Source organism: Dendrobates tinctorius, unplaced genomic scaffold (assembly GCF_039654945.1).
Source record: "Dendrobates tinctorius isolate UK_male_01 unplaced genomic scaffold, ASM3965494v1 ptg000011l, whole genome shotgun sequence".
In the NCBI taxonomy this organism is placed as follows: Eukaryota; Metazoa; Chordata; class Amphibia; order Anura; family Dendrobatidae; genus Dendrobates; species Dendrobates tinctorius.
The window spans coordinates 83,643,668-83,932,025 of NW_027361679.1; the positions used below are offsets into that span (position 1 = coordinate 83,643,668).

General features: G+C 46.0%; 2 protein-coding genes across 7 annotated transcripts; one reads left to right on the top strand and one right to left on the bottom strand.

The window, feature by feature from the left end:
* Positions 1–955: 955 nt before the first annotated feature.
* Positions 956–138,287, bottom strand: UBXN6 (UBX domain protein 6). Of its 5 annotated transcripts, none has more exons than XM_073544023.1 (12): positions 138,149–138,274; positions 115,305–115,480; positions 100,890–101,044; positions 87,932–87,981; positions 45,645–45,758; positions 43,674–43,771; positions 43,510–43,585; positions 43,248–43,332; positions 29,629–29,848; positions 9,574–9,704; positions 7,552–7,697; positions 956–2,405 (listed from the first exon to the last, which is right to left on the bottom strand). In XM_073544023.1, the coding sequence occupies exons 2-12, from the start codon at positions 115,472–115,474 to the stop codon at positions 2,277–2,279; spliced, it is 1,374 nt and encodes a 457-aa protein (XP_073400124.1). In that variant the 5' UTR covers positions 115,475–115,480; positions 138,149–138,274; the 3' UTR covers positions 956–2,276. The 5 variants fall into 5 exon arrangements, with proteins under 5 accessions (XP_073400124.1, XP_073400143.1, XP_073400114.1 ...); XM_073544042.1 differs by lacking the exon at positions 138,149–138,274 and adding an exon at positions 137,410–137,450 and having other exon boundaries at positions 7,552–7,601; XM_073544013.1 differs by lacking the exon at positions 138,149–138,274 and adding an exon at positions 137,410–137,450.
* An 86-nt stretch (positions 138,288–138,373) lies between these two features.
* HDGFL2 (HDGF like 2) lies at positions 138,374–224,885 on the top strand. Of its 2 annotated transcripts, XM_073543993.1 has the most exons (16): positions 138,374–138,503; positions 138,607–138,683; positions 161,798–161,939; positions 163,162–163,290; positions 172,931–173,008; positions 183,949–184,017; positions 184,109–184,250; positions 184,337–184,406; positions 186,982–187,333; positions 187,472–187,557; positions 187,646–187,713; positions 188,183–188,253; positions 188,379–188,480; positions 194,634–194,799; positions 209,108–209,212; positions 223,832–224,885. In XM_073543993.1, exons 1-16 carry the CDS (start codon positions 138,432–138,434, stop codon positions 223,837–223,839), a joined length of 1,737 nt encoding a protein of 578 aa, XP_073400094.1. In that variant the 5' UTR covers positions 138,374–138,431; the 3' UTR covers positions 223,840–224,885. The 2 variants fall into 2 exon arrangements, with proteins under 2 accessions (XP_073400094.1, XP_073400103.1); XM_073544002.1 differs by lacking the exon at positions 223,832–224,885 and having other exon boundaries at positions 209,108–209,217.
* Positions 224,886–288,358: the final 63,473 nt, after the last annotated feature.

Below are 288,358 nucleotides of genomic sequence, written 5' to 3' on the forward strand. Positions count from 1 at the left end.
GGTCTGATGGAAAAAAAAAATAGGACATGTGGATTGCCCCATAGACTATAGCAGGTATAAGTGCTATCTGTAAAAATCACAGCCAGCTCTCATACGCAAGAATCAATGTCTGAATGAGGCCTTAGCACGCCAAAAGAAAATTTCTTCCATGCAGAATCAAAAAGGTTTCTGTAGTTTTCACCCTTTAATCCGCTACACTTGAATCTGGACTTTGTCGAAAGGAATCCAGAGGTCACAACCTCAGAGTACAATGCTAAAGGAAGCACACAGGTTGCAACAGAGCAGAATGCAGTGACCAGAAACTAAGGGGGAAGATCGGGAGGCCTGCGAGCAACCTGGGAGAGGTGGTGGGTGATGTAGATACTCCTTTTTAGGGCACAGTCAGATAGCTGTATAACTTGGACAGGTATCGTAACGCAATGCTCGGACTAGCCGTTGACTCTGCCGACCAGAGTGTGACCGCTGCATAGAAATACATGCTGTCACGCACGGGTTGGGAGAGCCAATGACCAGCAGAGCATTGCGATCGCTGTTCGAGTTATACCGCCGTCTGACTCTTCCCTAATGCACAGAAATGTCAGTCCCCAATTACAGGTTTTTCAGTTCTACATGAGGTTCTCTCCATGCATATATCTTGTCCATGTGCACAACAGCAATTTTGCCGGTTTGTTAGGCAATCCCTGCATGTGTTGCGGCTGTCAAACAGCTACGATACATGCAGCCAGGGGACTCGAACATAGAGCATCTTCGGTGTGCTGGAACGCTATTAGCACATGAGCATGCTCGCTCATCACTACCCAAATAGTTGCTGCACTGTAATGTATACCAAGTGACTATATCTCACTGAATGCGAGGTGAGTCATGGATATGAAAAAAGCAAACTAAAAAGTTTTTGAAGCACCATCTGTGCCTTTCGGTTTGTGGTTCCTCCAAGTATCAAATAAGTATTGATGAATTCAGAAGCAAAAGTGGTCTGCTTTATTGGAACAGGAAGTATATTGTTTCACAACTGACAAAATGTGAAAACATCCAGACTGAAAACCGGTCGTTTTGGTAAATTAGATTACAGTAATTATTTAGGCTGCATTCACACATTGCAATGACTGTAGTAAAAGTTTATTTTGCAAATTTAGAAAATGACACCGAAATTGTGTTTTTTTTTCTTGTCGTGATTGTGCCAAAAGAACGCAATATAGCCAACAACATGTGAACACAACCTTAAAATATTTCCATAGACTAAAAGAAACCTTTCTACCAGCATTTTTTTTTTGCGTTAAACACATTATAAATCTACTAACCCATACCAACATACACAGGTTGAAAGTATACAGCATTCTCCCATGTATTTCCCATTAGCATATTACTGCACAGTTGTAGTGGAACACACTTCAGAATATATGACGGAGATGACTGGGTAACCTGCATGGTGGTAACTTATGTGTTGTCCCTAATTGTGGGTGTCTGCACCACATTGTTGACATATGTATGCCTGCTCAGGAAAGCATCTAGGCACTCCTCCTGTTACCCTAGATAGTGCAAAGCATGAGATCTAGTTTGGCTGTATGAGAGGCCTCTGACTTGGGCCGTTTCTCGTTGTGGAGAGGGACATGCCTGATATTCCAGGGTAAGGAGACTTATAAGGCCGTGCAATACTCCTCTTGGAAATAAATAAATTGTATCACTTCTCATGACATCTCCCATTCAAAACACCACCAAGTGGTTGACAGGATTTTAATTATTAATTTGACTTGCTTATACAGCACAATTAATCCAACAGCTCTTTATAGACATCGTCATTGCTGTCCCAGCTGGGATCACAATCTAAATCCCCTATCGCTAGGTCTTTGAAGTTAGGGCAGAAACTGGAGTACCTTGAGGAGACCCATACAAACACTGGGGGAACGTACAAACTCCTACCGCAATATGGTCCCTATGAATTTAGTGACTTGAATACACTGCAGGCATTACCAGCTGAACAATCAATGGAGCATACAGGGACGAATGTATATCTTTGGTGTATAGTATGTTTAGGAACAATAACAAAGTTAGATTTTAACACAAATAATGATTGGTGGAAGAAAGGGATCTTTTACCTGCGGCATTATATAAATAGCTGTTACACAAATGGTGCCTATAAAATAAAAGCAATTTTGCAGAAGAATACGCTGTATATACATATATATAGATTTTTTATACAACAGGCGCCAAGACAGTTCATTAACATAAAATTATGTATCTCGTTTCTCTTCTGGATACTATGTGGAAAATGTCACTGTCTATGTAAGAGCGCTGGCAGTGGATAGCAGATCTTGTTTCAGCACACTCTCTGTTTTATATTCATCTGTAGCCTCCATGTCAGCCAAGATTGCTTCATCCCATCGGAATGTTAACAATGCGGATGGAACCTGCAAATATTAATATTCATAAGTACAATATAAGATTTAACTTATTTATCTTTGTAGCGGAGCTGTAGCATCATCTTTTAGTTGAAGGCATATTCCAATGACTAGAATCTGTGAGAAGGTTTTTGCTATGTAATCTGAGGATAGCATGATATAGGGATTAAAGCACTGAATTCAACAATGTGTCACATGCCAAGCTGTGTGTTGTTGTTTACTTAGACTGAAGGTTTTATCACCCGGTGATTATCACTGCTCGAAATAAAGAAGCTACAGCAGTGCATGAGTCCTAGTCAGACTCTCCCCCTCCTGTGATAAGCAGCTCACTGTTTATATGTATGTACATACAGAGCGGGGTTAGCTTTCTCAGCTCTTCTGCACTGCCAAATCTAAAAACTCTGTCAGAATGTCTGTACCCAATAAAGTAAGTGATGACGGGGTTAAAACCATGAATTCAGGGATTTGTCACTTATAGAGCTGTGTAATGTTGGTTACTACAATGAAGGTTTTATCACCAAAAGATTATCTCTGCTACAATTGATCTTACAGGCTAGCTAGACCGACCACGTACCCACCTGTGATAAGCAGCTCACTGTCAATAGACAATGTACACACAAAGCTGGGTTGTGGTTGGGGTCAACTTTCTGAGCTCTGCTGTATGCTACATCTAAAAACTCTGTGTCACAACTGCTGTACCCAGTAAACTTAATGATACATCGTTGGAATCAGGGTCTCTTTTCATCCAGGTAGCAAAAACCTGGTGACAGATTCCATTTAGCCACTTCTCAACCGCTCACTCAGCACCAACGTTTTAGCCTTCGCATCACTTAGGACCCCCAGAGTCCTGCAAGTGCTGCGATTCTGAGCAGAGCAGTAGCTCTGACAGGTAACATCATTGAGACCTGATTGGATCAGATCCCAATAATGTTAACCCTTTGCTAACTTCTAGATGCCGCGTTCGCGGCATTTAGAAGATAGCAGAGGGAGACCACTGCTATACTCACCGCTCCGATGCCCCCCATGAAGAGATCTGATCACACCACGGTCGATCCAGCATTGTCATGGCAGCTGGAAGTCACATGATGCCTTCCTGGTCTGCCAGCTACGGTGGGCTTGTTAGACTCAGCCAGCAGCTGTCTAACAAGCGATCTGCCTGTGTAAAACTGTCAGGTATCATACACAGTAATACATGCATAGTGCAGAGCACGAAACCAGAGATCAGAGAAATAAAAACCGAAGTCCCATACAGGGACTAAGGAAAAAAGCTATAAAATGTTTTAAAACTATTAAAAAAAAATCTCAAAATAAATATGAACAGAAAAAAATAATAAACCAAAAAAAATACATATTTTTATGTAAAAAGAAAAAAAAACAAACACATATTTGGTATCGTCGCATCCGGAACAACCCGACCCATAAAACTGTAAAACTGTCATACTAGTTAATTCCTTCAGTGCACACCATTTAAAAAAGGGAGAAAAAAACCATGCTTTTTCATCATGCCACCGAACAAAAAGTAGAATAACACGTGATCAAAAAGGCAAATCAAAATAATATGGTACCGCTGAAAACGTCATTTTGTCCCGCAAAAAACACGCTGCCACACAGCTCCAACTGTGGAAAAACTAAGTTATAGCTCAGAATAAAGCGATGCTAAAACAATTTTTTTCAATAAAATAGTTTTTATTGTATAAAAGCGGCAAAACATTAAAAAAACCATACAGTGCCTACAAGTAGTATTCAACCCCCTGCAGATTTAGCAGGTTTACACATTCGGAATTAACTTGGCATTGTGACATTTGGACTGTAGATCAGCCTGGAAGTGTGAAATGCACTGCAGCAAAAAAGAATGTTATTTCTTTGTTTAATTTTTTTTTAAATTGTGATAAGTTTATTCAGAGGGTCATTTATTATTCAACCCCTCAAACCACCAGAATTCTGTTTGGTTCCCCTAAAGTATTAAGAAGTATTTCAGGCACAAAGAACAATGAGCTTCACATGTTTGGATTAATTCTCTTTTTCCAGCCTTTTCTGACTATTTAAGACCCTCCCCAAACTTGTGAACAGCACTCATACATGGTCAACATGGGAAAGACAAAGGAGCATTCCAAGGCCATCAGAGACAAGATCGTGGAGGGTCACAAGGCTGGCAAGGGGTACAAAACCCTTTCCAAGGAGTTGGGCCTACCTGTCTCCACTGTTGGGAGCATCATCCGGAAGTGGAAGGCTTATGGAACTACTGTTAGCCTTCCACGGCCTGGACAGCCTTTGAAAGTTTCCTCCCGTGCCGAGGGCAGGCTTGTCCGAAGAGTCAAGGCTAACCCAAGGACAACAAGGAAGGAGCTCCGGGAAGATCTCATGGCAGTGGGGACATTGGTTTCAGTCAATACCATAAGTAACGTACTCCACCGCAATGGTCTTCGTTCCAGACGAGCTTGTAAGGTTCCTTTACTTTCAAAGCGTCATGTCAAGGCTCGTCTACAGTTTGCTCATGATCACTTGGAGGACTCTGAGACAGGCTGGTTCAAGGTTCTCTGGTCTGATGAGACCAAGATCGAGATCTTTGGTGCCAACCACACACGTGACGTTTGGAGACTGGATGGCACTGCATACGACCCCAAGAATACCATCCCTACAGTCAAGCATGGTGGTGGCAGCATCATGCAGTGGGGCTGTTTCTCAGCCAAGGGGCCTGGCCATCTGGTCCGCATCCATGGGAAGATGGATAGCACGGCCTACCTGGAGATTTTGGCCAAGAACCTCCGCTCCTCCATCAAGGATCTTAAGATGGGTCGTCATTTCATCTTCCAACAAGACAACGACCCAAAGCACACAGCCAAGAAAACCAAGGCCTGGTTCAAGAGGCAAAAAAACAAGGTGTTGGAGTGGCCTAGTCAGTCTCCTGACCTTAACCCAATTGAAAACTTGTGGAAGGAGCTCAAGATTAAAGTCCACATGAGACACCCAAAGAACCTAGATAACTTGGAGAAGATCTACATGGAGGAGTGGGCCAAGATAACTCCAGAGACCTGTGCCGGCCTGATCAGGTCTTATAAAAGACGATTATTAGCTGTAATTGCAAACAAGGGTTATTCCACAAAATATTAAACCTAGGGGTTGAATAATAATTGACCCACACTTTTATGTTTAAAATTTATTAAAATTTAACTGAGCAACATAACTTTTTGGTTTGTAAGATTTATGCATCTGTTAATAAATCCTGCTCTTGTGTGAAGTTTGAAGGCTCTAACTTATTTGCATCTTATCAAACCTGCTAAATCTGCAGGGGGTTGAATACTACTTGTAGGCACTGTATAAATGTGGTATTGCTGTAATTGTACTGACCCCAAGAATAAAGCTGCCTTATCAATTTTACCACACGTGGAACGGCAATAATAAGAAAAAAAAACCTGAATTGCTTGTGTTTGTTCATTCTGCCTCCCAAAAATCGGAATAGAAAGGAAAAAAAAAAAAATCATGTGCCCGAAAATGCTACCAATAAAAGCATCAATTTGTCCTGCAAAAAACAAGACCTCACACGACTCCGTCGGCCAAAATATAGAAAAATTATAGCTCTCAAAATGTTGTGATGCAAAAACTTGTTTTTGTAAAAAAAAAAAAAAAAAAAAAAAATTTTTTGAGTTTTGACAACAGCCAAACCTAAAAACCCATAATAAATCTGGTGTTGCTGTAATAACACCAACCTGCACAACTGGAATGGCATAAATAATAAATAAAACATTCTTCACCTACTGTTGATTTGTTCATTCTGCCTCACAAGTAAGGCTCAGCTTATATTTATCCTGCGCTCTGCCTTTTCGCTTATAATACCCAGGGTTTCCGAATAAATCTCTGAAATGTGTAATTCAGATGAAACCCCCAGGCAGAAGACTCCTTATTTTGAGGCAGATGGAGGCACTCTTGATGCTGTCTGACCTGTGATCCAGCAGTGTCCGTCTTTTTAGGCATGCATAAAAGCACAGACCGCCAGTTTTGTGAACCTCTCAAAAGAAGCACACCACTGAACAGAGGCCAGATAGAGTCCAAAGTAACTCTGCTGCCTCATTATAGTGAATGGATATCTTAGGTGTTTCATCTGAATCACATCCCTTGGAGATTTAGATGGAAACCCCCAAATGTGATTTCTCAAATTTTCATACTTGTAATGCAATTCAATTTGCACGTTATGGCGCTACAGTGTGCTTCCTTTTTCTGTGAATGTATAGGAGTTGGTGACTCTAGGTTAAGCACCTGTTCACACTATGTTTATGCTTGGATGTGATGGACAGTTTTTTGAAATTTGTATTCATTAACCTTCTGACTGAGCACTCCACCTGTTAGCTGCAGGCATTTTTAATCAAAGCAGGGCCACCACCTCTCCACAGAGATATAGATTTCAGTCTAAACAGAGGATTTACATAGGATCCCATGCAGAGGAAGACTTTAGTCTAAGTGAAAATTGGCATTAGGTTAGGGTCCTGGAAAACGAGAAATTCCTTACCGTGGCTTCCAGGTACACATAGATTGGCCATTTTATGTGCTAAACTTTCTCAAATTTTCATACTTCTAATGCAGTAATGCAATTCATTTTTCATATTTCATGTTATGGCGCTTCAGTGTGCTTCCTTTTTTCTTTGAACACACTCTTTGTACGGCAGTCACATAATTTATGCTTTTTGTGCTTTCTGCAATATTGGTGTGATATCCTCTCACTAGCCAGAATCACCACAAAATGGCTGCTGCATTTCCAGCTTTTTTTTTTTATACTGACTATAATTATCCCTCCTAATTTACTTTGCTATATTATGCGACAGAGTAGTTGCAAGGCAGTATGAGGAGGATGCGGAAGGTCACCAAGCAAAGTCCGAGGTCATGGGAAAATGTCTACTTCTGCAATGTGGAGAATGGTGGTGTAATTTTAAGCGATTCAAAAGAATTGCATATTATTCGACTTTACAATGCATCAAATCGATTCGCTCATCTCCGATTATTACCCATTAACCACATCATTTTTTTATTCTAATTACAATGAGCTACATTGACTCACTCAAGCTTTCCTTAACTCAACTGAAATTTCACATAAGTAAAAAATGATATCAGCTCCGCCAATAATCCTATTCAATCTGTTAACAAGGTGATAACTTTTACTTACCAAACCACACTCAATAAATGTAGCCTGTTCATCTTCCAACTTTTGACCACCTGGAGAAACAAGTTCAAAGGGAAGCCAGTCATTCTGCAGATGCTGGCGAATAAAATCGACCAAAACAGACAACCTTTCCTGGGGATAGAATAGACCTGAATTGGCAGAAGACATTTGAAAAAAGGGTAAAAATTAGTAATTTGGAAATGTTGGTGATTTTTGCATGTCCCACAGCCATGCCCAGAGAGGAGGACCATGTATGTTCACCACTTTGCAAACAGCTCTGATTCAATATAATCATATAAAAGGAGGACAATAGGTTGTACAAGATTAGAAAAACATGGCGGCTTTCTTCCAAAAATGGCTCCACCCATGTCCATAGGTTGTGGAGCTGCAATGTCAGGTACAATTTATGGACAAGGGTGAAGCCTTTTTTTTCCGATCCAGTTTAGACTCATAGGAAACATTTTTTGAGTTTGGTGCTCTCTGCATATAAACTAACTGAAGGCTTAAACTAAGACTCCTGGCGTTATTTGACCCTTTAAGGAAGCAGACAATTTTCATTTTTGCCTTTCATATTTTCTTCCTCTTCTTCCATAAGTGTTTAGGAAAAAACCGCCACAATTTTAAATCTCTCTTCATTTTGATACTTTGAACATTTATGGACTCGGCAGCACAAATTCAGCTTATTTACCTTATTTGTTTTTAACTAGGAAAATTTTATTTTTTTAGCGCTATAAAGGTACTTGAACCTGCGTTTGATGACATTTAATATACAGTATACTGATATATACCAATATGTAGAACACATCAGGATCTTCTATGAAAACCAGTCTGTGGCTGGGCTTCACAAGGGAACCAGCGTGGCAGTATTAAAGGCCGTGGTGAGAGTGTGTGGTCAATGGACTCCAAACTGTGTAACCAAGATGGTATAACTCAGCATTTTATGGGTTAAGCTGCAATAATCGGAGAAAAACTCTGCTGCGGTAAGCTGTAGATGATCCCTGTATTCAACAGCTGTCACCTGCCTGTCACTCCAAACACCCTGACCAGCTTCATGAAAGATATATGTCAGAGTGTTAAAGGAAACTTGTCATGTAGTAGTTTCAGGGGGCAACGATTCAAGCTTTGCACCATGTATGTGAAAATATGCTATATTTTGGGCAGGCTAACAGTTAGTCACCTATGCAGACTTGGGCTTTAAAAGGGTTGTCCAGCACTTTCATACAGATGAACCATCCATAAAATAGGTCATCAAGATAACATTGTGGGGGTCCAACACAAAGCGCCCTAAACAATCAGCTGTTATCACCTCTAAAGAGCAGCCGGATGGATATACCGTCTTTTTTGGACTAGAAGACAGACAGAATGGAACATCACAGTTTAGTGGCAGCTGACGGTCAGTGGCAGCTCCTATTCTCTTCCGTAGAACCTAGGTTGCAGAACCCAACATCAAAAACTAAACAGTGTACCGGAGCTCTGGTGTTCCGCACTGTACACCGTTTACATATGGCTGCTGATCACTAGTGACGCTAGGTCTGTTATATTTATGACCAAAAATAGTGGACAAGCCCTTTAACACTAGCCATGGGTGGCATATTCATGAGCTTTTTACTTGCCTGCCCTCCCAACAGGGAATGACAGCAATCTCCTCTTTACTGCGTGTAGGGAAAGAGCTGTCAATCAATGGTGGGAGACGGTCACAGCATTCACAGCGCACTGCAACTAGTAAACTGCTAATTTAGCCAAAATGGATCCTAAATTTACATTCATGCCACAAGGCTGCAATCAGTGACCCTGAAGCTATTACATGTTCCCATCAAAACATACTGTCATTGTCTTTTAACAACTTTTTATATTTTAAAGAAGAACTCAAAGAAGAATATATATTTTCATGCTCTCAGGACTTCTGTATCCTAGGCTGCTTTTAGGTGAGGGACAGTAGTCATTTGCTTTAAGGAAATATTTTGATTGTGTTATCCAATTGAATTTTCCTATACAGCCCTTATAATCGCTAAAGCGTCCTCTCACCTTGTAATATATAGTCGTCTGGAAACCGGATTCTCAGAACAGTATATTTATATTTCTTCATTTCATGTCTTTCTTCTCTCTCCCGCATCGCTTTTGTCTTCAGCATAGAATCTTGCTTTAATTTCTCTGTCCTACGATAGAGATACAAAAAAAGTTTGATTTTTTTTTTTAAACTCCTTATTAATTAATGACATTGTGGATGGTAGAGTTGAGCGAAACAGGTCGGCCAGATTCATAAGTCGCCGACTTATGGCAAAGTCGGGTTTCGCCAGACCGAAACCCGACCACAGCGTGAAGTCGGCCATGCGGTCGGCAAAACGAGCGCCAAAGTCGGATTTCCCAGAATGCTTGCACGTGACTTTTTCAGCCACTGAGCAAGGACGTACACTGTGGGCAACGAGATGAGAGAGAGAGTTAGTTTTCGCGCACTTTAAAAAAGCGGTCCGACATGTAGGTGTATTTACTGTCCTCCACTCCCTGCCGACTTTGCTTCCCCATTGACTTGCATTGGGTTTCATGTTTCAGTCGGAGCTTCAACTTTTCACGATAGTCGGCCGATTTCGTTCGACTCGACTATTGAGAAAGTCGGGTTTCATGAAACCCGACTCGACCCTAAAAAAGGCAAAGTCGCTCATCTCTAGTCAGCAGTCTTCCCCATGATTGTGGAGTCAACTGAAACAGACTAAGGGACCTTTTTAAATGGTTAGTGCTAGCACCACGCCAGAGTACTGCTCTGACAGGTAGGGGCTCCGGCATGCCACTTCACTCACCGGCGCTGCGGTTGGTTCTTCCCTTCCCCATGCTTTGCATGCTCCCAGTAGAGCTTCCAGCCATGTCATTAGAGCGCTCCCGCCTTCTTAAAGGGCTAGTGCGTGCACTTGCTATTTCCTCCCCAGCCAATGGCTGAGAGGCATTATGTATATATTGCTTCCTCTCCACTGGGGAGGTGCCTGAGCAACCATCCTGTTTTTCAGTCTATGTTGTATAAGGTTGCATACTAGTCCCTGCTGCACTCCGGTGCTGATCCTGCCTGCTGCACCCTGGCGCACATCTTGTCTGCTGCACCCTGATGCACATTCTGTCTGCTGCACTCTGTTACGTGTCCAAGTGCAACACCTTCCTCAGGTGCACGTAGGCAACAGGACGTTCTGCGATATTTTGAAGGCCTGAGTACCTCTTGCCGAATGGTGAGGTCTGAATTTGTTAAGGCGGTGTTAGATTGGATGGCTGAGAGTGCCTGCAGTTCCTTCACATTGTCTTCAATTCGGGCCCTTCCAGAAAGTGCACAATTGGAACTTGATGACCATGGTCATCCAGCTTCCACCTCGCCCCCTTGCAAATCAGCCAAGCAGCCAGAGCCCCAAGTCATGCAGCAGTTTCTTCTGCTTTCTGATGATTGTGTTGGTTTGGGTTCTGTGGCCCATCCACCTGGCCCTGCCCCAGTAGTGCATTGATATTTGTTATGTTGGAGGATGAGTACGTGGGAGGGCTGGTTCACATGATCAGCGGACCACTGGAGCACATCTCAGAAGATGACGAAACACAGTTACCAACTATAGTGTCTTTCTGCAGTGTGCAGACTGACAAAGAGGGCAGAGGTGAGGAGTGGGTGGAAGATGATGCGGGGAGTGATGAGGTCCTAAATCTCATATTGCACAAAGGCCATCCTAGTGACGTACGCCGTTCGGAGGAAGAGGAGGTGGCAAAAAAGACAGCAAAAAAGGCAGCAGAATGCCAGAAGCACAGCAGGCGGCCCCTAGCCAGTACGTTGGCTGCTAATGCCCTCTGCGCCAAGGAAATGAGCAAACCAAAGCCAGCTCAAAGGAACTCCCGGCATGGCATTTCTTCAGGAAATATGCTGATGACAAGATACAGGTGGTTTAGACACTGTGCCGTCAGTGCCTGAAGCAAGGTATAAATGTTCTGAATCTGAGCACCACCTGCATGAAAAGGCATCTAAATTCCAAACATGAGGTGCAGTGGAGTACATAAAATAAAAAAGCATGAGAGATCTGTGCCTCCTCGCGCTGCCTCTTCTGCTGAGGTCTCTGACTCTGCCTGCCACTTACGATCAACAGGGCCACCTGCCTCCCCGCAAATAGAGGATCTGACAACATCACCACCACCAGTGTCAACAAGCACCTCCACACGGTCCCATGGAAGTGTTCAGCTCTCCATCCCCCAAACTCTCAAGAGAAAGAGGAAATACTTCCCCTACCCACCCATGAGCAATGATACTGAATGATAGCATTTCCAAATTCCTGGCCCTTGAAAATGCTACCATTCTGGCTGGTGGAGAAGGCCAGTTTTAAAAGGCTGATGACTGTGGCTCTCACGCAGTATGATGTTTCCAGCAAACACTACTTTTCCAGGTGGGCCATTTCTACCCTGCACACACATCTTGCGGACCAAATCAGGTGTGCACTGTGCAACACCATCAGTGGCAAGGTCCACACAACCACAAATACGTGGATCACTAAGCATGGCCAGGAACGTTACATTTCCCTAACTGCCCACTGGGTAAATGTAGTGGCGGCTGGGACAGAGGCAAAAAACTTTCTAGGGCATGTCCTACCACCACCGAGGATTGCTGGACGTCTCTCTGTCCATGTTGCTTCCTACTCAGCTTCCGCCACCGCCTCCTAAGGTCACACTAAGACCTGCACCACCAACTTCAGCACAGCCAGGAGGAAACAACAGTAGGCTGTTCTGAAACTTATCTGTTTGGGGGACAAATCCCACACAATGAAGGAGCTGCGGACGGGGATCAAACAATAGACGGATGAGTGGTTAGTGCCGGGGAACCTCAAGCCCAGCCTGGTGGTGTGCGATAACGGAGAAAATCTTGTAGCAGCTCTGGGTCTAGCTGGTGTGACGTACATCGCTTGCCTGGTGCATATTCTGAATTTGGTGGTGCAGAGCTTCCTTAAAATTACCTACATATGTCAGAGCTGCCGCTGAAAGTAAGGGCAGTGAGTTGGCGCTTTCGGCGTTATCACCCTGCGACTGTTCGCCTGTTTGCACTGCAACGTCACTTCTGCCTTACTGCTCACCACCTCATATGCAACGTACCAACAAGGTGGAACTCTACTTTGCATATGCTGAATACTGTGCGAGCAGCAGCAGGCAAAATTGGAGTTTAAGCTCCAGCACGCACGCCTGAGTCGCCCTGCGGAACAACAAAACTTCATCACCAATGAGTGGGCCTCGATGTGGGATAAGTGTGCAGAGCTGAGCGGCTTAGAATAATCCACCAACATTGCCAGAGATGATAACACCATCATGAGCATTATTATACCATTTCTATGACAGCTGGAAAAAAAAACACTTCCGGTGATCATGGATGAGGAGATGGTACAGGAGGAAGGTGAGAAGGAATAGGGTCCATTCACACAGTCATCCACACATGACTCAGAGGGTGGGTTCTTGTACCAACTGTTGCCAGGTAGTGAACTGTACAGCCAGGGGACAGTTTTGGAGTATGACGAGGAAGAACTAGGTTCACAGAGGATGCAGACTATACACCTCCCGAGGACAGCTTGTCGTTGCCTCCAGGCAGAAATGAGCCAATACATGCTGATATGCCTGCGCAATGACAGCTGACTAGCCCAGATTGTTACCACTGCTGACTACAAGGTGGCCACCCTGCTGGATCCCCGCTATAAGGACGATGTACCATCATTACATCAGTCACTGGAGCGGGATCACAAAATGCGTGAGTACAAGTGCACGCTGGTAGAGGCACTACTGACTGTGTTTCCACCTGACTAAACAACAATACTAGCTGCACTCAGCCATTGTTATACTCTACTTTCCATTTGTTTAATTTTGGGCCCCCCGCCCACTAACTAAAAAGAAGCCCCCTCCCCACAAAAACGTGTTGGATATCTCCTCCCCTAACTCGTCCACCTCTACGTACTCCTCCACTTGTATCTGTCTCCTGGTTCAAGAATCAAGATTATATATTTTTTTATTCTATGCTCTTTTAAGTCATTTTGCTATCCACATTTGTTTGCAGCGCAATTATCCTCCTCTTACCCCCATTTTGCTTCCTTTTGCAGCAACAGATGGTCATTTTCCTGAAGTCCACCACATTGAAAACCATGGAAAATGTGAGGGCTCCAGGCTTTCAAAAAATTTCAGCAGAGCACAAAACACCACCTACTAGCCTGGGGCCTGCAGCATCGCCCTACTCCTGCCGTCGCTGTCAGCTTCCTGACAGCAGTGACCCAGGATCCCACTCCACCACAGCCGGTAAGCTACAATTGGATTATAAGAGGCAGTCCCATTTCCCCAAAAAAATTAGGGGAAAAAAGTGAGTCTTATCTGAAAAATATGGTAATTGGTGGAGAAATGTTGAACTTATGGACCTGAGTCTTTCTTCAACCTATGTAATTATGTAATGTTAGTTTAAAGGAAACCTGTCAGCATGATTGTGCTGAGTAACCTATAGACACTGTCATGTTGGCACCATTACTGATTAAAATAATAACTTGGGTGGTGAAATCCGTCGTGTGGTTGTTTAATCTTTATTTTCAGTTTTCAGTTAATGAGATGCTTGTGCTCTGGGGCGGCCTGTGGTGTTCTGATTAGCTATTCATACGGATGGCTTATGACAGGTCACTGATTCCTCACTGACCTGCCCCCAATTTTACATACTGACTATTACATGTACTGAAAAAAAAAAAAAAATCACATTCAGCAGGCAAAGCTATAAGGGGTCCTTTAATAATCTCATATCTTCAAAGGGAAGTGAAGATTTTCTTGAGGCCTTTGAAATTGCTACATCAAGTTTAGGAACTTTGGATATTGTAGCCTCTTCCTCAAAGGGACATTTCCTCTTGACAGAAGAAGGAAAGGGTAATCTATTCCCCGGTTTTCCCCATTCTCTGTCAATAAGCCCTTGAAGTTTCTCGTTAATGAGGAAGATCTTATGTCTCTTCTGATCCAGGGCCCCAAACATTATGTCCTGAACAGATTTCTTGGACTTCTGGTCTACTAACCCTATTGTGGACCTAAGCTTCCTTACTAAATTCTCCACCTCTTCTAGGGGAATGGAATGTCCACTCCCCGTGCCACTCTCAGATGAGGTGGAACTTGATGAGGATTCGCACTGAAACTTCCATCTAACTCAGCAGAATTATCAGACAGACGGAGAGATTTTTTTGGCTCTCCAACTCTTATGCCTAGCTTCTTCTGAGTGGGACAGGGATTTCAAACTAGAGGTAAAATTTCTATACTCTTCAAAAATAGTCTAATCTATACAGGACTGGCACATTTTCTTAGGCCAAGTCCTAGCTAACCCATGTCCACAGAGAGAGCACAATCTCTGTGGTTGTTTTTTGATTAACATTTTTTTACGTGGTACCGTCAGAGACGAAACATGGATTTTTGTGATAACGCACCGTAAAATCCTTTTCTCCGAGACGCTCATTGGGGGGACACAGATGCTGTGGGTGTATGCTTCCGCCGCTAGGAGGCTGACACTAAGTGAAAAAAAGAGGTTAGCTCCTCCTTCACCTCATTGGGCGACACAGATACTGTGGGACGTCCTAAAGCAGTCCCTGGGTGGGAGATTGACTCACCGATCCAAGCTACATGCACCTCTTGTTTAAAGGTGCGCCACCGCTACTTGGAGAATCCTTCTACCCAGACTTGCATCCGCCGAGGCCTGAACATGGATATTATAATGTTTGGCAAATGTGTGCAGGCTGGACCAGGTTGCTGCCTTGCAAACCTGTTCCGCCGAAACCTGGTGCCGAAGCGCCCAAGAGGCGCCCCACTGCCTGAGTAGAGTGCGCTCTGATCCCTGCTGGAATTGGCGTGCCTCTAATGCGGTAGGACTCCTGAATAGTCAACCGAATACATCTGGCTATGGTCGATTTTGAGGCAGCGAGTGCCTTCCTCTGCCCTTCGGGGAGCACGAACAGCATGTCGGTCTGAAGAAAGGGTGCCGTCCTCGACACGTACCTCCGGAGGGCTCTTACTAGGTCTAACGTGTGAAGAGCCTTTTCCACACGGTGCACCGGTGCTGGACAAAATGAAGGCAAGACAACATCTTCATTAATGTGAAAAGAGGACACGACTTTTGGCTGAAAAGGAGGGACTGGTCTGAGCACCACCTTATCCTTATGGAAAGTGAGGAACAGGGCTTGGCAGGATAAGGCTGCCAGTTCTGAAACCTGCCTAATAGAAGTGATGGCCACTAGGAACACCACTTTCCAGGAAAGGTACCTCAAGGAGATATCCTGAAGCGGTTCAAAAGGAGCGTCCTGCAGAACACTTAGGTCCAGGTTAAGGTCCCAAGCATCCATAGGTGCCTTATAGGGAGGTACCAAGTGGGAGACTCCCTGGTTGAAAGTCTTCACCTGCAGAATGGTAGCAATTCTGCGCTGGAACAGGTCGGATAAGGCTGATATTTGTCTCCTGAGGGAACCTGGGGCTAAGCCTGAGTCTAAGCCCGACTGGGGAAAAGTCAAGATGTTGGGGATCGAGAATCTCAGCGGAGAAACACCGCGGCCTTGACACCAAGCAAAGAACACCTTCCAGGTGTGGTGGTAAATTCGTGCTGAAGCAGGCTTCTGGGCGCTAATCGTTGTAGCGACCACCTTGCCCCAGTACCCTGCCTGGGTTAGAAACCAAGATTCAACGGCCATGCCATCAAACACAGGGCCCCTGAGTTCGGGTGGCAAATCGGCCCTTGAGAAAGTAGATCTGGGCGTTCTGGTAGGCGCCAAGGAACGTCGGCAAGGAGCTGCATTAGATCTACGTACCACGCCCGATGGGGCCGGTCTGGGGCCAGCAGAATCGCCGGAACCCCTTCCATCTTGATCTTATTGATGACCCTCGGAAGTAGTGGCAGCGGGGGAAATAGATATGGGAGGTGAAACTGGTTCCATGGCAGAACCAACGCGTCCAAGCGATTGCCTGCGGGTCCCTGGCCCGAGCGACATATGTGGGCACCTTGGCGTTCACCCTGGACGCCATCAGGTCCACATCTGGAGTTCCCCACCGCTGACCTATCTGCCGGAAGACTTCGGGATGTAGAGACCACTCTCCGGACGCAAGACCCTGCCGGCTGAGAAAGTCTGCCGCCCAATTTTCCACGCCCGGGATGTGGACAGCCGAAATCACCTTTTTGCTTCGGCCCACTCCAGAATGTGCCCCACCTCACGCATGGTTGCTCTGCTGTGGGTGCCCCCTTGGTGAATTATTTAAGCCACCGCGTGTCGTTGTCCAATTGAATCCGAACAGGGCGGCCTGCGAGAAAGTGATGAAACTTTTGCAGCGCCAGCCGAATTGCTCGTATCTCCAATAAGTTGATCGGGAGGCGTGCCTCCTGTGGCGAACACCGTCACTGGGTCGTGTGGTGGCGAAACACCGCTCCCCAGCCGAGGAGACTGGCGTCGGTTGTCATCACCAACCAATGGTCTGGGGGGGGGGGTTTCCCCTGGGTCAGAGAGGAACTGGTTAACCACCATCCGAGCGACTGCCTGACTTGAAAGGACAGTCGGCACTGCCGATCGAGCGTGAAGGGATTCTTGTCCCAAGCTGACAAAAGGGCGTGCTGTAGGGGGCGAAGGGTACCGCTTCCATCGCTGCCACCATTTTCCCTAGACTCCTCATCCCGGATCGGATGGTATGAGGGACTGGTTGACGAAGTGTCCGGACTCCCTGCCGGAGCGCTAGCACCTTTTCCTGAGGGAGAAATACCAACCCTCAGCGAGTGTCGAAAATCATTCCTAGGAAGGAGATCTTTTGAGCTGGCACAAGGGATGACTTCTTCGCATTGACCAACCACCCTAAGCGGGCAAGAGTATCTAGCGTGATGTTGACATTTTCCTCACATGCCCATATTGAGGGGCCTTTGACCAAGAGGTCGTCCAGATAAGGCAAGACGACTATGCCTCGAGAATGCAGTATGGCCATGACAACTGCCATAACCTTTGTGAACACTCTGGGAGCCGTGGCTAGCCCGAAGGGTAGCGCTACGAACTGAAAATGTAGATCGCTGATGGCGAAGCGTAGAAACCTCTGATGAGGAGGAAAAATGGGAATATGCAGATATGCGTCTTGGATATCTATTGAGGCCAAGTATTCTCCCTGCTCCATGGCCGATATAACTGACCGGAGAGACTCCATCCGGAAATGTCTGATCCTGATGAATTTGTTCAGAAGCTTCAAGTCCAAAACAGGCCTGTCAGACCCGTCCTTTTTGGGAACCGCAAAAAGGTTGGAATAGAACCCCTGATTTTTTTCATGTTCCGGCACTGGAACAATGACTCCGTTGTGCTGGAGTGATTTGATGGCTCCCAATAGAGCCCTTGCCTGGGCATCCACCCTGGGAAGCCGAGAAAGAAAAAACAGTCTTGGAGGGTATCTGACAAATTCTATTTTGTAACCTGAGGCCACCAATTCCTTTACCCATGCGTCGTGAGCGACATTGACCCAGACATGGAAAAACCTTAGTAGGCGGCCGCCCACCTTGCTGGTGTCGTCTGGTAAAGGCCTCGAGTCATTTGGCCGACGATCTTTGGGATCTGGATCCCCTCGATCTGGGCTGCTCCCCAATGGGTTGGCTCTATATGAGACCTGCCGCTCCCAATCCTGGTTGGGGCGGCCTGAGGCAGCGGAATTGGCCGCTGTAGTCCACCCGGTGTTGCGAAAGGCCCGAAAACGTGCCTGAAACTGGTGACGAAAAAGCGGTTTGACCTTTTGTTGAGGGAGAAACCCGCTCTTTCCTCCTGTGGAGTCAGAGATAAGTTGATCCAACTTCTCCCCAAATAGGCGGCCACACTGATAAGGCAGGAAGTCAAGGACTTCTTAGAAGAAGAATCGGCTAGAACTACTGATGGAGTCATTTTGACTCCTTTCGTTTTTTATTTCTCTTCTGTGACTACATTTTTCAGAATTCCGGCTTGAAACTCGGTGACTTTTCCTCAAATATGATGTGAAAAAAGATTTTGTGAGAATAAATAATTTTGGTGAAAAATTTGCGCGTTTTTTTCAAAATTTACCAAGAACTACTGAAGGGAGTCATTTTGACTCCCTACTATATTTTGAGGTCCTTTTGTCACTAAATGTTGCTATAAAGTTTTGTGCATAATTTTTTCACTCTGTCTTATTTACCCTGATGTTCATATAGATGTAGTTCAATTTACATGTCAACTTTTCACATTTTCCTTGTGTTTTACCTGCTTGTATTACTGTGTAATACTGAACAAAATAGATTGTTTACTCTAGGCTCTTATCTTATCAGATTTGATGAGAAATCTACTCGATCGGAAAGACTGCAAACGGACAAGTTTGCTCTATTTTCTACTGTGTGGGACAGGTTTATTGAAAATTGTATTGCGTGTTACAAACCTGGCCCATACATAACAGTGGATGAGCAACTTTTCCCAAGCAAAACTAGGTGTCCATTCACGCAGTACATGCCTTCCAAACCAGATAAATATGGCCACAAATATTGGCTAGCTGTTGATAAGGAGAGCAAATATCTGGCAAATGGCTTCCCTTATCTAGGCAAAAGATGACACACGCCGTGCTGAGGACCGTTTAGGTGACCATGTGGTAATGAAGTTATTGGACCCGTTTTTGAAAAAAGGTCGCAATGTTACAACCGATAATTATTTTACTTCAGTAAAATTAGCTAAACAGCTAAAAAGCAAAGGAACAACCAACGTGGGAACACTGAACAAGATAAGGCGAGAAGTGCCTAAAGAAATAAAATCCATGAAAGAGGAATTGTACAACACTAAAGTGTTTAGAAATGAAGACAATTTTACACTTACAGTATATCAAGGAAAGCCCAACAAAAATGTTGTCATTTTGAGTTCCGTCCATCCAGATGTTGTTGTTGCGTCTGATTCCCCTAAAAAAACTCCAGAAACGGTAAAGTTTTACAATGAAACAAAATATGGAGTAGATGTAGTGGATCAGATGGCACGAAAATATACCACACGAACATGCACAAGGAGATGGCCTGTTCATGCATTTGAAAATGCCTTAGACTTTGCGGGTATAAATGCATGGATAATATTCAAGGAGATTACCCACCAAAAAATGTCACGCAAGGCATTTTTGCAAACGCTTGTGAGAGAGTTGAGTGGTCCTTATGTCACAGATAGGGAAAAGGGTTCCACGTCCCAAGTTTCTACATGCTCAGAAGTGATGGTTCAAACAAAATTTTGCCAGATCAAAGAAAAGTGCAAGAAAAATAGATCTGTCGGCAATTGTAAGACTTGTGGTAAGTCTTTGTGTGGGCAATGTACTGCCATAAATCAAAGGCAATGTCTAAAATGCGAAACACCAAATGTTTAGAAGGTGAATTCTGCGCCATATTTTCATTTTTATGCTCCTCCACCTACATTTTCTCTGCTTTTTGTTCTTCAGTTGTTGTTTATATGTGTGCACTTGAATAAAAAAAAATGTTTGAAAAACGTCTATTATAATTATTGTTATTTTCTGTAGAAAAATAAGAAAAAGCAGAAAAACAATCAAAAGCATTACTGTTGGATCTCACAATAATAATACATTACAAAAAATATAATTATTAATAAATAACCACAAATGAAACTCTAAAAATAAACGAAAACAAGCAAGGAGTCAAAATGACTCCTTTCAGTAGTTCTAGGCGGGGTCACGAGTCCAGTAGTCCTAGTGTTAACCATAGGGCTCTTCTGATAGAAATTGCATTAGCGGCAGCAAGTGCCGAGCAATTGGCTGCATACAAAGACGCATTTGATTACATAGTCTCCGGCCATCGCCATCTGACCTGCGACCTCCGAAATCTCTGCAGGTAGATCCTGCTCCTGCGCGACCTTGTTTAATGTTTCTGACCATGATATCATAGTCTTGGCTTCCCAAGTTGCTGCAAACGAGGGAGGAGTGCTGACCCTGATGCCTCATATACTGAGCGAGCTAAGCTCTCTATAAGGCGATCCGTGGGATCCTTAATCGAGGAAACACTAGGGATGGATAGCAAGGTCTAGTGGCTAGGAGCGAAACCGGAGGATCCACCATCGGGGATTCCATCCATCTTTTACGGAGGTCCGGAGCAAACGTATACCTTGTTTCGAGCGCCTTTTGACCCGAGAAACGCCTGTCTGGACGTTCTCTGTGCCGCTGCACTATATCCTCAAACTCCGGGTGCAAGGAAAAAATTCTGTGTGGGCGCTTAACTCGCTTAAACGCCACTTTATGCCCCGTAGCCGCTGTGGGATCATCCTCAATCCCCAGGGTCTGATTGACGGCTTCTATGAGGTTGTCCACTGCTTCACGTGACCCTGGAGTGTCCAGGTCAAGGGGCTCGTCTGAGTCGCAACCTGAGGTCTGCTCGCTATCAACCACTGGTGATGGGGAGTGAGAAGCAGAGCTTACGGATGCCAAGGCACCGGATGGACTGGGCGACACCGTGTGGATTCGTTTCCTCCGGGTCTGCCTGGAGTGAGAGCAGCCCCTGCAGGCCGGAGGCTTTTGTGAGGTGGAGGTTCCCTCTAAGGCCGGCGAGCCATTGTCCTTGCCCCTATCTGGGGCTTGAAGGGACTCTATTGCTCTCATAAGCGACGCCATGGACTGTGACAGTGATAGGGCCCACTCCGGGGGATTTGACAGATTGGTCACGGTCGCAGGGGAGGGCTCCTGGGCGCGTTCGGATTTGCAGGCTTCGCATAATCGCTTGCTCTGCGCCCGCGGAAAAGCAGCCCGACAAGAGATGCATGCAGCGTAAAAGAACGTGAGCATCTTTGCTTTTCGGACATGCTGTATCTGTCCGCTGCTGGGGATGTGGGGAGGAGGTAGCACCTAGTCTTCCCTGTAGCGTGGCCTCTCGGGCAGCACTTACCCCAGTCCTGCGCCCACCGTCCTGGCTGCTTCCTTCAAATCGCGCGCCACCAGCTGTGGGAGTGAGCCAGCATGTAAAACCGCTCTAGGGGCGGTGCTTCCGTTCTGCGGCCTAGTCGTGCTCCGAAGCCAGGGCCTAAATGTCTTCGCCGCCGCCCAGTGCGGGCCGCCGGAAGTGACGTGTGGCCCCAGAGGCGGGACTTCCAGCCGCAGCCTAGATCCGGCTGAAGCCGCGGCCTCAATTTTTCCCCTACCCGACTGTGGGGGTGGGCGGGGTGCGCGGTACACAAAAAAATATGGCGCCACTAACTGCGCGGCGACGCCTGACGGATCCAGCCACTCTCAGCCTTGCATGGCCGGTGGCTTCCGCCGGCTGGGGGCTCCAGCCCTGAGATCTTTGCAGGAGCCCTCCCAGACCCTCTCCTCACCGGTGATCCTCTTCAGCCTGAGCGCAGGTATGTGAGGGGGCCTTGATAAAATAGGACGGTGCAGGCACCCTAGCTCCATCTAACCCCTTCAGGGGGTGAGGAGGGGGACCGTCCGCCACCTTGCAGCACCGCAGTCTAAGCATTGGTGGAGCAGCGGGGGCCGCACGGACTAGTCTTGTGCCTGTGTACAGCCCATGGTTTCAATACCTAGGGGTGGTCAGAGCTAAGTCCGGCATTGTGTCCCACGACGCGGGAGAGGATACGTGGAGGGACACTTGCACGTGCTCGCCCGTTGTTGGTTTGGGGAAATCGGACCCTTTCAATAGGATCCGTTGCCTCTGTCACATCTTCATGGAAAAAGACGAAAAAAGTCTGGAGAAAAAAAACAGACGTGTGCCTCCATGGACACTAAGCAAAAAACTGATTTCCGCCCGCAATAGGGGCGAGGGTGTATACGGAGGAGGAGCTAACCTCTTTTTTTCACTTAGTGTCAGCCTCCTAGCGGCAGAAGCATACACACACAGTATCTGTGTCCCCCAATGAGGCGAAGGAGAAAAAGAAAAAAAAAAAAAAAGAGAAAGAAAAATCTCATTACCAGGCTGAAATTTCACATAGATCACTCACCACTCAGAAGATATCAAGGTTACCGGAACAGAAGGCAGAATCACGTTCGATAAATCTCTTATGGAGGCAGCGGAATCCTTCATTCTGCTGGAGCTGAGCTGATTTGACCTGGAACCCCTGGTCCTGCGCACTCCACCTGAGTAACCCCTAATGCTGCTGCCCAGTCGATCCAAACGTGGTTGCTGGTGTACCTACTTCTTCGGGGACTGCTTTTGTCATCGTGGCTGGAGATGCTGTGGCTGATGCTCAGGCTCCAACTGCTGCTGCAATGGATGCTGCTACATGGGCTGCTGTGTGTCCATGATGGAGCACGGGAGCTCAGCCTGGCCGGCGATTCACCCTTATATAGGGAAAAAAAAGGGGGATCTGCTGGCCGGCGTGTCCTTCCAGTACCGTCCCCCGATGCGCGTCATCAGGGCACGACTTACGAACCATGCCCTGCGCCTGTGCAGTCGGGGAGCATGGCTGCTGGGCAACCAAAACGGTGATGGTGCACTTGTCTGACGGATGAGATCCCCTTGGGCTCCCCCGCAGTGTTTCCAAGCCTCCAACAGCGGCCACAGCAGAGATTGAGGCCCTGCCACTTATCGACCGTCCAAGGTCTGGGAATCCTATTTACTTCTGGCGCCGTCCTAACAAGGCTCCCCCCATCAAGGACAAAAAAAATAGGTATCAGACCTACCGGTAATGATGTTTCCAGGAATCCTTCCTGACAGCACCATGGAGGACGTCCTCCTCCTCCTTAGAGGGACAGGAAAGCACACGAGAGGTTAAAAGGTCCCGTCCCACTCCTTTCCCTCAGTGATTTAACGAGTACCACAGCGTGGATAATGCAAATAACACTTTAATGACAAAATCGTATTACAGCATATGACATATCATGAACAGGGAGGGAACTATCCATGCTGTCAGGATGGACTCCTGGAAACATCATTACCGGTAGGTCTAATACCTATTTTCCAGGACGTCCACCTGACAGCACCATGAAGAGTACCAAAGCACCTCCTCAGGGTGCGATTACCGCCTGGAGACCCTTTCTCCCAAATGTGATCTGTTGACCAGATAGCACATCAAGCTTGTAGTGCTTGCAGAATGTGTCAAGTCTGGCACAGTTGCTGCTCTACAGATTTGATCCACCGAGGAGCCCGCTCGCTCGGCCCAAGAGGCAGATACTGCCCTTGTAGAGTGGGCCTTTAGAGTATCTGGTAGGCGTTTGAGATTACTGAAGTAATCCATCTTGCCTTAGAGGCTTTTTCCCTTTGTTTTTACCCCCGAAAAGGATGAACAGGTTTGGGTCAATACGACAACTGTTGGTGCCCTCTATGTAGTCTACAACAGCACGCCTCACATCCAGTGAGTGGAGACTCTGTTCCTTCTCATTACGGGGGTTGTCACAGAAGGATGGTAACACTATCTCCTGGTTTAAATTTTGGCAAGAAGCTACCTTCGGAATAAATGCCGGGTCTAATCTGAGGACTATACGGTCTTCTCTTATTTGGAGATATGGGTCTCTGGTGGACAGGGCCTGGATTTGCCCTATTCTTTTAGCCGTGGTGATGGCTACGAGAAAGGCCGTCTTCCGAGTGAGAGTTGAGATGGACATCTCTTGACTGGGGACATAGGGATTCCTACATAGGGATCTGAAGACCAAGCTAAAGTCCCAAGGCGGGGTGAGCTGCCTGATCGTAGGGCGTAGACGTTGCATGGTCCTTATGAATCTTACTACCCAAGGATGAGAAGCCAAGGGGTAATCAAAGAAGGAGCTCAGGGCTGAAATCTGGACCTTTAAAGTGCTGGGCTTAAGGCCTTTATTAAACCCCGACTGTAGGAAGTTTAGGACGCTAGGGAGGTCAGGGGTACCCGCCACGAAGTCGGACCTGCCACCCTCCAGACAAGGGTCGCCAAAAGACTGATGGTCTGGGTAGAGGTCGACCAGGTGTGTCCGATTTCAGACTGCCAATCGCTTTGTTCTCCCAAAGTTAAACTGCCGGGAGAGATGTGTGGTGATTTTTCACATCGAGAACACAGGAGAACTCAGCTGAGCGAGCAGCCTTGTGTATGTGAGTGTCACCAGAGATTTCTGTCTGCCGAAAGATCATCTAAAGGAATGTTCAGCCAATGGTCATCAAGTGTGTATAGGGGGCTGAAGTCTGTTTAGAAGCTGTATTTTATTCTGTCACCCATGACATCACTACGAGAGAGGGGATCCGCCCTTCAAGGACAGGAAACTTTCAGGTAAAAATGATGGCACCTCACCCCACATCAGTTGATTTTTCCTGGACGTCCACCTGACAGCACCATGGAGGACGTCCTCCTCCTTACAGGGACAGGAAAGCACACGAGAGGTTAAAATGACCCGTCCCACCCCTTTCCCTCAGTGTTTTTCCTGTCCCTGCATGGAGGGACACGCAAGAGGATTGCTGCGCTTACCAGAGGGGCTCAGGGGGATCGTGCGGCCAGTCCAAGCCTTCCCCCTGTCAAGAGGCCCAGGACCGAAACTTCCCGGTGGGGAGTCCCTCTGCCCCAAAGGACAGAGAGCAGGACGATGCTCCTAGAGGGAGCCGCTCCTCCCGGTGGGAGGCTCTCTGCTCCAAACATCGGTCCGCTGGATCCAGGATGGAAGCGGCACGGTCCCCTCAGGCAGCTGGGCTTCCAGGTGGGCGTCGACGTCAAAATCAGGCGCCGTCAGGGGCACAGGTGGCGACTAGCGGTCCGGGCTGGAACGTGTAAGTGGCCGGCACGTGGTTCCCGGCTTCTCGCGAGAAGACGTGCGTCACTCTCGGTGACCTCACGGACGCTGGTTTTGAACCTCAGCGCGCGCTCTGGGGGAGAGTGTCAGGAGGACGCGGCGGCAATGGAAGCAGAAGCTCCTGCAGATGTAGGGGTAAGAGCGCCTGTGCAGACCACCCTCCCCACAGCCAGCCCTGCAGCACAGGACGGACTGACCTGACTACCCCTGTCTTACACCACTAGGATAAGGGAACCCCAGCAGCCCCCTGTCTGTGACTAAAGACCCCGCCAAGGCCTCAGCAAAATCGATCAGATGCCCGGTATGCCGCGTAAAGCTGCCTGACACCCACGGCAAGACCCTCTGTGGACCCTGTACATCGAGGGTCATAAAAGATGAGCAGCCATCCCTCCTCCCAGACATGAGATCCCTGATACGTGAGGAAGTCCAAGCCTCCATGTCCAGCCTCTCACGGCAGCAGCCCCCCAGCCCAGGGCCGAGCCACAAGCGATCAAGGTGGGAGGCAGAGCCAGAGTCCGAACCAAGCTCTGTCGACGGTTCCGACTTCTGGGACTCCGATCCAGAGGAGGAAGGAGAGATCCCAGCAGACAGCCAGGACCGGGGCAGAAAATACCTGTTTATGCCATAGGACATGGACGAGTTGGTCCAGACTGTGAGAAAAACTATGCAGATCGAGGAAGTCCCTAAGCCGCAATCTAGACAGGACCTGATGTTCGGGGGACTCACTTCTTAGAGACAGACAGTGTTCTCTATAAGCGAACACATCAAAGCGATGGTCCTAGATGAATGGAAAGATGCGGAACGTCGACTCGTACTGTCCCGGGATTTTAAGGCTCGACTGCCTTTCGATCCTGAGGAAACACGATTATGGGAAGAGGTCCCGAAAATTGATGTTCCTGTAGCCAAGGTCACCAAGAAGACCGCTATCCCGTTCGAAGACTCTTCAAGCCTCCGTGACCCAATGGACAGAAAGGCGGACATTCTCTTAAAGAGAACATGGGAGACTTCTGCAACTCTTATTAGAGCTAACATAACGGCCACCTCGGTGGTCAGATCTATGTTCCTGTGGATGGGGCAGTTGGAGGAACATGTGACCAACAGGACCCCTACATCCGAGATCCTAGCATCTGTTCCCCTCATGAAGTCGGCCACGATGTTCCTATCAGACACGTCAGCCGAATCAGTAAGATTTGCGCTAGGAACAGCTCCCTGTCTAATGCAGAACGGAGAGCAGTCTGGCTTAAATCATGGTCGGGGGATAACGCTTCAAAGGCCAAACTATGCTCCATCCCCTTCTCGGGCCTAAGGGTGTTCGGGCCAGCCCTAGATACCATCCTAGAGCTAGTTTCCGACAAAAGCAAAGGTTTTCCATAGGAAAAACCAAAACGGCCCCAGTCCTTTCGGAGAGGATTCTTCTCTGGGAGACAGCTCGACTTTAGAAGCCAGGGCAGGTCCAACAGAGGCTGATACAGGAGCTCCCACAGCCAGGGCTGGAGAAGCAAGGGCTCCCTTTTCGCGTCAACCTCCAGATCTAGGAGGCAATGATGCCATAGGTATCGGGGGAAGACTATGCCACTTCGCAAAAAATTGGGCCCAAGTTACCCACAACCAGTGGGTCCTCAGAACCATTGCGGAGGGCTACAGTATAGAGATTTGCTCCACTCCCCCGACAGATATATTTCCCCCACCGTAGTCCCGTCAGACTCCGCCATGTGGACAGACCTACAAAACATGGTTAGTTCAGCGGTTATAGTACCAGTTCCTCGGATAGAGATGGGCAAGGGACACTACTCTTCCCTGTTCTCCATTGCAAAACCATCTGGCGAGGCCAGAACTATTATAAATTTAAAACCTTTAAATGCCTGGGTCAGGTACAAAAGGTTCCGGAAGGAATCAATTCGGTCAGCAATACATCTAATAGACCAGGACACTGTCATATGCACCCTCGACCTGAAGAGTGCTTACTATCAGGTCCCGATCCATCCCTCATCCCAGAGACTGCTAAGGTTCGCAGTCAGACTACTGACCCGAACCTGCCACTTCCAGTTCCAATGCCTCCCATTCGAGCTGGTTTCGGCCCCTCAAATCTTCACATAGCTGGTAGCGTAGGTAGTTGCCTACCTGAGAAGCCAAGGAATCGTGATTATACCATACTTTGACGATTTCCTCCTGGTGGCAGGATCCGAAGAAGCGCTCATTCGAGACAGAAACCGAACAGTCACAGTAATGGAGTTCCTCGGCTGGGTTATCACCTGGCAGAAGTCAGAGAGCAGGAAGGTCTTCCTTGGAGTTCTCCTAGACTCTGAAGGCAGGATATCCCTGCTACCAAAGGAAAAGCAGGAGACAATTCAAGACAAAGTCGAAGACCTCTTGAAGCAGCGCGCCTCTATAAGAGAGGCAATGAAGGTTCTGGGCCTAATGACGGCATGCATTCCGTGCGTCAGATGGGCTCAGTCCCAATCGAGACCCTTACAAAAGGAGATCCTCACAATATGGGACCGGCGTCAGTCTTCACTCGACAAACCCATAAAGTTGCCAGGGCTGGTGAAGAGATCACTGCGGTGGTGGCCACAGCCCAAAAACCTCAGGTGGGCGTACTATGGACCACCTCTCAATACGAAGTAGTCACTACAGACGCCAGCACGTGGGGATGGGGAGCCCACGTAGAAGGGAAGATCTTTCAAAGAGGAGGGCCAGAAGACATCAGGAACAAATCATCCAACTTCAGGGAACTTTATGCGGCCTGGGAAACCCTGAGGCGAAACTGGACTATCCTGAAGAATCAACATGTCCGAATATTGTCCAACAACGTAACAGCGGATTCGTTCCTGAAACACCAGGGAGGTCCCAGACATCGACCATTCCAAGGCCTAGCAGAGAGAATATTCTCCTGGGCAGAGGGAACAATCCTCTCGGTAACCCCAATTCACCTGGAGGGTTCCCAGAACGTGGTAGCAGACTACTTAAGCAGGCAGCAGGTCTGCCCAGTGGGAGCTGAACAAGGAGATATTCCACCAACTGTGTCAGCGTTGGGGGACCCCCAGAATAGACCTATTCGCAAACCGAAAAAACTCAAAGATCTCCAGATTCTACTCCCTGAACCCGGCGGACTACCTGGAAGGCGTAGATGCCCTGAGCCAGGTCTGGGAAGAACCGCTCTCTTACGCATTCCCACCATTGGCACTCATCCTGAACGGGACATCCTGAAGGCAAAGGGCTTATCAGATCAGGTCATATCTACCCTACAGGCCAGCAGGAAGCCGGTTACATCCGCAATATACCTGAAGACATGGAAGAGGTTCTGCCCTAAAACAATGTTGCCGAAACCAGTCAATATCAGTGGTTGCAGTAAACATTAGTCCAATGTGTATTGGGGGATTTAGGCTACAAACATGAAGTCTTAGGCTGTGGTTATTATCCCTATGTCTTGCCCATACCTATTGGCTAAAACCGAATGAAATGGTAGATCTTAACCAAAACAACTGATCCTTGGCTGGTTTAATAAAATGAATAATTGTAGTCGGTGATATGTTTGGGTCCATTTTTCTCTCATGTGTTTGGGGGATATGTAGAAGGGAATATGACTCCAGGATCAGATTGCACAGGGCTTGTTGGCATTCTGTAATCATGGAGACACATATGTCTGCATAAAAGCTGTAAACACAAAATGGACATACAGTTTTAATTTTACATTTTTCATAAAGTTACATTGTTTATTTGCCTCAGGATAAGAAAAAGAAAATTGGAACTTCAGAATTCCAGTGTATCTCCCATTTTATAATAAAGTTTGAAGAAGCCTACAGTGTGTGTGGAGTCTTATTGAAAAGTTTAATCAAGGTATGGCGCACTGTTTCTCTAAATAGCAGCAATACCCCTTTTACGCAGACAGCACTGTTGCAATCCTGGCAGCTCCTTCATCTAAGGAGGTTCTTACCATATCCGTACCCATCTAATAAACACAACTGTATACTAACTGGAGCGTTTAGCTTGGTAAAAAGAATGAGGAACACATGAAATATTAAAGGAATTTCACACAGGTTAATCAGATTATAAAATTGTAGATGGAACTGTATTTGAATAAAAATAAAATAATTATCACTAATATATAACTGAACAAATTATCGGAACATTAAAAAACTCAAAGAAACAGTTAAAATTCCTCTAGGGCCCTTCTAAAACGCAATCTTAACAGGTCAATAGATGGAAAGTCCCACCAATTCCTCTTAAAGTGTGTATATATATATATATATATATATATATACACATATATACACACACACACACACACACGCACACAATTAATAATAATAATATACACACAATATATTATATGTACAATTTATTAATGGTTTCTAAAAGATCATAAATCATTCAGATCTAGTTCACAATTGCCAATTCCTGGCCACTGACCTTAGCTTTTGTTCAAGCCTGATTTCTTCCGCTGACAGTTTATAGAAGTCATCGGGCAGGTCAAATTTTGCAGCTTGAATGGAGGGCACAAAAATTTGTGGTTGACGATCAAGAGTGGCAATTACTGGAACGCCACTTAACAGAGAATCATGATGGTTTTGCAAGTCGTTTAACCTGTCAAGTGTGTCACTGCCCAAAACATAGAATTCTTCTTGCACACCTAGTGGACAAGGAAAAGTGTACCAAAGTTTGTTTTGTACATGAATTTGTGGTAGTATTCAGATTCTTAAAAAGGTAGTCCACTACTGAACAACGTCTTCTTAGGCCTGTTTCACACTTCCGTTTTTGACCATCAGTCAAAATCCGCCGTTTTTGCAAAAAAACGGATCCGCCATTTTTTTTTTGGCGGATCCGTTTTTTTCCCCATTGACTTGCATTACCGGCGGATCTTGACGTATGACCTTGCAACATTTTTTGTGCTGCAGGATCCGCATTTTTATAGTGCGCATGCCCGGAGGAATGAAGTCAGGCGGAAATTTAACCCTGAAATCATTTCTTTCTCTCTCGCTCTCCTTCCCGGGCAGCGGTTCCTTTAAAATTCTTCATTCGGCAGATCCGTCAAAAAAAAGGATCCGGTGGCATCCGTTCACATCAGTTAGCAACGGATCCGCTTTCTGCCATTTTGGCGGATTTTAACTGACACAAAAAAACTGAAGTGTGAAACAGGCCTTAGTATTTCTCTGCAGTACAAAATTTAAAAAAAAAAAAAAAGTCATACTTCACGCCTGAATTGTTGCCATTCCTCCAATGTTCACCCTGTGACTCCTGGTAATAAAGATGTATCGTGACCACTACAGCTGACCAGCGGCCGCTGACCAACTACAGCTGTCAGTGTTCCATCAGAACGTAAGTCCAATATCAGGTGACCGTTGCAGCCAAACAGCAGTCTCTGATAAGGTGCAGCCTTCGGTATTCCATCAAAGTGGAAGTTCCTTCTGATGGAATAGTGAAGACTGCAGCAGATTCCTGGGTGCTGATTGGCTGCAGTAATCAGTTGAAATTACAAAGCTTGTCTTCCTGCAGTCAGCTGGCAGCATTAAAGTGGTTCTTCAAAAAAGTAATAAAATTACCAAATCAAGTAAATTAAATGGCAGGCTATCCCAGTCACGTATCAGTACGAATTGCAATCTGAAGAAACAGAGCTACCAAGATCTGTGTCTCAAGTAACAGAGCTCTATTGTAAGCACACATACGTCTGTGAGCCAAGGAGAAAATTGTGACTGAAGAAAAAATCTTTTCCTCTGAGAATTTGTGCTTGATTAGCAAGGAGAAGACTTAATTTTTCCTCCTGTCAACTCACCGGTATGTGTAATAACAGTACTTCTGACAGTTGAGCTAGGTCCCAGGAGATGTGTTTCTTTGGACTGCAACCCATCAAGACAAGTGACTAGGACAGGACGACTTTAATTATGTGATGGACTATTTTACTATGTTCTTTGAGAACTCCTTTTAAGATTAAGCTGTCTTGTAGTGAACAACCCATTTAAAGCAAACCTGTCAGCAGGACTTGGCTAAGTAAACTACAGACACTGATCTACTGTGGTTGTTGTTTAACCTTTATTTGTTTTCAGTTGATAAGATTCTCGTGCTCTGGGGCGGCTTGTAGGGAGGGGGACTTTATGTGAGAGTCCAGGGGAAGAGTCTTGAGGAGATCATTTGCATATTCCCAGTGCCTTCTGGGATAAGTGAAGAGTCTCCGCGAGCTCAACGATCACTGGGTTTTGGCTGTTGCAGCTGAAAAGAGGAAATCGGAAAACCAGGGGAAGAGTCTTGAGGAGATCATTTGCATATTCCCAGTGCCTTCTGGGATAAGTGAAGAGTCTCCGCGAGCTCAATGATCACTGGCTCATCTTTCATCGTTTTTAAGAAATCTCAATATGGAACAGGCCAGGAGCCATTTGGTGAGCTGCATTTCTTGCTACATGTTCACAGACTTACCAGTGGAAAAGCCAAACTTCACATGCCACAAATGCAAGCTTGTGTCCCTGTTGGAGGAAAAGTTGCAAAATCTCGAAGAGAGGTTAGCTACGTTGAAGATCATTAAGGAAGGGGAAGGGTTCTTAGACAGAGCAGAATTCTCTCTTCATGTTACAGAAAGAGAAGAAATTTGAAGTGCACCTGAAGAAACAGAGGAATGGAGACATGTGACCCAGAGAAGCAGGAGGATCAGGAGGCAGTCAGCACCCATACTGCTCAGGAACCAGTACCAGGCTCTCACGCAGGAAAACGATGAAGAAATACATCAGGATAAGACTTTGCCAACAAACAACAACCTTGTACGCCCTCAGAGTCCTCCTGAATGGAGAAAGAAAAATGTTGTGAAGAAGAAACGGAGAGTGGTGGTCATGGGGGATTCCCTGTTGAGAGGAACAGAGGCCGCTATCTGCAGACCGGATATAACTTCAAGAGAAATGTGCTGTCTTCCAGGTGCAAAAATTAAAGATGTGTCTGACAGGATATCAGGACTCTTCAGACCTACAGATGACTACCCATTCCTGCTACTACATGTGGGGACAAATGACACCGCAAGAAATGACCTGGAAACCATCTGCAGAGACTTTGAAGACTTAGGCAAGAAATTGAAAGAACTGGGAGTGCAGGTGGTCTTCTCTTCCATCCTCCCAGTGGATGGCCATGGAACAAGGAGGTGGAATAAAATTCTGCAGGTGAACAACTGGCTACGTCGATGGTGCCGTCAGCAACGATTTGGATTCATGGATCATGGAGTGAATTACCTTTACGATTGACTGCTTGCTAGAGATGGGGTGTACCTTACGAAGACTGGAAAACATGTATTTGGAAGTCGCCTTGCAACACTTGTAAGGAGAGCTTTAAACTAGAACGTGGGAAGGGAAGCAAAAGACCAGAAAAAGCCATACACCTGGCAAATGCTATTGAGAACTCTGCTATTAGAAGTGGAAAGGAAGAACAAAGACAAAAGAATCTAATTAATAAAAAAATTGGAGAAAGAGAAACCAATCACAAACTAAAATGTTTCTATACTAATGCACAAAGCATGGGCAACAAACAAGGAGAATTGCAACTACTAATGCAGGAAAAGAAATATGATGTCATTGGAATCACTGAAACTTGGTGGGACGATACACATGATTGGAATACAAGGCTAGAAGGATACAAGTTATTTGCAAGAAACAGACTTGATAAACGAGGAGGGGGTGTCGCATTGTATGTTAGAAACGTGTATATCTGCACAGAGATTGAAGCTTCAGAGACTGGGAGTTCTGTGGAAACTGTTGGGTAAGAATACAAGGACAGAACAATGGAAAGGACACCATTGTAGGCATTTACTACAGGCCGCCAGTGCAAGCTGAAGATATGGATGAACTCTTTATGCATCAAATGGCCAAGTTCTCCAAAAAATATGACATAGTTGTCATGGGAGATTTCAACTATGCAGACATTTGTTGGGAATCTCTCTCAGGCAAAACTAACAGGTCAAGGAAATTCTTATCCTCTCTTGCTGACAACTTTATCTTCCAAAAGGTAGGGGAGAAAACAAGGGGAACTGCTACCTTGGATCTAATCCTTATAAACAGGGAGGAAATGGTTGAGGAGGTAAAAGTGGCTGGGACCCTAGGAGGTAGCGACCATGCTATTTTAGAATTTTGGATAACTAGAGGAGGAAGACCTGTGAAGACTCAGACGTCAAGGTTAGATTTCAGAAAGGCAGATTTTAAGGGATTCAGAAAGAGAATTGGAGGGATCCAATGGCTGGATATCCTTAAAGACAAAAATGTCCAGGAAGGATGGGAAATCTTGAAAAATGAAATTCTCAAAGCACAATTGTTAACAATTCTGAAAAGAGGGAAGAATAGGAAGCATTTAAGGAAACCAGGATGGATGAACACAGAACTTAAGCACTTGCTAAAAAGGAAGAAAAAAATGTTTATAAAATGGAAAGAGGGAGGCATATCTAAAGAAGAATATAATGCTGTCTGCAGAACCTGCAGGGCACAAATCAGATTCGCTAAAGCTGAAAATGAATTGAGGCTTGCAAGAGATGTCAAAAGCAATAATAAAGGATTTTGGGGATATGGCAAAAGTAAAAGAAAAGTCAAAGATGCTATAGGATTTTTACAGGATGAAAATGATGAAATGGTAAGACAGGATGTTGAGGCCGAACTTTTAAATTCCTATTTTGCATCTGTTTTCTCTCAGAAAGGAAACGTAACATCAACTATTCTTCATTGTCCTATTAAGGGTATAGAAGAATCCAGGATATCTATAAACAGAAAAATAGTGAGGAAACACTTAGCTAACCTAAATGAATTCAAGTCTCCAGGTCCAGATGAATTACACCCCAGAGTACTGAAGGAGATAGCAGAAGAAATTTTTGAACCCCTCTCCATAATCTTTGAAAATTCTTGGAGAACAGGAGAAGTCCCAGAAGACTGGAGAAGAGCAAATGTTGTTCCTATCTTCAAAAAGGGGAAGAAGGTGGACCCAGGCAACTATAGGCCGGTGAGTCTGACTTCTATACCAGGAAAGATCTTTGAACAAATTATTAAACAACATGTATGTCAGTACCTGGATAAGAATGAAGTGATTAAACAGAGTCAGCATGGGTTTGTAAATAATAAGTCATGTCAGACTAACTTAATTTCCTTCTATGACGGAATCACTGATTGGGTGGATCAAGGAAATGCTGTAGATATAGTATATCTTGACTTCAGCAAAGCATTTGACAAAGTATCTCATACAATCCTTATTGAAAAAATGACTAAGTATGGAATGGACAAGGCAACTGTTAGGTGGATTCATAACTGGCTTAGTGATCGGACCCAAAGAGTGGTCGTAAATGGCTGCACATCCAGTTGGAAGAATGTCTCAAGTGGGGTACCACAGGGCTCTGTCCTGGGCCCTGTATTGTTCAACATCTTTATCAATGATTTAGATGAAGGAATTGCGGGTAAACTGATTAAATTTGCTGATGACACAAAGCTAGGAGGGATAGCTAATACTAGAGAAGAGAGAGAGAGGATTCAAAAAGATATAAATAAACTGGAGAAGTGGGCAGCAACTAGCAGAATGGTTTTTAACAGGGAAAAATGCAAAGTACTACATCTGGGCAATAAAAATGAAAAAAGCATATACAGAATGGGAGGAATAGGGCTAAGCAACAGCACATGTGAAAAAGACTTGGGTATACTAATAGGGTCACAGACTGAATATGAGTCAACAGTGTGATGCAGCAGCAAAAAAGGCAAATGCAATTCTAGGATGTATTAACAGAAGCATACAGTCTAGATCACGTGAAGTCATTATTTCCCTCTACTCCTCTTTGGTCAGACCTCATCTGGAATATTGTGTCCAGTTTTGGGCACCACATTTTAAAAAAGACATCAACAAACTGGAGCAAGTTCAGAAAAGAGCGACCAGAATGGTGACCGGTCTGCAAACCCTGTCTTATGAGGAAAGGTTGCAGGATTTGGGAATGTTTAGTTTGCAAAAGAGAAGACTGAGAGGAGACTTAATAGCTGTCTACAAATATCTAAAGGGCTGTCACATTGTAGAAGGATCAACTTTATTCTCATTTGCACAAGGAAAGACTAGAAGCAATGGGATGAAACTGAATGGGAGGAGACACAGATTAGATATTAGAAAAAACTTTTTGACAGTTAGAGTGATCAATGAGTGGAACAAGCTGCCACGAGAAGTGGTGAGTTCTCCTTCAATGGAAGTCTTCAAACAGAGGCTGGACAGACATCTGACTGGGATGATTTAGCGAATCCTGCTTTGAGCAGGGGGTTGGACCAGATGGCCCAAGAGGTCCCTTCCAACTCTACGATTCTATGATTCTATGTGGTGCTTTGCTTACATATGCATCTGTATGGACTTTTGGAGAAAAAGAAAATAATCTTCATCCAAATGGCACCAGTGGTGGCCCCTGCACAGCAGACTCTATCGCGTTCCGATAGATGCTAGGGCGCAAGTACCGCCACAGCCATTTTGGTAAAAAAATGTTTTTTGATCCATCAAAATAAACGATAGATGCTACTGCGCATCTATTTCTCTAGCAAAATGGTGCCGGCACAGTAGCATCTATCGTGCTACTGTGCTGGCGCCTTTTTGATGCAGCCAAATTTTTTCTTTCCTCTAGCAAAATAGCGACGGCGCCTGCACAGTAGCATCTGTCATAACGTGTAATATATGCATATTATCCATTGTATCATGCTACAGCGCAGGCCCCTGTGTGATGAATGTTAATTTATTTTTTCCACCTAATAATCTATGCAGCATGTAAAATAAGGGGCAGGTCACTGAAGGATCAGTGAGTTGTCATAAGCCCATAAAGATGGATATCTAAGCAGAGCACAACATGAAGACCCCCCACAGGCCTCCCCGAAGCACGAGCAGATCATTAACTGAAAACTACAAATACGCATTAAACAACAACCACAAGACGGATTTCATCAAACAAGGTATGACTTTAATCAGTATAACAACACCAACCTGACAGTGTCTGTAGTTTACTGAGAAAAATCCTGCTGACAGGTTCATTTTAATTGTCATTATGTAATGTAATCTTTGATATAAAGAAAAAAAAATATGTTACTTCCTTATGCCTAATGCTTTCCAACAACTTTTCTGGAATTTGTTATAATCAGAAAGTCTGAAGAAGTGTCCAAATCCATTAAAGTTAGTAAATTATGTAATCAGATACAAACCCAGGAAGAACCTCACATTTCTACTCTAACAGAGGAGTTGATAATGTCAGAATGGCTAGTGTGAATTATATAAAACACCTCTGCTACAGGATTTAAGACGAATGAGCAGACATACTGCAATCAACTCCCAACTGATCAAAAAGCTCAGTCTGTTTTAGTAAATACTTATATTCCTTATTAAAATAGCAGAAAACACCAAAATGGCCAACTAAGCCAATTACCAAATGAACATTATTACCACATACAGTAGTTGGTCACATACAAATCAGGCTGATTCTAACCAAACATTGGCAAATATTGCAAAACATCCTTATTACAGAAAATGAGATCCATAAATGTCATGGGATGAAACTTAGGGTAAAAAGAAGCATAAAAATATTATAGCCTCAAGTAAATTAATGTTTTGACTAAGCCTCAAAAACAGATATAAAAAAACAATGTTCTAGTTAGGGTCGGACTGGCCCACCGGAGAACTGGAAGATTCTACGGTGGGCCCAGGCACTGACATCTGCTGGCATTCACAGCTGGCAGCTGCCTAGGGCCCCCACTGCCCAAGGGGTTCCCAGCCATTGGAGTGTTGCTAATGATGCACACTATGCAGCTGCTATGGGGCCTGTGAGTCAGGAGGTTCAGCCCGGCGCCAGCGGAGCAGCAGCGGCTGACAAGAGACTGAAGCCGGCTGCTGCGTGGAGAGGAGTGAATATTCATTTTCAGTAAAGAAAATGGGCATGGGGAGCAGTGAATATTCATTTCTCTTTAGAAGCAGACACGGGGCTTCAGCTGCAGCAGTCAGCTCCTGCCTCCTGTCACCAGCTGCTTCACCGCTGCTGCCCCCAGCGCACGCCGCAATCAACTGTATGATGCTGATACAGTTGAAAGCAATAATGGAGGCGAGGCGAGGGCGCAAGATGACGCTCTCTCCCCCATCATTCCCCTCTAACTCTGACATAGCCGTTGCGCGAAGATGTCACTTCATTGAGCACCATGCTGTGTGTGCCGGGCAGATGACAGTGTAGCTGCTGAGACCAGAGCAGAGCCAGGATCAGCAAGGGAATGAGGAGGAGAGGTGAGTAGTATTGTGGGTTTTTTTTTTTTATATATATATATATCAGAGAGTGAGTACTGATGGCCATAATACTGTAGAGGGGGCTACATTATATGCTATGGAGGGTGGGCTTCATTATACTATATGAGGGTCTACATTGTATTCTATGGGGGCCCTGCATGATACTTTATGAGAGGGCTTCATTATATTCTATGGGGGGGCTACATTATATTCTATGGGGGGGCTGCATTATACACTATGAAGGGGCTGCATTATATTCTATGGGGGGGGTCATTATACTTTGTGTTGGCTACATTATAGTCTATTGGGGCGCTTCTTTATACCTTATGAGAGGGCTACATTATTCCCTATGAGGGAGCTACATTATATTCTATGGGGGGGGGGGCTGCATTATACTCTATGAGGGGCTACATAATATTCTATGGGTGTGCTGCATTATACCCTATGAAGGAACAGCACTATAACCTATGGAGGGGGGCTGCATTTTACTATTTGATGAAGCTACATTATATTCTATGGGGGGCTGCATTATACCTTATGAGGGGACTATATTATATTCTATGTGGGGTGTTGCATTATGCCCTATGAGGGGCTACATTATGTTCTATGGAGGGGGGACTGCATCATACTCTGAGGGTCTACATTATATTATATTGCGGGCCGCATTATACCCTCTGAGGGGGCTACATTATTTGCTATGGGGGGCTGCTTTATACGATAAAAGGGGGGCTGCATTATACCATATGGAGAGGGCTACATTATACCCTATGAACCCGTGTAGCTCTGTGGATCTGTTCATCTATTACCAGTGGATAATATCCTTGTTGTAGGAATGTATTCCTCAGTGATAGCAGCTTAGTTCTCTGTCTTTACTGTCTGAACAGATTCGAATGTACCTCAGAGCTTGACTGTAGATGATTGGGCAGAAAAGAAGTCACAAAGAATTTTCTTCTAATTTTTTGGCATTTTGTATGGTAAAATGAACAGTGTCATAAAAGTTATCCCAAAAAAACAAGCCTTTACACAGCTATGTTTACAGTTATCTATGAAGTTATGGATCTTGGAAATAGAGAATGAAAAAACTTAAGTTCCATAATGGTCCTGAAGGAGGTAAAGCATGCCTGTCCACCAAAAACTTACATCTAGTCCACCACAGACAGAAGATTTCCATTTGTAAGGGTTAGAGTTTAGGGCCCAAATCAGGGATAGAGCAAGATAGGTAGTGGTGGGCCTTATTCATGTGTAAGTGATAGGAACAGTTTATGATACAGTTAAATGTTTGTGACCAGCCCAGGGCAGGTGGGGGTGAGTCAAGTAAAATGGGCAACTACTTCCTGGTTTTAGTTACTTAGAGAGAGTTAGATGTAGTGTGAGGTTCCTGTGAAGATCAAGTTAAAGTGGCAGTGGGATGGAGGCATGAGGAGTACATATCATTCTGGCAGCATGCTGTCGTACCAAATTCCCTGTGGACCTTCCTGTAACGTCCGTGGCATATGGCCCGAACTAGGCACTGAGGAGTGTGTTTTAATCCTTTCCATACAGAGGAACCCTGATGGGAAACCGCGAGAGGGAAATATAATGGATCTCAGGAGTGCTGTGGGGCCTGAAAGGGAATCCCTGGTGCTGACAAGAGTATCGAAGTCTTGAAATGTACTGTGTTGATGGAACTTAAGGGTGCTGTACCAGATACTGAGTGCTAAAGACTGATGTATTTGAACTGTCTAGTAGAGCTAAGCTTGTTAAAATCAACCTGGAGTCCCCTGATGTGCGTGTGGCTGATCCTTGAACCAAAGAAACGAATGCAGTGGACTGGAGACCTCTGGACTACAAGTGAGGGCAAACCAAACTTCATTGCACAACACATATGGACTGGGACACTGTGTGGAGGAGCTGCAGCTCGCCCACGGCTACTGCCCTGGGCACCTTACAAAATCAACAAGATACTCCCATTCTAGAGAGAAAAAGCAAGTGCAAAAATTGCTGTATGACAACAGGATCCTAAAACTGCTGCAAATGGGAGGACAAGTCACCTGTCTTTAAATGTATACATTTCAAAATATAAAATATATATTTATATTATGAGATGGTCACTGGTAAAATACTGGAGGAGATATATGTGACTACACATGTTAGTCTCAGTGATATAAACCTGGAAAAATGCTCCAGCATACTACGTGCTCAGAGGTGATAATCGGCCATATTAAAGGGAAGGTGCCGTGTTTTTTCATAATTGAATGTAAAAAAAGAAAATAGTTTAAAAAGATATTGTCCCCTAAGCTTGACTCAGTGGTGTGTATGGATTTTTTTTTTCTGTAGTAATGCAGCCACTGGGGGCTGCCATCTTACCTCTCTGGCTGCTGAACGACACTTTCCATGCTCATTTACGGCAGTCCCTGGACATAAGACATAACGGTTGGCTCCCGACCCTATCTCTTTCATTGCAGCTGCATCAGGAGGGAACTGGCCACGCCTCTGTGGGCGGCTCAATTCACAGCTGTAGGTGTGGCCAGACGCCATCTTATTAGAACCCAGTGCTTTCCTGTTAGCTCCAGTTAAACTCTATTGCAAGCCCTGGATGCTGTACTGTTCCAGCATAAGGGCTTGGCTGTTCACTCTGCACATACCAGCTGCAGGAGAGGAACCAGGACGAGCTGCTGGAGACCGAGCTGCTCTTTCCAAAACACCCGGCCAGCTGCTGCCCCTGCACAACATAGGAGCTGCTCCCTGCTGTTTAAAAACACTTGGCAATCTGCTGGACATCTAATCCTCTCCTGTGTGATACTGACTGCTGAGCCCTGTATCTAATCCTCTCCTGTGTGATACTGACTGCTGAGCCGTGTATCTAATCCTCTCCTGTGTGATACTGACTGCTGAGCCGTGTATCTAATCCTCTCCTGTGTGATACTGTCTGGTGAGCCATGTATCTAATCCTCTCCTGTGTGATACTGTCTGCTGAGCTGTGTATCTAATCCTCCTGTGTGATACTGACTGCTGAGCTGTGTATCTGAAGGTACTGTCACACTTAGGCTAGTTTCACACTAGCGCTTTTGAGCGCAGCGACAGCCTGCGCACGGCCGCCGCTAAGCCCCGCCCCCTGCCACGCCTCCGCCGGTAGCTCCGCCTACCGGCGCATGACGCTGCGTGCGTCCTGCGTCCCCTATCACTGGGGGCGCAGGCCGTGCGCAGTATGCGTTTGGCGGCGCATGCACCTTTTTGACGGTGCGCCGGCGCAACCAAACTGCAGCACGTTGCGTTTGGCGCAGGTCGGCGCACCGTCAAAAGGACGCATGCGCCGCCAAACGCATACTGCGCACGGCCTGCGCCCCCAGTGATAAAGATAGGGGACGCAGGACGCATGCAGCGTCATGCGCCGGTAGGCGGAGCTACCGGCGGAGGCGTGGCAGGGGCGGGGATTAGCGGCGGCCGTGCGCAGGCCGTCGCTGCGCTCAAAAGCGCTAGTGTGAAACTAGCCTAAGGCTAGTTTCACACTAGCGTTTAAACGACGCGCGCACGGCGCCGCTAAGCCACGCCCCCTGCCGGCTCCCTGCCCGCCCCTTCCTGTTATCGCCTCCTCCGAGCGCAGAGGGCTGCATGCGTTATGCGCACCCTATCTTTAGCATAGGGTGCGCAGGCCGTGCGCAACTATGAATATAGCGTGCGCTGCGCATTTTTGAATGTGCGCCGTGCGCGCCAAAATGCAACATGCTGCGTTCGGCGCGCACGGCGCACCTCCAAAAATGCGCAGCGCACGCTATATTCATAGTTGCGCACGGCCTGCGCACCCTATGCTAAAGATAGGGTGCGCATAACGCATGCAGCCCTCTGCGCTCGGAGGAGGCGATAACAGGAAGGGGCGGGCAGGGAGCCGGCAGGGGGCGTGGCTTAGCGGCGCCGTGCGCGCGTTGTTTAAACGCTAGTGTGAAACTAGCCTTAGCGATGTACCAGCGATCCCGACCAGCGATATGACGCGGTCAGGATCGCTGGTACATCGCTAAGTGGTCGCTAGTGAGCTGCCACACAGGCAGATCTCACCAGCGACATCGCTGGGGACGGGGGTCGCTACTTACCTGTCACACCAGGCGATCCTGCGTCCTCCCGCCCGGCTCCACGCGTCGCTCGTCCTCACAGCAGGAAGCGCAGCAGGAAGCAGACGACGAGAAACAGTCCTGAACGTTCTCGCGCGATCAGCGATAATCAGCGGGGGAGCGGGTCGTAGGTAAGTATCAGACATAGCGATATCGCTAGAAATATCGCTATAATGTCACAAGTTATAGCGATATTGCTAGCGATATCTCTTAGTGTGACAGGCCCTTAATCCTATCCCGTGTGATACTGCTCTCCTGAAATACTCTGTGCTGCTGTCTCCCTGCTCCCAGAATCCTTGCTGCCTGCCATCCTCAGTGACCGAAGACCCCATTCCTCTCCTCAGATCCTGTCCTGGCGATGTGTGAAAGTGAGGCGACAGGGGCCTGATGTATGGTGGAAGGAGCAGGGTGACAGCAGCACAGAGTATTTCAGGAGAGCAGTGTGCTGGTCATAGAATCATAGAATCGTAGAGTTGGAAGGCACCTCCTGGGCCATCTGGTCCAACCCCCTGCTCAAAGCAGGATTCGCTAAATCATCCCAGTCAGATGTCTATGGGGGGCGCCCTGTTCGGTGCCAGGGATTGTACATAGAGCGCTGTGTTTTATACACATGGATGGACCGTCTGCTTGTCTGCTCCACAGAAATCCAGGAAACATTTCTGCTGATTGGTGACCTGTTCTGATCCAGACTTTACATGAAAAGACCGTCAGTAACTTTGCAGGCCCCATCAAAATGGCGGCTCACTGTGTTCCTAGATGTCATCCTCTCTTTTCCCTTAGCAAACACCCAGAAGGGGAGGAGAGGAGTGACACCACACCCATGTCAGCAGACTCCGCCCATATTTACTCCAGTGCAGTAATGTGAGCTAGTTGCACTAGGTTTTTGTGCCAAACTTCAGTAGCTGCTCCCCCTAGTGTTAACAAGTGGAAATGCCAAACTTTTTAAAATTATTTTTCATGTTTTACAAAATTAAAAACAAATGATAATATTTTTTAAGAAAATGTAAACATTAATTCTTTACATTTTTCAAATGCTGAAAAAATTTTTTTGGGATGTCACCTTCCCTTTAAAGGCTATGTTTTTGTTAACAGCTGAAGAGTGGTTGGGAGGCTGCTTTCTATTTTTTTTCAGTCATGATGGGATGCAGAGTGCACATTAATGAGAAAAAAAAATCAACTTTTTTGAAATTACCAAATGACTGCAATGAAACAAAAAGTAAAAAAATTAAAGGGGTCTCAATACTTTCTGTACCCGCTGTATGTATGATTACTTTTGCACCTTAACACATGATATTGATTATGAACTATTTCAATACGTCTTTATGTCATGTACAGTACATCAATGTGATATATCCTAAATCCTTGTAATTGCTAAATGTCTTGGTAATTTGATTGCCTTAAATATCATGCACTTGCACTTTTCTACTGCTTGAGAAAGGTCCACATCTCTTGACCGAAACGCCGCCATATGGGCAAATAAATAGCATGTGATTTTCACTTATTTGGTGTGCTGCCTCTATTTTTTGGAAATATAATATCAAGTATATTTTATTTATTTATTTTTAAAGGGAACAGCACCACTCATCCTTTGGCTGTAACTTGACATTGTATCTCAAATCAAGGGATTTTTTTTCAGTTTATTTTAGGAGGTCTTAGGTTGAGTTATTTATGAGAAGATTTGCCAAACTCTGTAATCTGTAGCACTTCACAGTTGCGTACCTTGTTCTTGTAATGACAGCGTTTTCTTCTCAAACCCAACGGCTTCAAAAAATTCAGATGCTCCTTCCAGGCAAATGACCTTTTCCTAAATAAATATATACATAGAAAGTGTCACAAAGACCAAAATAAAAGATCACTATGATGTTAAGGGGTTGGCTCACTACTGGCATAGAGGCACAGACTATTGCACCAATGCACAGGGGAACGGGAGAACAACTGCATGTGCTAGAAAGTAGCGGCGGCAACACTAGGGAAATCCTACCTGAAAAACTTTATTTGATAACTTGATCTTTTGATATTTCTCATCATTCGGATTACCAATAATGTTTTTAAGGTACCTGAAAATAGAAGAAGATAGACCTAGGAACAATGTTTCTCCCTATCTGCACATGATATCTAAAAACAGAAATAGCCGTGAGGCCTTACCTTGCCATAGTCTCAACTCCTAATTTCACTTTCTCGCGATCTTTGTTGAATGTGTGAATCTTCATTATGGATGCAGAAATGGGATCAGCCACGGAAAGCTAGTATGGATGAATCAAATCAATAAATCGGGCCTACAACCAAATTTCAATCATAAGCTGTATACATATCTAGATATATAACCAAACATATGTAGATGCATGTACCGTATTTTTCGCTTTATAAAACGCACCTGTTTATAAGACGCACCCCCAAATTTGGTAAAGAAAAAGAGAATTTTTTTTAATGTTAAATAGAGGTGTGTCTTATAATGCCAGTGTCCGTCATTCAAATCATATATATGTCCCTCATCCTGGTATCTATATAACCCCCTGGTACATGGCCCCCTTGTGCTGGAACACAGCCCCCCCATCAAATCCTGGATATGTTCCCCCGGTCACTATATGCCCCCCTGCTGATGCGGACACGCACATGGCCCCCCATCCCTATATTCTCCCCTGCTGGCATGCACACGGCCCCTCCATCCCTATATTCCACCCTGCTGGCATGCACACGGCTCCCCCGTCCCTATATTCCCCCCTGCTGGCATGGACACAGCTCCCTTGTCCCTATACTCCCCCCTGCTGGCATGCACATGGCCCCCCTGTCCCTATATTCCCCCCTTGCTGGCATGGACACGGCCCTCCCCGCCCCTATATGCCCCCCTGCTGGCAAGGACACGGCTCCCCCGTCCCTATATTCCTACCCTGCTGACAAGGACACGGCTCCCCCGTCCCTATATTCCCCCCTGCTGGCATGGACACAGCTCCCCCGTCCCTATATTCCCCCCTGCTGGCATGGACACGGCCCCCCCCGTCCCTATATTCCCCCCTGCTGGCATGGACACGGCCCCCCCGTCCCTATATTCCCCCCTGCTGGCATGGACACGGCTCCCCCGTGCCTATATTCCCCCCTGTTGGCATGGACACGGCCCCCCCGTCCCTATATTCCCCCCTGCTGGCAAGCACATGATAAAATAAGGTTGTGTTCACACACAGCGCTTTTTTCACGGTTTTTCCCGCGGATTTGCCAAAAAATCAGCGGAAAAACCGCGAAAAAGCTTCCCATTCATTCCTATGCATTTAGCACTTTTTGTGCACATTGATGCGTTTTTTACCGCGAAAAAAAACGCATCGCGGTAAAAAACGCAGCATGCTCATTAATTTCGCGTTTTTTTCCGCATTTCTGGCTTGTTCAATGCGTTTTGAAAACGCGCAAGAAAAAAACGCATCAAAACCGCGCAAAAGACGCGACGAAAACGCGAAGACAAAAAAGGCGCGGTTTCTGGGAAGGGAGTCAGGTTTTTGAGCAGAAATTTTCTGCTACGTGTGCACTTAGCCTAACAGTTTACTCACCTTCTGATGATGGCTCCGTGCTCCCAGCTCCCCCACGGCTCTTCATGTGTCTGTGCTGACATCCAGGAGCTGCTCATACAGGCATTTCATTGTAGCTTCAGGACCTTCCATCACATGACCGCAGTGCTGCACACTAAGAGTCACGTGACCGCAGGTCCTATTGGCACAGACACAGGAAGAGCCAGGGGGGAGCTGGGAGCACGGAGCCATCATCAGAAGGTGACTATAGTGACGGGGCAGTGGGGGGAGAGTGCAGGCACATGCAATATGCGCTGCTCCCCTGTCCACCAACTCGGCGCGGTTTCAGCACCGAGGTGAGGGACAGCGGGTGCAGTGAATATTACATGAGCCTAATGAGCGGGAGCACATGACTTCCCGCTGTCTCTACGGCCCGCAGCCAGCCCACCCCAGTCCTCTGACACCACTCCAGAGCTGCCCCCCCACTCCTCTACAGCACACATTCGGATTATAAGACAGCCCCCACTTTCCCCCAAAATTTGGGGGAACAAAAGTGTGTCTTATAATCTGAAAAATACAGTATATATACACACACACACACACAACATTAGATTTAACTCACCATTTCTATACTTTTTTTTATGTGCGATTCGATTTCTTCCCTTCGCAATATTTCTCCAGTTAAAGGGCAACGAAACATTATATTATATATAGAACTTTTTCCAGTTTCAGATTTCTGTTAATAGATTTTGCAACATAATTAACATACCACACAAAATAAGTAGCTTAGCATTTAAAGTGATCTGATTATTAACTTTCTATTTTATGTTTGATTAGTTTATCCAAAACAGGATAAAACAATAATATAAAGCTGAACTTTTAACTATAATGGTAGTTTGAGAAAAATATAGCACTTTTTATAATCCTTTATTAAACAGATTTCAGTGTTCAAAACACCCGTTTCTTATCCAGTATAGTTTTAATTCTCATATCAAAAAGCACTTGGAGATATTTATGAAGAAGACGACAACTGTACTTCACACTGAGCCCGTATTAGGGGAATAGGCAGTACTGGCCTTGGTGGCCTGGGCACAGATGCTTTGTGCCAGAAGTGATGAAAAGGCAGGTGCACAGCTGTGACTTAGTTTACTTATTGGAAAGTGTTATTTAGGTGCCTAACAGCACTGCTATAAGAACTATATTATTGTTTTATGTAACATGGCTAACAATAATGATAAAAAATGTATAAAAATATATGGGCGGCACGGTGGCTCAGTGGTTAGCACTGCTGCGCTTGAGTATAGGGTTCAAATCTCCAACAAGGACAAGATCTGCAAAAATTCTGTATGTTCGCCCAGTGCTTGCGTGGGTTTCCTTGGGATACTCCAGTTTACTCCCACACTCCAAAAACATACTGAATTACAGTGGGGGGAAATAAGTATTTGAGCTCTTGCTGATTTTGTTTGCCCACTGACAAAGACATGAACAGTCTATAATTTTAAGGGTAGGTTAATTTTAACATTGAGAAATAGAATATCAAAAATAAAATCCAGAAAATCAGATTGTATAAATTATATAAATTTATTTGCATTTTGCAGTGAGAAATAAATATTTGATCCCCTACCAACCATTAAGGCTGTGTTCACACATAGCGTTTTTTTAGTGGTATTTTTAGCTGTTTTTCCAATAAAACCCGCTAAAAATAAGCTTCCCATTCATTTCTATGCATTTTGCACTTTTTGTGCATATTGATGCGCTTTTTACCGCAAAAAAAACGCATTGCGGTAAAAACCGCAGCATGCTCATTAATTTAGCGGATTTTTTCGCGTTTCTGGCTAGTTCTATGTGTTTTGAAAACGCGCGGAAAAAAACGCGCATTTCTGCGCAAAAAAACGCGCAGAAAACATGCAGAAAAAAACACGAGGTTTCTGGGAAGGGAGTCAGGTTTTTCAGCAGAAATTTTCTGCTACGTGTGCACTTAGCCTAAGAGTTCTGGCTCCTACAGACCAGTAGACGCTCCTAATCAACTTGTTACCTGCATTAAAAGACAGCTGTCTCACATAGTCACCTTTATAAAAGACTCCTGTCCACAGACTCAATTAATCAGTCAGACTCTAACCGCTACAACAGGGGTGCGCAATTAATTTTGCTGAGGGGCCACATGAGAAACCGTGACTGTTGTGGAGGGCTGAACCAATAAGATGAAACTAATTCTACTCAATATTAATATATTATAATTATTATCGCATGATCCCCACACAGCCCCTTATATAATTTAAGAGCCCCATGCAGCCTCCCCCACATGCGTCATGAGCCTCACACAGCCTCCCCCACAAGCGGCATGAGCCTCACACAGCCTCCCCCATATGCCGCATGAGCCTCACACAGCCTCCCACATATGCCGCATGAGCCTCACACAGCCTCCCCCATATGCAACATGAGCCTCACACAGCCTCCCCCACATGCGGCATGAGCCCCACAGAGCCTCCCCCACATGCCGCATGAGCCTCACACAGTCTCCCCCACATGAGACATGAGCCTCACACAGCCTCCCCCACATGCGGCATGAGCCCCACAGAGCCTCCCCCATATGCGGAATGAGCCCCACATCTTCATCCCCCATATGCCGCATGTGCCTCACACAGCCTCCCCCACATGAGGCATGAGCCCCACACAGCCTCCCCCATATGCGGAATGAGCCCCACACCTTCATTCCCCATATTCCACATGAGCCTCACACAGCCTCCCCCACATGCGGCATGAGCCCCACAGAGCCTCCCCCATATGAGGAATGAGCCCCACACCTTCATCCCCCATATGCCGCATGAGCCTCACTTCACATGCGGAATGAGCCTCATGCAGCCTCCCCCACATGCGGTATGAGCCCCACACAGCCTCCCCATATGCGGAATGAGCCCCGCACCTTCATCCCTCATATGCCGCATGAGTCTCACACAGCCTCCCTCACATGCGACATGAGCCTCACAGCCTCCCCCACATGCGGCATGAGCCCCACAGAGCCTCCCCCATATGCGGCATGAGCCCCACAGAGCCTCCCCCACATGCGGCATGAGCCCCACAGAGCCTCCCCCATATGCGGCATGAGCCCCACAGAGCCTCCCCCATATGCGGAATGAGCCCCACACCTTCATCCCCCATATGCCGCATGAGCCTCACACAGCCTCCCCCACATGTGGCATGAGCCCCACAGAGCCTCCCCCATATGCGGAATGAGCCCCACACCTTCATCCCCCATATGCCGCATGAGACTCACACAGCCTCCCTTCACATGCGGCATGAGCCTCATACAGCCTCCCCCACATGCGGCATGAGCACCACAAAGCCTCCCCATATGCGGAATGAGCCCCACACCTTCATCCCCCATATGCCGCATGAGCCTCACACAGCCACCCTCACATACGGCATGAGCCTCACAGCCTCCCCCACATGTGGCATGAGCCCCACACAGCCTCCCCCATATGCGGAATGAGCCCCACACCTTCATCCCCCATATGCCGCATGAACCTCACACAGCCTCCTTTCACATGCGGCATGAGCCTCATACAGCCTCCCCCACATGCGGCATGAGCCCCACACATCCTCCCCCATATGCGGAATGAGCCCCACACCTTCACAAGTGACCCCATTTTGGAAACTAGACCCCCCAAGGAACTTATCTAGATGCATAGTTAGCACTTTGAACTCTCAGGTGCTTCACAAATTGATCCTTAAAAAAAAAAAAAAAAAAAAAAAGTACTTTTTTCACAAAAATTTTCTTTTAGCCTCAATTTCTTCATTTTCACATGGGAAACAGGATAAAATGGATCCTAAAATTTGTTGGGCAATTTCTCCTGAGTACGCCGATACCTCATATGTGGTCATAAACCACTGTTTGGGCGCAAAGCAGGACACAGAAGGGAAGGAGCGCCATTTGACTATTGAATGGAATATTAGCTCCAATCGTTAGCGGACACCATGTCATGTTTGGAGAGCCCCTGTGTGCCTAAACAATGGAGTACCCCCACAAGTGACCCCCCCCCCCCAAGGAGCTTATCTAGATGTGTGATGAGCACTTTGAACCCCCAAGTGCTTCACAGAAGTATATAACGTAGAGCCGTAAAAATAAAAAATCATATATTTTTTTTCATAAAAATGATCTTTTTGCCCCCAATTTTTTATTTTACCAAGAGTAGCAAAGGAATTGGACCACAAAAGTTGTTGTGCAATTTGTCCTGAGTAGGCTGATACCCCATATATGGGGGTAAACCTCTGTTTGGGTGCACGGTAGAGCTCGTAAGGGAAAGAGAGCAGTTTGACTTTTTCAACGCAGAATTGGCTGGAATTAAGATCGGACACCATGTTGCGTTTGCAGAGCCCTTGATGTGCCTAAACAGTGGAAACCCCCCACAAGTGACACCATTTTGGAAACTAGACTCCCTAAGGAGCTTATCTAGTAGATGTGTGGTGAGCTCTTTGAACCCCCAAGTGCTTCACAGAAGTTTATAACGCAGAGCCGTGAAAATAAAAAATAATTTTTTTTCCCACAAATATAATTTTTTAGCCCCCAATCTTTTATTTTTCCAAGGGTATCAGGAGAAATTAGACCCCCAAAGTTGTTGTGCAATTCCTGAATACACTGATACCCCATATGTGGCGGTAAACCACTGTTTGGAGACATGTTGGGGCTCGGAAGGGAGGGAGCACTGTTTGACTTTTTGGACGCAAAATTGTCTGGAATCAATGGTGGCGCCATGTCACGTTTGGAGACCCCCTGGTGTGCCTAAATAGTGGAAACCCTCTCAATTCTAACTCAACCCTAACCCCAACACACCCCTAACCCTAATCCCAACCCTAACCTTAATCCCAACCGTAACCCTAACCACAAGCCTAACCCTAATACCAACCCCAACACACTCCTAACCCTAATCTTAACCCTAATTCCAACCCTAAACCTAATTCCAACCCTAATTCCAGCCCTAACCCTAATTCCAGCCCTAACCCTAATCCCAACCCTAATTCTAACCCAAACCCTAATTGCAACCCTAACCCTAATTGCAACCCTAACCCTAATTGCAACCCTAACCCTAATTGCAACCCTAACCCTAATTGCAACCCTAAAGGAAAAATAAAAATATTTTCTTTATTTTATTATGTGTCACTAGCAATGGGGGTGATAAAGGGGGGCTTTATTTACTTTTTTGTATTTTGATCACTGTGATAGTTTATCAAAGTAATCAAAGTGTACCTGTAAAATGAATGAATGAATCCGCCGGCTGGCAGACTCGCGGGCGCACTGCGCATACGCCTGCCATTTTGTAAGATGGCGGTGCCCATGGAGAGAAGACGACAGGACACCGGGACTCATAAGGTATCGGGGGGGCTATAGGGGGTGATCGGAAGGCAGGGGGAAGCAGAGGGGGAGCAGATTATTGCGGCGGCTGCCGATCGCCGCCGTCAGAAGGTGGCAGCGGCACATAGCCGCCATCAGTCGTGGGAAGGGGGGGGGGGGGGTCGGATCACGATCTCCAGCCATGTCCGATGCTATTGCAGCATCGGCCATGGCTGAATAGTAATATTTCATCAGATTTCTTTGATGAAATATTACTATCGCTCTGATTGGCTATTTCACTTTTAACAGCCAATCAGAGCGATCGTAGCCACGTGGAGGCGAAGCCACGCCCCCTGTGGTGAAGTACAAAGCCCCCTGTATCTGCGGGTCGGGTGACCTTTCATTGACCCAGGTCACCTGACCCGCAGGGGGGCTTTAAACTCATGACACAGCATATGCATCATTGGTCGGATTGGCACCGACTTTCATGACGCATACGCTGTGTCATTGGTCGGGAAGGGGTTAATGGCACTCTATGAGTGAGTAAAATAAGTAAATAAACCACAGATATCAATGGGTTCCACTCACCCTCACTGTCAAAACGTTTTGTTAGTATCTATCTGTATCTTATCCTTTTCAGTTTCATTTCATTGCTTATGTTTAAATGTGCAAAAGAGAATAAGAATGATGCCTCTCCATGGCGACATCCATTCAAATATTTGTAGACAGCCATTAAGTCTCCTCCTTGCCTTCTTTTTGGCAAGCTAAAGATCCTTTAACTGTTCCTTGTAGAATATACTTTGCAGTCTGCTCACTATCCTGGTAGATATTCTCTGAACCTGCTGAAGGTTTTCAATGTCTTTTTTTACAATGTGGTGCCAGAACCACCCTGAAAGTTGTGTCCAGATGAGGCCTGACCAAAGAGGAGTAGAGGCGGCTAATTATTTCAAGTGATCTAGACCCTACACTTCTCTTAATATATCCTAGAACTGTGTTTGCGTTTTTTGCTGCTGCATCACACATGTGAAGTCTGTGATTTATTAGTATACCCAAGTTTTTTTCATGTGCTGTTGCTTAGTTCTATTCCTCCCATTCTTAAGATGTTATTTCTGTTTTTCTTACCTAGATGCAGAATCTTGCATTTCTCCATGTTAAATACCAGTCTATTAGTCAATTTTGTTCAAGCTTATCTAGATCCTCCTGAATCCTTTTTCTGTCTTCTCTAGTGCTCCAAGCTTTGCATTGTGTGCAAATTTTATTAGTTTACCTTCAAGTCCCTTATCTAGATTATTTATAAAATTATTGAACAACACTGGGGCCAACACAGAGCCTCGTGGTACCCCAATTGAAGCACTTTTACAATTGGTTGCGCAACCATTTATTACCACTGTACGATCACTGAGCCACTTATTAATCCACCTAACCGTAGCCAAGTCAATTCCATACTTGGTCATTTTTTCAACAGATATAGTATGAGATACTTTATCAAATGCTTCGTTGAAGCATTACTCTGATCCACCCAGTCAGTGATTCCAACATAGAAGGAAATTAGATTAGTCTTTCATGACTTGTTTGCTAGAAACCCATGCTGGCTATGGATAATTACGGATTTGCTATCAAAGTACTTGTTTACATGCTGTTTAATAATTTGTTCAAAAGATCTTTCCTGGTATAGAAGTAATGCTTACTGCCCTGTAATTTCCTGGCTTCATCTTCTTTACTTTTTTTTATATATAGGGACATTTGCCCTTCTCCAACCATCTGAGACGTCTCCTGTTCTCCAGTTTCTTTCAAAGTTTCTTGCTAGTGGTTCTGCAATTTCCTTTGCTCTCTGTTTCAGTTCCTTATGATGGAATTCATCTGGACCAGGAGATTTAAATTAATTTAAATTAGCTAAGTGTTCCCTCACCATCTTACATGTATCTCAGTGTTTGAGGCTGCACATTTCACCCAAAAAATGCAATAAAATGCAATGAAAACGTCAGGTGCATCCCAAAATCATACAAATGAAAACTACTGCACAAAAAAGGAGATTTTTGTGTACTCACCGTAAAATCTCTTTCTCTTAGCCTTTAATTGGGGGACACAGAACCTTGGGTGTTATGCTGCTGTCCACTAGGAGGCGACACTATGCATAATCTGAAAAAAGATTAACTTTGGTTCCTCCTCTGCAGTATACACCCCTGGACGGCGTCAGCCTTCTCCAGTTTTGTGCCAAAGCATAAGGAGGAACGTAACCAAATAACATAACCATGCCTGTAAGAAGGCTACTATGTACGAGCTCAAGAACAATATGAGAACTCAACAGGAAACAACGGCCCATAAGGGCAACAGGGTGGGAGCTGTGTCCCCCAATTAAAGGCTAAGAGAAAGAGATTTTACGGTGAGTACACAAAAATCTCCTTTACTCTGTCGCCTAATTGGGGGACACAGAACCTTGGGACGTCCCAAAGCAGTCCCTGGGTGGGAAGCAGTGGACGAATATTGTGCTGACAGTCCCCTAGACTTGGGGTACTGCCGCCTGCAGAACCAGTCTACCCAGGCTCGCATCCGCTGAGGACTGGGTATGAACACTGTAGTGTTTCGTAAACGTGTGTAGGCTAGTCCAAGTGGCCGCCTTGCACACTTGTTGTGCCGAAGCCTGATGCTGAATGGCCCAGGAGGCCCCTACTGCCCGTGTAGAGTGTGCCGTGATACCGGCCAGAAGAGGGGAACTGTTAAGTCGGTAGGCCTCATGTATGGTGGACTTGATCCACCTGGCAAGGGTAGCCTTGGAAGCCGGCAACCCCTTGCGACTACCTTCCATAAGAATGAAGAGGGAATCGGATTTCCGGAAAGGTGCAGTCCTGGACACGTAAATCCGCAATGCCCTGACTAGGTCAAGCGTATGCAGAGCCTTCTCCACTCTATTTACCGGAACCGGGCAAAGGGAAGGCAGGGAAATCTCTTCGTTAAGGTGAAAGTTGGACACAACCTTCGGAAGGAAGGATGGTACTGTGCGGAGAACCACCTTGTCCTGGTGAAAGGCTAGGAAAGGTCGTCTGCAGGAAAGTGCTGACAATTCCGACACTCTGCGTAACGAGGTGATAGCCACTAGAAAAACCACTTTTTGAGACAGAATGGAGAGTGGAACTTCTCTAAGAGGTTCGAAGGGTGGAGCTTGCAATGCTGTCAGGACCAGATTGAGGTCCCACGTATCCATCGGACGTTTGTAGGGAGGAACCAATCGGGAAACTCCCTGGATGAAAGTCCTTACTTGCGGTTTAATAGCAATGCGCTTTTGAAAAAGGACTGAAAGCGCCGACACCTGACTCTTAAGCGAACTTAAGGATAGCTTGGCATCTAGGCCCGATTGAAGAAAACCTAGTACCTTCGGGAGGTAATAAGGGAGTGGGACTTGTCCATGAGATTCGCACCAAGAAAAGAAGGCTCTCCAGGTACGATAATAGAGCTTGGCAGAGGCAGGCTTCCTTGCCCTGATCATAGTTGCAATGACTGCCGGTGAAAAACCTGCCTGGGTTAGAATCCAGGTTTCAAGGGCCATGCCGTCAAATTGAGGGCCCCTGAATTCTGGTGGAAGAACGGACCTTGAGACAGAAGGTCGTGGCGGTCGGGTAGACGCCAGGGGGCGTCTGCCGTAAGTTGGACGATGTCGGCGTACCAAGTACGTCTGGGCCAGTCTGGCGCGATGAGGATGGTCGGAACTCCCTCTTGCTTGACCTTCCTCACGACCCTGGCTATTAGGGGGAGGGGTGGAAAGATGTACAGGAGTCGGAACTGGGACCAGTCCTGGACCAGGGCATCCGCTCCGAGCGACCGCGGGTCGTGTGTCCTGGCCATGAAATTGGGAACCTTGGCATTGAGATGGGATGCCATTAGGTCCACATCCGGGGTTCCCCATCGTTGACAGATCTGGTAAAAAATCTTGGGATGAAGAGACCACTCCCCCGAGTCCATTCCTTGCCTGCTGAGGAAGTCGGCTTCCCAGTTTTCTACACCCGGAATGTGTACCGCAGAAAGAACCGACCTTGTGTCTTCCGCCCAGCGGAGGATATGAGCCACTTCTCTCATTGCCTGGGTGCTGCGGGTCCCGCCTTGGTGATTCACGTATGCCACAGCCGTGGCATTGTCCGACTGTATCCGTATGTGCGAGGCTGCAAGCAAGTGATGAAAGGCTTTCAGTGCCAAGAGAATGGCCCTGATTTCCAGAACATTGATGGGCAATGTCACTTCCCTCGGTGACCACTTGCCCTGTGTCCTGTGATGTAGGTGTACCGCCCCCCAGCCTGTCAGGCTTGCATCGGTAGTCAGGATCTTCCATTGTCCTGAGAGGAATGGCTTCCCTCGTGTAAGCGAGGTTGGTTTGAGCCACCAGTGCAGGGACCTCCTGGTCAATGACGTCAACCTGAACTCCCTGTCGAGGGAGAAGGGGTTCCTGTCCCAAGATCTGAGTATGGCTAGCTGAAGGACCCTGAGGTGAAACTGGGCAAATGGCACTGCCTCTATTGCTGCTGCCATCCTGCCGAGGATTCTCATGGCAAACCGGAGAGATCGAGGAGGACTGCGAAGGAGTGTGCGAACTCCCAGACGGATGGCCAGTGTCTTGTCCTTGGGAAGGAGCACCAGGCCCCTGGTGGTGTCGAATACCATTCCCAGGAATGTTAGAGTCCGAGTTGGGATGGTCGACGATTTCTGTAGGTTGACTAGCCATCCCAGGCGACTCAGAGTGTCTAGAGTGATTGAGACACTGACCTCGCAGTCTTTGAAAGTGGGAGACTTGACGAGGAGGTCGTCCAGGTACGGGACGACTAGAATGCCTCTTGAGTGCAGGACGTCCATGGTGGCCGCCATGACTTTGGTGAACGTTCTTGGAGCCGTGGTGGTTTCGAACGGAAGGGCGACAAACTGGTAGTGGTTTTGGTTGACCGCGAACCTGAGAAACCTTTGGTGGGCGGGAGCAATTGGTATGTGGAGATACGCATCCTGTATGTCTATGGAGGCGAGGAATTCTCCCTGCTCCATGGATGCAACGATGGACCGGAGGGACTCCATGCGGAAATGACGGACCCGTACGTAATTGTTGAGCTGTTTTAGGTCCAGTATGGGTCGGACGCCGCCTCCTTTCTTGGGGACTACAAACAAATTTGAGTAGAATCCTCGGAATCTCTCGTTCTCGGGAACCGGCACCACAACTCCTGATTGAAGGAGAGAGGAAACCGCTTGGTGGAAGACACGAGCCTTTTCTGGTGGTGTTGGAGGAACAGAAAGGAAGAACCGGTTCGGTGGAACGGAAGTGAACTCTATCTTGTATCCGGAAGACACTATTTCCCTGACCCACCTGTCTTCTGTAATAGGCAGCCAGACTTGCTGAAAGAGTAAAAGTCGGCCGCCTACTGGTGGGGTGTCTTCCGGAGGTCTCGAGTCATGATGAAGTGAAGTTCTGAGGTTTTCCTCCCTTGGGTTTCGCTTGGCCTGCTTTCGACTGCCAAGCCCTGTCCGGTCGCTGCTGCGTCCGTGGGTTGTCTCTGCGTGGAGAACGGTTGCGGTTTTGCACTGGGCGCGAAACGGACCAGCCCGAGGAATTCCGAAAGGATCGGAATCGCGTCTGGTTTCTTCGTTTGAACGTGCGTTTCGGTTTTAGTTGAGGGAGAGAGGTACTCTTACCCCCGGTGGCATTGGCTATCATGGTGTCCAACTTTTCGCCGAACAGTCTACCAGTAGAATACGGAAGTCGCGTGAGGGACTTCTTTGAGGCCGCATCCGCTTTCCATTCTCGCAGCCAGAGGATGCGTCGGATCGTGATGGCGTTTGATGCTATTCCCGCTACACCTCTGGCGGAATCCAGGGCTGCATGAATCATGTAGTCTGCTACCACTGCCATCTGGACCGCTTGGTCCGAGAGTTCAGGATTTGAAGCCTGAAGACCCTCCTGTAGTCTTTTGGCCCAAGCTAGGATGGCCTTGGCTGCCCAAACTGAAGCAAACGCAGGGCCCAGAGAGGCGCCTGCCGCTTCGAAAATAGAACGAGCCATGCGTTCTACTTGCCGGTCTGCTGCGTCCCTGAGGGTTGAGCTATCCGGCAGAGAGAGTAAAGTCTGCGCTGCTAGCCTAGAAACCGGAGGGTCCACTTCAGGTGGATCTGCCCATTGTTTGGTGTCTTCCTGTGGGAAGGGGTACTTCGCTTCCAGATATTTGCGATTAGCGAATTTTTTGTCAGGCTGCGCAAACTGTTTGGTAAGTATTTTCTCAAACTCATCGTGATTAGGGAAGACCTTAGGTGGTTTTTGAACACTTTCGAAGCAAATCCTATGTTTTGGGACTTCCAGGGGCGACTCTGGAATTTTTAGCACCCGATGAATAGAAGAAATTATGTCCTCAACTAGCGCTGTATTGCTAGGGGGAGAAGGTACCACGGACCTGACCGTTTCATTATCTGAGTCGGAGTCACAGATGCCCTCCGAATCCTGTGCCTCACTAAGGTGATCCCTGGAGGGCGACCTGGGGCGGGGGTCTTCTGTGGTGGGGGATCCCTGTGGTAAATTGCACTGTCTGTCTGTGGCAGGGGACTGCCCAGGAGACCTGGAATGACGCTGTCTCTCCCTAGAGGGGAACGACCTTGTGCTATAGTGCGACTCAGGTGATCGAGACCTGTGAGTCCGCTTACGTCTGTGAGAGTCGGAAGCAGCATGTTCCTGAGACAAGCAGTCCGTTTGCTGTGTACCGTCCATAGCCGGGGTCCGACTCTGCAGAGCTTGCAGCAATGTAGCAGTTAGGTTGTCTATGGACTGTGACATAGACTGAGACATCTGAGTTGCCCATTCCGGCGTGGCCTGTGACACTGAAGCGTCAGTAGGGACTCCCTGGGGTTCTGACCCAGAGTTCTGGATGCAGACCCGGCAGTGCGGATACGTGCTGCCACTAGGGAGCGTGGCTTTGCAGGCTGTGCAGAATGCATAGAAACATTCCTGCCTGGTTCTCTTCCTTGAGCCCGGCATAGTGCACAGAGGCTGGCTATAAGGGATCGTACAGGGGTGGCTACGCAATGGAACCCACAGAAAGCCTTATAGGAAGTATAGATTCACAGCTGAGTAATGAGAACCCAGCTGTGAGCTTACCCCACCGGTGTGCCCCTAGGTCCAGCGCCGACAGATCCAAGTTCTGTGCCCCCCGGAGACCGCTGTGATGCTTCTCTCCTGGATCTCATCCAGGAAAAATGGCCACCGGGGCTCTGAGGAGAGGGAGGAGGGGGCGGAGAGCTGAAAAGGGCGCGCTGGGCTGTGTAAAAACGCGCCCTTTCTGCCTCAATCCGCCCCTTCTATGACACTCCAGTGTGTCATTTTGGTCATCCGGGGGGCGGGCCGGGGGGCGGGGAAAAGGCGGCTGCTTCAGCTAGGCCGAAGCCGCGGTCTAAATTTGAAGCCTGATGCCCAGGAGGGCTCCAGAGCGGCGCGGTAGTCCGGGGGGGGGGCGGATTTGTACCAGACCCCCCCAGAACGGTCGACTGGATAGCGGTGGGGGTAGCAGGGGTAGCGGTTTTTGTATGGGGGGCCCCTGAAGGGCTATGGAGCCGCTGCTGCTGCAGAGACAGGGACGCAGCAAAAGTCCTGTTTCTGCTGTGCCATCCAGTCCGCACCCTCCCCCGGCCCCCACAGGATCCCTCAGCCGGCCTGGGGTCCCTGGAAGCTGCGGAATGCTGCCTGATCTCCGACCCTACCTGAGGCGTCTCAACCTAATACCCCCTGCGGGGGATTAGGGAGGGTGCGTCTGTCACCGTCAGGGGGTCTTCATCCTCGCCTCGACCTCAACCCAGACCCCTTAAGGGTGTTGGGGAAGGAGGGGGGTCTCGACCTCGAACCAGGACCCGAGGGACTGGGGAGGGAGCGACATGGGGAAAAAAACCACCTCAACCTCAACCGGGTACCCCTAATAGGGGACCGAGGAGGGAGCCATGCCGGGAGTCTCGCTGGAGACCCACTTTTCTTCATCTGTATTTCCGTGAAAAAAGAAAAAAAGGTGTGCCTCCTTGCGACACTAAGCAAAAACTGGAGAAGGCTGACGCCGTCCAGGGGTGTATACTGCAGAGGAGGAGCCAAAGTTAATCTTTTTTCAGATTATGCATAGTGTCGCCTCCTAGTGGACAGCAGCATAACACCCAAGGTTCTGTGTCCCCCAATTAGGCGACAGAGTAAAGAAGATACTGTGAAAGTAAATGGCATAAAGTTACAAATGCCTGTACAACATGTTGCCAGAGTGGTGTTGTCATTGGATGTAGCAAAGGCATTTATAGTGCCATTCCACACTGTCTATTTGGGTTCGACAAAGCTACAGTTAGAAGTTTGGTTTGCGACCGAACTTGACCCCAAACCTGAACCCGATAGAATCAATGGAGACCGAAGTTCGGCGAGTAAAAATGGTTGTAAAATGGTCATAGTAAGGGCTGAGGGGCTGCAAAAGGAAGCTAAATAGGGGTAAGAGCAAGACAATTGCCCTGCAAACAAATATGGATAGGAAAATGACTTAAAATTAAATAACATAATAAACAAAATGAAAAATATAATCTTGAACCAGGAGGTGGAGGTCCAAGTGGAGCAGAAAGTTGAGGAGAAGGTGGCGGTTAATTGATTTTTTTACAGGGTACTCTGAAAACAGGCAGTGCAATAATGGGCTGGCCACTCTCTTTGTATACAGACCATGTTCTGCAATTTTTCGGGTTCAAAACAAAGAGGAGAGCATTAAATAGGACATGTGGCCATGTTGCTGGTGGTGGTGTTATAGGCGCTGCAGGGAGAGAGAGGCCATGGTCGTCTGTGCCTGCTACGCAACCAAATGAAACAAATTCCTCTGCTGCAAGCAGGCGACAGAACGTTCTGTGTAACCTCGTGGGTCCGAGTAACATTGGATGAATGATGAGGACAGGACAAATAGAGGTGGTTTTAAACTTGTTGACTGAGAGTGCATTCAGTTCATCTGCTTTGCCCTCCACCTGGTTCCCTGAGGAAAAGCACATCCAGCTTCCAGCTCACTCCCTATCAAATCAGGCAAGCTGTCTCAGACCCAAGTCATGCAGCAGTTACTTCTGTACTTTCATGACTCTGCTGGCTGTGGTGCCATGGACCATCCACCTCACCAATTCAAAGAGCTCAAGTGCACTGATGCCCAACCACTTGTTCTGTTTGAGGATTAGTACGTGTGTGGGGGGGTGGTTAGTGCAAAGGGTCAGCGGTAGAGTTGAGCGACTTTTGGTTTTTTAGGGTCGAGTTTCGTTTCGTGAAACCCGACTTTTCCAAAAGTCGGGTCGAGCAAGATCGGCCGATTATAGGGAAAAGTCGGGGTCGTCCCGAAACACGAAACCCAATGTAAGTCAATGGGGAATAAAAGTCGGCAGTGAGAGGAGGACAGGAAACACACCTACAGTGCCAAAAGCATCAATTCTTCTTACTTAAGCTTGTCAACCTTAATTAACTTCATAATACAAGTTACGCACTGAAAAATGGGGGTTATTTGGCTAAAGTAGTGGGGGGGGGGTAGGGCTGGCTCCAGGTTTTCATGTGCCCTGGGCGAAAGAGCGCCCCTTTAACACATACCACAACTCATCATGCTCCGATACGGCAGAGAAATAGCGGTATAGTACAATGAAAAATACCTCACTTTTTACATCTCAAGACGAGGCCCATCTATTTCTCCATACAGAATCATTGGTCCCATATAATGTTTGAAACAGTATATGATGAGCTCCACATAATGCTACAGTATATGTTGGTCCCCTTGGATGAAGCTCCACTGTCTTATGGGCCCAAATAATGCTCCAAACATAATGGGCCCCATTTCTAATGCTCTAGTGTATAATGGGCCCTGTAAATGCTGCTCCAGTGTCTGATGTCTACCTTTGGAAAGTTCCAGTGTATGGTGGGCCCCATCTATCATTCTCCAGAGTATAGTGCTCCCCAAAAATTGCTGTCCCAACATTGAAAACAATCAAATAAGTCTCCTCGCTAGGGAATCCCTGTACTAGTCTGGACTCCTCGTCGTCCCCATCTTCCATCTCACTGCAAAGTATTTCAACCTTGCAAGTGCTGTGATCCTGAGCAAGCAGGGGGGGACCACTCGTTGGCGACGGCACTGGCACAGGGCCCCTGATAGTACGGTGGTGTGTCTGATGGCGGGTGGGCCGAACCTGCACTTTCATCTGCAGCTTCCTCTTTGTCACCGTGTAAGATGGAACTGTATATGGGAAGGGTAACCTGAGTTTCATCAGGGTCAGATTCAGGCCGTGTAGCGTGCGAGGGGAATGTAGTGGTCTGGGTCAATGTACCAGCAGATTCATCGAGCAGTGGCTGGGCATCAGTGCACTTGTGTCGCCCCCAGGAGTACGGTCGCCACAGTGGCATTACCTTCCTCCTAGGGAGTGTGATGTCATGCTTGGGAGCAACGAAGGATCTCTCTAGCAGGTTAACTGATTGGGCGGCGTTATTCCCACTAGTCATGACCCTCCAAACAGCGTTCATGAAGGCAAAGTGTTTGTTTTATGTGGGCAGTATGGTTGCAAAGCTGAACCTTAAAGGAATGTCCAGAAGGGCACCACCAGGAGTGGAGCCTACGGTTAAATTCGACTCCACCTGGGAAACCTCAACCATGCCAGCTACAGAAAAGATGCACACATTGCAAGCTTAATTCCGTTAACGAACGATACTCCGTCATGCCCCGCGGTCCGAGTCCGGCTTACTAGAGGGACACGTGAGGCTCTGGCACATGAGATTGGCCAATAACTGGTGTGTCATGCCCTTACATGTCCGTGGCTGCATGTGCGCTACACTGAAAAGGCCAGCGTTTGTCGCTTACAGGTGCAGATAACCCGCTGAACAACGTTAGTGATGGGGATCACTGATTAAAATTATTACCCGCGAACGATGATTTCCCAGTAAGTGCAGGTCAACCGCAGTTCCGGAATTAGGCCTAACCGTCATTCCTGAAAAAATGAAAAACTTACGTGTGCAAACCACAGGTGCTGTAGCTTGCTTAACAGCTCGCCAGCTGTTCTCACACCCAGTATGGATTACACGTGATTGCACAAAGGTGAGAAAGGGTACCGTATCCCCGGATAACATGTATGGATAGCGTACACATTCAAAATATATGTCTATACATCAGGAGGCAGGCTCAGATGGTGTCAGGCACAGTATGGATTTGACGGCCCAGACTACACAGCGGAGGAGCAGGGAGAGGTAAAGATTGCAAATGCTGGGGCCCTGCCCAAGCAAGGGGGGCCCACTCATGGGCGTCGGTACTGGCACTGGGCCCCTCATAGTACGGCGGTGTGTCTGACAGCGGGTGTGCACCACCACCGTCAGAGACACTTGATTGCACTATGAGGGACCCTGTGCCAGTGCCGCGCCCAAGAGTCGGCCTACCCACTTGTCCAGGGCAACGGCACTCGCACGGTGTCGTGCGCTAGGTGGTGACCCCGGCCATGGGGGGGGGAGGCAGCACAGTTAGGGAGTTTTAGAAAGTGGCATATGTTGATGTTGGACATTCGGCTGATGCAAAAGGCGAAATAGGTCAAGTCCCAGGAAGAGGTGGACCAAAGCAAGCCATTTTTCTGTCACCCTATGTGTCATCAGGGGAAGGTGGGACAAAATCCTTGGAAACCCATGCATGGTTCATTTTAATGAAGGTTAGATCATCCACATTTTGGGTTGACAGACGGGTCCTTTTTTCTGTCAGGATTGATCCAGCTGCACTGAAGACTCTTTCCGATAGCACACTTGCAGCTGGGCAAGCGAGCTCCTGTAAGGCATATTGTGCCAATTCAGGCCAGGTGTCCAGTTTAGCGGCCCAATAGTCAAAGGGGAATGACCTGTGTGGGAGAACATCGATATGGGAGGAAAAGTAGTTTGTAACCATAGTTGACAAGTGCTGTCTCCTGTCACTTTCCATCGATGCAGTATTACCAGTTGTTGAGCGGTACTTGAAAAATCAGTCCACAACATTGTCATGAAACCCCTGTCTCCAACGCCACTTCTGCTGTGTGCACCATGAACACCTCTGCCAAGCTGCCCCCGGCCCGTACGGCTCGTGTGAGAACCATCACCGCTGCTGTGTGCTGGGAATGCCTCAAGCAACCGATTTACCAGAGTTGCTTGTTTATTAGCCAATATTAGGTCAAGGTTCTCCTGTGGCATGATGTTTTGTAATTTGCCTTTATAGCGTGGATCCAGGATGCTGGCCAACCAGTAGTCGTCATCGTTCATCATTTTGGCAATGCGGGGGTCCCTTTTTAGGATCTGCAAGGCATAATCTGACATGTGGGCCAATGTTCCCGGTGTCAATGATGCACTGCGAGTGCTGGTTGGAGGAGCACTTTCTGGCAAATCCACATCCCTCCAGTCACGCACAAACCCCGTACCAGACCTTGCCACGCCAACATTTTCACTTGCCCCACGAGATGCATCCTCCTCCCCTAAGTAATCATCCCATCATCATCCGCCTCCTCCTCTTCTTCCTCCACCTCGTCCAGGAGAGGTCCCTGAGCAGACAATGGCTGAATGTCATCAAGGATTCCCTCCTCCTCATCAACATTGGCTGCATACGCCTGCTCCTTAAGGTGCGTCAAAGTTTGCAACCCCTGAAGAAGAAGTGGTTCACACTTTGAAACGCGTAGGGAATTAAATGGTCAAATTTCTCACATTGTGGTGAATTCATTCCGGTCAAGCAGCGCACAGTAAGCCCGAGAATAACTTTATATCCTTAAAGTTTGCATGAGCAGACGCATAAGTGGGATGCTCATGCTTAGGATGACGTCGTCTGCGCTTACCAGCCGTGTGCATTCCTCAAAACACTGAAGGACTTTACAGAGGTCTTTCAGCTTCGACCACTGCACACCTGTCAACTCCATGTCTGCTCTCAAAGTGCCTGGCCGTGTATCCTCCCACAAATGCATTATGGCCTGCCTCTGCTTGCACAGCCGCTCCACCATGTGCAGGGTGGAGTTCCACCTTGTTGCAATGTCGATAATGAGGCGGTGGTTGGGAAGGTGGAGCAATCTCTGCAGCTTCTGCATACGAACGGAGTGTACAGGCGACCGGCGGATGTGCGCGCACAGTCTTCGCACCTTCTGGAGCAGGGCTGTTAACTCCGGATAATTTTTGAGGAAGCACTGCACCACCAGGTTCAAGGTGTGAGCCAAGCAAGGTATGTGGCTGAGTTTTGAAAGGGCTATGGCTGCCACAAAATTACGGCCGTTATCACTAACTACCTTGCCTGCCTCAAGATGTACACTGCCCAGCCATGACTCAGTTTGTCGCTTCAAGTACTCGGCCAGCACCTCGGCGGTGTGTCTGTCGCCCAAACACATCATCTGCAACACAGCCTGCTGACGCTTTCCACTAGCTGCTCGATAGGGGGACACCTCGTGTGCAACAGTGGCAGCTGCAGATGGAGTGCTCGTACGACTGCGCTCTGTGGACGAGCTTTCGCTTCTGGAGGAGGAGGAGGGTCGAACGCCTACAGCCAACTGTTTCCTATACCATGGGCTAGGCAGCACTGTCCCACCAACGCTGTCCCCTGTGGACCCTGCATCCACCACATTAACCCAGTGCGCAGTGATGGACACGTAACGGCCCTGGCCATGCCGACTGGACCATGCATCAGTTGTAATGTGCACCTTTCCACTCACTGACTGCTTGAGTGCATGGACAATGCAGTCTTTTACATGATGGTGGAGGGCTGGGATGGCTTTGCGAGAGAAGAAGTGGCGACTGGGTAGGTCATAGCGTGGTACTGCATAGGCCATGAGTTCGCGGAAAGCTCCGCTTTCCACCAACCGATAGGGCATCATCTCAAACGAGATTAGTTTGGCAATGTGGGCGTTCAAACCCAGTGTACGCGGATGAGAGACTGAGTACTTTCTTGACCTACTCATAGTGTCTGGGAGGGTGAGCTGGACTTGAGAGCTGCATATGGTGGAAGTAGCGGTGGACAGGGCTGACAGAGAGGGTTGATGATGGTGATGGAGTTGGTGTTCTTTCTGATGGCCTAGATTCAGTATTTCGTTGATATCAGTGGGATTCCCTGACTGCTGTGGCCTTGCAACGACACCTCAACATTTGCTGCTGTGCTAACCGGTGGGCTTACAGTGGGGGAAACAATGTAGCGTTGCTGACTACCTTCTTTGTGATCAGTTGCACATGTGGCACTTGAGGTTTGGTGTTGTGTCCACGCTTGCAAGTGCATGGTGGTTAAATGTCTAAGCATGCAACTGGTATTCAAATTTTTCAGATTTTTCCCTCGGCTAAAGGTCTTTGCGCACTTCTTACAGATAACCTTGGCCTGATCATGAGGATTTTGTTCAAAAAAGTGCCACACTGCACTCTTCCTACTTTGGCAGACATTTTGCGGCCTAGCACGCTGTGCTCTTTTGACCCTCTGGACAAGCTGTCCAGCAACTCTTTTGATGTTTGGAACCTGTCTTTGGAGTGCTCCGGGCCTGCCAGATAACAGCTGTTGCGATGTCGATGTCTGCTGTGGATGCTCCTCATCTGAGCTATTGGAAGCAGCACCCTCTTCCCCCAATGGATGCCAATCTGGGTCAACAACTGGGTCATCCATCACCTCCTCTTCAATGTCATGTGCACCTTCCTCTGTGTCACCGTGTATGGTGGTATAGTGTGCGGGAAGGGGCACCTGAGTCTCATCAGGGTCAGAATCTGGCTCTGTACACTGCGAGGACAATGTAGTGCTCTGAGTGAATGTACCAGCAGAATCATCTATCAGCGGCTGTGCATCAGTGCACTCCATGTCAGATTCATCTTGGCCTGGGTAATTCACCATTTCACTTGATAATCCAGGCATGGTATGTGAAAACAGCTCCATGGAGTAATCAGTAGTATGGCCTGCATCATCCTTCAATCTTGGTTGGGGTGAAGGACACAAGGAAAGGTGTGGTTCATGAACATGAGCCTCCAATGACGACTCAGTGCTTTTACTTTTTACAACTTCAGAAGAGGAGGCGATAGAGCTGGAGGCTGAGTCAGCAATGTAAGACAAAACTTTTTCCTGATGCTCTGGCTTTAAAAGCGGTTTGCCAACTCCTAGAAAACTAAGCCTTCGAAGCCTTATGGAGCCAGACGATGACGCAGGCTCAACACCTCCTGCATTCGGTCCTATTTTGCTCTTGCCACTACCATCAGATCCACCACCAACACCATCATTACCAGCTGCCAACCCCCGCCCAATTCCACGGCCTCTTCCACCAGCCTTCATTTTTTGTAGAAATGTAGACAAAATCCAACAAACTATATAGTAATGTAAAACAAGGTACAAGGTGTCTATAGGACAGGGGAGATTTTGAATTTCTGCACACACTAGTGGACACTGGACACTTTTGGATTGTGTGAGGCCCACTGAATATCAGAGCGCTATGTCACAGGCTCAATGCCACAGGTGTGAAAAAAGTGACTACAGGATAAGGGAGATTTTGAATTTCTGCACACACTAGTGGACACTGGACACTTTTGGATTGTGTGAGGCCCACTGAATATCAGAGCGCTATGTCACAGGCTCGATGGCACAGGTGTGAAAAAAGTGACTACAGGATCACAGAGATTTTGAATTTCTGCACACACTTGTGGACACTGGACACTTATGGATTGTGTGAGGCCCACTTAATATCACAGCGCTATGTCACAGGCTCGATGGCACAGGTGTGAAAAAAGTGACTACAGGATCACAGAGATTTTGAATTTCTGCACACACTTGTGGACACTGGACACTTATGGATTGTGTGAGGCCCACTTAATATCACAGCGCTATGTCACAGGCTCGATGGCACAGGTGTGAAAAAAGTGACTACAGGATAAGGGAGATTTTGAATTTCTGCACACACTAGTGGACACTGGACACTTTTGGATTGTGTGAGGCCCACTGAATATCAGAGCGCTATGTCACAGGCAGAAATTGGCTAGTGTATCACAAACTACAAAGTGTATGTAGAATTGGGCAGAATAGGAATCTCCTTAGAGTGTAGGTCTGTAAGAACGGAACAAGTCCTCCACTTATCATTTCACAGTGACACACAGATAGCTTCACTGTGGCCGTGATAACAGCCATTACACGGTACTGAGAGGAGCGTGCACGTACACGGCTGTCCGGTGTACGTAAAATTGTCAAGCTCCGTGTTTTTTAAGTATACGGACTGACACACGCTGTCTCTCTATAGTTTTGAATGTGATCAAACAGCAAATATATTTAACTGTTTGAAAGCTAGACAAAACTAGTAGGTGCAGGTCTGTAAGAACGGAACATGTCCTCGACTTATTCTCACAGAGTGACACACAGATAGCTTCACTGTGGCTGTGATAACAGCCGTTACACGGTACTGTGTGAGGAGCGTACACCGCTGTATGGTGTGAAAAAATGCACGCTCAGTACCTCAGCAGGACAAAAAAAAAATTGGGATTGCTTTTAAAAAAGCAGTTTGCAGAGCAGTGGGTAAACAGCAATGCAGCTGTCAGGAAGCCTTAGAAGGCAGCCTAACAACCAACACCGCTGATCCACCACAATATAGCCTCCCCTTGCACTGCACACACAGTGACTGGTGTGTTGTACAGGCAAAATCGCTAGCAGCAGAAGCAGTTTTTTTTTCTTCTTCCCTGCCTAATGCTCTCCCTACAGAATCAGCAGCAGCAACCTCTCCCTATGCTAAGATCGGCAGAAGTAAGATGGCGGTCGGCGTGCACGCCCTTTTATAACCCCTGTGATGCCCACCAAAGCAAGTCAATCACTTGCATGCCCTTCTGAAAGATGGTGGTGACCCCTGCCTATGTCATCACGTTGCCCACAGTGTCCGTGGATCCTGATTGGCTGAAAAAGAGCGCAAAACAAACTTTTGAAACGCGACTTTGGCGCGTAAGTCGCCGACCTCGTGGCCGATCTCATCCTAGGGTCGGGTTTCGTTTCATGAAACCCGACTTTGCCAAAAGTCGGCGACTTTTGAAATTTTTTGACCCGTTTCGCTCAACTCTAGTCAGCAGACATCTCTGATGATGCCGACGATGAAACACAGGTGCCAACTGCTGCAGCTTCCTGCTGTGTGTACAGTGGCAAGGAGGGCAGGGGTATAGCCTGGGTGGAACATCAAGCAGGGGATTTTTATTATTTTTTTTGGAGCATGATTTACTTCATAGTGCTGTACGTGAGGAGGAGTTACATACAAAACACAAATAGAAATTACAATGCACAAACCAATAGTGACAGACAGGTACAGAGGGGAGAGTACCCTACATTTTACAGGATAGTGGGGAAGGAGACAGTAGGTTCAGGGGTTGCAGCAGCTCCGGTGTTCTTGAGGTGGCAGCGGGGTCACTGCAAGTTGTAAGCAGTTCTGAAGACATGGGTTTTCAAGTTCCGCGTTAAAGTTCCGAATGTAGGGGATAATTAGATGTGTTGGGCTACAAAATTCTGCTAGATGAGGGATACTCGGTAAAAAGATTGCAGGCGATTAGCTGATGAATGTACAAATGAGGAGGAGGTCTTAGGAGGACCAGAGATTACGTGGTGGGAGATTAGTTCAGAGTTATATGGAAGAGCCAGATTATGGATGGCTTTGTAGGTCAGAGTTAGTAGCTTGAAGTGGATACGTTGTGGAATTGGGAGACAATGAAGGGATTTTCAGAGGGAGAAGTGGAGGAGTAGCAAGGACAGAAGTGGTTTAGTAGGGCAGCAGAGTTACAGACAGACTGGAGAGGTGTGATGACCCCATGGGGGAAGATGAGGTCCTTGACACATCATGGAATCAAGGCCATTCGAGTGATGCGGGCAATTCGGAGGAAGAGGTGTTGGTCACTGTGGAGGAACACACACAGACCCGTTCCTCCCACGTCACCACCGAGACGTAACTACACAGGCACAGCTCTCCGGCGCCCCCTTTGTCTCTCAGGTCAGTAAGGGAACTGCACCTAGAGCAAATGGTCGCCGGGGAGGAGGTCCTGTTACCCGCTGGGGGTTCTAAGATTCGTGATCAGAGTAAAAGCATCAGCCCAAGATTAAGTTTATAGTTTAATTGCCTTAAGGGCGCACTAGATAATTACAGAAATATACAGTAAATTTACAGTCAGAGAAAAGATATAACAATAAGGGTACAAGACTTAAGATATTAAGCTGGAGGTCAATTTACCGGATTGTAGGGTCATGTGGGTGCTGGGGAGCTCTGTAGTCCACAGGTACAAGAATCTTAGTTGCCGGACAGACCCCCAAAGCATGGGCCGCTGCTCCCCTCGGCAGGTCTGTCCCCAGGTCCTTCTTAGATCGTCATCGTCTAGATCTTCTGTGTGAAAGAATGAATATGTGCCAGGGGATGCTAGTCCTTAAACACGCTAGGTTCCTCCCCCTGTGTCAGAGGGGGGCTAATAATCCATGCTCCTAGGATGGAGCCAAAGCGTCTGGGACACACAAAGGACGTATATTCCTGCGTCTGCTAGCAGGTACATTCTAATTGAAGCCCTAGGCTTTTTTCCGGCCCCCTGCTGGCACGGCTCCATACCTGAGCTTTGAAGCTCTGTTTTGGGCCTATCCTCATTATCACACCAATGGCCCTGGCTAATTAGCATTGGAACACTAAATCCTGCTTGTATTTACTAAGTACACAGCACCTGGGGGTATAGAAGCCGTTAGCTGCCTGTAATTCCTGAATTTAGACCAAAATGGATGCCAAGCTCAAACATGTGGCCTCATTTCTAAGATGGCGACTGCTCCTTCATCACAGTCACACTGGCCCAGCTGCACAGCAAATGAAAGAGCAAGGTGCAAAACCGTCAAGGCCGGCTCCTAATCCATGTTAATTTTATTTCTTTAGACCAACATAATCCTCAACACTTTACAATTAAGAGGGGACATACACAGACAAAAAAATAAAATCAATACAAAGTAAAACAGTATAAACAGTTACAAGAGTGAGGGTCCTGCTTGCAAGCTAACAATCTACATGTTGCCTCCCCTACATCTCCTCATCTGGTCACAAAGTGCAGGCAGTGTGTGTGCTCTTGGCATTCTCCCCCTGTTGACCTATTTGCGGTGCAGCCTCACTTTTGCCTTCCTGCTCCCAGCCTCAAGGTGGAACCCCACCTTGCTATGCTGGAGAGACTGTGCGAGCAGCAGCAGGCAATAGTGGAGTTTCTGCTACAGCACACATGCACAAGTCACTCTGGAGAACACCACCACTTCATCAACAATGAGTGGGCCTCCATGCGGTATGTGTGTGCCGTGTTGCACTGCTTGGACTACTCCACGAATAGGCCAGAGATGATGATGCCATCATCACCGTTACTATCCCTCTTCTATGCCTCTGTCATGTCCGCCATGTTTGTCATGCCGCAAGATGTCTGGAGCAGTGTGCACGCGCGCCTTACCTCATGGCTGCACGCTGTTGCTGGGTAACCATCCGTCTCTGTCTGACTCTGCAATCCGCTGTATTCCTGGAAACCCCTGATCATGTGACCTTTCCTATGTTCCAGCCCTGCTCTGATTCTGCAATCTGCTGTATTCCTGGAAACCCCTGATCATGTGACCTCCTCTATGGTTCTACTCAGGCTGTTCTTGCAATGCTCTCTATGATCCTGGAGGATCTGAACCCAAAGTCCCTCCCTGGTCCTGACCCGGAAGTACTGGTGCTATATCAGACCGCCCCTCCATATGGTATAGTTTCCTTGCATGGCTGCTTGGTCTCTCTCTGTATTCTGTGCCCCTGCACTCTGCTCTGTTGTGCGTCTCTGCACACGCTCTGTGCTTGTACTCTGCCTCCTGTCTCGTGCCATGTCTTGTGTTGTCTCTCGCGCCATGTTTGTCCTTGCCTTGCTTTGCCTTGTAGTTCTTCCGCTGTTCTCTGCCTTAGCCTGTTTCACCATGTCTGGTCTTTGCTATTCTGAGCCTCGTAGTACTTCTCATGTTTCTCTGTCTCTGCCTGGTTTTCCATACTCTGTCCTATGGTGCTCTCCTGCACATTTCCATGTCTAGTCTCAAGGTGCTCCATTGACCTGGCTCTGTGCTTTGGCCTACGCTCCGCTGCTAGCTCTGTTCTCGCTCTGATCTGACTGTGTTTCTGCCTAAGTTTCCGCTCCGTGTTCCGTACCTGCCTAGCTCTGCTTTGTTTCTTGTCTTGCTTTGCTGCTTCGTGTGCCCTTTGCATGCGCCTGGCCTTCCTAGCCTCCTGCTTGTGCCTCAGCCGTGCCCGCCTGCTTGTGCCTCAGCCGTGCTCGTCGGTCAGTGACAGCTGTGTCGCCTTCTATGCCTCAGCCGGGTTCGCTGGAGTCTTGCCTGCCTGTTAGTGCTGCAGACCGATCAGCTAGCCAGTGCCCCAGCCATGCTCTCTGTGCTTCCTTGCACTTCACGCTGTTTCTGCACTGTGCTCTACGTGCTCTCTATATCACGCGCAGGTCCTTGCCTGCCCTTGGCATACCTCCCCGTGCTTATATAAAAGTACGCGCAGGTTTTGCCATGTACCCTGTCGTGCCCTCTAGCACGCATAGGTCCTAGTCTTTCTCTTGTCTCGAAACCTGACCCTGGCGTGCCTCTCTGCACGCGCAGGGCTCTGCTTTTAAACTTTGTCCCTGGCATGCCCCTCGGCATGCGCAGGCCTCCGTCCTTGAACCTGACCCTGGCGTGTTCCTTTGCACGCGCAGGACTCTGCTCTGAACCTGTCCCTGGTGTGCCCTCTGCACGCGCAGGCCTCCGTCCTTGTACCTGTCCCTGGCGTGCCCTCTACACGCGCAGATCTCAGTCCTTTAACCTGACCCTGGCGTGTCTTCTAGCACGCACCCTGCCTCGTATCCTGGTTTGTCTGCCGGATTCCCTAAGCCTGTCGACCGCTGCCTCTGTCATTGTACCTCCGTCCTTGTACCTGTCCCTGGCGTGTCCCTCTACACGCGCACTTCACGCTGTTTCTGCACTGTGCTCTACGTGCTCTCTATATCACGCGCAGGTCCTTGCCTGCCCTTGGCATACCTCCCCGTGCTTATATAAAAGTACGCGCAGGTTTTGCCATGTACCCTGTTGTGCCCTCTAGCACGCACAGGTCCTAGTCTTTCCCTTGTCTCGAACCCTGACCCTGGCGTGCCTCTCTGCACGCGCAGGACTCTGCTTTTAAACTTTGTCCCTGGCATGCCCCTCGGCATGCGAAGGCCTCCGTCCTTGAACCTGACCCTGGCGTGTTCCTTTGCACGCGCAGGACTCTGCTCTGAACCTGTCCCTGGCATGCCCTCTACACGCGCAGGCCTCCGTCCTTGTACCTGTCCCTGGCGTGTCCCTCTACACGCGCAGGCTTCTGTCCTTGTACCTGTCCCTGGCGTGTCCCTCTGTCCTTGTACCTGTCCCTGGCGTGTGCCTCTACACGCGCAGGCCTCCGTCCTTGTACCTGACGTGTCCCTCTACACGCGCAGGCCTCCGTCCTTGTACCTATCCCTGGCGGGTCCCTCTACACGCGCAGGCCTCCGTCCTTGTACCTGTCCCTGGCGGGTCCCTCTGCACGCGCAGGCCTCCGTCCTTGTACCTGACCCTGGCGTGTCCCTCTACACGCGCAGGCCTCCGTCCTTGTACCTATCCCTGGCGGGTCCCTCTACACGCGCAGGCCTCCGTCCTTGTACCTGTCCCTGGCGGGTCCCTCTGCACGCGCAGGCCTCCGTCCTTGTACCTGTCTCTGGCGTGCCCTCTGCACGCGCAGATCTCCGTCCTTTAACCTGACCCTGGCGTGTCTTCTAGCACGCACCCTGCCTCGTATCCTGGTTTGTCTGCCGGATTCCCTAAGCCTGCCGACCGCTGCCAGAGGCCCGGAACCAGATGACTTCATCCTGATGCCTGGATCCTGTCGGTCCTTGCCAGTCTTCCGGAGTCTGATGCCTTTGCACCCGCCTTGGACCCTGGCGTGTCTTCTTGCTCGCACTCTGCCTTGGACTCTGGCTTGTCTCCGAGCACGCACCTTGTTTTGGACTCTAGCGTGTCTTAGCACGCATCCCTCCTAGGAACTCTGGTGTGACCCCTAACACGTACCCTGCCCTGGACTCCGGTATGTTTTCTGCATGTGTTATGTCTGGAACATTTGGTGTGCCGTTGCACGCACCTTGCCGTGTTTCACCGTTGGTGCCCTGCATCTCATTCTCTGTTTTTGCCTTGTATCTGATTAAAGCGTGTAACCACGTTTGCTGAAGAAATCCTGTGACTTCGCTTTATGTTTCGTATCCTGTTCGTCCTGTTGCCTGACACTCAATAGTGTCTCCCTGAGCCAGCCGTCTGGTCCAGCTGCCGTGGTGGCTCACCCGCTTAGTCTTGCCCCTGACACTCCCTGTACAGGGGGTGGGTTCTCACTAGGTTCGCTCGCCCTTGGTGGGTTGGTGCCACGGCCCAGAGGGTCCACTCTAAAAGGAAAAAGGACTCAGCGTAAGCTGACGCTCGTCACAGCCTCCTAGAAAAACAAAGCTGCTTACAAAAAGACAGTTTGTTTTTTTACACACCCTAGTAGCAAAAAAAAAAAAATGCTGCAGAGGCACAATTGTTTTCTTAGACACACTACTTGCAAACAACTGCTGCACTAAACAATCTTTTTTTTTTTTTTTTTTTTTTTTTTTTAAACACACTATTGCAGAGTCCAATTATTTTGTAGACCTACTACTCGCAAAAAAACGCTGCAGGAGTGCAATCATTTTACACACACTACTTATATTGACAGTTGTACAGTAAAATTATTTGTTTGGCTGCTGAAACTGATTTATTTGCTACACCGATAGAAAAGACGCAGCAGTCGAGAAAAAAATATTTGTTTGGCCTACAAATGACAAGGAGACGGCTGCAGCGTAGAATTATTTTTTACTCACACTGCTCATACAGACACGGCTGCAGACAATAATGAAAATCAAAAAATTTGTAGAAAAAAATCTAGCTCACCACAGTAGAATCCAGTAGCCGTGCACAGAAAGATGTTAGTGTTAAGCCCCCGTTACACACTGCGATATCGCTAGCAATATCGCTGTAAAGTCACCGATTTTGTGACGTTGCAGCGATATTGCTAGCGATATCGCTGCATGTGATACTTACCTCCGACCGGCTCCCCCGCTGGTTATCACTGATCGCGCGAGAAGCTGCTGGACCATTCCTCGTCGTCCACTTCCTGCGGCACTTCCTGCTGTGACGACGAGCGACGCGTGGAGCCGGGCGGGAGGACGCAGGATCGCTGCGTCTGACAGGTAAGTAGCGATCCCCGTCCCTAGCGATGTCGCTGGTGAGATCTGCTTGAGTGGCAGCTCACTAGCGACCACCCAGCGATTCACCAGCGATCCTTACTGCGTCATATCGCTGGTCGGGATCGCTGGTGAGTCGCTAGGTGTAACGGTACCCTTAGCCACAAACGAGAAGTACCAAAGAGGGAAAGGTATCCAGAAACAGATCCACTGGTGAATAATTATTTAAAAACAAAAATCTCTGATGTATAACATGGTTAAAATTATGGTATAACACCATTAGTTTAGAAAAAAGGCAAGTAACCCGGGAAACTCATTGCCTTACGCGTTGCAGATTGACTGGTTCTTAATTATAGTTCAGCCTTTTTTGTAAACTAATGGTTTTATACCATAATTTTAACCATGTTATACATTAAAGATTTTTGTTTTTAAATAATTATTGACGGATGGATCTGTTGCTGGATACCATTCCCTCGGAGACACGGCAGCAGAGTACATACAGCGGCTTTTGGCACAGTACCATTACAGAAATGGTTGCGGAACAATAGAAAAATTTGTTTAGACACATTATTCCCACTGATATGGTTGCAGATTATAAAAACTTTTGGGTTTGCACAGTACTATCACAGACACAGGTGCAGAGTACATACAGAGTGTGTTTTAGTAAAACTGTGAACACGCAAAACCTACTACTGTCCGTCACTATAGCGGTGTCCCGTTCCCTACACTGAGCAGAGCAGAAATAAAAAATAATAATACTGAATTAGGAGGAACAGGTCCATGTGGAGATGGAAGAGGGTTTTTTTTTTCATTTTTATATTTTTTTTTAATGGAACGGACTTAAAACCACCTAGAAATAACAAAACTCAAACTTACAATCTACTGTAGGAGGCGTAGGTCCAAGTGGAGAAAGAGATGGACATGGCAGTACGGGTTGAAGAGGCAATGGAGGAGTACTCCAACAGTTTTGCTTTAGAGGACTGACTTAAAAGAACATAGAATGAAGCCAAAATAAACTAACAAATTACAACCAGGGGATGAAGGTCAGACTGGAGGAGAATGTGGCGATGCAGGTGCAAGAGGTGAAGGGAGCCAACACAGTTTTATGGGTTTATTAATTTGTGTAGGAGACACCAAAATGAAACTAGTGATAAATAGAGTTGTATACTGGTTGGGTGCAGCTGGTATAGTCATGTGGGATCCACACCGTGTTCATTTTCAGGACTGTTAGCTTCCTCACGTTGGATGTGAATAAGCGAATGCGCCTGTCTGTGTTCACACCCTCTGCCTTGTTATATATACGTTACGATAGTACACTTGCTGCTGGGCAGGGAAGCACCTGATAGCAGCAAGAGGGGGCGAGGCTGATGAGAGTATTCATCAGTGGGCGCCTTTTGCACTACACTCCCTGACAGAAGTTATGTCGCTTATCCATGTTATGTAAATAAAAGCTTATAACCTGACGTTAAATTCATTCATTGGTTGTATAAGGGTGTGTGCAGACGCTGCGGAATCCGCTGCGGATTAATCCGCACGGATTTTGCAAAAACCGCAGATAAACCGCAGGTCAAAAGACCTGCGGATTATCTGCGGTTTTGCCTGCGGATTCACCATCTCCACAATGGTGGAGATAGGAACCCGCTGCGGATTCCGCAGAAAGAATTGACATGTCAATTCTTTCTGCGGTTTCAAAACCGCAGCAAATCCGCGCAGATTTTTTTTTACCATTCATTTGAATGGTACTGTACACCGCAGCTAAAACTGCTGCGGAATCCGCAGCGTGTGCACATACCCTTAATTATTCTTTTGAAAGCTGAAACCCTCCGAAATGTGGTTTTGGTTAATTAAACAAATTGGCATCAATTCAGAAATATTGATCATTCAATGGACACAGAATGGTCAGATTTTGGCAAGACAAACGTTTTGTCGCCTGGTCATATAATGCACCCAATCCTAGTTTACATCCTCACCTGTGCTCAGTAAATGATCGGTTAATTAGTGGGCGTGTATAAAAAGAAACCCAGCACCCCAGACCTTCACTTGAGCTGCAACTTGAGTTCTGACAACATGCCAAAAATCCACCCTGCGACCAAAGCCTGGATTATCAAAAGGCTGAAGACCAGATCCACTGTAGAGGTGGCTGGCACCTTTAATGTGTCTCAGCATCAAGTACAAAGATTCAAACAGACTGGAGATGTGTTTGACAAGCCCAGGTTCAGCAGACCCCGCAAGACAACTGCTCTTTGTTGGTTAGAAAATCCAAAGCAAGCCCCTCTTCCACTGCAGCAGAGCTCCAATAGGGCTGGTCACCTCAAGTCACTGTGTCAACTAGAACAGTTTTTAGGATTCTGTCTCGAAATGGCCTCCATGGTCGAATCAGTGCCCAGAAGCCAGCACTAAACAAAAGGCAAATAAAAAACCGTGTGGCATTTGCAAAGTCCCACAGCCTGCTAAACAGATGGACGCTGGAAAAGTGGCAGAAGGTGGATTTCTCTTACGAATCTTCAGTAGAATTACACCACAGCCGCCGCAAATACTGCAGGAGACCTACTGGAGCCCGTATGGATCCAAAATACACACAGAAAACTGTTAAATTTGGTGGTGGAAAGATCATGGTCTGGGGTTACATTCAGTATGGGGGTGTGCGAAACATTTGCAAGGTGGAAGGCAATATCAATAGCCTAAAATATCAAGAAGTATTAGCTACCTCTTATATTCCAAATCATAAAAGGCGTCAAATTCTGCAGCAGGATGGTGCTCCATCTCATACATCCATCTCTACAACAAAGTTCCTCCAGGCAAAAAAGATCAAGGTGCTAAAGGACTGGCCAGCCCAGTCACCAGACATGAACATCATTGAGCATGTTTGGGGTAGGATGAAAGAGGAAGCTTGGAAGACAAAACCAAAGAATCTAGATGAACTCTGGGAGGCATGTAAGACTGCATTCTTTTCTATTCCTGATGACTTCATTAATAAATTGTATGAATCATTGTTGAACCGCATGGATGCAGTCCTTCATAGAATCATAGAATCGTAGAGTTGGAAGGGACCTCCTGGGCCATCTGGTCCAACCCCCTGCTCAAAGCAGGATTTGCTAAATCATCCCAGTCAGATGTCTGTCCAGCCTCTGTTTGAAGATTTCCATTGAAGGAGAACTCACCACTTCTCGTGGCAGCTTGTTCCACTCATTGATCACTCTGTCAGAGTTTTTTCTAATATCTAATCTGTGTCTCCTCCCATTCAGTTTCATTCCATTGCGTCTAGTCTTTCCTTGTGCAAATGAGAAGTAAGTTGATTCTTCTACAATGTGACAGCCCTTTAGATATTTGTAGACAGCTATTAAGTCTCCTCTCAGTCTTCTCTTTTGCAAACTAAACATTCCCAAATCCTGCAACCTTTCCTCATAAGACAGGGTTTGCAGACCGGTCACCATTCTGGTCGCTCATTTCTGAACTTGCTCCAGTTTGTTGATGTCTTTTTTAAAATGTGGTGCCCAAAACTGGACACAGTATTCCAGATGAGGTCTGACCAAAGAGGAGTAGAGGGAAATAATGACTTCACGTGATCTAGACTGTATGCTTCTGTTAATACATCCTAGAATTGCATTTGCCTTTTTTGCTGCTGCATCACACTGTTGACTCATATTCAGTCTGTGATCTATTAGTAAACCCAAGTCTTTTTCACATGTGCTGTTGCTTAGCCCTATTCCTGCCATTCTGTATATGCTTTTTTCATTTTTATTGCCCAGATGTAGTACTTTGCATTTTTCCCTGTTAAAAACCATTCTGTTAGTTGCTGCCCACTTCTCCAGTTTATTTATATCTTTTTGAATCCTCTCTCTCTCTAGTATTAGCTATCCCTCCTAGCTTTGTGTCATCAGCAAATTTAATCAGTTTACCCTCAATTCCTTCATCTAAATCATTGATAAAGATGTTGAACAATACAGGGCCCAGGACAGAGCCCTGTGGTACCCCACTTGAGACATTCAAGCACATGGAAGTCACACAAAATATTAAATATGACTCTAATAGCACCACACCTTCATTCACCAATGTTATGCAACATATATTTGTATTATAAATTATTTGTTTGAATATCACATTACTTTCTGTGACCGACAAAACTTTTGTCTTGCCAAAATCTGACCATTCTGTGTCCATTAAATGATCAATATTTCTACATTGATGCCAATTTATTTTCTTAACCGAAACCACATTTCGGAGGGTTTCAGCTTTCAAAAGAATAATTTCTACAACCAATGGATGAATTTAACATCAGGTTATAAGCTTTTATTTACATAACATGGATAAGCGACATAACTTCTGTCAGGGAGTGTAAATAAATAATGGCGTGGGTTCCGCTCTATTTTTGATAATCAGTACAGCTAAAGCTGACAGCTGGGGGCTGAAACCCCCAGCTGTCAGATTTATATTGGCTGGTTATCTAAAATAGAGGGGTCCCCCACATCGAATTTTTTAATTATTTAAAGAATTTTAAAAAACGGCGTGGGCTCCCTACCATTTTTACAACCAGCCAAGCTAAAGCAGATAGCTGGTATCCTCAGACTGGGAAGGGGCCATGAATATTGGCCCTCCCCAGCTTAAAAATAGCAGCCCACAACCACCCCAGGGAAAAGGCACATCTATTAGATGTGCCAATTCTGGAATTTTGCTTGGCTCTTCCCACTTGCCCTGATGCAGTGGCAAGAGGGGTAATAGGTTTGGGGTTGATGTCAGCTATTTTATGGCAGCTGACACCAAGCCCAGGGGTTAGTAATTACTAGCCACATAGTCAGATTATAAAAAAAATCCACAGCAAGAATAAAGTCCTTTATTTGAAATAAAAACCCTCCACCCTCTTTTACACATTTATTCACAAAAAATAAAAAAAAAAGCTAAAGTTATACTCACATTTCCGCCGATTGATGACCATGGCCCACTGCAAAAAAAAAAATTAAATAAATAAAACACCATACTCCTCACGTGTCCCACGACGATACAGATGGTTTGGACAGCAGTCACATCTGGCTGGCGGAGAGCGGTTGCGTCATTGAATACAGTACGCTCCTGCAGTGTGTAGCACTGATGTGAGAAAGGTCACTGGAGTTCATAGCTGATAAACCCCAGTTACCTCACTTACGGAAACGCTCGCATCCGACAGCGTGGGAACGCAGCACTCTGGCTGGAAGTAACGATCTAACCTCTGATCAAATCCTGTGTTTCTCATGCTGTCACACATATGACAGCGTGGGAAACAGATATTCGGGCCTTCCATTCCTCTGGTTCTGGTACCTGAACCAAACTTTTTTTTTTTTTTTTTTAAATGTCCGGCTGAACCGGAAAAGAACATCCACGGGTCCACCCATCTCTAGTCACATCCTCTCTTTAAGGGAGGCCGGTGGCCCTGTTGCTTGAGAGGAGGAAGAGGCAGAGTTTGCAGCAGAAGAGGAAGCAGAATGCAACTGAAATCTGTCATGCTTTTTAAAGTATGTACTCCACTTCACCTCATGAATGGAATTCAGATACCTCATCATGCATGTAGTGCTCAGGTTCAGATTTATGCCTCACTTCAGGGTCTGATGGCACAGCATGCAAACCACCCGCTGCTTGTCGTCAGCAATTTCCTTGAAGAAATGCTACATCAGAGACCTCTTTGGCGCTAGTGGGGAGTAGCAGATGAAATACTGGCTAGGGGCCGTTCCCTGTTCCTTTGTTTGGTGTGCTGCTGGGGCAGCGCGGGCCACCTCCTCTTTCTCCAAACTGCGCACATCATCTTAGTGGTATCTAAGACTTCATCATCCCCTGCATCATCTTCCACTGACTCCTCAACACTGCCCTCCTTGCCGGTCTGCACACTGCAGAAAGACTATGCAGTTGGCACCTGAGTTTCGTCATCATTTGACATGTGCTGCAGTGTGCAATAGCCCTCCCAGGTATTCATGCTCCAACATAAGTGGTCGGGTTTCAGTGCCCTTAGTCTCTTCCACTTCAGGGACAGGGCCAGGTGGAAGGGCCATGGAACCCCAGCCAGCAGAGTCATCAAAAAGAAGCGACTGCTACATGACTTGTGCTCAGGCTTCTTGGATGATTTGCAATGGGGTGAGGTGGAAGCCTCCCCTCAATAGGGGGCGAGGTGGACACCGTCGAAGCCGTGAAGCATAGTGGGGAGAAACATCATACTTTGAGGGTGCTATTCTGCAAAGATGACAGGACGACTGCACCATATTGCATGGAGGATGGATGGAGTCGTGCATCCCGTGATTTTGGCCAGCAAACTACTTCCCTCCGTAAGAGCATTGAAGGTAGGTCATGACTGGGTCTTGCATCATGATAATGACGCAAAACACACAGCCAGGGAAACTAAGAAGTAGCTCCGTAAGAAGCATTTCCAGGTTCTCGAGTGGCCTAGCCAGTCTACAGACCTAAACCCAGTAGAAAATCTTTGGAAGAAGCTGAAACTTAATGTTGCCCAGCGACAGCCTGAAACCTGAAAGATCTGTATGGAGGAGTGGGCCAAAATCCCTGCTGCAGTGTAGTCAAACTTGGTCAAGAACTACAGGAAACAATTGACCTCTGTCATTGCAAACAAAGGTTTCAATACCAAATATTAAGTTCTGTTTTTCTATTGTATCAAATACTTATTTCATGCAAATTAGTCATGAAAAATCATACATTGTGATTTTCTTATTTTTTTTTTTAAGGTTCTATTTTTCTAAGTTGAAGTGTACCTACGATAAAAATTAAACAGTTAACCATTCTTTTGTAGGTGGGAAAACCTGCAAAATCAGCAGTGTACCAAATACTTATTTACCCCAATGGATCTGTTTTCGACTGTTCTTGCCAGCTCAAAATAAACTATCTGCAATAAGACCTACAGTCTCATTTTCTTTCGTGGTGCTGAGGTTCCTTCCTCAATTATTCATTTGCAACACTACTAGAAAACACACAAAGGTCCAGAAATTATTTATTTGGCCTACAAATGGCAACAAGATGTCCGATGCCAATTATTTATTTCTACTAGAAAACACACAGCAGTCTAGAAAAATTACAGACCTCTCCATTCTTTGTAGGTGGGAAAACTTGCAAAATCGGCGGTGTATCAAATACTTATTTACCCCACTGTATCTAATTTTTGACTCCTTGCCGGATAAAAATAAAGTACAGCTGTGTGAAAAATCCTGACCTTAATCCGACTGAGATGCTGTGGCAGGACCTTAAAGAGGTGGTTTATGCTCGCAAACAACCTAATGTAGTTGACTCACAACAATTCCACAAAGATGAGTGGGCCAAAACTCCTTCAGAGCGTTGCAAAAGACTCATTGCAAGTTATCGCAAATGCTTGTTGCTGCTAAGGGTGGTTCAACCAGTTATTAGGTTTGGGGGGGGGCAATCACTTTTTCACAATGCGCCCTGTCGGTTTGGATTTTTTTTCCTTAATAATAAATACCTTCATTTTGTGTTTACTTGTGTTATTTTTGTCAAATATTTAAATTTGATTGGTTATCTGAAACATTTAGTGTGATAAACATGCAAAACAATAGGAAATCAGGAAGGGGGCAAACACTTTCACACAACTGTATCACTGCAGCAAGACCTACAGTCATTATCTTTTGTGGTGCTGTTATTCCATCCTCAATTATTTATTTGCAACACTACTAGAAAACACACAGCGGTCTAGAAAAATTATTTCTCTGGCTTACAAATGGCAACGAGACAGCTGATGCAAATTATTTCTCAGACTACTAGAAAACACAGAGGGGTCCTGAAAAAATATTTCTTTGGCATACAAATGGTAATGAGATGACTGACCACAATAATTTATTTGCAACACAACTAGAAAACACACGGCAGCTTAAAAGGCACAGTACTCCAACAGGAGGGGGTGCAGAGTACATATAGCACTCTCACAGGTGAGATTGCAGAGTACACACAGCAGATTTTGTCACAGTACTCACACAGGCATGGCTTGTATAGTACAGAGAGCAACTTTATGTCTCTCACACCAGTTGTAACCTGTCCCTAAACTAATAAGGGCAAAATGGCGGCGGCACTCATGATCCAGCCTTTGTGCAAGCTGGGTCAGGTGCTGTGCCGGCCAATCACAGCCATGCCAATACCTCTGCTCTCTTCATTTGCAGTAGGCTACACATTCACATTCATTGTACACATCCATGTGCTTTCAGTTTTGTAACACAGACAGCACACAGGTCCAAAGAGTTTCACTGATCTACACACGCTTTTTTGAAAATCACATCCGTGTGTCTGGTCTATGAGACTCAGAGCATGTCCAATACTTATCCGTTTAGCAGATCAGACTAGGCCATTACAGTCTATGGTGATCAGTTAAACATGGATGAAAGACAGAAGACATGCTTTGTACTATACCTCAGTGTTCCAGCTCTCTTGTTTTATCCACGGTCAACATTCATCTGACAAGTGACAGGCGGGTGACAAAAAAACAGATGAGAAAAAAAAAAAAAAAAAGATACAACACAGATGCAATACTGATGATATATTAGAGAAAAATGGTCTGTTTTACACAGATGTAGAAATGGACATGGCTGTGTAATTTTAGCTTTACTCTAATGCCAGCCTTAATAACTTCCCCAGTATGTCCCTTATACTAGATAGTTTGCCAAAAAAATCTCATTAAAAGGGAATCTGTCACCTGAAAAACGCTATTAAGCTACAGATTAACGCAAATTTCTGCAGGTTAACATTGTTGTGGACCTGCCTAGCGCCAGCACTTGAGGCCCTTACTGCCTGGTTTAAATGAACCCCCACCCCGGCGGCGGACTCAGACGCCGCTCTATGTATGGAGAACAGCGGCTGTAACCATGCCCACAGCTCTGACAGCAGATCAGCTTTAGGGCCGGCTGCCAATCAACGCCGGGGGTGTGGTTTCAGCCGAAAGCTCCATACAAAGAGCGGTGACTCAATCCGCACCGCTCCCGCGACTGAAACCGAATGCTGACGGTGGTAATAAACTTAATTTCCTCCTGGAAGCGGGAGCCTAAGTGTAGGCACAGGGCTATTTTACAAAGCTATTAACCTGCAGATTAACCCCATATCTGCAGGTCAATAGCATTTTTTTCAGGTGACCGGTTCCCTTTAAGCTGCATTTACACATGTATATTTTTACATCCTTGTAAAGCAGACATTTTCTTCTGTATGTAATCCGTTTGCATAAGTTCTGAATTTGTTTTTTTCTCCTCAGTTTAATCTTTTATTTTTTAACTCTGTATGTTTTTTCTTTAATTTTTCTATTGAGTCTTAGCGAGGATCAGTGAAAAACGGATAGGAAAACTTATGTTTGTCTTTCATCCATGTTTAACTGGACCCCACTGACTTAAATGGCCGAGTCTGATCCGAAAAACAGATGAGACTATGACATGCTGAAAGTCTCAAAGACCACTTTTCAACACAACACCACCAGGCTGTATGTCGTTGTGCAGCTGTGAGCGGCCTGCATGTCCTAACTGTGCTACCAAGGACTGCAGCATCTCCATCTTCCATCAAGTACATCTGAAAAGTCATTGGTCAGCACCTGCAGTAAAGAGCTGCCAGCAGCGGATCTTGAGGATTTGGGTGCCTGCTGCATTGAGTGTGCCAGAATATTCCTCACCACACTGATACATGCACTTACATGCCTTGGCATGCTATTTATGTGCATGGTGCTCATACATCATACTAAATTGAGAGGTTTTGAAAATGTTGTTTCTATTTTCTCACCATTTCCTTATCAGCAACATGTCTATCCATCCTGTGATTTCCAGAAATAGACTAAATTTCCTCCATAGTGTTGCAATTACAATGTTGAGAAGTGTATATTGTGCATAACTGAGTAAATAATTGAGTATCCACATCTCGGGCAGACCTATAATAATAGAAATTAAAAAGGGGCTACTGTCATAAAAAAAATATAATATTCAACATGGTTGTACATCTAATTGGAAGAGTGCTTCAAGTAGGATCACAAGGCTCTGTGTTGGCCCTAATGTTGGTCAATAATTTTATAAATGATAAGGGAACTGAAGGTAAACTAATCATATTTGCAGATGAATCAAAGCTAGGAGGGATAGCTAACACTAGAGAAGACAGAGAAAGGATTCAGAAGGATCTAGATAAGCTTGAACAATGAGCAGTGACTGATAGAATGGTATTTAACAGGGAGAAATGCAAGATTCTACATCTGGGCAAGAAAAACAAAAAATACATCTACAGAATCGGAGGAATAGAACTAAGAAACAGCACATGTGAAAAAGACTTGGGATACTAATAGATCACAGACTGCACATGAGTCAACAGAGTGATGCAGTAGCAAAAAAGGCATGTGAAGTAATTATCCCCCTCTACTCCTCCTTGGTCAGGCCTCATCTGGAATATTGTGATCTGGGCACCACATTTGAAACATTTAAAAAAAAAAAACATTGAAAAACTGAATCAAGTTCACCGAAGAGCTACCAGGATGGTGAGCGGACTGCAAAGTATGTCCTACAATGGTTAAAGGATCTGGAAATGTTTAGCTTGCAATAAAGAAGGCTAAGAGGAAACTTAATAGCTGTCTACAAATATCTGAAGGATGTCACAGTGTAGAGGGATCCTCATTATTCTCATTTGCATCTGGAAACACAAGAAGCAATGGAATGAAACTGAACGGGAGAAGATAAAGGTTAGATATTAGAAAAAAACTTTTTAACAGTGAGTGTGATCAATAATTGGAATACGCTGCCACGAGAGGTGGCGAGTTCTCCTTCATTTGAGGTCTTCAAACAAACAGAGGCTGGACAGACATCTATCTGAGAAGGTTTAGAGAATCCTGCTTTGAGCAATGGGTTGGACACGATGACCCTGGAAGTCCCTTCCAATTCTTAAATTCTATGATTCTATGATCAAAGTATCATAGAAAATTCAAAATACTTACGAAATGTAAGTTTGGCATACTTCAGATTTTAGGGATATACTTAAATGTAATGTTAATAATCTTGAGTACAATAAAATCTTTGTACATTTACACTTTTAAATATAAAGTGGTAGTTGAACCATTAGAAATGCTTTACCAATAGCTTTTAATGGTTGAAAATTACAAACTGAGTAATAAATATCTTACAGATTCCATGCTGCTCCAATGTCACCATATCCTCGGTATAGAGTGCCATTCTCCGTTCCAAGGTTTACACTAACCACGAGACATGTAACTGCTACAGCCAATCACAGGCTGCAGAAGTTACCTTGATTAGCTACAGGATTGACAAGTCATATTGACCCCCGATTGATGGAGTGAGCAGTGGCTCCAATATGGTGGGGGATCTGTAAGTTGACAGCTAGGGGGCGCTGTCTGGGTCATGCACACAGGCATCTCCATTATTGTGATGGAGAAAAGGATGAACGGCAGGATGGTAAATGACTGTTATGTATCCCAGGGTGGGTGGCCCTGGGATGGAAGCTGAAATATGTGGTAATCAGCAGAGGTAATGCTGAGTGTTTGTTACTATGTATCAGGGAAAAGCTTCCAGGTGGCTTGGTGAGATGGGTGGGACCAGTCACCTACAAACCCACCCAGAGGCGTGTGTCTGAACGCCCAGGATAAAGCCTGTGTGTGTGTGGCTTTGAGAAAGAAGACCTTTAGTGAGGTTATAGTCATGTGATCACCTGTGGGTGTGGCTACGGACCATATAATATGCCTGAGGTAGGTCACATGGTGGGAAGAGTGTGTACCTGAATGGTTCAGGGTGCAAGGTCCTGGAGGGTCAGTATTGGGAGATTCTGGGAGAAGAATCGGATCCCTGGAGCACGTGCTGCGACCTTGGACCTGGTGAGGCCGGTGTGTTGGGAGTCCCTGGGAGTAGGGACGGATCCCTGAGTGATGGACGGTCTCAGGACGGGACGGATGTTCGGAATATCACCCGTTGAGACCCTGGACCTGGTAAGGCAGGTGTGTTGGGAGACCCAAGGAGGAGGGTCGGATCCCTGAACAGCATCCGGACCGGCCACGTGTGTGAGCAGAGTCTGTAACGGCACTGCATTGGGGGACCTACTGTCTGTCTGTGGATCTGGACTGTCAGGTGGCCTGGTGAGCAAGGCGTTGTCTGGGACGGTGATCCCAGTTCGGCAGCTTCCCTGAGAGAGAGGACTACCAAAGAGTCGGCATCTGGACCCAGAGCTCCTGCGAGGTAACCCCAGACATGGGGATATAACTGTTGGTGCCTGTGATGTTCTATGAACACTAATGAACTGAGAGAGCGGAGCTCTACTACGATCATTAAGGATTAATCTGTCTGATGCAAGACTGTATTCTTTGTGTTGCCTAACATGGTTTATGCTGTTTAATAAACCACATGGACTGTTTAAGTGTAAAGTATTCCTGTGTGACGTGAATCCGCTGCCAAGTGAGTGCCCCAACACTGTCAATAAGCGCTGCCTTAATATATATATATATATATATATATATATATATATATATATATATATATATATATACACACACAACACCTTCAAATTACTTTTAAAGGCAATATGTCAGCAGCTTATTGCTATGTATTCTGACAGCAGAATGAGGCAGGGACAGAGACCATGATTCCAGCAATGTGTCAGTTATGATAAAAACATACCGTATATACTCGTGTATAAGCCGACCCCCCTAATTTTGCCACACAAAAAACTGGGAAAACTTATTGACTCGCGTATAAGTCTAGGGTTAATGGTGATCCAAGAAGATGCTCCATAGCTAAAACCCCCCCATATGCTGCTGCACACCGAGGGAGAAGCAGGGGCTGCAGAGACGTGCCAGGAGGGGGTGAGTATGGTCTCTGACACCCTCGCTCCCCGTCCCCCCTGGTATATGACTCGCGTATAAGCCGAGAGGGGGACTTTCAGCCCCCAAAAATGGGCTGAATATCTCGGCTTATACACAAGTATATACGGTAGTTGTTTCTACTGCAGATCTAGCAAAGCTCAGTTGTTGAGCTGTGTATAAAATCGTCCACAGCTTTTTGTGTACATTGTATAGTTACAGAGCTGCTAGTCAGTGCTGGTGGCGTGGTGGGACTAGGAGGCACGAGACCAGTTGTTCTACAGCAGTATTCCCCAACTCCAATCCTCAAGGGCCACCATCAGATCTTGTTTTCAGTGTTTCCTTCAGGGCTGTGGAGTCGGAGTCGTGGAGTCGGAGTCGGAGCTCATTTTGGTGGAGTCGGAGTCGGTATAAAATGGACCGACTCCGACACCTAAAATATATAATAAATTGGGTACAGTAATTCAATGCAGGATGTGCTGAATATTTTTTCATAGGAGTTTGGGAAAGTTATGAAATGTCCTATAAATGGCTGTTCTATTCCTGATCTAAGGCTACATTCACACACAGCGTTTTTCCTGTGTTTTTTGAGGATACGTTTTTCAGCTGCAAAAGCGGATCATCTTTTTAAAAAACTGCATCACCTGAAAGGTTTTTGAGCTCATAGATAATGTTTTCAATAGCAAAAGCAGATTAGAAATCTGCTCTATCTATCCATATCATATCTGTACCAAAAAGAAGGAAAACCGGGTAGTACACCAATATATATATTCTGTTCTATCTAAATATCTTGATTATTGGATCATAAAAATGATTAAATGTCTGAGGTTCACATTGAACTACAATAAATTTTTCACTTAAATATAAGCAATATGTGTGGGAGTCGGATTCGGAGTCGTGGAGTCGGTGTAAGGGAAATTGAGGAGTCGGAGTCGCAGGTTTGGCTTACCGACTCCACAGCCCTGGTTTCCTTAATATTGGACAGGTGATGGAATTATTGTCTGTGCAGATACTCCAGTTATCAGCTAGCCAATACTAAGGAAATCCTGAAAACATGACCTGTTGCTGGCTCTTGAGGACCGGAGTTGGGGAACACTACCCTATAGTGATAATCTCCTGTTGATAAGGTACTGAAACAGCAAAACACAGCCCAGTTAGTAACATCACTGTAATCAGGGTCTCAGCCCATACACTATAGTGCTCTCAGATTATGTAGCAAAAACCTGCTGACAAATTAACTTTAAAGGAAACCTCGTACAGGAAAAACCGTCCTCCCTCTCCCATCCGGCACTAACTGACATCTGGCCCATCATTGGGGCCTACTGTCAGTGATGGGGGTGCGGATACAGGCACAGATCTCTATATAGAGTGGTAACTGAACCAGTGCCACTCCTATGACTGAATGCTGAACGCTATCGGGAGGATTAAAGCTCATTTCCTCCAGTCAGTGTGGCTCTAAGTGCCGGCACCGGGCAGGCCCAGAATGCTATTAACCTGAAGATTAACCCTTTAACTACAAGATAATAGTGAATTTATTAAGTGACAGGTTCCCCTTATGCAAATGTCCCTTACCTTGTCTTCTGGTGTAACCTTCATGTCTTCTTTAAACGATTCATCTTTAACTATGTAAAACACAAAATAAAATTAGGACACACACACATATATATATATATATATATATATATATATATATATATATTAGCTGAAGAGCCCGGCATTGCCTGAGCATAGTAACCAACTGTGGTTAGTTATAACAAATTATAATGATTATATTGCACATAAAAACATTTCACATCATATATTCAACACTACAGATTTGCAACACAAATTAACTAAACGATTACCCAAGTATTGATAGTATTTTATTTTCAACTCATTCAAGATTTTTGGTTTTTCCTTTCGGTGCAAAGATGAACAGATTTTTGGCAGTTCCAACTCTTGAACAGACCACATAAAGTTGACCATGAGAAAAGCATGGAGATTGCAAATCGATCCCTACTAGTTTCAAGGACTGTCCCTGAGCATTGTTAATGGACATTGCAACTAGCAGTTGAACAGGAAACTGGAGGCGTTTAAAATCAAAAAACAATTCAGATGGAATGAGTGGAATTCTTGGAATGAAAATGTCCTCTCCTTTGGAACATCCTGTTTCTGAGCTGTGTATCTAACCCTATCCTGTGTGATAATGTCTGCTGAGCTGTGTATCTAATCCTATCCTGTGTGATACAGGGGCGGGCTGGGCCGGGTGGCAGAGAGGTATTTGCCCCCCGGGCCGGTTAATTAGCGTCAGAAAGGGCCGCTTGCCCGCCCGCCCAGCAGCCGCAGCGTGTACATACTTGATTGAAAAAACATGGCCGCGGCCCGCGGTAGTGGAGAGGAGAGTGAGCGGGCGGCCACATGCAGAGCAGACACAGAGCAGCAGACACAGCTCGGGGCCGGTGGGCGGAACTCAGTCACTGCACTCAGTGCACTGACTGCAGGCTGAGACCGCGGCGCGTTGCTGTGGCAGCCAGAGATGCACTGGAAGTGGAGCAGTAGGTGGCTACTACACTGGCTTTTGGGGGGGGGAGCAGCCCACTGTTACATTCTGCGCCCAGCCACTATGTTGTTCAATCTTTTCTGTGTACACTGTACAGTGCACAGGACCTGTGATGAGGTCACAGGAGGGGAGGAGTCAGGGGTCACATGATGAGGGCCCTCAATGTATGCAGGACTGAGGACTCTGCTGCTGCTTGTCTTCCTGCTGGATGAGGGCAAGTGTATGTGTGAGGTCAGGAGGGGTTTACAGGGGGGGGATGTAGCAGAGCTGTGTGTGTACGATGTGAGCAGAGCCATATGTGTCCAGAGTGTACCGAGCAGAGCGGCGCGTGTCCAGAGTGTACCGAGCAGAGCGGCGCGTGTCCAGAGTGTACCGAGCAGAGCGGCGCGTGTCCAGAGTGTACCGAGCAGAGCGGCGCGTGTCCAGAGTGTACCGAGCGGCGCGTGTCCAGAGTGTACCGAGCGGCGCGTGTCCAGAGTGTACCGAGCGGCGCGTGTCCAGAGTGTACCGAGCGGCGCGTGTCCAGAGTGTACCGAGCGGCGCGTGTCCAGAGTGTACCGAGCGGCGCGTGTCCAGAGTGTACCGAGCGGAGCGTGTCCAGAGTGTACCGAGCGGAGCGTGTCCAGAGTGTACCGAGCGGAGCGTGTCCAGAGTGTACCGAGCGGAGCGTGTCCAGAGCGTACCGAGCGGAGCGTGTCCAGAGCGTACCGAGCAGCGCGTGTCCAGAGCGTACCGAGCAGAGCGGCGCGTGTCCAGAGCGTACCGAGCAGAGCGGCGCGTGTCCAGAGCGTACCGAGCAGAGCGGCGCGTGTCCAGAGCGTACCGAGCAGAGCGGCGCGTGTCCAGAGCGTACCGAGCAGAGCGGCGCGTGTCCAGAGCGTACCGAGCAGAGCGGCGCGTGTCCAGAGCGTACCGAGCAGAGCGGCGCGTGTCCAGAGCGTACCGAGCAGAGCGGCGCGTGTCCAGAGCGTACCGAGCAGAGCGGCGCGTGTCCAGAGCGTACCGAGCAGAGCGGCGCGTGTCCAGAGCGTACCGAGCAGAGCGGCGCGTGTCCAGAGCGTACCGAGCAGAGCGGCGCGTGTCCAGAGCGTACCGAGCAGAGCGGCGCGTGTCCAGAGCGTACCGAGCAGAGCGGCGCGTGTCCAGAGCGTACCGAGCAGAGCGGCGCGTGTCCAGAGCGTACCGAGCAGAGCGGCGCGTGTCCAGAGCGTACCGAGCAGAGCGGCGCGTGTCCAGAGCGTACCGAGCAGAGCGGCGCGTGTCCAGAGCGTACCGAGCAGAGCGGCGCGTGTCCAGAGCGTACCGAGCAGAGCGGCGCGTGTCCAGAGCGTACCGAGCAGAGCGGCGCGTGTCCAGAGCGTACCGAGCAGAGCGGCGCGTGTCCAGAGCGTACCGAGCAGAGCGGCGCGTGTCCAGAGCGTACCGAGCAGAGCGGCGCGTGTCCAGAGCGTACCGAGCAGAGCGGCGCGTGTCCAGAGCGTACCGAGCAGAGCGGCGCGTGTCCAGAGCGTACCGAGCAGAGCGGCGCGTGTCCAGAGCGTACCGAGCAGAGCGGCGCGTGTCCAGAGCGTACCGAGCAGAGCGGCGCGTGTCCAGAGCGTACCGAGCAGAGCGGCGCGTGTCCAGAGCGTACCGAGCAGAGCGGCGCGTGTCCAGAGCGTACCGAGCAGAGCGGCGCGTGTCCAGAGCGTACCGAGCAGAGCGGCGCGTGTCCAGAGCGTACCGAGCAGAGCGGCGCGTGTCCAGAGCGTACCGAGCAGAGCGGCGCGTGTCCAGAGCGTACCGAGCAGAGCGGCGCGTGTCCAGAGCGTACCGAGCAGAGCGGCGCGTGTCCAGAGCGTACCGAGCAGAGCGGCGCGTGTCCAGAGCGTACCGAGCAGAGCGGCGCGTGTCCAGAGCGTACCGAGCAGAGCGGCGCGTGTCCAGAGCGTACCGAGCAGAGCGGCGCGTGTCCAGAGCGTACCGAGCAGAGCGGCGCGTGTCCAGAGCGTACCGAGCAGAGCGGCGCGTGTCCAGAGCGTACCGAGCAGAGCGGCGCGTGTCCAGAGCGTACCGAGCAGAGCGGCGCGTGTCCAGAGCGTACCGAGCAGAGCGGCGCGTGTCCAGAGCGTACCGAGCAGAGCGGCGCGTGTCCAGAGCGTACCGAGCAGAGCGGCGCGTGTCCAGAGCGTACCGAGCAGAGCGGCGCGTGTCCAGAGCGTACCGAGCAGAGCGGCGCGTGTCCAGAGCGTACCGAGCAGAGCGGCGCGTGTCCAGAGCGTACCGAGCAGAGCGGCGCGTGTCCAGAGCGTACCGAGCAGAGCGGCGCGTGTCCAGAGCGTACCGAGCAGAGCGGCGCGTGTCCAGAGTGTATTGAGCAGAGCGGCGCGTGTCCAGAGTGTATTGAGCAGTGCGGCGTGTGTACAGAGTGTATTGAGCAGAGCCGCGTGTGTACAGAGAGTATTGAGCAGAGCCGCGTGTGTACAGAGAGTATTGAGCAGAGCCGCGTGTGTACAGAGAGTATTGAGCAGAGCCGCGTGTGTACAGAGAGTATTGAGCAGAGCCGCGTGTGTACAGAGTGTATTGAGCAGAGCCGCGTGTGTACAGAGTGTATTGGATTACAAAGGAGAAGGTTTATGGATTAAACGTGCGCTGCTTGACAGATCACTCCTTCCAGATTGTGTTAATAGTACTTTAATTTCCCAACGCGTTTCGAAGTTTACACTTCTTCCTCAGGGGATGACATGTACAGACAGACAAGGCCATCACTGGTTTTATACATACATAAAACATACGGTTTTATACATACTCTCTTTTAGCTGTCTGACTACAAAGTGTATTGAGCAGAGCCGCGTGTGTACAAAGTGTATTGAGCAGAGCCGCGTGTGTACAAAGTGTATTGAGCGGAGCCCTGTGTATAGAAAGTATACGGAGCTGAGCCGTGTGTGTACGGGGTGTATGGAGCGGAGCCGCATTTGTAAGAGGTGTACTACGGAGTGGAGCCGCGTGTGTACAGAGCGGAGCCGCGTGTGTACAAAGTGTATTGAGCAGAGCAGTGTGTGTACAGAGCGGAGCAGAGCCATGTGTGTACGGAGTGGAGCCGCATGTGTATGGAGCAGAGCCGTGTGTACGAGGTGTACGGAGCGGAGCCGCGTTTGTACGAAGTGTATTGAGCGGAGCCCTGTGTGTAGAAAGTGTATGGAGCTGAGCCATGGGTGTACAGAGCGGAGCAGAGCCGTTTGTAATTTCGGGAGGAGATTGTGACAGAACCATGGAGGCATTTCAGGGAATGCTTCAGATCCATCACTGTGTCCTCCGAAGACAGCGCGGACAGCAGGATCGCCTTGGACTCGGGGATGTCGGCCATGATATGTCCTGCACCGGGAGGCTCAGGTGGGCATTACAAAGGGAGCCGGTCTGCTATAGTATCTGTATAGAATCTCTCTTTTTCTCTGTTTCTTTCCCCTCTTTCTTTCTCTCTCTGTTTTCTTTCTTTCCTCTCCTTCTCTGTTCTTTCTTTGTTTCTTTCTGTTCTTTCTTTGTTTCTTTCTGTTCTTTCTCTCTCCACATTTTAGAGGGCCACATCCCCATTACAGAGGGTCACATCCCCATTTTAGAGGGTCACATCATGTGACCATCTAAAATGTGGATCTGACTCTCTACAATGTGGTTGTGACCCTCTATAACAGGGGCGGGCAATTAATTTTCCTGAAGGGCCACATGAGACCATGACTGTCGTGGAGGGCCGAACCAATAGGCCAAAATTAATTCTCAATATTAATATTGATATTTTATAATTACTGTATTATATTATTGATAATTTTAGTAATATTAATTGTATCAGAATTGTATATTGAGCAGAATTATGAATGCCAACATCCCCCTATATATCGTTTGAACCCGAGTACAGCCCCTTCAGTATATTGTATGAGCCCCCTCATCAGCCCCTTATATGCGGCATGAGACCCACACAGCCTTCCTATATATACAGCATGAGCCCCAGACAGCCTCCCTATATACAGCATGAGCCACACACAGCGTCCCTATATACAGCATGAGCCCCACATGGCCTCCCTATATACACTGCACGAGCCCCACATATTCTCCCCATATACTGCATGAGCCTCACACAGCCTCCCTATATACTGCATGAGCCCCACACAGCCTACCCCATACAGCCTCCCCATATACTGCATGAGCCTCACACAGCCTCAAAATATATATATATATATATATATATATATATATGTATACATACACACACACACACACACACACACACCATGAGCCCCACACAGCCTCAGTATATACACCATGTGCAGCAGCAACACCATATCACCAGCTCCTGTCACCCCAGGTGTGCAGCACCATGTTGTCACCTACCCCAGGTGTGCAGCACTATGTCGTCACCCACCCCAGGTGTGCAGCACCAGGTCGTCACCCCCATAGCCTCTTCATGCCCACCCAAATGGCCCATACACATAAGGGAAAAAAAAAAAAACACCACATACTCACCTCGTCCCGTTCCCGGTCACTGTGCTTCTCTCCTTGCCTCCGGTGCGCGGACTCTCCGGAGTAAACAGCTGACGCGATGACGTCATTTCATCGTGTCAGCTGTTTCACACACTGGTGGAGGAAGTGGCCGGAGGCCCCTTGTCCACTAAAGGAGTCAGCAGCGCCATGGCGCACATGGAAACAGCGAGAGGCCAGGCGGGCATCGTGCGGCCCGTGGACCTCTGATTTCCAGTCTTCACAGCTGTCTCATTTCAGATGTGGCCCCTGGGTCGCACTTTGCCCAGGTCTGCTCTATAATGTGGATGTGACCCTCTGTAATGTGGATTTCAAACTCTGTAATGTGGATTTCAACCTCTGTAATGTGGATTTCAACCTCTGTAATATGAATGTGACCCTCTATAATGTGGATGTCACCCTCTAGGTTACAGTGTGCCACAGCCCACAGGCCAGTCTGAGTCCCACTCCTACACCAGTCCCTGCTGCCCAGTGCCTGCGCCTTGCGGTAAGTGGTGTCCACGTCCAATATTATCACCATTTGACAAATGGGTGCTATCCCTGTGGGTGGTTCAGTACTGTAGCGCATAGCACAGTAAATGTATAGCTGATTGTAAAGAATATATACACAGTATATACAGCTCTGGCAAAAATCAAGAGACCACTTTCAAATGTTCAGTTCATCTGATTTTTCCCTTTATAGGTATATTTTTGAGGAAAAAGTAAATTGCTCTTTTATACTATAAACTACTGACAACATGTCATATCAATTTATGGTATGCTGTGGACCCCTGGCTGACACGCTTAATTGAGCACTTACTTATGTTTTCGGTGGTGATACACTAACAGAGCCTTTTTCTATTGATAAGCATTTAGGGTGTGTGCACGTTGCGGATTCTGCTGCGGATTTGCCCTGCGGATCCGCAGCAGTTTCTGCTGCGGTGTACAGTACCATTTTAGTCTATGTAAAAAGAAAAACGCAGTGCCCACGTTGTGGATTTTTCTGCGCGCATTTGCTGCAGTTTCAAAATCCTTTGTGCGGATTCCATGACAGGTGTCAAACCGCAGGGGAAAACCGCAGCCTAAACTGCACTAAATCTGCAGATAAACCGCAGGTCTTTTGACATGCAGATTTGGACAAATCTGCGCGGAAAAATCCGCAACGTGTGCACACACCCTTATTGTTCCTCAACCATTTTTATGAAATGGGTTGTTACATGGTCTTCCCTCTGTCGCACATGTGCTATACTCAAGTGCTACTACAGGAGACCAAACCTTAAGATGGACCACGGCCAGCGTCACAGTGGGCCACTGCATTGTGCTTGCCCCCCAGGCTAAAATTTGCCAGCCAGCCCCCGGTGATACTGACAGCTGAGCAGTGTATCTAACCCTATCCTGTGTGATACTGACTGCTGAGCAGTGTATCTAATCCTATTCTGTTTGAACTGGAAACTGGAGGCGTATTTTTTGTGATACTGTCTGCTGAGCCGTCTATCTAATACTATTCTGTGTGATACTGTGTGCTGAGCTGTGTACCTAATCCTCTCCTGTGTGATACTGACTGCTGAGCTCTGTATCTAATCCTATCCTGTGTGATACTGGGCTCCCCCTGCAGTCTGTGTCAGAGGGTGGTCTGTGTTTGCACGGTAATAAATTGTGTTATTTCCAGCTTTGCAGAAGGACAATAATACCATAGAAATGATAAGAATAATAGGCCAAATTGTTTGGTGAATTGGAATGCGTGGGGTTAAAATTTCGCCTCACAACATAGCCTATGATGCTCTCGGGGGCCAGACATGTGACTGTGCAAAATTTTGTGGCTGTAGCTGCGACGGTGCAGATGCCAATCCCGGACATACACACACACACACACACACATTGAGCTTTATATATTAGATTAGGTATGAACCGGTTCTACGCCTGGGTGGCGAGTATTTATATTGGTATATGGTCTCCATCCTGGTATGTGCTGCTGTGCTGCTTCCATCCTGCGCCCTAATCTTGTGCCCCCATCCTGCGCCCCCTTCCTGTCATGTGCAGCCCCCACCCTGCGCCCTCATCCTGTTTTGTGCGCCTCCATCTTGTCATGTGCTACTCTCTTCCTATGCCCTCATCCTGTCATGTGTTCCCATCCTGCGCCCTAATCCTGTCATGTGCTCGCATCCTGCGCCCCAATCCTGTCATGTGCTCCTATATTCAGTAAAAAGTGGTTGGATTGCTGTGCTGACGTATTTTCTATATATCTTCATTAAAAAGTCACTGGATTACTGCACTGACGTATTATATATATATATATATATATATATATTTTTTTTTTTTTTTTCAGTAGAAAGTGGCTGGATTGCTCCGCTGACGTATCTATAAAAATGGCGCCAGAAAGCGCAGACGCTGATTCCGGCGCCACAACCTGCCCACTCCTGACATCATGGTCTTATTTCAATAATTTCTGCACACCAACAAAATGGCGCCTGAAGTGCGCTATACGCATGAGCCATTTCCGATGGAGGATTCATGTCCCGGCCTCCGGCTCGAAGAGACCCCACGGCAATACCGAATAGGTAAGTTGTTGTGCCGAAGATCGCGATATGCGCTCAGTGCTTGCGCATACCTGTAACAACCTTGCTGGCGTCACTGCATGGCCTCCCATCCCCCGCACACCAACTTACTTTCTGCTTCAAGCCATGCTGTGAAATCTGTCTGTTGCCAGCCCTGAGCTCCATGTGCTATGCCTCTTGTTCTCCTGCTTGCTCTCCATGTTTCCTGACTGTGTGTATAGGAGGGGGCGGCGCCTGAACTCTCTGGTTCTTATGCAGTCTGGGTGCACCTGAGTAATCTGTCCCTGACCAATCACCTGGAGCCCTTGACTATTTAGTTTCACCACTCCCACTGAAACATTGCCTGTGCAATGTATAAATTCAGTTAGCTCTTTGCTGCTGAACTAGCCAGGCCCTGTTCTGTGTATCTCCTTCTCTGTAGGAATACTCTGTCTCGCTTTGTACCTTGTCCGCCTGCCAGGAGGCAGAATATCCTGGCCCTTGAGTCTTGTACCTTGTCCGTGCTCTGTCTCAGAATATCCTGGTCCTTGTGTCTTTGCCCCTGTGTCTCTGTCTGAACTCAGTCTTACCTCTGTCTGTCAGTCTCCTTGTTTGTGGTTCCTTCTCTGCCGTGTCTTTCCTTGTGTCCTCCCTGTGTGTGCATCTGCACCCTCGCAGCTTTATGTGTTCCGCACTCCCGCGGCTCTGCCTGCTCCGCACTCCCGCGGCTCTGCCTACCTACATCTCCTGTGTGAACAGGTCCAAACCTGTTCTCTCATATACCACACCTTCCTGCATCTCCTGTGTGAACAGGTCCAAACCTGTTCTCTCATATACCACTCCTGCTTGCCCAGTGTCTCCAAGCCGTGCCCGCTTGCCCAGTGTCTCCAAGCCGTGCCCGCTTGCCCAGTGTCTCCAAGCCGTGCCCGCTTGCCCAGTGTCTCCAAGCCAAGCCTGCCTGCCAGTGTACCAAGCCGTGCCTGCTTGCCCAGTGTCTCAGCCTGCTTGTCACTCGCACCTGTCCAGGTGTCCTGTTCCTGAGTGGGATCAGCAGCCACAGCCAGACACCACCCTGGAGTGGCACCCGGCAGATACCTGCCGCACAAGCCTGACCTCACCATCAGAGGCTCCAGTGAAGACCAAGGTAGCTGTCGCAGTCACGCCCCTTCCAGGGTAGTCTGGTCTCTGGCACAGTGGGGCCACAACCCCCGGCTCGTGCCATTCTGCCAGGGCGCGAGCGTGACAGTTTGCACAGGCCATGGTCCCCGCTGAGTCCCATGTCCTTCCGCTCGCAGAGCGTCATGAACTCTCTCCCTGCCAGTGTGAGCCACCGGAAGAGTTTGTTCCGCCTTGTGTGGTTCCAATTGTGGAGACTTCTGAACCACTCAGTCTCCAAGGCCATCTATGAGCAGCTCCTGGCCTACGAAGAGCATGACCCAGCAGATCCGCCTAGGTTCTATGGGGACCCCAAAGAGTGCCAAGGGTTCCTGAAAAAGTGCCTGCACTACATCCTGCAGAATGCAGTTTGTTTCCCCTCTGACCGGGTCAAGGTGGCATATATCATGTCCTACCTAGCTGGTGATGCCTTGATATGGATCTGTCCCCTTTGGGAAGCAGGGGATCCTGTCGTCTTGAGCCTGGGGGCCTTCCTGGTGGCCTTCTGTAAAGTGTTCGACATGCCTCGTCCAGCTGTTCTTGAAAAGTCTTCCCCTCCAAGCTTCCAGAGACAAGAGGAACCTGTGGATGAATCGTCTCCACCACCTATGACAGTCCAGCCATCACCTGTTCCACAGTCTGCCGATGCGGCCTCCCGTGCAAGATCCAAGAGGTCTAAAAAGAAGAAGCGGGCCAAGTTGCAGCCGGAATCTGGCCTCTGTCCTGTGAAGCCTGTACTCCAGAACCCTGGGCCAGTAGAAGAGGCTGTCCCTGGCGAGAGTACTCCCTCTCCATTAAACTCATTAGCTGTTTCTCTGCCTTCAGGGAGCTTTGGTGTATTTAAGTCGCCAGTCTTACAGAGTCAGTGTGTGGTCTCTGTCATACAGCTCCCGAAGCCGGCGTTGGCGTTGTCTCGAGGTGGCCGAGCCCTATTGGAGAACAGTCTAGTCCTGCAAGGACAACTACAGCTCCAGGTCGGAGCTTTGTATACGAAGAAGTTCGTCTTCCATTTGCTGTCTGGTATGCCCATGGGTCATTCTGAACCAGAGATCCTGATGCCCATTTATGTTTGGAGACCCAGCAAGGAACCACACTTGAAACAACCAAGTGACGAGAGGTGTCTGGTTCCCTTGTGTCGCATTCAGTCAGCAAAGTCGTCTTCTTCGCCTGGTTTGCTAGTCGCCGAGTCAAGGTGTGAGGATGCCTCTGAAGAGGGGGAGGCGGTCTCAGTCTCCTCACACGTCCCCAGCGACTATACCAGTGTCCTGCTCCCAAGAGCACCCCTGCCTCTTGATTGTCTTCCCCAGGATAGAGGGCTGAAGATGGATCCTGAGTGTATGCCTGCAGCTCCCCTGTGGCCCAGGGGTGAAGGTCCCAAGACAGAGCTTCACCCATTATCTAACCAGGAAGATGTGGTCCAGTTTTTTCAGGGTAACAGGCTGAAGTGGCTCCCTGTATGTATGCCTCCAGCTTCCATTTGGCAGGTGGATGAAGATGTTGGAGCAGTGACCTACCTATCTCCATTTCTCACCAACCGGGAGGAGGAGGTCCAATTTTTCTGGCACATCGGGCGGAAGTCGGACTCGGTGATGGTGTCTTCTGTTTCTAGCTGGCCGGCTGATGTAGGGGTCAAGTCTGAAGCTTCCAGGTCCCTGCCTTCTGCCAATCAGGAGGAAGAAGTCTTTGTACCCTCTGTGTTGGAAACTGACTCCCTTGGGCACCAAGAAACCGGGCAATCTGGGATCCCTGATGGCACACATACTCCACCCTACCTAAAGGATGTCATGTCAACCTGGACTGTGTGTGGTCCCATACTCCTTCTTCAGGCCATTCTAGCAGGCTTAAAGAATAGGGGCCGTAAAGGGGGGGGGGGGTACTGTAACAACCTTGCTGGCGTCACTGCATGGCCTCCCATCCCCCGCACACCAACTTACTTTCTGCTTCAAGCCATGCTGTGAAATCTGTCTGTTGCCAGCCCTGAGCTCCATGTGCTATGCCTCTTGTTCTCCTGCTTGCTCTCCATGTTTCCTGACTGTGTGTATAGGGGGGCGGCGCCTGAACTCTCTAGTTCTTATGCAGTCTGGGTGCACCTGGGTAATCTGTCCCTGACCAATCACCTGGAGCCCTTGACTATTTAGTTTCACCACTCCCACTGAAACATTGCCTGTGCAATGTATAAATTCAGTTAGCTCCTTGCTGCTGAACTAGCCAGGCCCTGTTCTGTGTATCTCCTTCTCTGTAGGAATACTCTGTCTCGCTTTGTACCTTGTCCGCCTGCCAGGAGGCAGAATATCCTGGCCCTTGAGTCTTGTTCCCTGTACCTTGTCCGTGCTCTGTCTCAGAATATCCTGGTCCTTGTGTCTTTGCCCCTGTGTCTCTGTCTGAACTCAGTCTTACCTCTGTCTGTCAGTCTCCTTGTTTGTGGTTCCTTCTCTGCCGTGTCTTTCCTTGTGTCCTCCCTGTGTGTGCATCTGCACCCTCGCAGCTTTATGTGTTCCGCACTCCTGCGGCTCTGCCTGCTCCGCACTCCTGCGGCTCTGCCTGCTCCGCACTCCTGCGGCTCTGCCTGCTCCGCACTCCTGCGGCTCTGCCTGCTCCGCACTCCTGCGGCTCTGCCTACCTACATCTCCTGTGTGAACAGGTCCAAACCTGTTCTCTCATATACCACTCCTTCCTGCCTATATCCATACCTGCATCTCCTGGGTGAACAGGTCCAAACCTGTTCTCTCATATACCACTCCTTCCTGCCTATATTCATACCTGCATCTCCTGTGTGAACAGGTCCAAACCTGTTCTCTCATATACCACACCTTCCTGCCTATATCCATACCTGCATCTCCTGTGTGAACAGGTCCAAACCTGTTCTCATATACCACTCCTGCTTGCCCTGTGTTTCCAAGCCGTGTCCGCTTGCCCAGTGTCTCCAAGCCGTGTCCAGTGTCTCCAAGCCGTGCCCGCTTGCCCAGTGTCTCCAAGCCGTGCCCGCTTGCCCAGTGTCTCCAAGCCGTGCCCGCTTGCCCAGTGTCTCCAAGCCGTGCCCGCTTGCCCAGTGTCTCCAAGCCGTGCCCGCTTGCCCAGTGTCTCCAAGCCGTGCCCGCTTGCCCAGTGTCTCCAAGCCGTGCCCGCTTGCCCAGTGTCTCCAAGCCGTGCCCGCTTGCCCAGTGTCTCCAAGCCGTGCCCGCTTGCCCAGTGTCTCCAAGCCGTGTCTCCAAGCCGTGCCTGCCTGCCAGTGTACCAAGCCGTGCCTGCTTGCCCAGTGTCTCAGCCTGCTTGTCACTCGCACCTGTCCAGGTGTCCTGTTCCCGAGTGGGATCAGCAGCCACAGCCAGACACCACCCTGGAGTGGCACCCGGCAGCTACCTGCCGCACAAACCTGACCTCACCATCAGAGGCTCCAGTGAAGACCAAGGTAGCTGTCGCAGTCACGCCCCTTCCAGGGTAGTCTGGTCTGTGGCACAGTGGGGCGCCAGCCATTCAGCCAGGGCGCGAGCGTGACAATACCGCTATCTCCTGGGCCACAATCCTCATCCCCGAATGCATAACTCTGTGGGGTCCAGACTGCGCAGGCACGTCACGCAGTCTATAAAGCCTTCGGACAGAGTGACGCTCCTAGCAATATAATATATATATCTCTCAATTGTAGCACTGATTGGGCTCCCGGCTCACGTTTCTCAACACAGGACAAGAGCCCCCCGGAAGAGTGAGTGACGGTTCGCAGGAATGGCACTGACACGCGAGGCGAGTATAAACTTTTTTATTTTATTGGGGCCAAACGTGGGGTATGAGAAGGGGTTCTTTAATTTCTCTGACATACCTGGAATATGAGCAGCATCCCGATGCTGGGTCTTGCCCTTTGCTTGCTTTGAGTCGAGCCTTGCTATTGCCGCAGAAGCAGCTGCTACCTGAGCCTCCCCTGTTGGTGCCTTTCTTGGTGCAGGTCGCTCCTTAACAGTGTTGTCAGGAGTGTTTCTAAAAAAAAAACCAAACAAAAACATCCAAGATTACATACATACAGTATATCTATATATATAAAAATGAATGTGTGTGTATACATCACCAACCAATCACAAAGCATCTTTCATTTCACCAGAGCTGTTCAAAAAGAAGCTGAGCTGTGATTGGTTGCTATGAGCAACAGTTTTCCCACTTGACAACACCTCAGCAGGCACTGACACGGTGGGAGAAATCTAGCATCCTTGGGAACATAACCCCCAGCCATTGTCTGCCCCCTGAAAGGAGCAGAGAGCACATGACAGAAATGAATCCCCCCTCCCGTGCCAATATACCCATCACACATCCTCCATCCTGTAGGCACATCTTCCCTCTTAAAGGGATCATTGGTATGGAAGTCAGAGCAAATCCATCCAGCGCTTTGGTTTTGACCCCAGGCCTCTCTTAAAAGGGATCCCTGGTATGGAAGTCAGGGCAATTGCCTTCAAATGCTCTGGTACTGACCCCAGACTCTTAAAGGGATCCCCAGTATGGAAGTTAGGGCAAATCCCTCGGCGCTCTGATTTTGACCCCAGGGTTCTATCAAAGGGATCATTGGTATGCAAGTCAGGGCAAATCCACTCAGCGCTCTGGTTGTGATCCCAGTCTCTTAACCCCTTCACCCCCAAGGGCGGTTTGCACGTTCATGACTGGGCCAATTTTTACAATTCTGACCACTGTACCTTTACGAGGTCATAACTCTGGAACGCTTCCATGAATCCCGGTGATTCTGACGTTGTTTTCTCGTGACATATTGTACTTCATGTTAGTGGTAAAATTTCATTCAAATAACTTGCGTTTATTTGTGAGAAAAACGGAAATTTGGCGAAAATTTTTAAAATTTTGCAATTTTCCAACTTTGAATTTTTATGCCCTTAAATCACAGAGAAATGGCACCCAAAAAACTTGATAACTAACATTTCCCACATGTTTACTTTACATCAGCACAATTTTGGAACCAAAATTTTTTTTTGTTAGGAAGTTATAAGGGTTAAAAGTTGACCAGCGATTTCTCATTTTTACAACACCATTTTATTTTTACGGACCACATCACATTTGAAGCCACTTTGAGGGGTCTATATGATAGAAAATACCCAAAAGTGACACCATTCTAAAAACTGCACCCCTTAAGGTGCTCAAAACCACATTCAAGATGTTTATTAACCCTTTAGGTGCGTCACAGGAATTTTTTTGAATATTTAAAAAAAAAAATGAACATCTAACTTTTTCACAAAAAAAGTACTTCAGGTTCAATTTTTTTTATTTTACCAAGGGTAACAGGAGAAATTGGACTGCAAAAGTTATTGTGCAATTTGTCCTGAGTACGCTGTTACCTGATATGTGGGGGGGAACGACTTTTTCGGCGCATGGCAGAGCTCAGAATGGAAGGAATTTTTCAAAGCAAAATTGTCTGGAATTCAGATCGGACGCCATGTCACGTTTGGAGAGTCCCTGATGTACCTAAACAGTGGAAACCCCCTACAAGTGATCCCATTTTGGAAACTAGACCCCCCAAGGAACTTATCTAGATATGTGGTGAGAACTTTGAACCCACAAGGGCTTTACAAAAGTTTATAACGTACAGCGGTACAATTAAAAAATCATATTTTTCCACAAAAATGATCTTTTCACCCCAATTTTTATTTTCCCAAGGGTAACAGGACCCTAAAAGTTATTGTGCAATTTGTCCTGAGTACGCTGATATCCCACATGTGGGGGTAAACCACTATTTGGGCGCATGGCAGAGCTCGGAAGGGAAGCAGCGCCATTTGACGTTTTTGGCTGGAATTGAGATCGGACATCATGTCGCGATTGGAAAACCCCTGATGTACCAAAACAGTGGAAACCCCCCACAAATGACACCATTTTGGAAACTAGACCCCCTAAGGAACTTATCTAGATGTGTGGTGAGAACTTTGAACCCCCATGGGCTTCACAGAAGTTTATAACGCCCGGGATGAAAATAAAAAAAATCGTATAATTTCCACAAACATGATCTTTTAGTCACCATTTTTTTATTTTCCCAAGGGTACCAGGAGAAATTGGACCCCAAAAGTTGTTTTCCAATTTGTCATGAGTACGCTGACACCCCATATGTGGGAGAAAACTACTGTATGGACACACGTCGGGGCTCGGAAGGGAAGCAGTGACGTTTTGGAATGCAGACTTTGATGGAATGGTCTGCGGGTGTCATGTGCGTTTGGAGAGTCCCTGATGTACCTAAACTATTGAAACTCCCCACAAGTGACCCCATTTTGGACACTAGACCCCCCACGGAACTTATCTAGATGTGTGGTGAGCACTTTGAACCCACAAGTGCTTCACAGAAGTTTATAACGCTCGGACAAAAATTATATTTTTGCCCCCATTTTTTTCATTTTCCTAAGGGTAACAGGAGAAATTGGACCCCAAAAATTGTTTTGCAATTTGTCCTGAGTAGGCTGATACCCTATATGTGGGGGTAAAACACTGTTTGGGCGCATGTCAGAGCTTGGAAGGGATGGAGCACCATTTGACTTTTTCAACTCAGAATTGGCTGGAATTGAAATCAGACGCCATGTTGCATTTGGAGAGCCCCTGATGTGCCTAAACAGTGGAAACCCCCAATTCTAACTCCAACCCGAACCCCAACACACCCCTAACCCTAATCTCAGCCCTAGTCCTAACCGTAATGGAAAAATGGAAATAAATAAATTTTTATTTTATTATTTTTCCCTAACTAAGGGGGTGATAACGGGGGGGTTTGTCGGTTTTTATGTTTGGCGGCTGTCGCACGCTAAAAGACGCTTTTTATTGTAAAAATAGTTTTTGCATCACCACATATTGAGAGCTATAATTTTTCCGTATTTTGACCAACCGAGTCATGTGAGGTCTTATTTTTTGCGGGACGAGTTGACGTTTTTATTGGTACCATTTTTAGGCACGTGACATTTTTTGATCGCTTTTTATTCCGATTTTTGGGACGCAGAATGAACAAAAACCAGCGTTTCATGAATTTCTTTTGGGGGGGTGTGTTTACACCGTTCCGCGTGCGGTAAAATTGATAAAGCGGTTTTATTCTTCGGGTCAGTACGGTTACAGCGATACCTCATTTAGGTCTTTTTTTATGTTTTGTCGGTTTTATGCAATGAAAACTATTATATAAAAAAATTATTTTTGCATCGCTTTATTCTGCGAGCTATATCTTTATTTTTTCGCTGATGATGCTGTGTGGTGGCTCGTTTTTTGCAGGACAAGATGACGTTTTCAGCGGTACCATGGATATTTATATGCGTCTTTTAGATCGCGCGTTATTACACTTTTTGTTTGGCGGTATGATAATCATTATTTTTTGCTTCGTTTTTTATTTTTTAAGGGGTTCGCTAAAGGGGTTAACTAATGGGACAGTTTTATAGGGCGGGTCGTTACGGACACGGCGATACCCAATATGTGTACTTTTATTTTATTTTTTTTATTTTCAAAAAATGGATTTATTTGGGGGAATTTTTTTTTTTTATTTATTTGGCGATTTTTTTTTTAAATTATTTTAACACTTTTTTATTTTTTTTTACTTTATTAAATAGTCCCAGGTGGGACATCACTGTTCTGTGACAGATCGCTGATCTGTCACATCACAGATCACTGTGACAGATCAGCGATCTGTCACAGGCAGTGCACAAGGCTTCCTCATGCCTGCGCTTTGCAGGCACTGAGGAAGCCAGCTTCCTGCAGGCCCCCGTCGCCATCTTGGATTCGGGGGCCTGCAGGAAAGGAGCCCCCGGCAGCAGCGCTGCACATTGCGCTGCCGTGGGGGGCTCAGGGAAGCACGGAGGGAGCCCCCTCCCTGCCAATGCTTCCCTTTAACCCCTGGTACACCGCGATCATGTTTGATCGCGGTGTGCAAGGGGTTAACGTGTCGGGGGCGGACCGTGACCGCCCCTGACACATTGTGCCGGGTGTCAGCTGTGATAATCAGCTGACACCCGGTCGCGATCAGCGGTGCTCACCACGTGGGCGCCGCTGATCGCGGTAGACGTACTATCCCGTCCATGGGCATAGGGGCCCGGGTCCCATGGACGGGATAGTATGTCTGATGTCAGGAAGAGGTTAAAGGGATACCCGGTATGGAAGTTAGGGCAAATCCACTCAGCGCTCTGGTTCTGACCCAAGTCCCCTCTTAAAGGTATCCTCGGTACGGAAGGGAGGGAAAATTCATTCTGCGCTTTGGTACTGACCCCAGGCCTCTCTTAAAGGGATCTCTGGTATGGAAGTTAGCGTAAATCCCTCAGCGCTCTGATTCTCACCCCAGGCTTCTATTAAAGGGATCATTGGTATGGAAGTCAGGGCAAATCCACCCAGCGCTCTGGTTCTGACGCCAGGCCTCTCAAAGGGATCCCCAGTATGGAAGTTAGGACCGTTCCACTCAGCGCTCTGGTTCTGACTCCAGGCTGACGTGATGATGTGGGATATCAGCGGTAGTTGTCCGGTGGCTCTGGCTGATGGGATGATGTGGGATATTAGTGGTAGTAGTCCAGTGGCTCTTGCTGATGGGATGATGTGGGATATTAGCGGTAGTTGTCCGGTGGCTCTGGCTGATGGGATGATGTGGGATATTAGCGGTAGTTGTCCGGTGGCTCTGGCTGATGGGATGATGTGGGATATTAGCGGTAGTTGTCCGGTGGCTCTGGCTGATGGGATGATGTGGGATATTAGCGGTAGTTGTCCGGTGGCTCTGGCTGATGGGATGATGTGGCATATTAGAAGTAGTAGTCCGGTGGCTCTGGCTGACGGGATGATGTAGGATGTTAGGGGTAGTAGTCCGGTGGCTCTGGCTGACAGGATGATGTGAGATATTAGTGGTAGTAGTCCAGTGGCTCTGGCTGATGGGATGATGTGGGATATTAGCGGTAGTTGTCCGGTGGCTCTGGCTGATGGGATGATGTGGCATATTAGGAGTAGTAGTCCAGTGGCTCTGTCTGACGGGATGATGTGGGATATTATGGGTAGAAGTCAGGTAGCTCTGGCTGACGGGATGATGCGAGATATTAGTGGTAGTAGTCCAGTAGCTCTGGCTGATGGGACGATGTGGGATATTATGGGTAGAAGTCCGGTAGCTCTGGCTGACAAGATGATGTGGGATATTATAGTGAATGTGGCTATATATAGATATAATCATTGTCTATTGTCTGTACAAATCCCCTCTGAAATGTAAAGTGCTGCGGAAAATGTCGGCGCTATAAAAATAAAATGTATTATTATTATAATCATTATAATTTGTTATAACTAACCGTAGGTAGTTACTATGCCCGGGCAGCACCGGGCTCTTCAGCTAGTATATATAACATTTTATTTAATAAATTATTCACATTCATGCTTAGACAGTCCTCTTTTAGTCCAACTCTGCCAATGAAGGTCATCTCATTGTTACCATGTTGAGGCTGAAATATACAGGACTATCCCCTCCCACAAAGTTTTTTCTTTTCTTCAATAAATATGCTTATATATGCATGTAATGTTATGTGAGTGTATTACTATACTCCCCTATAGCTGCTCTCCTGGATCCAGCGCCATTCTGCTCCTCTTCTCAGTGAGGTCACCGATCTTCATATTCGCTGGATCACTTTGTGTGTGAGCCTGTAGTCTTTTAGGCCGGGGTCACACTTATGAGTGCAATACTCGCGCCTCAATACCCGACACTATCGCCGGCACCCGGGACCAGAATGTGGGGCTGCATGTATTTCTATGCAGCTGAACGCTCTGGTCCCAAGTGCCGGCGGCAGTGCCGGGTACTTAGGTGCGAGTTTCTCGCATTGCACTCGCAAGTGTGACCAAGGCCATACATTGTAAGTCTACGGAGCCTCGGTCTGACGCTATATAGGCTTACGTTGTAACAGTCAGTTCCGGCTCACGCATGACGCTTTACACCCTGTAACGTTCCACACTGTCTGTGGACGAGGAATACTCACTTTGCAGGTGTTGGCGGTAAACACTGGCACACTCAGGGTTAAAACGAGTCCATTCGGTTTCTTATTCACTACTATGCAGCAGCCACTACACTGTTACACATTCAGCTTTACCAAAATGAACACAGTCTCTCAGTGACCCCGGTCAGTATCACACGGACTCCGTTCTGTTACCTGTTGGCCACGCAGGTTCTCGGATCCCTCTTATCTGCAGAGGTATCCCATAAACATCAATACACAGACTCTTCCTAACAAATACGTCTCGCTGAACCCGGTCAGTATAACTCACGGTTGTCAAGACCGTTACCTGTTGTATTGGCCACACAGGTTCTCGGATCCCTCTTATCCGCAAAAGGTATCCCATAAATATCTCTCACTGACCCTGGTCAGCATAACTCATGGTTTTCAAGACAGTCTACTCCTCTGGCTCAGACTTGCCAGCACTGCTTCCCCAGGATATGCTCTGTCCACGCTGACAGGCTCGCAACACACCTTCCTTAGATAGGTAACTGGGAGTGGTTACAACTATCACATGGCACGGCCCTCCCAACTCTCTGAGCTACCCGTAGCCCAGACACAAATGAGAACAAAAACTACTTAAAACTTACGTACACTTAAGAAAAAAACACTCCGGGCTAAATCACAGGGAGCTGCCATTCCTGTGATACATATCTCCCATTAACTATACGGCCATTAGTATCGTACTACCCTTACACGGTTAGGCCTCTTTCACACTTCAGTTTTTTGCATCAGTTCAAATCCGCCAAAAAGTCAGACAAGCGGATCCGTTCTGAACTGATGGCACAGGATCCGTTTTCGAGAGAGAGAGAGAGAGAATTTTTTTTTTTTTGTCCGGCACCCAGAAAGAATTTCGGGTTAAATGAGTGTCTGGAGGATCCGCCAGAGAAAAAAACGTTGCAAGCTCAGTTTTGAAATCTTTGAGGATGGTGACGGACAGCAACTTTTGGCGGATCCTCAAAAAAAACGGATGCAACGGACGGCAATCCGTCACAATCCGCTATTAATGGAAGTCAATGGGGGAAAAAAACGGATCCTCAAAAGAAAATTCAGGATCCGTTTTTTTTCAAAACCTGGCGGATTGTGACTGATTGTAAAAAACTGAAGTGTGAAAGAGGCCTTAACAGTCAATTCCAGCTGATGAATGACGCTTTACACCCTTACAAGGTAACAATCACTTCCAGCTGACGCATGACGCTTTACAGCCTAACATGGTAACAGTCACTTCCAGCTCACGCATGACGCTTTATACACTTACATGGTAACAATCACTTCCGGCTCACGAATGACGCTTTACACACTTACACGGTAACAGTCACTTCCGGAAGACTTAATGGGAGGGCTTTTTTAAAGGATGTGCATGAAAATTTCAATAAAATTTTTATGGATGTAAAAGACAGTCAAACAACTGTGTCATACACTTACTTTCAAGTTTTTTGTCTTTGCCTTCCTGCCTTTTCTTGTGCCTCTATTTACTCCACTGATTGCATTTCTCAATAATTTATTGAAATTTCTGAATTAACCCCTTAATCGGAATCTGTCAGCAGGTTTTTGTTATTTAAACTGAGAGCAGCATAATCTAAGTTGCTGTGAGCCTGATTCCAGCGATGCGTCCCTTACTAGTCTGCTTGGTGTTGATTTGTAAAGTAAATTTTTTATCAGCAGGAGATTATCACTAAAGGACTAGTTGTCTCATGCTATGTAGTCCTTCAAAACAGCTGACATGTGCAGGGAAGGATGTGGGCTCAGCGCCGAAGCCCACATCAAAGGGAGAGACAAGACATGCGCAGTACATGTACGGTGCTTGTCGTAAAGGAGTGAAAATATGTCAGGGAAGAATGTCACTATTCATCGCTTGTAGTGTGTAAATGGTCCACAAATCATGAACTAATTCTATATCTAACTTTGCACTGTTTGTTGGGACTCACCCCTAAAGTACACCACGTTTTTACCCTTGCTGGTATTTTTTGGCGAAAAAGGTAAAAATTTTAGTGAAAGTGGTCAGAGCTTGTTACCTGACCCATTGGAGGGAGAAGTGCGTTAGGGTATGTGCACACGTTGCAGATTTTGCTAAATCCACAGGTAAAATGACCTGCGTTTTTCCTGCAGATTTTCTGCAGATTTTGTGCGGGTTTCACCTGCGTTTTTACACCTGTGGATTCCTATAATGGAAGAGCTGTAAAAACGCAGCAGCATCTGCACAAAGAATTGACATGCTGCGGAGATGAACCCGCGGCGTTTTTGCTGCGGATTTTTCTGCAGCATGTGCACAGCATTTTTTATTTTACATAGGATAGAATGGTACTGTACAACGCAGGAGAATCTGCTGCGGATCCACAGCAGAATCCGCACCGTGCGCACATACCCTTAGAGTTTTTTTTACAGAGCCATGTTATTCTGCAGAGTCTTAAGGTACTGTCACACTTAGCGATGCACCAGTGATCCCGACCAGCGATATGACGCGGTCAGGATCGCTGGTGCATTGCTAAGTGGTCGCTAGTGAGCTGCCACACAGGCAGATCTCACCAGCGACATCGCAGGGGTCGCTACTTACCAGTCAGACGAGGCGATCCTGACGTCCTCCCGCCCGCATCCATGCGTCACTCGTATCCACAGCAGGAAGCTGACGAGAAACGGTCCAGGACGTTCTCGCGCGATCAGCGATAATCAGCGGGGGAGCGGTCGGAGGCAAGTATCACACATAGCGATATCGCTAGCAATATCGCTATAACGTCATAAAAACCAGTGATGTTACAGCGATATTGCTAGCAATATCGCTTAGTGCGACGGGCCCTTTACATACATTATCATCACTGTCCCCAATGGGGCTCACAATCTAAATTCCCTATCAGTATGTCTTTGGAGTAGTAGGTTAGTCTCTGACACATTCCTTTGTTTGGGGTCTGAGGCTAAGTGCAGACGGACTTTTTAGCCCTGTGGATTTTTCCACGCAGAATTGAAGAAATCCGCAGGTCAAATGACCTGCATTTTTCCTGCGGTTTTCTTGCGGTTTTCCACTGCGGATTTGGAGACAGGGGAGATGGAAAACCGCACAAAAGTAGTAACATGCTGCAGATTTTGTACCACGGAAAATATTAGTCAAAGCCCTAATTAGCTTAGCAAATGGGGACATCATAAATGCTATTTTTATACTTTGTTTTCACTCAATAACATTATGCAGAGTTGGATAGGCAGGGAATGTGCTCATTCATAGATGAATGCTGCTGGGTTGGATGGCATGGAGGACCTGACAGGATTCCTTTAACCCCTTCACGACCTTTGACGCCACGTAGGAGTCATGAAAAGTCGTGCCAGAACGACCCATGACGCCTATGTGGCGTCATGACTTTAAAGCCCCTCTGCGGGTCGGGTGACCTAGGTCACTGAAAGGTCACCCGACCCGCAGATACAGGGGGCTTTGTTCTTCGCCACAGGGGGCGTGGCTTCGCCCCCACGTGGCTACGATCGCTCTGATTGGCTGTTAAAAGTGAAACAGCCAATCAGAGCGATAGTAATATTTCATCAATGAAAAATGATGAAATATTACAATCCAGCCATGGCCGATGCTGCTGTAGCATTGGACATGGCTGGAGACACCGATTCCACCCCCCCCCACCGGCGATCGCCCCCCCAGCAACTGAATGACAGCGGCGATCTGCCGCCGCTGTCATCATCTGCCCCCCTCCCATTCCCTCTGCTCCCCGCCAGAATCCGATAACCCCCTCACCCCCTCTCACCTCCCCCGGCACCTTCTAAGTCCCCCTGTCACTCCCGGTGTCCGGCGGGTCCGGTTCATGGGCGCCGCCATCTTAGAAAATGGCGGGCGCATGCGCAGTGCGCCCGCCCGAATCTGCCGGCTGCAGATTCCATTCTTTCATTTTGATCACTCTCACAGTGATCAAAATGAAAGAAGAAGTAAATAAACCCCCCGATTATCACCCCCATAGGTAGGCACAACTAATAAAATAAAGAAAATATTTTTATTTTTCCATTAGGGTTAGGGTTGAAAAGAGGGTTAGGGTTGGAAAGAGGGTTAGGGTTAGGTTTGGAATCAGGGTTAGGGTTGAATCAGGGTTAGGGTTGGAATTAGGGTTAGGGTTGTGGTTAGGGATGTGTTAGGGTTAGGGCTGAAAAGAGGGTTAGGGTTGGAAAGAGGGTTAGGGTTGAATTAGGGTTAGGGTTGAATTAGGGTTAGGCTTGTGGTTAGGGATGTGTTAGGGTTAGGGCTGTGGTTAGGGTTGGAGTTAGAATTGAGGGGTTTCCACTGTTTAGGCATATCAGGGGGTCGCCAAACGCGACATGGTGCAACCATTGATTCCAGCCAATTTTGCGTTCAAAAAGTCAAACGTGCTCCCCCCCTTCCAAGCCCTGACGTGTGCTCAAACAGTGGTTTACCCCAACATATGAGGTATCAGCTTACTCAGGAAAAATTGCACAACAACTTTTGGGGACTAATTTCTCGTGTTACCCTTGGGAAAATAAAAAATTGGGGGCTAAAAAATTATTTTTGTGGAAAAAAATGATTTTTTCATTTTCACGTCTCTGCATTATAAACTTCTGTGAAGCACTTGGGGGTTCAAAGTGCTCACAACACATCTTACCTACGTTCCTTGGAAGGTCTAGTTTCCAAAATGGGGTCACTTGTGGGGGGTTTCCACTGTTTAGGCACATCAGAGGCTCTGCAAACGTAATGACGACCGCAGACTATTCCATCAAAGTCTGCATTTCAAAACGTCACTACTTCCATTCCGAGCCTTGACGTGTGCCCAAACAATGGTTCCCCCCCACATATGGGGTACCAGCGTACTCAGGACAAACTGGACAACAACTTTTGGGGTCCAATTTCTCCTGTTACCCTTGTGAAAATAAAAAATTGCGGGCTAAAAAAATCATTTTTTGAGGAAAAAAAAGATTTTTTATTTTCACGGTTCTGCGTTATAAACTTCTGTGAAGCACTTGGGGGTTCAAGGTGCTCACCACACATCTAGATAAGTTCCTTGGGGGGTCTAGTTTCCAAAATGGGGTCACTTGTGGGGGGTTTCCACTGTTTAGGCACATCAGAGGCTCTGCAAACGTAACATGATGCCCGCAGACCATTCGATCAAGTCGGTATTTCAAAACGTCACTACTTCCCTTCCAAGCCCCGACGTGTGCCCAAACAATGGTCCCTCCCCACATATGGGGTATCAGCGTACTCAGGACAAACTGGACAACAACTTTTGGGGTCCAATTTATCCTAGTACCCTTGTGAAAATAAAAAATTGCCAACTAAAAAATTTTTTTTAGGAAAAAAAGATTTTTTATTTTCACTGCTCTGCATTATAAACTTCTGTGAATCACCTGGGGGTTCAAAGTGCTCACTATGCATCTAGATAAGTTCCTTAGGGGGTCTAGTTTCCAAAATGGGGTCATTTGTGGGGGAGCTCCAAAGTTTAGGCACACAGGGGCTCTCCAAACACGACATGGTGTCCGCTAACGATTGGAGCTAATTTTCATTTCAAAAAGTCAAATGGCGCTCATTCCCTTCTGCGCCCTGCCGTGCACCCAAACAGTGCCCCCCCCCCCCCCCCCACATATGGGGTACCAGCATACTCAGGAAAATCTGGACAACAACTTTTTTGGTCCAATTTCTCCTGTTACCCTTGTGAAAATAAAAAATAGCGTGCTAAAAAATCATTTTTGAGGAAAAAAAATGATTTTTTCATTTTCACGTCTCTGCATTATAAACTTCTGTGAAGCACTTGGGGGTTCAAAGTGCTCACAACACATCTTACCTACGTTCCTTGGAAGGTCTAGTTTCCAAAATGGGGTCACTTGTGGGGGGTTTCCACTGTTTAGGCACATCAGAGGCTCTGCAAACGTAATGACGACCGCAGACTATTCCATCAAAGTCTGCATTTCAAAACGTCACTACTTCCATTCCGAGCCTTGACGTGTGCCCAAACAATGGTTCCCCCCCACATATGGGGTACCAGCGTACTCAGGACAAACTGGACAACAACTTTTGGGGTCCAATTTCTCCTGTTACCCTTGTGAAAATAAAAAATTGCGGGCTAAAAAATCATTTTTTGAAGAAAAAAAAGATTTTTTATTTTCACGGTTCTGCGTTATAAACTTCTGTGAATCACCTGGGGGTTCAAAGTGCTCACTATGCATCTAGATAAGTTCCTTAAGGGGTCTAGTTTCCAAAATGGTGTCACTTGTGGGGGAGCTCCAATGTTTAGGCACACAGGGGCTCTCCAAACGCGACATGGTGTCCGATAACGATTGGAGCTAATTTTCCATTCAAAAAGTCAAATGGCGCTCCTTCCCTTCCGGGCCCTGCCGTGCACCCAAACAGTGGTTTATGACCACATATGAGGTATCGGTGTACTCAGGAGAAATTGCCCAACAAATTTTAGGATCCATTTTATCCTGTTGCCCATGTGAAAATGAAAAAACTGAGGCTAAATGATAATTTGTGAAAAAAAAGTACTTTTTTTTTTTTTTTTACGGATCAATTTGAGAAGCACCTGGGGGTTCAAAGTGATCACTATGCATCTAGATAAGTTCCTTGGGGGGGGTCTAGTTTCCAAAATGGGGTCACTTGTGGGGGAGCTCCAGTGTTTAGGCACACAGCGACTCTCCAAACGCGACATGGCAAGCGCTAAATATTCCAGCATATTTTCCATTCAAAAAGTCAAATGGCGCTCCTTCCCTTCTGAGCCCTGCTGTGCGCCCAAACAGTGGTTTATGACCACATATAAGGTATCGGTGTACTCAGGGGAAATTGCCCAACAAATTTTAAGACCCATTTTATCCTGTTGCCCATGTGAAAATGAAAAAATTGATGCTATAAGAAAATTTTTGTTGGAAAAATTAAAATGTCCTTTTTTTCCTTCCATGTTGCTTTAGTTCCTGTGAAACACCTAAAGGGTTAATAATCTTCTTGAATGTAGTTTTGAGTAGCTTGAGGGGTGCAGTTTTTAGAATGGTGTCACTTTTGGGTATTTTCTGCCATATAGACCCCTCAAAGTGACTTCAAATGTGAGGTGGTCCCTAAAAAAAAAAAATGGTTTTGTAAATTTTGCTGTAAAAATGAGAAATCACTGGTCAACTTTTAACCCTTATAACTTCCTAACAAAAAAATATTTTGCTTCCAAAATTGTGCTGATGTAAAGTAGACATGTGGGAAATGTTATTTAGTAACTATTTTGTGTCACATAACTCTCTAGTTTAACAGAATAAAAATTCAAAATTTGAAAATTGCGAAATTTTCAAAATTTTCGCCAAATTTCTGATTTTTTCACAAATAAACGCAAAAATTATCGATCTAAATTTACCACTAACATGAAGCCCAATATGTCATGAAAAAACAATCTCAGAATCGCTAGGATCCGATGAAGCGTTCCTGAGTTATTACCTCATAAAAGGGACACTGGTCAGAATTGCAGAAAATGGCCAGGTCATTAAGGTCAAAATAGGCTGGGTCATGAAGGGGTTAATGCAAGAGCTGTCTGGAATCAGATCTGAAATTAAACAAATTGAACACAGAGTTGTTTCACTTGAAGCTTCATAGTCCACCAACCAGTGCACCACTACCACCAAACTTAATGTCACCATCCTTGCTCTATAGACCAGGCAAAACGTCAACAAAAATTCAAGAATCAAGGATATCTCAGATTTTTTTTCACAGGAGGCCATGGGAGGAGACATTTACTCTTCTGTAACACTGATGAACAAAGATTTTAATAAATGAGTACTGTAGGTTATTCTTTAAGCATTTGTGTGTTCCGAATCCGAATCTGTAATCAGAATTTTTCGGGCAGCAGTTTTTTCATAATTTTGTTTTTCCAATAAATTTAGCCTACATTGCCCCTTCATAAATTATTTTCGCTATTTTAGGTGCTGAGGTTATTATAACTTTTGTGAGAGCAGAATTTATATTTATCTATCCTGACTCTACTGCGGATATTCTACATATAATTCTCACCTGCTTTCCAAGATGGAGTTTGAGCAAGTCCGCGTGTTTTGTGATAAGGTGTCCCTTAGGAATTTCTTTGTCTAATGGACTTAGAGAAAACATTGGAAAGCGGGAGAAATGAACCTAAGGAGTAGAGACACCCCTAACTTTTCATCTGGGTGTAGACATTATTACCATTGTGGCGACAACAAAACCTGGCACAACAACCAGGGAGCCGCTAAAGAAACGCTTGATCCAAAGTTTTTCTGGTGTCTAGACAGACTGACAAATCAAACCGGCAGCAATAAGTAAGAAGATTTATTCTTACGCTACTTACAGTAAATTGTCTCGCTGTCTTGGCCTGGTGTGTTTAGGCAAGTGGGTCCGCAGATCAGTTGATCTGTTCATAATAAGTGAGTCCATTACTGTTAGACAAGGAACCCTGATGAGACATTGTGTACTGTCTTGAGTTCCTGTGTTGCATGGATTTTGCATTTTATTGGTCATCTGTACCTAGGGTTAGATTGTAACGATTAGTTGACTGTACCCAGTAGAGAAGGCATTGGTGATTGTCAGCAGCAGTCTCTTGCATTGCTAAGGAAACCCATATGGCTCCGGCTACTAGACGCAGGGGCTAAAGGTTTTCGTCTGAGTGTATATACAGTACAGACCAAAAGTTTGGACACACCTTCTCATTCAAAGAGTTTTCATTATTTTCATGACTATGAAAATTGTAGATTCACTCTGAAGGCATCAAAACTATGAATTAGCACATGTGGAATTATATAATTAACAAAAACGTGTGAAACAACTGAAAATATGTCTTATATTCTAGGTTCTTCAAAGTAGCCACCTTTTGCTTTGATTACTGCTTTGCACACTCTTGGCATTCTCTTGATGAGCTTCAAGAGGTAGTCACCGGAAATGGTCTTCCAACAGTCTTGAAGGAGTTCCCAGAGATGCTTAGCACTTGTTGGCCCTTTTGCCTTCACTCTGCGGTCCAGCTCACCCCAAACCATCTCGATTGGGTTCAGGTCTGGTGACTGTGGAGGCCAGGTCATCTGGCGTAGCACCCCATCACTCTCCTTCTTGGTCAAATAGCCCTTACACAGCCTGGATCTACAATTTTCATAGTCATGAAAATAAAGAAAACTTTTGAATGAGAAGGTATGGCCAAACTTTTAGTCTGTACTGTATAAGTCAGGCATGGAGTGACAGAGCAGGAAACCATAGTGGGTGTGGTAAGAGTCCCCACTGGTTTTCCTCTCTAGACCTGTATTCCTGTTTTTAAATAAACAGAAGATGGGTTAATTTGTTCACTAACCCCTTTCTGACCTTGGACGCAAAAGTACATCCAAGGTCAGATCCCCGGCTTTGATGAGGGCTCCGGTGGTGAGCCCGAATCAAAGCCGGGACATGTCAGCTCGCGATCCACCAGCACGTATTAACTAGATAAATTCCGTTGTCAAACGCTGACAGTGGCATTTAACAAGCGCTTCAGCCCACCGAGCTGGAAATACACGCATCGCCGACCTCCGTCACGTGATCGGGGGTCAGTGATGTGTTGGCATAACAATCAGAGGTCTCAGAGACATCTATGGTTGTTGATGCCGGATTGCTGTGAGCGCCACCCGGTGGTTGGCGCTCATAGCAGTGCTGTAATTCTGCTACATACAGGCAATCTGCTCATCGCCTATATGTAGCAGAGGCGATCGAGTTGTTGATGCTTCCAGCCTCCCATGGAGGCTATTGAAGCATGTCAAAATAAAAAAAAATGTTTTAAAAAATATGAAAAAAATAAAAAAGATAAAAGTTTAAATCACCCCTCTTTCGCCCCATTCAAAATAAAACAATTAAAAAAAAAAAAAAAAAAACCACACATACACATTAGATATTGCTGGGTTCAGAATCACTTGATCTATCAATAAAAAAACGGATTAACCAGATCGCTAAAAGGTGTAGAAAGAAAGAAAATCAAAATGCCAGAATTACGTTTTTTTTGGTCGCCGCGACATTGCATTAAAATACAATAATGGGGGATCAAAAGATTGTATCTGCAGCAAAATAGTATCATTAAAAATGTCAGCTCATGTGACAAAAAAGAGGCAAGTACATGCAGAAATGAAGGGATCATCAAGATCATTTAAATAGAAAAATATATAAAGTTTTTATTTTGACATGCAGTAGGTGATCCCACTTTAATCTATTGTGTGGATGGTGCCCGCTTACACATATACATTACTTTTTAAAAACGTCAGCTACGCGTGCAAAAAATAAGCTCTCACCCAACCAGAGATAACGAAAAATGGAGGCGCTACGGATATTGGAAAATTGGGGTTTTTTTTTTTAGCATACATTGGAATTTTTTTTCACCACTTAGATAAAATAAAGCCTAGACATGTTTGGTGTTTATGAACTCGCACTGACCTGGAAAATCATAATGGCAGGTCAGTTTTACCATTTAGTGAACCTAGCAAAAAAGCCAAACAAAAACGTGTGGGACTGCAATCTTTTTGCAATTTCACTGCACTTGGAATTTTTTCCCCCGTTTTCGAGTACACGACGTGCTAAAACCAATGATGTCTTTCAAAAGTACATCGCGACCCGCAAAAAATAAGCCCTGACACAGCCATATTGACGGAAAAATAAAAATGTTATGGCTCTGAGAAGAAGGGAAGCAAAAAACAAAAACGCAAAACCGGAAAAAGCTCCGGTCATTAAGGGGTTAAAGGGCAGAGTATGGTAGAGATGCCCTCCAGCTCCTCCCCTGACACAACCAAATGGATGCAGCAATTATACGTCAGTCTTAAGATGCCATTCAAGACTCACGAGGACAATTACTCAGTCAGGGTGGGCAGCTCACCTCACACCCCAGTCTAGAGGACCCAATACTGTAGAGCCAAGGAGGGTGTGTGGCGTCCCTGGAATCCTAGTAAAATGGCCACCATGCTAAGTAGAATGCCAGACCCTGAAATGTTTCCCATGCCATTTGTTACAGACAGAGAAAATGTAAAAAGGCTTTCTTATTTTGTTGGCAGGATTTAGAGAACCTGGTGTTAGCAGGGGCAAGGAACACCTTCTACCCCACTGTGGCAGGGACAATAGGAGCCCCACCCGTAGATGATACTTCACTACATTTGAGTAAGCCTATGTGAGAAAACTCACCCAGAGGGGTCAGGCCAAGTTAGCTTCCCAGCCAGCCACCATTCATGATATCCAACAGGATGCTACAGTGGTAGTAGAAAAATATTATACCTGGCTCTCGCAAAGATGACAGGACTCAGGATACTGCCGGTTTCACACGTCAGTAGCTCCAGTACATGTAGTGACAGTTTTCTCACGTACCAGAGACACTGACACACGTAGACTCATTCTATACCAGGAAAGATCTTTGAACAAATTATTAAACAACATGTATGTCAATACCTGGATAAGAATGAAGTGATTAAACAGAGTCAGCATGGGTTTGTAACTAATAAGTCATGTCAGACTAACTTAATTTCCTTCTATGACGGAATCACTGATTGGGTGGATCAAGGAAATGCTGTAGATATAGTATATCTTGACTTCAGCAAAGCATTTGACAAAGTCTCTCATACAATCCTTTTTGAAAAAATGATTAAGTATGGTATGGACAAGGCAACTGTTAGGTGGATTCATAACTGGCTTAGTGATCGGACCCAAAGAGTGGTCGTAAATGGCTGCACATCCAGTTGGAAGAATGTCTCAAGTGGGGTACCACAGGGCTCTGTCCTGGGCCCTGTATTGTTCAACATCTTTATCAACGATTTAGATGAAGGCATTGAGGGTAAACTGATTAAATTTGCTGATGACACAAAGCTAGGAGGGATAGCTAATACTAGAGAAGAGAGAGAGAGGATTCAAAAAGATTTAAATAAACTGGAGAAGTGGGCAGCAACAAACAGAATGGTTTTTAACAGGGAGAAATGCAAAGTACTACATCTGGGCAATAAAAATGGAAAAAGCATATATAGAATGGGAGGAATAGGGCTAAGTGACAGCACATGTGAAAAAGACTTGGGTATACTAATAGATCACAGACTGAATATGAGTCAACAGTGTGATGCAGCAGCAAAAAAGGCAAATGCAATTCTAGGATGTATTAACAGAAGCATACAGTCTAGATCACGTGAAGTCATTATTTCCCTCTACTCCTCTTTGGTCAGACCTCATCTGGAATATTGTGTCCAGTTTTGGGCACCACATTTTAAAAAAGACATCAACAAACTGGAGCAAGTTCAGAAAAGAGCGACCAGAATGGTGACCGGTCTGCAAACCCTGTCTTATGAGGAAAGGTTGCAGGATTTGGGAATGTTTAGTTTGCAAAAGAGAAGACTGAGAGGAGACTTAATAGCTGTCTACAAATATCTAAAGGGCTGTCACATTGTAGAAGTATCAACTTTATTCTCATTTGCACAAGGAAAGACTAGAAGCAATGGGATGAAACTGAATGGGAGGAGACACAGATTAGATATTAGAAAAAACTTTTTGACAGTTAGAGTGATCAATGAGTGGGACAGGCTGCCACGAGAAGTGGTGAGTTCTCCTTCAATGGAAGTCTTCAAACAGAGGCTGGACAGACATCTGACTGGGATGATTTAGCGAATCCTGCTTTGAGCAGGGGGTTGGACCAGATGGCCCAGGAGGTCCCTTCCAACTCTACGATTCTATGATTCTATGAAATGAATGGGTCTATGCAGATGTCAGCTTGTTTTCACGGACCGTGTGCAAAACACGCCGACATGTCCGTTTTTGTGCAACAGCACGGATCACACGGACCCATACAAGTCAATGGGTCTGTGTATACAAGTACCACACACGGATGACGTCTGTGTACCATCCTTGTGCGTTTTAAAAGTCATAGGGTTAATATTGAAACAAATTGTTTCAATACGCGGACACGGACAGCATAAGGACAACACACAGATCACACACGGGTGGTACACACGGATGCTACAGGAATGTGACAAATTGACACATGGACATCTTCGGTACCGTTTTTTCCGGTACCAGAAATATCAGGACATATGAAACCGGCCTACGAAAGCACGTCCAAGGTCCAAACCAGTTTACTGTCCTGTGAGTCTTGAGGGTTTAAAGGCCACTAATCGTGTTCTGCCTGGAGTACCACACCATATCCCCATAGCTATCGTGATACTTCAAGAAGCCAAGGGTGTGGAAGCAACAAATGCCCTGAATAACAAGGCCAAAAAACAGTCCAGAGCCCCTTTTATATATGGCCAGACAAGGCAAGGACGAAGAAATTCCACGTTATAATTATAAAAAGAGTCATAACCCCGCTGATGAAGAAAAGTTATTTCCTGGATTTTCAGTGCAAAATTGGAAATCAAAACATATGCACCCCCATATTTGTTGCTCATCTTGTGTTACACTTCTCACAAGCTGGCCTAATGGTAAACCATGGCACATGGCATTTGCTATTCTAATTGTATGGAAGGAGCCAAGAGACCAATCTACAGATTGCTATTTCTGTATGACAGAGATTCCTGGAACAAGTAAAACAAGAAATTCAGTGAAATATCCAAATATTCCCTTAGCAATTAGGCCAGTCTCACATTGCTCAGAGCTACCAGTTCCAAAGCCACCAACATCTGGATCCAGAAGAAGATTCAAACGCTGATATGGTTGAAGAAGTAGTTGATTGAGAAGATCCTGATTTCCTAGGCCATGACTCTGGGGAGCCTCATAAACTAAACCAGGCTGATCTAAACCTATCAGAAAGTAAGATGGAGCTTTTGGCTTCAAGGCTCAAAATCTGACACTTGCTAGAGCAGGGGACCATAGGCAACAAGAGCTTCGAGACTTATTTTGAGTGGAAGTACCAGTAACGTGCTTCCACTAAACAATAGTGCTGGCAGAGTGCTCCCCATGAACAGTAGTACCAGCAGAGTGCTCCCACTAAACAGAAGTGCTGGAAGAGTGCTTCCCATGAACAGTAGTACCAGCAGAGTGCTCCCACTAAACAGAAGTGCTGGCAGAGTGCTCCCCATGAACAGTAGTACCAACAGAGGGCATCCACTAAACATAAGTGCTGGCAGAGTGCTCTCCATGAACAGTAGTACCAACAGAGTGCTCCCACTAAACAGAAGTGCTGGCAGAGTGCTCTCCATGAACAGTAGTACCAACAGAGTGCTCCCACTAAACAGAAGTGCTGGCAGAGTGCTCTCCATGAACAGTAGTACCAATAATAGAGTGCTCCCACTAAACAGAAGTGCTGGCAGAGTGCTCTCCATGAACAGTAGTACCAATAGAGTGCTGCCCATGAACAGTAGTACCAACAGAGTGCTCCCCATGAACAGTAGTACCAAAAAAGTGCTCCCACCAAGGCCTGTTTCACATACACGTCTTTTACATCAGCTGCAATCCGCGAAAATGGCGGGACACGGATCCGCAACCGTTTTGAAAGCAACGTGTGCTACCGGACCGTTGCTTTGACGGATTCGGGGAAGGCAGAAATTTAAAGGAACCCGTGTTGGGGAGAGGGGGAGAGGGAGAGAGGGGGAGAGGGGGAGAGGGGGAGAGGGGGAGAGGGGGAGAGGGAGAGAGGGAGAGAGGGAGAGAGGGAGAGAGGGAGAGAGGGAGAGAGGGAGAGAGGGAGAGAGGGAGAGAGGGAGAGAGGGAGAGAGGGAGAGAGGGAGAGAGGGAGAGAGGGAGAGAGGGAGAGAGGGAGAGAGGGAGAGAGGGAGAGAGGGAGAGAGGGAGAGAGGGAGAGAGGGAGAGAGGGAGAGAGGGAGAGAGGGAGAGGGGGAGAGGGGGAGAGGGGGAGAGGGGGAGAGGGGGAGAGGGGGAGAGAGATTTTTTACCAGCCGCCAGAACGGGATTTAGGGTTAAATTTCCGGCAAAGGCAATGCTTCCGGGCATGCTCAGTGACAAATGCGGATCCGGCCAGCCTAAAAAACGTTTCATTGTCCGTCCTGTCATGTCAGCGGATGCCAAAATTTTGGCGGATCCATAAAAAAAAAACGGATCCAACTTTATGAATTCAGGTATTTGAAATAAATAGTATCATTTATGGGATTTGAAAGTTAAAAACACCTTCAGATTATCTGTCTGCGTGAACACGGTGCATGATGTTCGATGTACCGATCCCTACTCTACCATTTAATTTACGAGTATCGTCCTACTTGTCTGACATTGTTTGCTGGTCACGAGTTACAATCACATCCTTTATATGATTATTTGCTCATGTAAACAAACCCTTAGTCACATTATACAACTTACCGTAGGCCTCTACTCAAGGATAATCCACATGGATATCTAAGACATTAGGAACTATAGAATTCACAGACGGGATCCTTATAGTTGGATGTGACATCATCTCCTTTTCAAATCCTCTCCATGACACCTGTACAGATCACTCCGTCCTGTCTCATAAAGCACTTGGGAGAAAACTTAGCTCCTTAAGCACATTACACTTTACTCCATAACGCTTCACTTAAGGATTATAACTTTATTCTCACGCGCACTCCTCTTATACAAAATTCTAGTCTTCTCTTAATTCAATCAACCTCAATTGGGTCGATTGCTCTTTCAGTCCATGCCCTGATATTTTTCAAACCACATCTCTACCAAAACCCCCCAACATGGAGGTTTCATGAGACCCTCATTGACAATGTCAAAAATATTTAAGGTACACATCATCTAATCCATCTTTCCTGGTAGTCCAGGAAGCACATGAAACAGTGCTCATCGGGGAATTAATTGCCCAAAGCATTGTCCTTAGAAAAAAATAGAAATATAGAGATCTCCTCAATCCTCCACCTAATTGCTACAATAGAAAAACTGCACAGGAAGGTCTACGAAACAAACGTAAAAGGGGTGGCCCGGCACCTAAAATGTATTTTATAAATATCTATCCTTACATCCTAAGTACTTTTGTAATTTGCTGTATTACTCAATGACCTACAGTTTTCCTAAATGTGTGTTTTTACTGTATTTCACGTGATGCTTCATTTGAGGAGTCTCAAACATGAAGTCACAGGAGGCTGGGGCTGCACTCACTCCTCGCAGTGTTCATTGCCTCTCTTGGAAAGTGACATAACAGGGGAAGAACTGAACTTACTCACTAGTTTCTTGCATCACTGCCCCCTCTGAAGACATCCTGGAATCTGGGTGATGGACGCTGAGGGAGAGGCGAGTGCAGCACCGACACTCTGCTTCCATCTCCAATGCCGCTGCATCTTCTAACTGAAAGAAGACCTTGTCGGCAATGCAAAAAAAATAGTGAGTAACTGCAACGCTGTTCCATGATGACATACTGCTCCAGGAGGGGCGACTGGAGGCTGCAGGGAGTGAGTGAAGCCCCGGTCTCCTGCAAGACTCCTCTCAAACTAAACATCACAGGAAGTACAATAAAGACAAAAGAACAAAACACATTTAGGGATTACCGTAGTTCGATAGGGGGAAGTGGAGGGTATTCTGTAATAAAGCACATTACAAAAGTGGTTAGGGTGTAAGGATATTTAGAAAAACACATTTTGGATGTAGGACCACCCCTTTAAAGATATTTTAAACATGGAACCTGCTAAACTATATCAAAGATGCAAATAAAAGTTTTACACGCATGACAATAAAGGTAGTAAGTTGACTTCCTCTATGCTAAAAAAGTGCTCTGAATGTCCCTCATACACCATATACTTGTAGATAAAATCGTCCATGTCAACAACACACAAGAAATATCAGATTCATTCAAGAACTTTAAAAAAAAGCCTTATACAACCTTGATACACACTCAAATGTCAGCAGCACACTCAAAACTAATAACAAAATGAACAAATTCTTAAAACAAACCTTAAAAAGACCCCCTTCCCACAGTCCAGCCTCAGAGCGCGAGCATGTCTAACTCAAAACAACTGCAAACACAGATTAAACAAGAACCACAAGATGGATTTCTTCAACCCAGGTAACATTTTACATCAGTGTAAGGCTAGTTTCGCACTAGCGTTTATTTCCTGCAGCGCACGGCGCCGCTAAGCCCTGCCCTCCCCATCCGGTCATCGCCGCCTACTATCGCACATGGACGCTTGCGATCTGCGCACCCTATCTTTAGCATAGGGTGCGCAGATTGTGCGCTAGTAGGATTTTGGCGTGCGCTGCGCACTTTTGAAGGTGAGCCGGTGTGCGCTGAACGCAGCATGTTGCATTTCGGTGCGCACGGCGCACCTTCAAAAGTGCGCAGCGCACGCCAAAATCCTACTAGCGCACGGCCAGCACACGATCTGCGCACCCTATGCTAAAGATAGGGTGCGCAGATCGCAAGCGTCCATGTGCGATAGTAGGCGGCGATGACCGGATGGGGCGGGGAGGGAGCCAGCAGGGGGCGGGGCTTAGCGGCGCCATGTCGAATAAACGCTAGTGTGAAACTAGCCTAAGGCTGGTTTCACACTTGCGTTTTTTTGCGCAAAAAAATGCATGCTTTTTTTCCTATACTTTACATGGGTGCGCATACATATTTGCAGCACCTGTTTAACATGCCCCCGATGTGTCTCAAAATCCGGTGAGTAAACCAAAATATCAAACCTGCCTAACCAATGATGGAAAATATCATTAAAGGGAATCTGTCACCCCATTTTTGAACTATCAGCTGCCGGCACCGCCATCAGGGGCTTATCTGCAGCATTTTGTAATGCTATAGATATGCCACTGATGTAAACTGAAAGAAAAGAAAAACGAGTTATATCATACTCACCCAGGGGCGGTCCGGTTTTGGTCCGATGGGTGCGCAGTCTGGTCCGGTGCCTCCCATCTTGTAGCGATGTCCTCTTCTTTGCTTCCTGTCGCGGCTCCGGCGCAGGTGTACTTTATCTGCCCTGTTGAGGGCAGAGCAGAGTACTGCAGTGAGCAGGCGCCGGACCAGGTCAGGGAGGCCAGGCGCCTGTGAACTGCAGTACTTTACTCTGCCCTCAACAGGGCAGATAAAGTACACTTGCGCCGGAGCCGCGACAGGAAGCAGAGAAGAGGACATCATCGCTACAAGATGGGAGACGCAGGACCCGGACCGCGACCACCCATCGTGATAGGCGTCAGGTTTCTGCGTCTGCTCTGCAGGAATCCAGACCCTTACATTCTGCGGTCTCTTGCTGTTTATCTACCGCAGAGGAGATTGCCTTGAAGCAAATCTCTCCAGGGGCTAAGTCCCTCTGTCCTCCTACGGAGCATGCTCATGAGATGATTTCCCATTGGAGATTGGGAGTCATGTGCTCAGGTCCTGCTCCAGATCTCATTGGTCTATCTCGGAGATCTGGAAGCTTCCGGAATGTTGCGGCTGCTATAAAAAGCACGCATGGCCGTTCCGCCATGCGCTAGTATAGTCTCTAGTTGCTTCTGTGTGAATGATGATGGATGTATGATTCTGGTGAATGACTCATTTGAAACCCCTTTCCTCTGATTTTACGTATGTGGGCAGGGACTACGCTTAGAGTCAGCGCCAGCACTACATCATCCACAGTTGCTAGCGTCCAACATTGCGCTTGCGTACTAGCTTTTTCGTCTAGCGGCAGTGTCCTACGCCGCGCTGCAGTTGCAGCCCTCCTTGGCGTCCGCAGTAGTGACGTCGCACGCACAGTAGGTCTAGACGGATGAAGTTTCGCTGTCTTTGGTTCTGCTCCTGGGACAAGATACCGTGTGTGCATTTATTCTGAGTACTATGACTCCAACAGGCTCAGCCTTATTGTATTTGTCTTTGTTGGTACCTCTGTGACTTAACCCCTTAATGTCCAATGACGGACACAGTCCGTCATCAGACATTTCCCCTGCTTTGATGAGGGCTCCGGCGCTGAGCCCGCATCAAAGCCGGGACATGTCAGCTGTTATGAACAGCTGACATGTACCCGCAATAGGCGCGAGCGGAATCGCCGTCCGCTCGCGCCTATTAACTAGTTAAATGCCGCTGTCAAAGCTGACAGCGTGCATTTAAATAGCATTTCCGGCCGCCGGGCCGGAAATGACGTCACCGCCGACCCCCGTCACGTGATCGGGGGTCGGCGTCATGTTGCCTGGACAACCAGAGGTCTCTGAGACCTCTATGGTTGTTCCAGGCATATGGCTTTCAGCGCCACCCGGTGGTCGGCGCTGAAAACACAGCAGTAGATCTGCTCATCGCCCATATGTAGCAGAGCCGATCGGGTTGCGCAAGCTTCTAGCCTCCTATGGAGGCTATTGAAGCATGCTAAAAGTAAAAAAAAAAAAAATGTTTAAAACTAAAAAAAAATTAAAAAAACCTAAAAGTTCAAATCACCCCCCTTTCGCCCCAATCAAAATAAAACAGTAAAACAAAAATCCCACATACACATTAGGTATCGCCGCGTTCAGAATCGCCCGATCAATAAAAAAAAGCATTAACCCGATCGCTAAACGGCGTAGCAAGAAAAAAGTTAAAAACGCCAGAATTACGTTTTTTTGGTCACCAAGACATTGCATTAAAATGCAATAACGGGCGATCAAAAGAACGTATCTGCACAAAAGTGGTATCATTAAAAACGTCAGTCCGGCACGGAAAAAATAAGCCCTCACGCGACCCCAGATCATGAAAAATGGAGACGCTACGGGTCTCGGAAAATTGCGCAATTTTTTTTTTTTTTTTTTTAGCAAACTTTGGAATTTTTTTTCACCACTTAGATAAAAGAGGACATGTTTGGTGTCTATGAACTCGTAATGACCTGGAGAATCATAATGGCAGGTGAGATTTAGCATCTAGTGAACCTAACAAAAAAGCCAAGCAAAAAACAAGTGTGGGATTGCACTTTTTTTTGCAATTTCACCGCACTTGGAATTTTTTTCCCGTTTTTGAGTACATGATATGGTAAAACCAATGGTGTCATTTAAAAGTACAACTCGTCCCGCAAAAAATAAGCCCTCACATGGCCATATAAACGGAAAAATAAAAAAGTTATGGCTCTGGAAAGAAGGGGAGGGAAAAATGAAAGTGTAAAACCAAAAATACCCCTGGTCATTAAGGGGCTAAAAGAGATTGCTCTGCGCACCTGGGTGACGTTTAACCCACGTGCGCATTTCCGCCATAATGCTTGCCTGCCACCACTTAGCAGCAGTCATATCATGTACTGCACGGTGGACCCCGAGCAGCGAACGCACTTTATTATTTTTATTTAGTGCGTTCCGCCGTTCCGAACATACTGGACCCGAACCGGACTTGGGGTGAGTATAATCTAACTAGTTTTTCTTCTTTCAGGTTACATCAGAGGCTTATATACAATAGCATTACAGAATGCTGCAGATAAGCCGCTGATGGCGGTGCCAGCAGCTGATAGTCCAAAAATGGAGTGACAGATTCCCTTTAATGAAATGCTGGAATTCCGCAGGTGCATTGGTCAGACCGAAAGGCATGACTAGACTTTCAAAATGACCCTCAGGGGTATTGAACGTTGTTTTCCATTCATCCTCTTCTCTGATTCTAACCAGGTCATAGGCCCCCCCTTAAATCCAACTTGGAGAACCCCTTAGCTCCCACCACCAGGCTGAATAGATCTGAAGCCAGAGGGAGAGGGTATGGATCTAGGACGGTAATTTGATTTAAGGCCCGGAAAGCTAAACAGGGACATAGACCGCCATCTTTTTTCTTCACGAAGAACACTGCTGCCATGGGCGAAGATGAGGGTCTGATATGTCCCTTCTCCAGACTTTCTGCAATTAAATCATTCATGGCTTGTCTCTCAGGGACAGAAAGACTATACAGTTTTGACTTTGGAAGTTTAGCTCCGGGGTTCAGATTAATAAGACAGTCATATTCACGATGAGGAGGCAAATCCTGACACCCCCCCTCTCAAAAAAAAAGAAAAAAACCTCCTCCAACCCAGACAAGAATGCAGGTAAGGTTTCTGTAGAGACTGCAGAAAGGGAAATATTTAAACAGTTCTCATGGCAGTAATCTCCGCACTCAATGATCTCCCTGGCTTGCCAATCCACCAACGGATTATGTGTCACAAACCAGGGAAGAACCAATACAATTGAGGTGGGAAGACCGTCCAAGATATAGCAAGGAATTATCTCACAATGAACCGACCCCACCCTCAGTCTTACATTATGTACAATCTGAGTGAGCACTTTCTGTGTAAGTGGCGCTGAGTCTATGGCAAAGATGGGAATGGGCTTAGCTAAAGCACAGTAAGGCCTCTTTCACACATCAGGTTTTCGCCTGCAATGCCGGATCCGGTTTCCCCCCCATTGACTTGCATTTGCGCCGGATCGTGCCGGATGGCCATGCGTTTCATCCGGTTTTCGCCGGATCCGGCAATGTGTCGCGATCCGGCGTCTGGAAAAAACGGTGACTGTAACTTTTTTGTCTCCGGCGAAAAAGCCGGACCCGGCGCGTCCGGCTTTTTCACACAATGAAAGCCTATGAGCGCCGCAATGCGCCGGATCCGGTTTTTTGGTCTGAGCATGCTCAGTAGCTCTGCCCACAAGACATATATAAAAGCAAGACAGTGGGACCCACAGCCACACCCAACATGCCACCCAAGACAGCAACCAGGCGCAGGAGAAGGCAGGAGACCACTGCAGCACCATCCGCACCACCACCACCCCAAATGGAGCAGCAAATAGAACATGCTGAGGAGGGGAGGCCAGCAGCAGATGAGAGACGGTAATTATCAAATAACCCATTCCTCCAAACTAGGGCTATTGAATATCAAGATATTCATTGGCCCTTTGTTTCTCTTTATTCAACAGCCGCCCAATAGATGCAGCAGCAGCAGCAATGGCAGCAGCTGGAACACCACCCACAGGCATGGAGTGTGGCCACCAGGAAGACAGCACATCATCTTCTGGGAGCCCTCCCTCGCATCGTCAGCGTTTGACGGTAAGTTTTTATTTCCAAAATCCATCATCTCTGTAATATATGTCTATTCATTGCCTTTTATTTCAAAACAGGAATCACAAGATGAAGAGGAGCTCCCAGAAGAAGAAGGAAGGGGTGGACAGACACCTGGAGTGGGCTCACAATTGGTAAGTTTTTTGCATCAAACGCAGAAACACAACATCACACTACACACAACACATAGAAAACAATGTTCTGCAGACCACACACAGCAAACAAATGCCTACATCCAAACACATAACATTTTTTGTTTTCTTCTCTAGTCTTCCCAATCTGGTGCTTGGCCAAGAGGTCCTCGCAGTGCCTCCCAGGGTCGTCGGCGACAGCAACGCGGCGGTCACCAGCGTGTAAGTATAAATATTTTTGCTTTGTTTTTTTGCACTTTTTATTTCATTTCTTTTGTGGAGGCTAATTATGTTATTTTTGTCTTTTTCTTTAACAGCCTTCACAGCGTGCTCCCGACTCTGACGGTGAGGATGGAGGGATTGATGTGGACCGCCTCATCGATCTCGTCAGAGAAAGGGAGCCGCTCTGGAATATGGCTGACCGCCGCCACGCTGACCTGATCGTTACCCGACGACTCTGGGAGGAAATCTGTTCGCTCCTTGTTGGCCGCTGGGAGGACCTCGAAGCTCGGGCCCAGATTAAAGAGCGTAAGTATATACAGTACCGGTTGCTTGATGTAAACCAGTGTTTCCCGAACTCCAGTCCTCGTGGTCCCCACGGATCATGTGTTCAGGATTTCTATTTACTATAGAAATCCTGAAAACATGACCCCTGGGGACCATGAGGACTGGAGTTTGGGAAACACTGATGTTGTATACTAACCACTCCTTTCTCGTTTCAGGGAACAGAATTGTGAATCGGTGGCGGTCTGTGAGAGATCGTTTCAAGAAGGAGTTCAATAAAGAGATGCGGGCCCCGAGTGGATCTGGAGGACGCAGGAGCAAGTACAAGTACGCAGAAGCCCTGTCGTTCCTCCGGGAAACAATGGTCACCAGAAGGTAAATATTACACACCACATGTGAAAAAAAATGTTATATGTAAATTTTTTTTTCAGCCAGGGCCATACCATGTCAGTATTTTAATTGTTTTTTTTTCTCGTTATTCCACAGCACGGTGAGCAGCACTCGGGAGCCGGCACGATTGGACCCTTCTGAGGCGATCCCTGAGGAGACCGGCACCGAGGGACACTTCGACCGCCCCGGTACATCTGCACCTTCCCAGCCTTCCCACACATTCGACCCATCTGTCCCATCCACCAGCACAGGAGCATCGTGGCCGCCTACATTACATGAAGCTGCTGGTGAGGAGATCGCTTTCCCTTTACCCCACCCTTCTGCCCCTGCCACCTCTAGTACACCTGCGGGTACTGGGCGGCAGCGGCAGAGGGGTCAGGAAAAGACTTATGCGCCAGAGTTCTTGCATCTGAATGCATCTTTCCAGAACTGTCTAAAAGTCTTGTCAGAGCAAATCTCCGCAGGCTTTCAGCAGATCAACTCCAGCATTCTGGAGGTGAAGACACTTCTGCAAACCATGCATTCAGAAGCAAGATCTTCGCCAAACCACACCTTTTTCAGGTCTGTTGTGGAGCGCATGGAAACGCTCTCTCCTGCCCAGCAGATGCATGTAATGCATTCATGCCACGCTGCTCTCCAGCAAGTTACCTCCCAACCTCCTCCTCCTCCCACCACAGTAGTTCTTCCACCTGCACCCCCTCCAGCCACTTTCCATCCTCCCCCTCCTATTACATCTACACCCCCTCCAGCCACTTTCCATCCTCCCCCTCCTATTACATCTACACCCCCTCCAGCCACTTTCCATCCTCCCCCTCCTATTACATACCATCCACCTCCAGCCACTTTCCATCCTCCCCCTCCTATTACATACCATCCACCTCCCCAGCACCAGCAACCTCCCCAGCACCAGCAACCTCCCCAGCACCAGCAACCTCCCCAGCACCAGCAACCTCCCCAGCACCTGCAAACTCCCCAGTACCTGCAAACTCCCCAGTACCTGCAAACTCCCCAGTACCAGACATCTCCCCACTTCCAGCAACCTGCCCCGTACCAGACATCTCCCCACTTCCAGCAACCTGCCCCGTACCAGACATCTCCCCACTTCCAGCAACCTGCCCCGTACCAAACTCCTTCCCCATACAACTTGCCATCAACATCATCTGCTCCTACAGTCCCTGCCCAACCCTCCACTCCACCACCCACCACCTCTTCTGCTTCCCACATGTCCACCCATTCTGTAGTTTTTTCCACACCTTCACCTCTAACTGTTCCTTCCCCACCACGATCCCAGTCCTCTCTCCACACTCCCAGTGTCGAAGTGTCCCGCAGCCCCTACAGCAGTATTTCCACCACACACTACACAGAATTATAATGTGTGTATTTAAATAAAAATGACCAGTTTTATGATTTCAGTTTTATAGTTTCAAAGTTTTATTAAACAAGTTTATTAAAATTTTAAAAAAGTTTACTAAAAAAAACATTTTTCAATAAAAGTTAAATTATTTTACACTGGTTGTCTGTCATTTCTTTCTGCGGCGAAAAAGGTTAAATACAGGGTATTTAAAAGGTGAAATGGTATTCAAAACTAGGTATATAACTGTGGGTAAATTTTAGCTTTTTGCCACAGTTGTGTTCCTGGTTGTGTTTGAAGCAAAGTATTTCACCTAAAAAGTTGTGTTTATTGTTGGTGATTTCCTAACAATGTACACAACTTTTGTTAAAAGGTGAAATACTTTGCATAAAACACAACCAGGTACACACCTGTGGCCTAAAGCTAAAAATAGTAAGACCATGACAAGATAGCCAACTTTGGTTGGCAAAGGTATATACTGTTGGTACAGAAGGTACACAAGTTTGGTTAAGGGCACAAATCTTTCACACTCTGTCATCCTGCCAGTGTACTCTGCCTTGAGGTGACATAAAGTATAGTGCAAAATTGTCCCTCATTACTGAAACCGTCACAGAACTTCTAGTGGTAATGTCATGGTAATCTTGCAAGGTGGTTTCTTCAGAGGTGTCCTCAATGGAAATGGGTTCCTTGCAGATAACAAAATTGTGGAGTACCACGCACGCTTTGATCACCTCGTCCACAGTTTCTGTCTTGAGGTTGATCGCAGTCAATAGGACCCGCCATTTGGCTGTCAGAATACCAAAGGTACATTCAACCATTCTTCTTGCTCTTGTGAGGCGGTAATTAAAAATGCGTTTTGGTCTTGTCAATCCTCTGCTAGAGTACGGTTTCAAAAGGTGTTCTGACAGCTGGAAGGCTTCATCCCCTACACAGACAAATGGCATAGGTGGACCAGATGTTTGCGGCAGCGGTCTAGGTGGTGGGAACTGGAAGGTGTTTCCATACAGTTTACGCCCCATGGCAGACAGTTTGAAAACTTGAGAGTCATTGGAGCGGCCATAGGCCCCAATATCAACCGCAATAAATTTGTATTCCGCGTCAGCGATGGCCATGAGGACAATTGAAAAATATTTCTTGTAATTGAAATATTCCGATCCCGATCCAGCTGGCTTTACAATGCGGATATGTTTCCCGTCCACAGCGCCCAAGCAGTTTGGAAACTGACATATCTGTTGAAACTTGTCAGCAATTTCAATCCACCTCTCTGTTGTGGGCTCTGGTAAAAACTCTTCAGCTAAGGAGTCCCACAGTGCACGGCATGTGTACTTCACTATTCCTGATATGGTGGAAATCCCGAGTCTGTACTGGAAATGCAGTGACGAAAGGGATTCTCCAGTTGCAAGAAATCTGTGGGGAATTAAAAAACAATCAATTAGTTTTAAATCACAGCATTACATACCAAAACTGACCTATAACACTTGGAGATACAAATTACCACCAACAAGATTGCAGTGAAAGTGTGCTCTGATGCGAGCACATCCAATAAATGTGGCTTACCTTAAAGTCACCATCAGACGCTCTGCGGGTGAAACAGAGAAGCGGCAATAGGTGTCCGCTTTTCTTATGAGGTGTGCAATGCGCTCCACCAAGTAATCAAAATTCTCCATTTTCATCCTAACATATCCAAAAAATTTATCCGGGTTTCGTCGAAGGTCCATGCATAGTGTAGAATAGACCCCACGCGTCATTCTCTTGGCTGTGATGGGGTGGATCCACAAACGTCGTCTACGATGTCTGATGCGCTGCTGTCTTGCTCTCTCCTTCTCCAGAACAATCACCCTCAAACGATTTGCCTCCGCTGTAAAATCCGCCAAATTCTTCAAAATATTTCCAATGACAACATCCATCTTCGCCAGTAACTTGCTCTTCTCTCCAACCTGCACTTTCTCTTCTACAACCTGTCAAAGAAGGGCTGTAGGAACATGCTATATATAGTTTTCCAGTAGCCAATCCCGTTCGCAAGGCCACAAGGGTCAATTTTAAAAACCGGATCCGGCGTAATCCGTCGAAAAACGGATAGAAAAACGGATGAACCGGATGAGACGGATCCGGTTTTGTCTGTCAAGAAAAAGACGGATCCGGCAGAAAACCGGATCCGTCACATCCGGTTTTACGAAACATTTGCCGGATTCGGCGTTCCGGCACGACGCCGGATCGCGCCTGACGCCGAAAACCTGATGTGTGAAAGTAGCCTAAGGCTACTTTCACACATCAGTTTTTTGCCGTCAGGCAGGATCCGGCTTTTTTTAGAAAAAACGGATCCGGCATAAATTTTGGAGAACTGTAGAAACGGATCCGTTTTTTTGCTGGATCCGTCTCTGTTCCTGGCGGCTGGCCAATTGGATCTGAGCATGCGCAGACTTAAAAAAACCGGATCCGGTTGCTGGATCCGTCTTTTTCTGGATCCGGCGCATTCCGGCGCCCATAGACTTTCATTGTAGCAAAAAGCTGGAAGCGCCGGATCCGGCGCTTCCGGCTTTTTCGCCGGAGACAAAAAACGTTACAGTAGACGTTTTTTCAAGACGCCGGAATGAGACAAGTTGCCGGATCCGGCAAAAAACGGATGAAACGCAATGCCATCCGGCGCGATCCGGCGCTAATGCAAGTCAATGGGGGAAAAACGGATCCGGCATTGCATTTTGCCGGATCCGTTTTTTCCAAAAAAAGCCGGATCGCGCCTGAAGGCAAAAAACTGATGTGTGAAAGAGGCCTTAGTCAGCCCATGAGTTCTAGCAAACTTAGCATCAACAATGCTGACTCTAGCTCCACTGTCAACCAAAATTTGGTGGTAAAAATGTAAGTTATTTTTTCTTCACTGCTCAATGGTATAAAACTCTGTGACACACCTGTGGTGTCTATGTGATCACTGCACCCCTAGATGAATTCATTGAGAGGTTTAGTTTGTAAAATGAGTTCACATATAGGGGGTTTCTGTTGTTCTGGCACCTCAGGGGCTCTCCCAGTGGGTCATGGCACCCACAAACCATTCCAGCAAAATTTAAAATTCCAATGTGGTGTCTCCTCCCTTCTGAGTTTTGCAAAAGTAGTATTCCCACAAATATGGAGTATCGGCATTTTGTTACCCTTATGAAAATGCAACATTTGGGACTAAAATCATATTTGTGGGGAAAATGTATTTTTTTTATTTTCACGGCTCCATGTTATAAAATTCTGTGAATCACCTGAGGGTTCAACATGCTCACCATACATCTAGATCAGTTCCCTGAGCAGTCTAGTTTCCAAAATGGTGTCACTTGTGGAGGATTTTCACTGTTTAGGCACAACAGGGGCTCTGCAAACCCGACATGGCGTCTACCAATTGTTCTAGTAAATTTTGCATTCTAGTCAAACGGCGCTCTTTCCCTGCAGAGCTCTGCTGTGCTCCCCAAACATTGATTTTCTCCCTCATATAGGGGTATCTGCATTCTCAGGAGAAATTGCACAACACATTTTGGGGTCCATTTTTTCCTGTTTCCCTTGTCAGAATAAAAAATTTGGATCAGAAGTAATTTTTTTTTGTGAAAAAGGTGAATTTTATTTTTCCACATTCCAAAAATTCCTGTGAAGCACCTGAAGGGTTAATAATCTTCTTGAATGTGGTTTTGAGCACCTTGAGGGGTGCAGTTTTTAGAATGGTGCCATTTTTGGGTATTTTCTATCATATAGACCCCTCAAAGTGACTTCAAGTGTGAGGTGGGCCCTAAAAAATGGTTTTGTAAATTTTGTGGGTAAAAGGAGAAATCGCTGATCAACTTTTAACCCTTATAACTTCCTAACAAAAAAAAAAAAATTTGGTTGCTAAATTGTGCTGATGTAAAGTAGACATGTGGGAAATGTTATTAACTATTTTGTGTCACATAACTCTGTGATTTAAAGTTTGAAAATTGCAACGTTTTTAACATTTTCAGCAAATTTCCGTTTTGTTTTTTTTTTAAATAAACGCAAGTCATATCGAATAAATGTTACTACTATCATGAAGTACAATATGGCACGAGAAAACAATGTCAGAATCACCGGGATCCATGGAAGCGTTCGAGTTATTACCTCATAAAGGGACAGTGGTCAGAATTGTAAAAATTGGCCTGGTCATTAACATGCAAACCACCCTTGGGGGTAAACTTCCCTATGAACTGAAAGAAGAGCGTTCGTCAGGAGTTAAATACCCCAGACTCCCATATATACTCCTTTAAAGAAAAAATGGCCGCCATACAGTTACCTAAACCATACCTTAAAAAGGGCTTGTCAATTGCAAAAAAAAAAAAAAAAAGTTAAATACCTTGTGAAAATCTCTGAACTCCCCTAATTCTGTGATATCTCTCTCCACTGCAGAGATATTCACAGTTATTGATTTTGGAGTGCAGTATGTGAAGTCTCTACTTATGATACAATTGGGCGTTTCTTCACTTTCACCCCTCCACCCAGATTTTGCTAATCACAGCTTGGCAGCATCTGAGGCTGATAGACCAGCTGACGAGACGTGATTGGAACCATATGGGAAGGAGGGGTGAAAGAGCACGCCCCTCAGAGAAAACTCTGAAGGAACGCTTAGTTGATCCACAAGTGGAGATTTCACATATTACGCTCCAGAAGAAACAAATGTGAATATCTCTGCAAGGGAGCGACACAAAACAAAGCAGAAAAGAGCAGCAGAATCAGGGCACCACAAGGATTTTTATGAGGTATTTAACCAATTTTTTTTTTTGGGGGGAGAGGGGACAAGTCCTCCTAGGTATAAAATCGGTTGAAAAGAAAATAGTTATGCTCCTCACATAAATACATGCAGCTTATGAATTTAAGCTTTGAAATGTGTCCCGATCTTCTGCTGTCAGCCCTGGTTCTGGGTACGGCCTTCTGCTGGAGAGGGCATCCTGTGGTCCATGACCGGTGATGTGTGTGAAGGGGGTCGGTCTGACTGACTAATACCAAGCGCCAAACCGGCCTCCTCCGCTGTCCCCATTGATGAAGGATGTAGCTGCAGGAATGAAGCAGTCCCCCACCATCTTCACACAGCACAGATCAGGTGCCCACCTACCAACTCCCTCCTTAGGACATAGGTGAACTGGAGATGCTGTTATCGGGGTCCGCACTGATATCTAAAGATTGGGGCACATTTGAAAAGAAAAGTTTATTAGGTTGATATATTGAATGAGGACCACATGGCACCACTCCAGGGTTAATTTCCATGTTACCACGTTAGTGGTGCTGCTGATTCTCTGCCCCTGTTCTTCCACTCATCAGCTCCATCTGTTTTCAGCGTTTCTCCAGTCTTCTGTAGGTTGTGACCTGCTGGATTCCTCCAATATTTGCTGGGTGATCCAGAAGTCACAACTCAATGTTTGTGCATGAGGCCAGGGCGATGCTCACATAGACTTACACTGAGAGCTTGTGACCGTTCCCTCCGACTTCAGGTCAGTTAGGAGTTGTGGTCACAAGCTGGCGCCGCAGGATCGGAGTGGAGCTGAAGACGGTGGCTGGTGAGTATAAGACTAGGGTTAGTGAACTTCGATTAGCGGCGCCAGTTATGAATGGGTCACCGAGGAGGAAAAAAGCAACACACGCCAAGTCTCAGAAAACCAGAGAGGTTGGTAACTATGCAGACTGCAGAGCCCTGATCTTAACACACAACTAGCAGCAGTCGTGGAGCGTGCCTACGGAGGTCCTGGACACCTCGTCACAACTGGAGAGCTAAATAAGCCTAAAGTAATTAAAGAGGAAAACTAACTGCCCCAGAGCAGACCCCAAAGGAAAGACAGCCCCCCACATGTATTGACGGTGAAGCAAGATGAAAACACAAACAAAGGCAGAAAAATAGGCTGAGCAAACGATGGGGCCAAACTAACTTGAAAGGAAAGATACTGTCTGCAATCTGCCAAAAAACTCTACCCGAAATAATGTCCAACACTTCTGATAACAAAATTAACCCTGAAGTCACTAGACTTCTCCCACTATATCAGCACTCTGAAATATTCTGAAACAGAGCAAAAAGAGGCCAATCCAATAAAGGACAAAAAGGCAAATTGGCAAATACAGATAAATAAGAGTGGAAATTCAGCACAGCCCCAGCCGGGCTGGCTGACCACACAAAAACTGAGTTGACCAACAAGAGCAAGTGTGAACATTAGCAAAAAACAAACTTAACTTGATTTGACTGGAGCAGAGCTGAAATCCAAGACCTGAGAAACAGACTGAATCACCAGCAACAGGATAGGGCGTCGGCTGTCTTATATCCAGTCTGATACTCCAGAGATCCAATCATTATCCTCCTCGTCAGGTGGCAGACCATTACCAATTAAACCAACCTCACTACCTCCTGTCACCACCAGAGGGAGAACGGAAGAACTCCCAGCTGGTGGAGCAGAAAATGAGCTCATAACAGGCGCCACTCCAGATCTGCAATGGAAAAAACAAAGAAACTCCGGAGTGGACCTGGACCACACCATGAAAGGGTTCTCTCAAGTTAAATCTTCCGGAGAGCACTACTCCTCTGACCTCCGGCTTCCCGTTCTCAGGGGTCACAGAGCTCCTGAAGTTTCACGGTTCGGACTGGCAGCATGGCATAGGTGTGCCCTGGGCACCCTGCAATACTTCTGCCAGGGGTCAGAGGAGTAGTGGTCTCCTGAAGGAGCGCAGGGCACAGATGCCAGCCACCTAAAGCGCTTACATGCGCTGCACATATTGCTGACCATACCACCCACTTCTGAGAAACTGCAAAGGTGGCCGGTAACCAAGGCAACGAGAAGTAAACTAGAAGGTTAAACGTCCCTCTGTTCTTGAGAGCAGAGGATTTCAGTGACGTAGATCATCGTCCCCATGGTGAGGCCACCCTGTTAGCAGCCCCCCTATGTGCAGGTGGCACGGTCACCACTGCCGCCATGTACCTGGCCTCCTCCGTTAGTTTGCGCCCAGGACCTGCGCTCTTGAATTTGATGTCCGCTTTGAAGCCTTCGAACAGCTTCTTCATGGCTGCCGGGTACCGGAGCAGATCTCCTCACCAGCCGAGCAGGTGACAGCTCCACCCGGAAGTGATCCAGCCGTGCGCGACCCCGTCAGTCACCTCGGCCGGGCGAATGGCAGCCGCGGTACCAATCACAGAAGGAGAGGCGTTATTTCCGGCGACGAGGGCTACCCGCTGGAGAGGAGACCGCGACCTACCAGCCCATCATGCCGCATACGTTTCAGCCGGGAGACCTCGTCTTCGCCAAGATGAAGGGTTACCCGCACTGGCCGGCCCGGGTGAGAGCGCGATGGCGGAGGGTGGGGGGTGCCCGGAGCGGGGCCGCGGCCTCCCGCACTGCCTTGTTGTTACATGCTGACTGACCATGCTTCATTTACTCAGGTGGATGATGTGAAAGATGGAGCCGTGAAGCCTCCCCCCAACAAGCACCTCATCTTCTTCTACGGCACCCACGAGACGTAAGTGACCTGTCCCCTCACTAGTCACAGTCACGTGTGGAAATGATTGGGAACTGATTTTCATGCTTTAAAGAGTATGTCCACTTTCTGCCAGTGTACTGTGCGACCCCCACAGGAATACACGTACCCGCGGTGCTGGCGGCTCGTACTGTGCGACCCCCACAGGAATACACGTTCCCGCATGTGCTGGCGGCTCGTACTGTGTGACCCCACAGGAATACACGTACCCGCGTGTGCTGGCGGCTCGTACTGTGTGACCCCACAGGAATACACGTACCCGCGTGTGCTGGCGGCTCGTACTGTGTGACCCCACAGGAATACACGTACCCGCGTGTGCTGGCGGCTCGTACTGTGCGACCCCCACAGGAATACACGTACCCGCGTGTGCTGGCGGCTCGTACTGTGCGACCCCCACAGGAATACACGTACCCGCGTGTGCTGGCGGCTCGTACTGTGCGACCCCCACAGGAATACACGTTCCCGCGTGTGCTGGCGGCTCGTACTGTGTGACCCCACAGGAATACACGTACCCGCGTGTGCTGGCGGCTCGTACTGTGTGACCCCACAGGAATACACGTACCCGCGTGTGCTGGCGGCTCGTACTGTGCGACCCCCACAGGAATACACGTTCCCGCGTGTGCTGGCGGCTCGTACTGTGTGACCCCACAGGAATACACGTACCCGCGTGTGCTGGCGGCTCGTACTGTGCGACCCCCACAGGAATACACGTACCCGCGTGTGCTGGCGGCTCGTACTGTGCGACCCCCACAGGAATACACGTACCCGCGTGTGCTGGCGGCTCGTACTGTGCGACCCCCACAGGAATACACGTTCCCGCGTGTGCTGGCGGCTCGTACTGTGTGACCCCACAGGAATACACGTTCCCGCGTGTGCTGGCGGCTCGTACTGTGTGACCCCACAGGAATACACGTACCCGCGTGTGCTGGCGGCTCGTACTGTGTGACCCCACAGGAATACACGTACCCGCGTGTGCTGGCGGCTCGTACTGTGTGACCCGACAGGAATACACGTACCCGCGTGTGCTGGCGGCTCGTACTGTGTGACCCGACAGGAATACACGTACCCGCGTGTGCTGGCGGCTCGTACTGTGCGACCCCCACAGGAATACACGTTCCCGCGTGTGCTGGCGGCTCGTACTGTGTGACCCCACAGGAATACACGTTCCCGCATGTGCTGGCGGCTCGTACTGTGCGACCCGACAGGAATACACGTTCCCGCGTGTGCTGGCGGCTCGTACTGTGCGACCCGACAGGAATACACGTTCCCGCGTGTGCTGGCGGCTCGTACTGTGCGACCCGACAGGAATACACGTACCCGCGTGTGCTGGCGGCTCGTACTGTGTGACCCGACAGGAATACACGTACCCGCGTGTGCTGGCGGCTCGTACTGTGTGACCCCACAGGAATACACGTACCCGCGTGTGCTGGCGGCTCGTACTGTGTGACCCGACAGGAATACACGTACCCGCGTGTGCTGGCGGCTCGTACTGTGTGACCCGACAGGATTACATGTACCCGCGTGTGCTGGCGGCTCGTACTGTGTGACCCGACAGGATTACATGTACCCGCGTGTGCTGGCGGCTCGTACTGTGTGACCCCACAGGAATACATGTACCCGCGTGTGCTGGCGGCTCGTACTGTGTGACCCGACAGGATTACATGTACCCGCGTGTGCTGGCGGCTCGTACTGTGTGACCCCACAGGAATACACGTACCCGCGTGTGCTGGCGGCTCGTACTGTGTGACCCCACAGGAATACACGTACCCGCGTGTGCTGGCGGCTCGTACTGTGTGACCCCACAGGAATACACGTACCCGCGTGTGCTGGCGGCTCGTACTGTGCGACCCGACAGGAATACACGTACCCGCGTGTGCTGGCGGCTCGTACTGTGTGACCCCACAGGAATACACGTACCCGCGTGTGCTGGCGGCTCGTACTGTGTGACCCCACAGGAATACACGTACCCGCGTGTGCTGGCGGCTCGTACTGTGTGACCCCACAGGAATACACGTACCCGCGTGTGCTGGCGGCTCGTACTGTGTGACCCCACAGGAATACACGTACCCGCGTGTGCTGGCGGCTCGTACTGTGCGACCCCACAGGAATACACGTACCCGCGTGTGCTGGCGGCTCGTACTGTGCGACCCCACAGGAATACACGTACCCGCGTGTGCTGGCGGCTCGTACTGTGCGACCCCACAGGAATACACGTACCCGCGTGTGCTGGCGGCTCGTACTGTGCGACCCCACAGGAATACACGTACCCGCGTGTGCTGGCGGCTCGTACTGTGCGACCCCACAGGAATACACGTTCCCGCGTGTGCTGGCGGCTCGTACTGTGCGACCCCACAGGAATACACGTTCCCGCGTGTGCTGGCGGCTCGTACTGTGCGACCCCACAGGAATACACGTTCCCGCGTGTGCTGGCGGCTCGTACTGTGCGACCCCACAGGAATACACGTACCCGCGTGTGCTGGCGGCTCGTACTGTGCGACCCCACAGGAATACACGTACCCGCGTGTGCTGGCGGCTCGTACTGTGCGACCCGACAGGAATACACCTACCCGCGTGTGCTGGCGGCTCGTACTGTGCGACCCGACAGGAATACACCTACCTGCGTGTGCTGGCGGCTCGTACTGTGTGACCCCACAGGAATACACGTTCCCGCGTGTGCTGGCGGCTCGTACTGTGCGACCCCACAGGAATACACGTTCCCGCGTGTGCTGGCGGCTCGTACTGTGTGACCCCACAGGAATACACGTACCCGCGTGTGCTGGCGGCTCGTACTGTGTGACCCCACAGGAATACACGTACCCGCGTGTGCTGGTGGCTCGTACTGTGTGACCCCACAGGAATACACGTACCCGCGTGTGCTGGCGGCTCGTACTGTGCGACCCCCCACAGGAACACACGTACCCGCGTGTGCTGGCGGCTCGTACTGTGCGACCCCCCACAGGAACACACGTACCCGCGTGTGCTGGCGGCTCGTACTGTGCGACCCCCCACAGGAACACACGTACCCGCGTGTGCTGGCGGCTCGTACTGTGCGACCCCCCACAGGAACACACGTACCCGCGTGTGCTGGCGGCTCGTACTGTGCGACCCCCCACAGGAACACACGTACCCGCGTGTGCTGGCGGCTCGTACTGTGCGACCCTCACAGGTATACAAACGTTCTCAGGTTTTATTTTTCACAGCCTAAAGATCTTTTTTTTTGCATCACTAATGCCCCACACTTTTCACTCCAGTGACACCTCTGTACACATGCCAAGGAGAGCACCCACGTTAAATCGGTAGCATTCCCAGCCTTAGTCGGGGGAGTCTCGTGTTACTAAGGGTATGTGCACACGTAGTTTTTAGGTGCTGCGGATTTCTCCCCGCGGATTTTGTAAAATCCGCAGGTAAATTTCAGGTCAAAAGACCTGCGGATTAAGCTGTGGTTTTGCCTGCGGTTTATCACCTCTACAATGGAGGAGATGGTAAACCGCAGTGGAATCCGCAGAAAAGAAGTGACATGTCATTTCTTTCTGTGGATTTGTAAAATTCTGTTGCGGCCCTGCGGGGCCAGAAACGCTGCGGATCTGCAGCAAAATCCGCAGCATGTGCACACACCCTAAGTTGCTTTCGCTAGTTAGAATGAATATAAGTAATAACTAAGTTGCAGTTAATTTACATTTGGCATCTGCTGTCAATCTCCTGCAATGAGAGCTTTTAGCTTTCACAGTGTACAGCTGGTTTCCAAGGAGACCGACCACCAGAGTCTGGAGGAGTGTGCACAGTAGTAACATTCCAGGAGAGGAGTTAAAGGGAACCTGATGTGGAATAATGCTATTAGCAGATAAAGGGCTAATCTGCAGTGTAATAGGATTAGTAAAGGTGCATGGCCACTGAACAAGGAGACTTCCATAGAGACACAACTGAGCGGTATTCACCGCTACCAAAGCTGTGACCAGACCTTCCAATCCCCTTGTGTAGTGATGACTGTTGGCAAGAATAAGTGTTTGGCTGAAAAATATCTGATGCAGGGGAGCAAACTTGACCGGGTAAATGGACCGCACATAGAAAAACTTGAGGTTGACAGACCGCATTTTTTGTGTGTTAGGTTGGCATTTTTAGTGATGCCACTTCTTTCCCTTCGTTTTTACATATAATAGCATTATTAGTGGCCAATTTAATAGTTTTTTTTCATAATTTTTTTTTCCTTTGTTCCTTTCATTTGGGTCCATACAGTAATTATGGCCCACACTATGCCTTATAAAATAATGAATGATGTGGCCCCCATGCTGTTGTAGTTTTCCTTGTCTTGACCCCATCCTGTAATAATGTCCCCGATCCTGCCATTCTTCACGTACACATTTCTTCTTGCGTGTCCCCGCTCCCATGATGAGCAGCGTCTTTCTGCTCCTGGGGAGACGGAGCGGCGCATGGCATTGACGTCATGCACTTTCTGTGACGGGAACACCAACGACCGCTTCCAGCCTCTGATTGGCTTGCACAGCTATTGCAGTGCAGGGAGCAGGTGTTCCTCCACAGATCTTAAGCAGATCTTCTGAAGATCACTGGATTCAGCAACAAGCATCTGACCTCTCTCTAGAGTCTAGACAGCACTGTACATTGTTCCCGTATTGTCATATTCTCATGGCCTATGGGTCCTAAAAACCTAAATCCATGGACATTTTATTTTAATGAGCTTCATTAAAACACCCAGGCAGTACCCAGTCTAAACCACCTCCACCATTGTGCACATTGAGATCCTCTTCTGGGGCTTTATAAATGAGCAGTGAGAGCATAAATATACTTAACACTCCCTTCACTTGTATGTATGGTATCCGTTTTTAGTGAACCTGTCAGCAGGATTGTGCCCAGTAACCTACAGACAGTGTCAGGTCGGCGCTGTTATACTGACTACAATGATCCCTTGGTTCATGAAATCCGTCTTGTGGTTGTTGAATCTTTATTTTCAGTTTTGAGTTAATGATATGCCCGTACCCCGGGGCGGCCTGTGGGGGTCTTCATGTGGTGCTCTGATTATATATTCATAATGCAGACTGCTGACAGGTCACTGATCCCTCATTGACCTGCCCCTTAATTTACATACTGCATAGAATTATGGTTAAAAAAAAAAAAGACATTCATCATGGCGGCACCTGCGCTGTAGCATGATCGCATCTATAATATCCATATTTTTATGTTTTATTTGGTGATATAAATTGCTTGAGAGAAAAAAAAATTGTACCTCAAAATGGCGCCGTCCCAGTAGCATAATTCGGAACGCGATAGAAGCTACTGCACAGGCACCACCAACGCCATTTTTTTTTTTTTAAATCAAGTAGTTTTTATTGAAGAAAATGAGAAGGATAACAATACATACATAGGCATTCTTACATTTTTAGTAATACAATTACATAGGCATGTATAAATATATCAGCATTATATTACTTTTCTTACATTTTTAGTAATACAATTACATAGGCATGTATAAATATATCAGCATTATATTACTTTTCTTACATTTTTAGTAATACAAGAAAATCCCCCCTTAGAAACTAAGAAAACCCTCCCCTAACCCCCTCCTTGTGACGCTTACACGATCCTTGTCCATATAATACACTGCCGCACACGTTTCTATAACCCTGATATCCTGTCACAGATGAGTTCCAGAGAGGCTAACCCAGGAAAGTCCAATATCCTCATAGCGATTCATTTTGCCTCTTTTCATATACACACTCCGCACCATAAGTATCACGAAATTGACTCTGTTCACAAATTCCTTTCTAGTAGGAGGATCTTCATCCAGCCAATGTAATATAATAGTCTTCCTTGCAACATATAGCATTTTGGCTATCGCTAGTCTGCCCCATTTGTCCCTCGCCACCCCTTCTACATGCCCTAAAATGCACGTAAGTGGGTCTCGAGAAATATTTCCATCACTCTCGCTATCAAATTCAAGACCACTATTCTGAATGCCTGCAGTTTGGGGCAGGACCATAGCATATCGGCCTCATCCATCGTACACCTCGGGCACCTGGAATCCATTCTCAAACCAGCCTTTTTCATCCACACAGGAGTCCTATATACCCTATGTATGGTGAATAATTGCGACACCCTCCCAGACTCACTTATAGAAATTTTAGGGACGTATTGCAAGACTGACTCCCATTGAAAATCTGATATGTCTCCCAAGTACACAATCCACCTCACTTTGGTCGTCAACAGATGTCTGTCTAAAATCGTGTCCAGCAATCCCTTGCAAATAAGTGTTATAAAACCCCTAGTACTCCGCTGTGCCCCAAGTATACTCAACAAACTGTCCCTCTGTATCATTATCGGTGATCTTATTCACTACTTATGAAATGCATGCCGCAGCTGTCGGTACTGTAGAACATATTGCGCTCCAAAGGGAACTCATTCTCAAGTGCTTCAAATGTTTTGAGCGTCTCACCATCCAGTAGCTGCGACACATACCATATACCTTATCTTCTCCACTGTCCAAAATTTCATAGATGTAGCATTTCGGTCAACTGCGGAACATACCAAATAGATGTGTAACTTGTGTATTCCATTATTCCCTTCCACTGCTTAAGTTTTTTTCCACAATTTCTCAAGCAGCGCCAGTGTTGGAAACCTTCTAGAACTCAGCCGAAATCTGCCCGCCTCCAAGGAAGCCAACAGTGGACCCTTGGCCACCATGTGAGAAATAACCTTCCCCACTGAACTAGAAAATTTGTGATCCCACCATATGTTGACATTGGCACCCATTGTAATATAACCATGGATTGGGAACAGCCAGTCCTCAGTCATCTTTTGGGTGCTGCATCAACTCTAGCTTGATACGCGCTCGACCTCCCTTCCATTTCAAATCCCGGAAGATGACATTAATTCTATAAAATCTGTTTTGTGTTAACCAGATCGGTGCATTATGCAGCACATACAAAAGCTGAGGCATGAGTATCCTCTTAATTAAGTTCGCATGCCCCGGCCATTGTCAAGTTTAGCTTCCTCCATGCCGCGATCTTCCGTTACACAACTTACACAATAGCGGAGCCAAATTAAGCATCTCATAGTCCATAAGATTGTTTGATACCTTTAATACCCAGATATGTAACTTCCTTGACTACCTGCAAAAGACAAAATGAGCAAAAACCCTGCTGTAACTAAATAAGTGAAAGCAAAAGTGCATCTAAATAAGAGTTTTTAGTAATAATCTTTTTGATAAAAAGTAGCATGAAAGCCATCCCACCACGACACGGTTACTCTGTTCGCGATAGTCCTACACTGGGTCCCAAACAGGGTTTTTGCTAATTTTGTCTTTTGCAGGTTTTATGGCCAATGGCAACACGCATTTACATGCTGCATGTGTATCAACTCAAACCAAGCTCAATTTTTGTGTTTTTTCCTTGACTACCTGTAGTTGAGTTACACAATCTCTATCAACAGGGGTCCCGCGGGCTAGCAGCAGCACCGATTTATCCCAATTAATACGTATCCCAGATACACCGGCACATTCATCAAAGACCGTCACCACTGTCCTCAAAGAACCCCCCACATTCCCCAAAAACAACAGCATGTCGTCAGCATAGAGTGCCACCTTTTCCTCGTGTTCCATATTGGAATTCCACAATATTTTGCTCCCATCTTACCGCCACCAGTGGCTCAATTGCTATGGCAAACAGGAGGGGAGACAGGGGGCACCCCAGCCTCGTACCCCTAATTAAGGAAAACTTCCTCAGACAACTGATTATTAACTTGCACTCTGGCCTTTGGAGCAGTATACAGCAATTGAACCCACTTAATAAATACTTCCCCAAAGCCCATATAGCACATTGTAGCACACAAGTACCTTCACTCTACAGTATCAAATGCCTTGGCCGCATCTAATGACAGGATCGCTCTATGCCCTACATTGTCCACCTCCGCCTGCATATTAATAGAGTGTCCTCAGATTCGTCGCTGTGGATTTTGTCATGATCCCAGTGCAGGTTTTTGAGCTGCATGTCAGGGGTTAATGTCTGGAGCTCAGTGCAGGTTTTGACCTGCACACCTCGGGTTAATGATTGTGGCCTCTTTTTAGTTCTGGGAGAGCTTCTTAAACCCCTTGGAAGCTCCAACCCCTGTCAGTTATACTTTTGCCTTTGGCCGAGTGTGCTGACCTCTGTGTGCCTGTGCCTGTTCGTTGTTATAGCTTGTTTATATGGTTCTGACCCGGTTCTGTTCCCCGTTGTGAGTTTTCCTGTTGATTCGGTACTGTGCTATCCTCTCTGTGTATGACTCGTTGCCTGTTATCTGACTACTCTCTGCTCGCCCCTCTTGTACCTCGCAGCTATCTCTGTGTATGACTCATTGGCTACGTCCTGACTATCCTCCCTGTCTATGCCCCTTGGTAACTTTGTCTCGCAGTTACCCTGCTAGGAGTTCTCTTGCAGCTCCTAGCTCTCTGGAGCTTAGGCCACGCCCCTAGCAGTCACGTGCTTCAGGTCCTGCGGCTCTGAAGTACGTATCTACTCGGCTGCTGCCCGCTCCATAGGTATCTTTGAGCACAGTTCGCTTTACTCAGGACACGCGCACTGGCTCAGTGAGCAAGATCAGTGCGGTGTTCCTGACAGATTTGTTTGGCATGAACCCCCCCCCCTGATCCTGGTGTAATATAGATGTTATGACTTTACTAAGACGATTAGCCATCATCTTCGCCAACAATTTTACATCTGTTGTCAATAATGAGATCGGGCGATATGAAGCCGATGCGGTGGGATCTCTACCCTTTTTGCGAAGCACAACAATGATCGCTTCTCGCATGGACCGCGGGAGTTCACCCCTCTCTACCCCTGCCTTATACACTGTGTGCAGATTTATTAGGCAAATGAGTATTTTGATCACATCATCCTTTTTATACATGTTGTCCTACTGCAAGCTGTGTAGGCTTGAAAGTCAACTGCCAATTATGTAAATCAGGTGATTTGCATCTCTGTAATGAGGAGGGGTGTGGTCTAATGACATCAACATCCTATATAAGGTGTGCTTTATTAGGCAACTTCCTTTCCTTTGGCAAAATGGGTCAGAAGAGAGATTTGACGGACTCTGAAAAGTCAAAAATTGTGAGATGTCTTGCAGAGAGAAGCAGCAGTCTTAAAATTGCCAAACTTTTGAAGAGTGATCACCGAACAATCAAGGGTTTCATGGCAAATATCCAACAGGGTCGCAAGAAGCGTGTTGATAAAAAAAAAAAAAAAAAGGCGCAAAATAACTGCCCATGAATTGAGGAAAATCGGGCGTGAGGCTGCCAAGATGCCATTTGCCACCATATTTCAGAGCTGCAACGTTACTGGAGTATCAAAAGGCTCAAGGTGTGCCATACTCGGGGGCATGGCCAAGGTAAGGAAGGCTGAAAAACGACCACCTTTGAACATGAAACAACGATAAAACGTCAAGACTGGGCCAAGAAATATCTTAAAGGGAATCTGTCACCCCTTTTTTGAGATATCATATAAAGATATCATTCAGATGTATGTAAACTGCCGCTGTCCGGTCCGCTGGGCGGGGCTTATTCACCTGCTCCATCCCTGTCTTGCTTTACGCATTTCTTCTTGTGTAGAGCAAGACGGAGGGGGAGCAAGTGAATAAGCCCCGCCCAGCGGACCGGACAGCGGCAGTTTACATACCTTTTCTTATATCGGTTCAGATGTATTTATGCATGAAAGGTGCAGGGTCAGGGGGAAGCAAAAGTACTAAGAGAATCCTTGTGACAAACAATTGAATGATATCATTATATGATATCTCAAAAAAGGGGTGACAGATTCCCTTTAAGACTGATTTTTCTAAGGTTTTATGGACTGATGAAATGAGAGAGACTCTTGATTGGCCAGATGGATGGGCCCAAGGCTGGATCAGTAAAGGGCAGAGAGCTCCACTCAGACGCCAGCAAGGTGGAGGTGGGGTACTGGTATGGGCTGGTATCATCAAAGATGAACTTGTGGGACCTTTTCGGGTTAAGGATGGAATGACGCTCAACTCCCAGACCTACTGCCAGTTTCTGGAAGACACCTTCTTCAAGCAGTAATACAGGAAGAAGTCGTTATCGTTCAAGAAAAACATGATTTTCATGCAGGACTATGCGCCATCACATTCATCCAAATACTCCACAGCGTGGCCGGCCAGTAAAGGTTTAAAAAAAGAAAAAATAATGGCATGGCCCCCTTGTTCACCTGATCTGAACCCCATAGAGAACCTGTGATCCCTCAAAAAATGTGAGATCTACAGGGAGGGAAAACAGTACACCTCTCGGAACAGTGTCTGGGAGGCTGTGGTGGCTGCTGCATGCAATGTTGATCGTAAACAGATCAAGCAACTGACAGAATCTATGGATGGAAGGCTTTTGAGTGTCATCGTAAAGAAAGGTAGCTATATTGGTCACTGATATATATATATATATATATATATATATATATATATATATATATATATATAATTATTTTTTATTTATTTATTTATTTTTTTTGAAAGTCTGTAATGCTTATTTTTAAATTTTGTGTTAGATTGGTTTACATGGTGAAACTAAACAAGTGAGATGGGTATATATTTGGTTTTTATTAGGTTGCCTAATCTGCACAGTAATAGTTACCTGCACAAACAGACATCCTCCTAAGATAGCCTAATCTAAAAATACCCACTCCAACTTCCAAAAATAATAAGCTTTGATATTTGAGTCTTTTGGGTTGATTGAGAACATAGTTGTTGTTCAATAATGAAAAGAATCCTCTAAAATACAACTTGCCTAATAGTTCTGCACACAGTGTATACTTCCAACAAAACAGGCAACAGAAGTTCCTTATATTTTTTAAAAATTTCCCCCCAACAAACTATCTACCCTATCATTAGCTATGGAGGCGAGTGCCAACTCCAGCTCCTCTAAATCAAATGGTTCATCTAAAAAATGTTGGAACTCCATAGAAAAATATTCAGAATTGAGAGTCCTCAGTAGTTGATACCTTTTTAATGGCTAACTGAAAAGATGGTAACACATTGCAAGCTTTCGAGACTACTCAGGTCTCTTCATCAGGCTAGACTAATACATCTGAAAAATCACATATTTATGCACAACACAGAAATTCATCCTTGTTCTCAGTTTTTGCCCGGTCTCCCCCACATACAGACCCCCATTTGGACATTTAGTACAAATAATTAAGTACACCACATTAGATGTGATGCAGCTGAAAGTACCTGGGATCTTGTAGTCCTGATGTGAGCTGGGGATCTTTATCGTGTCCCATGGTCATCATAAATGGACAGGTTTTACATTTTTTCTGGTTACAAGGAAAGGTTCCTGCAGTTGTTGGAGAGGACAGGGAGCTTCTGACAATGATGCTTCTTAGATTAGGGGGCTACCTAAAACACAGCAGTGGGGGGGTCTGGAAAAATGGATTGTAATCGGGCATATTTTTGTAGTAAAGCTAAAGAAGAAAATAACCGGGTGCCTCTAGTAGTCACCTACAATCCAAATCTGGAAGTGCTAAGGGGAGCTGCAGGTAAATCACAACCTTTACTAAGAAGCATCATTGTCAGAAGCTCCCTGTCCTCTCCAACAGCTGCAGTAATATACTGACTAACACGGTACAAAGATATACAACTTTCGTGTATCAAAATGGGGGACTCCATAGACAATTTTGGAAGCCCAGCTCTAACCAAAAATTAATCAATCTACTTATCTGTCGGCTGCACCTGTGACCCATACAAATTAGTGTAGAAGCCCGCCATCACCTCCAGCAAACCCCGAGTATCCGTGACATCAAGTCCATCCTCAACCTTTAAGGCAACTATGTAAGCGCTGTCTCTGTGTGCAGCAGCCACTAGAGCCAAGAGATGGCCGGCCCTGTCACCCTCCTCAAAATATTGCATAGTACAGAACATCATTTTCCGCTCAGCTGCTCGCAATGACAGTGCATTAACTCCGGCCTGAGCCTTTTCTAGCCTCTCTTGTGCCCTAGTGGATGGGTCATGAGTCAATGCCTCCTCCAACACACGGAATGCCAGCTGATCCTTCTGCTATGTGCTTGTTTGGATCTTGGATATCTCTTTAATACACAGCTCCCTACAAAAAACTTTCATAGCTTCCCAAACAATCCTCTCATATGCCGTACCCCTATTGGTCTTAAAGTACTCCCGAAGCTCCCTCTCCAAGTGACCTCCTTTATCAATAAGCTGTAACCAGAAGGGGTTTAATCGCCAGATCGGTCTACTACTGATCATTTGACCCTGGTCACCAAGCAGCACATACATTGGGGAGTGGTCAGACACCGTTCTGGTCAGATAGCCCACGTCCGTCACAAGGCTCAGCATCCTCTCATCCCCTGGCGCCAAATCAATCCTTGACACTGAGGAGAAAGTTGTTGAGAAACACGAAAATTTACGCACCCCAGGGTTACGAGTCCTCCACAAGCCAGTCATAGATGTCTCCCTTAATAGCGCCCCGAAAGGATTATAGTTGCCCCCCTGCTTTGTCTCCCCATCCCGCCTCTGTCCCAGCGTCAATCAGGTACATTGTCCGCACAAAGAATTGACATGCTGCGGAAAATAAACCGCTGCGTTTCCGCCCAGATTTTTCCGCAGCATGTGCACAGCGTTTTTTTTTCCCCATAGAATAACATTGTACTGTAAATCACTTGCGGATATGCAGCAAATCCACAACGTGAGCACATGCCTTTAGTCACTGTATAGTGCAACGCAAGTGTTAGTGTGTAGTATGAGCAATCAAGGTGCTGAGTTGCCAGGAAAATAAGTTAATATCTTGAAAGGAGAGAGGGGGAATTAAAGTGGTAACACCATAATTAGCAACAGTGAGAAGGTATTTAAAATAAGGGCATGTATTAAATGGATCTTGTGACGAGTCATTGTGTCCAAACCACGGGCAGCATAAATCGGAGCTGGTCTGCATGACTGCTTCCAGGTATGTGAAGAGCTGAGTGCCAGCCTTGTGTGTGTTTCTATGGAAAGCCATATCAGTCTGCTAGACTCTACAGAATGTGTTCTTTCTGAAAGGCCGATTTTGTGATTTTTGGCAGCGTCTGTGTGTGTTTTCCCAATAACCTGCAAGTTGGTAGATGGGCATTCTCCAACCCCGCTCTGGCCTAAGGCAGAGAATGGGACTTTATGGTATGTGGTTAATGTATAAAGCATCACTGTATCTTACTGCTTCATCGTGTAAAACTGTTCAAGCAATCTTTCTTTTACATCCGCTGCCCATTGCCCCCAGTCTGTTTGGACCTGTGCGCTTACAAGGCCTCAGTGACATTGTGTTCGTAGAAATGTGACAATACGTCCATTAATCATCCAGTAGTTGTATCCCTGCTTACCTGTGTCCACTGTGCCATAAAGGCACCATAGCTCAGCAGGTCTTCTGCGTTTTACTAAGCTCCGTTTTCTGGTAACACAAAACCAACAGAATCCCACACTTAGCTTGAAGGAAACATTAAAGAGAACCTGTCAGCAGGATTGTGCACAGTAACCTACAGACAGTGTCAGGTCGGTGCCTTTATACTGATTACAATGATACCTTGGTTGATGAAATCTGTTTTGTGGTGGTTGTTTAACCCCTTAATAACAGAGCCAATTTTGGCCTTGGTGACAGCCAAATTTTACAATTCTGACCAGTGTCGCTTTATGGTAATAACTCTAGAAGACTTCAAAGTATCCCACTGATACTAAGAGTTTTCGTGCCATATTATACTTCATGTTAGTGGTAAAATTTGTTCCCTATAACTTGTTTAATTATGAAAAAAAACTGAAATTTGACCTAAATTTGGAAAATGTATCAAACTTTTGAGTTCTTATGTCCTTAAATCATAAAGTTACCGTATATACTCGAGTGTAGGCCTATCCGAGTATAGGCTGAGGCACCTAATTTTGCCACGAACAACTGGGTAAGCTTATTGACTCGAGTATAAGCCAGGTATGGATTGTCCCCTCATCCCTGTCCTGGTGTTCATGGCTCCCCCGTTGCTATCCTGGTATGCATGGCTCCTATTAAATAAACAAACCAACATGCTACTTACCTTGCCTGCATGCTCTCGATGCATCTCGTTCCGACGCCAGCAGCTCTTCCTGCCGAGCAGTCATGTGGCCCCGCTCATTAAGGTAATGAATATTCACTCCACACCTATGGGAGTGGAGAGGCGTGCATATTCATTACTTTAATGAGCGAGGCCGGAAAAGCTGCTAGCTAACCAATGAGATGCAGCGAGGGCGCGCAGGCAAGTAGGATGTGTGCTGGAAGCTGGCGACTGTGGTTGTCACTGTGCGCGCTATAAGAGAAATGAATAAAAAATGAGTTGAAAAACTCTGCTTATACACGTTATGTCACACAAAATAGTAATAAATAACATTTCCCACATGTCTACTTTACATCAGCACAATTTTTGAAAGAACGCTTTTTTTTTTTTTTTTTTTGTTAGGAAGTTATAAGGGTTAAAAGTTGACCAGCAATTTCTCCTTTTTCCAACGAAACTTGCAAAACCATTATTTTTAGGGACCACCTCACATTTGAAGTGTCTTGAGGGGTCTATATGACAGAAAATACCCAAAAGTGACACCATTCTAAATACTGCACCCCTCAAAGTGCTCAAAACCACATTCAAGAAGTTTATTAACCCTTCAGGTGCTTCACAGGGATTTTTGGAATGTGAAAAACAATGGACATTTACCATAACTTTTTTTTTTTTTTAAGAAAAATTTTAAAAAAAAAGTAAATTATCTTGCCAAAAAAAATAAAAACACTGTGCGAACAGCAGGGCTTGGGAGGGAAAGGGCGCCATTAGACTTCTTGAATGTAAAAAATTTTCTGGAATAATTAGCGGATGCCATGTCATGTTTGGAGAGCCCCTGATGTGCCCTAAACTGTGCTCACTACTGCAGTTTGCATTGGATGCTTGGGTATGCACCAGATATCACTGGTACGCGAGTGACATGCTCGAGTCCCCACCCCCGCATGTTTCACGGCTGTTAGACACCCACAAAAAAAAAAACATACGGGGATCCGCAATACTCCGTGCATACCAGAGCACCCGATGTAAGCTAACTCGAGTAGTGAGCACTTGCACTCAACACTTTTACTTTTGAAAAAAAACAAATTCTAACATCAACCTCAACCCACAACTGCAAATAATGGGAAAAAAAATACCATAGATAGATAAAAAAAAAAAATATATAACTAAAAGGATGAATGACAGCGATCACGTGATCAGACACTGGAAAATCCAGACCTGATCATGTTCTCCTGGATCTCAACTACCCTCAGTAGTCGAGACCCTGGAGATTTTCCAACTCTGGGAGGCGCTACAGCTTTATTCCCGATCGCTGTTTTAAAACCGAGATGATGGAATACAGTAGGTACCCTTCGCGGCCGCAGTTTTAATGATCCTTCGGTGAGCTGCCTCCTATTTAACATAATGCATATCATATTGTGGGGCTCTAACAACAAATTTACCTTCAGCAAAATGGCGCTGGCGGCACCTGCTCAGTAGCATGTATCACAAAATGCATATAATGTTGGGTGAAAAAAAAAAACCTTCATCAAAATGGTGGCTGTACATGCATAGCAGCATCTACCCTGTTTCAATAGATGCTATTGCACGAGCGCCACCGGTGCAGTTTTGCTGCAGCCTTTTTCTTTGTCCAACAATATTATATGCATAATGCGATACATGCTACTTCGCAGGCACCACTGCCATTTTGTTGAATGTACCGTAATTTTCTTTTTGTAATCCACAATATTTTATGAATTATGTGCCATAAAGATACATATGCTAGCAAATAAAGATTAAACAACGACCACAAGACAGATTTCATCAGCCAAGGTATCATTTTAATGACTAGAGATATTTTTGGTTTTGCATTTTCGTTTCTTGCTACCCTTATTCCCAGAACCATAACTTTTTTTTATTTTTATTTTTTTTGGTCAAAATGGCCATGTGAGGTTTTGTTTTTGTGGGACAAGCTGTTCTTTTGGACGACGCCATTGCTTTTACCATGTCATGTTTTCAAATGGGTAATAAATTTCCAAGCGCGGTGAAATTGCAAACAAAAGTGCAATCTCAGTTGTGTTTTTTTTTGTTTTTTCCCGCCATGTTCACTAAATGCTAAAACTGACCTGCCATTATGATTCTCCAGGTCATTGCGAGTTCATAGACACCAAACATGACTAGGTTCTTTTTTAACCCCTTAACCCCCAAGGGTGGTTTGCACGTTCATGACCGGGCCAATTTTTACAAGTCTGACCACTGTCCCTTTATGAGGTAATAACTCTGAAACGCTTCCATGGATCCCGGTGATTCTGACAGTTTTCTCGTGACATATTGTACTTCATGTTAGTGGTAAAATTTCATTCAAATAACTTGCATTTATTTGTGAAAAAAATGGAAATTTGGAGAAAATTTTTAAAATTTTGCAATTTTCCAACTTTGAATTTTTAGGCCCTTAAATCACAGAGATACGGCACACAAAAAACTTAAGTAACATTTCCCACATGTTTTCTTTACATCAGCACAGTTTTGGAACCAATATTTTTTTTTTGTTAGGAAGTTATAAGGGTTAAAAGTTGACCAGCAATTTCTCATTTTTGCAACACCATTTTATTTTTACGGACCACATCACATTTGAAGCCACTTTGAGGGGTCTATATGATAGAAAATACCCAAAAGTGACACCATTCTAAAAACTGCACCCCTTAAGGTGCTCAAAACCACATTCAAGAAGTTTATTAACCCTTCAGGTGCGTCACAGGAATTTTTTGAATATTAAAAAAAAAAAAAAAATGAACATTTAACTTTTTTTCACAAAAAAAATACTTCAGGTTCAATTTTTTTATTTTACCAAGGGTAAAAGGATTAATTGGACTGCAAACGTTATTGTGCAATTTGTCCTGAGTACGCTGATACCTGATATGTGGGGGGGAACCACTGTTTCGGTGCATGGCAGAGCTCAGAAGGGAAGAAGCGCCGTTTGACTTTTTCAATGCAAAATTGGCTGGAATTCAGATCGGACGCCATGTCACGTATGGAGAGCCCCTGATGTGCCTAAACAGTGGAAACCCCCCCACGAGTGACCCCATTTTGGAAACTAGACCCCCCCAAGGAACTTATCTAGATATGTGGTGAGAACTTTGAACCCACAAAGGCTTCACAGAAGTTTATAACGTACAGCGGTACAATTAAAAAATCATATTTTTTCCACAAAAATGATCTTTTCACCCCAATTTTTATTTTCCCAAGGGTAACAGGACCCTAAAAGTTATTGTGCAATTTGTCCTGAGTATGCTGATACCCCATATGTGGAGGTAAACGACTATTTGGGCGCATGGCGGAGCTCAGAAGGGAAGCAGCGCCATTTGACTTTTTTGGCTGGAATTGAGATCGGACACCATGTCGCAATTGGAAAACCCCTGATGTACCAAAACAGTAGAAACCCCCCACAAATTACACCATTTTGGAAACTAGACGCCCCAAGGAACTTATCTAGATGTGTGGTGAGCACTTTGAACCCCCCCAGTGCTTCACAGAAGTTTATAACGCACGGGCGTGAAAATAAAAAAATTGTATTTTTTCCACAAACCTGATCTTTTAGTCACCAATTTTTTTTATTTTCCCAAGGGTACGAGGAGAAATTGGACCCCAAAAGTTGTTGTCCAATTTGTCCTGAGTATGCTGATACCCCATATGTGGGAGAAAACTACTGGGCAAACGTCAGGGCTCGGAAGGGAAGTAGTGACATTTTGGAATTCAGACTTTGATGGAATGGTCTGCGTGTGTCATGTTGCTTTTGGGAGAGCCCCTGATGTACCTAAACAGTGGAAACCCCCCACAAGTGACCCCATTTTGGAAACTAGACCCCCTAAGGAACTTATCTAGATGTGTGGTGAGCACTTTGAACCGCCAAGTGCTTCACAGAAGTTTATAACGCCCAGGCTTGAAAATAAAAAAATCATTTTTTTCCACAAAAATGATATTTTTGCCCCCAATTTTTTATTTTCTTAAAGGTAACTGGAGAAATTGTACCCCAAAAGTTGTTTTGCAATTTGTCCTGAGTAGGCTGTTACCCTATATGTGGGGGTAAAACACTGTTTGGTCGCATGGCAGAGCTTGGAAGGGAAGGAGCACCATTTGTCTTTTTCAACGCAGAGTTGGATGGAATTGAGATCAGACGCCATGTTGCATTTGGAGAGCACCTGATGTGCCCAAACAGTGGAAACCCCCCCCAATTATAACTCCAACCCTAACCCTAGCCCTAATAGGAAAATGGAAATAAATACATTTTCTTTTAATTTTATTATTTTTCCCTAACTAAGGGGGTGATAGTGGGGGGTTTGATTTACTATTTATGGCGGTTTTTATGTTTGGCAGCTGTCACATGCTAAAAGACGCTTTTTATTGTAAAAATAGTTTTTGCATCACCACATTTTGAGAGCTATAATTTTTCCGTATTTTGACCCACAGAGTCATGTGAGGTCTTATTTTTTGCGGGACGAGTTGACGTTTTTATTGGTACCATTTTCGGGCACGTGACATCTTTTGATCGCTTTTTATTCCAATTTTTGGGACGCAGAATGAACAAAAACCAGCGTTTCATGAATTTCTTTGGGGGGGCGTTTATACCGTTCCGCCTGCGGTAAAATTGATAAAGCTGTTTTATTTTTCGGGTCAGTACGGTTACAGCGATACCTCATTTATGTCGTTTATGTTTTGGCGCTTTTATGCAATGAAAACAATTTTATATAAAAAAAAAATTTTCATCGCTTTATTTTGCGAGCTATAATTTTTTTTTTAGCGGGTGACGCTGTATGGCGGCTCGTTTTTTGCGGGACCAGATGACGTTTTCAGCGGTACCATGGATATTTATATGCGTCTTTTTGATCGCGCGTTATTGCACTTTTTGTTCGGCGGTATGATAATAAATCATTATTTTTTGCTTCGTTTTTTAATTTTATTTTTTAAGGGGTTCTCTAAAGGGGTTAACTAATGGGACCGTTTTATAGGGCGGGTTGTTACGGACGCGGCGATACCAAATATGTGTACTTTTATTGTTTTTTTTGTTTGTTTGTTTTTATTTCCAAAAGATGAATTTATTAGGGCATTTTTTTTTTTTCTTTAATTTATTTAGCGATTTTTTTTTAATTTTTGCACTTTTTTTTTAACTTTATTACATTGTCCCAGGGGGGACATAACTGTCATGTGACAGATCGCTGATCTGTCACATCACTGTGACAGATCAGCGATCTGTCACAGGCAATGCACAAGGCTTCCTCGTGCCTGCGCTTTGCAGGCACTGAGGAAGCCGGCTCCCTGCAGGCCCCCGAAGGTCCCCGTTGCCATCTTGGATTCGGGGACCTGCAGGGATGGAGCCCCCAGCAGCAGCGCTGCACATTGAGCTGCTGTGGGGGGGCTCAGGGAAGCACGGAGGGAGCCCCCTCCCTGCCGATGCTTCCCTTTAACCCCCGGTACACCGCGATCGTGTTTGATCGCGGTGTGAAAGGGGTTAACGTGTCGGGGCGGTCAGTGACCGCCCCTGACACATTGTGCCGGGTGTCATCTGTGATAATCGGCTGACACTCGGCCGCAATCAGCGGCGCTCACCATGTGGGCGCCGCTGATCGCTGTGACGTACTATCCCGTCCCTGGGAATTAAGTCCCAGGGCACATGGACGGGATAGTACGTCACATGGCAGAAAGGGGTTAAAGTGGTGACAAAAATTCCAAAGTTTATTTAAAAAAAAAAAAAAATTGCGTCATTTTCCGCTACCTGTAGCGTCTCCATTTTTCGTGATATTGGGTCTGTTAGGGCTGATTTTTTTTTTTTTTTTTTGCGCGCCAGATTGACGTTATTATTGATGCCATTTTGGTGCAGATGCGTTCTTTTGCTTGCCCGTTATTGCATTTTAATGCAATGTCGTGGCGACCAAAAAAACGTAATTCTGGTGTTTTGAATTTCCTTTTCTCATTACGCCATTTAGCAATTGGGTTAATTTTTTTTTAGATTGTTCAGGCGATTCTGAATGCAACAATGCCAAATGTGTTGTGTTTTTTTTTTTTTCGGTTATATTTTGAATGGGGCGAAAGGCGGGGGGGTGATTTTAACATTTTATATTATTAATAATTTTTTTTTTTTTTTCTTTTGGCATGCTTTAATAGTCTCCATGGGAGACTATGCTACATAAAGTAGATGCAATGATCAGTTCACCTTTATGTAACAGAATTGCTGACTTGCTATGAGCGCCGACCACCAGACAGCGCTCATAGCAGTAATAATCTAATAATAATCTTTATTTTTATATAGCGCTAACATATTCTGCAGCGCTTTACAGTTTGCACATATTATCATCACTGTCCCCCGATGGGGCTCACAATCTAAATTCCCTATCAGTATGTCTTTAGAATGTGGGAGGAAACCCACGCAAACACGGGGAGAACATACAAACTCCTTGCAGATGTTGTCCTTGGTGGGATTCGAACCCAGGACCTCAGCGCTGCAAGGCACTGAGCCACCGTGCCGCAATCTGGCATTGATAACCATAGAGGTCTGCTGGAGACTTCTGGTTGTCATGCCGACCCATTGGTGACCCGCTATCACGTGACGGGGGTCACCGATGGGCAGATTTCCGGCACCATTGCCGGAAGCGCGCATTAAATGCCGCTGTCAGTTTGACAGCGACATTTAATGGGTTAATAGCCACGGGTGGATCGCGGGTACACGACAGCTGTTCAAAACGGCACACATGTCCCGGGAAAAATGCGGGCTCACCGCTGGAGTCCAACATTGGCATACTATTACGCCTGATGTCTGAAAGGGATTAATCCGTATAATGGCGCCGACCTGACAGTGTCTGTATTTTACTAAACAAAATCCTGATGACAGGTTCGCTTTAAGTAACTTGAAGCGAACCTGTCATGTCTCCAAACATTAACCTCGAGAAATAGTTAATTTTCTCCCTTATCGCTGTGCTTTCAGTGTGGTGGCCGAACACCTCTGTAACACTATTAGGATACGTAAAATACTGAACACCAGTAATTGTAGGCCAAAACCAGGAGTGGGTGATAAATGCAGAAGTGGTGACGTGTTTCTATTATACTTTTCCTCTGATTGTCCAACTACTGGTTTTGACTTACTAATATAAAATACTGAACGTGTGATCATAGATGAATCCTGTATCAGCAGGCTAATGGCATTTGGGGACATGACCATTTCCCTTTGGTGCTTCTCCACGTTCCCCAAACCATCTCATGTCTTCCACTTTTAATAATTTCAAACAAACCCCCTTTTAATGGCCTCTTGCTTTGTATGGTATACTAGAACTCCTAAAAACTTAACTCCTTGACACCATCTGAAGTACATTTGGAGTAGCCCATGTAATATAGATGTGAAGTGGGAGTTGACAGTATTGGACAGCTATGCTCCTACTGCAATAGGTGGGTTACTCGATAACTCCAATTTTGGTCATTTAACCATTTTAGATGCAGTAGTCTATGCTAGCTTCTGCATCTTTACGTGATTGGTTGCATTTGTCATAGTAGAATGTTCCCTAGATGACGACTGTTAACCTCAATGATAGAATGTGAAGCCTTGTAAGTTTATGGCGCCCAATATGAAATGGGTCAAGGTGTCGTGTTTCTGTGGGTTTTTTTTTTCAGAATTTTGGTGTTTGTGTGTATAAGAATCAGGGCTGTGGAGTCAGTAAGCCAAACCTGCGACTCCGACTCCTCAATTTCCCTTAGGCTGTGTGCACACGCTGCGGATTCCGCTGCGTTTCCGCTGCGGTTTTGGCCGCTGCGGTGTACAGTACCATTCATTTGAATGGGAAAAAAAAAAACGCTGTGCCGACGCTGCGGAAAAAACCGCGCGTATTTGCTGCGGTTTTGAATCCGCAGAAAGAATTGAATGTCAATTCTTTCTGCGGAAACCGCTGCGGGTTCCTATCTCCACCATTGTGGAGATAGTGAATCCGCAGGACCAAACCGCAGGCAAAACCGCAGATAATCCGCAGGTCTTTGGACCTGCGGATTATCTGCGGTTTTTGCAAAATCCGTGCGGATTCCGCAGCGTGTGCACGTACCCTTACACCGACTCCAACTCCGACTCCACGACTCCGACTCCCACACATATTGCTTATATTTAAGTGAAAAATTTATTGTAGTACAATGTGAACCTCAGACATTTAATCATTTTTATGATCCCATAATCAAGATATTTAGATAGAACAGAATATATATTTGTGTACTACCCGGTTTTCATTCTTTTTGGTACAGATACGATACTGATAGACAGATATGGATAAATGGATAGATAGAGCAGATTTCTAATCTGCTTTTGCTATTGAAAACATTATCTATGAGCTCAAAAACCTTTCAGGTGATGCGGTTTTTTAAATAGATGATCAGCTTTTGCAGCTGAAAAACGTATCCTCAAAAAACACAAGAAAAACGCTGTGTGTGAATGTAGCCTTGGATCAGGAATAGAACAGCCATTTATAGGACATTTCATAACTTTCCCAAATTCCTATGAAAAAAATTCAGCACATCCTGCATTGAATTACTGTACCCAATTTATTATATATTTTAGGAGTCGGTCCATTTTATACCGACTCCAACTCCGACTCCGACTCCACCAAAATGAGCACCGACTCCGACTCCACGACTCCGACTCCACAGCCCTGATAAGAATTGGCTAAACAAAGTCCACTCGTTGCAACTGTTAAGGCAAATTCTGTTTCTCATGCTTAATCGTCCACTCGCCGATAGGCTAATAAGCATGTACCACAGCCTGTTGACACATCATCATCCTTCTTGCTGCCTCCACTTGCCACTTCGTTAGGCCAACGAGGCTCCTACCATGGGTGACACACTTCTACACCCGCACAGCTAGCTTTCCAGTACCAAACTGGTAAAACGTCTAGCACTTGAAGTGTAGCACAGCTCAACTATACTCTCCCTCTTTGAGGTTGTGCGCACATTTGGAATGAACAAACTTATTCAATTTTAAATTTATTATGGATGTTATTACTTGGGAAGTAATGTTGGTGTATATAATATATACAGTCTTCATTTTGTTTTTTCTCCTAGAGCTTTTTTGGGCGCAAAGGATCTTTTTCCATATGATAAATACAGTGATAAATATGGCAAACCTAACAAAAGAAAGGGATTTAATGAAGGTATTTGGGAAATTCAAAATAATCCAAATGGCAACTACAAATTTCCGGCTCAAGTAAGTATGAATGCTTTTAAAGGGATGGTTAAATAGGTTTTTCCACTGATTGTATTTATGTGCTATGTTACCACAGGATTATTTACCACTGGAACACCCCAGAGATTACAAGTTGGTGCCTGTGTGTATGGCGCATTATCGTGCATATGCCACCGATGCTGTATGCACTATATATAGGAGTGCTGAGGATGGAGATAAATGAGCACTGTTCTTGGCCATCAGTCTCTGCCAGGCAGTGAATAGAATGCTGGTCTACTGCGTACTGTTCCATTTACATGGGATTTTGGGCCCCTCTCCTTATCACTTGTGGGGGGCCAGCAATCTCCTGTCTTGTGAGATATTTAGAGAAAACAAAGCAGCTGCTGAAATGGTAACAGGTTAAGGCTAGTTTCACACTAGCGTTTATTCGACGCAGCGCACGGCGCCACTAAGCCCCGCCCCCTGCCGGCTCCCTGACCACCCCATCCGGTCATCACCGCCTACTATCGCACATGGACACTTGCGATCTGCGCACCCTATCTTTAGCATAGGGTGCGCAGATCGTGCGCTAGTAGGACTTTGGCGTGCGCTGCGCACTTCTGAAGGTGAGCCGGTGTGCGCCGAACGCAGCATGTTGCATTTCGGTGCGCACGGCGCACCTTCAAAAGTGCGCAGCGCACGCCAAAATCCTACTAGCGCACGATCTGCGCACCCTATGCTAATGATAGGGTGTGCAGATCGCAAGCGTCCATGTGCGATAGTAGGCGGCGATGACCGCCTTTTTTTTTTTTTTTTTTTTTTTTTTTTTTTTTACGGTTACATTCAAAGAGCCTTAAAATGCTTTCGCACTGCATTTAGGCACCGGCCATTGGCCCCGTCGGGTTATGTCCAAACCCCCCGCAAAATTGGATAGGGCATATGCACCGACTGGACCATAGACCATAATGGTGCCAACAGTTCGCTCTGTCTTGCATCGTTTTCCAGCGTATAGGCCACTGGAGGCGGACACCGAGAAACTGTCTACTACATCTGAGTGTCTGCCTCTAGTAGGTGTACTCGCCTGAATATGCTGCATGGCAAAGCGTACGTTTATCATTCTAATCCCGTTTTGCTGGGGGTTTCGAACATAAGCCACTCAACGGGTGCCTAAATATATTGTTAAAGCACCCTTAACTTTTTCCGTGTGTGTATCTGGACTCTGAAAAGATCATTGAAAATTAAACTTTTTTTTTTTTTTTTTCAGTCAACCAACTCCTCTGATAGTGAAGCACTTAATGAGAAAGAATGTGATGAGGAAAAACCACCTGTTATAAAGTCTTCATCATCAAGTGAAGATGAAGGTGGCGAAAAGGAACAGCCTAAGTCTACAATGGTATGTATTCCCAGGTCTGTATGATTCAACGACCCCCCCCCACAAGGCTTAAAGCTTGTCGTGCCTGCATCGCTTTTCATGTGGGGTGGCATTAGGCTATGTTCAGATCTATAATGGAAGCTTTCTTTTGTAGAGCCTTTCACGTTTGAGGAGGATAAACACCATTGGTAAACTAGAGGTTCCTTCTGAGAAACTAGTTAAACTTTCTCAGTGTTTTTTATTTTTGTCAGGCATTTTAATATTCTGCAGATCAGTAGGGGTCACCCATCGACTGCTTAATAGACACCACCCTTACCCCCCCCAAACAATGCACAGCTAAGGAGATTAGCGCACAGCCCAGAATGCATATTCAATAGAAAGCGTAGGCTCGTTAATCCACGAAAGTTGGAGTGATTAGCTTGTAGATGTCCTGTTTGTGGGTAGGTGGCATAACTGCTTATTTGAGAGAAATTTGGCGCTCTTGAAATAGCTTTTAAGAAGCTGATGAACTAAAAGAGTAAAAAAATTGTAGTCCATGGACAAATGAAACCAGCAAATCCATTTCTCCTTCCCCCATGACGGCACCACGGAGAGAGGGGATCCGCCCCACGGGGACAGGAAACCTACCGATAAAAAGGCGGTACCTCTCTCCCGCATCATTTGGTTTCCTGTCCGCACAAGGGAACCTACAGACTTACCGGATGCCGGGGCCGACCAGTCTGGTGGATGGCAGCCGGAGCTCCCTGTCCCAGCTGGGGCAGTTACCCGAGGCGCCCCCGCTGGGGTCAGCGGGCCTCCAGGGTGTGCGGGGGGGAGAGACGGCAGCAGGAAGATCCGTCCTCCCTCTGGATTGCGTCCTTCCATGGCGGACGGAAGTGGCCCTGGGCAGGTACCGGGGTGGGAGTGCGCCAGCGGGCGCAGGTATCCCCACGCGCGCCTGCAGCCTGGGGAGACGCTGCCGCCGCGCAGGACCCCGTTGGCAGAGGTGTTCGCGCAGACCGGAAGAGGCCGGCAGGCCGGGGAACGCCACCGCCCACGCAAGGCACCTCTGGGAAGGCCGGTGGTGGTGCGAGAGGCGGGTCGGCAGGAGGAGCCGCCGCCGACCGCGCAATGCACCTCTGGGAATGCCGGCGGTGGTGTGCGGGGCAGCGACACTCACGTGTCTGAGGGCAGGAGGAGGCGCCGCCGTCCGCACAGGGCACCACTCGGAGCGATGGTGGTGCGCGCTGGGGGGGGGGCATCGCAAACCAGGGCGTGCTTACAAAAAAAATAAAAATTCCCTTTGGAACTCGCCCTCTCGTGGCTTAAAAGCGCACAGAGGCCATAGCGCGGTCTGCCACCTGGAGCCATGAGTACGGAGCCAGAAGAGCGGCAGCTGCTGGACATGTCTTCAGACGCAGGACACCAGCAGCAACCACGGAAGTCACCGCAGCAGCACTGGAAGAAGGAAACGAAGGAGCAGTCACAACGACACGGCAGCAGCCATTCGGAGTCCCGACGCAGCAAGAAGTCCGGGGGGGCAGGAGCCCCAAAGGACAAGCCGCGTACAGATCCGGGGCCCACGACTGATTCGGTATCCTTCTTCGGGCTGGCGAGTAAGTGGACTACGTGAACGTATATGCTGTATTTAGGGCCTGTCCTCCTTCTCTCATAGGGGAAGAAGTGCACACAGAAGTCCAACCACAAGATTTGTCCACTTTGTAAGGAGGAACTCCCCACAGCATGGGAAAAAAAGACTGTCAGTCCTGCATTGAGCATACAATATGCAAGGAATCCCCAGGGATCGCTGATGACCTTAGAGCCCTAATTGTCCACCAGGTAGAGAACACCGTCAGAACCCTTCAGGGGAAAAGCAAAAAGCATAAGAAACCCAAAAGGAAGGAGGCCGAGTCAGATCCTAGCGAGGAGAGCTGATCTTCTTCAGACACAGCCCTTCCTCGTCATCTGAGGAGGAAGGCCACAGCTGCTTCCCTATAGAAGAGACGGATAGCTTAATAAAAGCTATCAGAACCACTATGGGCCTAGTAGACACCAGGCCTAAGAGGACCATCCACGATGCCATGTTTAGCGGATTGGAGCAGAAAAAAAGGAGGTCGTTTCCCATGAATGATAAAATCCAGGCGCTCATACAGAGGGAGTGAAAAAGGGCCTCCTAGCACCAAAAAGAAAATACCCCTTTGAGGAGCCAAGCTGTTCGTTTTGGGGCAAGGCACCGAAAGTGGACGAAGCCATAGCGAAGGCCTCGAAAAAATTCTCTCTGCCGTTCGAGGACATGGGGACGTTGAAAGACCCTATGGATAAGAAAGCGGATACATTCCTAAAAGTGGCTATAGCTGCCACTTGCACAGCCAGAGCCCTGATGGTGTGGCTGGATGACCAACTAAGGAACAAAACGCCAAGGGGAGAAATCCTGGACTCCGTCCCACTAATGAGAGGAGCAGCGGCATTTCTAGCAGATGCATCTGCGGACTCAATCAGGTTGACAGCCAGAGCAGCCTCATTCTCGAACGCAGCACGAAGGGCTCTATGGCTCAAGTGCTGGACGGGAGACCTGCAAACAAAAGCAAAGTTGTGCTCCATCCCCTGTGAAGGGGAATTCCTTTTCGGGCCTACACTGGACGATATACTCGAGAAATCGGGGGATAAAAATAAATCTTTCCCTAACCCATCCGATTTCCCCTTCAAACGCTTTCGGAGCAGGAAATTTATCCAGAGAAAGCCGCCTAAAAACTCCAAGGACAAGTGGGAAGATAGAAGAGGCAAAGGGAAGGGGTTCATGTTCAGGAAACCGGCTGACAAGAAGCAACCCCAATGAAGATGTCTCCCAGGTAGGGGGAAGATTGAGCCTCTTCTTCCCGGCCTGGGAAAAGATATCAGACAGTTCCTGGATACTAAGCATTATAGAAACAGGTCTCAAATTAAAATTCCACACCATACCCAAACCCTTTTTCGTAGTGACCCCACAGAGGCAGTCGACAGAAGAGCAAGTTGCAGTACAACAGGAGATTCAGACTCTGGTGGAGAAAGCAGTGTTACAGGAAGTTCCCCACCAAGAAAAAGGAGAAGGCTTCTATTCCCCTATCTTCTTACGGAAGAAACCAGATGGGACGTTCAGGACGATGGTAAACCTAAAAAGGTTAAACAAATGTTTAGTGATTCCTCCATTCAAAATGGAGACAATAAAATCCGCAGTAAAGATATTGTTTCCAGCTTGTTACATGGAAGTACTCGACTTAAGACGCGTACTATCACGTCCTTATACACACGGACTACCGCCGGTTTCTCAGAATAGCAGTTACAATAGGGGGAGAAATAAAGCATTACCAATTCAAAACCCTCCCATTCGGGCTGGCCATCGCCTCAAGAGTATTCACGAAAATCATATCGGAGGTTATGGCACATTTGAGAGAACGGGACGCCCTAATAGTCCCATACTTGGACGACTTCCTGGCAGTGGGCAACTCCCTGAGCCATTACAGAAACCAGCTTGAACCAGACTATGGAATCTTTGTCCAACCTAGGTTGGCTACTGAACCTACCGAAATCTCGGAAACGGCTACACATAGAGCAGCTAGCAACAGGGGCAATAACACGGACACTAATGACACTCAGGAAGGCCATGTCCTTGCTCGGCTCAATGACTGCATGCCTACCAGCGGTCCAGTGGGCCCAAGCTCATACAAGAGATCTCCAGTGGGAGATACTAGAGGCAGAAATTTCTCTTCACAGGAATTTAGAAGGGCAGGTAAACATCTCACCCATCACAGCTCGCTCTCTACAGTGGTGGACAGAACCATCCAACCTAGCCAGGGGGGTTCCTTGGGTGATACCGGTCTCTCAGATCCTTACTACAGACGGTGGGGGGCTCACTGGGACAACCAAGTAGCACAAAGAGCCTGGACAGAAAACGAAAAGACAGCCTCCTCGAATATGAAGGTGCTATTAGCGGTGAAGCGCACCCTCCTGTTTTTTCTAAAACCCCTCAGGCCACCACATAAGAGTATTCTCCGACAACAGCACGGTAGTCGCTTACCTAAATCAGGGGGGCTCAAGATCCCGTACCCTTATGGACGTGACAAAATCAATTTTCCACTTGGCAGAGGGGAACCTAGGCTCACTAACGGCATTACACATAAAAGGGTCAGACAACGTGATGGCGGACTTTTTAAGTCTCACACAGCTGAGACAGGGCGAATGGGAACTGAACCAGAAAGTTTTCAATCAGATCACACAACTATGGGGGAAACCCAACATAGACCTATTCGCCAACAAAATGAATCGGAAAGTGAAAATATTCTGCTCCATAGACCCATCCGGGGACCCATTAGCTCTGGATGCCCTTATGATCCCCTGGCACTTTCCCCCTTGCATATGCGTTCCCACCAATAGCCTTAATTCTGTCAGTTCTGAGGAAGATTCGGGAGGACAAAAAGAGGGTAATACTAACAGCCCCCTTTTGGCCGAGGAGGACGTGGTTCTTGTGGCTGAGGAGAACGTCCATCTCCGATCCGTGGGTCCTCCCGGATATCCCAAACTTACTCTCCCAGGACCCAGTACTGCACCCTCAAGCGGAGAACCTACACATGACGGCCTGGAATTTGAAAGGGCTCTATTAATCAATAGAGGCTTTTCCCAAAATTTACACTGTGTTCCAAATTATTATGCAAAAAGAGTTTAGGAGTGATAAGGTTAGAATTTTTTTTGTCATTTAAACTCATTGATGGTGATGTGTGTCAGGGCTCTTTATATCACTGAAAGCAATTGCAGATACCTGTGCAAATTAGTTTGGCAGGTGTGTCCAAATAAAGGCAAGACTACTTAAGAAGGCTGTTCCACATTATTAAGCAGCCTACATTTTTAGCCAAAATGGGAAAGAAAAAGGATGTGTTGGCTGCTGAGAAGCAGCAAATTGTGGAGTATTTAGGTCAAGGCATGACTACAATCAGCATTGCCAAGACACTTCATTGTGATCATCACACAATCAAGAAGTATGTAGCTGATTCCCAGAACACACGTGTGCGTGCTGATAAGGAAAAATTGAGGACTCTTTCCAACAGGCAATTGCATCAGGTTAAAAGAGCAGCTGCAAAAATGCCTTGTCATAGCAGCAGACAAGTTTTTGAAGCTGCTGGTGCCTCCAATGTCCCCTGAACAACAAGATGCAGGGTCCTTCAGAGGTTTGCAGCTGTGCGTAAGCCATCCTGTCGACCACCTCTATCCACTGCACACAAGCAGAAACAGCTCCAGTGGGCCAAACGATACATGAAGACTGACTTCCAAACTGTTTTGTTCACCGATGAGTGCCGTGCAACGCTCGATGGTCCAGATGGATGGAGTGGAGGATGGCTGGTTGATGGACACCCCATGAAAACACGGCTAAGGCGCCAACAAGGAGGAGGTGGAGTAATGTTTTGGGCTGGAATCATGGGGAGAGAAATTGTCGGCCCCTTTAGGATCCCTGAAGGGGTAAAGATGAACTCCATAATCTATGTGGAGTTTCTAAAACAGCACTTCCTGCCATGGTTCAAGAGGAAGAACCGAGCTTTCCGCAGCAAGATCATTTTCTTGCATGATAATGCACCATCTCATGCTGCAAATAACACATCTGCATCTCTGGCTGCTATGGGAGGACAAACTCATGGTGTGGCCAGCATCTTACCCTGACCTCAACCCCATTGAGAACCTCTGGAGCATCATCAAAAGGAGTGTCTATGATGGCAGGAGGCAGTTCACACCTAAGCAACAGCTCTGGGAGGGTATTCTGTCCACATGCAAAACAATTGAAGCACAAACCATCCAAAAACTGACATTCAATGGACGAGAGAGTTCAGAAGCTTCTTTCGAACAGGGGGTCCTATGTGCAAATGTAACATCACCTAGAATAAAGTTTTGACTTGAAAACTGTTTGATTTCATTTTGTAATAAGCTGATAATGCTTATTTCACAAGTGACCATTTTTTTGTTCAAAATAAAAAGGTTGAAAACTCTCTGCTGTGCATAATAATTTGGAACATGCATTTTGAGTGTTTATTTTTAAAAATATACTGTTTTCATAGGCAGTTTGTTCAAAAACATTGCAATATACTAGAATATTAGATGACTGGAAAATAGATGCCCCAATCCCAAAAACAAGGGAGAAGAGACCTTGCACACATTAGATGTCAGGAGATGCCTAGTGGAATACTTAGCGGCAACCAGGGAGTGTAGGAAGGATAGGGCTCTTTTTGTCTGCTTCCAGGGACCAAAGAAAGGGAGAAAAGCATCAAAGAACACGCTGGCGAGGTGGATAGGGGACTCCATAACCTTGTCGTACTCGTCAGAAGGCGCGGACATCCCAGGCAGAATAACGGCCCATTCCACAAGAGTGGTGTCAACTTCCTGGGCAGAGAGAGCAGGCGTCTCCATTGAGCAGATATGTAGAGCCGCTACTTGGTCCTCTCCTTTAACTTTCTTTAACCACTATCGGCTGGACCTAGCCTCCTCCTCAGATCTAACCTTTGGTAGAAGGGTGCTGGCGGCAGTGGTCCACCCCTAAGTCTCTGCAATTCTCTCCATGGTGCCGTCATGGGGGAAGGAGAAAATCGTAGTTACTTACCGATAACTGTATTTCTCCTATCCCATGACGGCACCCGTATATTCCCTCCCTACATGCGTGGGGTGCGCACTTGTTGTAAATACAGTTTAGCTAGAAAGTCACGTGGTGTCTCCTCTACGCAGTTTAATTATAGAAATTTCTTTTTCTTAAAGTGTTGTATTAGTATTAGGCTGAAGTTCCATTAATGCTCTGTAAAACAACTGAGGCGGGAGAGAGGTGCCACCTTTTTATCGGTAGGTTTCCTGTCCCCGAGGGGCGGATCCCCTCTCTCCGTGGTGCCGTCATGGGATCGGAGAAATACAGTTATCAGTAAGTAACTGCGATTTTCTAGTCATAGTAGCTTATAGAAATATATTAACATACTAAGAAATAAATGGAAAAAAACACCTATTTTTTATAAGCATCTTAGGCAAAACAGAGAGCTGGGGGCTGATATTAATAGGCTGGGAAAGACCATGGCTATATGCTCCTTCCCAGCCTAATAGAACCACCTCTCAGCCGCCACAGAAATGGTGCATTCATTAGATGCCCCAATTCTGGCGGTTAGCCTCGGCTCTACCCAAGTGCCACCGCATCGGGACTGTCCCATGACGATCCTAGTATTCATCCAGTCAATGGAGCCCTGTTCAGAGAACGCAGCTCCATAAGTGCCTGTTACACATAGCGATATCGCAAAAGCGTCACCGATTTTGTGACGCAGCAGCGATATCACTAGCGATAACACTACATGTGATACTCGCCTCCGACCGGCTCCCCCGCTGGTTATCGGTGATCGCATGAGATCGGCCTGGTCCATTTCTCGTCGTCGGCTTCCTGCTGGCGCCGACGAGCGAGCCATCGACACGGGCGGAAGACTGTCACCCTCGTCGCGTCTGACAGGTGAGTACGACCTCCGACCGCTGCTGCATCGCTAGTGAGATCTGCCTGTTTGACAACTCACTAGCGACCATTTAGCGATGCACCAGCGATCCTGACTGGGTCATATCATGGTCGGTATCGCTGGTGCATCGCTAAATGTAACGGGGCCTATAGACTGGAGCAGCAGCCACTGCCGGGTCTCGCACTGCATTCTGCTAAAACTTGGCTGGTATGAGCTTAGGTGATGTCAGTAAGGTTACATCAGTTTACAGCAGCTGGTTCTCACAAGGGCAGCATGAGTGCCGGACTGATGAGCGACCATGAGCTGAGGTGATGTCAGTAAGGTTACCTCAGTAGTTCACAGTGGCTGGTTCTCATGAGGGCAGCACAAGTCTGGACTGATGAGTGGTCAGGGGGGAAACTGAAATAGTAAGAAATGACATGGGGTTCTCTTATTTTTACCAGCCAAGGGAAAGCAGAAATCTGTGAGCTGGTCTTACTATGCTAGGAAGGGGAAAATATCTGTGACGGGGTATGCGACAGAGCAGGAAGAGACACCAGGCCGATAAACAAACAATCCAATGAGATTTATTTGAACTGGGGCAACACAAATGAAGGTAATTCTGCAGTGTCCGTATTGAGTCCACAATGAGTTCGCACAAAGGGAGCTGATCCAGGGGGTGCCACCCCTGCAGTCCTATGCCAGGGAAATATAGAAATGGTCCTTGGATGAGTTCAATGAATCCAGCAGATGGGGGACACAACACAGTCCCACGTGGCAGCTTCTAACAATACACACAGTCACCGGGATCTCGCCTCAGCGTAAGATCCCAGCCCTTTTGCCGGTCAGCACACAACTGACTGAGTCTATTATCCTGGGATCAGCCCATCGATGGGGGAGGATCACATCAACTTTTAACATGTGACTACATTGAGAAGTTTCCAGAAGGTATCCGCTCCATTCAGTCTTAAAGGTTTTGTGTATTGGAGGAGTCCCATGCTGAGAATAACCAAGACAGAATCCCCCACTAGATACAGTACAAGTGAGGTGGACCTAGGGCTTATTACATTACAGTCCAGGAGCACAGGCTGGGGGAGGGACACGCTGTTATAATATCCATGGACCTTCCCAGTCTATTATCAGCCCCCCAGCTGTCTGCTTTGCCTTTGATGGTTATTAAAAACGGTGTGGGGACGCTAATAAAATGACATGGGAGGTGTCCCCCCCCCCCTAGTTTTAATAACCAGCTAAGGCAAAGCAGACATTTGGGGACTGATATTAATAGGCTGGGAAGGACAGTGAATATTTGCTCCTTCCCAGCTGTGTGCTTTGCCTTAGATGGTAATAAAAATTAGGGCTGACCCCTTGTAATTTCTTTAAAGGAAATTACTATTGGTAATAAATGGGGGGGGGGGAAAAAAAACGTTTATTAGTCCGAATAGCAGGTTTTTAATAACTAGCTAGCTACGGGAATGCAGACAGCTGTGGGCTTATTAACAAGCTGGGACCTCCCATGGTTATTTGGCCATTCCTAACCTACAAATAACAGCATGCAGCCACCCCCGAAGTGGTGCATCATATTCTGGCATTTAACCTCAGCTCTTCCTGATTTGCCCTGGTGCAGTGGCTAATTGTTTCTGGGTTTAGCAATGGAGAAGTGTCAAGTCACACACTCATTACTAACCCAGTAGTAAAAACAAAGACTAGTATTGATAAAAGGTGTGATGGTATAAGATGCATGAAATTCATGAAAGGGCTTGTACCTGAGTTTTGGTGAATTGTTTTAGCTGTCGTGTGCCACCTCAAGATTTATTCCAATCAGTCTACATTTGTGTCATAAGTCCTTGTCCCACTTTTTCTGATGTTAATTATGAGGAATTTGTTGGCTGCACTCATCCACATCCTCTTCTGGGTAAGCTCCACCAACTTTTCGTAAAGCAGGCAGAGTTTCCAGGCCTGGAAAAAAATAAAAATACAAAACTTTTGTGCAACTTGGAGTAGACTAAAACTGCAAGTTTTCAAACTATTTTCCTGCCAGAATTCAGGTAAAAAACCTTTGAATAAGGGCTTTAATTCTCTCCAAAATGAAGAATATGGGCAAAATCCTGAGTTTAGACCATGTTGCTGTGCTGTGTTTTTTTGTTTTTTTTTTTTTGTTTTTTTTTTTTTATTTTACCCATATCTTTTTTTCTTTTACTTTTTTACAGCCCCCTCAGCAATCCTCAAGCGAAATGGATCCTGATAGTGTTTCTTCATCCGAAGAAGAAAATTCTGACAGCGACAAGGTGACTTGTTAAATCAGATATTTGTGCATATTGTTACGAACCAGTGCTGGTCTTTAATAGACAATTGTTCGCCAATCAAAAACAAAATGTAAAATATCATATGGAGGTCGGTAAAGGTAATTTTGAGGTATATTACTATTTTGTCAGAGCGGACGATTGACTGCAGCTCATCAATAGTCCATCAGGACAGTCAGTAGTCGCTCCATTGGCTGCAGTCTGCATGTGGAACTGCAAGTCACGTCACTGGGTATATCAGCACATACATTGCTGTGGGAAGGGAGTATCCTTTCTTTTTTTTTTTCTTTAATTGGGGTCCTGAATTGGTTAAAGGGAACCTGTCAGTAGTTTTGGCTGCTCTAAGATACGGCCACTGCCTTATCTACGGCATTCTATAATGCTGTTGATAAGCCCCTGATACGACCTGCAAGATAAGAAAAAATGTTTTGTTACGGTGGGGGAAGGGGGGGTTCGATGGGTGCTCCCGATAATCAGCCGTTCAGTGCTGCAGCTGCATTTGTCGTGGCTGTGTGACAGTCACAACAAATGCATGGAAAGTCTTCGAGAATGCTCCCAGTGTATGGCGTTGGCTGCGGCGCCGGTGTCATGTGAACAGCCAATCGTTGTGCTCAGCAGCTCTGCTAACGTAGCTAGAACGCCCCCTTCAGAATCACTGAGCACACTGATTTCCTGTCCACATGACGCAGGAAACCACAGCCAATACCAGACACTGGAACATCGTCAGAGACTCACCGATGGACCCAAGGAAGAGAAGTACAGCATGGTTTACTTCTTTATAATAACCTGCACACAGGGACATTAAATTACTCAAAGGGATCAAGTACTTTAAGGATGTAAATTTGTGTTTGCTACGTAAATATTTTATTGCTCTATACAATGTACTGTCCTATCTTATGTGGTTGAAGGAGCACTTAAATCTGAACGAAAATGAATACAGTAAAAGGTTAGAAGTTTTATATTTAGCATTCTGATCTTGCGCATGTTGACTTTAAAAAGACCGAAGTTCTTTAACCTCCATCCCAGCCACACTTTTCAGAGTATAATCTGTGCCTTATGACAATTTATGCGACAATGATATAATGGTAATATCGTTGATTGTCATTTGCTGGCAGTTCATTAGTTGGGCATTCCATGTACAATACATATAACAGAGATAAGGGACAACTCTGGGCTCTGTAGACAGTACGGAGATGGTCAGATAAAATGCTGTTGACTCAGATCTTGGCCATTGGTGCTGAATATAGTGCCGTTATACACATCAGCATATTTTATAACATTCCCCGACCCTTTATTGTGGACTCGCAAACGCTTTTTCATCATCAATTGACAGGAGGCACATCAGTTTTTGAGTAACGAGCATGTGAGATAACGGCCAAGGTCTCTTAATAGTATTGTTTCTGGCTTCTCTGCTGGACACCATTCCTCCCTGGTCATTATGGACCAGTGACAAGTGGAAGTATTTCAGCTGACTGGCTATCACCTTGGAGTACAATTTTTAAAGGGGTTGTCTGGTGTTTCGAAGAAAGTCTGGTCGGTCTGTACACCTTGCCTGCAGTCTCGATTCTCTGGTGTTCCTAGTCACCTTAATAAAAGTGAATTGAGCGAGGCAGAGCACGTATAGTCAGAATTTGGCCAGAACTATGCAAGTCACATACTTGCGTTAACCCACTTTCACCAGCAGCACCAAAGAATCCTGACTGTGTGCATAGACTGACTGCAGACTTTCACCAGAAAACTCTACAACCCCTTTTAAGGTCTAAATTTATTAGGAAGATAAGACTGTAAATACGGTACTGCAGACATTCGGATCTTTCCCCGGTTTATGTAAAACTGAATATGTGAGCTTGGAAGCCCTCGTGAGGAAATGCTGCTCGTGAGGCCACAGATTCTAAAGGGCAGAGGACATGCTTTCATTAAAAATGCTATATAACTAAACTACTGAACTGTAAACCTGTGTAGACCAGGGCTCTTACAGTTTTTTAAGATGTTTGGTTGCCATCTCAAGGTCACCTAGCTCCTTGTCCTACTGAAGCAACTCTGTTCTGAAAGAGTGACGCCAAATCCTCAACATGCAGTATAATCTCAAAACTTGACCTAAAATTCAGCCGGAGACAGGTCAGCAGATAGCTCTATGTTATAGTCAAGGAATGCCATTGCCATGACACTCATTGCATAAAATGTACCTCCTGCAGGGTTATTAAAGGGCTTGTAATCAGTTTGGTAGGTATCCCTTATCAGTGGGATAAGGGGATACCTTCCCAATCGCTTCGGGACTGACCGATGGGACCTCCATCTATTAAAAGAATCTGGGCTCTGTCAAATTCTCTAGAAGGCCGTATTAGATAGTCAAGCGCAGAGTTTAGGTGGTCTGTGGCACTCTCATTAACTATGTATGGGTCAGAGATGCGCATGATTAACCACCACTCCATTCACATGTTTTGGCGATCGGGATCATTTGCTGCTATTAAGTGAGGTGTATGGTGAGACTAACCTTTGGTATAAAGTAATTTGCCGCTTTTCTTTGAGCTTTCATAATAATCTTTTCTAACTTTCTCTCTAATGCTAAGCGATCTTTCAATTTGGAATTTGCCAAAAAACATGTAGTCTGGTATTCGAAACTGAATAAAAAGAAAATCTGTCAGATAACCCAAGGAGAAATTTGTAAGTGTTCCATTGTCCAATAGAGCTTTTTAAGCTCTGCAAATTGCTCCTATTTATGTGGGAAATGAGAATGCCCCCTCCTCCCATTTCACCGGATCTGATGTACTGTGTTAATGATCATCAGAGAGATTTTCATAGAATCGTAGAGTTGGAAGGGACCTCCTGGGCCATCTGGTCCAACCCCCTGCTCAAAGCAGGATTGGCTAAATCATCCCAGTCAGATGTCTGTCCAGCCTCTGTTTGAAGACTTCCATTGAAGGAGAACTTGCCACTTCTCGTGGCAGCTTGTTCCACTCATTGATCACTCTGTCAAAAAGTTTTTTCTAATATCTAATCTGTGTCTCCTCCCATTCAGTTTCATCCCATTGCTTCTAGTCTTTCCTTGTGCAAATGAGAATAAAATTGATCCTTCTACAATGTGACAGCCCTTTAGATATTTGTAGACAGCTATTAAGTCTCCTCTCAGTCTTCTCTTTTGCAAACTAAACATTTCCAAATCCTGCAATCTTTCCTCATAAGACATTCTGGTCGCTCTTTTCTGAACTTGCTCCAGTTTGTTGATGTCTTTTTTAAAATGTGGTGCCCAAAACTGGACACAATATTCCAGATGAGGTCTGACCAAAGAGGAGTAGAGGGAAATAATGACTTCACGTGATCTAGACTGTATGCTTCTGTTAATACATCCTAGAATTGCATTTGCCTTTTTTGCTGCTGCATCACACTGTTGACTCATATTCAGTCTGTGATCTATTAGTATGCCCAAGTCTTTTTCACATGTGCTGTCACTTAGCCCTATTCCTCCCATTCTGTATATGCTTTTTTCATTTTTATTGCCCAGATGTAGTACTTTGCATTTCTCCCTGTTAAAAACCATTCTGTTAGTTGCTGCCCACTTCTCCAGTTTATTTATATCTTTTTGAATCCTCTCTCTCTTCTCTAGTATTAGCTATCCCTCCTAGCTTTGTGTCATCAGCAAATTTAATCAGTTTACCCTCAATTCCTTCATCTAAATCATTGATAAAGATGTTGAACAATACAGGGCCCAGGACAGAGCCCTGTGGTACCCGACTTGAGACATTCTTCCAACTGGATGTGCAGCCATTTACGACCACTCTTTGGGTCCGATCACTAAGCCAGTTATTAATCCACCTAACAGTTGCCTTGTCCATTCCATACTTAGTCATTTTTTCAATAAGGATTGTATGAGAGACTTTGTCAAATGCTTTGCTGAAGTCAAGATATACTATAGCTACAGCATTTCCTTGATCCACCCAATCAGTGATTCCGCCATAGAAGGAAATTAAGTTAGTCTGGCATGACTTATTAGTTACAAACCCATGCTGACTCTGTTTAATCACTTCATTCTTATCCAGGTACTGACATACATGTTGTTTAATAATTTGTTCAAAGATCTTTCCTGGTATAGAAGTCAGACTCACCGGCCTATAGTTGCCTGGGTCCACCTTTTTCCCCTTTTTGAAGATAGGAACAACATTTGCTCTTCTCCAGTCTTCTGGCACTTCTCCTGTTCTCCAAGAATTTTCAAAGATTATGGAGAGGGGTTCAAAAATTTCTTCTGCTATCTCCTTCAGTACTCTGGGGTGTAATTCATCTGGACCTGGAGACTTGAATTCATTTAGGTTAGCTAAGTGTTTCCTCACTATCTTTCTGTTTATAGATATTCTGGATTCTTCTATTCCCTTAATAGGACAGTGAAGAACAGTTGATGTTACATTTCCTTTCTGAGAGAAAACAGATGCAAAATAGGAATTTAAATGTTCAGCCTTCTCAACATCCTGTCTTACCATTTCATTATTTTCATCCTGTAAAAATCCTATAGCATCTTTGACTTTTCTTTTACTTTTGACATATCCCCAAAATCCTTTATTATTGCTTTTGACATCTCTTGCAAGCCTCAATTCATTTTCAGCTTTAGATAATCTGATTTGTGCCCTGCAGTTTCTGCAGACAGCATTATATTCTTCTTTAGATATGCCTCCCTCTTTCCATTTTATAAACATTTTTTTTTTACTTTTTAGCATGTGCTTAAGTTCTGTGTTCATCCATCCTGGTTTCCTTAAATTCTTCCTATTCTTCCCTCTTTTCGGAATTAACAACTGTGCTTTGAGAATTTCATTTTTCAAGATTTCCCATCCTTCCTGGACATTTTTGTCTTTAAGGATATCCAGCCATTGGATCCCTCCAATTCTCTTTCTGAATCCCTTAAAATCTGCCTTTCTGAAATCTAACCTTGACGTCTGAGTCTTCACAGGTCTTCCGCCTCTAGTTATCCAAAATTCTAAAATAGCATGGTCGCTACCTCCTAGGGTCCCAGCCACTTTTACCTCCTCAACCATTTCCTCCCTGTTTATAAGGATTAGATCCAAGGTAGCAGTTCCCCTTGTTTTCTCCCTTGCCTTTTGGAAGATAAAGTTGTCAGCAAGAGAGGATAAGAATTTCCTTGACCTGTTAGTTTTGCCTGAGAGAGATTCCCAACAAATGTCTGCATAGTTGAAATCTCCCATGACAACTATGTCCTATTTTTTGGAGAACTTGGCCATTTGATGCATAAAGAGTTCATCCATATCTTCAGCTTGCACAGGCGGCCTGTAGTAAGTGCCTACAATGGTGTCCTTTCCATTGTTCTGTCCTTGTATTCTTACCCAAACAGTTTCCACAGAACTCCCAGTCTCTGAAGCTTCAATCTCTGTGCAGATATACGCGTTTCTAACATACAATGCGACACCTCCTCCTCGTTTATCAAGTCTTTCTTGCAAATAAGTTGTATCCTTCTAGTCTTGTATTCCAATCATGTGTATTGTCCCACCAAGTTTCAGTGATTCCAATGACACATTTCTTTTCCTGTGTTAGTAGTTCCAGTTCTCCTTGTTTGTTGCCCATGCTTTGTGCATTAGTATAGAAACACTTTAGTTTGTGATTGGTTTCTCTTTCTCCAATATTTTTATTAATTAGATTCTTTTGTCTTTGTTCTTCCTTTCCATTTCTAATAGCCGAGTTCTCAATAGCATTTGCCAGGTGTATGGCTTTTTCTGGTCTTTTGCTTCCCTTCCCATGTTGTTCTAGTTTAAAGCTCTCCTTACAAGTGTATTCCGTAATCCAGAAATGCAAATCTTTGCTGACGGCACCATCGACGTAGCCAGTTGTTCACCTGCAGAATCTTATTCCACCTCCTTTTTCCATGGCCATCCACTGGGAGGATGGAAGAGAAGACCACCTGCGCTCCCAGTTCTTTCACTTTCTTGCCTAAGTCTTCAAAGTCTCTGCAGATGGTTTCCTGGTCATTTCTTGCGGTGTCATTTGTCCCCACATGTAGTAGCAGGAATGGGTAGTCATCTGTAGGTCTGAAGAGTCCTGATATCCTGTCAGACACATCTTTAATTTTTGCACCTGGAAGACAGCACATTTCTCTTGAAGTTATATCCGGTCTGCAGATAGCGGCCTCTGTTCCTCTCAACAGGGAATCCCCCATGACCACCACTCTCCGTTTCTTCACAACATTTTTCTTTCTCCATCCAGGAGGACTCTGAAGGCGTACAAGGTTGCTGTTTGTTGGCAAAGTCTTATCCTGATGTATTTCTTCATCGTTTTCCTGCGTGAGAGCCTGGTACTGGTTCCTGAGCAGTATGGGTGCTGACTGCCTCCTGATCCTCCTGCTTCTCTGGGTCACATGTCTCCATTCCTCTGTTTCTTCAGGTGCACTTCGAATTTCTTCTCTTTCTGTAACATGAAGAGATAATTTTGCTCTGTCCAAGAACTCTTCACCTTCCTTAATGATCTTCAACGTAGCTAACCTCTCTTCGAGATTTTGCAACTTTTCCTCCAACAGGGACACAAGCTTGCATTTGTGGCATGTGAAGTTTGGCTTTTCCACTGGTAACTCTGTGAACATGTAGCAAGAACTGCAGCTCACCAAATGGCTCCTGGCCTCTTCCATATTGAGATTTCTTAAAAAGGATGAAAAATGAGCCGGTTTTCCGATTTCCACTTTTCAGCTGCAACGGCCAAAACCCAGTGATCGTTGAGCTCGTGGAGACTCTTCACTTATCCCAGAAGGCACTGGGAATATGCAAATGATCTCCTCAAGACTCTTCACCTGGTTTGAGGGGATTGTAGTCCATATGTCTTTGACTTAGATGGTCCTGCAATATTGCCCAACTGCCGTAAGTTTTATGGTTAGGATTCGGAAATTCTAATGTGGTTTGTGTTTGGGCATGGTCAGACCCTAAGGGAGTTTGATAACCGGTAAAGGAGTGGACGATGGCTGACACCCCCTTATGATATTTGCCATGTAACCTAATGCTTTATTTGCTTTATGTTGCTGCCTGATATACTGTTATTACGTGACACTGATACAAAGCATTATGATTCTTTTTTCCATTTCAAAGTTTTATTGATTTTTTTTGATTAAAGAAGTTAGCATAAAATAAGTCAAATGCAGACTATAAGAACAAATAAGTAAATTTTATGAGATTTGTTGAGTAACTGGGATAAATACAACGATTTAAACCATACGATTAATGCTATGGTTTGTAATCTATATATTTGGCACTACACATGCCGCAAACCCTACAGCGAAGTCTTTTATGCATTTTAAAACATTTTGATATTTAAAAGTGACTTACTGGTAACATAACTTAGTTTTGTCTCTTCTAAAGAATGCAAATCCTAGTGGACGGATGTACAGTAGGGAAAAATTTTTTTTTTTTTTTATTCGTTTATTGAACCTCAGAACAAGAGAAAATGTATAACATACATATTTGCTTACGGTAGTGAGCATTATACAGAGCATACACATTTCCATCTATTGAGTACAAAACAAGAATTGTACACTCTTATTGATAAACAGGATGATATATACATAACCCCTCAAGCATACGCAAAGAACAGGCTGTACATTATGAAGCATGTACTGTATGTCAGTCAGATCTCACAAGCCTTTATCGTGTTACTCAGATAATAAAATCTAATTATAAGTTCATAAGCTACAACTACATCAACTGTTATTTACTATTTCGCAGCCTAGTATCTTACATCATATTGTCTCAAATGCGATGTCTCCACCTTGCAAAGTAAGATGAGAGGAATTTCAACTCTCCCAAATCTTTTCAAATTTACCTGGGCATCCCCTATTTTGATATAACGTGCGCTCGTATAGAACAATCGAGTTTACCAAGTCCATCCAGATTCTAAGGGAGGGACATGAACTTCCCATCCACCGTAGTGCCAATACCTTCTGTGCCATAAACTGCGTCTAACGCAGAAAGATCCCAACATAGTGACCTCAAATCTCCTCGTCCCATACCCCAAACAAGCAGACCAGTGGTTCAAGAGGGACAGGGACTTGCACCAGGGATGACAAGAACAATGTCACCTCTTTCCAGTAATGTAGGATAGTGGGACACTGCCATATCATGTGAATAAAATTTGCATCTGGTGAGTGACATCGCAAACATTCTGATGATTGAAATCGACCCTTCCTAAAAAGTCGTGTCTGAGTCAAATATAATTGGTTTATTATATATAACTGTATCATTCTGTTATTAATAGATGGTGATACTCTGATCAGAGACTCCAGAATCTCTTCCCACTCCTCTCCCTGCGTATCAGGGTTGAGTCTTTCTCACTTCCCTTTAATAGAGCTTATGGCAGATTCTGCTCCTGGAAAAAAGTATTTGGTCAGCCACCAATTGTGCAAGTTCTCCCCACTTTAAAAGATGAGAGGCCTGTAATTTACATCATAGCTAGACCACAACTATGGAAGTCAAAATGAGAAAATAAATCCAGAGAATCACCTTGTCTGATTTGGCAAGATTCATTTTGCAAATTATGGTGGGAAAATAAGTATTTGGTCACCTAAAACATGCAATATTTCTGGCTCTCACAGACCTGTAATTTCTTCAAGAGGCTCTTCTGTCCTCCACTCATTATTTGTAATAATGGCACCTGTTTGAACTTATCAGTATAAAAGACACCTTGTCCACAACCGCAAACAGTCACACTTCAAACTCCGTTATGGTGAAGACCAAACAGCTGTCGAAGGACACCAGAAAAAAAATTTGTAGCCCTTCACCAGGCTGGGAAGACTGAATCTGCAATAGGCAAGCAGCTTGGTGTGATGAAATCAATTGTGGGAGCAATAATAAGAAAATGGAAGACATACAAGACCATTGATAATCTCCCTGATCTGGCGCTCAACGCAAGATCTCACTCCGTGGGGTCAAAATGATCACAAGAACGGTGAGCAAAAATCCCAGAACCACACAGGGGGACCTAGTGAATGACCTGCATAGAGCTGGGATCACCGTAACAAAGGCTACCATCAGTAACACACTACGCCGCCAGGGACTCGGATCCTGCAGTGCCAGACGTGTCCCCCTGCTTAAGCCAGTACATGTCCTGGCCCGTCCGAAGTTGCTAGAGAGCATTTGGATTATCCAGAAGAGTATTGGGAGAATGTCATAGGGTCTGATAAAACCAAAGTAGAACTGTTGGGTAGAAACAAAACTTGTTGTGTTTGGAGGAGACAGAATGCGGAGTTGCATCCAAAGTACATCATACCTACTGTGAAACATGGGGGTGGCAGCATCAGGCTTTGTGGCTGTCTCTCTGCAAAGGGACCAGGACGACTGATCTGTTTACATGAAAGAATGAATGGGGCAATGTAAAGTGAGATTTTGTGTGCAAACCTTCCATCAGCAAGGGCATTGAAGATGAAACGTGGATGGGTCTTTCAGCATAAGGATCCCAAGCACACTGCCAGGGCAATGAAGAAGTGGCTTCGTAAAAAGCATATGAAGGTCCTGGAGTGGCCTAGCCAGTCTCCAGATCTCAACCCCATAGAAAACCTTTGGAGGGATTTGAAAGTCTGTTGCCCAGTGACAGGCCCAAAACATCACTACTCTAGAGGAGATCTGCATGGAGGAATGGGCCAACATACCACCAACAGTGTGTGCCAACCTTGTGAAGACTTACAGAAAACGTTTGACAGCTGTCATTGCCAACAAAGGATATATAATGAAATATTGAGATGAACTTTTGTTAATGACCAAATACTTATTTTTCACCATAATTTGAAAAATAAATCTTGCCAAATCGGACAAGGTGATTTTCTGGATTTGTTTTCTCATTTTGACTCTCATAGTTGTGGTCTACCTATGATGTCAATTACAGGCCTCTCATCTTTCTAAGTGGGAGAACTTGCACAGTTGGTGGCTGACTAAATACTTTTTTTCCCCACTGTAGATAGAAATTGTATGTCTCAGCTTTGAGGTCTTCCTTTTTAACTAATGTAACTACTGTCTCAATAAGTAAAATAACAGTTATGCTGTATAATCGTTTTGAGTGATAGATATTTGTTGCATTATATCATGTTGAAAAGTCGCTGCTGTTTCTTACGGCAGAAATCAAAAGCTACTCCTACACACTTGGGAGGGATTGTCTGCAGTCCCTGTCTCCGATATATGAACAAATCTGGTTGTTCGTATCAGGATGTTGATTAGGCCGTAATGTCTAGACTTCTGGTTCGGGGACACCAAACTTTTGCTGATATTCTGGTCTGCAGCAGTTCATGATGGTTTTGGGGCTACTGGAACTGCCTGGAGAGGTAGCTGGAGGTTGTTTGAGTTCCAGTAGGGCTGGAAATCTAGCTTGCGGCTCAGCTTCGCCGATCAGTTTGCAACACTAAAAATCTTCTCTATTAGTCGTAGCTGGGTAATGGAAAGTTTGCTATGGAGCTATAAAGAGTAAAGAGAATAAGCAGCTCCAGGGGTCCATATGGCAGCAGATTATAGAAGAAAGATTGAGGAGCAGATTCCCGCACATCTGCTGTGGTTGGCCACAGGGCTGTGAAGTCAGTCGGAGCCCATTGTGGTGGAGTCTGTTTCATGGAAATGTCAGAGTCAGAGGTTTGCCTTACCAACTCCACAGCCCTGGCAGCATAGTAAGATTACCATATGATTGTAGTGAAATGACACCATTTTGTTTCCTTCTGATGTAAAGGCAGTAGGTTACAATGTCTCATATGGAAGTCTCTATGCTTGGAGGTTTCATACCCCTTGTGGACAGAGCCTCAGCCACCTCCTATTCATTCACTACCTGGATATGGCATATGCCACCAACTGGAACCTACTGCAGTTCTTGACCTTAGATGTGGGACTCTCATAAATTTATGTTGAATTGAGCACCCTAACTGTACACCCTCACACATTCATTATTTTGTATTAATATTTTTATTTTCCCAGGATTTCACCCCAGAAAAAAATCAACCCCGTGCCAAGCAAAAGACAACAGCCCCTAAAAGAGAATCCAAGGTCAGAAGTACCACTTTTTCACTTTGGCACAGCATCGTTATTAATCTGTCTGAGTCTACAAATGTGGCCTTTTTTTTCTTTCCCTTCCCAGATAAAAACAGATTCTGATGAAAAGTCTGACTCCGAAAGTGACGTTAGGAAACGCTCATCATCCTCATCTTCATCTTCATCATCTTCCTCATCCTCTGCTTCAGAGAAACCAGTTAAGAAGCCAGTGAGGACCCCAAGGGCATGTTAGTAAACCCCACTGAGAAGTAAAGCTAGCTGCCAAATTCATGACAAATTGTGACTTAATTATCTTTTTTGTATTGTTTTACAGCAGGAAAAGGTACTAGGCCAAAAGTATTAAAGCCTAAAGCTGCGTCTCCTGAAAGTTCTAGTAGTGATAGGTAAGTAAAATAAAGTATAACCAAAAAATGGCACCTAATAGTTTAAAAACCTTGGGTAACTTTTATAAGTGATGGTCACCGCCATTGTGCTAACAATCAGTGTGTATTCCAGTAAGGAGCAGGCAAGGACGTGTGTGTCTGCGTGTAATATTTTATTATTTTGTTATTTAAACACACAAAACGCTTATGGTTTGGCATTTCTGTAGTATCACTATATAGTGTGCATGGAATGGTGGGCACCACAGAATATGATGTATTACACAGCTGGGTGCAACGCTGCACTGAAAGGGTTTATATGATCAGAAAAAAAAAAGAAAGACACACAGAAGGAGTGCACACCAACAGAAGATGTGATGAATATGTACAACTATATTAGACACAAAATGCCAGACAGACCAATGTGCAAATTAAAATTACATTAAAAACAAGTGAGGACAAATTTGGGGAAGTCAACATGGGAAAATGTGTATGAAATATTAAATACAAAAATAAGTGAACATGTATCCAATCAATATAATATAAATACTCATAATGTAGGTATAGATTTACCCCAAAAATGGTAGATATAAACTATTTGTCCTGCCGAAAAAACAGGACCCTCTTTTTGTTGTTGTGAGATTAAATTTATCTGTTCCAAAATAGCAAGATGAAAGTGATTCGGGATGCCATAAATCTCTTGATCCGTTGGTTAGTCCAGAGCATAAAATTGTATTTTTGATCACTTAAACGTTATCAACAGATCTTCAATATATCCATATTGTTCTATTGAAGCAAATGTAAAATCAAATGCTTCCTTGTGACTCCTTCACCAAAGGGCATGATTAAAGGCCATTACAAAATTAGAATTGCTTGTTTCTAGACTGTGTATAAGGCCTAGGTCACATGTTCAGTATTTGGTGCGTATTTTTCATAGTTATTTGCAAGACAAATGCAGAAGTGGTGACGTGTTTCTATTATATTTTTCCTCTTCTGCTTTTGGCTTACAAAAACTGATAAAAACTGACCAAATGCTGAATGTGTGGACGTGGACTTGGGCCCCTTTCACACATCAGTTTTGGGTTTTTTTTGCCATCAATTACAATCTGTCGTTTTGTGGAAAAAAAAAAACACTGATCCGGCGAATGATGCCGCTGGATCCGTTTTTTTTCTCGTAAACTTGTATTGTGACAGATGGCCTCACATTTCGTCCTCCGGATCCATCAAAAAAATTTTTGGCTGGCAGCCGGACACGACGCACAAAGCAACGATTTTTTGTGTCCGTTGAAAAATCGGACAGCGCCCATAGGCTTTCATTCTAGCAAACGACTGACACAATCGACAGAGAGGACCTGCAAGGAAGAATGGCAGAGGATCCCCATATCCAGGTGTGAAAAACTTGTTGCATCATTCCCAAGAAGACTCATGGCTGTACTAGCTCAAAAGGGTGCTTCTACTCAATACTGAGCAAAGGGTCTGAATACTTATGACTATTGTTGAGCATTCCGATACTGCAAATATCGGGTATCGGCCGATATTCGCTGTATCGGAGTTCCGATACCGAGTTCAGATATTTTTACAATATCAAATACTGGAATCGGAAGTTCCCATAATGCAAAGAGCCAGTTGTGTTAGCCATGTTAACTAATGGCATGGCTGTGATTGGCTGCAGAAATGATGTCATCATGATGCGCGGTCTGTGCGGGCCTGCCGGGGGTCTGTTTCCGGTATCGGAATCGGCGACACCCGATATTTTTGGGATATCGGTCCGATCCGATATTTCCCTATATCGGAAGGTATCGCTCAACACTAATGACCATGTGGTAGTTCAGTTTTTCTTTTTTAATAAACTTGCAAACATTTCTACATTTCTGTTTTTTTTTCAGTCAAGATGGGGTGCAGAGTGTACATTAATGACAAAAAAATGAACTTTTTTGAATTTACCAAATGGCTGCAATGAAACAGAGTGAAAAATGTAAAGGTGCCTGAATACTTTCCGTACCCACTGTATAATACACGGTGATACATGTGTATTTTGCCTGTTAGGAGGATTAATGGAATTCTCTTATCAGAACCTGCCAGAGGTGAAGATAAAGATGGAACGCTTAGGAGGCTAGTGTTTGGGCCCCCTGCCTACCATGACAATGCAGTAGCACCCCTTTGAGTGGTGAGGATTGTTGGAGGCCACATAAATGCACCTGTCACTAGTAACAGCGGCATCAGGGGGGTTAAGCTGCGTGGTGTTTTTCGCTGGTGTCCAGCTATATGTATACATCTGTCATGGAGCACAAAATGACAAGTGCTTATGATGAATCTGTGTCATATAGCGTTGAGGGATCAAGACTACAATTGCTCTTCAGATATCCATTTCACAAGTGGTAAAATGATCATCCTTTCCTTCCAACTGCTACAATCAAAAGTTCATAGATCTTAAATTGTTTGCTTGAACCACCCAAGCAGTTTGTCTCTTAACTTTCCTCCTGTTAGATATCCCCAGCTATGCTGCAAGTATGCAATGGTTACCAACTTAACACACACTCACACACACACTTTCCTCCCTGAAAGTATTAATCGTGTACCCTTGTCTGTCTTCGCTTAGTGACAGCTCACCAGATCGGATCAGTGATTGGAAAAAGAAGGATGAGGAAAGGCAAAAGGCTCTGGAAGAACGTCGACGGAAGGAACAGGAAGAACAGTTGCGTCGGTTAAGGGAGGAGGAAAAAGAAGAGGAGGCTAGAAAAAAGATGGAAAAGAATGAAAGAGACAAAGCAGATAATGAGCAGAAAAGCAGCAGCAGTAGTGATGATGAACAGCTTTCTAAACCTGTCAAGAGGACACATTCTCATTTTGATTCTGAGAAAGAAAAGCCAATAAAAAAGACCAAACTTTCTTCAGGAAATGCCAAGAAAGTGAGGCGACAAAGGATGTCGGATTCTGACAGTGAGAAAAAGGTTAAAATTTAGAGTTATTAGAAATGATGGGTCTGAATTTCATGGTGAACAAATACTCCGTATGGCTTTTGTGTGCTTGTCTAAATGTATATTATTCTAGGGCTTATTGTATGTAATGCTATGTCTTTCTCTTCTAAGGTCAAGACTGTTAAAAAGCCAAAAGCATCAGCTCCTGGGAGGAAGCCAAATAAGATGGAGAAACGTGGCGACAGACCAGTGGGAAGGTTAGAGGAACATCTGGAGAAAAACCTGGATTATATTCTAAAATGCAATTTTGTTTTTTAATATATATCATTCCTAATAAATCCATAGACCATCAAAGAAGGAAAAAGCTGCAAAGAAACCTGAGGTTATAAGTGATAGAAAAGTTGAAAAGAAAGGTGAGCTTGATGGAGTCAGGTCTGTTACCACATTTCATAATACAAACTATATATAATTGGATGTGATGAAGCAGGTGTACTTGCTTTGAAAACCCAAGGTAGAATGGTTCTATAAGTCTAAACTCCATCTCAGCCAAACTGGCCTGACAGCTGCTCAGTGTCCCTACTGCTGCGGATATCTCACACTGCGCGGTATAAGCGGACTTGGTCAGCTTGTCTTCAGTGTCCCTACTGCTGCGGATATGTCGCACTGCGAACACGGTCAGCCTGTCTGGGTGTATAGAAACTCGATTCACTTGGACTCCATTGGCTCTCGCTCTTTAGCTCTGCTCCTCAAATGCTCGTTTTTATTAAACAGCAATTGTAATGCGAGTTCTCAGAGTAAGTACCTCAGTTTCATCTGGTTAAATGTATGTGTTTAAAAAAAAAAAATACACATATTTACACAATGATCTTGTGCCCTCTACAGAGCCTAATGTTGAAGAGGAACTCCAGAAGCTGCACAGTGAGATCAAATTTGCCCTTAAGGTGGACAGTCCGGTGAGTTACAGGGAAGCTCCCATTAATCGATTAATAGCCTATTTTGACACTGTATATTTATACATTTTGTTATTCGTCCTTCATAAATCATTGTGCCGGCATTACTTTGTTTTCCTCCTACGTAGGATATACAAAAATGTTTAGAAGCTCTTGAAAAGCTGGGAAGTCTGCAAGTGACTTCCTGCATACTACAGAAGAACACAGATGTGGTGGCTACACTTAAGAAGGTGAGAAACTGCGGTACAGTTTGACCTATTGGGTCCTTTTTTTATTGGGGAATTCTGAGTAAATAAGTATCCAATGTAGGACTTTTCTTTATTAGTGTCTCGTTCATCTAGGTAGCAAATAAACATTTATTCCTGCGGCATCTGTGATTTCTCTCTCACCCATGACAGCACCACGGAGAGAGGGGATCCACCCTTCAGGGACAGGAACCTACAGAAAAAGGGCGGTACCTCTCCTCCGCCTTCAGTTGGGTTCCTGTCCCTGACGGAGGGACCCACAGGATGGTACCTGTGCATCCAGGAGTCCGGGGCCGGCCTGTCCGGCTATCGGCAGCGGGGAGGCCCCTGTCGCGGCAGGTGCGGTGCCCGAAGCCGCCACCGCCGGGGCCGATGCGGGTTGCCGGGTGAGCGGGGGAGGAGAGACGCCGGAGTCACCGCTCCGGAAAGGAGATCGGGGCTCAGCGGGACCCGGTGGAGCGTGGGCAGCGCCATGGTACGGAGAGTACCAAGATGGCCGCTTCCCCGGAAGTAGAGCAGCAACTTCCGGAACCGGGCGCATGCGCAGGAGCGCGCTCCCCGACCAGCACGTGCAGGGGGAGCGGTGACGTCACGCGGCGCCAAGTTTAAAAAAGGTGAGGCGCAGAAACTCCTGGCTGGAAGCGACCCTAATAATGGAGGATAGCGACCAGCAACAGGAGCAGAGGCAGCAGCTGAAACAGCAGCAGCACCACCAACACCACCACCGACAAAAGGAACGAAACACAGAGCGCCGTTCCAGCAGTCACTCCACGCAGCGTAGTACGTCAGCAGCGAGGAGCAAAACGCCACCAGGAGATCAGCCAATACTGGACCTGACTCCGTCTCCCGAACCGGTACCTGCAGCCGCGTGCCTTTTTTGGGGTAAGTGATCTTCGTGAATGTCACCCTTGTAATGCAATCCCTCTCCCTTATTAGGGAAAGAAGAAGGCTAAAAAGAACAGGGAATGTCCCACTTGCACTAAACCCCTACCGGTATCATGGGAGAAAAAATTATGGGAGTCCTGTACAAAAGAAATTGTTTGGAGACTCCGGATTTTGCATCTGACCTAAGGGCCGCAATTAAATCAGAGGTCCAGAGTGCCCTCGAATCCCTTAAACATAAGGATAAAACGAGGAAAAAGGACACTGTAGAAACCTCCCAGTCATATTCTTCCACATCGGGAGAAATCTCGTCTAAATCCTCAGAATCCGGCTCCTCAGACGAGGAAACAGGAGGGCGTCATTGTTTTCCCCTAGAAGAGGTAGACAAACTAGTGAAAGCTGTAAGGTCTACCACGGGGGTATTGGACCCGAGGCCGGATAAGACAGTCCAGGACATAATGTTTGGGGGGCTAGGCCAGAAAAAACAGAGTATTTCCACTGAACGAAATCGTCAAGGGTCTAATCAAAAAGGAATGGGATAAGCCAGATAGAAAAAATACTACGGTCCCTTCCCTTAAAAGGAAGTATCCCTTTGAGGAGGAGGCATCCACGTCTTGGGATAGAGCCCCGAAACTCGATGTAGCAGTTGCTAAAGCCTCAAAGAAATTCGCCCTTCCCTTTGAGGACATGGGCACCCTCAGGGACCCCCTAGATAAGAAGGCGGATACCTTTCTAAAGGGGGCTTGGGAGTCTGCAGGCGGTAACCTCAGGCCAGCGATAGCGGCGACATGTACCTCAAGAGCCCTAATGGTATGGGTGGACCAACTTGAGAAACAGCTGAGGGAAGGGACACCTAGAGATAAAATTTTAGATTCTATCCCAGTAATAAGGGGAGCGGCTGCATTCCTCATCGGCCGATTCAGTCAGACTATCGTCCAAAACAGCAGCACTTTCAAACGCGGCCCGAAGGACACTATGGCTTAAAAGTTGGCCAGGGGACCTACAGACCAAAATGAAATTATGCTCCATCCCCTGTGAAGGAAAATTCCTTTTTGGGGAAACGTTAGATGACATCCTCCAGAAAGCAGGGGACAAGAAAAAAGGATTCCCAAATTTAGGGCCAGCGGCATTTAAAAGACCCTTTCGGAATAGGAGGTTTTTTCAGAGAAGACCACCAAGGGAACAAAAGTGGGATGATAAAAGAAGAGAGAGGCTTCTTCTTTAATAACTCTCCCCGGGACAAAAAGCCCTCCAAGTGACCGTATGCCAAATGTGGGGGGAAGGTTATCCTTTTTCCTTCCAGCCTGGAGGAGAATTTCAACAAACCCATGGATAATAAACCTAATCCAGGAGGGCCTGAGGATAGACTTTCTCTATCTCCCGCCTCAAAAATATGTAACAACGCCGCTGAGATCCAGCATGCGAGAACAGGAAGCGCTAGAAAGCGAGGTTCTAGGCCTAGTAAAAAAAAGGAGTCCTCCAGGAGGTTCTCTTGCAGGATATGGGCAGAGGGTTCTACTCCCCCCTTTTTCTAGTGACCAAACCAGACGGCACCTTTCGTACAATTATAAATCTGAGAAAGCTAAACAAATACGTCAAGAACCAGAGCTTCAAAATGGAGTCGATCAGATCTACCACCAAAGTCCTGTTCCCAAACTGCTACATGACGGTGTTGGACGTCAGCGACGCTTATTATCACGTCCCTATCCACGAAGACTCCAGGAAGTATCTGAGGTTAGCCGTCTCAATAAAAGGCAAGGTGAAAGAATTCCAGTACAGAGCCCTGCCCTTCGGAATATCGATAGCTCCGCGAGTATTTACCAAAATAGTAGCGGAAATGTAGGCTCATATAAGGGAACAAGATATAATAATAATCCCGTATCTAGACGATTTCCTAATAGCGGGCAGCTCTGCTCAGAAATGCAGGGAACAGAGAGACAGGGTGATGAACACTCTACAAGACCTGGGCTGGCTTCTAAATCTCAAAAAATCAAGATTGGAGCCCAGCAGGGTACAAGAATTCTTGGGCCTAACACTAGACTCAAACATTCAGGAGTGTCGCCTCCCAGACCACAAAAAGATCGCTCAAATTACAGCAAGAGCAATCCAAAATCCCTCCATGACACTAAGGAAGGCCATGTCACTGTTGGGTTCACTGCCTGCCTGCCTGCCAGCAGTTCAATGGGCTCAGTTACACACAAGAAATCTCCAGTGGGACGTATTGGCCAACCAGGCAGTAATAGGGGGACACCTAGAGGGTCGCATTACCCTAAATTCAAGCACTATTCATTCCCTAGCTTGGTGGGGAAACCATGAGAACCTGTCCAAAGGGATCCCCTGGGCACCAAAGATAACACACATAGTGACAACGGATGCCAGTCCCACAGGATGGGGAGCGCACATGAACAACGAGGTGACTCAGAGCGTATGGGGAAATCAAGAACTAAAAGCTTCCTCAAATCAAAAGGAGCTTCTAGCAGTAGGCTATGCCCTAACACACTTCCTACCCCTACTCCAGAACCACCATGTCCATATCCTTTCGGACAATCGGGTCACAGTGGCCTATATAAATCACCAGGGGGGGAACCAGGTCCCGAGCCCTAATGGACACATCCGCCAAAATCCTCAAACTAGTGGAGGCAAACCTGTTATCTCTGACAGCCCTACACATCCGCGGTACAGAGAATCAAAGGGCAGACTTTCTGAGCCGCACCCAATTACGACAGGGGGAATGGGTACTAAAGCAGTCCATTTTTCGGCAGATTGTAAAAATGTGGGGGACCCCAGACGTAGATCTGTTCGCCGACTTCAAAAACAAAAAAGTAGACGCCTTCTGCTCCCTAGATCCCAGGGGGAATCCACTAACTCTGGACGCATTTATGCTCCCATGGACACAGAGTCTAACATATGCCTTTCCCCCAATCATGCTCATTCCAGCAGTCCTAAAGAAAGTCAGGGAGGACAGGGCGAGAATGATACTGATGGCCTCTTCTGGCCCAAAAGAACCTGGTTTTCCTGGCTAAAAATGCTCTCAGTAACCGACCCATGGTTCCATTTAACAGCATGGAATTTGAAAGGGAACTGATGAGGGACAGGGGTTTTTCAGAAAACCTGATAACTACACTACAAAAGAGTAGGAAACCGGTCACAATGAGAGCTTATGGCAGAACATGGAAAAAATTTCTATCCACCTCTAGGGCAAAGGTTCAGGTCGGGGTTCAGATTGATAAAATCCTAGAATTCCTACAAGAGGGCCTAGAACAGGGTCTGGCGGTCAACACATTAAAAGTACAAATAGCGGCATTAGGCGCCCTCTATAACCATGATGTGGCAGGTGACCCCTGGGTAGCACGGTTTATTAAAGCCGCAACCAGATCTAGGCCAATAGCCAGTCAAAGATTACCATCATGGGACCTGAATCTTGTACTTTCAACACTGACAGGCCCTCCGTTTGAACCAATGCACTCGGCACCCCTAAAAATCCTATCTCTTAAAACTGTGCTTCTGGTGGCACTAACATCAGCCCGAAGAGTGAGCGATATTCAAGCCTTGTCAGTGGGGCCTCCTTTTATAAAAATTCTAGAGGATAGTCATCCTAAAACCTGACCCAGCCTATTTACCTAAAGTGTCATCACATTTTCACAGGTCCCAGGAGGTAGTCCTTCCTTCCTTCTGCCCAAATCCAAAAAATAAGGGGAAAGAAAAGTTCCACACTTTAGATGTTAAAAGATGCCTAGTACAGTACTTAGAGGCCACCAAAAAGTGTAGGAAGGAAGGGTCTCTCTTTGTATGTTTCCAGGGTCCTCGGAATGGGCTCAAAGCATCCAAGAGTACCCTGGCAAGGTGGATAAGGGATGCGATTGCCCTGGCATATTCATCCAGCGGGAATACCATCCCAGAAGGGCTGAGAGCTCATTCCACAAGGGCAATGGCGACCTCATGGGCTGAAAAATCTGAGGTATCAATAGAACAAATCTGTAAGGCGGCCACCTGGTCATCACCTTCGACCTTTTTTAGGCACTATAGATTAGATCTAGCCTCTACATCTGACCTGACCTTCGGGAGAAGGGTCCTTCAGGCGGTGGTCCCTCCCTAAGCTACCAATCTCTGAAACTCTCTCCGTGGTGCTGTCATGGGTGAGAGAGAATAGCTTAGTTACTCACCGATAACGGTGTTTCTCGGAACCCATGACAGCACCCGCTTATTCCCCTCCCCTTCACGAGTATGGTGAGCACGTTTTACTGTTAGTAGAGTGTTTCCGTTTAGGCACGGTGCTTTGATAAGTAAGCAGTATTATAATGTTGTGTATATATTTCTGTTGTCTAACTAACCTGGAGACCCTCTGATGCTCTGTAACCAACTGAAGGCGGAGGAGAGGTACCGCCCTTTTTCTGTAGGTTCCTGTCCCTGAAGGGCGGATCCCCTCCCTCCGTGGTGCTGTCATGGGTTCCGAGAAACACCGTTATCGGTGAGTAACTAAGCTATTCAATCATTTTTTTCCCTGTAGTGTGAATGCTTTGACATGAAATGCTTGCAGCCAGGTTCCATTGCTGAGGGTCTGTGTAATTGGCATTCAGCTATCTTTAGCGGCATTCTAACACCTTTTTATAATTTTCCTTGGTCACTTTCGTATCCATCCTTCCGACTTTTTTTTTTTTTTTTTTTTTGGAAAAAAAAAGCTGAAATAACATGAGTGCTGCAGCCAGTCATTGGCTGCAGTGCTCATTTGACCACTGAGCCGGATGTATCTTCCCCCTCCCCCCTCCATTTTTTTATCACTACGCGGACATGAAGCGGATGTCCAGTAGTGCACAACCCCCCTTTTAAAAGGTCTCATTCAGACATCCATGACTTAGCACGTACGGAAATAAATGGTACTGGTGTCATCAGTGTTTGGTCCAGGTGTCCTTTTTCACCATCAGTGATTCTCTCGTATGAATAAATGAACTAACTACAAAGCAAAGTTAATGACGGACCACACACACATACCATGGACCCATAGATTTTATGGATGACCTTTTATCTGTGACACTGATGATAAAAAGCCCCCCCCCCCCAAAAAAAAAAAAAGTTTCGTCATTGTGTGGACAGTGTCAACAAAAAAAAACATTATTTGTGAACAGCCCCATAATCTATAATGCGTACGTTTTCTATCTGTGAAGACCATGGATAAGAACGTGTATGTGGAAAACGGATGTCTGAACGAGGTCTAACGCAGCTGTAGATTTCACTTAAAAATGTTACCTATTTTAACAGATCCGTCGATACAAAGCTAATCCGGCTGTTATGGACAAAGCATCTGAAGTTTACAGCAGAATAAAAGCTAGTATTCTCGGCCCCAAAATGGGAAGCCAGCAGAAAATGAATGAAGGGGACAACAGTAGTCAACAATTATTAGAAACTACCAAGGAACAAGATGAAGGTAATTTTTTTAAATTCTATATAATATAGCTATTGGAAAGTCTATATTTCCTGTGGTAAATCTCTTGTTCCTCTTTGTTTTGGTTATCAGTGGGGGTCCATGCCCCCATCAATCAAAACGTCTGACTTGCCTCTGACATTGCAATTTTTTGCAATGCTCTCGTTATTCTTTAGCCCCTTTTCTCCCAAGGGTGGTTTGCATGTTAACTCCCGGGCCAATTTTTACTATTCTGACCACTGTCCCTTTATGAGGTAATAACTCTGAAACGCTTCCATGGATCCCGGTGATTCTGACATTGTTTTCTCGTGACATATTGTACTTCATGTTAGTGGTAAAATTTCATTCATATAACTTGCGTTTATATGTGAAAAAAATGGAAATTTGGCAAAAATGTTGAAAATTTCGCAATTTTCCAACTCTTAATTTTTATGCTCTTAAATCACAGAGATACGGCACTCAAAAAACTTAATAATTAACATTTCCCACATGTTTACTTTACATCAGCACAATTTGAGAACCAAAATTTTTTTTTTTGTTAGGAAGTTATAAGGGTTAAAAGTTGACCAGCGATTTCTCATTTTTATAACACCATTTTATTTTTACGGACCACATCACATTTGAAGTCACTTTGAGGGGTCTATATGATAGAAAATACCCAAAAGTGACACCATTCTAAAAACTGCACCCCTCAAGGTGCTCAAAGCCACACTCAAGAAGTTTATTAACCCTTCAGGTGCTTCACAGGAATTTTTTGAATGTTCAAAAAAAATGAACATTTAACTTTTTTTCACAAAAAAAAATTGAACCTGAAGTAATTTTTTATTTTACCAAGGGTATCAGGAGAAATTGGACTGGAAAAGTTATTGTGCAATTTGTCCTGAGTACGCCAATACCTGATATGTGGGGGGAACCACTGTGGCGCATGGCAGAGCTCGGAAGGGAACGAGTGCCGTTTGACTTTTTCACTGCAAAATTGGCTGGAATTCAGATTGGACGCCATGCCATGTTTGGAGAGCCCCTGATGTGCCTAAACAGTGGAAACCCCCCACAAGTGACCCCATTTTGGAAACTAAACCCCCCAAGGAACTTATATAGATATGTGGTGAGCACTTTGAACCGCCAAGGGCTTCACGTACAGCCGTACAATTAAAAAAAAATCATATTTTTTTCCACAAAAATGATCTTTTCACCCCCAATTTTTATTTTCCCAAGAGTAACAAGACCCCAAAAGTTATTGTGCAATTTGTCCTGAGTACGCTGATACCCCATATATGGGGGTAAACCACTATTTGGGCACATGGCAGAGCTCGGAAGGGAAGCAGCGCGATTTAACTTTTTTTTTTTGGCTGGAATTGAGATCAGACACCATGTCGCGTTTGGAAAGCCCCTGATGTGCCAAAACAGTGGAAACCCCCCAATTCTAACTCCAACCGTAGCCCTAACCCTAGCTCTGACCCTAGCCCTAATGAGAAAATAGAAATAAATAACAAAAAATTTATTTTATTTTTCCCTAACTAAGCGGGTGATAAAGGGGGGTTTGATTTACTATTTGTGGCGGGTTTTTATTTTTGGCAGCTGTCATACGCTAAAAGACGCTTTTCATTGTAAAAATAGTTTATGCATCACCACATTTTGCGAGCTATAATTTTTCCATATTTTGACCCACTGAGTCATGTGAGGTCTTATTTTTTGCGGGACGAGTTGACGTTTTTATTGGTACCATTTTCGGGCACGTGACATTTTTTTGATCGCTTTTTATTCCAATTTTTGGGACGCAGAATGAACAAAAACCAGCGATCCATGAATTTCTTTTGGGGGGGTGTGTTTACACCGTTCTGCGTGCGGTAAAATTGATAAAGCGGTTTTATTCTTCGGGTCAGTACGGTTACAGCGATACCTCATTTATGTCTTTTTTTGTGTTTTGACGCTTTTATGCAATGAAAACTATTTTAAATAAAAAGTTATTTTTGCATCGCTTTATTCTGCGATCTATAACTTTATTTTTTTGCTGATGACGCTGTGTGGCGGCTCGTTTTTTGCGGGACAAGATAACGTTTTCAGCGGTACCATGGATATTTATGTGCGTCTTTTTGATTGCGCGTTATTGCACTTTTTTTTCGGCGGTATGATAAAAATTCATTTTTCTCGTTCGCCTTATTGGGGGACACAGAGACCATGGGTGTATGCTGCTGCCACTAGGAGGCTGATACTATGCACAAAAAAGGTTAGCTCCTCCGCAGTGTACACCCCACCGACCGGCAGGGAATTCCTCAGTTTAGCTTAGTGTCAGTAGGAGGTGGACACGGGTCCTTCATTGGACCCATATCTACCTCGACGTGCGTCGTTCCTTTTCAGGTATTAGGAGGGTTACAGTGTGAACAGTCACAACTGTACTCCCACAAAGAGGCTATGAGTACGGCGTGTACTGCCACCCCGTATACTCCTAGTTCTCCGGGCGGACCACGTGCTCAGCACAGGTGACGAGCAAGCGAAGACGGATGGTCCTTGCCCCCTGCCACCCACCCACTTGCCCACCAGAGCTTGTCTGTTGGACGAGGCGCGAAGACGGAGAAAATGGACAGACAGCGTCGGATACAGATTGGACGGATCAGGAAGACCACAAAGACGCCTGGATGCGGCGCCGAAGTAGCGCCGCAGGTTATCGGCGCCTCCCGGTCACGCATCCCTTTTTGCCCCAGCTGCGGTGCGGGCCTTCTTCACCCCACCGCTGGTATCTTGGAGAGGGTTACGTCTGGGAGCAGGACTAGGGCGGCGTCTTCTTTAAGGGCGGGCGCAGCTGCGCCGCTGTTCTTCTGCACCTCCCCGCTCTGACAGGCGGCCGCCGTGTTAAATTTAGTCCCCGGCTTCAGTTTGGGCCTTCGCACCCAAGGGGGGGGCGGGTTTTCTCTCTGGTGAAGGCAAATAGCTCCGCCTTTCTTCCTGCACTGAAACCGCGCTTTTTCCTCCACACTTTGGGCTGTCGCCATCTTTGCAGCCTGACAGCCGGAGACAGAAGCAGAGGTCAGCGCTCCCTGTCGGTTCCTGGCCAGTTGCAAGGGCCTGTCACATCTTTCGGGGTCACCAGACCGTGAGTACTTCTGCAACTGCAGACTGACATCCTACTCTGCCATTCTGTCCCCCAACCTTCCGGCATTTCCGCAGGTTTCCATCTTCTCTTCCTTCACGTCATGTCTAATTCCAAGTCTGATCGTGGCCGTCCGCCAGTCCCCACGGGCACCCTAGTCCAGTTCTTCGCATGCTCCTCTTGCAATCACGTGAAAGCGAACCACCCATTCCTGGCTGGGCCTCGTCTTTCACAATCTGTGGCAGACCTCACCAGGGTGTCTCAGTCCCTAATGGCCGTTCTTGAGAAGTTGCCCCTGGACACTTCTGCAGGGTCCAGCAGGTCACAGGACGCTCCATCTGAGCCAGCTAGCAGAAGCCGCAAGAGGCCCAGGCAGGATCTCCGGCCGCAATCCTCTCCTGGCCCCTCATCTGCACCCAGCCCTTCCCAACAGTCGCCCTCCCGTGCCTCCTCACCTGAGTCAGGTGAAGCGTTGTCGGATATGTCTTCTGAAGTGATTGTAGAGCTGGAATCTGGCCAGGACGCGGACATGAAGGTTACAGTACAGAGCCTCATTGCGGCGATTAACCACACCTTCGAAATCTCTGACTCCCCTGCGAAATCCTCAGATCAGGAGGTTTCGTTCAGACGGGAGGAAACGCCATCCAGGGTATTTCCCTTTCATTCCGAGTTTGGAAAGATCTTTACCAGGGAAAGAGAAGATCCGACCAGACGCTTTCAAAGAGGAAAGCGTCTCTGCGTACTGTACCCGTTTGCTAAAGAGCTCACGGACAACTGGTCTGCCTCTCCCTCGGTGGACCCGCCCGTGTCCAGACTTTCTAATAACACGGTTCTCCCGCTTTCAGGTGTGGCGTCTCTAAAAGATTCTAATGATCGGATTTTAGAATCCCTAGCGAAGTCGGCCTTCGAAGCGGCTTCGACGGCGGTATGCCCAATCTTTGCTTCATCTTGGGCAGCAAAGGCCATAGCTACTTGGGCAGAGGATCTTTGTCAGGGCTTCCTAGAGAAAGCACAACCTGATCGATTGGCCGATCTCGCCAATCAGATATCCCATGCGGGGGATTATCTGCTTTCTGCTTCTTTGGATGCCGCATCCTGCGCAGTTCAGGCGTCAAGCAACGTTGTGGCAATCCGACGTACGATTTGGCTCAAGGCCTGGCAGGCGGACTTGTCTTCTAAAAAGTCTCTTACTAATCTGCCTTTTCAGGGAGTGCGCCTCTTTGGTTCCCAATTGGACCAGATTATTAAGGCTGCCACCGGAGGCACGAGTTCCCTCCTCCCTCAGTCCAAGCCTCGCAGACCTCCACTAATGTGTCAGTTTCGACCCCTTCGGGCTTTCCGCCGTTTCAATACGGCGGAGACATCCTCCAACCAACACAGACCGCAGGCACGCCAAGATAGGAAGAAGGTTTCCTTCAGACCCACTCCCTCCTGGCGATCCCACTCTTCACAGGGCAGACCGCCCAGATCCAGATCTGGACGGTCCACATCAGCATGACTATCTTCGGACTCCCAAGGGTCCCTTCCAATTGGGAGGTCGACTCTTGTTCTTCAAGGACGTCTGGCTGGCCTCAGTAGAGGACGCTTGGGTCAGGGAGGTTGTATCGTCAGGATACAAGATGGAGTTCGTCTCTCTTCCACGGGATCGTTTCTTCGAATCCCGTCCTTCAAAAGATCCAGCCTTGATCCCCGGGGTTCTTTACGGCCATCGCCTCTCTCCTCAGTTTCGGGGTGATTGTGCCCGTTCCCGAATCGGAGCGGTTCACAGGGTTTTATTCAAACCTATTCGTGGTACAGAAGAAAGGCGGGGCAGTCCGACCCATCTTGGATCTCAAGCTGCTCAACAAGAGAGTCCGTCTTCGCCACTTCCGGATGGAGTCGGTTCGTTCGGTAATCGCTTCCATGGAGGAGCAGAAGTTCATGTGTTCAATAGACATCCAGGATGCCTATCTACACGTTCCCATATTCTCCGGACATCAGAAGTTCCTGCGTTTTGCAGTTCGCCAGGAACATTACCAGTTCGTCGCGCTGCCCTTCGGTCTCGCCACCGCTCCCAGAGTCTTCACGAAGATCATGGCTGCGTTGATGGCCTTGTTGAGGGTCAGAGGTCTCGTTCTTTTTCCCCTCCGGGGATCAGAGCACACTCTACCCGGGCAGTGGGTGCTTCCTGGGCGGTACGCCACAGAGCCTCCGCGCTGCAGCTTTGCAAAGCTGCAACCTGGTCTTCGGTTCACACGTTTGTGAAATTCTACAAGGTCCACACCTACGCTTCGGCGGACGCCGGCCTAGGTAGAAGGATCCTGCAGGCGGCGGTGGTGAGTCCACTGGCCTGATGGAAGTTTGTTTCCCACCCCAGGGACTGCTTTGGGACGTCCCATAGTCTGTGTCCCCCAATAAGGCGAACGAGAAAACAGGATTTTTGGGTTGCTTACGGTAAAATCTGTTTCTCGGAGCCTTCATTGGGGGACACAGCACCCTCCCATGTTCTCCGACTCCTGTTCTTACTTTGGTTGATTGGTTACAGTTGAGTTGTTTGTTCTGTTTTCAATCTATTATGTTACTTCTCCTACTGCTTTCTCACTAACTGAGGTATTCCCTGCCGGTCGGTGGGGTGTACACTGCGGAGGAGGATCTAATCTTTTTTGTGCATAGTGTCAGCCTCCTAGTGGCAGCAGCATACACCCATGGTCTCTGTGTCCCCCCAATGAAGGCTCCGAGAAACAGATTTTACGGTAAGCAACCCAAAAATCCTGTTTTTTTTTTTCTTTCTCCCATGACGGCACCACGGAGAGAGAGGGATCCTCCCTCAGGGACAGGAAACCTACAGATGAAAAAGGCGGTACCTCTCTCCCACATCGGTTGGTTTCCTGTCCCTGACGGGGAACCTACAGCACGTACCTGACAAGTCGTCGCAGGATTCCGGCGACCGATCCAGACCAGTGATAGGCAGCAGGGCTCCCTGCCTCGTCTGGGTCGAGGCCTTGAACAGGCTTCCCCCCGAAGCACCACCACCAGGAAGTCTGACGATCCCAAAAAAGGAAAGAAAAAAAAAAAAAAAGGGGCCTCCTGCAGTATAGTGACGACGGTCACTTCAGGAGAGCCCTGCCGAACTGGACAAGGCAGCCAATGCAGGTGGCGGCGGTCACCGAGGGCCACAGGTCAGAGCCTGCCATACCTGGGAGTGGGGGAGGCGGCGGCGGGCAAGCCTCTGCAGCGCAGAGTGGGGGCGCTGGCGGCCACCGGAGCCACGGGTACAGCGCCGGGAGGGCGCAGGAGACCAGCGCCGGACGCGCAGTGCGCCGGAGGATGGGGGAGCGCGCCATTACAGCTCCCTTAAGAGAAAGGGAGGCGCGGCACACCGCTGGGTAATCTCTTGCGGGACTTCCGGCGGGGTGCATGGATCCCTGGGAAGGGGTTGGGGGCGGCGGCAGCAAATTTGAAAAGGAAAAAAAAAAGGAATAAGGTTTAAAAAAAAAAAGCACGCGGAAGGAGAAGGAATCTGCCACCATGAGTGGGAAACCGCAGAGGGAGAAGGAGACACGGCGGCGGTCCCCGAAGCTGGGACCACAGAAAACGCAGGAACCGCACCAGCACCTACAGCGCCAACGCGACTTCCCAGCAGCGCAGCAGTGGTCATACGGGATCGCGGCGCAGCCAAAGCTCCACCATGGCGGCACAGTCAGAAGTGGATTCAGCAGTGGAGATAATCCCTACGCCCGAGACTGTATCGTTCATTCCACAGGAGGGTGAGTGATCTCCGTGAATGCCCGCTCGCTAATTTGCGACTATTAATTTTTTATTTTTCAGGGGCGGTAAATGCACTACCAAATCTAAACACATGGTATGTCCACAGAGGAACTACCCCCTACGTGGGAGAAAAAGCTCTGTGTGGCTTGCATAGAGCAGACAATACAGGAGGAATCCACGAGGTTTGCTTTAGACCTCAAAACATTAATAAAAACCCAGGTCGAAGACGCCCTTAAGGGCGCAAGAACCTCAAAGAAGAAACGCTGCTCCAGTCATAGATCTTCAGAGTCGAGCGTCAGTGAGTCGGGAAGTGAACTATCCGACTCAAGTGATTCATCATCCTCCTAGTCCTCTTCATCCTCAGAAGGGGGACGCAGCTGCTTTCCCATTGAGGAGATGAACGCCCTGGTAAAAGCTGTGAGGACAACTTTGGGACTGGTAGACGAACGTCCCAAGATATAATGTTCGGAGGGCTAGAGCAAAAAAAACGGAGGGCTTTCCCGATTAATGAGAAAATCCACTCCCTCATCAAGCGAGAGTGGAAAAAGCCAGACAAAAAGTCCTCCTAACACCAAAAAGAAAATACCCCTTTGATGACCCAGCCTGCTTCTTATGGAGCAAAGCACCTAAATTAGATGTAGCGGTCGCAAAAGCTTCTAAAAAATTTGCCCTGCCCTTCGAAGATATGGGTACCCTGAAGGACCCAATGGATAAAGCTGAAACTTTTTTAAAAAACATTTGGGAAGCAACAGGAGGGGGGTCGCTAAAGCCAGCCATAGCAGCCACATGTACGGCACGTGCCCTGATGGTCTGGCTGGACCATTTAGATTCTCAGATAAAGGGGAAGGTCCCGAGAGAAACGATACAGAGATCAGTTTCGGTAATGAAGGGAGCAGCAGCGTTTCTGGCGGATGCGTCGGTAGACTCAACCAGACTGGCAGCCAGGACAGCGGCCTTCTCAAATGCCGCAAGACGCGCCTTATGGCTGAAATGCTGGCCCGGAGATTTGCAGACAAAAGCCAAATTGTGCGCAATCTCGTGCGAGGGGGAATTCTTATTTGGCCCAACATTGGACAACATCTTAGACAAGGCCGGGGACAAGAAGAAATCCTTTCCCGGGTTCCCCAGCCAGTCATACAAACGACCTTTTCGGAACAGAAGTTTTATGCGGCGGAAGCCCCCAAAAGGGAACAAAGAAGGATGGGAGGATAGAAGGAACAAGAATAAAGGCTTTATGTTTAACAAACCCCCCCGACAACAAGAAGCCACAATGAAGGTACTCCCTGGGTCGGGGAAAGATTATCTTACTTTCTCCAGACCTGGGAAAAAATATCTGCGAGTTCATGGATACTAAACATAGTAAAGGAAGGTCTGAGGCTAAAATTCATTACCCTCCCAAATGATTCTTTTGTGCTAACGCCCCAAAGGACATTACACGAGCAGCTGGCGCTACAACAAGAAATAGCGAATCTAAGAGAGAAAAACGTGTTACAAGAAGTCCCCTACCAAGACAGGGGCAAAGGCTTCTACTCCCCTCTCTTCCTTCGCAAGAAGCCAGACGGATCGTACAGGGCGATCATAAATCTAAAAAGGCTGAACAAATTCCTAGAAATTCAGCACTTCAAAATAGAGACAATAAAATCTTGTATAAAAATGCTTCCCCCAGCTTGCTTCATGGCCGTATTAGACTTAAGAGATGCATATTACCATGTGCCTATTCACAGAGACCACAGGAAATACCTCAGGGTGGCGGTGACAATCTAGGGGGAGTTAAAGCATTATCAGTTCAGAGCTAGCCATTGCTCCAAGGGTATTTACAAAGGTAATGTCAGAGGTAATGGCCCACATAAGAGAGCAAAACATTCTGATAGTTCCATACCTGGATGATCTCTTAATAATAGGGGTCACCTTTCACCACTTCAAACAACAATTGGACATGGTCATGAGGTCTCTACTGAGTCTAGGGTGGATGCTGAACTTGCCCAAGTCCAGACTCGTACCAAGTCAGGTGCAAGAGTACTTGGGGATAATACTTGACTCAATCGAACAGAAATGTTATCTCCTGCAGGCGAAGGTTCAAAAAATGACACAAATGGCGTCACAAATGATAGCTTCACCAAACACTACCCTGAGAAAAGCAATGTCACTATTAGGGTCAATGACAGCCTGCATGCCAGCAGTTCAGTGGGCACAGAGCCATACTCGAGACTTACAGTGGGAAATATTAGACGCAGACGTTTCCCTACACGGGAATTTAGACATGCAGTTAAACATCTCACCAGAGACAAGACCTTCCTTAACATGGTGGACAGTTCCAGCCAACCTAGCCAAGGGGGTTCCTTGGGCATTGCCTGCGACAAAGATCCTAACTACGGAAGCAAGCCCCTGGGGGTGGGGTGCACATATAGGCAACCAGGTGGCACAAGGGCCCTGGGACCAGGGAAGAGAGTCCGCTTCCTCAAATATGAAGGAGCTGCTGGCAGTAAAACTAGCTCTCATTCATTTTCTAGATTCACTTAGTTCCCATCACACAAGGGTCTTCTCAGACAACCAGGTAGTGGTAGCATATCTAAACCACCAGAGGGGCACCAGATCTCGACCACTGATGGAGGTAACAAAGTCCATCTTCCACCTGGCAGAACACAATCTAGAATCCCTGACAGCTCTTCACATAAAAGGTGCAGAGAATCGAACGGTGGACTTTTTAAGCAGGACACGTCTAAAACAGGGGGAGTGGGAACTAAGCCAGTTAGTCTTCAACCAGATCGTGAAACTCTGGGGACGGCCAGAAATAGACTTATTTGCGAACAATCAGAACCAGAAGTTTGAAACCTTCTGCTCAATCGATCCCCGGGGGGGCCCAGTAGCTCTAGACGCTTTCACGATACCCTGGGATTATCATCTGGCCTACGCCTTCCTGCCAATATCTCTCATCCCCTTAGTACTGAGGAATATACGGGGGGACAAGGCGACGATAGTGGTAATAGCGCCCTTCTGGCCACGGAGAATATGGTTCTCCTGGCTGAGAAGAATGTCTGTAACGGATCCCTGGGTTCTACCAGAAACTCCAGACCTGCTATCCCAGGTACCAGTGTATCACCCCCACATAAAAAAACCTACACATGACAGCTTGGCTTTTGAGAGGGAGCTCCTAAGTAACAAGGGCTTCTCGTCAAACTTGGTAACCACGCTACTACAAAGCAGAAAGCCAGTAGCCACTAAAGCATATGGCAAAGTGTGGAAAAAGTTCATGTCAGTGTCAGGTTCCGACCCAGTGGGCGAAATTCCTGTAGACAAGATTCTGGAATTCCTACAGAGGGGGTTGGAAAAAGGGGTTAGCTACCAGCACCTTAAAAGTACAGGTGGCGGCCTTGGGAGCTTTGTATAACCATGACCTAGCCAAAAATAGATGGGTTATGAGATTCATTAGAGCCTCAAGTAGATCTAGGCCAATCCCCCTACACAAAAATATTGTCCCTTAAGATCTCCTTCCTCGTAGCCTTAACTTCTGCCTGCCACATTAGTGACATGCAAGCTCTGTCTGCCCGCTCACCCTTCACGCAAGTTCTGGATAATAGGGTAATTCTTAGAACCAACCCAGCATATCTCCCCAAGGTGTCTTCACAGTTTCATAGGACCCAGGAAATCTCCCTGCCCTCCTTCTGTCCCAATCCCAAAAACAAAACAGAAGAGGTATTACACACTTTAGATGTAAAAAGATGCCTGGTCCAATATTTGACAACCACGAGGGAGTTTAGGAAAGATAGGGCTCTGTTTGTCTGTTTTCAGGGTCCTCGGAAGGGTCAAAAAGCATCGAAGGCCACACTGGTGAGGTGGATAAAAGAGGCCATCACCCTATCCTACTCCTCTTGTGGGGCGGCCATCCCGGAGGACGTAAAGGCCCACTCAACCAGGGCAGTGGCATCTTCCTGGGCGGAGAAAGCCAGCGCTTCAATAGACCAGATATATAGAGCGGCCACTTGATTTTCCCCCTCTACATTTTTCAAACATTACCATCTAGACTTAACCTCCACCTCAGATCTCACCTTTGGGAAAAGGGTTCTGGAGGTGGTGGTCCCTCCCTAGATGTAAAATCTTAGTAATTCTCTCCGTGGTGCTGTCATGGGGGAAAGAGAAAATCGTTGTTACTTACCGATAACGGTATTTCTCTGATCCCATGACTGCACCCGTACATTCCCCCCCCTTTCACACACACAGGTGTGCACATTAAGGCCCCGTCTCACTAAGCAATCTCGGTAGCGAGATCGCTGCTGAGTCACAACTTTTGTGACGTAACAGCGATCTCACCAGCGAGATTGCTGTGTGTGACAGCGATCAGCGAGCGGCCCCCCTGCCGGTATCGCTGATCGCTGGAAGAAACCTCTGGACATTTCTTTGGTCGCTGGTCTCCCGCTGGCCAGCACGCATCGCTGTGTGTGACAGCGGGAGACCAGCGATCAGGTGTAAAAAAAAAAAAAAAAATAAAAAAAAATATAGTTATTCTCACCTTCCGACGTCCTGTTCAGCCATCCTGCCTCTCTCCACGCTCCGGTCCCAGTGATACTATTTTCTACAGCGATAGCCAGCGATGCCGGGCGCTCGGCGTCGCTGTGCTGATCGCTGGTGAAGCTGTCTGTGTGACAGCTCACCAGCGATCACATAGCGACTTACCAGCGATCCTGACACCTTCATATCGGTGTCGGGATCGCTGGTGAGTCGCTGAGTGAGTTAGTTAGCTTTAGTACTTAGCCACAAGGTGCCTCTATTAAGCTTAATTGGATTAATTTGATTAATTTTGGATTTTCATAACCATTAGAGTTGCAGCTGGAAGTTCTGTGTAATACTCTGTAAACCAACTGATGTGGGAGAGAGGTACCGCCTTTTTCATCTCTAGGTTTCCTGTCCCTGAGGGCAAATCCCTCTCTCTCCATGGTGCCATCATGTGATCAGAGAAATACCGTTATCGGTAAGTAACTATGATTTTGGCTTCGTTTTTTATTTTTATTTTTTTAAGGGGTTCGCTAAAGGGGTTAACTAATGGGACCGTTTTATAGGGTGGGTTATTGCGGACGCGGCGATACCAAATGTGTACTTTTTATTTAACTGTGTTTATTATTTTTAGACAAAAATGGAAATATGTCTTCTAATAAGGGACTTTATTCTGGCTGTGTTTTTATTTACCATACAACTATAGGATTAGTAATGGATTGATGTCTCTGACAACACTTCGTTATTAATCCATGGGCTTGATGTTACCTGTCAATACAAAGGTGACATCAGCCTCACAAATATGAACCCCACTTGCCACTGCTACAGGGAAAGTGCCAGTATTGGCGCATCTAATAGATATGCCTTTTCTGTGCAGCTGGGTGCTGTTATTTTTAGGCTGGTAGGGGCAAAATCCATGGCCCCTTAGAGCCTCAGGGGGCCCACTCCGTTTTTTTTTTATTTTATTTTTTAACAATGTAGGGTCCCATCTATTCTTGATAACCAGCCTTGTTGAAGCTGGCAGCTGAGGGTTGCTTCCCCCAGCTGTGAGTTTTGCCTGGCTGGTTATCAAAAATATGTGGGAATCATTTACAGCGCAGGAACTGGCTAATGAATACAGCCATCAGCCACTCCTTCTCTCGCTGTTATTAGCGGCATTAAGTGTTGGATGATGGGATCAGCTGACTCCAGTGACTGGAAGTAAACTTTATACCTCCGATCGCAGCTGAGCACTCACGCTGTCTTTTTGACAGCGTGGGAAACGCGGCTCTCTGACCGGCGGGGATGATTCTACCGCTGATCAGAAGTGGTGTTTGCCGCGTTGCCATGCACATGACAGCGTGACAAACACCCGGTGTTTGTGCATCTGAACCCAAACCGTAATGGTATGTGCACATGTTGCGGATCCTCAGTGGATTTTCCGTGTGGAATCATTGCAGATCCGCAAGTGTTTCACCATACAATGTTAACCAATGGAAAACTAAAATTGCTGTGCACATGCTGTGGAAAATTCCGCACGGGATCCACAGTGATTTATTTTCCGCAGTATGTCAATTCTTTGTGCGGATTCCGCTGCGTTTCTACACCCATTTCATTTTAGAAAAACCGCATGACAATCCTCTTAAAATCCGCATAAAAAGGTGCGGATTTTGACCTGCGGTTTCTGCCAAGAGATGCAGAATCCGCTCAGGAATTTCCTGAGCCCAATACGCAGCGTGTGCACATACCCCAACACGGACTTCCTGGTGAATTCAGTGTTTGGTGTCCGTGCCCGAACAGTAGGTGTTTGGTACGGATGCAGAACTACTGGGTTCGCCCATCTCTACTAATTTCGCAGGTTCCACCATTCACAATGCGTGATACCACATCAGAGTCCACTCCTCATCCTTTGACAATGACCTGTTCACACCCTCATTAGATGCTTTGATAAAGAAGTTGGGGGTCGGAATTGTTTCATTGTGCCTAATGTACATGTGTTTCCTGTAATATTAAGTTAGTCTAAAAACAAAACAAAAAAAAAAAAAGCCCCAATGGCCAGTGTGAAAATGGTAAATTTCTAATTTTAATTTATGTACATTAAGATGTTTTAAACAAAAATATCCCCCTCCAAATATTTGACACAAATTAATTTCAACAATGTCGTTTTCTGACGATGGCTCCTTTTAGTTGGTCAGGGGTCTGAATAATTGAATGGTTACACCAGTAGTAATTTTTTTTTGTCTCCAGGAACTGACCTCTTGTTTAAAATGTAGTAGGGTTTGCATCCAGTTACTCCCTATCAATGCAATAGGGGATAACTTATTGATCACTTAGGGTTCATCCGCTGTAAAGCTAAGCAATTCTGAGAATGGAATTCTGTAGCGCCCCTTTTGAACATAGCGAAGCATTCGGTCTCCAGTGGAACAACCTCTAACAAACAATCCATAAATAATTCCCTGTTGGGATAACTTGGTGCAAACCCTTTCAACAATGATTGGTAAATTAATTATTTGGGGATTTATTCCTGCCATGGACAAGGCAAAACAAGGTGTGTGGGAAGTCTATTTTAATCACTAAAAGGAAGAAAAAAAAGTTTTATTGGATCATTTCTTCGCTGCTGGACCATTATTGTTTCTGATAATCTGTGAGATTTTCAGCATGCTCCTGAAACAAACGGTGCTGTAGAAATCCTGCAGCGCACGCCAGGGTAATCCACTGATCTCGACTACTTTTGTTTTAAGACTGGATCAGGGGACCAGGCTTAATTATCATATTGTCCTACTGCTGACCTGACACAGAAGCGGGCGCCCCTCTCAAAATGAAATATGTTGTGCAGCCTCTTTTGGGGGTATAAATTTAATTTTTTACTTCTGATTTAGCGTATGTCTGCTTTGTAAATATTTCCGCGAAGCCCTTCGCAATGGAAGGTGATTTTAGTGTATAATATTTTACAAATTTGTAAGTTTTACTTCTAATGGTGTTGTTTTTTTTTTTCTTTTTTCTTCTCAGCTTTTCCATTAAATGGAGATTCTGTGTCTCTTGAGAGTGAGGGCAGGAGAGATGATCATCCGAATCCCATACCTGTACAGGAGGACCCTACTGTGGATGAATGCAGTTAGTATTTTTTTCCAGCAATATACAGTACATAGATTTTACTATCAATATCCACCAAAATCTGTTTAGATCTTCAGGTTACACTTTCTTGGGCTCTGTTCATAGTGGTCACTATTCAGGCGCGCTGATGCAGTATCCATTTCTTTTCAGCATGTTGGAGTTGAAGGCACCTGATTCTTAAACTGGGCACGTCTTAAAAATGGCATGCACCACAAATCTTACTCCAGTCTGTGAGGAAGCGGAGATAATAATTTTATTCCCTGGAAACAAAAATAGAATGAAATTCTAAGACTTTTTTTTTCCGACATAGAACATTGACAAGTGCTCACTGCGGGGTTGCAGTCTTTACAAACACTATAAGGGTATGTGTAAGAAGTGCAGGTCTTGTATATGCTTCCCTCCAAGTATGTAGAGTTCAGACCGTAATCGCTGAGCGCATGTGGGGTTGTGCCGCGGTGACAGCACAGGTCAAGGAAAAGTTTCCTTTGACGTCATTGACCCACGGAACGCCTGCGCGCGTATCGGTGGGCATTTTTGGAGAGGGAGAGAATGTGGAAAAGCATAAGTAAAAATAATGGTCTGGACACTGCCTTTCCTTCTTTCTGTTGGATCATCATGTTTATATCATACAGTTGGCCTTCTCAGTCATCTGGAATTTATTGTGTGTGCATATATATTTTATGTATTACACGTGCAATTTTCCCAATTTTTCATTCCCTCTTTTCTCTTGTTTTAAGATCCACAATCGTTCCAGCCCGTTTTTTTCACGCACATGCCTTCCTCATGCACACGGTTCCCCCCCTTTTATTATTGTATTGATTTAGGTCTTTTTCACATTGATAAGTTTCCACTTATCCTCTTTTCCTTTTCTTATATTCTTCTCTTTGCCCACATTCTCCCATCCCTCAAAAATGGCAGTGCTCATGCACGTCGGCGCTCCAACATGGGGCATCTACATGGGGTAGCGTAGGTCCCTGATGTAACAGGAAACTTTTCCGTCACCCTTTCTGTCATTGAAATCTTGGAAGTGATAACATCGTGGCCGGGGCCCTGCCCTTCTTGCGCTCAGTGACTGCAGTCCGGACTCCGAATACCTGATGGGAAGTGTATACAAGACCTGCATTTCTCACACATGCCCATACAACCACACCCTCTCCCCTCATGAGGGAGCAAACACGAAACGTGCGTCAGGGCTTTGTTGAGCACGAGGACATTTAACTCTGTGGGTAAGCACCCATCACGGCACACACGTTTTTTCTCTATATTGGTTAGCACATCTATACTTTTCCATCTTTTTCAATAGAGTCTTAGGTTTATTATGTAAATTGTGTATAGTGCCATCTTGTAGCCACATCACATTACTACCTATCATTACCTTGTTATATGAAATTGTACTTCTACTAACTACTTTTACTGTACCCTACTACTTGTTGACTATATACAGTTTGTCTTTGTTGCAGTCTTTTTTGTGTCCTTGCCATAGACCTACTAGTTTCATCATTGACCTAACTTTTTATATTGTCCATCTACTGTCACTTTTTTCTTTTCTGATATTTGCAATACAAATTGATATTTTGAAACGTGACATTACAGTGGATGTCAACTTTTGCACGCCCATGGTTTCAGTACTGTGCAAGTAAACATTACATTTGTTGCAATTTTATTTTCCTCTGTTTGCATATCCCTGTAGAATTCCCTCTCTGTGATCAACATAGAACATGGATTGCTTGGAGATGTATTGACTATTGCTCTGATAGTCTTGCGGACAGCTTCTGTTTTGTCTTCTCACATACATATCATTAGCACTTCTACAATCATGGCTGAAAGTGATTTTCACCCTTGAAATTGTATAGGAAAATGAAGTATTTCTCCTAGAAAATTATTGCAATCACACTTGTTTTGTTAAACACATGTTTATTTTCTTTGTGTGTTTTGAACAACACAAAAAAGGGAAAAAAGGCAAATTGGGCATAATTTCACACACAAACCCGAAAATGGGCCTGAGAAAATTGTTGGAATCCCTTACTTATGCCTGCTTTGTTTAGTACAGTTGTTCTGATTTTCCCATTTTTACATCTTGTTGTCTAGACTGTCTTGCTTCTTCTACTCCAAGTGTTGATGGGGGATCCTTTACTAGACCCCATTCTTTAATCTTAATATTATATTAAGTACCGTACCTATTATGGCCAATGAATCTAGGTATCTTCTATTTCCCCTAGAGTCTATATGATTTGGATGCCGCTAAAACACACTAATAATAACTCCTTAGGCTATTTTAACTACAAAAAGGGGGGACAATGGCTAAATCAATCTGCACTATTAAAAACATCATGTTCGGTTTTGTCCTATATAATGAGATGTGGACACGCCTATATATGCAGTTCACATTATGCAGCTAGATAGTGCGTTCTAAGGCTGTTTTTGGAATGTTCATACATGCGTAAAGTAAGGGTTAAGAACGCTCTTTATTGGAGTGCAGTAAAATATTGCAGTATGTGGACATGTCCATGTATGTGGTCCGCATTGGCACGCAGCTACGTAGTGCGGTTTAAGACTGACACTGAAATATCTATACAAGTGCAAAGGAAGGGTTAAAAGCGCTCCTTATTGGAGCGCGGTGAAGTATTGCGTTATATATAACGAAGTCTGCCGCCTAAAACCTCCATTGTGCATGTCCAAAAACATGCCGTCTCCTAGCATTCAGAAAGTGGCTTGCGTTCCACACTGGAGCACACGCCTGCAATCATCAAGTATGAGACGCCTGTCTGCGCATGCGCAGAGGAACGCCACAGAACACTGGGTGCGCACCATGTTAGAATGCTCAGCTTGTATTTTAATCATCTGGAGTGCACGGCTATAACTGTTTAGACATGTTATATTTATTTTATGAACGTTTAGCATCACAGTGAATTGATTTTGAAACACTCAGCGTGTATTTCAGGTATTTAATTCATTCTATGTCTCCTGCTTTTCACATAATATCATTGTATTCCCCCTTTTTGAATCATACCGCTGGAAATAGGGTTTGATGTGTGGGTTTTTTTTTCTTTGAGCAAATTCATCAAGGAGACTCTATCTATGACCTAGTGTGACCTGGGAAATGTGGGTGTGTCTGTCTTGGCTGGACTTGACTGGTCCTTGGACTCCATTTTAGGATATATAAAATAGTCCTATATGGCATTTGGACAGGTTTGCCTCTCTATCTGGACACCTCACATCCATGAATTGGCTGGTTCCTTATTGTGCCTCCTGATGAACAGTGTGGACGGGGAAACGCGTCGAGGCTGGAAGCTAAGTTTGGGTTAACCCCCAGCTGTTTCTATAATTTTTTTTTTTTTTGGCAATAAGTATCATCCATTGCCTTCTATGGGAACCAATATGGATATAATTCTGATGTTCCTTTATTGAACCATGCTATTTTTTACCGCTTGTTTGATTTTACTGCAGAGTTTATTATTTTTTTTTTTTTTTGGCTTTATTTGATAATGCATATGGAATCTATGCTTTCTGTAGTCTATTAATACCCAAAAAGACAAGATTTCCACTATCTACTGGTAGCTTATGGAATCTATATTTTCTGTGGTCTATTAATACTCAAAAAGACAAGACTTGCTGCTATCTATTGGTAATAAAAGGTTTCTCTGTTTACATGTAATAGCCTGTCTTTTATATATTGTACATTAATAATCTGTGTATCCTGTAGTTTATAAGGGTCATTTAGGGTGAGTCTGGGACAGCCGCCGTGGAGTGGGGGCGCCAAATCGTATCTTTTAGGGTGCCAACCTCCACTGTCAGGAAGGGATAGCAGGCTAGTGTAGGGCTATCGTAGGTTATTGTATAGAGTGTGTTAATGCACTAGGGGGGTGTTTTTTACCTCAATTTTTTTAAAGTTTCATATTTTTAAAGGGATTATATGATTGCACTTTTGATATTTCTTCCCTGGTCCTGTGGACATTTCTTTTGATTAACCTTGTGGGTAAACTACTTTGGTTCAAGCTTGTGATGCTCGTTCAAACTCGCCTATGACATGTAACAGGTATGGGCAATGGGAAGATTAAACCTGAATCCAGATAAAAAGGGGAGAAGTTGACTCCAGTCTTTGCATTTTGTATCTGTGTGTGCCACACCAAGCTTGGAGAAGAGAACTTTCTGGGGACTTGGGAACCAGGATTGTTGAAAATCTCAGCAATCTCAATGTTACAAGTTCATCTCCAGAGATCTGGATGTTCTTTTGTCTACGGTGCATAACATAATCAAGAAGTTTACAACCCATGGCACTGTAGCTAATCTCTCTGGAAGGCAGAGAAAAATTGATGAAAGGTTGCAAAGCAGAATAGTTTGGATGGTTTGTTAAGCAGGCCCAATCAAGTTCCAAAGAAATTCGAGCTGTCCTGCAGGTTCCGTGCATCAATGTCAGCACAAAGTTTTGTCAACATTTGAATGAAATTCTGTGGCAAGAGACCCAGGAGGATCCCACTGGGGACACAGACGAAAAGCTAGACTGCAGTTTGCCATAATGTGAGTAAGCCAAAATCCTTCTGGGAAAGCGTCTTGTGGACAGATGAGACCCAGATAGAGCTTTGGTAAAGCCAATTATTCTACAGTTTTACCAAAAATAGAACAAGGCCTACAAAGAAAAGAGCACAGTACCTACAGTCAGGTATGGTGGAGGTTAAAAGATGTTTTGTTGCCTCTGGCATTCGGTGCCTTGACTGTGTGCAAGGCATCATGGAATCTGAAGATTACCAAAGGATTTTGGTTCACAATGTAGTGTCTAATGTGAAAGCTGGGTTTGTGTCCTAGGTCATGGGTCTTGCAGAAGGATAATAACCCCAAACATGCTTCAAGAAGCACCCAGAAATGAATGGAAACAAAGAACTGGAGCGTTCTTTAGTGACCAGTGCTGTTGGGAGAAGGCGCCCTTTAACCGGTTCCCAACCTGTGACACAGCGTATGCGTCATGAAAGTCGGTGCCAATCTGACCTATGACGCATACCCTGTGTCATGAATTCAAAGCCCCCCTGCGGGTCGGGTGACCGGGGTCTTTGAAAGGTCACCTGACCCGCAGATACAGGGGGCTTTGTAATTCACCACAGGGGGCGTGGCTTCGCCCCCACGTGGCTGCGATCGCTCTGATTGGCTCTTAAAAGTGAAACAGCCAATCAGAGCGATAGTAATATTTCATCAATGAAAATTGATGAAATACTACAATCCAGCCATGGCCGATGCTGCAGTAGCATCGGACATGGCTGGAAACACCGATTCGACCCCCACCGGCGATCGCCCCCCCCCGCAACTGAATGACAGCGGCCGATCTGCCGCCGCTGTCATCATCTGCCCCCCCTCCCATTCCCTCCGCTCCCCGCCAGCTTCCGATAACTCCCTCACCCACTCTCACCGCCCCCGGCACCTTCTAAGTCCCCCCGTCGCTCCCGGTGTCCGGCGGGTCCGGTTCATGGGCGCCGCCATCTTAGAAAATGGCGGGCGCATGTGCAGTGCGCCCGCCCGAATCTGCCGGCTGCAGATTCCATTATTTCATTTTGATCACTCACAGTGATCAAAATGAAATAAAAAGTAAATGAACCCCCCCGATTATCACCCCCATAGGTAGGCATAACTAATAAAATAAAGAAAATATTTGTATTTTTTTTTTCCATGAGGGTTAGGGTTGGAAAGAGGCTTAGGGTTGGAAAGAGGCTTAGGGTTGGAAAGAGGCTTAGGGTTGGAAAGAGGCTTAGGGTTGGAATGAGGCTTAGGGTTGGAATGAGGCTTAGGGTTGGAATGAGGCTTAGGGTTGGAATGAGGCTTAGGGTTGGAATGAGGCTTAGGGTTGGAATGAGGCTTAGGGTTGGAATGAGGCTTAGGGTTGGAATGAGGCTTAGGCTTGTGGTTAGTGTTATGGTTAGTGTTGGGGTTAGGGTCAGGGATGTGTTGGGGTTAGGACTGTGGTTAGGGATGTGTTGGGGTTAGGGTTGAAGTTAGAAATGTGGGGTTTCCACTGTTTAGGCACATCAGGGGGTCTCCAAACGCGACATGGTGCAACCATTGATTCCAGCCAATTTTGCGTTCAAAAAGTCAAATGGTGATCCCTCCCTTCCAAGCCCCGACGTGTGCCCAAACAGTAGTTTACCCCCACATATGGGGTATCGGCGTACTCAGGAAAAATTGCACAACTTTTGGGGACTAATTTCTCCTATTATCCTTGGGAAAATAAAAAAAATTGGGGGCTAAAAAATTATTTTTGTGGAAAAAAAAATGTTTTTTTTCATTTTCACGTCTCTGCATTATAAACTTCTGTGAAGCACTTGGGGGTTGAAAGTGCTCACCATACATCTACATAAGTTCCTTGGAAGGTCTAGTTTCCAAAATGGGGTCACTTGTGGGGGGTTTCCACTGTTTAGGCACATCAGGGGCTCTGCAAACGTAATGACGACCGCAGACTATTCCATCAAAGTCTGCATTTCAAAACGTCACTACTTCCATTCCGAGCCCTGACGTGTGCCCAAACAATGGTCCCTCCCCACATATTGGGTACCAGCGTACTCAGGACAAACTGGACAACAACTTTTGGGGTCCAATTTTTCCTGTTACCATTGTGAAAAAAAAACTGCGGGCTAAAAAATCATTTTGTGAGAAAAAAAAAAGATTTTTTATTTTCACGGTTCTGCGTTATAAACTTCTGTGAAGCACTTGGGGGTTCAAAGTGCTGCTCACCACACATCTAGATAAATTCCTTGGGTGGTCTAGTTTCCAAAATGGGGTCACTTGTGGGGGGTTTCCACTGTTTAGGCACATCAGAGGCTCTGCAAACGTAACATGATGCCCGCAGACCATTCGATCAAGTCGGTATTTCAAAACGTCACTACTTCCCTTCCGAGCCCCGACGTGTGCCCAAACAATGGTCCCTCCCCACATATGGGGTATCGGCGTACTCAGGACAAACTGGACAACAACTTTTGGGGTCCAATTTTTCCTGTTACCCTTGTGAAAATAAAAAATTGCGAGCTAAAAATTCATTTTTTCAGGAAAAAAAGATTTTTTATTTTCATGGCTCTGCGTTACAATCTTCTGTGAAGCACTTCGGGGTTCAAGGTGCTCACCACACATCTAGGCAAGTTCCTTATGGGGTCTAGTTTCCAAAATGGGGTCACTTGTGGGGGGTTTCCACAGTTTAGGTACATCAAGGGCTCTGCAAATGTAACATGATGCCCGCAGACCATTCCATCAAAGACTGCATACCAAAACGTCACTACTTCCCTTTCGAGCCCTGACGTGTGACCATACAGTGGTCATCCCCCACATATGGGGTATCGGCGTACTCAGGACAAACTGGCCAACAACTTTTGGGGTCCAATTTATCCTGTTACCCTTGTGAAAAAAAAAAATTGCGTGCTAAAAATAATTTTTTTTTGAGGGAAAAAAAATGATTTTTTATTTTCACGGCTCTGCGTTATAAACTTCTGTGAAGCACTTGGGGTTCAAGGTGCTCACCACACATCTAGATAAGTTCCTTGGGGGGTCTAGTTTCCAAAATGGGGTCACTTGTGGCGGGTTTCTACTGTTTAGGCACACAGGGGCTCAGTAAATGTAACATGACGCCCACAGACCATTCCATCAAAGTCAGCATTTCAAAATGTCACTACTTGCCTGCTGAGCCCCAACGTGTGCCCAAACAGTGGTTCCCCCCCACATATGGGGTACCAGCGTACTCAGGACAAACTGAACAACAACTTTTGGGGTCCAATTTATCCTAGTCCCCTTGTGAAAATAAAAAAATTGCCAACTAAAATAATTTTTTTTTAGGAAAAAAAAGATTTTTTTTATTTTTACTGCTCTGCATTATAAACTTCTGTGAATCACCTGGGGGTTCAAAGTGCTCACTATGCATCTAGATAAGTTCCTTAGGGGGGTCTAGTTTCCAAAATGGGGTCATTTGTGGGGGAGCTCCAAAGTTTAGGCACACAGAGGCTCTCCAAACACGACATGGTGTCCGCTAACGATTGGAGCTAATTTTAATTTCAAAAAGTCAAATGGCGCTCATTCCCTTCTGCGCCCTGCCGTGCACCCAAACAGTGCGCCCCCCCACACACACACACACACACATATGGGGTACCAGCGTACTCAGGACAATCTGGACAACAACTTTTGTGGTCCAATTTCTCCTGTTACCCTTGTGAAAATAAAAAATAGCGTGCTAAAAAAATCATTTTTGAGGAAAAAAATGGATTTTTTTATTTTCACTGCTCTATGTTATAAACTTTTGTGAAGCACTTGTGGGTTCAAAGTGCTCACTACACATCTAGATAAGCTCCTTAAGGGGTCTAGTTTCCAAAATGGTATCACTTGTGGGGGAGCTCCAATGTTTAGGCACACAGGGGCTCTCCAAACGCGACATGGTGTCCGATAACGATTGGAGCTAATTTTCCATTCAAAAAGTCAAATGGCGCTCCTTCTCTTCCGGGCCCTGCCGTGCACCCAAACAGTGGTTTATGACCACATATGAGGTATCGGTGTACTCAGGAGAAATTGCCCAACAAATTTTAGGATCCATTTTATCCTGTTGCCCATGTGAAAATGAAAAAACTGAGGCTAAAAGATAATTTTTGTGAAAAAAAAGTACTTTTTTTTTTTTTTTTACGGATCAATTTGAGAAGCACCTGGGGGTTCAAAGTGATCACTATGCATCTAGATAAGTTCCTTGGGGGGTCTAGTTTCCAAAATGGGGTCACTTGTGGGGGAGCTCCAATGTTTAGGCGCACAGGGGCTCTCCAAACACAACATGGCAAGCGCTAAATATTCCAGCATATTTTCCATTCAAAAAGTCAAATGGCGCTCCTTCCCTTCTGAGCCCTGCCGTGCGCCCAAACAGTGGTTTATGACCACATATGAGGTATCGGTGCGCTCAGGAGAAATTGCCCAACAAAGTTTAGGATCCATTTTATCCTGTTTCCCATGTGAAAATGAAAAAATTGATGCTGAAAGAAAATTTTTGTTGGAAAAATTAAAATGTCCATTTTTTCCTTCCATATTGCTTTAGCTGCTGTGAAACACCTGAAGGGTTAATAATCTTCTTGAATTTGGTTTTGAGTAGCTTGAGGGGTTCAGTTTTTAGAATGGTGTAACTTTTGGGTATTTTCTGCCATATAGACCCCTCAAAGTGACTTCAAATGCGAGTTGGTCCCTAAAAAAAAAAAAATGGTTTTGCAAATTTTGTTGTAAAAATGAGAAATCACTGGTCAACTTTTAACCCTTATAACTTCCTAACAAAAAAATATTTTGCTTCCAAAATTGTGCTGATGTAAAGTAGACATGTGGGAAATGTTATATATTAACTATTTTGTGTCATATAACTCTCTAGTTTAACAGAATAAAAATTCAAAATTTGAAAATTGCAAAATTTTCACCAAATTTCTGATTTTTTCACAAATAAACGCAAAAATTATCGACCTAAATTTACCACTAACATGAAGCCCAATATGTCACGAAAAAACAATCTCAGAATCGCTAGGATGCGTTGAAGCGTTCCAGAGTTATTACCTCATAAAGGGACACTGGTCAGAATTGCAAAAAATGGCCAGGTCATTAAGGTCAAAATAGGCTGGGTCATGAAGGGGTTAAATATGAGAGACCTGGAGCAGTTTGCAAAAGAAGTGGTCCAAAATTCCAGGGGAGGTGTAAGAAGCTGTTTGATGGTTATAGCAAGCGACTGATTGCAGTTTTTTATTCCAAAGTCTGTGCAATCAAATATTAAATTAAGGATGCCAACAATTTTGTCCAGCCCCTTTTTGGGGTTTTGTGTGAAATTGTCCAGTTTGTCTTTTTTGTCTCCTTTTGTTTTTCCTTTGTGTGTATTGGAACACAAAAAAGTGTAATTGCAAGAATTTTCTGGGCGAAATACTTCAGTTTCTTGAACAATTTCAATGTGTCAAAATGTTTGGAAATGACTTTGAAAAAACCGCAGTTAAGTAGGGATGTAGTTAAATTTAGCAGTGAGCGCAAAATATAAGGAAATTACCGAGATGCCAATTATTGGGTGGGAGCCTCCTCTTCATAGTAACTGGCTTTTCAAACTAGGAGTAGTGATGAGCAAACATGCTCGTATAAGGTGTTAAAATGCTTGAGTCGCCATGGCTGCATGTCTCGCAGCTGTTCGACAGCCGCAGCACATGCAAGAATTGCATAACAAACAGGAAATCCCTGCATGTGTTGTGGCTGCAGCTGTGGCGACGTGAGCATTTTTGTCGAGCACACCGAAAATACTCAATTAGGAAACGAGCGTCCTCGGATAACACATTATCCCAGCACTCTCGCTCATCACTAACCTGGGGGCTTGCTTATGTTAACAGCCGATTCAGTTGTTGCTGGACATCTTATTTTCTCCAGCTTGTGTTTTCTGATGGAGTTATCGTGTATTTTGAGAGATTTCATATAGAATAATCTGTGAATTGTGGCCCAGTTCACATGCTGTTTTATTACAGCAATCTGCATGTGGCTTTTTTTTTTATCTTGGGGTTATGACTTCCTTTATATGTTAATGAGGAAATTCCAAATGTTAAAACTCTAATTCAATTTCATTTGAAAAAATAAACTCCTTTAGAAAACTCTTCTACTGTACAGCCATGCTGTTGTGATGGACCCAGTATGTGGTTTAGCATTATCCTGCTGAAATATGTAATGACTTCCATGAAATAAAGTGGCTAGATGGGAGCATATGTTCCACAACCCCCTATATAATGCTCCGTACTGATGGTGCCTTACAAGAAGTGTAAGCTTCCCATGGCATAAGGCATTCATACCATCAGAGATGCAGGCTTTTAACCGCTTTGCAACCTTGGGTTTTCCAGTTTTTGAGTTTCCATCTTTTGCGCCCCTTCTTCCCAGAGCCATAACTTTTTTTTTTTTTTTTTTTTCTTTTTTTTTTTTTATGTTCCATCAATATGGCCATGTGAGGACTTGTCATTCAAAAGTAAAACTCATCCTGCAAAAAGCATCATTGGTTTTGCCATATAGGGTAATGAAAAACGGGGGGAAAAATTCAAAGTGTGGTGAAATAGCAAAAAAAAAGTGCAATTCCACAATTTTTTTTTTTTGTATTGCTATATTACCATGTTCACTAATTGCTAAAACTGACCGGCCATTATGATTCTCCAGGTCATTACTAGTTCATAGGCACCAAACGTGTAGGTTCTCTTTTTTTTTATTTAAGTGGTGAAAAAAAGCAAAGTTTCTTAATTAAAAAAAAAAAAAAAAAGTTGCCATTTTCTGAGACCCTTTGGAGTAAAGACATCCACCAAAAGGAATAATTAAAATAGTTTTATTCTCAAAGACTCATAATTTTAACAAGAAGTACATAAAGACGGGTCACATAATTATAGAGCTCCATATGATGAAGAATTCAGGTGCAGAAAAAACACACATGCAGCAATACTAATAGCAATGGAGTAAAAAGTATATAATGGATATATAGATATAAATAAAGTGCCAGTGCTTCAAGTCTTAATCAAAGATATCCAAGACATCCCACAGAGTGACCCCCTCTCAGTACTATCCCGTCACAGCATAATAGCTCAAAGTCTCAATTTGGAGGCCACATAATGGAAACCATTCAAAAACGCTTACCCATAGCTGATGAGTATGTCACACGTGTAGCCCCTACGCGCGTTTCGCGTGGGCTTCGTCAGGGGGCTGTGATCACCCGTCTTTATGTACTTCTTGTTTAAAATGATGAGTCTTTGAGAATAAAACTATTTTAATTATTCCTTTTGGTGGATGTCTTTACTCCAGTTGGTTTTGTATACAAGTTATTGGGAGTAATTCCACAGCTAGTGCATGTTATGGGGTGGTCACCATGGGTCAAGGCCACCTATAATCATATGTTCACTGCCCTTGAAATTGTGTTTGCTATTTTCTGAGACCCGTAGCGTCTCCATTTTTCATGATCTGGTTCCGGGGAAGGGCTTTTTTTTTTTTTTTTTGTGCACCGAGCTGACTATTTCAATACCAATTTTTGGGGTAGATACAATCTTTCAATCATCCACTATTGCATTTTAATGCAATGTTGCAGCAACAATACAGCACTGTACAAAAAGAGGACTTGAAAAACCTCCAATAATGAGAACAGCAATAGAACAACAAGGTTTACCCGTACAGGCCTCCAAACAAATGCACTATCAGGGTGCAGTGGACCCATATAAAGATGGCAACACAGGTGCAAAAATACCAATCAAGCAACTGCTCCAGCCTACCAATACATGGAGGGGGCGATTGCCTGGTATGTTGATGCACAAAAACAACTTGTATGCGGCGCTGTTCACACTAAGGCCATGCACAGCGTCCAGGCCAGCCTAGTACCAACACCCTTCTATTAGTTCAGGCGGGCTGCCCAGCGCTAATAAATGCATGCCGTGTGGAAAACAGACACCGCAGTTTACAAGACCAAATGAGCCCAACTGCACCCTGAATAAAAAGTGCAAAAAACACATTTTAAAAAAAATGTTTTCCACACGGCATGCATTTATTAGCGCTGGGCAGCCCGCCTGAACTAATAGAAGGGTGTTGGTACTAGGCTGGCCTGGACGCTGTGCATGGCCTTAGTGTGAACAGCGCCGCATACAAGTTGTTTTTGTGCATCAACATACCAGGCAATCGCCCCCTCCATGTATTGGTAGGCTGGAGCAGTTTCTTGATTGGTATTTTTGCACCTGTGTTGCCATCTTTATATGGGTCCACTGCACCCTGATAGTGCATTTGTTTGGAGGCCTGTACGGGTAAACCTTGTTGTTCTATTGCTGTTCTCAATGTTGCAGCAACCCAAAAATTTTAATTGTGGCGTTTTTGACTTTTTTTTTTCTTCTCGCTATGCCGTTGAACGATCGGATTAATTCTTTTTATGTATTGATATATTGATTGGGCGATTCTGAATGCTGCAATATCATATACCGTATATACTCGAATATAAGCCGAGGCACCTAATTTTGCCACAGAAAACTGGGTAAGCTTATTGACTACAGTATAAGCCAGGTATGCATTGTCCCTTCATCCCTGTCCTGGTATGCGTGGCTCCCCTCATAGCTGTCCTGGTATGGGTGGCTTCCCCCCCCACTCCTCCACTCGTCCTTGTATGCATGCTTCCTACTCACCCCTGCAGCGTGCCCTACAGCACCTTGTTATGCCGCCGGAAGATTGCACCACCCAGTAAGGTAATGAATATTCCCTCCATGCCTATAGGAGTGGAGATGTGTGCATATTCATTAACTTAATGAGCGGCCCCACATGACCGCTCAGCACAGGAAGAGCTGCTGGAAGCCGGAACCAACAAGGTGCTGCGAGGGCACTCTGGAGGGCAAGTAGGATGTCTTCTGTAAGCCGGCGGCTGCAGCAGTCGCAGGAGGATCCCACCTTAGACGTCACTATATGTCTAAGGTGGGAAAGGCACTGTGTGTTGATAACAAGCTGGTACTCCTCTGGAACCTGTGGTTTCTATAAAGAATGTCACATTTTTATTCAACTGACCACAGAAAGTTTTCAGATTTGCCTCAGTCTAGTATAAATAAGCTTTGTACTAGAGAAGTCTGTAGTGTTTCTAGAATGTGATACATGATAAAGCTTTATCGTGCATTTGTGAATAACACGACAAACGCGTTCATTGACTGATTTCTGGAAGTATTCCTGAGCCAATGCACTGATTTGCATGACTGAATCATGCCTGTTTTTAATGTAATGCCACCTAAGAGCCCATAGATTACCTGCAATTTTTAGATGTAGTTGTTCAGATTGATGAACCTCTGACCATCTTTGCTTCTGAGAGACTCTGCCTTTCTAACACTCCCTTTTTATACTATAGTCATGTGACTTGGTTGAAAATTGACCCTCCAGCTGTTTTATATTCCTACCATTTACTTTTCCAGCCTCTTGTTAGCCCTATCCCAACACTTAAGATGTGTTGCTGCCATCATATTCTGATTGCTGTTAGACATTTTCCCATTTCATTTGAAGAAATTAACTTTCTACTGTGTTTTATGTTCTGTATAAAGATGAGTATTTGGTGTGTTTTTTGATGTTGCAGCACTTTGGCACTAATTGGGTTATGTGTGTTTTCATTGCGCTTTTGAATTTTTTACACTGAGTTTTTGGGTTTCTTTTTTTTGGCTATGAAAGAACTTTATTGATAGTGATGTGTGGATTACATGTATATGTGATGTGTTTGCACAGGGAAAACTCGTGTGTTTTTGGGTTTTTTTTACCTGTGTATTTTCTGCATCTAATGCAAGTGTATGGGGAAAATCTGCAGATTAAACTGTGTACTCGCAAGAGAAAGACAAGACATGTTGCGGATTTCTAACCCGCACCACAGGTCAATTTATGTAAAGGGGGGAAAAAAAATCACAGTGGTCATGAGACTTCTATAAATCCCAACCACTTTGGAACTGTAAGATGCTGCTTTTTTTTCTTTTTTGCTCTGCAAAAATGCTCCGCATCAAAACTTGTCGTGGGAATTTGCCGTATATTATCTTTTTTGGAACTGTTGTTGTAAAACAGAACCATGTATTATTTTTTTCTTGTATTGATTATAAAAGTTTTAACTAATGTGGTTTTTTTTTTTTCTTTTCCCCATGTTAGAAGACTAAGCCCTCGCATTTAAACAGAGTTCCCAAGACGCTGAGGAGCCAACACTATGAATTATCCTTGTTTATGTTGTAAACTACCCTTGAAATGCAGATATTGTACCTTCGAGCTTGAATCTGAATTTTTTTTTCCCATTTGCTTAGATATTTTTTTTGCTTAGAATTTTTTTGCCACTGAGCTTCTATGGATTGATATGAACATAAATGTTTCTTTTTATAAATAACGTACTGTATATGAGTATTTTTTAGGTGTTATTGTAAACTATTTTGTTGGTTAAAAAAAAAAATTGCCTAATCAAACATTTCTTTATATTCCTACATACATAATGTGTATGATGGTCTGTAAACCTATTCCTGTCTGTCTGGGGTATTGTTGATATGAGTTTTTATAAAGATGACTATGTATAAATTTTAAAACCTTGATATAAAGTTCACAATTTTTCATCTTTTCCTCAAAGAAAATGTGCTATCAGATATAGACTTATTGTTAAAATATTTTTAACATAAAAACTTGCTTTAAACAATTGTTGGTTATTTTAATTCATGTCACTATATACATATTTAAAAAAACCAAACTCATGAAATCCTGTAGTCTTCAATCTAGACAAATATTGTGATTTCATACTTCCTGTTCTGTGCAAAGATTTTTTCTTTTAAGCAGTTGCTTTTTGTTATAATACTTCCTGTGACGATATTGAGATGACACCTATGTATGGATAACACAGAATCACACCACAATACGTGATGGTCACAGCTCACCTCCTCCTTCTCCCTGCACAGGTCACAAAACAAGGGTAGAGAGATTCTCTCACAGAATTAATGAACATCTTCAGTCAATTGCTTTCTATGGAGCTGCTTTTATAGCATATGTTTAAATGCTGAAACAGACAGCTGGGCCAAGATGGCTTTTCCCTTTAATCCTGAACAGAAAGAAATCTTATCAGTGTTTGATTTGAATTGGTAAACAGGAATCAGTCTTACATTTCAATTTTAAGGGTGTTTGTGTTATATAAATTAATGTGTTTATTAAAAAGTTACACAATTTTTAATACACGTTTTGTTTCAATTCTCACCAACTTTGATCTGTTTTCTTTTCCAATTATGACTTAAAAAAACCAACTCGAAATTAAAAGTGACTTCTGCTGTAAACACATGTTGAAGTTCAAATCCACCTTTTGGTGTTGGCTACCACATGATGTATAAATTGCATGGGCTACCCATTTGATGAACTCCTGCTCATATACTCATTTAAAACTTAAATGGAGTCTGTCAGCTGGTTTTTGCTACCTTATCTGAGAGCAGCATAATGTAGGAAAAGAGAGGCTCAATCCAGCTATGTATCACTTAGATTACTGGGTGCAGCAATTGTGACACAATCGGAGGTTTTAGATTTAGCATGAAGCAGAGCTGAGAAAGCTAGCCCAGGCTTTGTATATATGTCTATAAACAGTGAGGTGCTCCTCACAGGTGGGGATGTGCCGGGCTACCAGGCACACTCTTCAGTGTCCCAGCAAGATTCTGGTGCAAAAACAATCATTGTAAGAAAACAAAACCAGGGAGCTTGATTAAAAGGTGTTCTGCCAGTTCGATCAAGAGATGAGGTTAAATTACTTTTGTCACTTTAATAAGCTGTAATACTCTGTTCGTAATGGCTGATGTGGTAATAGCACCATCTGGTGTCTTGTTCCACTGCCCCTGGTATGAAACCTTGTGAAACACCATGGGCAGTTCACAAAACTGTTACCTCCACAGGTTTTCCTTTAGGCCTCTTTCACACATCAGTTTTTTAGAATCAGTCGCAATCCGTCAAAGTGTGAAAAAGACGGATCCTGTGCAGATTGTAAAAAACTGATGCACTGGATCTGTTTTTTTGACGGATCCGTCGAAGCAGCAGATGTTGGAATTTTAAAGGAATACAATTCGAGAATGAGAAAATTTAATGGGGTTAAAATAAGACAAATTATTCCGGGCATGCTCAGTTTTAAAAGATGGAATCCATCGCTGGATTCCGTCTTTTGACGAACAGTGACGGATCCTGCGGCCACAGGCTTCCATTAGAGCCAACGACGGACGGCACTGGCTCCGTCGCTGTCTGACTTTTTGACATTCACATAAAACGTTCCTTTGTCCCGCATCTCCGCCCGACAGACAAAGATTTTCCGACGGATCCGTCGGACGACACGTGTGGCCATCCGTCACAATCTGTCGCTAATACAAGCCTATGAGAAAAAGGATCCAGTGCTGGATCATTTTTTTTTTACAAAAAACGACAGATTGTGACTGATGGCAAAAAACTGATGTGTGAAAGAGGACTTATGGAGCTGGTAAGTTGACTCGAGAGACCAAACCTAAGGAACTCAGCAATCCATGTCCCCTACATGGGGAACCTCATTACCTGCTAAAATGCAGAGCCTGCAGAGACATCTCTAGAAGACTGCAAGGGTTTCCTCAAAGAAAACCACATCTGCTTAAGAGGCTGCACTACAACATTGCACTTTGTCAGGAACTGTTAAGCCAGTGTGAAATATGTTCTATGCTATTATATTCTGGGCATTACACCCTGGACCACCCTCATGGGCATTGTCGCAAATTGAGGAATGTGATGGAGAGCAGATGAACACACACACACCCCTGTAGTCCCCTCTCGGTGTACAGATATCTGTAGAGGACTTGTAGGAGGAAGGTCTTGCTCAAAAATCTGCATTGTCAGCGTTTGTCCAGCAAGCCACCGGGAAAAATCTATCAAGATATACGCAATCCTAGATGATCAAAGCAACAGGTCTTTAGCAACATTGCAGGCCTCGGTTCTCTCTACTCCTTGAAGGATTCTGTTGAGGCGGCGGGGAGGAAAGAGACCAGGTTCAAAGTAGAGTCTATAAATGGTCAGTCATGCTTACTCCTACACACCGTGTTGGCGTGCAATCAGATTCCTGACAAGTCTGAGATGCCTACAGTGGAGGTAGCGACGTACCACCCCCATTTGAAGTGTATAGCTCACATGATACCAGACGTGGACCTAAAGACTGATGGTCTTACTCCTCAGAACAGATCTATTACGAGTCCATAAGGCTAGAGGACATATCAATAGCTGCCAGAATGCTCCATATGCCCAGAGATTGACCTGGGATGGGTCATTATAGGAGATGTCTGTCTAAGAGGAGAACACAAGTTGACTTCAGTCAAAGCATTCTCACTAGTACACTTGAAAATGGACGTCCATCTCGCTTACAGCCATGTCAGAGTAGTTTCCTGGTAAAAGAATTGCCTCACAGTGCGCTTCTGCCTTGTTTTTTCGCAGAACTTTCCTGTAAAGACCACGCTTGTAATGGTGAGCAAGATTACATAGGCATAGGGTTCACAGTCTTCCACAGGACAAGAGAAGACAACAGGGTCGCAATATTCCTAGAAGATTGACTGTTGTTAGACATCATGGATCAAGAAATTGTAAAGGATGAGTCGAAAAGTTGGGTCGCATCTCTTACCATTTAAAACCCAGAGACAACGCTTACCCAATAACCGAGAATTCGTCTACAGTCTATTTGTCTCAACCATAAACTTCGGAAGGTGCCCAAAACAAGAGCACAAGAAGTTATTGATCTAGCTGCTAATAAAGATCTGGGAGGAACCAAAGCATCCCAAACTGAGCAACAAAAAAATGAAAATAGTTCTAAGATATCAAAGTTCAAGCTAAAGATAAGAATGTGTCTACAGAGGAAACTACAAAGTCACAATGGAGGATGCTGAAGCGACGGGCCCAGAAACACACATTGGAAGATCCAAACAAAGAACCACAGGCAAGTGAAAACAAAGAGCAAAGATCTGATAGAGGAAGATTCGGTAGCTAAATCACAAGTGGATGATAAACCTGTAGAGAGTCAGGAAGGCAACTCAAACAAATTGGGGATTGGTTCACCGAAAAGATGAAGACAATGAGAATGGGCTGTTAAGAATAGAAGGTTGTCTTCATGAATCTGAAGTAAAATTAATGGAGAAACATCCTGTAATAATTCCTGGAAATCATCATGTCATAACTCTGCTCATGCAACATCACCACGTTCTAGTGGAACACCAGAGTTGCTTGTTTACTGAAGGGAATCTTCAAGCTCCTGGACCATTTGATAATTGTGTGAGTAAACTCCTCTTTACCTGTCCAAACTTCGTGGGATGTTTCAGAGCCCGAAGGTAGCCAGTATCCCATTTATATACTCAATACAAATCCTCCCTTCACCAGCGTTGATCTGGATGTACTTGGTCCACAGCACACTACAAGAATCCATGCCATAGCGAAACACTGGACGGACATGTTTTACCTATCTTTCCTTCAGAGCTGTACATATTGAAGTCATTGAATCCATGGGCACTTAGTTTCATAAATGCACTTCAATGTTTCAATGCTATCAGAGGCCCAGTGAAGCACATTCGCTCTGATAGGGGCATGAATTTTGTTAGAGCAGTAAAGGAACCTAAGCAAGCAAGGGTCCACTTGGACTTTTAATTTACCACACTCTTCTCACATGGGAGGTTCTTGGAAGAGAAGATAGGAATAGTATGCAGAATCCTGGACTCGATCTTCTTGCAGGAAGTGTAAAATTTGCACATGAAGTTTGACTACAATTTTGTCAGAAGTTTAAGCAGTCATGAAGGCCAAGACCGTTGACTGCACTTTCTGGCGACTCTGGAGATCTGACTGTTCACTCCTGCCATGTTACTCAGAAAATTAGGGCTCCAAGTGCTCCGCTTGGAGAATTCAGTGACAAAGACCTCTACAGATGGAATAGGAGGCAGTGCAGAGTGTCTCTAATATTTACTGAGACAGATGGAGCAAACAGCAGTATCTTTCTACCTTAGAACCAAGGAATACGTGACCAACCAACAAAGCGAACATCAAACCTGATGATGATGTACTTCTGAAAGACAGCCAGTCATACCGGAATGTGGCCACTAGGCCTCGTCGCCAAAATGTTTCCAAGAAAGGATGGGAATGTACTCAAAGTCTGAGCATAAACTATTTTTAAGGCCAGTAGAGGAAGTTGTTTTTTCTCTCTCACCCATGACAGCACCATGGAGAGAGGGGATCCGCCCTTCAGGGACAGGAACCTACAGATAAAAAGGGCGGTACCTCTCCTCCGCCTCCAGTTGGGTTCCTGTCCCTGAAGGGGGACCCACAGGACGGTACCTTTGTCGTGTCCACGATCTGGCCTGACCGGTGATGGCAGCGGGGAGGCCCCTGCCACGGGAAGGTGCGATGCCTGAAGCCACAACTGTTGGGGCCGATGCGGGCTGCCAGGTGAGCGGGCGGGAGAGACGCCGGAGCCACCGCTCCGGAGAGGAAGTTGGGGCTCGCAGGGACCCGGCATGCATACGGGCGGCGCCATTGTACAGAGGTGTACCAAGATGGCCGCCCCAGAAATAGAAGCCGGGAACCGGCGCATGCGCAGGAGCGCTCTCCCCGGCGACCACGGTGCAGGATGGGAGTGGTGACGTCACAGCTGGGAAATTTAAAATGGTGGGGCCACAAACGCTCCTGGCTGGAAGCGATCCTGAACATGGTGGATAGCGACCAGCAACAGGAGCAGCAATCCTGGCAGCAGCCTAAGTAGCAGCACCACCATCATCGCCAAAAAGAACGAGACAGGGATGGTTGTTCCGGTAGTCACTCCACACAGCGTAGCACATCAGCTGCAAGGAGCAAATCGCCACCAGGAGAGCAGCCTATACAGGACCTGACTCCATCTCCCGAATCGGTACCTGCAGCCGCATACTTATGGGTGAGTGATCTTCGTAAGCACCATTGTAATAAAATTCCTTTCCCTTACTAGGGAAAGAAGGGGAAAAAGAACAGGGAGTGCCCCACTTGTGCTAGGCCCCTACCTATTTCTTGGGAGAAAAAACTGAGTCATGTACAAAAGAAATCCTCTGTCAGGAAACTCCGGATTTCGCCTCTGACCTAAGAGCCGCAATAAAATTGGAGGTTCAGAGTGCCCTTACATCCCTTAAGCATAGGGACAAATCAATAAAGACACAATAGTGACTTCCCAGTCGGATTCCTCGACGTCGGGAGAAATGTCCAAAACCTCAGATTCCGGTTCCTCATCCTCAGATGAGGAATCAGAGGGGCGTCACTGATTCCCCCTAGAAGAGGTAGACAAACTAATGAAAGCGGTAAGGTCTACCATGGGGGTGTTGGACCCTAGGCCCGATAAAACAGTCCAGGACATAATGTTTGGGGGACTGGGCCAGAAAAAACGGAGAGTGTTCCCGTTAAATGAAAATGTTCAGGGTCTATTAAAAAAAGAATGGGATAAACCGGACAGGAAAAACACCATGGTCCCTTCCCTTAAAAGAAAATATCCCTTTGAGGAAGAGACATCTACATCTTGGAATAAAGCTCCGAAGCTTGATGTAGCAGTTGCAAAGGCCTCAAAGAAATTCGCCCTTCCCTTTGAGGACATGGGCACCCTCAAGGATCCCCTAGATAAGGCAGATACCTTTCTTAAAGGGGCATGGGAATCAGCTGGAGGTAACCTCAGGCCGGCCATAGCGGCAACATGTACCTCGAGAGCCCTAATGGTTTGGGTGGACCAAATCGAAAAGCAACTAAGAGAAGGGACGCCATGGGATAAAATCCTAGACTCTATCCCAGTAATAAGGGGAGCGGCTGCCTTCTTAGCCGACTCATAGGCAGATTCTGTCCGGTTATCGTCCAAAGCAGCAGCACTCTCAAACGCAGCCCGTAGAACACTATGGCTTAAAAGTTGGCCAGGGGACCTTCAGACCAAAATGAAACTGTGTTCAATCCCCTGTGAAGGGAAATTCCTTTTTGGGGAGACGTTAGATGACATCCTCCAGAAAGCGGGGGACAAGAAGAAAGGGTTCCCAAATTTGGGGCCTGCAGCATTTAAGAGGCCCTTTCGGAATAGGAAGTTTTTCAGCGGAGGCCACCGAGGGAGCAAAAGTGGGATGAAAAGAGAAGAGATAGAGGGTTCCTCTTCGGCAACTCGTCCCAAGGCAAAAAGCCTGCTAAGTGACAGTTTGCCCAGGGTGGAGAGAAGGTTAAGGCCGGGGTCACACTAACCGACGCAAAATACGGTCAGTATTTTACATGCGTAATACGGATGAATGGCCCCTAAATAGTGCTCCGTATGTCATCCGTAATCAAGGTGTGGTCGCGTATTTTGCGTATGTAAGCATCCGTATGTAATCCGTATGGTGAGATTTTCTCGCAGGCTTGCAAAATGGACATATAATGGAGCCCTATGACAGGGTTTATAACAGAAACGAAATAATAGATATAGACACATAGAATACACACATATACACTCACTGGACACTTTATTAGGTACACCTGTCCAACTGTGTGTTAAGACTTAATTTCTAATCAGCCAATCACATGGCGGCAACTCAGTGCATTTAGGCATGTAGACATGGTCAAGACAATCTCCTGCAGTTCAAACCGAGCATCAGTATGGGGAAGAAAGGTGATTTGAGTGCCTTTGAACGTGGCATGATTGTTGGTGCCAGAAGGGCTGGTCTGAGTATTTCAGAAACTGCTGATCTACTGGGATTTTCACGCACAACCATCTCTAGGGTTTACAGAGAATGGTCCGAAAAAGAAAAAAAATCCAGTGAGCGGCAGTTCTGTGGGCGGAAATGCCTTGTTGATGCCAGAGGTCAGAGGAGAATGGGCATACTGGTTCGAGCTGATAGAAAGGCAACAGTGACTCAAATTGCCACCCGTTACAACCAAGGTAGGCAGAAGAGCATCTCTGAACGCACAGTGCGTCGAACTTTGAGGCAGATGGGCTACAGCAGCAGAAGACCACACTGGGTACCACTCCTCTCAGCTAAGAACAGGAAACTGAGGCTACAATTTGCACAAGCTCATCGAAATTGGACAGTAGAAGATTGGAAAAACGTTGCCTGGTCTGATGAGTCTCGATTTCTGCTGCGACATTCGGATGGTAGGGTCAGAATTTGGCGTAAACAACATGAAAGCATGGATCCATCCAGCCTTGTATCAACGGTTCAGGCTGGTGGTGGTGGTGTCATGGTGTGGGGAATTTTTTCTGGGCACTCTTTGGGCCCCTTGGTACCAATTGAGCATCGTTGCAACGCCACAGCCTACCTGAGTATTGTTGCTGACCATGTCCATCCCTTTATGACCACAATGTACCCAACATCTGATGGCTACTTTCAGCAGGATAATGCGCCATGTCATAAAGCTCGAATCATCTCAGATTGGTTTCTTGAACATGACAATGAGTTCACTGTACTCAAATGGCCTCCTCAGTCACCAGATCTCAATCCAATAGAGCATCTTTGGGATGTGGTGGAACGGGAGATTCGCATCAGGGATGTGCAGCCGACAAATCTGCGCCAACTGTGTGATGCCATCATGTCAATATGGTCCAAAATCTCTGAGGAATGCTTCCAGCACCTTGTTGAATCTCTGCCACGAAGAATTGAGGCAGTTCTGAAGGCAAAAGGGGGTCCAACCCGTTACTAGCATGGTGTACCTAATAAAGTGGCCAGTGAGTGTAAATGCATTCTATGTGTCTATATCTATTCTTTCCTTCTTTATTAAACCTGTCAGTGTGAGTTTACTGTATCGCGCACTGAATTGCCGGCTTTTCTAAAAGACACCGGGTGCGTATTTCTCGCAAGTCACATGTGTGGTCCGTGTGTAATCCGTATTTTTTGCGCACCCATAGACTTGCATTGGCGTATTACGGGCATAGTACACTGACAATCGCAGCATGCTGCGATTGGCACGGAGCGTAGAATACGGATGAGAAATATACGCCTGGTGTGAGTGACCCCATAGAGAATTATTTGTCCGTGTCTAATGCGTGCTTTTAGCGCCTCTCACTCGGCCGTATTCCTCGTCAGTGTGACCCCGGCCTAACTCTTTTCCTCCAAGCCTGGAAAAGAATCTCAAACAACCCATGGATAGTAAACCTAATCCAGGAGGGCCTAAGAATAGACTTTCCCTCCCGCCTCAAAAGTATGTAATTACTCCACTAAGATCCAGTATGCAAGAACAGGAAGCCCTAGAAAACGAAGTCCTAAGCCTGGTAGAAAAAGGAGTCCTCCAGGAGGTTCCCCTGCAGGAAAGGGGCAGGGGGTTCTACTCCCCTCTTTTTCTGGTGACCAAGCCAGACGGCACGTTTCAGACGATTATAAATTTAAAAAAATTAAACAGATACGTCAGAAATCAAAGCTTCAAAATGGAGTCGATCAGGTCCATCACCAAAATCCTGTTCCCGAACTGCTTCTTGACTGTTAGATCTCAGCGACGCCTATTATCACCTCCCCATTCACAAAAACTCCAGGAAATATCTCAGGTTAGCCATCTCGATAAAGGGCGAGGTAAAAGAACTCCAGTACAGAGCCTTGCCGTTCGGAATATCTGTAGCTCCATGGGTATTTACCAAGATAGTGGCAGAGATGATGGCCCATATAAGGGACCAAGACATAATAATCCCGTGTCTGGACGATTTTTTAATAGCGAGCAGCTCGGCTCAAAAATGCCGGGAACAGAGGGACAGGGTGATGGACACTCTGCGGGGCCTGGGCTGGCTCCTAAATCTAAAAAAATTCAAGATTGGAGCCCAGCAGAGTACTGGAATTCTTGGGTCTAACATTGGACTCAAATATTCAAGAGTGCCACCTCCCAGACCGCAAGAAGTAGTGAATCGCTCAAATTGTAACAAGAGCCATCCAGAATCCCTCCATAACATTAAGGAAGGCTATGTCACTACTGGGTTCTCTCTCCGCCTGCCTGCCAGCAGTCCAATGGGCTCAGTTACATACACGAGAGCTACAGTGGGATGTACTAGCCAACCAGTCTGCAGTAGGGGGACACCTAGAGGGTCGTATTACCCTAAATTCAAAAACTACTCATTTCCCTAGCCTGGTGGAGAAGCCAAAACAACCTTTCCAAAGGGATCCCCTGGGTAACAAAGATAACACACACAGTTACCACAGACGCCAGTCCCACAGGGTGGGGAGCACACATGAACAACAAAGTGGCCCAGGGTGTGTGGGGAGGTCAAGAATTAGAAGCGGCCTCGAACCAGAAAGAGCTCTTAGCAGTGGGCTATGCATTAACGCACTTCTTACCCCTGCTCCAAGGTCATCATGTCCGCATATTTTCTGACAATCGAGTCACAGTAGCATATATAAATCATCATGGGGAACCAGGTCCCGAGCCCTAATGGACACATCCTCCAGAGTCCTCAAACTAGCAGAGGCAAACCTGCGATCTCTGTCAGCACTTCACATCCGGGGCATGGAGAATCAGAGGGCAGACTTTCTGAGTCGCACCCAATTACGACAAGGGGAATGGGTCCTAAAGCGGTCAGTTTTTCGGCAGATTGTAAAAATGTGGAGGGCACTGGACATAGATCTGTTTGCCGACTTCAGAAACAAAAAAGTGGAAACTTTCTGCTCCATAGACCCCAGGGGGAATCCACTAGCTCTGGATGCCTTCATGCTCCCATGGACACGGAGCCTAACATATGCCTTTCCCCCGATCATGCTGATCCCAGCAGTGCTAAGAAAAGTCATGGAGGACGGGGCAAGAATGATATTAATAGCCCCCTTCTGGCCCAAAAGAACCTGGTTCTCCTGGCTAAGAATGCTCTCGGTAACCGACCCATGGATCCTACTGGATCTCCCTGACCTGCTATCGCAGGGCCCAGTGTTACACCCTCAGGCAGGGAACCTACATTTAACAGCATGGAATTTGAGAGGGTACTGATGAGAGACTGAGGTTTTTCAGAGAACCTGATAACTGCGTTACAAAAAAGTAGGAAATCGGTTATGATGAGAGCCTATGGGAGAACGTGGAAAAAATTCTTATCCACTTCGGGGGTAAAGGTTCAGGACGGGGTTCACATTGATAAAATCCTAGAATTTCTACAAAGGGGCCTAGAACAGGGTCTAGCGGTCAACACATTAAAGGTGCAAGTAGCGGCCTTGGGCTCCCTTTATAACCATGATGTGGCAGGTAATCCTTGGGTGGCAAGATTTATTAAGGCCGTGACCAGATCCAGGCCGATAGCTAATCAAAGATTACCATCATGGGACCTAAATCTTGTACTATCCACACTAACAGGCCCTCCGTTCGAACCTATTCACTCAGCATCCCTAAGAATCCTGTCCTTAAAAGCAGTGCTTCTGGTGGCACTAACATCAGCTTGTAGGGTGAGCGATTTGCAAGCTTTATCAGCAGGGCCACCTTTCACAAAGATTCTAGAGGATAGGGTCATTTTAAAGCCAGACCCGGCCCATCTACCAAAACTGTCATCACTTTTTCAAAGGTCCCAAGAGGTAGTCCTTCCTTCATTCTGCCCAAATCCTAAAAATAAGGGAGAAGAAAAATTCCACACCTTGGATGTGAAGAGGTGCCTAGTGCAGTATCTAGAGGCCACCAAAAATATAGGAAGGAAGGCTCTCTCTTTGTGCGTTTTCAGGGACCTCTGAAGGGACTCAAAGCATCTAAGAGTACCCTGGCAAGGTAGATTAGGGATGCGATTGCCCTGGCATATTCATCCAGTGGAAATACCATCCCAGAAGGGTTGAGAGCCCATTCCACAAGAGCGATGGCGACCTCATGGGCTGAAAGATCTGAGGTATCGATAGAACAAATCTGTGAGGTGGCCACCTGGTCATCACCTTCAACCTTTTTCAGACACTATTGATTTAGATCTAGGCTCTACGTCTGACCTGACCTTCGACAGAAGGGTGTAACGTCCGTCTGCAAGTCTGGGCTGCAGTAAGACAGCACCCCGAGCAACTCCGATACCCTTTACCCCTATACAGGGATCTGGATTTACAGCAGAGCCCAGGAGGCGCTGTCTGAATATGAGCAGCGGCCAGAGCAGGACGGTCGCCAGAGAGGGGTTAAAAAACAAGACCAAAAGCGTAGTCGGAAATCCGAGTCTTAACTAGGCGGACAGCAGAGGTACAAAAAACGGCAGGCAATAGCAGAGTCAAATTCAGGCCAAGGTCAGAGTCATAAACCAAGAGGACGGCAGAGGTACAGAATCGTTAGGCAGTAGCAAAGTCAGAATATCCAGAATAGCAGAAGTACAAAATCGTCAGGCAATAGAGGGGTCAGAAATCCAGGCTGAGGTCAGAGTCAAACAATAGTCAATCACACAGTAGCACATAGGGGAACCAAGAATATATCCGGTGGCTTGCAAGACCAGTCCCAAAGTATTTGCGGGATCAGGTCATCCCTTACAGGCTACCGGACTGCTGATGTCATCAGGACCGCCCCCAGGAGCAGGCCAGATGGCAAAGCACCAACCGCTCCACAACCGACTGAGGAGCGGAGCCTGCGTCTGTCAGATGCCTGCACAGGAGCCCCTTCTCTGTCGCCGCCATCATTCGGGGCCAAATCATGGCGCCTCCCAATGGCCGAGGTAGGAACAGCAGGCCCCGAGTCTGACGGCGATGTGACAGTCCGGCGCCTCCTAGTGGCCGAGGCCGGGACAGCAGGCCCCGAGTCCGAGGGTAATATTACAGTACCCCCCCTCTAAAAGGGGCCTCAGGACCCTCAAAACCCGGTTTGTCAGGATGAAGGAGATGAAATCTCCTAATTAATGCCTTGGCATGGATGTTCCTTGCGGGGACCCAGGACCTCTCCTCCGGGCCATAGCCCTTCCAGTGTACAAGATACTGTATGGAGCCTCTCACCAGGCGGGAGTCAAGGATACCCTGGACTTCATACTCCAAGGACCCTCCGACCGAAACAGGAGGAGGAGGGGACTGGACAGGGTGAATTGGGGAGCGATTCAGCTTGAGGAGAGACTTGTGGAACACATTGGGCAACTTAAAAGACTGTGGAAGTTTTAAATGGAAAGCTACCGGGTTAACAACCTCTATAATTTCGTACGGACCAATAAACCTGGGACCCAGTTTGGCAGACGGCACTTTAGGTTTGATGTTTTTGGTAGAGAGCCAAACCTTGTCTCTAACTCCCAATGCGTTTGCAGAACGCTCTCCAGAATTTTGAGATGAACTGGGTACCTCTGTCAGACACAATATTCACTGGAGCACCGTGCAGACGTAGAACATGCACAATGAAGAGTTTACTTAGGGTTTCTGAGTTAGGTAGCCCAGACAGGTGGACAAAGTGACACTGTTTGCTGAACCTGTCCACCACCACCCAGATACACGTTTTCCCATCTGAGGGCGGCAGGTCCGTAATGAAGTCCATGGAGATGTGGGTCCATGGACTCTCAGGGGTGGGCAAGGACTGGAGCCAGCCGGCAGGGCGATTATGGGAGGACTTGGCGTGGGCACAGACTTCACACGCTAGCACATAATCTTTACAGTCCTTAACCACCGTCGGCCACCAAAAGTTCCTAGTTACCAATCGGGTGGTATTGTTGAGACCAAGATGGCCTGCCAGAACAGAGTCATGCGACTCTTTAAGAACTTGCATGCGAAACGTAGCCGGGACGAACAATTTTTTGGGGGGCGTAGTGTCAGGAGCCTGTTCTGGGGAGCTACGGATCTCTTCCAGAAGGTCCAGAGATACTGCTGACACAACGATTCCATTGGCCAATATCGGGACTGGCTCACAGTCCTCGGCTTGTGAGGGGCAAAAACTGCGAGAGAGGGCATCGGCCCTCACATTTTTAGTACCAGGGCGAAAGGTGATTAAAAAAATCAAACCTAGAGAAGAACAAGGCCCACCTTGCCTGTCTAGGATTTAATCTTTTAGCTGATTCCAGGTAGGTCAGATTCTTGTGGTCGGTAATTACCGTGATCTTATGTTTGGCGCCTTCGAGGAAGTGGCGCCATTCCTCGAAGGCCCATTTGATCGCCAATAATTCCCGATTGCCTATGTCATAGTTTTTCTCAGTGACAGAATTTTCAGGAAAAAAAAGCATATGGGTGAAGCTGAGTGAGGGATGCAGTGCCTTGCGACAGCACTGCTCCCACTCCGACCTCAGAGGCATCCACTTCTACAATAAATGGGCGGTCCAAATCAGGCTGAACCAAAACTGGGTTGGCCACAAAGCACTCTTTTAGCGTAGCAAAAGCCTGAATTGCCTCAGGGTTCCAATTGGCCACATCTGCCCCTTTTCGGGTCAAATCCGTGAGTGGTTTGGCAATTTCGGAGAAACCCCTGATGAATTTACGGTAGTAGTTTGCAAACCCTTAAAATTGCTGCAGCGCCTTTAGCGATTTGGGTTGCACCAAGCTTTGATAGGTTGGATCTTGGCAGGATCCATACGAAAGCCTTTGCCTGAAACCATGTACCCTAAAAACTGTACCTCCTCAGCAAAAAAAAACAAAACACATTTCTCCAGTTTAGCAAACAAGGAGTGTTTTCGCAGTCTCTGCAGTACAGAACAGACGTGTTGAGCGTGTGTCACAGGGTCAGCAGAGTAAATCAAAATGTCATCTAAATACACGACGACATACACCCCACAAATGTCTCTGAAAATATCATTTACAAAGTGCTGGAACACGGCAGGTGCGTTACTGAGTCCAAACGGCATTACAAGGTACTCAAAATGGCCAAGAGGGGTATTAAAGGCTGTTTTCCACTCATCCCCGTCTCTTATGCGGACTAGATTGTATGCCCCCCGGAGGTCAAGTTTAGTAAACCAACGGGCTCCCATTATCTGATTAAAAAGATCAAGGATGAGTGGAAGCGGATACTGGTTCTTTATAGTGATTGCATTCAGCTCCCGGTAGTCAATGCAGGGTCTGAGACCACCATCTTTCTTCTCCACAAAGAAGAACCCGGCTCCAACTGGTGAAATGGATGGTCTAATAAACCCTTTTTTAAGCTATCTGCTATATACTCATTCATGGCCTGACGCTCTGGGCCAGAGAGATTAAATATTCTCCCTTTTGGGAGACGGGCATCTGGAATCAGGTCTATAGGGCAATCATGCTCTCTGTGTGGGGGTAATTTCTCAGATTCTACAATAGAAAAAACATCTTCATAGTCTCTGAAAGCATAAGGTATGCAGGGGTTTTTAACTTTAACTTGGTTTACTGCTAGTGATATGCAGTTATCCTGACAGTGCGAACTCCAGCGTACAACATCGCCTAGGTGCCAGTCGATGACTGGATTGTGCTGGCGTAGCCATGGCATTCCCAAAATGACTGCAGCAGATAAACTATCCATCACAAAAAATTATATAAACTCGGTATGCAACACTCCCACAGACATAGTGATTTTGCCAGTAACAAATTTAACCCCCTCCTGGACAATGGATGTGCCATTAATAGCCGTAGTTTTTATAGGCGCATTAAGTTTTAATAGGGGTACACCGAGACTTTTAGCAGCCAAAGAATCCATAAAATTCCCTTCAGATCCACAATCCACATACGCGTTCAAACACTGAGATTTCTGACCAAAAGAAAGAGAAATAGGTAGTAAAACCTTATCCGCATCTGCGGGCAATACCTGAGGCCCTGGGCAACCACGGCCAGAGCTGCCCAGAGGCCGACGTCCCAGGAGCATGGATCTCTGACGTTCAGCTTTCTCCCTGAAGACTCCAGACTGCAGCATGCTTGTGCAGGAGAATGAGAGTGATCTTCCAGGCTGTGCAATGCACCAGGTGTTCAGGCCAACAATCAGCTCAGTCAGAAGAAGGTAAAAAAAAAGGTCAGGGAGACTGCTTTTGTATATGTTGGATATATACACAAGAAGCAGTTAATTTTTGGGCCGGATATAATGTAACGTCCGTCTGCAAGTCTGGGCTGCAGTAAGACAGCACCCCGAGCAACTCCGATACCCTTTACCCCTATACAGGGATCTGGATTTACAGCAGAGCCCAGGAGGCGCTGTCTGAATATGAGCAGCGGCCAGAGCAGGACGGTCGCCAGAGAGGGGATAAAAAACGAGACCAAAAGCATAGTCGGGAATCCGAGTCTTAACTAGGCAGACAGCAGAGGTACAAAAAACGGCAGGCAATAGCAGAGTCAAATTCAGGCCAAGGTCAGAGTCATAAACCAGGAGGACGGCAGAGGTACAGAATCGTTAGGCAGTAGCAGAGTCAGAATATCCAGGCCAAGGTCACAAACCGGGAGAATAACAGAAGTACAAAATCGTCAGGCAATAGAGGGGTCAGAAATCCAGGCTGAGGTCAGCGTCAAACAATAGTCAATCACACAGTAGCACATAGGGGAACCAAGAATATATCCAGCGGCTTGCAAGACCAGTCCCAAAGTATTTGAGGGATCAGGTCATCCCTTACAGGCTCCCGGACTGCTGATGTCATCAGGACCGCCCCAGGAGCAGGCCAGATGGCAAAGCACCAACCGCTCCACGACCGACTGAGGAGCGGAGCCTGCGTCGGTCAGATGCCTGCACAGGAGCCCCTTCTCTGTCGCCGCCATCACTCGGAGCCGAATCATGGCGCCTCCCAATGGCCGAGGTAGGAACAGCAGGCCCCGAGTCTGACGGCAACGTGACAGTCCGGCGCCTCCTAGTGGCCGAGGCCGGGACAGCAGGCCCCGAGTCCGAGGGTAACGTTACAAAGGGTCCTTCAGGCGGTGGTCCCTCCCTAAGCTACCAATCTCTGTAATTCTCTCCATGGTGCTGTCATGGGTGAGAGAGAATAGCTTAGTTACTCACCGATAACGGTGTTTCTCGGAACCGATGACAGCACCCGCTTATTCCCCTCCCTTTCACGAGTGTGGTGAGCACGTTTTACTGTTTGTAGAGTGTTTCCGTTTAGGCACGGTACTTCCGATAAATAACCAATATTATAATGTTGTGCATATATTTCTGTTGTCTAGCCTGGAGACCCTCTGATGCTCTGTAACCAACTGGAGGCGGAGGAGAGGTACCGCCCTTTTTATCTGTAGGTTCCTGTCCCTGAAGTGCGGATCCCCTCTCTCCATGGTGCTGTCATGGGTTCCGAGAAACACCGTTATCGGTGAGTAACTAAGCTATTTTTTTGCTTTCGCCAAAGGAGCCTGGCAGTGACATCAGCTGATGCAAAGCTGGGCGTGTTCTGCCCATTAAGGCAAAAGACCAGGTTACATTACTGTTAACACTTTAATACAGTTGTGACCAAAAGTATTGACACCCCTGCAATTCTGTCAGATAATACTCAGTTTCTTCCTGAAAATGATTGCAAACACAAATTCTTTGGTATTATTATCTTCATTTAATTTGTCTTAAATGAAAAAACACAAAAAGAATTGTCCTAAAGCCAAATTGGATATAATTCCACACCAAACATAAAAAAGAGGGTGGACAAAAGTATTGGCACTGTTCGAAAAATCATATGATGCTTCTCTAATTTGTGTAATTAATAGCACCTGTAACTTACCTGTGGCACCTAACAGGTGTTGGCAATAACTAAATCACACTTGCAGCCAGTTGACATGGATTAAAGTTGACAACCTCTGTCCTGTGTCCTTGTGTGTACCACATTGAGCATGGAGAAAAGAAAGAAGACCAAAGAACAGTGTGAGGAAGCATGAGCAATCTCAAGGCTACAAGTCCATCTCCAAAGACCTAAATGTTCCAGTGTCTACCTTGCGCAGTGTCATCAAGAAGTTTAAAGCCCATGGCACTGTGGCTAACCTCCCTAGATGTGGACGAAAAAGAAAAATTGACAAGAGATTTCAACACAAGATTGTGCGGATGTTGGATAAAGAACCTCGACTAACATCCAAACAAGTTCAAGCTGCCCTGCAGTCCGAGGGTACAACAGTGTCAACCCGTGTTATCCGTCGGCGTCTGAATGAAAAGGGACTGTATGGTAGGAGACCCAGGAAGACCCCACTTCTTACCCCGAGACATAAAAAAGCCAGGCTGGAGTTTGCCAAAACGTACCTGAAAAAGTCTAAAACGTTTTGGAAGAATGTTCTCTGGTCAGATGAGACAAAGTAGAGCTTTTTGAGCAAAGGCATCAACATAGAGTTTACAGGAGAAAAAAAAGAGGCATTCAAAGAAATGAACACGGTCCCTACAGTCAAACATGGCAGAGGTTCCCTGATGTTTTGGGGTTGCTTTGCTGCCTCTGGCACTGGACTGCTTGACCGTGTGCATGGCATTATGAAGTCTGAAGACTACCAACAAATTTTGCAGCATAATGTAGGGCCCAGTGTGAGAAAGCTGGGTCTCCCTCAGAGGTCATGGGTCTTCCAGCAGGACAATGACCCAAAACACACTTCAAAAAGCACTAGAAAATGGTTTGAGAGAAAGCACTGGAGACTTCTAAGGTGGCCAGCAATGAGTCCAGGCCTGAATCCCATAGAACACCTGTGGAGAGATCTAAAAATGGCAGTTTGGAGAAGGCACCCTTCTAATAATGTGCAACCAAGTATTAGGCTGAGGGTGCCAATACTTTTGTCTGGCCCATTTTTGGAGTTTTGTGTGAAATGATCAATGTTTTTTGCTTTTTGCTTCATTCTCTTTTGTGTTTTTTCATTTAAGACAAATTAAATGAAGATAATAAAGAATTTGTGTTTGCAATCATTTTCAGGAAGAAACTATTATCTGACAGAATTGCAGGGGTGTCAATACTTTTGGCCACAACTGTAAGCTGTAATACTCTGTTAGTGACGTCTAATGTGGTAATACCAGCATCTGATGACTGTTAATTGTATTTTTTTTTTTTCTGTAAAGCAGTTGCATTGTGGGAGGGACCAATGCATGTTGGGTAAAGGTCCTTTTCATAGAGAAGGTATCCAGATCTGTGTGTGTCTTGTTCCCTGCATAATATTACTTATACTTCATCCAGGATAATGGAGTTCTTCTGGTAAGGGAATAATTTCTCTTCTTGTGGTATTGAATTATGCAGAACAGTTGTTAAATCAGACTGTGATTACTAGGTCATGTACTCACATGTACAAGCTCCATCTTGTTGTGTGTTTTCACTGTTAATTGTAAATGTCATAGTTATGATAGTTGAAGCTCAATACTTATACCTGTTTGTATTATTGTAGTTTTACCACATAGATTTTGGTTCTATACATCAGTCTGTTGACCAATAAACAAGTTAGACTGCAGCAAATGGTCTGCTTATTTTTGAAGACAAGAGATTTATGTATGACAGAGTGCACACTCTGCGAATGTGTAAGAAGACAGAACAAGAGGCATTGCTGAAATCTGTGTTTTAACCCCTACAGCATGCTATCTTCAGATTATATAACAAAAACTTGCTGACAGATTCCCTTTAAGGCTGTTAATGCTTTTATTAAGACTTCCAGGTAAGTTTATGGGTTAGTGTATGTGCAAGATAAAATTTTACAGGACTGTCAAGAGTATCCTAGCCGTGACCGCAAGCCTTGCTCCTCCACAAGCAATATGACTATTACATTTATCTCCTGTAAATGGTAACAAACTAAATAGGGTTTTAATTGCATTTCACTCTATTCTACTGTAACAGTGAACCGAGCTTCAATTTTCTCATTCACATAAAAACAAATATTACAAAATCAATTTTTTTTTTTCCACCGAAGACAGCCTTATGCATGTACCTTACGTATATGGATGTTTGCTGACTTTCCTCAGACTGCAAATGTCGAAGTAGAAAAAGGGAATGGGCATATTTATTTCAACATGCCTGATCCTTTGTTCTTCCATAAGGCAAGCTTCCCCCAGAGGAGTCTAGCAGCAGCTTATTGTATCTACCAAACTCCCCTCATACACGCACACTTATTTAGAGTAGCAAGCACTCCCACTAATTTTTGACCACTTTTGAAGGTGTGAAAGGCAAGTATGCAGCTGCTGATTGAGTTGTCTTGCTTTAGTGTAACATAATGGGGATCTCTGGTCAGTGTATTAACCCCTTAGTGACAGAGCCAAATTTTTAATATCTGACCAGTGTCACTTTGTGGTAATAACTCTGGAATTCTTCAACAAATCCCAGTGATTTTGAGAGTTTTTCGTGGCATGTTATACTTTATGATAATGGTAAACTTAGGTCAATATGTTTTGTTTAGTTACAAAAAAAATATCAAAAATTTGACGGATGAGAGATGATCTTGGTGCAATTAACTGGGACGATATCCTGAGACATAAAAATACAAAAAGAAAATGGGAAACGTTTATTAGCATCCTGAATAGGACCTGTGCACAGTATATACCATATGGGAATAAACATGCGAGAAATAGGAGGAAACCACTATGGCTAAATAGAGCTGTAAGGGGTGCAATAAGAGATAAAAATAAAGCATTTAGAGAATTAAAGCAAGTAGGTAGTGATGAGGCATTAAATAAATACAGAAAATTAAACAAAATTCTGTAAAAAGCAAATCAAGACAGCAAAGATTGAGACAGAGAGACTCATTGCCAGAGGAAGTAAAAATAATCCCAAAATATTCTTTAACTACATAAATAGTAAGAAACTAAAAAATGATAGTGTTGGCCCCCTTAAAAATAGTCTGGGTGAAATGGTTGATGAGGATGAGGAAAAAGCCAATATGCTAAATGACTTTTTTTCATCAGTATTTACACAAGAAAATCCCATGACGGATAACATGATCAGGGATAAAAATTCTCTGTTAAATGTCACCTGCTTAACCCAGCAGGAAGTACAGCGGCGTCTAAAAATCACTAAAATTGACAAATCCCCGGGCCCGGATGGGATACACCCCCGAGTACTGCAGGAATTAAGCACAGTCATAGATAGACCATTATTTTTAATCTTTAAAGATTCCATAATAACAGGGTCTGTACCACAGGACTGGCGTATAGCAAATGTGGTGCCAATATTCAAAAAGGGGACAAAAACTGAACGTGGAAATTATAGGCCAGTAAGTTTAACCTCAACTGTGGGTAAAATCCTGGAGGGTTTTCTAAGAGATACTATACTGGAGTATCTGGAGAAGAATAACCTTATGACCCAATATCAACATGGGTTTACAATGTACCGTTCCTGTCAGACTAATCTGATAAGCTTTTATGAAGAGGTAAGTTTAGGACTGGACCAAGGGAATGCAGTGGACGTGGTGTACATGGACTTTTCAAAAGCTTTTGATACGGTGTCACACAAAAGGTTGATACATAAAATGAGAACAATGGGGATAGGGGAAAATATGTGTAGATGGGTTAAGAGCTGGCTCAGGGATAGGAAACAAAGGGTGGTTATTAATGGAGCACACTCGGACTGGGTTACGGTTAGCAGTGGGGTACCACAGGGGTCAGTTTTGGGCCCGTTTCTTTTTAACATATTTATTAATGACCTTGTAGGGGGCATAGAGAGTAGAATTTCAATATTTGCAGATGACACTAAACTCTGCAGGGTAATCAATACAGAGGAGGACAATTTTATATTACAGGAGGATTTATGTAAACTAGAAGCTTGGGCTGATAAATGGCAAATGAGCTTTAATGGGGATAAATGTAAGGTCATGCACTTGGGTAGAACGAACAAGATGTATAATTATGTGCTTAATTGTAAAACATTGGGCAAAACAGTCACTGAAAAAGACCTGGGTGTATGGGTGGACGACAAACTCACATTTAGCGGCCAGTGTCAGGCAGCTGCTGCAAAGGCAAATAAAATAATGGGATGCATTAAAAGAGGCATAGATGCTCATGAGGAGAACATAATTTTACCTCTATATAAGTCACTAGTGCGACCACACTTAGAATACTGTGCACAGTTCTGGTCTCCGGTGTATAAGAAAGACATAGCTGAACTGGAACGGATGCAGAGAAGAGCTACCAAGGTTATTAGGGAACTAGGGGGTCTGCAATACCAAGACAGGTTATTACACTTGGGGTTATTTAGTTTGGAGAATCGAAGGCTTAGGGGTGATCTTATTACAATGTATAAATATATGTGGGGACAGTACAAAGACCTTTCCAATGATCTTTTTACTCTTAGACCTGTGACGGGGACAAGGGGGCATCCTCTACGTCTGGAGGAAAGAAGGTTTAAGCATCCTCACAGACGCGGATTCTTTACTGTAAGAGCAGTGAGACTATGGAACTCTCTGCCATATGATGTTGTAATGAGTGATTCCCTACTAAAATTTAAGAAGGGACTGGATGCCTTTCTTGAAAAGTATAATATTACAGGGTATATACACTAGTTTCCTTAATATTGCGCTGATCCAGGGAGCTAGTCTGATTGCCGTATGTGGAGTCGGGAAGGAATTTCTTTCCCCAATGTGAAGCTTACTGTTTGCCACATGGGTTTTTTTTGCCTTCCTCTGGATGAACATGTTAGGGCAAGTTAGGATAGGATATGGGTTGAACTAGATGGACTTAATGTCTCCCTTCAACCTTAATAACTATGTTACTATGTAAATGTAAAATAATGTGCAATTTTCAAACTTTGATTTTCCCTTTAATCCAGATAGTCATCCCACAGAAAAACATTAAAATAGAACTTTTCTCATGTCTTCTTTACATCAGCACCAGTTGTAAAATGTTATTTTATTTTTGTTTGCATTTTAGGAGGTTTAAAAATGTTGCTGTAATTTTTCATTTTTTAAAGGAACCGTACAAAATTTCTTTTTTTAGGGACCTATCCAGGTGTGAAGTGACTTCGGGGGTCCTATATATTGGAAGACCCCCAGAAGTTATACCATTTTAAATCTAGAATAGAGGATCTCCCACGCTGTTTTTTAAATTATTTAAATAAATAGTTTAAAAAAATGGTGTGGGGTCCCCCCCATTTTGGACAGCCAGCCTTGCTAAAGCTGACAGCTGGAGGCTGGTATTCTCAGGCTAATAAGGGGAAATTGATATAGGCGCCCCCAGCTTAAAAATAGTAGCCCGCAGCTGCCCCTAAAAGGTGCATCTATGAGATGCGTCAATTTTAGCGCTTTGCCAGACTCTTCCCACTTGCTCTGTAGCAGTAGCAAGTGGGATTCATATTTGTGGGGTTGATGTCAGCTTTGTATTGTCAGGTGACATCAAGCCCATGGCTTAGTAATGGAGAGGTGTCTATAAGACACCTCTTTATTTACCATATAATTATAGGATTAGTAATGAAGACACAGCCAGAATAAAGTATTTTATTAGAAATAAAACAAAAATTCTCACTGATCTACTGTGAAGACACTGATGTTGAACGGCAATGACCTCATCAGTCGCTTTTTCCCACGTTGCTGAGGTCAGCGCAGTTCAGCCCTGCTGGGAACGCAGCCTCCCTGACCGGCTGTATCCTCGATGATGTCACTGCTGGTCAATGATGCTGCGCCGCAGCAGCTCATTACCAGTGGTTCTCAGCCTGGACGGTTGCATCTTGGCACCGTCCGGGTTGAAAACTATTAATCCCCAGACATGGATTACGGCGTAGGACAGAACGGATAGGCGAGTGATGCTTTTTTTGTTTTAGTTTTATTACAGGAGAATGATGGCTTCGGTGGAATTAGGCGTTTGGTGAGTATAACTGTTTATTATTTTTAAATAAGAATGGAAAACTGTGTTTCTCATACGCCTCATTGGGGGACACAGGACCATGGGTGTTATGCTGCTTGCCACTAGGAGGACACTAAGTGAACACAGAAAAAAGTTAACTCCTCCTCCTCTGCAGTATACACCCTCTCGCTGGCTGAGATTTCCCCAGTTAGAATCGTAGAGTTGGAAGGGACCTCCTGTGCCATCTGGTCCAACCCCCTGCTCAAAGCAGGATTCTCTAAATCATCCTAGACAGATGTTTGTCCAGCCTCTGTTTAAAGACTTCTATTGCAGGAGAACTCACAACCTCTCGTGGCAGCCTGTTCCACTCATTGATCACTCAAAAAGCTTTTTCTAATATCTAATCTGTGTCTCCTCCCATTCAGTTTCATCCCATTGCTTCTAGTATTTCCTTGTGCAAATGAGAATGAAGATGATCCTTCTACAATGTGACAGCCCTTGAGATATTTGTAGACAGCTATTAAGTCTCCTCTCAGTCTTCTGCAAGCTAAACATTCCCAAATCCTGCAACCTTTCCTCATAAGACAGGGTTTGCAGACCGGTCACCATTCTGGTCGCTCTTTTCTGAACTTGCTCCAGTTTATTGATGTCTTTTTTAAAATGTGGCACCCAAAACTGGACACAGTATTCCTGATGAGGTCTGACCAAAGAGGAGTAGAGGGCAATAATGACTTCACGTGATCTAGATTGTATGCTTCTGTTAATACATCCTAGAGTTGCATTTGCCTTTTTTGCTGCTGCATCACACTGTTTACTCATATTCAGTCTGTGATCTATTAGTATACCCAAGTCTTTTTCACATGTGCTGTTGCTTAACCCTATTACTCCCATTCTGTATATGCTTTTTTCATTTTTATTGCCCAGATGTCGTACTTTGCATTTTTCCCTATTAAAAACCATTCTGTTAGTTGCTGCTCACTGCTCCAGTTTATTTATATCTTTTTGAATCCTCTCTCTCTCCTCTAGTATTAGCTATCCCTCCTAGCTTTGTGTCATCAGCAAATTTAATCAGTTTACCCTCAATTGCTTTATCTAAACCAATGATAAAGATGAACAATACAGGGCCCAGGACAGAGCCCTGTGGTACCCCACTTGAGACATTCTTCCAACTGGATGTGCAGCCATTTACGACCACTCTTTGGGTCCGATCACTAAGCCAGTTATGAATCCACCTAACAGTTGCCTTGTCCATTCCATACTTAGCCATTTTTTCAATAAGGATTGTGTGAGACACTTTGTCAAATGCTTTGCTGAAGTCAAGATATACTATATATACAGCATTACCCTGATCCGCCCAATCGGTGATTCTGTCATAGAAGGAAATTAAGTTAGTCTGACATGACTTATTAGTTACAAACCCATGCTGGCTCTGTCAGACTCACCGGCCTATAGTTGCCTGGGTCCACCTTCCCCTTTTTGAAGATATTAACAACATTTGCTCTTCTCCAGTCTTCTGGGACTTCTGTTCTCCAAGAATTTTCAAAGATTATGGAGAGGGGTTCTAAAATTTCTTCTGCTATCTCCATCAGTACTCTGGGGTGTAATTCATCTGAACCTGGAGACTTGAATTCATTTAGGTTAGCTAAGTGTTTCCTCACTATCTTTCTGTTTATAGGTATCCTGGATTCTTCTATTCCCTTAATAGGACAGTGAAGAACAGTTGATGTTACATTTCCTTTCTGAGAGAAAACAGATGCAAAATAGGAATTTGAAAGTTCGGCCTTCTCAACATCCTGTCTTACCATTTCATCATTTTCATCCTGTAAAAATCCTATAGCATCTTTGACTTTTCTTTTACTTTTGACATATCCCCAAAATCCTTTATTATTGCTTTTGATGTCTCTTGCAAGCCTCAATTCATTGTCAGCTTAGTGTCTGTAGGAGGCACTTTTTGAATTTTTTTTCTGTAAATTTTTATTTTTTAATTAACGGAGTGAAGGGGGCGACAGTTCCTTTCAAGGGTCCGCTCTCCCCCGAACCAACAACAGGCGAGAACGCGGAGTATGCCTCCCTGTACCCTCTCCTGAGACTGGAACATACCTGATTCTTCTGGGCGATTCCCTTTACGGTCCCGATCTCCCCACACTGATAAGAGGGGGAGCGCACAGAGAAGACTTTAGGAGCGCTTCGGATGCCCTGAATCCGCCCCATGGCCTCTCCATCCCCCTTCCTATAGGGAGGATCGATTGAGGTATACCCCTTTAAGAATTCTTCTGGCTCTGCTACATCGCCCGGGAGGATGAGATCTGCAGGCTGGGTCCTTGACAGCGTGGCCTGCGTGAGCACCGGATTGGAGGTATGGAGTCGGGTCCTGGACCCTGGGAGAAGCGCAGACCTAGTGTCAGCAGCAGTACACCGGCGCCCTGTCAAGGCCCCCCGTTCTCTCCTTCACCCAGCGCTCACCGCGGGTAGGCCTAGAAATGTAGACACAGGCTTTTCGGCCGACTAGGCCGCAATTTACATAGCGCCGCCCATGTCCTTGGCTCTTCTCGCACCGTATGAGAAGCGCCTGCTAGTCTCGGGGGGCCATGTCTTCTTCACCTCAGCCTGCTCTGTGACAGCTGCGGGGGCGCGCTTACTGTCTGACAGCACCTGGTGACGCTGCAGGGCCACCACTATTCCTCCTGGGGACACAGCATCAGGTCCGTGGGTAAGCTGCATTTGCCTTCAGAAGGAAGCTTAACCCCTTCTCTGTACACTTGCATCATCTGCAGCCCAGGCTCTGCCTGTAACCCTTTGGGGGCACTATGTCTCATTCTAAGGAGGCCAAAAGGGCTACTAAGAAGTACACTGCGCTCTTTATCACTTGTACCACTTGCAAGACTGTCTTGCCCAGTGCCCAAACTAATCCGATATGCACGGTTTGCGACCCGGCTTGTGCTCAAAAGCCATCCGCTTCCGCTGCTACGGTGCTCCCTGAGTTTAGTCCCCCTGAGTGGGCTACGTCCCTGTCATGGTCTGTGGAGTCACTGACCAAGGCTATTGACTCCCTCCGGGAATCCTCTTTAAGTCAAAACGCGTCTTTACCACCCGTGGAGGGCTCTGGTGACGGCGGCGAACCGTCCACCAGCAGGAGCCGTACTCGTTCAAGGGATCCTCAAGTCTCTAGAAAGTGGACCCATGACGCATTCCCTATTCACGCTCGCGCTTCAGCATCGGCGAGTTCTGTCTCTCACTCTCCCTCCCCTAATGTTCGCAGCGAACATGACTCTGAATTTGAGTCTGACACGTCAGTACCTCAGAATCCCTCAAATGACCAAGAATCGCTTGATTCTCTTATAGAATCAGACAAGATTCTGACGTTGGACGAGGAAAATATTCCCGCTCCAGAACACGTTATCTCCTTTAAGAAGACTAAACGTGTACGCAGGGTATTTGCCAGCCATCCGGAGTTTAAGGATATTGTCCAGAAACAGGGACCATCCACATAAACTGTTTGCAGGTCAAAAACCTATCGAGGCTAAAAACCCTTTTGCTCCAGAACTAATGAAAGATTTGTTACAGTCCCCTTCTGTGGATCCTCCTATATCGCGTCTTGCTTCCAAAACACTTCTATCCGTTTCTGTGGGTTCTTCAGTCAGAAACCCCTCTGATCGTCAAATTTACTACCTTGCTCGCTCAGTCTTTGAGGCTTCAGGAGCGGCACTTTTTCCATCTTTCGCGTCGACTTGGATGGCTAAGGCAATGGCCGCTTCGACAGAAGTGTTAATTACTGCCATCCAAGATGGCAACTTTCATCCGGAGGCAACCAGTGTTGCCAGGCAGATAATTCACGCAGGGGACTTGGTGGTCGACGCTTCCTTAGATGCCGCTAATGCAGTCTCCATTAGAAGAGCCCTATGGCTCCGCGACTGGCGGGCAGATTTCACCTCTGCCTTATCAAACTGGTCGCCTATTTGGAGAGAAACTGGACCATCTAATTTCTGACACTACCGGGGAGAAGGGTAAGTTTGTTCCCCAACAAAGGGCTCTCCAGCCGTTTCGGAATCAACAGCCGACTCGTTTTCGACCTTTTCGCAACAATTCCAGTTGGTCCTCCACAACTTTCTCTTCTGGATCAGGTCGGTCCCCGCGTGGAGACAGAGGTTCCCAGGTCTCATACAGACCTAACCACTCTTGGAAACCCAGACCAAGGGCATCTGGATCTAGGGGAACCAGATCCCATAGATTCTCTACACAATGACTTGTTGCGGTATACGGTGGACACCGACAAAGTTGGCGGTCGTCTACTTTCATTCAGTCACACCTGGCTTGCGATCATCCATGACAAGTGGGTCAGGGAGCTGGTGCACTCCGGATACTAAATAGAATTTTCTTCCCCCCCCTCCGACACGCTTTTTCCGGTCCTCACCTCCCAAGACAAAGACAACAGCCTTCCTTCAGGCCGTACATGCGCTGCAAAGGGACGGAGTCTTCATTCCGGTCCAAGACGAAAGGTTCAAGGGTTTTTATTCAAACCTTTTTGTGGTTCCAAAGAAGGACGGAACGATGCAGCCCATACTGGACCTCAAGCTGTTAAATCAGTTTGTCAAGGTACGGCGATTCCGAATGGAATCTCTCCGGTGAGTTGTCGCCTCCATGGTAAAAGGAGAGTTCCTAGCATCCATCGATATCAAAGATGCTTACCTTCACATCCCAATTTGTCCATGCCACCAACAGTTTCTGCACTTTGCAATTCGCGAGGAACACTTCCAGTTCGTTGCTTTGCCCTTCGTACTCGCCACCGCCCTCAGAGTCTTTACCATGGTCATGGCGCTGTCATGGCCATTCTTCACGCTTAGGGAGTGGTGGTACTGCCGTATCTGGACGACCTACTGATCAAGGGTCCGTCCCTTCCAGCCTGCGTGGAATCCGTAGATATCACAGTAAATACACTTTCTCGCCTGGGTTGGAAGATGAACTTTGACATGTCTTCCCCAACACCGGCTCAGCAGATTTCCTTTTTTGGGAATGATCTTGGACATTTCCCATGGGTTGGTCATTCTCCCTCCAGAAAAGGCACGAACCTTACAACAGGGAGCGCAGATTCTTTCCCGACCAGTTTCTCACTCCATACGTTTCAGCATGAGAGTTCTCGTAAAGATGGTAGCAGTGATAGAAGCGGTCCCATTCGCACAGTTCCATCTCCGCCCTTTACAACATGCATTGCTATCCCTGGACCGTCGGTTCCTTCTGTTCCTGCAGGTCAGATAAACCCTCAAGTGGTGGACACTGAAATTCTCCCTTAATCAAGGAAAGTCCTTTCACCCAGTACGATGGTCGGTGGTAGCCACCGACGCAAGTCTTCTGGGCTGGGTTGCGGTCTCTCGTCACCACACGGCACAGGGTCGTTGGTCAACTCGAGAGTCAAGTCTCCCCATCAACATCTTGGAGATATGAGCGATCAGACTAGCCCTACTTAGTTTCCTCAATCTCCTCACAGGTCACCCTGGATCCATTCCGACAGCGCCACGGCTGTGGAGTATATCAACCGTCAGGGGGGTACTTGGAGTAGGATGGCCATGCACGAAGTGAGTCACATCCTCCATTGGGCTAAGACCAACCATTCGTCCATCACAGCAATCCACATCCCGGGGGTAGACAATTGGGCGGCGGATTTTCTCTGTCGCCAAGGCCTTGCCTCAGGAGAGTGGTCTCTTCATCCGGAAGTTTTTCAGCAGATATGCCATCGCTGGGGTACTCCGGATGTGGATCTCATGGCCTTAAGACTAAACAACAAGGTTCCTCGATTCATTGCCTGATCTCGTGATCCATGCGCCATCGAAGCAGACGCCCTAGTTCTGCCGTGGCACCGGATCCTGCTCCCGTACATTTTTCCCTCTCTTCCCCTGCTCCCAAGGGTCATCAAGAAAATCAGAGCAGAGGGGGTACCAGTGATCCTAGTCATGCCAGATTGGCTGTGCCAGGCAGAACTAGTACAACTGGTCACCAATGTTCCCTGGCGACTTCCAGATGGCATGGATCTACTCTCACAGGGCCCAATTTACCACCAGAACTCCGAAGCCCTGTATTTGACGACGTGGACATTGAATCCTAGATTTTAGCACATGATGGTTTCTCTCACGAGGTGATCTCCACCATGATTAGCGCACCTGGAAAACCTTCTCGTGGTGCAAGGACCATGGACTATCCCCTCTGGTGTTCTCCGTTCCTTCCATATTGGAATTCCTACAATCCGGATTAGAGACAGGCCTCGCGCTTAGCTCGCTCAAGGGCCAAATTTCAGCTTTGTCAGTTCTATTCCAACGCAGGTGAAGACGTTCATTCAGGGAGTTTCCCATGTGGCGCCTCCCTATAAAAGGCCATTGGAATCATGGGACCTTAACTTGGTTCTCGGAGCCTTACAGGAGGCCTCTTTCGAACCACTGCAGGACGTACCACTAACTTCTCTGTTGGAAAGTGGTCTTTCTAGTGGCAATTACATCAATCAGACGAGTTTCGGAATTGGCCCTGACCTGTTTTCTTCCGTTCCTGAATTTTCATCAGGACAAGGCAGTTCTGAGGACGTCTCCGTCTTTCCTGCCCAAAGTCGTGTCTTCCTTTCATCTCAATGAGGAAATTGTTTTGCCTTCCTTCTGCCTGGCACCAGTTCATCGCATTGAGAAGGCACTCCACACCCTGGATGTGGTTAGGGCCCTTAGACGGTACATCTCGCGGACGGCTCCCTTCCACAAGTCAGATGCCCTGTTCGTACTTCCAGAGGGGCATAGGAATGGTCTAGCCGCTTCAAAAGCCATGCTAGCCAGGTGGATTCGCTTGGCTATTCAGGAATCCTAGAGTGTCAGGGACACACCTGTCCCAGCAGGGTTTAAGGCGCATTCTACCCAATCAGTGGGCACCTCTTGGGCCATTTGGCAACAGGCGACGGCAGAACAGGTCTGCAAGGCTGCGACTTGGTCCAGTCTGCATACCTTTATGAAACATTACCACATTTATTCTCAGGCCTCTGCAGATGCAGCTCTTGGCAGACGCATCCTGCAATTGGCAGGACCACAGTGTTAAGTCAGTGGTACATGGGGTATTAGCAGTTGTATGCTTCCCACCCAGGGACTACTTTAGGACGTCCCATGGTCCTGTGTCCCCCAATGAGGCATAGGAGAAATAGGGATTTTTGTGTGTACTCACCGTAAAATCCTTTTCTCTGAGCCAATCATTGGGGCACACAGCACCACCCACCCTGTTTAGCCTATTGGCTTACTGTATCGTTCTTAGGTTTTGACATAGTTATTGTTATTTGTTTAATGCTCCTACTGCTTTTTCACCGAACTGGGGAAGTCTCTGCCAGCGAGAGGGTGTATACTGCAGAGGAGGAGTTAACTTTTTTCTGTGTTCACTTAGTGTCCTCCTAGTGGTAAGCAGCATAACACCCATGGTCCTGTGTCCCCCAATGATTGGCTTGGAGAAAAGGATTTTGCGGTGAGTACACGCAAAAATCCCTATTTCATTTGCAATAAAAGACTTTATTCTGGCTGTGTCTTTATTTACCATGTAACTATAGTATTAGTAATGGATTGGTGTCTTATAGACACATCTCCATTTCTAAGTGGTGGGCTTGATGTCACCTGACAATACAAAAGTGACATCAACCCCACAAATATGAACCCCATTTGCCACCGCTACAGGGCAAATGGAAGGAGCTGGGCAAAGCGCCTTTTCTGGGCAGCTGTAGGCTGCTATTTTTAAGCCGAGGGGGCCTATATCAATTGCCCCTTTCCAACCTGAGAATAACAGCCCCCAGCTGTCAGCTTTAGCGACGCTGGTTGTCCAAAATGGGGGGGACCCCAAGCCGTTTTTAATTAAGTATTTAAAAAAACAGCGCGGGGACCCCTCTATTCTTGATAACCAGCATTTCTGAAGCTGACAGCTGAGAGTTGCTGCCCCCCCAGCTGTGAGTTTTGCCTGGCTGGTTGTAGAAAATAGAGGGGAACCCACGCCGGGTTTTTCGTTTATAGCGCAAGCGGTCGCTGACGAATACTCCTATCAGCCGCTCTTACTGTCACTGTTATTAGCGGCAGCAGGCGTACTCTGATGAGAGTAATAGTCCCATCAGTCGCTGCCTGCTGTCATTGTTCTCACTTGAATATACACACGTGGTCAAAATTGTTGGTACCTCTCGTTTAATGACAGAAAAATCCACAATGGTGACAGAAATAACTTGAATCTCACAAAAATAATAATCAAAAATCTATGAAAATGAACAAAAGTCAAAATTTAAAAAAAAAAAATAAAACATCCGCTCACCTTACAGGGTGTGGAGCATCTAACACCTTTCACAAATCAAGCCAGAGCAGCCGCAGTAGAAACAATGACGGTAGGGAGGATACAGAGAAAAAATGTCCAGGAAGGATGGGAAGACAAAAATGTCCAGGAAGGATGGGAAATCTTGAAAAATGAAATTCTCAAAGCACAGTTGTTAACAATTCCGAAAAGAGGGAAGAATAGGAAGCATTTAAGGAAACCAGGATGGATGAACACAGAACTTAAGCACATGTTAAAAAGGAAGCAAAAAATGTTTATAAAATGGAAAGAAGGAGGCATATCTAAAGAAGAATATAATGCTGTCTGCAGAACCTGCAAGGCACAAATCCGATTAACTAAAGCTGAAAATGAATTGAGGCTTGCAAGAGATGTCAAAAGCAATAATAAAGGATTTTGGGGATATGTCAAAAGTAAAAGAAAAGTCAAAGATGCTATAGGATTTTTACAGGATGAAAATGATGAAATGGTAAGACAGGATGTTGAGAAGGCTGAACTTTTAAATTCCTATTTTGCATCTGTTTTCTCTCAGAAAGGAAATGTAACATCAACTGTTATTCACTGTCCTATTAAGGGAATAGAAGAATCCAGGATATCTATAAACAGAAAGATAGTGAGGAAACACTTAGCTAACCTAAATGTATTCAAGTCTCCAGGTCCAGATGAATTACACCCCAGAGTACTGAAGGAGATAGCAGAAGAAATTTTTGAACCCCTCTCCATAATCTTTGAAAATTCTTGGAGAACAGGAGAAGTGCCAGAAGACTGGAGAAGAGCAAATGTTGTTCCTATCTTCAAAAAGGGGAAGAAGGTGGACCCAGGCAACTATAGGCCGGTGAGTCTGACTTCTATACCAGGAAAGATCTTTGAACAAATTATTAAACAACATGTATGTCAATACCTGGATAAGAATGAAGTGATTAAACAGAGTCAGCATGGGTTTGTAACTAATAAGTCATGTCAGACTAATTTAATTTCCTTCTATGATGGTATTACTGATTGGGTGGATCAAGGAAATGCTGTAGATATAGTATATCTTGACTTCAGCAAAGCATTTGACAAAGTCTCTCATACAATCCTTATTGAAAAAATGACTAAGTATGGAATGGACAAGGCAACTGTTAGGTGGATTCATAACTGGCTTAGTGATCGGACCCAAAGAGTGGTCGTAAATGGCTGCACATCCAGTTGGAAGAATGTCTCAAGTGGGGTACCACAGGGCTCTGTCCTGGGCCCTGTATTGTTCAACATCTTTATCAACGATTTAGATGAAGGAATTGAGGGTAAACTGATTAAATTTGCTGATGACACAAAGCTAGGAGGGATAGCTAATACTAGAGAAGAGAGAGAGAGGATTCAAAAAGATTTAAATAAACTGGAGAAGTGGGCAGCAACTAACAGAATGGTTTTTAACAGGGAGAAATGCAAAGTACTACATCTGGGCAATAAAAATGAAAAAAGCATATATAGAATGGGAGGAATAGGGCTAAGTGACAGCACATGTGAAAAAGACTTGGGTATACTAATAGATCACAGACTGAATATGAGTCAACAGTGTGATGCAGCAGCAAAAAAGGCAAATGCAATTCTAGGATGTATTAACAGAAGCATACAGTCTAGATCACGTGAAGTAATTATTTCCCTCTATTCCTCTTTGGTCAGACCTCATCTGGAATATTGTGTCCAATTTTGGGCACCACATTTTAAAAAAGACATCAACAAACTGGAGCAAGTTCAGAAAAGAGCGACCAGAATGGTGACCGGTCTGCAAACCCTGTCTTATGAGGAAAGGTTGCAGGATTTGGGAATGTTTAGTTTGCAAAAGAGAAGACTGAGAGGAGACTTAATAGCTGTCTACAAATATCTAAAGGGCTGTCACATTGTAGAAGGATCAACTTTATTCTCATTTGCACAAGGAAAGACTAGAAGCAATGGGATGAAGCTGAATGGGAGGAGACACAGATTAGATATTAGAAAAAACTTTTTGACAGTTAGAGTGATCAATGAGTGGAACAGGCTGCCACGAGAAGTGGTGAGTTCTCCTTCAATGGAAGTCTTCAAACAGAGGCTGGACAGACATCTAACTGGGATGATTTAGCGAATCCTGCTTTGAGCAGGGGGTTGGACCAGATGGCCCAGGAGGTCCCTTCCAACTCTACGATTCTATGATTCTATGATTCTATGATTCTATGAAAAGGTTTAACTTCATGAATATTTAACTTAGATTTTCTTATCTATTAAAAAAGTACTCCATCAACATTTTGGCAATAACGCAGTGCAAAAGAGAGATCTAGGACCTACGTGTTTTAACAAATGTCTTAATCGTGGTCTAATTGTTCTGTGGACAATCTTACATACAGTGTATCCGTAAAGTCAAGTGCACTTTTAAAGTTTACATTTTGGTGCCACTTCTCTGGTCCAATCATATTAAACATGTTCATGAGGAGAGATAACAAGAACCAATCAAACAACACAAACTCATTTAAGCTGTTGCTGAGCCCCCAGTCAGATTAACCCCTGATAAACCGAACTCTGATTAATACACTGCCAGGTCTGTGACATCATGCAACCACAAGTTTGGATGCGTATAGGGCAACAAATGGAGCCCACATCGAATTGCACTGAACAGGTATGAAACTGGGAAAGTTTTTCTTTTATTTGGAGCAGATTTTACTTTTCTATCGTCTTTTGTTGCTTTCCAGTGACTGGTCAAAATTGCATCATGACTTTATGAACACTGTATATATAGATTAAAGTCTGATGGTAAGTGTTACTATCCATATGTTCAATGTCCACCCAGAAAAGGTCATTACCATGCAATACTAAAAATAAAAAACACATATTAAAAACTACACAAAAGAAAATGTCAAAAAATGGCAAACTTTTCAAAGATCATACAACCATTAGTTAATATTCTAATATTAGATTTTGTCTGAGGTTTAACTGCTTTCAGGATCGAGTTTCCAACATAAAAACCCAAAATGATCCCTATTCAATACCTTGCATTTATGATCACCCCCACATATTGGTCTGTATACTTTTTCTATTCCTGAGAACCTAAACATCTCCCTTATGTTTCCTGGAGAAGTGTTTGGATACCGCAGATGTGTTCATTGCCAAAGCGCTAATGGCATTAGATAAGTGTCCCCTAATGTGGGTTTTTAATTTTTCTGTGGAGCAAACCACATATTGGACTTTGCATGTAATACATTTCACTAGATTTATAACCCAAGATGTATTGCAGTTAATAAAATCACTGTGTCAGGGGTTACCGCAACAAAGAGGAGCCAGAAGACCGCAGCATCTGATTGCTGCTGTGCTGAAAAGAATCAATTCACCTGCACATGTTGCACATAAAGAGCCGTCTTGCACAGCGTGCCCACATCAGGAAGCGCCTGTTATGAATGGGTCACCGAGGAGGATGGCAGGAACAGGCTAAGCCATCAGAAGACCAGAGAGCTTGGTAACTAAGCAGATTGCAGACCTCTGATCCTATCCGCACAACTAGCAGTAGTCGTGGAGCATTCCTACGATGACCTAGACGCTTCGTCACAGCCGGAGGACTAACTAAGCCTAAAGACAGAAAGATGAAATCTAAGCTGCCCTGGAGCAGATTCCCAAAGGAATAGACAGCCCCCAAATATATATTGTCGGTGTGACAAGATGAGACACAAACACAGGCAGAGAACAGACTGAGCAAACAGTGGGGCCCAAGCTGTCTAGACAGGACAGGACAGAAAAGATACTGTCTGCAATCATGTACAAAACCCTGAAAAAGTCCAACACTTCTGATATACAAAAATCCTGAGATCACACGATCTCACCCCCGCTAGATCAGCACTTTGGTATTAACTGGCAGCAAAGCAAAAAGATACTAACATAACAGAGGACTGAACAAGCTGCAACATATGAAGCAGGGCCCAGCGCTGCCCCCAGCAGGGAGCACGCTGAACCCTAACAGCAAAACAGAAAGCAAAAAAAAGACACAACCAGATTAGATGCAAAGGAGTAGCAAAAGAATCACTTAGCTGAACCATGCAGATCAGGCAGGGGACAAAAGAGCTCCAAATGCACACTGAGGAAATCAGCAACCTCCAAGAGCAGCCAGCTACATTATATGCTCCCAGCCAGTAATCCCAGGTTTCCAATTATCATCATCAGGTGGGGAACTTCCATCCACCTGGCCATCTCCACTACTCTCAGCAACCACCAGAGGGAGCTTCGGCTCAGATCTCCTAGCAAGAGAATTCACAACAGCGCCTTTCTGAATCCTGCTCAATATAGTTACTGGTCACATGATCAGGTTTTAAATACATTAGATAGGACTGCTCCGAGATGGGAATACCGTGACGTTGGTGGAGTGGTTTAGCATACACTTTTTGCAAAAAATGTATCAACTAAATACCCTGTTTTTGTTATTTTTTATTTTGCACGTTTGTCTTGGGTGGTGTGAACACTTTCCAACTGACCTGTTCACTTTTGTGCATGTCACATGTGTTTTTAATCTATTAGTTTCTTGCTTATGCAAGGTTTGGAAGATTCCCGCCCCTCTCGTGTGACACGCACATAAAGAGCCGTCTTGCACAGCGTGCCCACATCAGGAAGCATCTTTCGGAATCCTGCTCATATAGGTACTGTTCACATGATCAGGTTTTAAATACATTAGATAGGACTGCTCCGAGATGTGTTTACCATGACGTTGGTGGAGTGGCTTAGTATACATTTTTTGCAAAAAACATCAACTAAATACCCTGTTTTTGTTATCATTTTTTTTACTAGAACTTACTGTCTACTGTCATGTATTTTTTACAACAGAGTATTTTTGTACGTTTGTCATACTGTGTTTTTTCTATGTATACAATGCGGTGATTCCGCATGTGTTCAATGAACACATACGGTTTCACCGCATGTACAGAAGGGGGCAGCGCTTTGGGTGGAGCGGAATTTCCGCTGCAAGGACGCCAAATGGAAACATGCCCTAAAAGTGCTGTAGGAATCTAAATGGTTGTTCGGACAACTTATTGCTATATTATAGGGAATTGCGGGATAAAGACCCACCACATCACATGATAACCATTTAAATTGGCTCTTCCTAATGAATTTGTCAAAATTTGAGGCTACAAATTTAGAATCCCTAATGTAGCTGGGGGTTTCCTGTACTATTGGCTGCAAGTAGAAGTCTACTCATTCTCTAAGTTTCTCCCACAAGCAGCCAATACCCGCCACTATAGTTCTTAAAGGTGCCAGGAAGATGTTTTTATGTACCTTGGGTAATGAGTTATAAATGGGTATAACCGGGTGATCAGCATACCGTATATGTATTTCATAATTTTCTTGTCCAAAGCCCCCATTTGCAAACCTATCCACTAGACTATGTAAGATATTATTAAAGTCATTAATATTTGTGATCCTTATTTTCCAAATCCATAAGATTACGCTTACTATATAAGCTCACATTCAAAATAACAATCATGCCATCTTTGTCCACAGGACAGACTAATAAGTCTGTGTTAGATTTTAGATTTCTAAAAACAATTCTTTCAGACCACGTAAGATTGTCCTTAATTATCCTTTTCTTTGACATTTCCTTATTAAGCTCCACCAGCTCCCTCTCAATCAAATCTTGGAATTGGGCCAAAACATCTGGCCAGGAATTAAGAGGAAGGAAAAAAGGATTATCCACATGAAAAAAATTATTTAAAGTAGTGATAGGGTGTGTGCACACGCTGCGGATTCTGCTTCTGAATTTTCCGCTCGGATTTGACTAAATCCGCAGGTCAAAAGACCTGCGGTTTATCTGCGGATTTGCCTGTGGTTTTCCCCTGCGGTTTGACACCTGTCATGGAGCAGGTGCCAAACTTCTGCAAAATCCGCACAAAGAAGTGACATGCTGCGGATTTAAAACTGCAGCAAATCCGCGTGGAAATTTCCACACCATGGGCACTGCAGTTTTCATTTTACATTGCTTTTAATGGTACTGTACAATGCAGCAGAAACTGCTGCAGATCTGCAGGATCAAATCCGCTGCGAATCCGCAGCGTGTGCACACACCCTTATTGTACAATGACACTTGGTCCAGCAACCTCAAGTGTAATAGTGAGTGTTGTTCTGTGAACAGCCTCATAGAATCCAAGCTGGTATTCCCAACAATCGGTGGAATTAACTCTTCACCATCTGGTTTTAAAAAATGACATTTACTAGAGATTGAGAGCCAATTTAATAACATCCAATATGGTCTTAAAAATATTGAATCCATTAGTAGTTAAGAAACTTAAATCTTTTAATAGCAGTGGAATTTCTCCTTCCGATAAAATGTATCTTGATAAATTCCAAATCGACAAGTCTAATAGTGGTTGTTTTTGCTCCGTGTTCTATTTCCGTTTACACCTATGTATCTACTCGAGTATAAGCCGACCCGAGTATAAGCCGAGTCGCCTAATTTTATCACAAAAAACTGGGAAAACTTATTGACTTGAGTATAAGTTGTAACGAATGGAAGCGGAGGCAGAGATGGTGAAGTTCACATTCGTTTTTATTTTTTAAGTGGAACCTCAGGACCACGGTACGGGGGGCTCCGAAGGGGGCATGACTAGTGAGCCCCGGGTACCCGTAGTAAAGCCCCTTAGGCAGGGCCAGAATGCAATACCCAGAGGACACAGGTGCTACCTCCAGTTAGACCCCGAACACGTGGCAGCTGTCCCAGCAGGACCAAAAGGGATAACAAAAGTTACAGCAGAGTCAGTAATGCGCTGGATCCTGGATCCGGTTAGTTGGTAAGGAGTCGGTTCCAGTGACCTTCACACAGTCCTTGGACTCGGATGGCTGTAGGCAGAACGGGATGGCTTAGGCCCAGATGGTTGCTGATATAACCAGGTAACACAGGATACTGATATGCTGTGGAAACAGAGAGCATTAGACAATACAAAGAGACTGCAGATGCAGTGCAGACAGGTTAGCATGAGAATCGGATGTAGCAATGATAGATACTCGTTGCTCCGGCGCTCTCCCTATGGAGGAAAGGCCAGAAATAGCAGCCAGTGCGCTGCCATTGGTTGATTGCATTTTTTGAATAATGCACGCTGCCCCTTTAAGAAGGCAAGAGAGCGGGCGGGCGTGCCCAAATAGCCTTAGTTACAGATCTCACAGGACGCCAGGAGGCAGGAGGGAGGACAGAATGCTGAGCAGCAGCATGAGAGGCTCGAGGTGAGTGCCCAGAATGGAGAGCAGCGGCAGGCCTGGACGCAGCGCCAGGACGGGGGCCAGGTGTAACAGCGGCAGACCTGGGCGCAGCACCAGGACGGGGACCGGGTGTAACATAAGCCTTGTGTGCATGGCACCCTCATCCCTATCCTGGTATGCATGACCTCCTCATCCCCATCCTAGTATGCATTTACCTGTCATCCCTATCCTGGTATGCATGGCCCCTAATCCCTATACTGGTATACATGGCTCCCTCATCCCTATCCTGGTACGCATGGCTCCCTCATCATCATTCCCATCCTGGTACACATGGCCTCATCCCCATCCTGGTATGCATTGCCTGTATGAATGGCACCCTCATCCCTATCCTGGGATGCATGGCCTCCTCATCCCTATTCTGGTAAACAGTACATGGCCCCCTCATCCCTATCCTGGTATGCATGGTCCCCTCATCCCTATCCTGGGGTAAGGAGGTGACAGAGACCCTCATATCCCCTCCCCCAACACTGGACTTATGCAACCCTTCTTTTGTGTTATGTCTCATGTGTATTTACTGTGTATGACAACACTTGTAATATATCCTACATATTATTGTATTATGTGTATTAATGTTTTACTGTAATGTTTGCTATGTGTCTGTGCTGTGTTTGCCCTGTTATGTTAGCTTAGGGAAAGGAACTGGTTAACTTTGTGGGCTGGGTTAGCAGCCTCTAGGGAGCAGGAAGCTCATGCTTTCTGTTCAGAGCCCGGGTATGTTCCTCCAGGGCAGAAGCTCAGCAACAGATGGGGCATTGCTAGACCCCAGGAGGGGATAGAATCTGTTGCCCCGGACTAAAGAACAGTGACACCAGCATTGCCAGACCCCTGGAGGGGATAGAATCTGTTGCACGGGACTTAAGGACCACAACACAGACCCCAGAACTTTGTAAGGGCCCCGCCGAAGGGACTTCAAGCATCCAGATCCCGACGTATGGACTACTGCTTCTAACAGCCGCCGTGGCTGTTGTGGATACATTGCTAGAGAAAGGACAGGAAGCCAGTGTTGTACTTAATTTCATCTTTCCTTGTAGATTGTAAGCTTGCGAGCAGGGACCTCACTCCTAATGTCACTGTTTAAATTGTCTTAACTTGTATTGAATTTATTGTCTGTACATGTCCCCGCTTAATTGTAAAGTGCTGCGGAATATGTTGGCGCTATATAAATAAAAATTATTATTATTATTATCTTTGTTATTAAATTTTATTCTCGGTTGGACTGCAAGTTGTGTCTGAGAATTGTGTACATCCGGTCTATCTCCGTGCAAGGTGCTGGGGAGTCTACTGACTGTGGCTTAGTTGACTCGGCTGGGATTACCACCCCGGACCATCTTGTTACACTGGTATGTATAGTCCCCTCATCCCTATACTGTTATGCATGTCCTCCTCATCCCTATCCTGGTATGCATAGTCCCCTCATCCCTATACTGGCATGCATGGCATTCTCATCCCCATCCTGTTATGCATGGCCCCCTCATTCCTATCCTTGCATGCCACTCTCATCCTCATCGCCAATCTGGTATGCATGGCACTCTCCTCTACATCCTGGTATGCATGGCCCATCAGAAAAACATTAACATTAAAAAAGCATAAACCATCCACTTACCTCCCTGTGCACCCTCACAGCATCCTGTTCTGATGCCAGTAACCTATTTATGCTTGTAAGCAGCGTATGGCAATGACATCATGCGCTGCTAGCAAGCAGATTACAGCTGCCAGAATACTCACTCCTCTCAACACTGGGATTATGGGAGTGTAGAGCAGTGAATATTCATTGATCTTTAATAATGGGCACAGTAACCTCAGCTGCTGGTTTGCTGCAAAGGCTGGGCGATCACTTCTGACCTCTAATTAAGGGAATGAATATTCACTGCTATCCACGCACATGGGAGTATAAAGCAGTGAATATTCATTTGCTTAAGTAGTGGGCAAACGTGATCACCCGGCTGCTGCAGGAAGCCGTCAGCAGCAACCACTGTGCCCGCTATTAAAGAGAAATGAATATTCTCCGCTCTCCATGCCCATGGGAGAGATGAACAGTGAATATTCATTCCCTTAAGTAACGGACACACTTCAGAGCCAAGCAGCTGCAGTAAACTGTCTTCTTCGGCTAACAGCATGTCCGCTATTAAACAGAAATTAATATTTACTGCTCTCCACTCCCATGGGTGTGGAGAGCAGTGCATATTCATTTCTCTTTAGCAGTGGGCACAGGTATTTGCCGCAGCAGCCGGATTCCTGTGACTCGCTGCTCCGCCGCTGCGGGAACTATAGAAAAAACAAAACGTCCGCTTGATTCATGTGAAGTACTAAATACTCCACGCCTTGTAAGGTGAGTGGACGTTTTGATTTTTCTATAGTAGGTTACAAAAGGATTTTGGGTCACAATGTAGTGCCCAGTATCAAAAAGATGGGTTTGCCTCCTAGGTCATGGGTCTTCCAGTAGGACAATGACCTCAAATATTTCAAGAAACACACTGAAATGGATAGAAAGAAAGCGCTGGAGAGTTCGGAAGTGGCCAGCAATGAGTCCATATCTAAATCCCATTGAACACCTATGGGAAGATCTTAAAATTGCTGTAGGGAGAAGGCGCCCCTCAAATATGAGAGACCTGGAGCAGTTTGCCAAAGAAGAGAGGTCCAAAATTCCGGGGTGCCAATTTTGTTTTTTGTTTTTGTGTTGTTCCAATACACACAATGGAAATATACATATGTATAATAAAACATGTGTACTGTAATTGCAATAATTCTCTGGGAGAAATACTTCATTTTTTTGGAACAATTTCAAGGATGCCAACACTTTAGTCATGACACTTTTATTTCACTTTATTTGCTTTTTCGTTATTTTCTTTTCCTTATTCTTATCTTTCACTCTTTTTTCACATCTTTCAAGTGTATAATTGTGGATTTCACTTGGGTCTTTTATGCATTTTTTTTATATGCAGTACATAGTTCTTTGTTTGCTGCCATGTGCATTAGTGTTTGCCCACCTACTGCCTCCACCCACTGACTCAATTTTTATAAAGGCCCCGTTACACATAACGATGTCCCAGCAATCCCACCAACGATCCGACATGATGGAATTGCTGAGACATCATTAGGCTGATCGTTGGTGAGCTGTCACAAGACAGCCCCTCCAGCGATCAGGACCACTGACGCTGGATGCTGGTTTCTAATGTAAACATCAGGTATCCAGGAGCCGCGCAACTCCTGGATACCCGCTGTTTACCTTGGAAACCAGCGTGTACGCCGGTTTCCAAGGTAAACAGCGGGTATCTAGGAGCCGCAGCTCCTGGATACCCGATGTTTACATTAGAAACCAGCGTCCCTCATCGCTGGTCTCTCGCTGCCACACGCGATGCGTGCTGGCCAGTGGGAGACCAGCGATTGAAAAACGGCCCAGGCCGATCGAGCACAATCAGCAATACCCGGCGTGGGGTGGCGGTCGCTGACCCCCGTCACACACAGCGATCTCGCTGGCGAGATCACTGTGGCGTCACAAAATCAGCGATCTCGCTTAAGTCTTTTTTGACCTGAATGTGACTAGATTAACGTCATCACATTACCATATCTGCTTTTCTTTTGTCATGCTTGATGTGGAACCCGGAGGTTCCAGGACCAGTTCTCGGCATACTCATTTACATGATGTGCATGGCATCAACAGCGGCCAGTGAGCTGATTGGGCACTTGTGATATACAAGGTATGTCCTTTTGTGATGATACCATTCCCTGGAGAAGGTGGTGCCGAAACAGGCGTTGAAGCTAATACCATCACATGGACTTTATGATTCTCTTTATGTCTATCAATTTTTCTCTTTATGTCTATCAATTTTGTTTATATTTTGCTCTAGGCACTTTATGGCTGCAATAATTTATGAATGTACTTGCTTTATTGTTAGCAGAAGGGTTATATTTATTTGATACCTGTACTTACTATTCAGCATTTAGCACTTTTCCTCTTACAATTTTTGCACTTAATCATAGTTTAGCATCCTCTTACACATGCTGTTTATATGCTTTTCACTGTATTTATATGTAATCATTGATAAATGTTGTTTGTTCATTCACTACCCTTATACTATCATTTACATCATTTTTTATTTTAAGATCGTAATATCATAGTTATGGATATAAGCTCGGATGTGATGCTTTTGTCATTCAACTATATTGGCTTTGATTTAGTTACCCCTTCTTTTATGATGTTCATAAATGAACGCTTGATTATACAATAAAATCTTGACATTGCTTTATATTTGATACATGCGAACTTTATAGGTTTATATTCAGATTGTAGTTTCTATCAGTTACTTCTCTCAAATATATTTGCACTTACTCCTTTTTTATCTTTTCTTTTCACTTTGTTTTTCTTTATTGGTTTATATCACAAAAGCAGTACAAGTCATACAAGCAAAGTAGGACATAAAGTACATTTGAAAGATATATGAATTCTTACAATATCCTGTCATCTGCCCTAAAGCAGCTAGAATAATACCTACAATCTGTTCTTCTACTAACAAATAACATTAACTGAATTTAAAAAAAGGTACTAAACTTGCACAATGTGAAAACGTTAATACGTAATGAGAATCCAGAGCTTCTATGAAATTAGACAATTACATATGGAACAAAATAGTGCACCTAATTGGTAGAGTTGATCAGTATGTCTTTATGTACATTATTATGTTTCATAGGAAATACACACATTTGAAATTATAGACCTGTGATGGTGAACCTTTTAGAGACCGAGCCCCCAAACTGCAATCCAAAACCCACTTATTTATCGCATAGTGCCAATACGACAATTTAACCTGAATACTGAGATTTTAGTTTAGAAAAACAACTCGCACATTAGCGTGCCATAGAGTCTATAGCAAAGAGCTTGTAAGCACTGTACTCTAAGCCTAAGATACTAGACACTGATTGCAATTTTACTTTTGTTTAAAAACCATCTCCATTCTCAAGAACAGACCTCCACTGCAAAGTTGAAAGAAGAATATAATGCTGTTTGCAGAACTTGCAGGGCACAAATCAGATTAGCTAAAGCTGAAAATGAATTGAGGCTTGCAAGAGATGTCAAAAGCAATAATAAAGGATTTTGGGGATATGTCAAAAGTAAAAGAAAAGTCAAAGATGCTATAGGATTTTTACAGGATGAAAATGATGAAATGGTAAGACAGGATGTTGAGAAGGCTGAACTTTTAAATTCCTATTTTGCATCTGTTTTCTCTGAGAAAGGAAATGTAACATCAACTGTTATTCACTGTCCTATTAAGGGAATAGAAGAATCCAGGATATCTATAAACAGAAAGATAGTAAGGAAACACTTGGCTAACCTAAATGAATTCAAGTCTCCAGGACCAGATGAATTACACCCCAGAGTACTGAAGGAGATAGCAGAAGAAATTTTTGAACCCCTCTCCATAATCTTTGAAAATTCTTGGAGAACAGGAGAAGTGCCAGAAGACTGGAGAAGAGCAAATGTTGTTCCTATCTTCAAAAAGGGGAAGAAGGTGGACCCAGGCAACTATAGGCCGGTGAGTCTGACTTCTATACCAGGAAAGATCTTTGAACAAATTATTAAACAACATGTATGTCAATACCTGGATAAGAATGAAGTGATTAAACAGAGTCAGCATGGGTTTGTAACTAATAAGTCATGTCAGACTAACTTAATTTCCTTCTATGACGGTATCACTGATTGGGTGGATCAAGGAAATGCTGTAGATATAGTATATCTTGACTTCAGCAAAGCATTTGACAAAGTCTCTCATAAAATCCTTATTGAAAAAATGACTAAGTATGGAATGGACAAGGCAACTGTTAGGTGGATTCATAACTGGCTTAGTGATCGGACCCAAAGAGTGGTCGTAAATGGCTGCACATCCAGTTGGAAGAATGTCTCAAGTGGGGTACCACAGGGCTCTGTCCTGGGCCCTGTATTGTTCAACATCTTTATCAACGATTTAGATGAAGAAATGAGGGTAATCTGATTAAATTTGCTGATGACACAAAGCTAGGAGGGATAGCTAATACTAGAGAAGAGAGAGAGAGGATTCAAAAAGATTTAAATAAACTGGAGAAGTGGGCAGCAACTAACAGAATGATTTTTAACAGGGAGAAATGCAAAGTACTACATCTGGGCAATAAAAATGAAAAAAGCATATACAGAATGGGAGGAATAGGGCTAAGTGACAGCACATGTGAAAAAGACTTGGGTATACTAATAGATCACAGACTGAATATGAGTCAACAGTGTGATGCAGCAGCAAAAAAGGCAAATGCAATTCTAGGATGTATTAACAGAAGCATACAGTCTAGATCACGTGAAGTCATTATTTCCCTCTACTCCTCTTTGGTCAGACCTCATCTGGAATATTGTGTCCAGTTTTGGGCACCACATTTTAAAAAAGACATCAACAAACTGGAGCAAGTTCAGAAAAGAGCGACCAGAATGGTGACCGGTCTGCAAACCCTGTCTTATGAGGAAAGGTTGCAGGATTTGGGAATGTTTAGTTTGCAAAAGAGAAGACTGAGAGGAGACTTAATAGCTGTCTACAAATATCTAAAGGGCTGTCACATTGTAGAAGGATCAACTTTATTCTCATTTGCACAAGGAAAGACTAGAAGCAATGGGATGAAACTGAAGGGGAGGAGACACAGATTAGATATTAGAAAAAACTTTTTGACAGTTAGAGTGATCAATGAGTGGAACAGGCTGCCACGAGAAGTGGTGAGTTCTCCTTCAATGGAAGTCTTCAAACAGAGGCTGGACAGACATCTGACTGGGATGATTTAGCGAATCCTGCTTTGAGCAGGGGGTTGGACCAGATGGCCCAGGAGGTCCCTTCCAACTCTACGATTCTATGATTCTATGATTCTATGGACAAAGTCGCTGGCCAACCTTGATATTTGTTAAAAAATGTCTACAATTGAGGAAGTTTTTCCTTATTAAATAAAACAAATAACTTTTGTAATTATGTTAGAATAATATAATATGTTGTACACTGCTCAAAAAAATAAAGGGTACACTTAAACAACAGAATATAACGCCAAGTAAATCAAACTTCTGTCAACTCAAACTGTCCACTTAGGAAGCAACACTGTTTGACAATCAATTTCTCATGCTGTTGTGCAAATGGAATATAAAATAGATGGAAATTATTGGCAATTATGAAGACACCATCAATAAAGGAGTGGTTCTGCAGGTGGTGACCACAGACCACATCTCAGTACCAATGCTTTCTGGATGATGTTTTGGTCACTTTTGAATCTTGGTTGTGCTTTCACACTCGTGGTAGCATGAGACGGACTCTATAACCCACACAAGTGGCTCAGGTAGTGCAGCTCATCCAGGATGGCACATCAATGCGAGCTGTGGCAAGAAGGTTTGCTGTGTCTGTCAGTGTAGTGTTTAGAGGCTGGAGGCGCTGCCAGGAGACAAGCCAGTACACCAGAAGACGTGGAGGGGGCCGTAGGAGGGCTACCCAGCAGCAGGACCGCTACCTCAGCCTTTGTGCAAGGAGGAACAGGAGGCGCACTGCCAGAGCCCTGCAAAATGACCTCCAGCAGGCCACAAATGTGCATGTGTCAGCACAAACTGTTAGAAACCGACTCCATGAGAATGTTCTGAGTGCCCGACGTCCAAAGAAATGCCACCCCCCACACCATTACTGACCCACTGCCAAACCGGTCATGCTGAAGGATGTTGCAGGCAGCAGATTGCTCTCCATGGCATCTCCATACTCTGCCACATCTGTCACATGTGCTCAGTGTGAACCTGCTTTCATCTGTGAAGAGCACAGGGCGCCAGTGGCGAATTGCCCAATCCTGGTGTTCTGTGGCAAATGCCAAGCATCCTGCACGGTGTTGGGCTGTGAGCACAACCCCCATCTGTGGACGTTGGGCACTCAGTGTATATCTGTCGGACCATGGTGGGCACAGACAGTGTGGTGGCCCGCACCCTCCCGGCTACATCAGTATATGGATTAGGAGCAGCGGAAGGTACCGGAGACCAACCGCTGCTGTTATGAATGAGTCACCGTAGGAGGCAAAAACAGAAATGCTAGCTAAGTCCAGAAAACCAGAGAAGTTGGCAGCTATCGGATTGCAGACCCCTGAACCTATCAACAACAACTAGCAGTAGCCGTGGGGGTTCTTATGATGCCCTAGACCCCTCGATCACAGCCGGAGAACTGCCTAGCCTAAAGACAGAAAGGGAAATCTAAACTGCCCCAGAGCAGACCCCAAAGCAATAGGCAGCCCCCAACATATAATGACGGTGAAGCAAGAAGAAAAAACACTAACACAGAAAGAAAGATAGACTGAGCAAATGATGGGGCCCAAGCTAACTAGATAGGCAGGATAGGAAAGCTGCTGTCTGCAATCCGCGAAAAACCCTATAAAAATAAGAGCCAACAGTCTGACAGGGAAAAAGGCCCTGAAGACGCTAGGCTTCAAAAAGACTATGTCAGTACTCAGGTATTTTCTGAAGACAGAGCAAACCGACAAAAAAGGAATTCAGCTCACCCCAGCAGGGAATGGCAGAATCCGGAAAAGCAAGGCAAACTAAAACCAAAACACAAATGCAAAAAGGCAAAGCAGAAAACTTAGCTTTTGAGGAGCAGGAATCAGTCTGGTCTCCTAGAATTCCACAGAGAAATCACCAGCGAGGCAGAAGGGAGTCGGCTGCCTTATATCCAGTCAGAGATCCCCGTCGCCCAGTCATCCTCTCCCAGCTCAGGTGCTTGGTAATCAGCCTCACTACCTTCCTTCACCAGAAGAGGGAGTTCATCAGACCTCAAAGGTGAAGGGGAAAATGAACTCATAACAGTACCTCCCCCTTGAGGAGCGGTCACCGAACCCTCATCCACGCCACCAGGGCGATCAGGGTGAGCCCCATGAAAGGCACGCACCAATCTTTTGGCATGAATATCAGAGGCAGAGACCCAGGAATTATCCTCCTGACCATAACCCTTCCACTTAACCAAATACTGGAGTCTCCGTCTAGCCAGACGGGAATCCAGTATCTTCTCTACCTCATATTCCATGTTACCTTCAACCAATACAGGGTCCGGAGGTGCCACCCCAGGAACTACTGGTTCAACAAACCTCTTCAACAAGGACTTATGAAACACATTAGACTTGTGCAACACCCAAGTAGTGATCTCCGAGGCAGAGGTGATACGCATCCTGAAGGGACTTAAGGTCAAAAAGGCACCTGGCCTTGATGGTATATCTCCAATGTGTCTGAAAGTATGTGCTACCCAGCTTGCCCCTATACTGACAAATATATACAATGTGTCACTGAAAGAGTGCGTTGTACCTCAGTGTTGGAAAAATTCCACAATTATCCCTGTCCCCAAGAAAGTGGGATCCTCTGAGTTGAACGACTATAGACCAGTAGCACTCACATCTCTAGCTATGAAAGTCTTCGAAAGAATTATGATGTCCCACCTGATAAAATTCACGCAGAAGCTATGGGACCCGCTTCAGTTTGCCTATAAGGAGAATCGTTCGGCAAACGACACTGTCAATCTGGCACTGAAGTACATTTTGGATCATACAGATGAACTGCACTCATATGTCCGGATTCTCTTCATGGACTTTAGCTCAGCGTTCAATACCATTGATCCGAATTTACTTCATAAGAAAATGGTAGCTCTTGGAGTCCCTCTCAACTTATGCTTGTGGATTTATAACTTCCTGACAGCCAGGATACAGAGTGTAAAAGTTGGACCATTCACTTCGGACACCTTGGTCACAAACATCGGGGCACCTCAGGGGTGTGTTTTGTCCCCGTTACTGTTTTCTCTCTATACGAATGATTGCATCTCTTCAGCAGACTCAGTAAAAATCTTGAAATTTGCCGATGATATGACACTGATTGGTCTCATCAGGGGAAATGCTGAAGACTTGTATCGGAGTGAGGTGGAAAGAATATGTGACTGGTGTAAAGCCAATAATCTTGTACTCAACACAAAAAAAACTGCTGAGATGGTTGTGGATTTTAGGAAAGATCAACATGAGACACTTCCAATCTACATCCATGACGAAGTGGTTCTTAGGGTCACAGAGACCAAATTCCTTGGTGTTATCATCTCTCATGATCTTAAATGGGGGAAAAACATGGATGCTGTTATAAGAAAAGCACAACAGAGGATGTTCTTCCTGCGTCAGCTGAAAAGATATTGTTTGTCTAAGAATCTGCTGATCTTATTCTTTAATGCTGTCATCAGATCTGTGATTTGTTCCTCTCTGATAGTCTGGTATGGGGGAGCCACTGCGCATGACAAACTCCGCTTACAAAGGACTTTCAGAACAGCAGAGAGAATTATAGGTTCCCCCCTGCCTAAAATCCAGGATCTTTATGATAAGAGTATTCGATCCCACGCATTGAAAATTTCATCCGATCCCTCTCACCCGGGACACTCCTCATTCCAACTACTCCCTTCAGGACGTCGCTTCAGAGTCCCCAAATGCAGCACCAACCTCCATATGAACAGCTTCTATCCACTCTCTGTTCAACAATTAAATCGTCATGTGTAGACTATATACTGTATCTGTCTTGTTAGATATTACTTGTTGTATCTGTTGTTATATATTATGTTGCCTCTTTGCCACAAAGAATTCCTTGTATATATGTAATATGTACTTGGCGATAATAAATTTGATTGATTGATTGACATTATGGATTTTAAATGTGACAGGAAGAGCCAACCGAAAAGAGACCGGATTAATGATCTCCAAAATCTTGTAAGGCCCATTAAATCTAGGCTTAAACTTAGGAGAAGCTACCTTCATAGCGATATTTTTTGATGATAACCAAACCATATCACCCACCTTAAACTGGGGACCAACGGTCCTTTGTCGGTTGGAAAACCGCTGGGCCTTTTCCTGGGAGAGAGATAACTTATCCACCACTTGGTCCCAGATCTGGTGCATTCTCTCCACCACAGTGTCAACACCTGGGCAGGCAGAAGGCTCCACCTGCCCTGAAGAAAATCGAGGATGAAACCCAAAGTTACAAAAAAAAAGGTGACATCAAAGTGGCAGAACTAGCTCTATTATTTAAAGCAAATTCGGCCAAGGGCAAAAATGAAACCCAATCATCCTGATCAGCGGAAATAAAACATCTCAAATACGACTCCAAGGTCTGGTTTGTTCTCTCCGTCTGCCCATTGGTCTGAGGGTGAAACGCAGAGGAGAAGGACAACTGAATTCCCAGCTTGGAACAGAACGTCCTCCAAAATCTAGACACAAACTGAACTCCTCTGTCAGATACAATGTTCTCAGGAATCCCGTGCAAGCGAACCAGCTGTTGCAAAAACAGGGGCACCAACTCAGAAGAAGATGGCAACTTAGGGAGTGGTACAAGATGAACCATCTTAGAGAACCTATCACAAATCACCCAAATAACAGTCATTCTCTGAGAGACAGGCATATCAGAGATGAAATCCATTGAAATATGGGTCCATGGCCTAATGGGGACCGGCAAAGGCATCAACAACCCACTAGAGCGAGAATAAGGTTTAGACCGGGAGCAAGTCCCACAGGACTGCACAAAATTCCTGACATCACGAGACAAGGCGGGCCACCAAAAAGATCGACTCACCAGATCTCTAGTACCAAAAATAACCTGGATGACCAGCCAATGCAGAGCCATGAACTTCAGACATCACTCTCTTCTTCCACTGGTCAGGAACATACAACTTTCCACTGGGACAACGCTCAGGTTTGTCCTCCTGGAACAATTCCAGAGCACGTCTCAAATCGGGTGAGAAGGCAGAACTACCCCTTCGCCTAAGATGGTAGCAGGCTTGGTCACCACAGGAGAATCAGCAAAGAAGCTCCTAGAAAGAGCGTCAGCCTTGACATTCTTAGTGCCAGGAAGAAAAGAGACCACAAAATCAAAACGTGCTAAAAACAAGGCCCATCTAGCCTGTCTAGGGTTCAAGCGTTTGGCCGACTCCAGGTAAATCAAATTCTTGTGGTCAGTGAGGACCACGACTTGATGTTTAGCTCCCTCCAACCAATGTCTCCACTCCTCAAATGCCCATTTCATGGCCAACAGTTCCCGATTCCCCACATCATAGTTACGTTCAGATGGGGAGAACTTTCGGGAAAAGAAAGCACAGGGATTCATTTTAGATGTTACAGGATCCTTTTGGGACAAAACAGCTCCTGCACCAATCTCAGAAGCGTCCACCTCTACCTGGAACGGGAGTGAGACATCAGGTTGCCGCAAAACCGGGGCAGAAGTGAATCTTCGCTTCAGCTCCTGAAAGGAAGAAACAGCCTCCGGAGACCAATTCAACACATCAGCACCCTTCTTAGTCAGATCAGTCAATGGCTTGGCAATACTAGAAAATTTTGCTATAAATTTCCGATAAAAATTAGCAAAACCCAAAAACTTCTGAAGGGCCTTCAAAGAAGTGGGCTGAACCCAATCATAAATGGCCTGTACCTTGGCCGGATCCATTTTAATAGTTGACGGAGACAAAATAAATCCCAAAAATGAAATCCTCTGTACCCTAAAAAGGCATTTCGATCCTTTGACATACAGGGAATTCTCCCTCAAGATCCGGAACACCGTCCGAACATGTTCCACATGAGAATCCCAATCCTTGGAGAAGATCAAAATATCATCCAGATAGATAATCAAAAATGTATCCACAAAGTCTCGGAAAATGTCGTTCATGAAGCACTGGAAGACAGAAGGGGCATTAGTGAGCCCAAAAGGCATCACCAGGTACTCAAAATGTCCCTCTGGAGTATTAAACGCCATCTTCCATTCATCCCCATGCTTAATGCGGATAAGATTATACGCCCCCCTGAGGTCAAGCTTGGTAAACCAGCAAGCACCTTTAACTCTGGAGAATAGATCCGAAATCAGGGGTAACGGATATTGATATTTAATAGTAATTTTGTTGAGGGCACGATAATCAATACAAGGCCTTAATGAACCATCCTTTTTGGCCACGAAAAAAACCCCCAGCACCTAATAGTGAAGAGGATGGTCTAATATGACCCTTCTCCAACGCCTCCTTAATATAGGATCGCATAGCCTCGTGCTCGGGTACAGATAAATTGAAGAGCCGACTCTTGGGAAATTTACACCCCGGGCTCAGTTCAATTGCACAGTCATAACTCCTATGAGGAGGCAAAGACGCAGACTCATTCTCACTAAATACATCATAAAAGTCCGCCAAATAGTCAGGAACATCATGCGACTGAGGAGAGGTGGAAAAAACCGGAGCCTCACTAAGGGCACACCGACAACCCCAACTCACCACAGACACAGATTTCCAGTCCAAAACTGGATTATGAATTTGCAACCAGGGAAACCCCAGAACAATGGTATCATGCAAATTTTGCAACACCAAAAATCTGCAATTTTCTTGATGGTCTGGGGCGACCCGCATTACCACCTGGGTCCAAAACTGAGGTTTATTCTTCGCCAAAGGAGTAGCATCAATACCCCTCAAAGGGATAGGCGTCCGCAGAGGTGTCATAGGAAATCCACAATGTTTAGCAAAATCCAAGTCCATCAGGTTAAGAGCTGCTCCCGAATCCACAAAAGCCTTGGCGGAAAATGTGGACAGGGAGCAGATCAGAGTAATTGCCAGAAGAAACTTAGGTTGAACACCATCCACAGAAAACGTGTGTGCAAAACGTTTCTCTCGTTTAGGACAGACAGAAATAATATGCGAGGCATCTCCACAAAAAAACACAGCTTATTACGCTTTCTGAACTCCTGACGTTGCTCCCTGGACAAAACTCTATCACATTGCATAGGTTCAGACACTTGTTCAACAGGTGGCAACACCTCTTGTGCAGTCCTGCGTTCACGTAAACGCCAATCAACCTGAATGGCTAATGACATAGAATCGTCCATACCAGAGGGAACAGGAAATCCCACCATAGTATCTTACGGCTTCTGACAAACCCTTCCGAAAGAGAGCTGCCAAGGCATTATCATTCCAGGCAGTAAGGACTGCCCACTTTCGGAATTTTTGACAGTACAATTCTGCCGAATCTCGACCCTGGCTCAATGCCAACAGGGTCTTTTCAGCCTGATCAATAGCATTAGGTTCGTCATACAACAACCCCAAGGCTTGAAAAAATGCATTCACATTAGTCAGACTAGGATCATCAGATTTCAAAGAAAACGCCCAATCCTGGGGATCGCCACGCAGCAAAGAGATGACAATTTTAACCTGCTGCGCGGAGTTCCCTGATGAGTTAGGCTTCAAGGCAAAAAATAATTTACAATTATTTTTGAAATTCAAAAATTTAGACCGATCCCCAAAAAACACATCAGGAGTAGGGATCTTTGGTTCAGCAGCATGTGAATGAGCAAGGTAGGCGGAAATTCCCCACACTTCCGGAGAGAGCTACTCCACACGATCAGACAATTGCTTTATCTCCATTGAGAGAGAAAAAAAGAAAAAATTCCCCCTACGGCCTCAGAGATATAGAGGAAAAAATATACACACTTTTTTTTTTTTTTTACAATTCTTTCCTGCTACTGAGTACCCTAGGATCTGCGGTATGGCTGGTGATTCTGTTATGAATGAGTAACCATAGGAGGCAAAAACAGAAATTCTAGCTAAGTCCAGAAAACCAGAGAAGTTGGCAGCTATCAGATTGCAGACCCCTGAACCTATCAACAACAACTAGCAGTAGCTGTGGGGGGTTCCTACGATGCCCTAGACCCCTCGATCACAGCCGGAGAACTGCCTAGCCTAAAGACAGAAAGGGAAATCTACACTGCCCCAGAGCAGACCCCAAAGCAATAGGCAGCCCCCAACATATAATGACGGTGAAGCAAGAAGAAAAAACACTAACACAGAAAGAAAGATAGACTGAGCAAATGATGGGGCCCAAGCTAACTAGATAGGACAGGATAGGAAAGCTGCTGTCTGCAATCCGCGAAAAACCCTATAAAAATAAGAGCCAACAGACTGACAGGGAAAAAGGCCCTGAAGACGCTAGGCTTCAAAAAGACTGTCAGTACTCAGGTATTTTCTGAAGACAGAGCAAACCGACAAAAAAGGAATTCAGCTCACCCCAGCAGGGAATGGCAGAATCCAGAAAAGCAAGGCAAACTAAAACCAAAACACAAATGCAAAAAGGCAAAGCAGAAAACTTAGCTTTTGAGGAGCAGGAATCAGACTGGTCTCCTAGAATTCCACAGAGAAATCACCAGCGAGGCAGAAGGGAGTCGGCTGAATTATATCCAGTCAGAGATCCCCGTTGCCCAGTCATCCTCTCCCAGCTCAGGTGCTTGGTAATCAGCCTCTCTACCTTCCTTCACCAGAAGAGGGAGTTCATCAGACCTCAATGGTGAAGGGGAAAATGAACTCATAACATGCTGCTGCCAGAAGATGGATCCGCGTTATCTTCAGGATCCACAACCGAACAGGTGCCATGTGTTGTGAACTCCCTTGCTCAGATTTCTGAGCCGAAGCTCCCTCTGCTCCCTCTGGTGGTTACTGAGAGTAGTGGAGCTGGTCAGGTGGATGGAGGTTCTCCACCTGACGATGATAATTGGGAATCTGGGATTGCTGGCTGGGAGTATATAATGGAGCTGGCTGCTCTTGAAGGTTGCTGGTGATTTTTTCCTCTGTGTGCATTTGGAGCTCTTTTGTCCCCTGCCTGATCTGCATGTTCAGCTAAGTGATTCTTTTACTAATCCTTTGCATCTAATCTGGTTGTGTCTTTTTTTGCTTTCTGTTCTGCTGGTGGCAGCACTGGGCCCTGCTTCATATGTTGCAGCTTGTTCAGTCCCCTGTTATGTTAGTATCTTTTTGCTTGCTGCCAGTTTATACCAGAGTGATGATCTAGCGGGGGTGAGATCGTGTGATCTCAGGTTTTTTGTATATCAGAAGTGTTGGACTTTTTCAGGGTCTTGTGCATGATTGCAGACAGTATCTTTTTCTATCCTGTCCTGTGTAGACAGCTTGGGCCCCACTTTTTGCTCAGTCTGTTCTCTGCCTGTGTTTGTGTCTCATCTTGTCTCACCGACAATATATGTTTGGGGGCCATCTATTCCTTTGGGGATCTGCTCTGGGGGAGTTTAGATTTAATCTTTCTGTCTTTAGGCTTAGTTAGTCCTCCGGCTGTGACGAAGCATCTAGGGCATCATAGGAATGCTCCACGTCTACTGCTAGTTGTGCAGATAGGATCAGGGGTCTGCAATCCACTTAGTTACCAACCTCTCTGGTCTTCTGATGGCTTAGCCTGTTCCTGCCATCCTCCTCGGTGACCCATTCATAACAGAATCACCAGCCTAACCGCAGACTCTAGGGTACTCAAAAGAAGGAAAGAATTGTTAAAAAAAAAAAAGTGTCAGAATTTTTTTTTTATATATATATTTTTTCCTCTTTTTCTCTGGGGCAGTAGGAGGATTTTTTCTTTAATGGAGACTAAGCAATTGTCCGATCGTGTTGAGCAGCTCGCTGCTGAAGTGCAGGGAATTTCTGCCTATCTCGCTCAATCATCTGCTGTAGAATCAAAGATCCCTTCTCCTGATGTGTTTTCTGGGAATCGGTCTAAATTTTTGAATTTCAAGAATAGCTGTAAACTATTTCTTTCCTTGAAGCCTAATTCATTGGGGAGCTCGGTGCAGCAGGTTAAAATTGTCATCTCCTTGCTGTGTGGCGATCCCCAGGATTGGGCTTTTTCTCTGACACCTGGAGATCCTATTCTGGCTAATGTGGATGCGTTTTTTCAGGCCCTGGGGTTGTTGTATGATGAACCTAATACTATTGATCAAGCTGATAAGACCTTATTGGCATTGAACTGGGTCAGGATGCTGCGGAGTTATACAGCCAGAAGTTCCGAAAGTGGGCGGTCCTTACTAAATGTAATGATGATGCCCTAGCAGCACTCTTTCGGAAAGGTCTGGCAGAAACCGTAAAAGATGTTATGGTGGAATTTCCTGTCCCCTCTGGTCTTAATGACTCCATGTCATTAGCCATTCAAATTGATCGACGTGAACATAAAAGTACGCGAGAGGCGGTGCTGCCTTTTTAACAAACTTCTGAACCCATGCAATGTGATAGGGTTCTGTCTAGGACGCAACGTCTAGAATTTATAAGGCGTAAAAAGCTATGCTTCTTTTGTGGGGACGCCTCTCATGCTATTTCTGTCTGCCCAAAACGAGAAAAACGTTTTGCTCACGCATTTGCAGTGGACAGTGGACAGCCTAAAGGGCCCTTTACACATAGCGATATCGCTAGCGATATCGCTAAAGTGTCACCGATTTTGTGACGCAGCAGCGATATCACTAGCGATATCGCTACATGTGATACCTCCGACCGGCTCCCCCGCTGGCTATCGCTGATCGAGTGAGATCGGCCTGGCCCTTTTCTTATCGTCGGCTTCCTGCTGGCGCCGACGAGCGAGCCAGGGATGCAGGCGGAAGACGGTCACCCTCGCCGCGTGTGACGGTAAGTATAGACCGCTGACCGCTGCTGCATCGCTAGTGAGATCTGCCTGTTTGGCAGCTCACTAGCGACCATTTAGCGATGCACCAGCGATCCTGACTGGGTTTTCCTTGGTTGCAAACCCATAATCCTGTTTTAGATTGGAAATCTCTGTCTGTGGTGAGTTGGGGTTGTCAATGTGTTCTTAGTGACAATCCTGTTTTCTCCACCTCTCCCCAGTCTCAAGACATTCCTGACTATTTGGCTGATTTTTCTGATGTATATAGTGAGAGTAAGTCTGCGTCTTTGCTTCCTCATAGGAGTTATGACTGCGCAATTGAGTTAATGCCCGATTGTAAATTTCCCAAGGGTCGGCTTTTCAACTTATCTGTATCTGAACATGATGCTATGCGATCTTATATCAAAGAATCATTGGAGAAGGGTTATATCAGACCATCCTCTTCGCCTTTGGGTGCTGGTTTTTTCTTTGTGGCCAAAAAAGATGGCTCATTAAGGCCATGTATTGACTATCATTCCCTTAACAAGATCACTGTTAAATATCAGCACCCGTTATCCCTGATTTCTGATTTATTTTCCAGAGTTAAAAGTGCTTGTTGGTTTACCAAACTTGACCTCAGGGGGGCGTATAATCTTATTCGCATCAAGCACGGGATGAATGGAAGACGGCGTTTCATACTCCAGAGGGACATTTTGAGTACCTGGTGATGCCTTTGGGGCTCACTAATTCCCCTTCCGTCTTCCAATCTTTTATGAACGATATTTTCCGGGACCTTGTGGATAAGATTTTGGTCATTTATCTGGAAGATATTTTGATTTTTTTCCAGTGATGGGGATTCTCATGTGGAACATGTTCAGACTGTGTTCCGGATTTTGAGGGAAAATACTCTGTATGTTAAGGGATCGAAATGTCTTTTTGGTGTACAGAGGATTTCGTTTTTGGGATTCATTTTGTCCCCATCTGCTATTGAAATGGACCCGGCCAAGGTACAGGCCACTTATGATTGGGTTCAGCCCACTTCTCTGAAGGCTCTTTAGAAGTTTTTGGGTTTTGCTAATTCCTACCGTAAATTTATAAGTAATTTTTCTGGTATTGTTAAACCTTTGACGGATTTGACCAAAAAGGGCGCTGATGTGGTAAATTGTTCTCCAGAGGCAGTCTCGGCATTTCAGGAGCTTAAGCAGTTGCCATCTTCTTCTGAGTTGGTGCCCTTGTTTTTACAACAAGTGGTTCGTATGCACGGGATTCCTGAGAACATTGTGTCGGACAGAGGGGTCCAGTTTGTTTCCAGATTTTGGAGGGCTTTTTGTTCCAAACTGGGAATTCAGTTGTCTTTCTCCTCAGCATTTCATCCTCAGACCAATGGGCAGACTGAGAGAACAAACCAGACGTTGGAGTCCTATTTGAGATGTTTCATATCTGCTGATCAGGATGATTGGGTCTCATTTTTATCCTTGGCCGAATTCACGCTAAACAATAGGGCTAGCTCTGCCACTTTGATGTCTCCTTTCTTTTGTAACTTTGGGTTTCATCCTCGATTTTCTTCGGGGCAGGTAGAAGCTTCTGCCTGCCCAGGTGTGGATTCTGTGGTAGAGAGAATGCAGCAGATTTGGGACCAAGTAGTGGATAAGTTGTTCCACTCTCAGGAAAAGGCCCAATGGTTTTCCAACCGGCATAGGACCATTGGTCCCCAGTTTAAAGTGGGTGATATGGTTTGGTTGTCCTCAAAAAATATTCCCATGAAGGTTTCATCTCCAAAATTCAAGCCAAGGTTTATTGGACCTTATAAGATTTTGGAAATCCTTAACCCCGTTTCTTTTTGTTTGGCTCTTCCAGTTACGTTTAAGATTCATAACGTCTTTCATAAATCTTTGTTGAAAAGGTTTGTGGAGCCAGTCATTCCCATGGCAGCACCCCCTGACCCTGTACTGGTTAAGGGTAATTTGGAGTATGAGGTAGAGAAGATATTGGATTCTCGTCTGGCTAGACGGAGGCTTCAGTACTTGGTCAAGTGGAAGGGTTATGGTCAGGAGGATAATTCTTGGGTCTCTGCTTCTGTTTGGAAGGGCAATTGTACAATTGTAGTACATGCCTTCTGAATGAGCACTCTTCCCACCCTAAGGCGTTTTAAAATAGAGCTGCATCCTACCTGTCCTGCTATTTTCATTTTCAGAGTGCTAGGAAGCTTGTTTTTTCATGACACATTATTCATTATGTTAATGGTAAATTTAGGTTGATATGTTTCGCATTTATTTCTTAAAAATATTTATTCAGTTTTGAAGTGACTTTAGAGGACCTATATGTTGAACTCTCCCCCCCAAAAGAGATACAATTTCTTAAAAAAACCACCCCTCAACATATTGAAAATTGCGCTCAGGTAGTTTAAGGTGCTTTTCAGGATTTAGTGCAATGTGTCATGACGTGAATGAAAAACGTTCTTTATTACCACCTTGATGCTGCTAACTTCTGAATGGGTCACTTTAACAGGCAGACTCTAAGACCGTTATATGGCCGTGAAATTCCGTGGCAAGCATCAGGATCGTTCATGATCTCACGGTGCCAATATGGTGCCATTCATGATATCAGGGTGTCAATAGGGTAAAAAAGGGAGCCCCCATACTCTGTTAACCATCTAGTCACTCTTGACAGCAGCATCTATGGGGTTAAACAGCTATGGTTGGTGCCAATACAGCTGCGTATTGTGTAGAGCTGATGGCTGCTGCATTTTCGTCTGTCGGGGGATGCTATTCCTTTATATCTAAGGTCAGTAAAAATATGTATTGGTGGTTACTTGGGAGTTGATGTGCCACGGCTGCAATCCAAAATCCTTTATGGTACAAGGGAATGATGCAATTCATCAGGGGAGGCGTAAAATAAAGGTTAAAGGTACTGTAAGTGGATTGTCACTTTGGGATTTATGGTTCCTTCTGCACAGCTCCCAACCGTCCCGGATTTGGCAGGACAGTCCCGTTTTTGCATCGCCAACCCGCTGTCTCGCCCGGGACTCTATTTTTCCTGCACTGCAGAGAGATAAGCTGCATGCCCCCCTGTTGGGAAGGTGACTTGACGGACAGACGTGACTGGCAGTAGGAGGGGACGGTTTGTGCACCAGAGACGGAGATTGACAGGATAGAAGGGTGACAGCTGGGAAAGGTAGATAGGAGGGTGTAGTACCGAGAAATGACCACAAGATGGCAGGGGAGAGTAGTTGAGGACTGAATATCAGCTTATGGCTCAAGAAAATAAATGCTTAGTCATGGGGGACGGGGAGATAGGAACCCAAGAGGGGAATTCCCCAGTGAGAGAGGGGATAAATAGAACTGGTTGTGGTTCCACACAGGCCAATTCCGGGAGGAGTTCAGGAAAGGAAGACTCAGGACAGAAGACCGAAAACAGTGGAAGAGCTCGACCAGGGGACTGACAGAGAAGAGACAGTCAGGGGGGTGGCCCTGACCCGACGGACCGCAGGACAGACGAGGCCCCGGGGGTACCGATTGGACGACGACCTCGGGCAGGTGAAGCGCTGGCGGTAGATTGGTCTAGGACAGCCCCAGCGAAAGATCCGCGAGGGACGTTACTTCGACTGGAGCAAAGGTGCAGGTACCCGGGCCTGGAGACAGAGAACTGTAAAGTGGCTGCGGTGCATGGCTGTGGTCATCAGGAGGAAGACGAATAAATCCGGAACTGTTAAAACTGAAATCTGTCTCCGTCTCGTCCTTGCATCGCCTGGTGTCTGTGTCATCCGGACAGGGTAAGCAGCGGTCCACCCCCCAATCCCAGCCCCTACCACATTTGGCGTAGTCGGCAGGATCGCCGCCGCTAATACGACATCTTTCGCGGCAGGCCTGCATCTGAAGAACCCAACAGGACTTGGACTGTTCATCTGTGGATTACAAATACCTGTGGACTACAAGACTGCTCACCTGTGGATTATAATTGGAGACTTGGTTCCGGATCCGGGGCGGTGGCGTCAAGAGGTCGAATCTCGCCGGGAGGCCTGCTTTCGGGAGCCACTGACGGCCCCCAGACATCGGGCTGAGAGGAGGAGCGACTTCGGGCTCTGCTGGAGCAGCCGCCGAAGACATCGCCTGGGAGCCTCACCACGGGACCCACGAGCATGGAGGCTAGCCCTGCCGGACGGCGGGGCGAAGATCGGCGGTCGTGGGAGGAGCTGCGGAGTGACCTGCCGGAGGCTGCAGCGCCGGGGAAGGTGAGAGATCCCCCGGCCCAGCCAGCGACTCCGTGACCAGCCCCCTCCACCCGGCCTTCCCGCGCGGCCTCCTGCGTTCCTGTGGGCCCGGTCGCGGAGGGCTTTGCCGCCTTCGCTGGGCCGACGGAAGCTCTCACCCGCCACCCTGAGCCACCCCGCTCGGCGGCGCATTGGCCCGCGTTGCCGGTGCGGAACCAGCCCGTGGCCGACGCTGCTGCGCTCCACCTGACAGCAGCGGTTTACCACCCGAAGCCTGCTGCCACTCCGGCCTCCCCTGCGGCCTCCTCACCAGTGCCGGCTGCCACTCCGGCCACGTCTGCGACTCCGGTTCGATTGTGGCGCCGGCCGCGGCCTACCCGGCGGCACCCGCGGCCGCCTCTTCCTCGCTCATGGTTCCAGCTGCGGCCTGCCACTGATGTCCGGGGCCGCCTCTGCCCCACTCCATACTGTGGCTGCGGCCTGCCCATCAAGGTCCGCGGCTGCTCCGGACCCACTCCGGATTGTGGCTTCGACTGGGTCATTGGGCTCCGCCACCTTTGCGGAGCCGTCTGCCATCCACACTAGCAGGCCTCAGCTTCGCCGCTCCGCTTCTCATCGGTCAACGACCCTGGTCCCTCACCTGCGGTTGTAGCTGCAGGAGCTGGGGGCCGGATGGAGCGAAGCCACCACGTCGACAGAGATGAGCGCGTCCACGCCACCACAGGTGGTGGACTGCTGGTTCCCAAGCAGAGAACTGGTGCGGAACGCGTGCCGTGGAACCACCTTCGGCCCTTTCTACCCCTTTTGATGCATCTCTCAGGAGGGAGATGACTCCTGAGCCCTGGGCAAAGAGAGCAGTCGGGGCCCAGGAACAGTCGAGACACCCCGGGAGCTCCATGGCTGTGGAGTTCCCTGCTGAATTGGCATAACATCGGCCGTCAGGAGATGGCCCGGACTACCGGGATATCGCTGCACCGTTGTGCAGGCCTAAAAGGACAGTTATGCTTCCAAGTTAAGGAAAATGTTTTATTGGTTATTGTTTTCTCCTGATATAGCAGGGGTGCGAAGGAGGAAGTACCAATGCTAAAGGAAGGGGGAGTAGTTATATTCTATAACAGGTCCCGGGTACGAGGTAGATGTGACAGACGCCGACCATGACTCTTTTAAGTTAAGGATGAAACACACTGAACCAGACAGTGGTCCGTCAGTCAGGTCCCCGACACCACCGACACCCCGAAAGGACGGGCGGGCGCCAATGATGACCTGGTAGGCAAAAGGCCTTGGTCATGGCGTTCCAGACAGCTGAAGGTAGTAGAAAGGGAGAGTAGTGGGAGGTACATGCCGTAGAGTAGTCCAGGTGGACCTCGCCAACCCGAAAGAAGTTGTCACGTGGCGTGCGTGGTGGCGAGTAGCAGTAGGCTGCTCGGAGCATGGTGCTCCCGGTTTAGTTCGTCCCCGTGGGCAGTGGGTTTTGGCCCAACGACCGGTCCGACAACAGACTGTGGATAAGCTTTAGAACGACGTAGGTAGGGAGTACGATTGTCGGGACAATAGACAAAGGGAGGGAGAGTGTGGGGAAGGTGACTTGACGGACAGACGTGACTGACAGTAGGAGGGGACGGTTTGTGCACCAGAGACGGAGATTGACAAGATAGAAGGGTGACAGCTGGGAAAGGTAGATAGGAGGGTGTAGTACCGAGAAATGACCACAAGATGGCAGGGGAGAGTAGTTGAGGATTGAACATCAGCTTATGGCTCAAGAAAACGCTTAGTCATGGGGGGCGGGGAGATAGGAACCCAAGAGGGGAATTTCCCAGTGAGAGAGGGGATAAATAGAACTGGTTGTGGTTCCAGACAGGCCAGTTCCGGGAGGAGCTCAGGAAAGGAGGACTCAGGACAGAAGACCGGAAACAGTGGAAGAGCTCGACCAGGGGACTGACAGAAGAGACAGTCAGGGGGGTGGCCCTGACCCGACGGACCACAGGACAGACGAGGCCCCGGGGGTACTGATTGGACGACGACCTCAGGCAGGTGAAGCGCTGGCGGTAGATTGGTCTAGGACAGCCCCAGCGAAAGATCCGCGAGGGACATTACTTCGACTGGAGCAAAGGTGCAGGTACCCGGGCCTGGAGACAGAGAACTGTAAAGTGGCTGCGGTGCATGGCTGTGATCGTCAGGAGGACGACGAATAAATCCGGAACTGTTACAACCGAAATCTGTCTCTGTCTCGTCCTTGCATCGCCTGGTGTCTGTGTCATCTGGACAGGGTAAGCAGCGGTCCACCCCCTAATCCCGGCCCCTACCACACACCCATGCACCATCCCCATCCTCGCCCCCCCAGAGACCCCTGCAGCGCCTCACAGCCTGCAACAACGTCGCTAGGCTGCAGTTCTCTTCTATGCCACAGGACCTGGGATGAGGTCACAGGAGCGGAGGAGTCAGGGGTCACAAGATCAGGAGCCTCCGTGTCTGCAGGACTCTGTTGTGCTGGTTGTCATGGTGCTGGATGAGGTGACGTTTGTGTGGGGTCAGGAGGGGTTTACAGTGTGGCTGTAGCAGAGCTCTGTGTGTACGAGGTGTACTGAGCGGAGCCATGTGTTTACGAGCTGTACGGAGCGGAGCCGTGTGTGTACAAGGTGTATGGAGCAGAGCCGTATGTGTATGAGGTGTGCAGAGTGGAGCAATGTGTGTACGAGGTGTATGGAATGGAGCCCTGTTTGTACAAAGTGTACGGAGCTGAGCTGTGTGTGTACAAGGTGTACGGAGCTGAGCCGTGTGTTCACGGTGCTGAGCAGAGCCGTGTGTGTACGAGGTGTACGGAGCGGATCCGTTGTTAGGCGTCTGGTTTCTGCGTCTGCTCTGCAGGAATCCAGAGCCTCACATTCTGCGGTCTTCTGCTGTCTATCTACTGTAGAGAAGATTACTTTGCAGCAGATAGCTCCAGAGACTAAGTTCCTCTGTGCTCCTACTGGGCATGCTCATGAGGCGATCTCCCTTTGGAGATCGGGAGTCATGTGCCCAGGTCCTGCTCCAGATCTCATTGGTCCATCTCGGAGATCTGGAAGGTCCCACACGGCTATAAAAAGTGCGCATGACCGTTCGGCCATGCGCTAGTATAGTCTATAGTCGCTACTGTGTGAATGATGATCGATGTATGATTCTGATGAATGACTCATTTGAAACCCCTTCCCTCTGATATTACATATGTGGACAGGGACTAAGCTTAGAATCAGCGCCAGCGCGCCACTACTACATCATCCACAGTTGCTATCGTCCGACATTGCGCTTGCGTACTAGCTTTGTCGTCTAGCGGCAGTGTCCTACGCCGTACTGCAGTTGGAGCCCTCCTTGGCATCCGCAGTTGCGACGTCGCACGCACAGTAGGTCTAGATGGACGCAGTTCCGCTGTCTTTGACTCTGCTCCTGTGACCAGATACCGTGTGTGCATTTACTCTGAGTACTGTGACTCCAACAGGCCCAGCCTTATTGTATTTGTCTTTGTTGGCACCTCTGTAACTTAACAGAGATTGCTCTGCGCACCTGGGTGACGTTTAACCCATGTGCGCATTTTCGCCATATTGCTTGCCTGACACCACTTAGCAGCAGTCATATCATCTACTGCACGGTGGACCCCGAGCGGTGAATGCACTTTATTATTATTTTTATTTAGTGGGTTCCGCCGTTCCTAACAGCCGTGTGTTTACGAGGTGTACGGAGCGGAGCCATGTGTGTACGAGGTGTACTGAATGGAGCACTGTGTGTACGAGGAGTACGGAACGGAGCCCTGTGTGTACAAAGTGTACAGAGCGGAGCAGTCTGTGTACGAGGTGTACAGAATGGAGCCCTGTGTGTACAAAGTGTACCGCGCAGAGCCATGTGTGTACGAGGTGCATGGAGTGGAGCCGTGTGTGTACGAGGTGTATGGTGCGGAGCCGTGTGTGTATGAGGTGTACGGAATGGAGCCCTGTGTGTACAAAGTGTACGGAGCGGAGCCGTGTGTGTATGAGGTGTACGGAACG

What these genes read in the sequence shown, in the direction of transcription:
- UBXN6 (XM_073544023.1), bottom strand. Translation starts at nt 115,474, where the DNA reads ATGACCAATAAAATGCAAAATCCATGCAACACAGGAACTCAAGACAGT. An exon ending in AGGCTTGAACAAAAGCTAAG is followed by an intron (nt 9,705 to 29,628) that starts GTCAGTGGCCAG and finishes TCTCTATCGTAG; the next exon opens with GACAGAGAAATTAAAGCAAG. An exon ending in AGACGACTATATATTACAAG is followed by an intron (nt 7,698 to 9,573) that starts GTGAGAGGACGC and finishes CTGCCAATTCAG; the next exon opens with GTCTATTCTATCCCCAGGAA.
- HDGFL2 (XM_073543993.1), top strand. Translation starts at nt 138,432, where the DNA reads ATGCCGCATACGTTTCAGCCGGGAGACCTCGTCTTCGCCAAGATGAAG. An exon ending in TTCTACGGCACCCACGAGAC is followed by an intron (nt 138,684 to 161,797) that starts GTAAGTGACCTG and finishes TTTTTCTCCTAG; the next exon opens with AGCTTTTTTGGGCGCAAAGG. An exon ending in AGTGAGGACCCCAAGGGCAT is followed by an intron (nt 184,251 to 184,336) that starts GTTAGTAAACCC and finishes ATTGTTTTACAG; the next exon opens with CAGGAAAAGGTACTAGGCCA.